The sequence below is a fragment of the Balaenoptera physalus genome (genome assembly GCF_965194825.1).
Source record: "Balaenoptera physalus genome assembly, chromosome: 16".
Taxonomy (NCBI): Eukaryota; Metazoa; Chordata; class Mammalia; order Artiodactyla; family Balaenopteridae; genus Balaenoptera; species Balaenoptera physalus.
The window spans coordinates 71,902,443-72,146,235 of record NC_138898.1 but is presented as its reverse complement, the minus strand read 5'-3'; the positions used below and the strand labels follow the sequence as shown (position 1 = coordinate 72,146,235).

General features: G+C 45.4%; 3 protein-coding genes and 1 pseudogene across 9 annotated transcripts; 3 read left to right on the top strand and 1 right to left on the bottom strand.

The window, feature by feature from the left end:
* The first annotated feature begins 391 nt into the window (after positions 1-391).
* Positions 392-32,000, top strand: GGA2 (golgi associated, gamma adaptin ear containing, ARF binding protein 2). 2 transcript variants are annotated; one of them, XM_082431047.1, is made up of 17 exons: positions 393-577; positions 9,281-9,365; positions 10,173-10,248; positions 11,132-11,230; positions 13,962-14,085; positions 15,313-15,416; positions 16,899-16,979; positions 17,524-17,661; positions 18,742-18,823; positions 21,576-21,701; positions 22,467-22,589; positions 22,886-22,914; positions 23,308-23,441; positions 24,842-24,999; positions 27,210-27,379; positions 28,360-28,470; positions 28,979-32,000. In XM_082431047.1, exons 1-17 carry the CDS (start codon positions 472-474, stop codon positions 29,087-29,089), a joined length of 1,857 nt encoding a protein of 618 aa, XP_082287173.1. In that variant the 5' UTR covers positions 393-471; the 3' UTR covers positions 29,090-32,000. The 2 variants fall into 2 exon arrangements, with proteins under 2 accessions (XP_082287174.1, XP_082287173.1); XM_082431048.1 differs by lacking the exon at positions 16,899-16,979 and having other exon boundaries at positions 392-577.
* Positions 3,317-3,728, top strand: LOC309645671 (transcription and mRNA export factor ENY2 pseudogene; annotated as a pseudogene). Its single transcript has one exon. The product of its transcript is annotated as a transcription and mRNA export factor ENY2 pseudogene (transcript).
* Positions 32,001-40,392: 8,392 nt separating the features above from the next.
* On the top strand, positions 40,393-117,153 carry COG7 (component of oligomeric golgi complex 7). 4 transcript variants are annotated; one of them, XM_082430993.1, is made up of 17 exons: positions 40,402-40,791; positions 46,671-46,819; positions 47,127-47,243; positions 48,433-48,601; positions 59,887-59,969; positions 60,742-60,864; positions 66,352-66,550; positions 72,018-72,145; positions 73,075-73,229; positions 78,083-78,199; positions 80,302-80,367; positions 85,938-86,124; positions 87,746-87,886; positions 93,742-93,825; positions 97,565-97,679; positions 113,972-114,115; positions 116,734-117,153. In XM_082430993.1, exons 1-17 carry the CDS (start codon positions 40,623-40,625, stop codon positions 116,898-116,900), a joined length of 2,313 nt encoding a protein of 770 aa, XP_082287119.1. In that variant the 5' UTR covers positions 40,402-40,622; the 3' UTR covers positions 116,901-117,153. The 4 variants fall into 4 exon arrangements, with proteins under 4 accessions (XP_082287121.1, XP_082287122.1, XP_082287120.1 ...); XM_082430995.1 differs by lacking the exons at positions 113,972-114,115; positions 116,734-117,153 and adding an exon at positions 98,569-113,964 and having other exon boundaries at positions 40,393-40,791; XM_082430996.1 differs by lacking the exons at positions 113,972-114,115; positions 116,734-117,153 and adding an exon at positions 98,257-98,525 and having other exon boundaries at positions 40,393-40,791.
* A 2,944-nt stretch (positions 117,154-120,097) lies between these two features.
* Positions 120,098-195,365, bottom strand: SCNN1B (sodium channel epithelial 1 subunit beta). Of its 2 annotated transcripts, none has more exons than XM_082431045.1 (13): positions 194,878-194,945; positions 150,268-150,586; positions 147,617-147,893; positions 139,299-139,489; positions 129,553-129,656; positions 127,585-127,748; positions 127,166-127,273; positions 124,615-124,732; positions 123,473-123,548; positions 123,322-123,379; positions 122,572-122,633; positions 121,226-121,301; positions 120,098-120,953 (listed from the first exon to the last, which is right to left on the bottom strand). In XM_082431045.1, exons 2-13 carry the CDS (start codon positions 150,576-150,578, stop codon positions 120,573-120,575), a joined length of 1,926 nt encoding a protein of 641 aa, XP_082287171.1. In that variant the 5' UTR covers positions 150,579-150,586; positions 194,878-194,945; the 3' UTR covers positions 120,098-120,572. The 2 variants fall into 2 exon arrangements, with proteins under 2 accessions (XP_082287171.1, XP_082287172.1); XM_082431046.1 differs by lacking the exon at positions 194,878-194,945 and adding an exon at positions 195,344-195,365 and having other exon boundaries at positions 120,650-120,978.
* Positions 195,366-243,793: the final 48,428 nt, after the last annotated feature.

Sequence of the window (243,793 nt, the reverse complement as noted above, 5' to 3'; positions counted from 1 at the left end):
TTTGCGGGGGGGGGAATTACCCTTTGATATAGTAAGTAAATATCTAGTACGCTCATGGTGTAATGTGTTACGGAGAAAATAAAGCAAAGTATGGAAGGAGGTGATGGTCCAGAAAGACAGTCCGGAATAAAAATGCTAGAAGAATTCGTTACCTGAGACTCAAATTTAACGGGGCGTCCTCTATTTCATCTGGCAGGCCTTGCGAGGTCGGCTTGACCAACTTTGACCTGGTTGCGGGTCTGGAAGACCAGTCCGCGAGCCCGACCCGCGCGTGGAGGAGCGCTGTCGGGGAGGCTGCACCCCCGGCCCGGGGCCTGCGCGGAGGCGGGGCCTGGTGTGTGGGCGTGGCACCACGGGCCCCGTCCCATCACGTGCCGACCCTCGCCTGCCGCGTCGGCAGCCCCGGAACACGCCAGACGCCGGCGGCTGAAGGGCAGGGGAGGCCGCGGCCTCGGCTGCGGGGCTGGGCCTATGGCGGCGACGGCGACGGCGGTGGCGGCGGGGGCCGGGGCCGCGGCTGGGACCGAGTTGGCCGAGGGGCCCCCGGGGCCGGCGGCGGCGCTGGAGCTGTGGCTCAGTGAGTAGCCAGGGCCGCCCCTCGGCGCGGGCCCAGCGCCCCACGTGAGGCCTGGCTTCCCGCCTCCCTGGGCCTTTCTTCTGAGGCCGGCGGCGGGACGGGTGGCCGCGGGGAGGTCGGCGCCCGGGGAGCGGGGCTGGGCCCGGCGCGGGTGGGAGGATCGCCACGGGGAGGCCCCGAGAGGAGTCCCAGGAATCCGCCAGGGCTGCGGACCCGAGGCTGGGCGCTCTGCTCCCCCTCCTCCTCCCAACCTCCCCCAGTCGCGGTGCATGAACACTGTTAACAACATAATGGCTAAGGTTTATTGAGCTTTGATTTTATGCCAAGCACTGTGCTGGAAAGCATTTCAGCCACTGTTAATCCTCGTTACGACCCCAAGAGACAGCTTCTGTTTTTAACCTCGTTTTACAGATGGGGACCTTTCGACTTCCTCAGTTGTGCCACATACCCACCCTGTGGGAAGGAGCTGTCTCTGGCTGCCGACTTTAATGTCAAAACAAGCCCTTTACACCTTTTGTGCATGTGGGTTGTGGCCGGGTTTCTTATGTGTATTGTCTCCTGGAAGACTCACGGCAGTCGTAAGGGTCGTTATTGTTCCTGCGTTACCGGTGGGGACCCGAAATTCCAGGAGAATAAAGCATATGCTCCTTGTATCGGGCTCTGCTGGGTGCTGGGAGTACTGAGATGCGTAACACAGGGTCCTTGCTCACAAAGACATTTTTAAGTGGGTGGTACAAGCCGACAGTAACAGCACTTTGTTACATTACCTGCAGATTGGGAGGGAGCCGGGTTTAAAGTGCGGTGGTGGGAGTTGGGTTTGTTTACCTGGGGATTGTCTCAGGGGACATAGCATTTGAGTGGACAGTGGAGGCGACAGCATTTCAGATGCAGGAAACTGCATGTGCAAAAGCTGGGGGAACAGGAGGGTGTGGAGCATTCTGGGAAGAAGGAGGTCATTTCTGCAGGAGTGCAAAGCCTAAAGAGTCTGCACTGCTAATTGGAGTGAGATCTTCAAGGGTCTTGTATGTTGCAGAAAGGAGTTCAGTTTATCCCTGATGCAGTAGGGGAGGGGATGTTGGCGTTTTCAGCCTGGGACTCTGATCCAGTACACTTGTTAAAAGCATCACTTGCAGCCGTGAGAAGAGACGAATTGGTTAGGGATGGGGGAGTTCAAGCAGAGAGAGTAGATGAAAAGCTCTTCTGGTAGTGGGGGGTGAAGTAGGACAAAGGTATTGGGATGGAGAGTAGAAATAATTAGCTAGTACCATCAGCAGGCTTGATGCATTAGAATAGAGGCAAGAGACCAGGAGGCATTTAGGATGGATCCCAGGTTTCAGGCCCAGGTATCTGGTTGGTTACAGATGTCTCACTTGTTGACTTGTGGAGTTTGAGGTGCTTGTGGCACAAAGAGAAGCTCTCTGGGCAGTTGGTTGGCTCCAGAGAGGGTAAAAGAGCTGGAGGTCAACTTGGGACCTTCAGTTCACTGGCAATGAGCTTGTCCAGGGAGGCTGTGCCCATTAGGAAGAGCAGAGGTTTGCAGATGGAGCATGGAGAATCTCAACATGGAAGAAGCAGGCGGGAAAAGCAGCCTGGAGACAGAAGGCGGAGCCTACAGGCTGGGCGTGGAGGGGGAAGCTTGGACGGTGGGGAGCTGCAGGTGGATGTAGTTGGTAGGTGGTTTTGCTGCTGAGAGATAGAGTAGGAGGAGGAAGGAGGAGGGGGAACTTCGAATTTGGCGACTGAAAGGTTACTGAGCTACCTTAGTGTTAAATGGTGGGGACAGAAGGTGGTTGACTAGGAGGCAGTGGAGTTGCAAAAGTCAAGTGGGCTGAGTTAGAGGCCAGCTAGCGGCCGACACAGGTGGGGGAGAAAAAGGGAACTGTGGCTGCTCAAGGAGGGGGTCCTGAAGCTCCCGCTGTTTTAGGCCAGCCAGTGTGGTCCCAAAGTTGTGAGATCTTCCAGTTGTTCGGGTAGGGCTAGAACCTGTACCAATAGCACACACCCACTCCCCAGTCTCGACAACCAAAAACGCCTCCAGACATTACCAGATGTGCCCTGGCAGAGAGGGGCAGGCTCACCTCTCCCCTCCCCACCTGAGATCCTCTGAGTTTGGGCTCTGGAGTGTGGAGTGGACTTCAGAAATGTATCTTGTAGTCTTCGTGGTTGTGCGATTTGCACCTCCCCGCCCCCGCCCCTCCGTAGGGCAGAGAAAGTGAACTGTGTAAACCAGACTTCTGGGGGCTGGGGCGCAGTGGAGGTGGTACGTGGGAGGACAAGGGGTAGAGGGGCTGGTGGTGGGGCAAGGACAGGAGTGTCGTTGAAGGAAAGCACCGTGAGTCTGGACTGGATGGAGACGGAGGTCACTCTAGGGGAGTCTGAGGACCCCCGAGCTCAGCTCACTGTCAGGTCTTACCTCAGCAGGCAAGGCAGCTGTGTCCCTAAGATCGGAATGTAATACCATGTCCGTCCCGGGGCTGTGAGGATGAGAGGAGTTAGTACGTGTGAAGCACTCAGGATAGTGCCTGGCACACAGTGTTAGCTATTATTATCATTAGTCTTCTTAGTTGGGAGTGGCAGAAAACTAACTCGTGTTGTGTTACCAAAAAAGAAGAGGAACATCAGACCTAGGAAGCTGTTTCAGCAGAAGTTCATGCTTTAAAAATACAAGTAGCAGGTGTGCTAGCTTTCTGTGCGCTGAGATGCCCAAGCTGCTGAGGGTCTAGGTCCAGGCAGCTGAAGAGTGTGGTTAGCAAGATGAACAAAGATGCGCAGATGAGAGCGTCCAATTAACCAAAAGTTGATAGAAACTGGAGAAAGAGAACGCCTCAAAGAGTTGCTGAGAGCTAAATTAATTGAATGTGGCTGGAAGGATCAGTTGAAGGCACACTGTAAAGAGGTAATTAAAGAAAAAGGACTAGAACACGTTAGTGTTGATGACTTGGTAGCTGAAGTCACACCAAAAGGCAGAGCCCTGGTACCTGACAGTGTAAAGAAGGAGCTCCTACGAAGAATAAGAACATTCCTTGCTCAGCATGCCGGCCTTTAAGATTGAATTAGATTGTGTTGTTTTGTGGTTTTATTTCTGAAAGTAAAATTTGCCATAAATTAGGAATCGATTTCCCAAAATAAAATCCTTTTTTGTATGATGGTATATACAGTTTTCAGTAATGATGTATACAATTGTATTGATATTTTTCCCCTGAATGTGTTATTTTAATGTCTCATGAATGAAAAAAAAACACAAAAACAAGTAGCAGCTTCTGGGCATTTTGCAGCTTTTCTTACCCCACTTAGTTTATTTTGGGCATTGTTCCACATGACTGCATTTAGAGCTGCCTCATTCTTGTTAATGAAACGCCTCGTGTGCCCCATTCCGTGGGGTGCTATACTCTGTTTAACCAGTTCCTTGTTAGTGGACACTTCGGGTTGCTGGGAGTCTTGTGCTATTAACAGCAGCCCTGGGGCCTCTTGGTCTCTAGCTCTGGTAGTGCTGCCAAGGAGTCAGTAGCTTAAGTAAAGCTAAGGCAGGCTGCTCAGTAAATCTCTCTCCTTCCACTCGGACCTACTCCCAGGTGAAAAGTCCTGTCTCCTAGCCTTGCTTTTATGCCTCCTTTGGGGATGGGAGTGGCTCTATTTATACTCTCCCAGCTTCTCAAGGGTTATCTTGGAGCCCAAGCATAGGTCATTCCTGTGGCGGGTCTTGCTTGGGCTTTCAGCGTGTGCTTAATTGAATGATTGCTGGATGTAGGGGTCGATGTGTACCCTGTATAGGATTCCCCCATGCAGTGAGCACTGCTACGGGGTTGAGTTCTAAGTGTTCTCAAGGTGAGCGCTCCCCACAGCCTCAGGGCTCCCCTTAGTAGCACAGGCTGCTCTAGCGCCAGGGTCATGACCCTGGTGGTTGGGTGGCAGCTGATGTGAGATGATTTGACTTTTGAATTAGTCACTGTTAGATGAACCATTTCAGGGAATTCCCTGATGGTCCCGGGGTTAGGACTCAGTGCTTTCACTGCCGTGGCCAGGGTTCGATCCCTGGTCAGGGAACTAAGATCCCACAAACCCACAGCATGGCCAAAAAAAAGATGAATCATTTCATTCACAGATGGAGGGCTCAGCTGTTTTCTTTCCTTCTTTTTTTTTTTTTTTAATTTTTCTTTCTTTTTAAAAAAATTTTTTTTGGGGTGGGGGCACCGTGCTGAACTGCATGGCATGCAGGATCTTAGTTCCCCGACCAGGGATCGAACCCACGCCCCCTGTGGTGGAAGTGCGGAGTCTTAACCACTGGACCTCCAGGGAAGTCCCCCTTAGCTGTTTTCTTAATACCGCTCACCCTGTAGCACAGCGGTCCCCAACCTTTTTGGCACCAGGGACTGGTTTCGTGGAAGAAAATTCTTCTACGGACGGGGGAGTAAAGAGGGGCTGGGGGTGGGCAGGTGCTTCAGGAGGTAATGCCAGTGATGGGGGAGCGGCAGATGAGGCTTCGCTCGCCAGCCCACCGCTCACCTCCTGCTGTGCGGCCCGGTTCCTTACAGGCTGAGGCCCAGTAAGGTCCACCCGGAGGTTGGGGACCCCTGCTGTAGCAGACTTGAAATGCATACAGACATTGCTTTTATTAAGCAAATATATGGCAGTAGTCCTATATTTGTCCTGCCCGAGTGCCAGCTAAATAAACCACCTTGGTGCCCAGGATAGCCATTCTTTTTAGTGATAAAGGCATTTGTGATGAGATAAATGCTTTTATTTTATTTTATTTTATTTTATTTATTTATTTATTTATTTTTGGCTGCATTGGGTCTTTGTGGCAGCACGTGGGCTTTCTCTAGTTGCGGTGAACAGGGGCTACTCTTTGTTGCGGTGAGCAGGCTTCTCATTGCGGTGGCTTCTCTTGTTGCAGAGTACGGGTTCTAGGGTGTGCGGGCTTCAGTAGTTGTGGCGCACGGGCTTAGTTTCTCCGCAGCATGTGGGATCTTCCTGGACCAGGGCTCGAACCTGTGTCTTCTGCATTGGCAGGCGGATTCTTAACCACTGCACCACCAGGGAAGCCCATGATAGCCATTCTTGATGGGGCGGTGATAGGTGAAGCAAAGTAGGGTTGTTTTTTTAAAAAAAAATTAATTAATTAATTAATTTTATTTGGTTGCACTGGGTCTTAGTTGCAGCTCGCTGGCTCCTTAGTTGTAGCACGCGGGATCTTCATTGTAGCATGCGAGAACTTTGTTGCAGCATGCGGACTTCTTAGCTGCAGCATGCATGTGGGATCTAGTTCCCTGACCAGGGATGGAACCTGGGCCCTCTGCATTGGGAGTGTGGAGCCTTAACCACTGTGCCACCAGGGAAGTCCCGGAGTAGAGTTTTTTTTGAGTTTCTACCTGACCAGGCCCTGTCTGGCTCCTAGCCACCCCTTGGGGCAAATTGGAGTCAAACAGACCCGGAGGGTTGCTCTGGGCTGATCAGACCGAGCTACTGGTCCTCTGGAGGTCATTTTCTCTAGAGCTGCTCAAAGCCACTGAAATAGCTTGGCAGGATGGAATTAGGTGTTCAGAGATCCAGTTATTCCAGAACTGGAATAGCCATCTCCTGGTGTCAGCAATATGTGCAGCCAGCTGGCCAGACTCTGCATAGTAAAAGATGAATCATTCATTCATTAGTAGATATCCACGCTGATGACTATTCTAGGTGTTGGAGATGGGAAGGTGAATGAGACAGACCTTCTTCCTGCCTTAGGGAGATAATAACTTAGTGGTAAGAAAGTCAAAGAAGCTAGTTCCCAAAAGAGGCCCTGCCTTTGCCAAGGAACTGAAGACTTAACCCTGAGAAACATTTGGGCCCTGGAATCAGGCAGACCTGGGATTGAATTTTTTTCATTTTCTAGCTTTGTGGCTGGGCAGGTTTCTTCAGTGGTGAGGTAGTAGTACCAACTTCAGTTGTTCTGAGGTTTACAGGAAAGGGATGCTTGGAAAACACTCAGCATCTTGTCTGACCCACAGCAAAAACAAAGTGGAGTGGGAGGGCAGCTATTACTATTATTGCTATTATTTGGGAGCTATGAAAAACCTTGAGGGAATCCTTATTATATAAGATATAGCAAATAAAATAACTTACACTTTATAGATCTTTTTGCTGCTTTGCCTTGGTTAAGGGTTTAGAACATTATTTAACCTTACAGAGGTTTTTTCCTTCCTTTCTTTGGAAAAACTGGTGACCTGGCAGTAGGGGAGGAGGGAGAGAGCTGGATTCTGCGTGGTGAATTGGGGTCCTGCTTGATCTTTGCCACTAGGGCGTAGAGTCAAGTGTTGAGGTCTGAATGCCTTTTAGGTGTCAAGCTTGACCTTGTAGTGAAGTGAAACTTAATGAAGCTTAAAGGGTAAAGAATTATCTTAGATGAGTCAGACCTCCTTAATCAGACTCTCTGGAAATCACTGCCTTAAGTTTATTTCATGAGTAATTATTTTGTGCCTATGGGTAAGGCATTGTACTAAGCACTATAGGAAACATATGGCTTCTGCCTTCATTTTTTTTTTTTTTTTGACATTTACTGAATATGTTGCTACCAACTTTTTTTAAGATATTTATTTATTTATTTAGGCTCTGCTGAGTCTTAGTTGCGGCATGCGGGATCTTCATTGTGGCATGTGGGATCTTTAGTTGCGGCATGCAGACTTCTTAGTTGTGGCACGCATGCGGGATCTAGTTCCCCGACCAGGGATCGAACCCGGGCCGCCTGCATTGGGAGCATGGAGTCTTACCCACTGGACCACCAGGGAAGTCCCTCTGCCTTCGTTTTGAATAAACTTTTGAAGTTTAAGTGTAATAAGTCATGTGTACATACTAAAGTAAAAGGCAGAGACTATTATAAGATAAGCTATCTTTTATTGATTACTTAATGTTTGCCGCTATACTGAGTACTTTAGACACTATCATTTAAAAATCTCATGGCTATCCCATGAGGAGGGTACTATTTTCCTTATTTTATAGTTGAGGAAACTGAGGCTCAGAGAGCCCAAGGACATGTAACTAATAAGGGATGGAGCTGGAGATCCCCATCCTGAAAGAGCACGTAAGATGTGGGCCTTCTGAGACGGAAGAGATGGCTTCTGTTTTGTGGGGGTGGGAGATATAGAAAGATTAAGAAAGTCTTTATGAAGTGGCATTTGAATTGGGACTCGAAAGGTGAACAGCATTTTGAGAGATGGAACATAGGGAAAGAGCTTTGAGGAGGAAAAAGGTGAGGGGCATATGGGAATTGATCATCTAATTCCTTTGCTCTCCTTTGTTGTCTTTTTTCACTTAGGATGGAGTTGGTGGGTGGGAAGATGTCCTCTGAACCTCATTGTTGAGCTGTGGGGCACGTGACTTCTGCATGACATCAATGTGACTGCTGTCTGGAAAAGTTAAACTCTGGTTGACTGTGTAGTCTTAAGTGATCAGAAGGGAGGAGAATTAGTAGGGGCTGGAGCAGTGGGAGGAGGCTTTTGGGAGGAGATGGAAATTCAGAGTGGCCTTGAAGAATGGATAGGATTTTGAGAGGTGAAAAGAGGACGTTCAGGCAAGAGGAATAGTGTCAGAGATATGACCATAAGAATTACTTATTTGCAGAGCTTGAAAGAGCTTCTCTGTCAGGACCAGTAAGATATTTCACTGGAGAGCCAGGTAGGCCAGGACAGGCTGGACAGTGGGGAGTAAGGGAAATGTTATGAAAGGGCAGGACGAAGACAGTCTCAGCAACTCCTTTGTGAGAATGTGGCCTGGTTCAGTCTGGGGGCGGGACATGTGGAATGGGCATGCTTGTTGGGTTGCTGGCTGGGGATTCTAGGCAGCAGCAGTGGGAGGAGAGGAAGAAGCTGCTACCATCAAGCACCAGGAAAGATACACACAACCCCTCATTCCAGGAAGTCAAGGATTGCCCCTCCCTTCAGTGGAGCAGGGTCTCAACATTAGGCCTTCTGATAATCCCTCTTTCTCCAGGTATCTCCTGCTCCTGGCTGTGCCCTGGTACTCTTCATGCTCCGTGTCCCGAGATTTCATCCAAATATGAACGTTCCAATGGGGGAGACCCTAGCGTGACTAGATCTGGGTTCCTTGGGCATGTGTATGGTAGCAGAGAGAAATAGCATTTTTAGGAGTGAAGGCAAGGAGGTCCTCTTGTCAGACTGGATAAGCCACTGACATGTGGAGAAGCTTCTTACATGGGATGGTCAGGAGATTTCAGTAAATGGAGGCTCAGATTTGGGCCTGTTACTTTGAGGATATGGTGGGAGCCGCTCAGGGCTTCATTGTATGTTCTAGTCTTCCTGTCACATGGCTAAGAAGCTTACAGGTTCTGGCCCATGCCCAGATGCTGGCCCAAGCCCGTCATTGCAGGGCCAAAGTGGGGGAGTCCTGACACGGGCATGAAGAAGGTGCACATAGGCCATCCCCTGCACTGGGAATGGAGCCCCTTTCAGGACAGTAGCTTGTTAACCAGTTTAGTGGTTCATTCAGTCAGCAAACGGTCACTGAGGCTGTATCATGGGCCAGACACTGTGCCTGCCGATGATGATCAGTCCAGGCCCCTGTCCCTTTCAGCTGTCTGCTCACTGGGTCTGATCCCCTAGAGGTGATGGCACAGTCCTTGGCTGTTGTCATATTTGGGGGGCTAGTGGTGTGGAGAGGTGTATGTTTCTCTTTATTATACTTTAATTTTACTTTTTATTTCCTTGACAGATAAAGCCACAGACCCAAGCATGTCAGAACAGGATTGGTCAGCTATCCAGAATTTCTGTGACCAAGTGAACACTGATCCCAATGGGTAAGGTGACTTCACACACATGCTTGACTTTGGGGGCACCTCAGACTGTGCATGCCTTTGTTTCTCAGGATTGTTTTACGTAGCATAGATTGTTGTTTCCTTTTTTTCTCCCTTTATGATCTACTGAGTACATTATTTTTCTAGAAATAGCAAATTCTTGTGGTTTTCTAAAAAACAAATAGTCAGTTTGTAACTGGCAGTTATTTAAAAAATTTTAAATAGTGTTATGAAACACTACTCCTGAGAACATCTCTGAATGTTAGGGATAGAATGTAGCTAGGGTACGTAGCAATGTGAAAGATCAGTGTGTTCTCCATAATTTAAATGCAGTCTTTCTTAAGAAAAAGCAGGGGAAAAAGGGGTAAGATTTTGTTGAATTTGGTTTCTAAAGTATCTGGATAGGAATTTAAGAAATGAGTGAGTCATCCGGATGTTTTATCTCCATGTTGCTGAATATTCATTTAGAAACGAGCAAGAAGTTTGATCACATTTTCTGCTCTAGTGTTAACTGAGCAGTTGTCATATGACAGACAAGGTCTGTGCTGCTCACGACCAAGTTACTCACAGGTCTGGAAGTTGTAGGGGTGGGTTGACTGGGGAGAGGTTGGTGTGCCCTGGAAGTGTAGCTATGAGGAGGGTGGGTGGGAGTCGGCCTCCTTCAGGGGCTCATGCCCGGCTGTGTGCAGTCACATCCCACCTCTGCTCTGGGACCCGAGCTCCTGGAGGAGAGGGGACTTTACCAGGTGTGCTCAGCCAGGCTGGTGTGTTCCTCTCCGCCCAGAGTCCAGGTGTCTTGTTTTCCCTTAGCTCAACCCATGCACCTTGGCTACTGGCCCACAAGATCCAGTCTCCACAAGAGAAAGAAGCTCTTTATGCCTTAACGGTGAGTTCGGCTTGCCCCTTAGCCTAAGCTCTCCTGTCCTGAGGCTAGCATTTCCGTGGGGAAGAGACTCTGAGAGGTTCACCTTCACTGGCCTTGAGAAAGCAGGCTGGAGGGAGTTCTGGGCTCAGATTGCCCCATCCTAGATCTGTTTCTGGAGAGTAGTATTGAGCCCGCTTTGCGAGAAGGAAAGGAAGGCTTTATTTCTTTTTGCCCTTTTTAGACCAGGGCTGGCAAGGTCAAATCCCACAGGGCCAGATTGGTAACATAAGTGAATGAGCTGCTGGGTGGGGACCAAAGAACTGGAGAGCCCATTCCCAGTCTAAAGAGGGCAGCTACAGTGCAGGACCCGCTGGCTGTTGCCAGGCGTGAGTTTGGGCCCAATGTTGCTAGAACTTCCTGTTTAAGAGAAACTGGAAATCTAGATTTTTAAATATATGAATTCTCTGAATTTTTCAATATTGGTGACTGATTTGAAATGTTAAGCAAGATTGTGGACCAAAGAAAACATTTACATGCCCCATTTGTCACTTGAGTGCCAGCAGGTAACCCGTAGTTTAACAGTTCTTGGGTATTCCATGTCCAATTTCTGCCTCTAAGGAGAAAGAAGGAAGTGATTCTCTGACTGGTTTCACCTGCCCAAAGGGTCTCCTTAAAAGGTGGGCTGACCTCAGGGTACCCCACTGAGCTGTTTCCTGGGCACAAACCTGTCAGTTACAACAAGAGCAAACAGGCGCTTTTTTTTCTTAATCTAAAAGTGTCACCCTTTCTCCCAAACTTTAGTGTCCTCAGTCTTGAGCCGTGATTTCAGCAAATACTTACCAGGTTTAAATGAGCCCTGGAGCCAATGGTTTCCCCTTCTCATGGGGGTCCTGTGTCTGCGCAGGTGCTGGAGGTGTGTGTGAACCACTGTGGGGAGAAGTTCCACAATGAGGTGGCCAAGTTCCGCTTCCTGAACGAGCTCATCAAAGTGTTGTCCCCAAAGGTGAGTACCCTGGGCTTGGCTTTGCTCGCTGTTCTGCATGCCCCCCAGCTTTCAAACTCCTGTCACCCTTCTTGGTCCAGAGGCAGACCTGCTCATGGGTAGAACCTGCCAGCCTGTCCCAGTTTTGTGAGAGCTGAGAGGTGAAAGCTTTCCTCTCCAAGGTGTAGGATGATGGTCATGGTCATCAGCTGATCCCCGCCCTTTGATTGTTAGCATTTTCAAATTCTCCCTTTAAAGATGGCCTTGTAGACAGGTGGCCTAGAGGGGCGAGCACAGAGGGGCGTAGCTGGTGGGCACAGGTTTCCTGGTAGAGACAGCAAGACATGCCGGGTGTAGCTCTAAGTTTCTCTTTCCTTGTCTTCTGTAGCTTTCCTCCTGGTACCTGTCTTAGCGACACCATTCTCGGGTAACTAACATTGGTGGAACCTTCCTTTGCTGCTTCCCAACAATTCTGATACCAACTGGGTGTCCTGTGATTTAATTCATTTCTGAAAATAAGTACTCAAAGTTGGGACAGACCCTACAGGTTAAGAGCTCAGTCCTACCTAGACTACACCTACTTCAGACACCGGTCATAAGTCTCGGGGATGTCCAAGCTACTTGCACTTCTGCCCGACGAACTACAAGTTCAGAGGTTCCGCTGACCCCCTCTGCCAGGTTCCATAATTCACTAGAAAGATTCACAGAACACAGGAAAGCACTATACTTACTAATATTCTTTTACTGTAAAGAATATAAATGCAAGAGATACATAGGCCAAGGTCTTGGGGGTGAAGAGGGAGCAGAGCTTCCATGCCCTCTCCCGTGGAACCTGAGCATACCACCCTCCCAGCACATTCATGTGTTCAACCAGAAGGCTCTCTGGACCTGGTTGTTTCGAAGTTTTTATCTGGAATTATCTGGGCATGATTGATTTAATCATGGGCCATGTTATTGAACTCAGTCTCCAGCCTCCCTCTCCTCTTGGGGAGGTCAGGATAGGGCTGAAAGTTCCAACCCTCTAATCCCATGGTCAATCCCTCCCTTGAAACTAGGTGCCCACCAGGAGTGTTTAGCAGAAACTCAGGTATGGTCCATGCGGCTCATTGTAAATAACAAAAGACGTTCCTGTCACTTAGGAAATTCCAAGGGTCTTTGAAATTCTGTGCCAGGAGGAACTGAGGACAAGGGTCAAATATATATATATATATATATATATATATATATATATATATATATATATTTATATATATATATATATATTTATATATATATATATATATATAAAATTTTTTTAAAAAAATTTCCATAATCCTTTAATTTTAAGAGGATCTTTTATAATGATTCAAAACATTTGAGTTTCAGCAATTCCTTTCACTTTACCTTATTTTCATTCCAAATACATTTTTATTCTAGACTTGCCACAGTCAAATAATGAGTGTCCCCAGTGGCTCTAACTTAGAGGCCAATATATGGTAGGATTTAATTTTAGTGGCTTTGTAGGTTGATTCTTTGAAGCCCAGAAAGAGCCCTGGAAATGGGTGCCAGATAATTTGTCTTCTAGCTGTGCCTCAGCCCTCTACCAGCCTTGGGCAGCTCACTTCTCTGGGCCTCAGCAGCCATCTCTTTAGTGATAGTGTGGGCTGGGCAATCTACTAATGAAACTGCACAACTAGGATGGGATTTGAACCCAGCCAAAACTCAGATTGGGACTTGAACCCGTGGGCTGGGACTCAAACCCACTGTCTTTTTTTTTTTATCATTATTATTAATTAATTAGTTTATTTATTTTCAGCTGCATTGGGTCTTTGTTGTTGCGCACCGGCTTTCTCTAGTTGTGGCGAGCGGGGGCTACTCTTGGTTGCGGTGCACGGTCTTCTCATAGTGGTGGCTTCTCCTGTTGTAGAGCACGGGCACTAGGCGTGCAGGCTCCAGTAGTTGTGGCATGTGGGTTCAGTAATTGTGGCTTGCAGGCTCCAGAGCACAGGCTCAGTAGTTGTGGCGCACGGGCTTAGTTGCTCCGCAGCATGTGGGATCTTCCCGGACCAGGGCTGGAACCCGTGTCCCCTGCATTGGCAGACGGATTCTTAACCACTGCGCCACCAGGGAAGTCCCAAACCCACTGTCTTTTAATTAAAATCAGTCACCTGGTGTCAGGACTTACTGAAGCTCAGGTTCATTATGTCTCAGCACAGAAGTTCAGCAAGAGGCAAAGTCATAGGCAAGAAGTAGATTTATTAATATAGGATGCCTGTGAGGGATACAAGCACGCAGGCAAGGCGGCTCTGCCCCGAGAACTAAGTGGGAAAACAGATTTATTTAGAGAGATATACATTCCAAAGGTAGAATGTCTCAAAAGGTGAGAGTAGTCCTGAAATATGGGGTGGTTAGTTTTTATGGGTTGGGTGATTTCATAGGCTAACGAGTGGGAGGATTATTCCAGCTATTTTGGGGAAGAGGCAGAGATTTCCAGGAATTGGGCCACCACTCACTTTCTGACCTTTTATGGTCAGCCTCTGAATGGTCATGGCACCTGTGGGTGTGTCGTTTAGCTAATGTATTACAATGAGCGTATACTGAAGCTCAAGGTCTACTGGAAGTCAAATCTTCCGCCATCTTGGGCCTAATCGGTTCTAACCAGTTTATGTCGTATCCTCAACAGCTGTGTCATTCTCTAAAGGTTATGTTCTGCCGCCTTCCCTCCTGTCTCACTAAGTCCCTTCCAGCTCTGTAATTCCCTTTCCTTTTTCAGTACCTAGGCTCCTGGACCACAGAAAAAGTTAAAGGAAGAGTCATTGAAATACTCTTCAGTTGGACAGTCTGGTTTCCAGAAGACATCAAGATCCGAGATGCTTACCAGATGCTGAAGAAGCAAGGTCTCACTACCATTACTTATGTTGCATTCCCTTTTCACAGTAGTTGTTCCTTCTCGCTGTTTTGTACGCTTTGTCAGTTTGGGGTGAAAGCTGGAGATCTTGTGTCCAGTAGATACAACAATAGAGGCTGACACGGTAATTTTGATCCCTGGAAATGGGCAGACCTTTCCTTCTGGTTGACAGGAGTTGAGCTGGGTTTGAGACGGTTGTTGCTGTAGTTACCCTCACTATACCAGCTTTCCCTCTAGTGTTAGCTCGTGTTTAGGGTGGAGGCTGATTTGCTAGAGAGTTTCTCTCAGTGTCTGCTCTACTCTCAGCTTTGAGTCTTCCTCTTGCTCTACGCTTCAGAGGGGGTCTTATTCCATCGCCTTTCCTGACAGTAGACCCTTACTGCTTGTTCCTCAGTGCCCAGAGCCTGGTGGTGCTGGTGCTGGTTCTGCTGTGAGTAAGCCTCAGTCTCAGGCAGGCATGTGTCCCTGGTCTTGGTGGGACCTGTTTGTGATCCTGTCCCATCCCGACTCGGGTCTGGGCCAGGACACGTTGCTGCCCCTCCCCCAGGGGCACAGGCTTTTCTTTTCTTTTTTTTCCAGCTGCAGTAGGTTTTCACCACTGTTCTAAGGACAACAGGTTTGGTGTCCTTCCCCCAGCAGTGTGAGGCTTTTCGGTCGGGAGAGAAGGATTTCAGTGGGCCATCAGGCCTTTCCCATTCTCTTTTTGTGAGGCCTCTGGAGAATGAGCCTATTCCTCTCGTGTTGTGAGCCCCAGAGTGTGTCCTGTGTAGAAGCTGGGAGTCCATGTTCCTTTTCTCTTGGGCTCTGTGGGAGGAACTTGGATTCAGGATGGACTGTTTTTCTCCCTGTCGCATGCACTCACTTAACATTTTTAGGAGTATTAGGGATTCTACACTAATTTCTGGGCTCTGGGAGGTTGTATACCTGCATAAAATGATCAGTATTTGTATAGTGTAAGGCCCATTGACCACTAGCCTTACGGTCCGGTTCTGCTCTAATTTAGTTGGCTCTGACCTCCCCAGCTTTGTGCTGGTTCCATGGATTCTCCCAAGGGAGGATGTAGAGCCTTGATCATACCCTGGGTGTATCTCTGTAAGGTCGTTGACAGTGTTTTCCTGGTGGGACATCAGGAACCAGGGGTTTCTGGACTTTATACTGGATCCTGCTGAAGTCAACGTGTACCTATATCCGTATATTCATGAGTTGCATGTTTTAGGAATCATAAAGCAAGACCCTAAACTACCAGTGGATAAAATCTTGCCCCCACCTTCTCCCTGGCCCAAGAGCTCCATCTTTGATGCCGATGAAGAAAAGTCAAAGGTAAGGAGCTTCTCCCTGACCTTGGTGGCCTACCTGGAGTCTGATCAGACCCCTTCTTTTTTTTTTTTGAATTTTTGAATTTTATTTTATTTATCTTTTTATACAGCAGGTTCTTATTTGTTGTCCATTTTATACATATTAGTGTATATATATCAATCCCAATCTCCCAATTCATCACACCACCACAGATCCCTTGTTTTAGGGACTCTCCTGCAATGTCCCCTGATCCCGAACCAAAGTGTGGGAGAGTGTGGGGAGGTGGGTTTTGAGTTCCCTGTGGAGCAGAGAGAGGTAGCTTAAGGTCTGGATGTTTTCTTTGTGGATAGGCCAAATGATGAGTGTCCTGTTCTTTATATCTTTCACTTTATCTGTTCAGTGTTCCTGAGGGAAAGAAGGTACGAAAAGATAACCCTAGTGGGTAATGTGGGTGGTTGGTCATATCCAGAGTGTGGTGTCGGGGGAGGAGAGTGGGGAGTAAAGAATTGGTTGTATGTTGGCTCAGATCTTTTTAGTGTCAGTAAGCGTGATCTCACCCATTTTCCTTCCATTACTGTCTCCCAGAATTGTTGCTCCTCAGACATCAGTAAGGAGAGGGAAGGGAAAAGCAAGGTGGTCCAAACCTAGGCCAAGACCCAGGGATAACTCCAGGGTGCCCCTGAAAGGTGGCAGTGCTTTGGTCATGAGTGTTCTTGGTCCCTCACAAGGTCTGGTGAGTGTATAGAACCAGGAAGACTCCAGTCCGAGGACGGGCCTCTTCTGGTACCCTCTGCCTTCCAACTGCAGCTGTCAGCTGTACTCTTCCCTTGGATCTAGGTGCTCGCTGTGGGCAGAATGAGCAGGGCTGTGCTGGGTTCTGGGCGGCTTTCCCTCTGGCTCCTCTCCTGCGGGTGCTTCCCTGTTGCAGGGGGTGGGAGGAGCAGGGGAGGAGGTGTGGCATGGACTTCTGAGAAAGATAGTCTTGTGTCAGCTGCTTAGACTCTCCGGCACTCAGTATCTCCATCTGTCCTGCCATCCATCCAACAAAGAGTGAGTGACTCCTGTACCTATTGGGAATAAGGTGGACAAGATCGCCAGGGTCTGTCACATCAGAGTATGCAGTCCAAGACAGCCTTGGCACTGTTGACATTTTGGGCCAGTTAACTTTCTTGTTGGAGGTCGTTAGGCACTGAAGGGTAGAGTGTGTACAGTATCTCTTTACCCGCTAGATGCCAGGGGTACCCCCAGTTGTGACGACCGCAAATGTCTGCGGACTTTGCCAGAGGTTCCCTGGGGACATCCACCTCCCTACCCCATGGAGAAACCAGTGTTCTGTGGGGATGGTCATAATCCTTACGTTATGGTGTCGTTGTGAGCGTTTGGTAAGATAATGCATATAAAATGTGCGAGCTGTTATTAGTGCTGATTCTGCTATTGCTGGTGCTGTCAGTCTGGGCCGTTTGACACGGAGGGAATTGGTTTCACCTAGTCTTGTTCCCTCTTCAGCTTCTGACAAGGCTTCTGAAGAGCAGCCATCCTGAGGATCTTCAGGCTGCAAACCGGCTGATCAAGAATTTGGTCAAGGAGGTGGGCGTTTTCCAGGGGGTTCCGCAGAGCCAGCATTTGACAGGGGCTGGGCAGTGTGTATGTGTGTGTGTATGCTTGAGGGAGGGTGTGGGTACACAGTTGTCTGGGAGAAGGGATGGCCGCCTAGCCCTGAACCGGGGAACAGCTGTGGGCTCCCTGAAGGGCAGTGAGGTGGTGACTGGAAGCAGAAACTGCTGTGTGTTTCTCAAGTACTTCTGTCCAGGAACTCAAAGCATTTCACAGACACCAGTTTCTGTCCCAGTGACCGGTATTGGTGTGGATAGAATCCCGGTTTGGGAATTTCTTTTCCAGAGGGATTAAGGCTGGTGGTACAAAGGAATAGTCCCAGCTCCCCAAACTGCATTGTCTGTCCCAGGAATTCCGGGCCTTGAGCATCTTCTCTACCCGCTGAGTGAACACTCCATCCACTCCGTGTTTTGGTGGCTTCCCTGAGCTCTCCACAGTGCAGCGCCCCTTTCCCGGCGCTTGTTCAGGCTTTCTCCAGAGCTTCTGCTCCCTCACTTCATCCTCTTTCTCCCAAAAGGAACAAGAAAAATCAGAAAAGGTGTCCAAGAGAGTCAGTGCTGTGGAGGAGGTACGGAGCCACGTGAAGGTGCTGCAGGAGATGCTGAGCATGTACCGCAGGCCAGGGCAGGCCCCGCCAGACCAGGCAGCCTTGCAGGTACTCTTTGTAAAACTAAATTTCAGGTGGGCCTGAGTATCACTGACATACTAGGAATACACATGTATTTCAGGAAGTCATCATACAATCAAAATTTATGTCCCTCACCCGCCCCCAACTTCCTCATTCCCTTCCCTTCTGTTTCTGCCTCTCTGCCCATCCCCAGGCAACCGCTGATTTGTTTTCTGTTCTGATTAGTATATATTTCCTAGACTCTTATATAAATGGAATGATACAGTATTACACTTTTTTTTTTGGTCTGGCTTCTCTTCTCCCCCTTGGCGTAATTATTTGAGACCCATTCGTTTTTTTTTTTTTTTTTTTGGCTGCACTGCTTGGCATGTGGGGTCTCAGTTCCCTGACCGGGGATCAAACCCATGGCCCCTGCTTTGGGAGCGTGGAGTCTTTTTTTTTTTTGATTGCAAAGCAGTGTTCATTATTATTATTACCATTTTTAACATTTTTATCGCAGTATAATTGCTTTACAATGGTGTGTTAGTTTCTGCTGTATAACAAAGGGAGTCAGCTATATGTATACATATATCCCCATATCCCCTCCCTCTTGCGTCTCTCTCCCACCCTCCCTATCCCACCCCTCTAGGTGGTCACAAAGCACCGAGCTGATCTTCCTGTGCTATGCTGGGGAGCGTGGAGTCTTAACCACTGGACCACCAGGGAGGTCCCAGTAGTTTATTCCTTTTTACTGCTGAGTGGTACTCCGTTGTATGCATATACCACGATATGTATATCCATTCGTCTGTTGATGGATATTTGGGTTGTTTCCAGCTTTGGGTGATTATGAATTAACCTGCTGTAAACAGTTGTATACAGGATTTTGTGTGAACATACACTTTCCTTTCTCTTGGGTAAACTCCTCGGCGTGGGATTGCTAGGTCATATGCTACATGTATTGTTAACTCTTTAAGAAACTGCCAAACTATTTTCCAGAGTGTTTGTATCATTTTATATTTCTGACAGCAGTGTAGAGATTTCCCATTTCTTCACATTTACACATCTTGAGATCTTTCTTTTTTTATAACACACTTACTGAGAATTTATATAACAAGCTCTGTTTTGTAGGTCGTGTATGAGAGGTGTGAGAAGCTGCGGCCCACCCTGTTCCGGCTGGCAAGCGATACCACCGATGACGACGATGCGCTCGGTATGATCTTCTTTTTCTTTAATTTTTTAAAAAAATTATATTTATTTTTGGCTGCGTTGGGTCTTTGTTGCTGTGTGCGGGCTTTCTCCAGTTGGGGCGAGTAGGGGCTACTCTTCATTGTGTTGCTCGGGCTTCTCATTGTGGTGGCTTCTCTTGTTGTGGAGCACAGGCTCTAGGCGTGTGGGCTTCAGTAGTTGTAGCATGTGGGCTCAGTAGTTGTGGCGCACGGGCTTAGTTGCTCTGCAGCATGTGGGATCGTCCCAGACCAGGGATTGAACCTGTGTCCCCTGCATTGGCAGGCAGATTCTTAACCACTGCACCACCACGGAAGTCCCTTGGTACAGTCTTATTCTTTAGGCATAGACAGCACCCAAGAGTGCAGGACAGACGTGGGGCTTCCTGCCGTGCTGCTGGCGCAGAAACAGGACAGTGGCCCCTAGGTGTTATGGTGGTTGGGCTTGGGGAGGGCGTGGCCTGAGTTGATTCTCCTAATTTCCAGAGGAATCTAGGTTTGAGCAAGAAATGAGCCGCAAGTCTGAAAGCATAGATAAGGGTGGAAATTTACCATGTAGATTGGGTGTGAAGGGGATAGAAGAAAGAGCGGCTACAGTTGAAGGCTTGAAGAAAGGCTGAACGTTCTCAGAGGTCTGAGAAACAGCTGCGAGGGGCTCCTTGGAAGGTTTCACACCCAAAGTGCCTTCAGGGGCTGGGTGGGGAGTCTAAGTGGGGATACCAAGTGGAAGGCACAGGGGAGAACTGTAATCCTGTACACAGGTATTGAAACGTTTAAAACTATTTTATTTTATGGAAAATCTCAAAACACATAACAGGGATTTATTCTATCCCCATGTACTCTTCACCTTTTGTTAATAATTACCAACTCATGGCCAGTCTTTTGATCTTGTTTTATCTGTACTGCTTTCTCCCTCCATCCTCCCCGCTACGTCCCCAATTCTATTTGTTTTATTGTAATACGATCTGGCACCTTATTAGATGTCTGTTTGATGACTGTCTCTGCATTTACTTTTATTTATTTACTTACTTACTTACTTACTTTTATAGGACCTTAGCTCCCCGACCAGGGATCGAACCCGGGCCCCCCGCAGTGGAAGCGCTGAGTCCTAACCTCTGGACCGCCGGGGGAGTCCTCCCAATTCTATTCTTAAGCAAATTCCAAACATTTCAAAGTAACCAGTCAGTGTTCAGATTTTCCTGGGCATTTTTCCCGCTAATCATTCCTTGCTGACCCTCTTTCTTTTTTTTAAGTTTGTTATAAATCAGTATCAAAAAGAAAAAACACGCTTTGTAATTGGTTGATATTTAAGTCCCTTTTAATGGATAGCCCCCGTTCTTTTTTACTTCATGCATGAAAAACATGTCCTTTGACTTGCAGAGTTTCTCTTGGTCTCAATTTTCTGATGGCATCTCCCATGGTATTTTTTTTTTTTTTTTTAATTTATTTTTGGCTGTGTTGGGTCTTCGTTTCTGTGCGAGGGCTTTCTCTAATTGCGGCAAGCGGGGGCCACTCTTCATCGCGGTGCGCGGGCCTCTCACTATCGTGGCCTCTCTTGTTGCGGAGCACAGGCTCCAGATGCGCAGGCTCAGTAACTGTGGCTCACGGGCCTAGTTGCTCCGCGGCACGTGGGATCTTCCCTGACCAGGGCTCGAACCCGTGTCCCCTGCATTGGCAGGCGGATTCTCAACCACTGCGCCGCCAGGGAAGCCCTCCCATGGTATTTAATGTTTCTCTGTTCCTGATATTTCTGAAATTCCTGCTTTCTTATGAATTGGATCAGGAGGCTTGCCCAGATTCAGGTTCAAATGGTGGGGCGTGTGAGGGGGAGCAAGAATGCTTCACAGGTGATGTGAAGAGGCCCATGGTGTCTGGTTTTCTGGTTTTTTTGTGATGTAATTATTGTCTAAACCCGTTATTTCCTCTGGTTGCAATGAAGTCAGAGGTCACAAAATTTAAATTTTAATCACCTTGCACATGCCAAATAAAACACTTTGCCAGGTGAATTCAACCTCGTGTTAGTTCACAACTTCCATCCAGTTTAAAAATTGACAGGAAATGAATAGTTGGTCACTCTTGCAGTGCTCTCCTAGTACCGTGGCCTGCAGTGTTATACATAGCCCCTGGCCCTGTTGCTGTTCTGTCTCTCTCCTAGAGAGGCTTTCTTGCAGGTAAACCAGATCATGAGATACTCTTGACATTTTTGAAATCCACTGCATACTTTATACTTACAGGATGTTTCAATTTGGATGTCAGATTTTCGTCAGGAATACTTGATCTGTACTTAGATTTTATAAAATTTACAGGTGAAAAAGTAGATTCGTGTACCAACTTTTTTCCTACACGCTTCCCAATGACTGAATAAAGTACCAAAAATTTCTTTTAGTATTTGCATCCACATTGACAAAATAGCTTTAAGTTTTGAATTTTAATTTTAATTAAAGTTTTAGTTCCTCAGTTGAAAGACCCATATTTCAAGTGTTGGCCATCATATTGGACAGTACAGACAAAGAAAGTGAAAAAATTTGGTTCCTCCTACATCCTGCGAAGAAAGTGTTGAGGTTCAGGGGTTGAGTGACTGGGTGTGCCAGGGGACTGATCTCGTGATCTGGGGGCAGGAGGCAGGGATATACTGAACCTGGCAGAGCCGTGTGACAGCTGCTTTGTGGAGTGGCTTAAAAAAGACTGAGATTGTTGGTAGCTAAAGCAGGGGATTCTGATTTTTCTCTCATTCTTCAGCGGAGGTTCTCCAGGCAAATGACCTCCTCACCCAGGGAGTTCTGCTGTACAAACAGGTGATGGAGGGCCGTGTCACCTTTGGGAACACAGTGGTCAGCTCTTTGGGAGACATAACTGTCTCCAGAGGTATGTGCAGAGAGCCTCTCCCACCCTCTGCCGTGGGGCAGCCTGCAAACACCGGGAAAGAAATGGATCCCTGAACGCTCTGGGTTATGGTATAGAAATGAGAGAGCATGTCCTCTTTTCCCTTTCCCTTGAGAACTGGTTTTATATAGCCAGCCTCTGCCCCATGTGCCATCACGGGTTGACTGCTAGGCTGGAACTAGCTTTGGCTGTAAACAGAAGCGGTGGCTATACCGTGCCCAGGTTTGGATTGCACCTCTCATGAGTGCTTACTTATGGGAGCTCACACCAAAAAAAATATGACCTTCTTCGGGTGGTTCCTAGTGCCAGGCTAGCTAAATCAGAATCATCTGGAGTACTGGTTAAAATGCAGATTCTCGGACCTTCTGAATCAAGACTACTTAGAGCTGGGACCCGCATTTTTATCAAGCACTCGAGATGATTCTGATTCACTGTGGTCAGAACCTCAAAGGCCTCTGACCTGGAGCAGTCAGCTCTGCTAGTGTCCAGGTTGAATGGACCGTTAGAGGATTCTGTGTTTACTGGGGTGGGAAGGCAGTTCCTCTGGTTACCTCGTATTTCAGATGCCACTCAAGGCTGTAAGTCAAGCCAGTCAGCTGAGGTGGAAGGTTCATCTGGGGTGTGCTTAAGGGTGGGGTGATGTGATGTCTTTTGATTGGGAGGAGGCCTGAGGGAAACTGATAACCTTTAAGTGGAGACTTTGCTCTTCTTCTGACTGACTTATTTTCCTAAGTGTCTGTTTTCTAGTGTTTCAGAATCCAGCAGGCTGCATGAAGAACTGCCCCCTGATTGACTTGGAGGTGGACAGTGGGTCCGAGCAGGCTGGGACTGTGGCGCCATCTTTACTGCATCAGGACCTGGCAGCCCTAGGTGAGGGTGGTGTTTAGGGGCAGCAGGCACAGAATGGCCCTGATTCCCAGGGAGAGAGTAAGCCCATTCCCCTTGGGGAGACTATGCCTGTTTTTAGAAGGAATTGGGTATACCGGGAAGTTCAGAGAGGTCCTCCTTGTACTCAGTTTCAGATTTGCCATGAATGAGTTGAATGACTTTGGGTAATTTGTTTTGTCTAGGCTTTCTAAATATTCTAGAAAGGATGATGGTATCAGTCTCCAATTCATATCAGGTAGAGCTACTGATGTGCATCTCACTCTGTTCCTTCTTTACAGGGATCAGTGATGGCCCAGTTACCAAAAAGGTAAGGAAGCTCTTCCTAGGGACCGGAGAGGAGAGGGCAAGTCCCTCAAACCTACCTTTATGAGGGCAGCAGTGCCTGGGGGAGGGTGGAGGGCTACAGCATAGCCTGGTGGCACCGTGGACTCGGAGGTCCAAAGCCTCTTCCTCACCTCTGCTGTCTGGCTTGAACCCCTGGATGGATTTTGCTCTCCTTCTTCCCTACCCTCTTCTGTTGTATCCAGGCTCCCGCTTACTAAAGGTCTGCTGAGGAGTCACGTCCTCTTGACCTTTCTCCACCTGCCCCAGGAAGTGTAGTAAGCCTGGGCTTTGGGGTCAGGAGAGCTGTGCCATGATGTTACCATGGCTCATAGTCACTCGTGCTCTGGCCTTACGTTAGTCATTCCTGCTTTGACAGGTTGCGAGTCAGAATTGCGGTCAGGAAAAGAGGAACCCTACCACCAGCACGCTGCCGGCTGGTGGTGTTCAGAGCCCTTCTGCAGAAAGGAACTTGCTGGATCTCCTCTCCCCACAGCCGTCTCCGGGACCTCTGTGAGTGCTGTGGGCAAGGAACGTAGAGGAGTGGCTCCTGTGTGCAGTTCTCGCTCACTGCACGAGGCCAGGCAGAGGGGCCCAGGGACGCTGCTCTGCCTGAAGGGCTGCTTCCTTTCTATCGAAGTTCAACGCGTGCTGCTCCTTTCACTCCGCATCCTAAGTCAGGAAAATACGCGTTTTGGCCCAGACCTCCAGAAAGGGGTGTAAGGAGCAGCAGCAGTAGATGATGATGACGTTTTTTGTCTTTATAGGGTTTTTTTTTTTCCTGATTTCAGTGTAATTGGAAGCAAAGTTTGATTACTAGAGAAATAGATAATATAGAAAGTCCCAAATATCACTCTCTAAAGACAATGTTGAATGGTCCTTCTTTGCTTTTTTTCTACACATGTAGTAATGTGTTACTGTGGCTTATTTTTACACAAATGAGATTACAGTTTACAAACTGTACTCCACTGTGGTTTTTTATATCACACATCTTGGAGACATTTTCATCAATTTATGTAAACTTGCGTCATTCTAATAGTTGAATAATAATTCATATACATATAATATATATATTTAATCATTTCCCTCTTGTGGATATTTACATAGCTTCCAGGTTGGAGGAACCTGGAGTGTTTCTGTAGTACAGATTTATAAAAGTAGAGGTGCTCTTAGGTATGAGTAGAAACATATTTTCATAGATCCTGTCCCTTTGCCTCTGGCAAGGCTGGAACACTTTGCCTTCCCCCAAACAGCCTGAGAGCCTGTGTCCCTGGTGGAGACCACAGAGCTGGGTGGAAATGGAGATGTGCTGGGAAGTCATTCTTGTTTGTACCCGTAGGGGGTTTCTTCCTAGTTTACTGTTTATAACCGCTTGACATGGAGTCAGTAATAATTCTAATTTTGGTGGGTTACTTACGTCTGGAGTTTGGTTTCCCATAAATGTTTTTGATTTGTATTCCAAATGGACAAAATCATGAAGTATGAATGAAGTGGTCAATGTAACTTGTGCTGTCATCTTCCTAGCTTACGTCACGCTGGTGATCATGTATGGGAAACTTCATCTGACTGAGCTACTTGTTGTCAGAGACTGCCTGACAACTACAACATTAATTACTTTATTGGGTCCTTATTGTATGCACACATTCCGCTCAGTGCTCTTCATACACTTTCTCATTTAATTCTTGTAACAGCCTATGAGATAGATACTAAACTGTTTCTATTTTACAGATAAGAAAACTGAGGCATTGGTTAGATTACTTGTCTAAAGTCATACACCCGTAAAATATATACATACACACATATACACATGCATATATATTTATTTTTTTCCCCTTATTTTTCAGAAAGCCTAATCAGATTCCTGGATTTCTCTACAGTTTTTGCCAGTCTTGATATTTATTATTTCTTTGCAGGAATTATATTCCGCAGAAAAGTATCCCCAAGGAAGTGCCACCAGGTACTAAGTCCTCTCCAGGTTGGTCCTGGGAGGCTGGCCCATTGGCTTCTTCTCCATCTTCCCAGAATACACCTCTGGCTCAAGTGTTTGTCCCTTTGGAGTCTGTTAAGCCCAGTAAGTACAGTTTCACCCTTTTTTTTGCTTTCTGTTAGATGCCCAGCTTTATCCACTCTGGATTGGTGTGGGTGGCTCTTAAACTGGGGAAGATGAGTGGGGGAGAGATATTGCCTGGGGACAGAGGATAAGGCGGGTGGCCTATGGTCTCTTAGCTAATACTTTTTTTTAGTTTTCTCTGTCTTGAAGTTGACACTGAAGGATATTGGCAGGCGAAATTTAATTAGGGACCTTGAATCCACTTAGGGAGATGATCTTCATTTGGAATTCAAGAAGGGAATGTTCAGTGTGATCTGAAATAACTCAGAAGAGGTGGAATTAGAAAGAAAGGAAGAATTTGGCTGGTGATCCTCTTCCTTTCTAATGATCCTCATTAAGGCAGGAAAAGTAGCTATTAACCTCCCTTACAAAGAAAAGGAAACGGAAGGCCCAGCTAAGTAAGGTGACTGCCTGTGGTCAGCACACTGGTATGCGAGCGGGAAACAACTGGGGTCTTTAGATCTAGGGCCTGGGCCCCTTCCTTGGGCACAGGGCCTTCCTGTGGCTCAGTGTGGTGAGCTCAGATTACAGAGGGCCCTGGAACCAGGCAGACGAAATAAAGTCAGCAGTGGGGTCCCTTTGCATACTTACTTTATTAATTTTTATTTAAACATAATAAATGTTCATTGTTAACTTCCTGGTTTTGATAATTGCACTGTAGTTATATATAATGTTAACATTTGAGGGAGCTGGGTGAAGGGTACATGGGAATTCTTTGTGTTTTTGTAACTTTTTGTAAATCTGAAATTATTAAAAAACAAAATTAAAAACAAAAACAATATTCAATATAGTTTTAGAAAAGATAGAATAGAGCAGAAAATTAAAATCATCTGTACCATTACCACCCAGAGATGGAAGTTCTGTTAATATCTTGATGTATTTTCCTGTTTTATCCATGTACATATGTTTAGTAAATTGTTACCATAGTATATATACTGTTTTATATCCTGCTTTATTTAATATTATAAGCTATAGCATTGTTTCATGCCCTTATTCTTCAAAACCTTGATTTTTTAAAAATGATTTCATTCTTATGGCACTAACATGTACTGTAACTCATTTATTCAGTTTCTTTCTGAAGGATAATTTGTTTCCAGTTGTTTACTGTTATAAACAGTGTTACAGTGAACAACCCATTGCAAAAAATGGAGATCCATTTTTGAAACTTTCCTGATTATTTCATTAGGATATATACTTAAAAGTGGAAATGCTGGGTGTAGACATTTAAAATTTTGATCTTCGTTACCAAGTTCCTTCCTGGAAGGACTGCCTTTTTCCCCATAACCTCACCTCCATACCTCATGAGTATTTTCAGTCTTTTAAATCTCCGACAGTTTCATTGTTAAACTATATTTTTATAATGTGCATTCTGATAAGTGATGTTTGGCATGAAATAAGGATCTTCATTAAAATTTTTTCCATATGGTTAACAAGCTGCCTGCCATTTATTGAATCAGCCAGTGATTTTCAAATATATGCTCTTGACATGTTAAATTCTCATATTTGGGTCTGTTCTGCATGCTGTTTTCAATTGCAATTTTGTACATATCTGAGTATTTATTAATGCAAATAGCCCTACTCTCCCTTCTTTTTTAATGGTTAGTCTAATGTATCTTTTCCCAAAATTAACTTACGAATCATTTCTTAGCTAAACTAGAACAATCCCTTTAGTATTTCCAAGACCTAATTAATTTGAAAAGATCTGCTGTCCTTATAGTTTTGTAAAATTAAATATAAGAGATCTGTATGTGTATGTAGTCATACAAAAGAAACCAGAAGGATATAAGCCCAGATGTTAGCAGTGCTTATTTCTGGGGAGTATTAAGGGTGTTTTTTATTTACTCCTTTATGGTATCCTGTATTTTCTGTAGTGTTCATACATTATTTTAATCGTAATCATTTCTTGCTCAAAAAAATGTTTGTTTTTTTTTTCTTAAACTGGTACTGGATGGTTGGATGGAGGGGAGAGATCAGTTTGGAATGTCATGGGAGTCCAACTAGAGGTAACGAGGACTTGGATTATGGTGGTGCAGAGGGTTAATTCCAGGAGCTGTTCTGACTGGAGAAGCAACAGGCTTTGGTGATAGGTGCACATCTCTTTCAAGCATGGCTCCTCTTTCAGGGGAGTGTGTAATAGTGCTAATCCTTTTGGTTGGGTCCTTCTCTACCAGGCAACCTGCCTCCTCTTATCGTGTATGACCGGAATGGATTCAGAATTCTGCTCCACTTTTCCCAGACTGGGGCCCCTGGCCACCCAGAGGTGCAGGTGCTACTGTTGACCATGATGAGCACGGCCACCCAGCCTGTCTGGGACATCATGTTTCAAGTAGCTGTGCCAAAGGTGAGTCAGCGGCTGGCCCGCTCCTTTGAATTTTTCAATAAAGGCTATCATTTTTGAGCACCAGGTCCTTTGCTGGGATGGTATCTATTAGGTGGAAGGGTTAGAATCTTCACTCAAAGTAGGTTAAGATAAAATGGGAATTTTGTTGGCTCATTTAACTGAGGATTCCTGAATGTCTGACTTCAGATATGGCTGGATTCAGGTAAATTCTTAAACAGTTCCTTAAGGATCTGTCACTTTCTATCTCTTGACTTTGTTTTTCCTCTCTGGACTCTGTTCTCTCATAGACTCCCTCCACCATGCAGGAAAATGGTTACCAGCAGCTCCAGAGTTACATGGTCCTTATCGCTTTTTATCTCAGAAGGAAACTCTCCCCTGACATGAGGCGTGCATATTGATTACCTAAGGAAGGGCTAGGATTGGCCTTGTTGGTATTACTTGCATACCTTGGACCAGTAACTCGTGTTAAGGGGTATGAGGTACTCTGGCCAAGTTGCATGTTATGTTTTTTTCTCGAGGGAAGTAGGTCCCCACAGATTAACAGCCATACCAGAATCACAAGGAATGGGCAAGGGGCCTGTCCTGAAAGGAAGGATTCAAAGCAGACAAAAATAAACTATGTGTTTTCTAATACTCATGGTAATTTTGTAGGGCATGCACTATTATTACCTCTGTCTTGTAAATTAAATTATCAATCCAAGGTTCAGAAAGGTTAAATATTTTGCCCCAAATCACAGAGCTAGTAAGAGGCAGAGTTAGAATTCAACCCCAGGTATGCTCTCACTCTTCATGCTGCCTCTCAGAAGCCAACCTTTGATCACACAACTTCAGATACATTCTATGTATGGGTGGAAGGGTTTTTGGATCCTTTCATCAATTGGTGGGGTGGAGGCCAAGCTCTCCTGTTCACCTGATCTCCCTCATTAAAGCTGTAGTTCGTTAGGAATGAGTTATATGTTGGATTTTTTTCCCCCCAATAGTCAATGAGAGTGAAACTACAGCCAGCGTCCAGCTCCAAGCTTCCTGCTTTCAGTCCTTTGATGCCTCCAGCAGTGATCTCTCAGATGCTGCTGCTTGACAATCCACACAAAGTATGTTCTGGTGTCTGTGGTAGCAGGGAAATGGGGGCCCCTGAACTCTAGGGAGGCAGCTGGGCAGGTGGAGAGAGGTATATTGAGGTCTTGCTTTGGTTGGGATGGTGGTAGAACATCCCTTGCCAGAGTCCGTTTTCCTTTGGGGCTTATTGAAAGATCTGTGACCAGATTGTCATAGCTGGGGACCAAGGGAGTGGTACACACTCTCCCTAATCCCGTGGAATCCTCTGAAAGGGTGAGGCCAGTCTGCCCTCTTAGCTGGTCTCCAGGACTGCAGAAGCGTGGGAGGACTCCCAGGAGGTCAGCCTGGCTCCCTTTGTGTTTGCAGTCCCAGAGGGTCAAGGCCAGGGTGTGCCTGTCACACAGTTGCTTGAAGCCCTCACTTGGGTGGAGTTAACATACATATACTGTTACTTGGTGACTACGGGGTGGGTAAAGGCTTTTACTCTGGGCCTGTCTGTGTGTTCACTCCCCACTAATAGAACGTCTTTTTATCTTTGCTCAGGAGCCCATCCGGTTACGGTATAAGCTGACATTCAACCAGGGTGGACAGCCTTTCAGCGAAGTAGGAGAAGTGAAAGACTTTCCAGACCTGGCAGTCTTGGGTGCGGCCTAACTCCTCACTGGACAGACCCTGCCATTCAAGCTTAGGCCAGTGTTACTTTTGCTGTCTAGATAGGACTAATCACGGTGATTTAGTGCAGAGTGCCAAGAGTTCTATCCTGACATCAGGCTCTGGATGCCAACCTCTGACTTATTCTGCAGATATTGTGTGTGTGTGTGTGGCCCGGGGGCTGAGGGGCAGGGATGTGGGCGGTGTGGGAAATGCTAAAGCATTTCTGATAACCATCTGCTATGATCATGTCTGGTTTTGCATGTTGGTGGACACTGATGTCCCTGCCTCGAGTTGGAGGTTTTATAAGCCAAAGTTGTTGTTGTTGTTTTCCATGTATTATTATCTTTTCATTCATCCACTCTGTGCCTTGTCAGCCTTTGAAAGACTTGGTTGCTCCCAGGCTGCTGTTCTCAGGGACCTTAAAAGGAACCTGGTTGGTCTTGGGGCAGAGTGTCTTCTGGGACACTCTCTTCCAAGAAAGACCTTGTCTCCATTTCCATTAGCGAATGCTGCTTGCATGTGTTCAGGAAGATCTTCAAAATGGACTGCTTGTTGCACTATGTTCTAGGCGAGGGGCTGCCACTAGACCAGAGGACCGCGCTTGGTGGGCCAATCATGTCCTTCACCACTGTGCCTTAGAATTGCCCATAGATGGACCCTTCAGGGCAGAGGGGAAAGCAGATCCCAGGCCTTATTCAGGCCTCAGGTTCCATGGGTTGGGCAGCCTGTCTGGACCCTTCCTCAGGACCCTCATCTCCATCCTCATCCTCTTTCACCACAAGCATTTACCCAGAGCTCTTTGATTGTGACGCCATGCCAGTCGTTGTAAATCATAACTAACAGGTTCGCCCTGGCCTGTTGACTTCACAATCCAGGATGAAGAACTGTGATGCAAATGAGATATGAAGTGAGTTTAGCAATGAAAAGTGATGACTAAATATAGAAAGTCATTGAATAAATACCCGTGTAGCGAATATACTTTGTGGAGTTTTGAGTAAGTAGGAGATGCAAAGCCTGTTGCATTTAGAGATAATAGGCTTGAAGGGATCATTCATCTGTTGAAGTAAGGAAGACTTCCTGAGGGATGTGGAACCTTAAGAACTGCTTCAGTGAAGAGAAGCCCTGAGGATCTGAATGAAGCTGGAAGAGAGGTGGATTCTTGTTACAGTCATGGTGTAAAGGAAAAATTCAGGCTTGCAGTCAGTTAATACTTAGCACCTGCAATGTGCTAGGCATTTGTGGATGTTTTACAAGTCTTGCTTGGCCTGATGGGTGGGTGAAGAGAGCTGAGGCTGGCTGAGATGGCCTGATGAAGGATGCCAGATCCAAGCAGCTCACCTGTCTGGGTAGGAGTCTGCCTCAGAAACTGCAAGGCTCTGTTTGGGGCTCTTTATCACAAAATCTGGTACTTTACAGTCTGATATTTTACCTTCTACATATAGTTGGAAATCTGCCAGCACTATGGTGGGGATGGGAGCTGTAAAAAATCAAGGTATGTTACTTTTAAAGCAAATGTGAAAACTCATAAAACAGATAAATGATGGGGTGACTTCTTCATTTGGCATAACTCATAAGGTTCATTTTAATCTAAAATTTTGTGTTCAAATATTCTATATAGCTTTTATAGGCTCTAGCTATTTCATAAAGTCTCCTAGAGGTGCCCATCATAAAGACGATGCCTACCTAGAACTTCCATCAAAAATGGGTGAATGAGACCTACACATGAAAAAACCTTTATCACATAGTTAAAAGGTAGACTCACTGCGTGTGAACATTCTTCTGTCTTCTGGGAGACAGACTCCCAGTGGTGCTCTGCTTAGATAGAGTTGGACAGGGTAAGGGGGTAGGGAGGTGGGTGTCCTGAAAGTGGCCCTGGTTTATGTTATCAGTGCCTTCTAATTATGAAGTTCAGCGACCACTTAAGAAGAACCAACCCGTATCTTTTATTCACTCAGCAAGTTGTTGTTGACTAGCTTCTGTGAGCCGAGCACTGTTGTAGGCACTGCAGATACAGCAGTGATAGAAGGTCCCTGCCCTCGTGGGTCTTCTGATGGGGAGAGACAAATCCATAATGTGTCTGGTGGAGATTTGGCACTGACGATCCAGTATTTTCCCCTATCCTGAACTCTTCCTTCCGGGATCCTGCTCATCCCTATTTCTTGAACTACCTCTGACTGTTCTTTTTCCTCTGTCCCTTAAATGTGTTTCCACAGGGTTTAGTCCTTAGGACTTTTCTAAGCATTCTGGGCAGTTAACTACTAGATGAGTGGTAGACCTCTATCTCAGGCTTCCACCTCCTTGCTGACATCAGGTCCATATTTTAAGCCGTCTAATGGATATCTATCTGGAGGTTCCACTGTTGCCTCCAAGTGCTTGGAATGGAACACAGCTGCTTCTCTCATTCTCTCTCTGTTCTTATATTTGAAAGCACCTATCCAAGCCTTCATAGGTCCTTGATTCTTGTTTCATCTCCGTCCCCCTCAGTACTTTTGTCTCGTCTAGTCTATTTCTAAATAGTATCACATCTTGCCCTCCCCACTGCATTCACATTGTCACTGCCCTGGTTTGGCTTTTTTTTTTTTTTTTTTTTTGGACGGTGCCGTAGCCTGCCTCTCAGTTCTCCTCTGAGCCATTATACTTGCCAGCATCAGAATTCTGTAACATACCTGGGCACTTGACCCCTGCTGAAAAACTGTGAATGGCTTCTTAATGCCCTAAAAGCCTATGCAGCCAAATTCAAGTTGTTTACTATGGCGTTCAGTGCCCTTCTGTAACTTTTTATGCTCCTTACCCTTCTGGCATCATCTGTCAAGAATAGAGCACACTTTGCCAGAGCCACTAGAAAGTCCCTTCATGTTTTGGTAATGCCATGTTTTCTCGTATCTCTTTGACTACACCTGTAGTTAACTCCTTTTGTCTCTTCAGTGATTTAAGATTGGGCTAAAATGCTGCTCTATCTGTGAGCCACTCGCTGTGGATATAGTAAACGTTGAAAAAAGGATAAATAATGACCAAAAACATGAATATTACCCATTAAAAATAAAATAGTGTAAATTGAGAGATCAGACATGAAAGGTTAAAAGCAAAGGTGATACTCTCATACAAATAGTGTTTAGTACAGTGTTCATAAATCACAAATTCTTTGAATACATCTAATATAGAAGATGCTTACCCAGGCCCAAAATATAAAATTCTACAAACTAGTGTGTTTGTTTTAAACTAAGAAGAAAACAATAGAGTGCTAGCCATAGTTTGTTTCTTATTTTTTTAAGCAGTAACAGCCTGACCTCTTTCATCTGGAAAGAGACAGAGTCAATTAGATAAGCAGGAAGTATCCTCAGAGAAGATAAGGCCAAGGTCCAGAGATCTCATCACACATTTAATGTAAGCTGAAATGGAAAAACTCCAGGCCTTTTGTTCCCTTGCCCAATGCATTCCCAACTATACCATGTTCATTCTGAGAAAGCTTGCATCTAAAAATGTGTAAACAATCTGCTCCTTTGCCTTTTATTCTTGAACACTTACTTTATCCCACAGCTAGAGGTAATACTATGATTTAAAAAGCTGAAAAACATATTGCAGTGTTACAGGCTCCAGATACATAGGCTTTTTTTTATATATATATAAAGAATTTTATTTATTTATGGCTGTGTTGGGTCTTTGTTTCTGTGCGAGGGCTTTCTCTAATTGCGGCAAGTGGGGGCCACTCTTCATCGCGGTGCGTGGGCCTCTCACTATTGCGGCCTCTTTTGTTGTGGCGCACAAGCTCCAGACGCACAGGCTCAGTAATTGTGGCTCACGGGTCTAGTTGCTCCACGGCATGTGGGATCTTCCCAGACCAGGGCTCAAACCCGTGTCCCCTGCATTGGCAGGCAGATTCTTAGCCACTGCGCCACCAGGGAAGCCCCGATACATAGGCTTTTGAAGTTTGAGGTCTTCTGAAGCCCCAGCAGTTTGAAGTAATTAAATCAACCCTTACTTGTAATTCCATTCTTTAGCTTCACGTACTACCTCTAGCCATGTGACGTGAGACAAGTAATTTGTCCTCTTCTGCTTCCTTCCCTGTAAAGTGCATAATAGGATTGTTTTGAGAAGTGAGTTAATAAATGTGAAGTGACTCCAGTACTTCATAGGACGAAGCTAAGACTCATATTTCATGTACTGTTTGCTTGTCCACCTGGCTTCTTATACATGAACAGACTTGACTTACCCATAACTTTTTTGGCCGTGCCGTGAGGCTTGTGGGATCTTAGTTCCCCGACCAGGGATCGAACCGAACCCTCGCCCCCTGCAGTGGAAGCGTGGAGTCTTAACCACTGGACCGTCAGGGAAGTCCCTACGACTATTTGAAGTTTATCTCATGAAATAAATGCAAGCAAATATTTTAAATTTTGGCAAGGTTCAAATTAATACTGAGATGCAGTTAATGTCAAGGATAGAAAGGTAACAAAACATTGGAACCCTTACGCCTAAGTCTAGTCAAAAGCAGAAATCCGTAACAATATACTTAGAAACTAATCAACACTTCCTATAAAACATTCAGTTAAATTTTGTAAACAAGACTATGTAATTCTAAAATTCATAACCCTGTCACCAAAATCTGAAGCAGATACTTTTTAGTCTATTCTTGTTTTTGAATGCATAGGTAAAATATTAACTTTAAAGCTAGTGGCAGGACTTCCCTGGCGGTCCAGTGGTTAAGACTCCACGCTTCCACTGCAGGGGGCACGGGTTTGATCCCTGGTCAGGGAACTAAGATCCTGCAAGCCACGTGGCATGGCTAAAATAAATAAAATAAAGCTAGTGGCATATTGAAAGAATACACTGTGTAAAGCCTTTGGGAATGCAGTCAGCCACATTGATAGATCAAATGGACAATTTGATCATCTCAATAGATGTAGAAAAGGCATTTTCTCTCATTCATTGTTTATTCCTAATAGGATCAAACAGCCAGCATCATGTTTAATAAGGAAATGACAACAGTGGCTTAAACACAAAGGTTTATTTTCTCATTGAAAAGAAAGCCAGAAATAGTCCCAAACCATTTGTGGTGTCGACTGAAAAAAAAATGCGCAACTTAAAAGTTGAGAATTTTATTTGGCAGACTTACTGAGAATTGTAGCCAGCGATACAGCCACTCATAGCTCTGAGGGACTGTTCCAAAAACGTAAGGAAAGAGCCAGGATATATAGGAGTTTTTGCTGGGGAAAAAAAACCCAACACTCTCCCCCACGTGTCTAAACATCAAAAAATTACTTTTAATCACAAAAACAGACATCTCAAGTTAATTATTTTTGTGCTTTTCTATGTATGGGAAAGATGCAAGAGCCTGGACTCTGAAATCATTCCTTTGGTGCGCGTCTTAACTATCTAGGGCCAGTATCTTGTTTTTTTCCATTCTGATTCCCCTCAGGGTACACCACAGGGGCAGCTGCCGTGGTTGATGGCTTTATGGCTGCAACATCCTTTGTTTACGGAAGTGGCAAGCGACATTCTTAGTCCACAGTGGTATAAGCATCACAAAGTTATTAGGGACCTAGAGCTCCAGCCAGCCCTAAGTCAGCGCCCAAGGACGTGCTGCTCAACATTATGTTACGAGCTTTAACTGCTGACTGTTCTAGGCAACAGGAAGGGAGTGGGGGAGCCAGGAATAGAGGAAAACTGCTGACGTTCTTAAGGTTTCCTGGAAATTTTATGTGATATTTGCATTCACATCTTATTGGCTATTTAGTAGCATGGCCACTTGGAGGTGCAGAGAAGGCTAAGAAATTGTCATATTTGCATACAGTGCCACACACTTGGCTAATGAAGAAGGGGAGATTGGATATTGTAACAATTTATCTGTTTACTGGAAGACACTATGGCAATCTTTTCTACTGTTTAAAACCAAACAACTCAGGTATTTGTATGTATGTATGACTGTTTATATTTGGGTCATAGAATTACAGATTTGTTTTCTTTAAAATTTATCTGAATTTTCTAAACTGAAAAAACATTATTTTTAATTCTCAATGTTAGTTTTTCAAAACTAAAACAACAAAAGGTGGAAATTCTTCCCACCAACTGATTACCCTTCTAGGAGACTAGTAATCACCAACTGATTACTAGTTCCTCATCTGTCCTTGGAGATATTCTAGGCATTTTTAAACAAATGAACTGTTCCACACTTTGCTTTTTTTTAATGTAACAATATAGATGACTTGGTGATAATGCCATTATCAGTATGAACTGTGTAATAAAAAGGAACAGCCCCTGCTTTCCTCTCTTCTGACAGCAGATGGTATCAATCACTCATATGCTGAAAGTGCTTTGTATTAAAACTGGCACATGAAGTTGCTGATAGTTTCCATGTATCTCCAGCCTCTCACTTCCACTGGCTCCATTCCTGTGGGCCCAAGCCTGCTTGAATGTTCCCTGCAACCCTCCCCCTTTCTCCTGCCTTGTTTCTGGTAACCCTGCATGGTAGAGTGAAACAAGCATGGGTTTTGGGGTCAGGTTAAGTTTCTAGTTTTCTTGCCACCTTGGGCAAGTCACTTAACAACTCGGCCTTGGTTTTTATATTCTTAAATGGTAAAAATCTACTTAATAGGTTTTGGTGAGGATTTAATGAGGTCACCAAAATACCAGACATGATAGGTACTCTTTAAATGTAGGTGCTATTATTTCTCCTCAAATTGCCTCGTCTGAGATTTCTCTTTTTTAATTTACTACCTTAACTTGTGGTGACTTCCATTTCGTCACTATGTTCATTTCAAAACCTCTCCTGCTCTCATGGAAACCAGTGAAATTTTGCTAAGGATACTAATAACCTAATATTTGCAGAGACAGCAAAAAGGGTTGCATTTGATAAAATCTGACCATCCTCTCTATATTTGTTAAGATTAGGGTCAACTGCAGGAAATGGAAAAAACTCAAGGTAACAGTGGCTTAAAAGATATTTAGATCTCTGTATTAGCTTCCTGGCATTCCTGAGCAAAACTGGGTGACTTAACAGAAATTTATCATCTGGCAGTTCTGGAGGCTAGAAGTCTGAAATCAGGGCCATGCTCACTCTGAAACCTGCAGGAGAATCCTGGTAATCTGCGACAGTCTTTAGCATTCCTTGGCTTTTAGCTGCATCACTCCAGTCTCCGCCTTCATTGTCATGTGGCGTTCTTCCTGTGTGTGTCTCCCATGACCATCTTGTAAGGATACTGATCATATTGGATAAGGGGCTCACGCTACTTCCGTAAAATCTCATTTTAACTAGTTTCATCTGCAATGATGCTATTGCCAAATAAGGTCACATTCTGAGGGACTAGGGTTAGGATTTGTATCTTTTCTGGGGGGTCAGCAGGGCGGAAACACAATTCAACCCATAACACTCTCAAGAACCCCAGAGGCAGTGAAACTAGGACTGGTGTGCAGTCCATGGTCAGGCACCTAGATGCCGTCAATCTGTTGCCCTGCTGTGAGTGACTTAATTCCTAGAAACACTTCATGGTTCAAGATGACAGTTATAATTCTAGCCATCACGTTCACATTCCAGCCAGCAGGAAAGAAGGAGAGTAGTGTACACGTCATTCTTTTAAGAACATCTCCTTGAAGTCCCACATGAAAGTTCTGTTCACATCCCAGTGGCCAGTACTTAGTCACATGGACACACTTAACTTTTTGTTTTTGGGGTTTTTTTACAGCTAATTTTTAATTTATCCATTTACTTATTTAATTTTAATTTTATATTGGAGTATATTTGGTTTACAATGTTGTGTTAGTTTCAGGTGTATAGCAAAGTGATTCAGTTATACATATATCCATTCTTTTTCAGATTCTTTTTCCATATTGGTTATTACATAATACTGAGTAGAGTTCCCTGTGCTATATAGTAGGTCCTTGGTGATTATCTATTTTTTATACAGTAGTGTGTATGTGTTATTTTTTTTTGACACACTTAACTTTAAAGAATGCTGGGAGATGTCTTTGTCTTGAGAGGCTATGGACCCCGCTGGGGAGAACAGAACAGAATCAGGAGATATCTAGCAGTGTCCACCACACACTCCTGATGCTTTCTCGTCCCATGGCTTTCTGATACTCTTCTGATTCTTCCCCCAGTTCTTCCTCCCACCCTAAACTTCCAAATATAGGCATGCTGCTAAAGGCTTTATCCTTAACCTTCATTGCTACTCTACTAAATCTCCCTGAAGTACAAATCTGACCCTACTACTTCTCTAATCACAACCTTTTGATCATTTCATTGGATTAAGTAAAACCAGTTTCCCTAGCATTCAAGGTTCTCCATAGTATAGCCTCATCCAATCTTGGCCTCATCTGAATCTCAGTTTCCCTTTTTGGAAGATAGAAATAATACCCGCCTTGACTCCAAAGGCTGTGAGGATTAAAATGGAAGTGTAAGGGAAAGCAAGTTTCATCTGTAAAGGTCTGTAAACATGTAAGGAATCTAGTGCTCTGTTCCTTCACATGAATGGATGGGTCCTATGCTGTAGCCAGTCTGGACCCTTCCCTGACCTATGAATCTGTCTAGTAGAAGTGGAGAGGCTTCCACACATCTTAGCTCTGAGGAGGAAGACACAGTCTCTTCTGGTAAACCTGGTTTATGCCAATGATCCAGACATGCAGCTGCAACCTGATTCTGATCACTGGGCATGTTCCTCATATCCTGTTATTTTTCAGCTGTTTCTTTCTGTTGAGTGCTCTGCTTATGGGACAGACTCACCTGCCAGACAACAATATTATATACCTTTGGCAGGGGCTATTAAGGTTTGTACCATGTTCTGATGTGCTGGCACACCTCCCTATACATGGGGTAGCAAGGAAATGTATTAACCAAATTTAAGAACCCAGAGGCAGTGAGTCTAGGGCTGGTATGACAGTCCCAGATCTTTCAGTGTCCTCTCTTTCCACTTCCAACAGCCATTCCTACCAACCTGTCCATAAGAGAGTTCCTCATGGGCAGGCGTGGTAAGAAGCAAAACTGTCCCACATGAAGCCAGTCTGGGTGACCTGGACAAGCATTACGCCCATTTAGGGAAGGGTGACTCAGTTTTGGCATGTCTCAAAAAGTGTGGGCTCAGAGGCAGAACTTTTGGCTATGGCCCAGTAAGGAAATTTGCAAGTCCTCTCTCCAAAAAGGCTAGCTATAAAGCTAGAAAAATTTGACAAAAATAACCATTTCAGTGCTACAGAAATCATGTAAAGGTAGATGGCAATCTGAGAAGTGTTGATGCTTGAAAAGCCACTGAAGTTTGGGTAAACAACATTTGCAGTTTCTGTCATTCTTCCCTGGGGCTGCATCCAGCCTCTCCCTTGCACCAACTCTGTAGGATTGATATCTTCTTTGAAATGATGTTAGCAGAAGTGACAGTTGCTGTGGTGGGCAAGTGGGGAGGGCCAGCAGTTCTACTAGTTTGATGTTGTGGTCATCATTAGAAAAAGCATGTACCTTGATGAAGATGTGCCCATGTACATCAGGGACCAGAGAGAGCCCAAGCTAACCACAATCCCAGCTGACACTGAGGCTGCATTCACATGCTGAGGAAACACAAAGGGGCACAGTGGAAAGGAAAAGCTGGGACCAACTTGAAAGTGACCTGATATTTTGAATGTGCTCCCTTACCCACACACAGATCCACTGACAGGACAGAAGCCCTACTAGCTCAAAAAATTTGGTACAACTGTAGTCTGATCATTAACTGCCTTTAAGCTATGTAGACACAGGAAGTCAGATTTTAAAATAGAATAAAAACAAAAAAAAATAGAGACATCAGAAGCTACACACCATAGGGGAGAAATTTCATGAATTTATCTCAGGCAAACTACTAAACAAGCAAACAATAACAGGAACAATCTTTGGGGAGTCCAGAATCTAGAGTTGCTACAATATATTATCTAAAATACCTAATTGTCAATAAAAAATTATGAGATGTGCAAAGAAACAGGAAGGAAAGATCCATACTGAGGGAAAAAGCGGTAAATAGAAACTGAGTCTTCAGACAACGGATTTAACAATCAGCATTCAAAGTAGCTAATATAAATATGTTCAAAGAACCAAAGTTAACCATGTTTAAGGAATTATAGGAATCTATGACAAATAGTGATTCTCAATAGCAAGGCAGTATAAAAAAGATGGACATTCTGGAATTGAAAAGTACATAAATTGAAATGAATTCACTAGAGCCTCTCAACAAAAGATTTGGGATGGCAGAAGAAGTCAGTGAACCTGAAGATAGGTCAGTAGAAATTACCCAATCTGAAAAACAGAAAAAAGAAAACTAGAGCTGCAGAGATCTGTGAGACACCATGAGGTGTCACACACATAATGGGAGTCCCAAAAGGACAAGTGAGAGAAAGGGACAGGAAAGTTATTTGAAGAAATAATATCCAAAACCTTCCCAAACTTGCTGAAAAACAATCTGCACATCCGTAAAACTCAACAACCTTCAAGTAGGATAAACACAAAGAAACCCATACATAGACACATTAGAGCCAAACTTAAAAACCAAAGCCGAAGATAAAATCTTGAAAGCTGTAAGAGAGAAATGACTCATTGCATACAATAGGTTCATAATAGATTAACAGCTGACTTCTTATTGGAAATAATAAAGAGTTCAGAAGGCAGTGGGATGACATATTCAATGATCTGAATATGAAAAGAATTCTATTTCCAGCAGAACTGTTCTTCAAAAATGAAGGCATGGGCTTCCCTGGTGGCGCAGTGGTTAAGAAGCCGCTTGCCAATGCAGGGGACACGGGTTCGAGCCCTGGTCCGGGAAGCCCGTGCACCCCCAACTACTGAGCCTGTGCTCTAGAGCCCGTGAGCCACAACTACTGAAGCCCGCGCGCCTAGAGCCCACGCTCTGCAACAGGAGAAGCCACCGTGATGAGACGCCCAGGCACCACAACGAAGAGTAGCTCGGGCAACTAGAGAAAGCCCGCGCAGCAGCAATGAAGACCCGAAGCAGCCAAAAATAAAATAAAATAAATGAATTTATTAAAAAAAAAAAAAAAAAGAGCTCAGGCTCCAGTAGCAGGCTTGGCTGAGTTCAGCTCCCACAGCGCTACCTTCTAGCTACGTGACATTAACCACTTGCTTAACTGCCTCAGTTCTTCCTCTTTAAGTTGGGGGAGAATAACAGCACTCATAGGACTGTGAGGACTAAGTGCGCTCGTAAAAGTAAGAGCTTTAGCGTAAGCACATATTTAAGTGCCCAAAAGTCACTTAAGTTAGCAGAGGAAAAGAGGCGCCCACACCCTCCGGCCGCCAGCCCGCCGCGCTTCCCGGAAGGCAGGCAGTCGCTATAGTAACGAGTACCTACTTCCGGAAGAAGTACGGCGCGCGGCGAGGGTCAATCCCAGCCGTACACATCAGCGAGCTGACGGAGGGGCTGTGGAGAGGCTAGTTGGCGGCGCCGTCAGTCCCGGCCCGCCGCCTCCCAGACCCGCGCGGGTGCTCTCGCAGGGCCGCCCGCTTCTGCAGCCTCGCGGACGCCCGGAGCCAGCGCTTCAGGCCTGGACGCTGGGGTGCGGCGGTGCAGCCATGGACTTCTCCAAGTTCCTTGCCGAAGACTTCGACGTGAAGGAGTGGATCAACGCGGCCTTCAGGGCTGGCCCCAAGGAGGTGGCGGCCGGGAAGGCGGACAGCCACGCGGCCACCCTGGTGATGAAGCTGCAGCTGTTCATCCAGGAGGTGAACCACGCCGTGGAGGGTGAGTGGCCGGGCAGAGCTCCCAGACGGGCCCGGGGCCCCCGGGGTTGCACGTAGTGGGCAGTAAAGGTCGGCGCCTCCCATGGAGAGCGAGCGAGCGAGCCCTGCTTCGGTTCTCCCGCAGTCCTTACGGGGATATGCAGGAGAAGGTCTCAGCCCGCTACTCATCTCTCTGCAACACTTGCGGACTTGGGATCTTGGTTTTCCACCTCTGGCGGTGCTGTCAAGTTTCCTTTTAAAACTTAGAAGAGTGAATTTTAAGAATATTAAATAATAGTCAACTGATCCTTACATTTGGCAAAAAAGCATATAGAGGGTGTATAGGAATGACAAATCTGGGAAACATTGTTTTAATGGATTAAAAAAAATTATTTTATTGAAGTATAGTTGATTTACAATGTTGTGTTAATTTCTACTGTACAGCAAAGTGATTCAGTTTATATATATCTATATATCTATATATCTATTATCTATATCTGTATCTATATCTATATCTATATATATACACACATTCTTTTTCATATTCTTTTCCATTATGGTTCATCACAGGATCTTGAATATAGTTCCCTGTGCTATACAGTAGGACCTTGTTGTTTATCCATCCTGTATGTAATAGTTTGCATCTGCTAATCCCAAACTCCCAATCCAACCCTCCCCCACTGCCCCTGTTTTAGTGGATCTTTATGTCAGTGGGAAGATGGGCTGTCCTGACGGGAGACTTTTAAGTACCGAATTCACTAACCAGAATAGTGAATTATAAAAAATAACACACCAGAACCATTTCATTAACTCCTCGACCTGGTTTTCATTCACTGTACGTTTATTCAGTGCATACTGCAGCCAGTCTCTCTGCTCGGCTCTGTGGGAAAGAGGCTCAGACTGCCCACACTGGGAGCTTATGGTCCTGTAAATAGAACTTTGTTTTATAGATGTGTCCACTGTTTAAGAAAAGGTGGAGGTGGGGGGACGCTTTATTTCACTGCAGATTCTTTATTGTACTTTGCATTTTTAGTAATTATTGAGCATCTACTATGCACCTGCCAAGAAATGAGTGCTGGGGATGAAAAGTTTACCTTTCTAGAGCTTGCTGCCCTGTGGGGAACATACGTGAACTGTTTAATTACAGTGAAGGGTGGCTTTACTGAGAGTAGAACCGGAAGCTGAGAGCTGGATGAAGGAAGCAATGATCTCTTGTCTGGGAGAATCATAAAGGGCTTTTCCCTGTGTTAGGCCTTGAAGGAAGACCTCACAGGGCAAAGATGGGGAGGACATGAATAATAATATAATAGCAAATATCTGAGTTCTTGGTATACATCAGGCGCTGTTTTAAGTACTTTATATGTATTAACTAAGTGGTTCTCAACAGGGGTGGTGGGACTTCCCTGGTCCGCCTGTCAATGCAAGGGACACGGGTTCAATCCCTGGTCCGGGAAGATCCCACATGCCGCAGAGCAACTAAGCCCATGCGCCACAACTACTGAGCCTGCGCTCTGGAGCCCGTGAGCCACAATTACTGAGCCCGTGCGCCTAGAGCCTGTGCTCCGCAACAAGAGAAGCCACCGCAATGAGAAGCCCGTGCACCACAAGGAAGAGTAGCCCCCGCTCGCCAAAACTAGAGAAAACCCGCGCGCAGCAACAAAGACCCAAAGCAGCCAAAAAAAAAACCCCAAAAATCTGCCTTCCAGTGCACAGGACACAGGCTCGATCCCTGGTCAGGGAACTAAGATCCCACATGCTGCGGGGCAACTAAGCCCGCACACTGCAACTACTGAGCTCGCGCGCCTCAGTGAGAGAGCCTGTGTGCTGCAAACTACAGAGCCCACGTGCTCAGGAGCCCATGCACCACTACTAGAGAGAGAAAACCCAAGTGCCACAACTAGAGGGAAGCCCGCACCACAACAAAATATCCCACACGCCTCAACGAAGAAGACCCCAGTGCCGCAACTAAGACCTGATGCAGCCAAAAAATTTTTTTAAGTAAATAAATAAATAATCCCTGCATGATCTGGCTCCTGCCAACCTCTCCAACCTAAGAATAGATCTTGTTCAACATTGTATCTCCAGACCCTGGAAAACAGTTTGTGCCCAATAAATATCCACTGACTGAATGAATGAACAAATCAGTCCTCCTATTAGAGTTCCTCAACAACTCCTGTTTGAGCCTCTGCAATAACTTCTCTTCACTGCAGACTTGGGAACTTGTTTCATCTTCCATAAAGATAAAGCTTTAAACCTCCGAAGGCTTCTCACTGCCCACGGGATGAGATCCAAACCTTCAGGATGGGCAAAAACACCTTTCACAATTTGATCCTAATCTACTTTTCTACCTTATCTCTAGCAGAAGTTCCCCCCATGAAAGTGCAATCCTTAAATAATAATAATACTAATGACTAATATTTATTGATGTTATTGATGAAGCTCTGTTTGAACTTCCCGCCTTTCTCTGGACTGGTTAGGCCTTTTTATACCCACATGCCTCTGCATGTTCCCTCTCCCTTTAATACCAGAGAGGTAGTAAAGTATAATGGATAAGAGCCTGGGATCTGGAACCAGTTGCCTGGATTCAAATCCAGGCTCCCCATTCATTAGCAACATGATGCTGGGCAAGTTACTGCCCTCAGCCACAGTTTCTACAACTATAAAGTGGGAATAATAACTATGCCTACCTCTAAGGATTACTGTCATTTTTAAATTAGATAATCATGCCAAGGGGAGGGGGCACTATTAACAGTTTGGCCAGGACACTTCTTCATTGCTCAGGACTCTCCCAAGCACTGCAGGACATTAAGCATTGTGGGGTCATTTCCACTAAATGTCCTACCATAGCAACAACTAAAAAATTCCTACCAACTTCCAAATATTGGGGGGGGGGGTGCAGGGGTGGCACTACCACCCCTGTTTTCTTTGATTTTTTTTTTTTTAATTTTATAAATTTATTTATTTATTTTTGGCTGCATTGGGTCCTCGTTGCTGCGTGCAGGCTTTCTCTAGTTGTGGCGAGCAGGGGCTACTCTTCGTTGCAGTGCACGGGCTTCTCATTGCAGTGGCTTCTCGTTGCGGAGCACGGGCTCTAGGAGCACAGGCTTCAGTAGTTGTGGCACGCGGGCTCAGTAGTTGTGGCTTGCGGGCTCTAGAGCGTAGGCTCAGTAGCTGTGGTGCACGGGCTTAGTTGCTCCACGGCATGTGGGATCTTCCCGGACCAGGGCTCGAACCCGTGTTCCCTGCATTGGCAGGCGCGTTCTTAACCACTGTGCCACCTCTTTGGTTTGCTTTTGTTTTGTTTTTTTTTTTGGCCGCACTGCACAGCATGCAGGATCTTAGTTCCCCAACCAGGGATCAAACCCGCGCCCCCTGCAGTGGAAGCACAGATTCTTAACCACTGCTCCACCAGGGAAGTCCCCATGCAGGGATTTTAATGTCACATTAAAGAGTTTGGATTTGGTTTAAAATTAGTGTAATGGGAAGGTACTGGAGGATTTTTAAGCAAGGGAATGAGATGGTTTGATTTATGTCCCCATTCAGGAGACTATGGCTGTAGTCCAGAAGAGAGGTGACAGTGGCTTCCTCTGAGGTTATAGCATTAGACATGGTGAGAGATGGGTAGATTTAAGGTATTTTTTAGGAGGAAAAAAGGGGAGAACTTGCTGATGGATTGGAATGAGGGATGAGAGGGGAAGAAAATCAAGAATGATGGCAGATTCTTGAACTGAGCAACTGGACGGAGGTGCCAAGTGTACAGCAATGTTGAGAGAATTTGTAGTAAACATTCATAACCCACTACCTAGATTCTACAATGAGCACTGTGCTATTCTCGCTTTATCACAGTTCTGTCCATCCCTCTCTCCATCCATTCGTCCATCTTATTTTTGATTTCGAAATAAATCAGTATTTCAGAGTAAGTTACAGACATCAATACACTTCACCCCTAGACATTTCAGCTGAAACCCTAAACATTATAGAGTTCAATACTTGTTTACGGCTCTTTTTTTTACTAGATAAAATTTACATAAGGTGAAATGGAGGGACCTTATCTGGTAAGTTTGGGTTTTGACAGATGTATACGGCTAGTGTAACTCAACCCCCCATCAAGATGTAGAATGTTACCATCACCTCTGGAGAAGCCCCAGTCCGCTTTCACAGGGAGATTTGGCCCTTACCCTCCCAGAGGCAACCACTGGCGGTGAGAGTTTGTTTGTTTGTTTGTTTTGATTTTTTTTGGCCACACTGCAAGGCTCGTGGTGTCTTAGTTCCCCAACTGTGGATCGAACCCAAGCCCTCTGCAGTGGAAGCGTGGAGTTCTAACCACTGGACCGCCAGGGAATTCCCAGGAGGTGATAGTTTTAAAATGGATACTAGAAAGAATTAAACTTGTGTGTGGCCGTGCTGTGGAGAGGGAAAAAGAGGTTCACAGGGAACCAGCCAGACATGAAGAGTGACTCTGAGGTTCAGCAGGCAGGGGGCCAGGCTGGGACCATGACAGCGCTGTAAAAATCAGCGCTGTAGAAATCACTGTTCCCTGGTGGCACAGTGGTTAAGGATCCGCCTGCCAATGCAGGGGACACGGGTTCGAGCCCTGGTCCAGGAAGATCCCACATGCCGCGGAGCAACTAAGCCCGTGCGCCACAACTACTGAAACCCGTGCGCCTAGAGCCCGTGCTCCACAACAAGAGAAGCCACCGCGATCAGAAGCCCGCACACCGCAACGAAGAGTCGCCCCAGCTCACCGCAACTAGAGAAAGCCCGCGCGCAGCAATGAAGACCCAACGCAGCCAAAAATAAAGTAAAAGTTAAAAAAAAAAATCAGTGAAGTCTCTGTGCCTCGAAGAAATCTTTGTTCTGCCTTTGTTTTATTAAAACGTTACTTAAGGTCAGTGCTGGAGACAGATTGTTATTTTATGGCAGAGCCGGATGAACAGGTTCCTGAAGCGCGTCTTCAAGATGTTAAGGTTCCGTTCAATGCACCGGTGGAGCAGAAGGCTCTGGCCTTCTTTGGTTGATTCCCCAGCGAATTGCTGTTTAACGGGCTAAAGGGTTATGCTGTTAACCCTCCTGTTTCCAGATAGCACATCAGTGTCTGCAAGGATTTTCAGATTTTATTCTACACTTGGGATGCCTGTTAAAAAAATACAGGTTCCTTGATCTTACTTGATCTTCTACCAGGATTCCTAAGTAAGAATCTCTGGCAGGTGGCCTGGGGACCTGCATGTTAACTGCATTCCAGCTGATGCTGGTGTTCTGTGGACTACATTTTGAAAAGACTGTGGAAAGCAGACGTTGGGTCCAGACACACGTTGGTTTCAGTTCTGAAATCTTGGGCAAGTTACTTAACCTCTTCTGAGACTTCGTTTTCTTATCTGTAAGAGGTGGCTGCTAATGATTGCCGTGGACATTAGGTGATATAATGTATATAAAGCACCCGGTGCAGAGCTGGCATTTACCACTGTCACGTTCCTCCATTCTCCTTCCTCGAACAGGGAGTTGCTTGGGAGTTCCCTGGCGGTCCAGAGGTTAGGACTCAGTGCTTTCACTGCCAGGGTCCAGGTTCAATCCCTGGTTGGGGACCTAAGATCCCACAAGCCACGTGGTGTGGCAAAAACAAAAAAACAAAAAAAACCCCAAGGAGTTGTAGTAAGAAGACAGCTGATGTTGGGTCAGGTTGACAGTTTATTCACAGGGCTCTCACCATCATTCTGGGGAAGACAGGGTCCCGGCAGGGGCCAGCTCTGCGCCTCTCCCCCACCCCCAACTTTCCACAGGCTCAGAAAACTGCGTGGTTGGTAGTGCCTTAGGGAAGATTTGCTTCCTGCCGTCTGATTTATTCATATTGTTCACTGCTGAGCGGTCCGATGTTCACCTTTGGTTCTTGGGTTCTTGCTGCAGAAACAAGTCACCAGGCCCTTCAGAACATGCCCAAAGTGCTCCGTGATGTCGAAGCCCTTAAACAGGAGGCATCTTTTCTGAAAGAACAAATGATTCTTGTCAAGGAGGACATTAAAAAATTTGAACAGGACACATCTCAGTCGATGCAGGTATTTTGGCTCCTGTCGTAAGTGTTGACTCTTGTTTTTGGAAGATGTTCACTTTCCTCGTGGGAGGTCAACCTTAACTCAAAATTCTGCCAAGCACTCAGACTACTCTTTTGTTCGGTTCTTTCAGCTTATTCATCTCTCTTTAGCACCGCTGAACAATTTAGCCGTGTAATCGGTGCTGTACGGGGTACAGAGGCTCCCTAAAGGCAGGAGCATGCCACGATACTTATGTTTCAAGTCGCTGATGGAAGGTAGAGGAAATGGAACTGCCACTTCTTTAGTGTTCGACCCCTCATTTCTCTTCTAGGTATTGGTAGAAATCGACCAGGTGAAGTCCCGAATGCAGCTTGCCGCAGAATCTCTTCAAGAAGCCGACAAATGGAGCACACTGAGTGCTGATATCGAGGAGACATTTAAGACTCAAGTAGGTTTCTTGTTTAGGGGATGTTGTGACATCCCTTTAAGCAGGAACTTGAGGTTTGGAGAAACAAATGAGCTAGCTATGCCACTCACAATCAGAAGGGCTAGTAAATAGCCGGGTGTGGGAATGTTCAGGCATAGGTTGGGGGCGATCTGAGACTGCTCTGAGTTTTTCCACCTTCTTTAGTTTGTATCATCTGCTTGACTGAAGCCTTTTAGTCACAAAAGTGAGTTCAGGAAAAGCTTAAAAAGGCAGAGAAAATGGAGTAAATGGGAGTGTGGAACTTGGGCAGGGGTGCCCTACACACTGTGGGACCTTAGCAAGTTACTTTACCCTCCTTGGATAGCAAAGTGTGGAAAATAGTGATATTTTTGATACCGGGTTATAAGGATGGAGTAAGATGATATCTTATGAAAAACTTTTTTTTTCAATTGTAAAGCAAAATGAATTATTTATCATCTCTTTTGCTGTTTAAAAAAAAAACTTTAAAAAGTTTTTTAAAAGTTCTAAAAGCACATGGGAAAAATTGAGTAAACAGGAATAAACAGTGAAAAATAAGTCTTTCTCATAGTTCTGACCCTCCCAATCCCCTAATTTCCCTTCTAAATACAAACCATGTTGTCAGCTTTGTGCCTGTTCTTCCAGACCAACGCACACACATATATGTTCCTTGCCCTGTTTTTCCCCCACAAATGGTAGCGCATTGTGAATACTGCTTCGCACATTTTTTTTCAGTCAACAATCTATTATTCTGTCAGTTATTGTTACCTTTTTTTTTTTAAAAAATTTTATTTATTATTTTTGGCTGCGTTGGGTCTTCATTGCTGTGCCCGGGCTTTCTCTAGTTGTGGCGAGCTGGGGCTACTCTTCGTTGCGGTGTGTGGGCTTCTCATTGTGGTGGCTTCTCTTGTTGCGGAGCACGGGCTCTAGGCACGTGGGCTTCAGTAGTCGTGACGCTCGGGCTCAGTAGTTGTGGCTTGCAGGCTCTAGAGCGCAGGCTCAGTAGTTGTGGCGCACGGGCTTAGTTGCTCTGCGGCTTGTGGGATCTTCCCGGACCAGGGTTTATACCCGTGTCCCCTGCATTGGCAGGCAGATTCTTAACCACTGAGCCATCAGGGAAGCCCTGTCCATTCTTAATTGAAGTAGCAGGGGTGTTTTAACATAAATATCCTCTATTCTGGTCTTTTTATAGGACATAGCTGTGATTTCTGCCAAGCTCACAGGTATGCAGAATAGCCTAATGATGCTTGTTGATACACCAGACTACTCAGAAAAATGTGTGCACTTGGAGGCGTTGAAGAACAGGCTGGAGGCCTTGGCCAGCCCCCAGATTGTAGCAGCTTTCACATCTCAGTCTATAGGTGAGTGCTGGCCATTTATCATCTCTCTGTACACCTCTTCACGAAGGTAAGGCTTTCCGAATCTTCAATCTTTAGAATGTCTTAATGTCAATTAAATTATGTAGATTGGAAGTCAATCTGTAGCTTTATGGTGGTTGTCTTTTCTTCAGCATTTTATATGAACTTTTTCAAAATACAGAAAAGTTGAAATAACCATCAGTGAACACACCATCTAGATCCTAGCGTTAGCATTTGCCACATTTGCTTTATCACATATCTACCCACCTATTCACCTCTCTATCCATCCACCTTATTTTTTTTAATGCATTTCAAAGTAAGTTGCAGACATCAGTATACTTCACTCCTAAGCACTTTAGCATTCATATCAATAACTAGAGTTCAATGTTGGTTTATGATTCTTTTTTTCAGGTAAAGTTTACATTTAGAAAAATGTACAAATCTTAAGTGTACCATTTGATGAGTTTTGACGCTGATCAAGACCATTATGATGCTGTGTTATTTTCCAGTGATTTTTTTCAACAAATAAGTTTATCTAACTCCCTTTCCATTTCATCCACAAAACTATTGGTTAAACAAGAAGCAGCAGCAGTAAAGCTGTTTTCTTACCTTCACAGTTATTTACATTGGCAGAATGTAGTCTGTACCCACTGCCCTGCTTCCTGCACTCTTGCTCATATATCACGCAAGCCCCTCTACTCTGGGGTTAATGTTCTCCTGAACCCATTCTGTTGAAGGTCTCCAACAGCTGTATCATCACCAAACCCCAAGGCTTAATATCACTTTATACTTTTCTGTTTCTTTTCTTTTCTTTTTTTTTTAAATTTTTATTTTATTTATTTATTTTTGGCTGTGTTGGGTCTTTGTTGCTGCACGTGGGCTTTCTCTAGGGCGGTGAGCGGGGCCTGCTCTATTGTGGTGCACGGGCTTCTCACTGCAGTGGCTTCTCTTGTTGCGGAGCACGGGCTCTAGGTGCACGAGCTTCAGTAGTTGTGGCACGCGGGCTTCAGTAGTGTGGCTCGTGGTCTCATAGAGCGCAGGCTCAGTAGTTGTGGCGCACGGGCTTAGTTGCTCCGCGGCACATGGGATCTTCCCAGACCAGGGATCGAACCCGTGTCCCCTGCATTGGCAGGCAGATTCTTCTCCACTGCACCACCAGGGAAGCCCTACTTTGCTGTTTCTCATTGTCAACAACAGTTAACAATGTTTTTTACTCCCTCCTGTTCTGAGAATGCTTTCTTCCCTTGGCTTCTGAGGTGTAGCATCAATTTTGTTTATATGATGGTACATTTCCAGTGGTGAAATTAAATCATAAGAAGTTCTGATATCTTTGTTTTCCTAGTTTGTTTAAAATGTATTTTTTCACTGAGGTAACATTGGTTTATAGCATTACGTAAGTGTCATGTGTACAGCATTATATTTCTACTTCTGTGTACACTACAGCATGCTCACCACCAAAAATTTAGTTTCCGTCCATCACCATACAGTTGATCCCCTTTACCAGTTTCGCCTTCCTGGTGCCCCATCCCCTCTGGTAACCACTACTCTCTTCTCTGTATCTAAGTGTTTGTTTTTATTTGGTTTGGTTTTTTCATTTATTTTGTTTGTTTTTTATATTCCACATTTGAGTGAAATCATACGTTATTTGTCTTTGTCCATCTGACTTATTTCACTAAGCATAATATTCTCAAGGTCTATGCTTGTCACAAATGATAAGATTTTATCTTTTTATTTTATGGCTGAGTAGTATTCCACTGTATATATCGCATCTCCTTTATCCAATCACCTGTTGATGGGCACTTAAGTCGGTTACATATCTTGGCTATTGTAAATAATGCAGCAGTGAGAAGTGCTGGTATCTTAAGAGTTCTGATTGATGTTTTATTTTGTTTTAGGATGGGTGAGCCTAGGCTTTAATAATTAAGAAAAGTCTATAGCTAGATAATTATATATGAATATGCAGACAAGTGCACATGTAAATTCTTATCATACGTAAAAACGTTATAAAATTTCAGTATGCTGAGTTTGACCATGTAATTTATTATCAAACTAGGACACTTTTTTTTTTAAATATTTATTTAATTAAATTAATTAATTTATTTATGGCTGTGTTGGGTCTTCGTTTCTGTGCGAGGGCTTTCTCTCTAGTTGCGGCAAGTGGGAGCCACTCTTCATCGTGGTGCGCGGGCCTCTCATTATTGCGGCCTCTCCCACTGCGGAGCACAGGCTCCAGACGCGCAGGCTCAGTAATTGTGGCTCACGGGCCTAGTTTCTCCGCGGCATGTGGGATCTTCCCAGATCAGGGCTCGAACCCATGTCCCCTGCATTGGCAGGCAGATTCTCAACCACTGTGCCACCAGGGAAGCCCAAACTAGGACACTTTTGAGAGGAAAAGGGAGTGCTTTCAATAATGCAGCTGGGGCAACAGGTGTAAACCAAGACTGTCCTGGGCCAGCTGGGACATGTAGTGACCCCTGTACCCATACAGTATAGAACCCTTGGAGAATGACCCTCTGGATAGCTGAGTTTTCAGTGTGGGTGAGAGCAGCTTAACCTCCTCATTCTGAGCAGTAACACTGTCTTCCCTCCAAAGATGATTTCTTTCCACTCCAGTTCTCTCGATAGTCAAGGCCTGCAAAGGTTTGGCTTCCCTTGCCCTGGTGGTGAAGTCACACCAAAGTGCGGCCCTCTTGGAACTCAGCCCTGGAGAGTTGTGTATGTCTGTTCCCAGGAGCGAGTCATCTCTTTTGTAATCCCTGTGTGCTGTTCAGTAACTCCAAAGACAGAAACAAGTCTCAGTCAGTACTTGATACTATCCCGTTAGGTAATTTGAAAAAGGTAAATATTGTCAAATTTTATTAAATGGCCTTTTAGCATCTATCAAGATCGAATGTGTTATTTTTATTTCCTCTGACCTACCAATATGGCAAATCATATTAATAGCATTCCTAATTTTACATCATTCTTACAATTCAAGAACAAGCCCTACTTGTTCACTGTGTGTGTGTGTGTGTGTGTGTGTGTGTGTGTGTGTGTGTGAATATACTACTAGATCTTTGCTGATATTTTATTTATTTATTTTTTGGCCATGCTGCGAGGCTTTGTGGGATCTTAGTTCCCTGACCAGGGATCGAACCTGGGCCCAAAGAAGTGAAAGCGCAGAGTCATAACCACTGGACCGCCAGGGAATTCCCCTGAAATTTTACTTAAAATTTTTAAATTGAGGTCCTGTAAGTGAATATCTCTGTTAGGTTTTAGTATCATGATTGTGTTGGCTTCACAAAAACAACTGAGACCGTTTCATTCTTTCTTACTATTAGTATTTAAATAGCATTTTTATCAAATATTGCCATGGCCCCATTGAAGGCTTTCTGTCTGCAGTTCAGCTTGGGTATAAGTATGAGGACCTCTGCCTTCTTTTTTGTTTGTATTTGCTTTACTGTGTCTTTGCCTGTTTTGTCTTAACCCTCAAACTTCCTGAGATGTTTTATTTTAGACTTGTCTGTTGGAGATGGCACATAGTTGAATTGTATTTTTTGATCTAATCCTGGTATTTCTTTTTTAATCAGTGACTTTATCCCATTTAGGTTTTTTTTTTTAACAGAAATTTCCAGTCTTACATGTTTCTATTTTTATATTTTCTTCTTTATATTTCTGTTTCTTTTGATCTCTATATTTTGCTGTTTTCTTTGTGTTTTTTTCTCATGGATAACTTGAAAGATATATAACTTGTTTTTAGTTTTACTAGTGATTTATGACTTCAAATAATAAACTAAATTTTTTTCTGAGTTTATCAACCTTGTAAATGAAACAATATATGATTCCCTCAATTAGTGCATTTACACTCCCCTTCCTGTCTCCTACCCTTCACCCTCCCCCTGCCCTATTCTAGAATATTGCATAGTCTAGAATTTTTCTTCATGGTATACCATCAAATTAATAATTTTTTTATCATGTAGCTTTCTCTCTGAAATGTAAACATTATAAAATTTTTGTGTTTTATAATATTTTATTTTTATATAACTGTTTTATAACCAAAAATTGCCATGGTTGTCTATGCTTAATATCATGTTTTTAAATGGATTCAGTCTCATTTCCAGACTTTTCATCCCACATTTTCCCCATTTGTTAATTCTTTTTTCTTTTCTTTTCTTTTTTTTGGCCACGCTGCGTGGCCCGCGGGATCCTAGTTCCTTGACCAGGAGTGGAACCCAGGCCCTCGGCAGTGAGAGCGTGGAGTCCTAACCACTGGACCACCAGGGAATTCCCTGTTAATTCTTTATTTTGAGGCTTCTCTTCATTAGCAGGATTCTGTTTTTAAGTAGACTTTTTTTTCCCTTAGGAAGGGCATGGGGATCATATGTATATCCTTGGTATTTAAGTAAAGAATGTGTTTTTATTGCTTTTCCATGTAGAAAAGAATGACTGCTTTTGGAAATCTTGGTTCATACTATTTTTCCTTCCGAAATCTAGAGATGTTGCTTCCTTGTCTTCTGCCAACTATAATCTGATGTTCAGTATGAGACTGGCCTGCTTATTTTTTTCTTTGTATGTAGTTTATTTTCCTTGAATAGTTAAAATAGGGTGGGCAAACATTTTCTGTAAGGGGCCAGATAATAAATTTTTGGGCTTTGTGGGACATATGGTCTCTAGCACAAATGCTTAATTCTGCAGTTGTGGCACGAAAACTCATATGTAAATGAATGAGCTTCACCGTGAAAATTTTTAATGTTTTCTGGAACATAGTATCTTATTTGCTGATTCATATTTTTCTTCATTCCTAGAAAATTTCTTTCTTAAAAGACTTTTTCTTCTATTTCATTTATTTTCTTATTCATTTTTGAGAACATCATCTATCTGTTCATTAGCTCTTCCTTTCCCCCCTCAACATATAATATGTTCACTCTGGTCTATTTTGGCTCTTTGCCGACAATCTCCTCTCCTCCATAGTCTGTTATTTTTCAAAAGTCTGTCTTCCATTTGATCAATAGCATTTTCTAAATTATGTGTTCTGCTCTTTGTTCTTCTAATTAATTTTTAATTCATCATATCATTATTTATTTTCCTAATTTTTTTTCTTAGCTCTGCCAGCCTCCCTTTATATCTCATTGTGATACCTTAGATCCTATTGAAGAAAGCGTATACCTTGTGTAATTTCCTTGAGAATGTGAAGCAGTTGTAGTGTAAAATTTTCTCCTCTTTCCTAAGCTAAATCTTTTGAAGTGCTCTCTCTCTTAGGAAAAGTTTTTTAAATTTCAATTTTGTTTTTTATTATAAATAAATAAATTAATTAAATTAATTTTTTTGGCTGTGTCTGGTCTTTTTTTAAAAATTTTATTTATTTATTTATTTTATGTATCTATTTTGGCTGCGTTGGGTCTTCGTTGCTGTGCATGGGCTTTCACTAGTTGCAGCGAGTTCATTGGGGTGTGCAGGCTTCTCATTGCGGTGGCTTCTCTTGTTGCGGAGCACAGGCTCTAGGCACGCAGGCTCAGTAGTTGTGGCGCATGGGCATAGTTGCTCCGCGGCATGTGGGATCTTCCCAGACCAGGGCTCGAACCCGTGTCCCCCGTGATGGCAGGCGGATTCTTAACCACTGCGCCACAAGGGCAGCCCTGTGTCTGGTCTTAGTTGCAGCACACAGGGTCTTCGTTGTGGCGCGGGCTCTTCATCGTGGCACGTGGGCATCTCTTTATTTGTGGTGTGCGGGCTTCTGTCTAGTTGTGGTGCACGGGCTTAGTTGCCCTGCAGCACTTGGGATCTTAGTTCCTCAACCAGGGATCGAACCTGTGTCCCCTGCAGTGGAAGGCAGATTCTTTACCACTGGACCACCAGGGAAGTACCTAAATTTCAATTTTAAATCCAAAGTCATGAGGCTTTTCCTTTGTGTTTTTTTCCTAAGAGTTTTATAGTTTTAGCTCTTACATTTAGGTTGTTGAGCCATTATAAGTTAATTTTTGTATATGGTACAAGGTAAGGACCCAACTTCTTTCTTTTGCATGTGCACATCCAGTTTTCTGAGCAACATTTTTATTTCCTGAGCACATTTGTTAAAAGGACTGTCCTTTCCCCATTGAATGGTCTTGACATCCTTGTTGAAAATTATTTGACCATGTATGTGAAGGTTATTTCTGAGCCCTTTATTCTGTTCCATTAGGCTATATATATGTCTGTCCTTATGCCAGTACCACATAGTTTTGATTATTGTTGCTTTGTAGTAACTTGGAATCATGGATTGTGAATCCACCAATGTTGTCCTTCTTTTTCAAGATTGTTTTGGCTATTTGGGGGTCCCTTGAAATTCCATATGAATTTTAGAATGGGTTTTTCTGTTTCTCCAGAGAACACCATTGAACACCATTTTGGAAGGGATTACATTGAATCTGTAGATGGCTTTGGTAATATTATCATCTTAACAATATTAAATGTTCTAATTCATGAACGTAGCATGTCTTTTTATTTATTTGTGTCTTTTAAAATTTCTTTCAGCAGTGTTTTGTCACTTTCCGTGTACAAGTCTTTTAGCTCCTTGATTATATTTATTTCTAAGTATTTTATTCTTTTTGATGCTATTATAAATGGAATTGTTTTCTTAATTTTTTTTTCAGATTGTTCATTGTTACCGTATAGAAATGCAAGTGAGTTTTGGTGTGTTGATTTTGTATTCTGCTGCATTAACTTATTAGTTCTAACAGTTTTTTTTTTGGTAGAATCTTTAGGGCTTTCTATAAATAAGATCATATCATCTGCAAACAAAGATATTTTTCCTTCTTCCTTTCCTGTTTGAATGCTTTTTACTTCTTTTTCTTGCACAATTATTCTGGCTAGAACTTCCAGTACTAAGTTGAATAGAAATTGCAAAAGTGGGCATCCTTGTCTCGTTCCTGATCTCAGAGGAAAAGTTTGAAATGGTCTTTCACCATTGAGTATTATGTTAGCTGGGGGCTTTTCATATATGGCCTTAATTTTGTTGAGATTGTTTGCTTCTATTCCTAGTTTTTCGAGTGTTTTTGTCATGAAAAAGTATTGAATTTTAACAGATGCCTTTCTGCATCAGTTGAGATGATCACGTGGATATTTTTCCTTTGTTCTGTTAATGTGGTGTATTTCATTCATTGATTTTCATATGTTGAACCTTCCTTGCATCCCAGAGCAAATCCCACTTGGTCATGGTGTATAATCCTTTTAATGTGCTGTAGAATTCAATTTGCTAGTATTTTGTTGAGGATTGTTGTATCCATATTCATCAGGAATATTAATCTGTAGGTTTCTTTTCTTGTAATGTCTTTGTCTGGCTTTGGTATTAAGGTAATGCTGCTCTCATAGAATGAATTAGAGAGTGTTCACTGCTCTTGAATTTTTTTGGGAGAGGTTGAGAAGTATTGGTATTAATTCTTTGTTTGGTAGAATTAATCAGTGAAGCCATCTGGTGTGCTTTTTCTTTGTTGAGAGGTTTTTGATTACTGATTCAATTATTAGTTTTAGGTCTATTCAGAGTTCCTATTTCTTCATCATTCAGTCTTGGTACATTGAGTATTTTTAGGAATTTGTTCATTTCATCTCATTTATCCAATTTGTTGGCATATAATTGTCCATAGTACTTTCGTATAATTCTTTTTATTTCAGTAAAATTAGTAGTGATGTCCCCTCTTTCATTTCTGATTTTATTTATTTGAGTCCTCTTCCTTTTCCTTAGTGAATCTAAGTAAAGTTTTATCAATTTTGTTCATCTTTTCAAAGAATCTTTTCAGCCCTTGATTTTGTTGATTTTTGTTTTGTTTCTGTATTCTCTATTTACTTATCTCTGCTCTTTTTATTATTTCTTCCCTTTTTGCTAACTTTGGGTTTAGTTTGTTTGATTTTCTTAGTTCTATAAGATGTAGAGTTTAGGTTGTTGATTTGAGCTCTTTCGTCTTTTTTAATGTAAGTATGTACAGCTATAAATTAGCTCTTTGGGCTACTTTTGTGTCATCCCATAAGTTTTGGTATGTTAGGTTTTTGTTTTCATTTGTCATTTTCTAATTTCTCTTGTGGTATCTTCTTTGACCCATTGGTTGTTTAGGAGTGTGTTGTTCAATTTCCACATATTTGTGAATTTTCCAGTTTTCTTTCTTCTGTTGATTTTTAGTTTTCTACCAGTGTGATCAGAAAAGATACTATATGATTTATATGATTTTAATCTTTAGAAATTTATTAAGACTTGTTTTGTGGCCTGAGATATGGTCTATCCTGGAGAATGTTTTATGGGTACTTGAGTATGTGTATTCTGCCATTGTTGGGTGGAATGTTCTGTACTGTCTGTTAGGTCTAATTGGCCTGTAGTGTTTGTTGAAGTCTCTGCTTCCTTATTATCTTCTCTCTGGTTGTTCTTGACATGCTCTCCGCATGCACCTTCTGTATGCTCTGTTCCTTTTCTTTTTTACCCCCTGTGGTACTTTTGCATAGGTCACATGCTGGAATTTTTTTGTTTGTATTTGTTTCTATTTATTCATATTTGTATGTGGGTGCTTTTTTCTGGGTCTACTGTTTACTGAAAAATAGTTAGCATGGGATCTCCTTGGAAACCCCTCCTTTGTTGACCTGGACTTAGTTGAGAGATTTCCTCTTACCCTTGATTTAAAGGCTACGTTCTCTGTTGTGCTTTTCAGTTGCCCAAAGAGAATGGGTTCAGGACTCATCTCCAGCCTTTTCGTTCCATATCTTCCCCATTTGTCAGTTCTTGATTTTGAGTCTTCTTCTCATTAGCAGGATTCTAGGACTGGAGCTGGGCCTTTGGAAAATCACCATCTGGCAGCTTTATTCCTTATGTTTTCTCATGAATTTGTGGCAGCTACAGACCACGGAGCTCACCTGCGTGTTTTGGGTGTATGTCTAGTTATGTGAGGTTAGGGGAGTAGGAGTGGCGGCAGGCAGCTCCATGAGTTTAAGTTTTTTCCTTTCCTTCTGTGTGAGTTGGCTACTTGGTGCTGGAATCAGGTTTGAAGAATGCTCTGTGGGTCAGGATCATGGGCTTTGGTTTTGGGGTTAGCTGTTTTTGACAGCTTTCATTCGCAAATCTGAATCAGGCTTGATTCCAGATTCTACTCTCTGTAGGCAGGATGCCGATTCAGAAGGGGGAAATGGCGCTTTTCAGCCCTGTGGCTGTCCCACTGCTGAGCTGGGGTGGAAGCAGGCCTTCCCCTGCCTGCCCAGTCCTCCCTTGGCGCCCAGTCTTTACCTTTCCATCACGCTGCTCCATGCGTGGTACATCCAGAGTTCTCCCAGCATCACCACTCATCTGCCAAAATGATTGAATATCTGATTGCTATTCTGTGAAGTTTGGCTTTTTTTTTTTTTTTGGCCATGCCCCGCAGCATGTGGGATCTTAGTTCCCCAACCAGGGATCAAACCCACGCCCCCTGCATTGGAAGCGTGAGTCTTAACCACTGGACCACCAGGGAAGTCCCCTCTGAAGTTTGTAGTACAGACATTTTCCTGGCTTCAACACAGATGAATGATATTGTGTTTTTCTTTGGGTGGTTAATTTTGAATATTTTTTTAAAAATTTATTTTTGGCTGCATTGGGTCTTCGTTGCTGCACACGGGCTTTCTCTAGTTTCGGCGAGCGGGGGCTACTCTTCATTGTAGTGCACGGGCTTCTCATTGCAGTGACTTCTCTTGTTGTGGAGCATAGGCTCTAGGCATGTGGGCTTCAGTAGTTGTGGCTCGTGGGCTCTAGAGCTCAGGCTCAGTAGTTGCGGCGTACAGGCTTAGTTGCTCCGTGGCATGTGGGATCATCCCGGACCAGGGCTTGAACCCGTGTCCCCTGCATCGGCAAGCAGATTCTTAACCACTGCACCACCAGGGAAGTCCCTGGGTGGTTAATTTTGGTATCAGGAAGGGCTTTTTTCTGCTGCAAAAGTAATAAGCTCTTTAATCAGTCATCTTTCCTAGAAGGCCAAGGTGCTTCTTTACTAACAGTTTTTAAAGGGAAATCTGATAAATTAGTACATCCCCAACACATTACCCACAATCTTCAAATATACATGCCTGGTTCATTTTACACAACCAGTGAATTCAGTTGATAAAGTGAAGCAACTTTTTGGAGCCTGATTTTACATATGGCAGGGATATTCATTTATTTAAGTGATCTTATGAAAATGATAAGCATTTTAAAAGCAAATAGGCATTAACAAAATTAACTTATTTATTTTTGGCTGCACTGGGTCTTCGTTGCTGTGTGCGGGCTTTCTCTAGTTGCGGCGAGCAGGGGCTACTCTTCGTTGCGGTGCGCGGGCTTCTCATTGCGGTGACTTCTCTTGTTGCAGAGCATGGGCTCTAGGCGTGTGGGCTTTAGTAGTTGTGGCTCACAGGCTCAGTAGTTGTGGCGCACAGGCTTACTTGTTCTGTGGCATGTGGGATCTTCCCAGACCAGGTCTCGAACCCATTTTCCCCTGCATTCGCAGGCAGATTCTTAACCACTGAGCCACCAGGGAAGTCCCAAGATTGCTATCCTTCAAAGACCTTACACACTGATGGCGGGTGAGGCTGGGAGAAAACAAGTACACAAATAATTTTATTACAAGATGGAATGTGAAAACTGCCTTAGGCCTCCCCAGGATGAAGGAAAGGATGAAAGAAAATCGAGGAAGGTTATATGAAAGAGCTAGTATATGTGCAGAACCTTGAAAGAGATGAATTAAATTTTTTTTAATTGTTTCTGATTATAAAATAATACATATATAGGTTATTAAAAATTTGAAAAATGGGAAAAATATAGAAAAGAAAATGATATACCAGTAAAATGATATACTCACCACCCAGAGATGACTGTTAGTATTTTCTTCCAGTTTTCCCTTTGTGTACATATATCTTTTAAAGAAAGTATATACATTGAGTATATGCAATTTTGTATCTTTTTTGCTCCCAGTCAGCAATGTAGCATGAGCATTTTCTCATGGATCTAAGATTTTGATAGGTGAGGAAAAGTATTTAGGGCAGAAGGAATAATATATATTTGAATGGTATAGAAATGAGAAAACTCAGGGACTGTTCTGCGAATAACACTTAAACCCATTTTGTGGAATGAACATTGGCATGTGGTATCTGATTGAGTCACATGTTCTACCCTTAACTTCACTTGTTTTTCATATTTATGATCTCCACACATGAGTTAATTCATTGTCTTGGTGGGAACTTCTGAATACTAGCTCATGTATAATCCACGTTTATCCTGCTGAATTCTTTCTCTTGGCTGCAACAGAAAACTTGGTGACAGTATGTGCATGTTTTCCATTGTTTTTCTTTAGATCAGTCCAAAGTGTTTGTGAAGGTTTTTACTGAAATTGACCGGATGCCCCAACTTCTTGCATACTACTACAAGTGTCACAAGGTGAGAAGCTGTGAGTGATTACCATTGTGGAGTGCTTGTAGAACTGGGCTACAGAATCACAGTTTTGAATCCCAGTTTCCTACTCAAAGGTAAAAATATTTGCCTCCATGCCCTCTGGTCTTTTTCTTTTAATTAGCCAGTAGGGGGTGCTCTTGGTCCAGCCTGTGGATTCATTTGATTGCAAGTTGGAAAAAGTCATTAGTTTTCAGCCTCACTTGTATTTATAGCTAGATTTCCTTTACAGATTGAAGAGTTTTAATTTTTCCTATTTTTGTCTTTTAAGGGCGATTAGGTTTATTATGCCTTCAGCAAGCCTTAAGAATTTTATCTGTTTTCTAGGTTTGTTGAAATTAGGTTACTGAAAATCTTGACAGCTTCCTGGGCTAACTTAATTCCTTCAAGTCCAGTGCCCATCTGTCTTTTGAGCAGTAGTGTTAGGACATGAAGCTAAAACACATATTCACGCCCACCTCTGAGGTCTATTCAGAAGAATGGTAGCATGCTGAGTACATTGGCCTGCTTTGGGGGCAAGAAAAAAGGGGAAAGGATCACTTGGAGGGCAACAGATTCAAGCTCTGGATGATGATCAGAGCAGGTGACTGTAAATTTTTTTTTCCTGCCTCTTTTGAAGGGAATGGTCGTCCGTGGGTACCCGATTGCCTGGGAGAGTAGGCAGTGGCCAGTCGCTTGTCCTGGTAGGAGGGCAGGGCAGTTGCAGCAGGCAGCATGTCTTGGCGGACCCAGTAAGGCCTCCTTTGTTCTGCCTCTGCAGGTCCAGCTTTTAGCAGCCTGGCAGGAGCTGTGCCAGACTGACCTACCCCTGGATCGGCAGCTCACTGGACTCTATGACGCCTTGCTCGGTGCTTGGCACACGCAAATCCAGTGGGCTATGCAGGTAACAGCTCTTTTGGGTTCTAGCGAGAACAAAGCCCGTGGTGCCGAGGGAGAGGGTGATGGCCTTAGGAGCGGGCCGACCGCAGAGTACCCAGGCCACCCAGAGAGAGCACCGCTGGAAGAACCTCCCCATCTGCTGTCGTCACCAAAGGGGCAGGAAAATCTTTAGGTCTCTGTTCTAGCTCTTCTTATCACTCTTATCTATATCTTAAATAGAATCTAATGTGACAGTGTTGCTTGTTGCTCAGCAGGGGAGCTCGAGGAATTCCTGGAGGCGGTTATCTTTTGATCTAAAAGCAGGAGGCCGTCAGTCAGGTGGTGCTTGAGTGAACAAGGCTGTTTTAATCTTAACTTTCGGTAAAATTTACCCGGCCTAAAGTTAGTTTCCCTTGTTCTCACAGTACGCCAAGAGTTAGAGGAACAGTATAATTATAAAGGCACCCTCTGACTTAGGGGAGAGGTGAGACAGAGAACTTCATTTCATTTCCTTTCAGGAACTTTCCATCATTTACTTTCCTAAAGTCTCTAGGCATTTTCAGCCTGGAAGGATATGAAACATTGGTCCCTTGTCTTGATGCCAGGAGGTGTGCTAGATCTTCTCTTTAGAAGGGGAAAAAGGCTGTCTTATGTCTGAGTAATGACTGACTGGGCCTGTTTATGGTGTGGCTTATATTTTTTTCAGAATTAGCTGTGAATCGCCCTTCACATATTGGTCAGTAATTTGCTGGAATGAACTCCACTGTAGTTGGAGAGAATTCCTCGTATAGGGTCATGTCATTCAAGGTGGTTGAAGTGCTCTTCTCTATCCTCTTTTCTTTCTCCTTGAACCAACATCATTCAGACAAAAAAACCCAAAAAAACAAAAAAACAAAAGCACCCCAAAACTGGCGAACAAAACAAAAAACAACCTCCTGTAGGAGGTTCCCATTTTTTATGTAATCATCAGTTTTCAGTGATCCTGTCCATCCGCACGCATTTCTGTGTCCTTGTCTCGTCTACTGCTTATATCATGAGGATAAAAACAGTTCATGCCTATAAGTACAGTTGTCCTTCAGCATCTTGGAAAAAGGATTTCGACTTCTCACACTTTTATTTGGGCCTCACCCCAAGTTTTGTAAGACGTAAATTTATGCTAATTTCCACTTTGGTCCCATGGCCCATTTTCTTTTCAGAATTTGAGCATGATAGGTGACTGTCATCTCCTGAAGCTCAGTAGAGTACAGAAGAAAACCAAAGGCACCAGGGTGAATGTGTCTCTAAAGATTTTTTTCCCCGGTATTTTATTTTATTTTTTATATTTTGGCCATGCCACGTAGCATGTGGGATCTTAGTTCCCCAACCAGGGATTGAACCCCGGCCCCCTGCAGTGGAAGTGCGGAGTCTTAACCACTGGACCACCAGGGAAGTCCCTTTCCCCAGTATTTTAATATGGAAAGTTTCCAACATGTAAAAAATTTGAAAGAATTGTACAGTGAACACCCATGTTCCCACCTCCTGTGTTCTACAATGAACATTTTGCTATATTTGCTTTATCACAAATCTATCCATCTATCCATGTGCATCTATTCATTGACCCATCTTATTTTTTGATTCATTTCAAAGTAAGTTGCAAACATCATTCACTTCAGAACATACGTATTATTAACTAGAGTTCAGTATTTGTTTACTGGGATTTTTTTTTAGGTAAAATTATGAAATGCAATGATCTTAAATGTGCCATTTAATTAGTTTGACAAATGCTGTTTAACCTAATCCCCTACCAAGATATGGAACATGACTATCACCCTAGAAAGTTCCCTTGTGTTCCTTCTCAGTCAGTCTTTGTACCAACATCCCTGAAGGCAACCGCTGTTCTGATTTTTCCCACCATAAATTAGTTTAGCCTGTTTTAGAATTTCATGTAAATGGAATCATATGGTGTATGTCCTTTTGGTGAGGCTTCTTCCATTCAGCATGTTTTTGGAGATTTATTCATGTTGCTGTATGTATCAGTAGCTTGTTCTTTTTTATTACTGAACACTGTTACATGGTATGAATATATAACAGTTTTGTTTATTGAGTCTTTTTTAAAAAATTTTATTTATTTAATTTATTTATTTTTGGCTGCATTGGGTCTTTGTTGCTGTGCGTGGGCTTTCTCTAGTTGCGGCGAGTGGGGGCTACTCTTTGTTGCGGTGCGTGGGCTTCTCACTGAGGTGGCTTCTCTTATTGTGGAGCACAGGCTGTAGGTGTGCGGGCTTCAGTAGTTGTGGCTCATGGGCTCTAGAGTGCAGGCCCAGTAGTTGTGGCGCTCGGGCTTAGTTGCTCCGTGGCATGTGGGATCTTCCCGGACCAGGGCTCGAACCCGTGTCCCCTTCATTGGCAGGTGGATTCTTAACCACTGCGCCACCAGGGAAGCCCTATAGTTTACTCTTAACATTTAGGTCTGATTAATTTTGAGTTAATTTTTGTATATGGTATCAGGTAAGGATCCAACTTTTTTTTTTTTTTTTGCATGTAGTATCCAGTTTTCTGAGCACCATTTGTTGAAAAGACTGTCCTTTTCTCATTGAATGATTTTGGCACTCATGTTGAAAATCATTTGACCATGTATGTGTGTTTATGGCCTCTCTATTCCATTGGGCTATATGTCTATCCTTATGCAAGTACCACACTGCTTTGACTATTATAGCTTTGTAGTAAGTTTTGAAATTAGGAAGTGTGAGATAGCCAGTGATCCTCTTTTTCAATATTGTTTTTGCTATTTGGGGTTCCCTCAAATTCCATATGAATTGTAGGATGGGTTTCCTGTTTCTCCAGAAAACACCTTTGGGATTTTGATGGAGATTGCATTGAATATGTAGATGGCTTTGGGTAGTATTACCATGTTAACAATATTAAGTCTTCCAGTGCATGAACATGGGAAATCTTTCCATTTTTTGTGTGTATTCTTTAATTTCTCTCAGCAGTGTTTTGTCATTTTCAGTGTACAAGTCTTTTAGTTCCTTCGTTACATTTATTTCTAAATACTTTATTCTTTTTGATGCTATTGTAAATGGAATAATTTTCTTAATTTCCTTTTCAGATTGTTAGAATAGAATTGCTAGTATAGAAATGCAAGTGATTTTTAAAAAAATTTATTTATTTATTTGGTTGCACTGGGTCTTTTAGTTGTGGCAGGCAGGCTCCTTAGTTGCGGCTCATGGGCTCCTTAGTTGTGGCATGCAAACTCTTAGTTGCGGCATACATGTGGGATCTAGTTCCCTGACCAGGGGTCAAAGCCAGGCCCTCTGCATTGGGAGTGCAGAGTCTTAACCACTGCGCCACCAGGGAAATCCCTGAATGTGAGTGATTTTTGCTTGTTGATTTTCCATCTTGCAACTTTGCTGAATTTGTTTATTACTGCTAACGGTTTTTTTTTTTTTCAATTTGTTAGGATTTTCTACATATAAGATTACATCATTTGTGAAAAGAGATAACGTTACTTTTTCCTTTCCAATATAGATGGCTTTTATTACTTTTTCTTGTCCAATTCTTGTGGCTAGAACTTCCAGTATTATGTTGAATAAAGTGGCAAAAGCAGGCACCTTTGTCTTGTTCCTGGTCTTAGGGGAAAAGCTTTCAGTGTTTCACCATTGAATATGATGTTAGCCATGGGTTTTTCTGATATGGCCTTTATCATGTTGAGGAGGTTCCTTTCTATTCCTAGTTTATTGAGTGTTTTTTTTTCCCAATTATGAAAGGGTGTTGAATTTTGTCAGATGCTTTTTCTGTATTAATTGAGATTAATGAGCTTTTTCCCCCTTCATTCTGTTAATGTCGTATATTACATTGACTAATTTGATATGTTGAACCATTCATTCTGGAGATCACTCTCAGTCATGGTGTATAATCCTTTTAATATGCTGCTAAATTCAGTTTACTAGTATTTTGTTGAGTATTTTTGTATGTGTATTTATAAGAGATATTGATCTATAATTTTCTTTTCTTTTAGTATTTGTCTGGCTTTGGCATCAGGTTAATGATGCCCTCATAGAATGAATTAGGAAGTGTTCTATATTAGTTTGCTAGGGCTTCCATAACAAAGTACCATGGACTAGGTGGTTTAAAGAATAGAAATTTGTTGTGGAGGCTAGAAGCCCAAGGTCAAGGTGTTGGCTGGGTTGATTTCTTCTGAGGCTTCTTTCCTTGGCTTGCAGATGGCAGTCTTTTCCCTGTGTCTTTCCTTTATGTGTGCCTGTGTCCTAATCTCCTCCTGTATAAGGACACTGGTCAGATAGGATTAGGGCCCACCCAGATGACCTCATTTTATCTTAATTGCCTCTTTAAAGGCCTTACGTCCAAATATAGTCACATTCTGAGGTACTGGGGGATTTGGACTTCAATATATGAATTTTGGGGAGACACAATTCAGAATATAACATGCTCCCTCCTCTCCAATTTTTTGGGAAGAGTTTGAGGAGGATTGGTATTAATTCTTTTAATGTTTGGTAGAATTTACGAGTGAAGCCATCTGGTTCTCGTTTTTTCTTTATTGGGAGGTTTTTGATTACTGATTCAGTCTCCTTACTAGTTATAGGTCTATTCAGATTTTCTGAAGTCACTTTTGGTAAATAATATTTGCAGGAATTTTTTGTCCATTTCATCTAGGTTATCCAGTTTGTTAGCATACAACTGTTCATAATATTCTCTTATAATCCCTTTTATTTCTATAAAATTGTTAGTAAATGTCCCAACCTTCATACCTGATCTTAGTAATTTGAATCTAATCTCTTTTTTTTTTTTGGTCAGTCTAGGTAAAAGGTTTGCCATTTTGTTAATCTTTTAAAAGAACTAACTTCTGATTTTGTTGATTTTCTTTTCTCCATTTCATTTACCTCTGCTCTAATCTTTATTATATCCTTTCTTCTACTAGCTTTGGGTTTAGTTTCTTCTTTTTCTAGTTCCTTAATGTGTACAGTTAGGTTATTGATTTGAGATATTTCTGCTTTTTTAATGTACGCATTTACAGCTATAAATTTTCCCCTTTGCACTGCTTTTGCTGTATCCATAAGTTTTGGTTTCCATTTTCCTTCATTTCAAGATATCTTCTAATAAAAATGTGAATTGATTGATTTTATAATTTTTAAACTTACACTTTTTTTGGCCTTAGTGTTGCATAAGAACAGTCGTATATCATGTTTCACATTTGACTAAGTGAATCTGTACTTAAAACAGGGGTCCCCAACCCCAGGGTCCACGGCCTGTTAGAAACCGGGCCGCACAGCAGGAGGTGAGCGGAGGGCGGGGCCAGCGATAGACAGAAAGTAGCTAATTGTCCTGGACAGGATGCAAGTCTTGCTAGTTTATTTGGCTTTCTGAGCATGTTCACATGGGTGCTGAGGAAAGCTTGGGGCTCTTGACTAGACCGCTTTCCGGCCTGGAAGGGTTCCTTTGAGCAGTCCAGGAGTCTGCTTCTTTAGAAGGTCTGCTCCAGTGTGCTAACACACATACGTCTCTCCCCCTGCAGGTTTTCAGGAACCCCCACGAGGTGGTGACTGTGCTGCTCATTCAGACCCTGGGGGCCCTGGTGCCCTCTCTGCCCATCTGCCTCAGCGCCAGTGTGGAGAGGGCAGGGCCCGAGCTGGAGCTCGTCAAGCTGCTGGAGCTCTACGACGCCACCGCCCACTTCGCCAAGGGATTGGAGATGGCCCTGCTCCCCCATGCAGGTAAACATCCTTCCTCCCAGCTCGCTGGCTTGTTTTTACTCGCTCTTTTTGAAGCTTCTGGGGCCTGGGTTTGTTTGCCTTTTCTGGTGACCGATTTTACAGAAATGGAAGGGATCAGTGTTTTCCTTCTCAACAGCTATGAAAACCTTTTCCATGAAAACATTGCCATTATGGAAATAATTGTTGCTTAATATATTGTTGCCTAGCTGCAGTGCTGCCTAGGTGCTTTACACACTCTGGGGAAGTGATAGACACTTCTGCAGGGGCTTAGAATGTAAGAGGCAGGTAGGCATTAGTGGCAACGAGTTGGCAGTGAGTTACACTGGGAGGGTAGTGTCCTCTTCCTTTCAAGGCATCACAGAACCTTGGGTAAGTCAACCTAAAAAGTAAGTTTAAGAGAACAAATGGATTAGAGGAGCTTTTTGATAGGACAACAGCAAGTTTTTAAGGGCAGGGGTGCTGCATTAGGACTAAGGGTGGCTATAGGGAAAATGGGCTTTCCCCAGCTGCCATCTGAGAGCAAAGCACTCCTTGGCATTTGGGCAAACAATGCCTGGTGTGTTGCATGTCCCCAGCTGTTTCCCATCTAGGTTAAAAGCATCATAAACTTTTCAATCATACAGACTTCATCACGAATGCTCCTGTCAAATCACGAAATCGCTTCAGGAAGGCCTGCTTCTGCCGTTTGGCTGCTGTGTGTCACTGACTTGGTTTATTTAATAGTTATTCTCTTTAATTACCTTTGTGTGTAATTACCTCGTACATTCCTGGGAGTGTGTTTATTGTTCGAGTTCCTGATGACTCATCGGTGTTTTTGGCACACTCACTGCTCAGGCCCTGGTTGTGGGAGAGGCATGGTGGATGTGGCTTCCAAGGGACCTGGATGCTGTGGTCCTAGTGGCTGGAGAGTATGTAGGCTGAGCGTCCTGTGGAGCAGAGTGGAATGAAGGCAGGGCAAGGAGCAGGTTGCTTTTCTCCCACTGGTGATGGACATTATTGAAGAAGAGAGAACCACCCTCTGAAGAATCATACAGAAAATGCTTTGTTAGTCAGCCATGGAAGTTTAGATTTTTAATGAGTCCTACTGAGGTTTTCAAAAAAGTATACGTATTTTTTAATTTAAAAATGCTTTGGAAACACACACAAAAATAAAAATTAAAGAGTAAAAATGATCCATAATCTCATGACTCAGAGAAGGCCATGGGAACATTTTATTTGCTCCCAGTAATTCAAATATAATTATACATTTTCATAAATAAATATAAAATATATGCATATATAAATATATATGCAAATACATATTTAAAAATATTAGTTTAAAAAAATTTTTTTATTTATTTATTTTTGGCCGCATTGGGTCTTCATTGCTGCGCATGGGTTTTCTCTAGTTGTGGCTAGCGGGGGCTACCCTTCGTTGCGGTGCGTGAGCTTCTCATTGCGGTGGCTTCTCTTGTTGCATAGCACGGGCTTTAGGCACGCGAGCTTCAGTAGTTGTGGCTCGCGGGCTCTAGAGCTCAGGTTCAGTAGTTGTGGAGCATGGGCTTAGTTGTTCTGCGGCATGTGGGATCTTCCTGGACCAGGGATTGAACCTGTGTTCCCTGCATTGGCAGGCAGATTCTTAACCACTGTGCCACCGGGGAAGTCCCAAAATATTAGTTTATATGATCTTATATTCTCTTTTTTGCTCAAATTAATATAATGAGCATTTTTTATGTCATTACATATTTTCCTAAGACATGGTTTTTAATGACCACTTGATAACTATGGCCTACTTTAATTTTTAAATCTGCTATTATAAATAAAACTATTATTAACAATCTTACGTATTAATTTTGGAGCCCAACTCTGATTATTCCTTGGGATAAGTTTGAAAATTACAATTGCTAATAAATGAAAAATTTAAAGATGTTTGTCACATTTTGCTCTTTAGAGAGTTTCTGCCTGTTTTCATGTCCATCAGTAGTAAATGAGGCTGCTTATTCCCACATGCCCTCACCAGCACTAGGCTCTATCTTTTTTTTCCCTTGCCAGGTTTTTAGACAGTTAATGATATATTATTTTAATTTCCATGTCTTTGATTACTAGCCAGTTTGAAAATTATATTATAAAAAGTTATATTTTTCTCTTGAATTGCATATTCTTTTGCTTCTTTTTCTGTTTGAGGGTTTAATCTATTACTGGTTAATTTATAAGAGCAATTTATTTAAAGCAATATATTATTAATTGTATTATAAAAAGCAACAAAGTATTGTTATAAAAATTCATGATATAGCTATCTGTAACACAAAATGAAAGTCTCCTGTAATCCCACTTGCTAGAAATAACCACTGTTAAAAATTTGGTGTATATTCCCTAAATATCCTTATATATTAAGGATTTTTTTTCTCATTATCAAGTATGTTGTAGATATATTTTCTAACTTTCTAGTTTGCCTTTAACACTTTTCCATTTTAATAATTAATAATGTACATAGTATATAATTCAAAATATGTAAAAGGTTATGCAATAGAAAGTCAAAAAGTTAAATAATTTGTTGACTTTATAGTTAACAAGCAATATGTATTCAGTATAGAAAAAACCAGGAAATACAAGGAAGGAAAAAGATCATGCTCAACCAACTGTCCAGAAACAGTATTTTGGATTATATACACACGCAAATTTTGTATACGAGTGTGTGTGTACTTAAATGTTTTTAATAGAATATTTTATTATTATTATCACCCCCCCATTTTATATTGATTCAATATTGTCATCCAAAACACAAATTTTCCCAGTTCCACAAAAGTCTTTATAGCTGTTTCCCTACCTCCCATTAAAATCCAGTCGGTGTACATGCATTGTCTTTGGTTGTCCTGTCTCTTTAATCTCTTTTAATCTAAAACAGTCATCTCATCTTTTGTCTTTCATGACATTGACGTGTTTGAAGAATACAGGGTAGTTTTCCTGTAGAATGTCCCATATTCTGTAATTATCTAATTGTTTCCTTGTAATTAGATTTAGATTAAACATTTTTAGTAAGAATACTACATTGGTGATGATGTGTACTTCCTATGGCATCACATCAGGAGACATATAATGTCCAATTATTGGTGATGGGTTGGATTAATCACTTGGTAGTTGTATCTGCCAGATCACTCCATTGTAAAGCTACCTTTTCTTCTTTGTAATTAATAAGTATCTGTGGCGTGATAGAAATATACTGTTCCTTAAGAAGTATTTACCTAGTGACTTTAGCATCCATTGGTAATCCTTGTCTGAATAAACTTTTACATTGCTGATTATAAAATGGTAATATTCTAATTCTCTCATTCCTTTTACATGTATTAGCTGGCATTCTTTTTTTTTTTTAATATATTTATTTATTTATGTATTTATTTTTGGCTACGTTGGGTCTTTGTTGCTGCGCACGGGCTTTTCCTAGTTGCGGTGAGCGGAGGCTACTCTTCGCTGTGGTGCGCGGACTTCTCATTGCGGTGGCTTCTCTTGTTGTGGAGCACGGGCTCTAGGCGCGTGGGCTTCAGTAGTTGTGGCACGCGGGCTCAGTAGTTGTGGCGCATGGGCTTAGTTGCTCCACTGCATGTGGGATCTTCCCAGACCAGGGCTCGAACCTGTGTCCCCTACATTGGCAGGCAGATTCTTAACCACTGGGCTACCAGACAAGTCCCTTGCCGGCATACTTTTGTGAAGAGGAGATTTTTCTTTCTCTTTAATATCACTATGAACTCATTGGATTCTTTTTTTATTCATTGTATTATGATCCATTATTTTCATTATTCATTTTGATGCTCGAATTATTTCAAATTTGGTCAGTGGTTGCCCCTTCAGGCTGGCTCCTGTATCATTTTGACATGTCCCTATCAGCCTTTGAGTGCTTTATTGTTTTTTGGCACAAACTGTTCCAGGAACACTTTGTACTTTCTCTGCCTCAGACCTGGAATCAGCCATTTTCTCGAGGAGCTTGGTTTCTTCTAATGGGAAATGGTATTTAGAAACCAAGAGCTGGCACCAGGGGTGCTTATTGTTGCTGGGCTTTTATTACTTCCTATGCCGTTTGTGGACAGAGCTAGGAAATACATAGTTTTTAAGAATACCAGTTTATACTGGTACTTCCAAATCAAATCCAACACCAATAGATTTTTACCTCTTGCTGTTCTCAGTTGCATCTCTTTTCTCCTACGGTGAAAATTCTGGTTCCCATCAGCAGTGTGTGAGTGTGTGTGTGTGTGCATGTGGTGTGTGTGTGTGTTATATACACATACAGTTATTTTTCATGACCCTATTATGGATAGGTCAAAATGTATTTCATTTATTTATTCAACTACAAATGGACTAGTTCTAGAGTGCTTGATGCTGAGGATGCTATGCTAAGCAAAACCAGACACAGTCCCTGCTCTCATACAAGGTATATTCCAGTGGGAAGTAACCAAATAATCACACTAATGAGTGTATAAGTACAAAGTGAGATGAGTACTTTGAAGAATAGCAAAATGGTTCTAGGAGAAAAGCAAAATGGTTTTAAGCAAATAAAGATGATTGAGACTAGCAGACTTGAACTTAGGGAGTACTGAAGGAAGAATAGGAGTTAACCAGATGAAGAGGGATAGGGAAGAACAAGGTCGTTTCAGACAGAAGTAGTAGCAGGTGGCCAGAGGGGAGCTTTTGAGGAGCTGAGAGAAGGCTAGAGGCTAGGGGAATTGTGAAGAAGCCTGAGTCTATAGAAGTAAAAATAAAAGTAGCTGGCCTTTATTGAGTGCTTACACATACTAGACACATACTATTTTACATAATCTCCAGTTAAGCCTTATAAAATTGATGCCATTATTAATCTCTTTTTATAGTTGAGGAAACAGACACTGAAAAGTTAAGTCATATGTACACAGTCACCTAACTAGGAAGCAGTAGAGCTTCAATAGAAGAGCCTTCACCCTTAACTACCACCCTCTTTCACCTCCTGAGGTCAAACGATGCAGAACCTTGTAGGCTATGGAAAAGATTTTGGATTCCAGTTGAAGAGATAATTCTTAGAAGTTGAATTGCTGTGCCATAGAATATGCACATTAAAATTTTTATGTAGTTGAATATAGGAATTTTTGGAATGCCTAGTGTATGGGCTCCAGATGGAAAATGTTCTTTCTGCAGAGCCTTTTCTCTGTAGCAGTTCTTGAACTTGACCCTGAGGAGGGTTATCATTTGAAGAGGTTCTTGACTATGACGGGTCGTAGGATTAAGGGGATCGGTATCTTTAATAGCGCCTTAGGCACATAATACACAAAGCTCAAATTTATCAAAAGATTTACTGACATGATTGCTTCAGCTTCCATGAATGGTAAAAGCAGATGAACAGAAAGTAGTCACCCCTAAGATGAAATAGGAAAAGTTCCAGTGGAGGTCCTTTCACCTGTTGTTTTTCAGCAATTGATTTCCAATTCTCTGTTCATTATTGCATTTAATTTCGGATTCCCTGAAGATGAGCAAAACCTGGTGAAAGTCGTGGAGCTGGTGGATGCTGTGTATGGTCCGTACAGACCCTACCAGCTGAAGTACGGTGACATGGAAGAGAGGAACCTCCTCATCCAGATCAGTGCGGTGCCTCTGGTAATGGCATAATACTGGCAGTGGCCATTCAGGAATCATTCTGTTTGCCAGGCTCCGAGGGTTGGGAGTGGGTGGGATGCGTCGGAGAAGGTGTGAGGTGGCGTTAGGAATGCAGAGAGTGGGAACTGGTGTGCAAACACTGGGCTCTAAGTGCTTCCTGGGCTCTTGTAATCCAAATGTAAAATGAGACCACAGATATGCTACCCGTTTTTTATTTAAAATCCTCTAGCAAAGAGGCTTAAGTATTCTTGAGAGTAAGTTGATTATCCCCCTGATTCAGTCATTATCACACAGTCTTTTGTTTAAGGCAGCATATGCAAATGGACACAGGAGCTGAGTATTCACGGACAGTACTCTAGGGCCAGGTTCACCAGGTGGGCACCCGAGGGGAATTTCCATTGTAAATGTTAAGGTTGCCTAGCATGATGTGAGTTGACATTTAAGAATAGATCTTACAGTAGTTAAAATCTGCCCCCTCCCGCCACTTTTCCGTTTTCTAAGGACGTACCTAGGAAGTCTGTTCCGCTCAGTTATGTTCTTGCCCCTGAAGGAAGCATTTTCCTTTCACTGCATTCTTTTGGAGCGTGTGATATGGAGAATTCAAATCCTAGCTTGAGAGCCAGAGGGAGAGATACCATCTTAAATCACAGAAAAAGAGGAAAGAGATGAAAAATATAAAGATGAATATAAGGATTTGATCATGCTTTTTAGCCAGGAGTTTATATCTGTGATCTCACTGACCACTTAGACTGTTCTTCCCTAGGTCAGGCTCTTAAAGAGCTGTCACAGTTTGGGACTGCATTTCTGTTGTACCTATTAAGTGATTTTACCATGAATGAGGAGGTTTGGAGCTCTCCCCATCTTAATGTTGTCTACTCATTTCTTCTTCAGTCTGAGGCAGCTTTTTTTTGTCTCTGTTTGCTGACCAGGAACGTGGGGAAGTCATTGACTGCGTGCAGGAGCTGAGCCACTCTGTGAACAAGCTCTTTGGCCTTGCTTCTGCAGCCATTGACAGATGCATCAAATTTACCAACGGCCTGGGGACCTGTGGCCTGCTGACAGCCCTGAAATCCCTCTTTGCCAAGTAAGGCTGGGGGAATGGGGTCAGGGCCAGCCTCATTGGAGAATGATGTCTCTCCCAATTAAAAAAGTGTGTGTCCTGTATTCTTGCCATGAACCCGGGAGAGGCACTTGCACCTGAGCCCAAGGGGGTGTTCTTAAGGATGTTAAGAACACTGTGGCACGTTTGTAATGGTGGAGCATTTGAAGCAACCTGAATGTCCATCAGTTTGGAAATGGCCAAATAAGATACGGTATATTCAAATGAGGGGAGTTCCCTATGTGGCAGTTAAGGTGTTAATTAGATCTACACATAACAACATGGACAGATCTCAAAACATACTGCTGAGTGAATACAAGGTTGCAGAATACTATATAGAGTCTCATACAGTGTGTGAAAAGAATATACAAAAAATAGAGTATATTTTCTGTAGCAGGGTTCGGCAAATTTTTTCTGCCAAGGGCCGGATGGTACGTATTTTAGGCTTTGAGGGCCTTACAGTCAACAGAGACTTTCGTAGTGCACCGCCCTAGTAGTAGAAAAGCAGCCAGAGACAACACATACATGAGTGGATGTGGCTGTGTTCCATTAAAACTTTATTTACAGAAAACCAGGAGTGCCAATTCCTGTTCTAGATCTTTTTTTGTCACTTTAAAATGCATTATATATTCCTATAGCATAGAGGTCAGCAAACTCTAGCTCATGAGCCAAGTCTATTTTTGTAAAAGTTTTTGTAAAAGCTATATTGGAACGCCACCATGCCTGTTCACTTACCTATGGCCTGTAAATCCTCACTATAAAGTTAGAGTTGAGTAGTTAGGACAGAGACCTTGTGACTCTCAAAGCCTAAAATACCTGGACCTTAACAGAAAAAGTTTGCTGAGCCCTGATGTGGAAGGTTAGGCAAGAAACTCAAAACACTGGTTGTCTTTGGGGAGATGGGGAGGGACTAAGGTGGTGGTCTTAGGGGATTTAGCTTTATTTGTTATTTTCTGATTTTTTAAAAAATTAAAAATATAAATTAATTTATATTTAAAATGTAATTAAAAATATAAAATAAAAAATATATAAAACCATGCTAAGTGAAAGAAGCCAGTTACAAAAGACCACATGTTATATGCTTCCATCTATATGAAATGTCCAGAACAGGCAAATCTGTAGAGACAGAAAATAGATGAGTGGCTGCCTAGGGCTGGGGAGAGGGGAGTATTTGGAGGAGATGAGGGATGACTGCTAAAAGTTATGGGGTTTCTTTTCAGGATGATGAAAATTGTTCTAAAGTTGATTGTGGTGATGGTTGCACAACTGTTTTCTGTGACTACCCTAAAAACCTTTGAATTGTGTGGTATGTGAATTAAATCACAATAGAGCTGTTAAAAGAAAGAAAGAAGGGGAAACAAAAATTAAGTTTACTTAGAAAAAAGAAAAAGAAATCAATATAAGGCTGGATTCTCTGACCTGTGTAATTGAGATTAAGGGCCTTCAGGAGGTTAGATGCTTTAGTCTCTAGCTTATAGACAAATACATTCTTAGGCTCTCCAAGAAATCTTGTTCTAGAATGAAGTTGCCATGAGTCTCGAGAAATTCCTCATATTGAACCGAATGCTGTTTTGCTGCCGTAAGTTGAGGGAGCTCTTGTCATTCCAGAAATACTGACCATGCCCCTGTGAGCTCTAAGGGTCCTTGGACCCAGTACTGTTGGTCACTGCCATGGGCGGTCTGCACCTTCCAGGGTAGCTCACAGGAAGGCACTGAGGGCTGCGAGATCACGTCCCCTGCGTAAGACAGGGGGAGCCAGGTGAGCCCAGACATGTCCCCCAGGAAGACAGACATCAGCAACAAGTTTAATCAAATAAAATGTATCTCTTTCTCTCTCTGCCACCAGCTGGGATCTTGTGGACAAAATAATTTTTTTTGAGATCTAAAAATTTTATTATAAAATTTAAAAAGTAATGCTTCTAGAAATACATATATATTTAAATATGAAAAGGTGTAAAAAGGTGAAAGTCTTCCTTCTTTCCTGCGCATCCTTAGGCAGTCCTCAGGAGTCACAAGTTTTAAACATTTTGCTTTGAGTCTTCTCATTCTTCTCTCCAGACTTTAAAGAAGATTTTTTTGTTTATCACCTTTAACTATGATGTCTTGACGCAACTCTGAAAGGTGAGGAACTGAGCCTGCTTGAGGCTGGGGCTGTCTCTTATCCCCTCTCCTCCCAGCTCTTGTTGGCGATATTTTCACTTTTAGTTCTTCTGTTGGTTACTTCAGTTACTTCATTTTAAAAAGTAATACAAATCCATATTAAAAATTCGAACTGTACAAAAAAGGACATATGATGAAACCAGGTCACCTGCTCTAGAAGGGGAGGTTTTGAAGCTACCGAGACAGCTGATGTTTATAAAATTAGCCAGGGAAATGAGGATGATGCCAACTTGCCCAGGGTTCAAGTGGGACCTTGTTCAGGAGCGGGGAGGGTTTGGGGATGGTGGTCAGGAAGGCAGGCGTAGGGAGGATGGAGGACGCAGGCAGAGCAGGAGGAGACTGGCCTAACTTGGACTCTGCTGAAGCTGCAGAATATAGCTGCTGATGGGGTGTTGCAGGGTGAGGGGTGTTACAGCTGTGACGGGAGCCTGGGCCCAGGAGTTGTAGCCACCTGGGCTCAGATCCTGTCTCGGGCCCTTACTAGCTGGGACCTTGGGTGGGTTAGTGTGCCTTTCTGAGTCTTGGTATCTTTTATTTGGGTAAACTGATGGTGATAATCTCTCCTTTCCATGGTGGTTGTGAATATTGAGTGAAAGCATACAATTAAAGCACCTAATGCAGCAGCTCTTACATGGTAGAGACACTTGGAAACGTGTATTGTGAGAGAATCAGAAGGTTTTGGTACAAATGCCATAAAAATGTGATGTGATACACACATCACGTGCGAGCCCCGCTGTGGCTAAACAATCACCCCCCTACCTCCCCCTGGCCCCACCTCAATGCTCGGCGGCTGCGCACTGTTCCGGGGACCCTGTCGGGAGGTTCTGTGCAGCTCATGCCTTGTTGGACGGGATGTTCTTCTTGTTTAACGTCCTTCAGCTAAAGCACAATTAAAACGTTCTTCAACAGCTCCCTGTCGGTGTGTCCTGAGGGCCCTCCCCCTCCCCCAAGGAAAGCTGTCACCTCTCTGGGTGCAAAGGGAAGGTGCTGTCCGTGGCATTCTGGTTTCGTAGTTTCTCGGCCCTGTGTGAAGGGAGCAGCGGCGGCGTCTGTCCTCAGTGGAGTGGTCTGCGGCAGTTGCTTCCACTTGCTTCTCGGAATGGCCTTTCTCTCCACCACACGCGCCTACTCTTCAGGGCCGTGCCCTGCGTCAGCACAGTCCACTGTCCTCACTAGAGCTCATGGCCTGGGAAGGAGAGAGGCGAGACTTCTTGTGATGTATGCAGGTGTCATGGGTTTTAGGGAGCCTGTTGGCTTCCAGAGCACATGACCATCCACCCCTGTCCTCCTTACCACACCCTCCCAAGGACTTACGTGTTCATGTTCCAAGAACTATACAGCTGGCCCTCTGTATCTAGCGTTCCTTATCTGCGGGTTCAACCAACTGTGGATCAAAAATATTCAGAAAAAAAATTTCCAGAAAGTACCAAAAAGCAAAACGTGAATTTGCTGCATGCTGGCAACTCTTTATGTAGCAATTACATTGTATTTACAATTATTTACATAACATTTATGTTGTGTTAGGTATTATAAGTAATCTAGAGATGATTTAAAGTATATGGGAAAATGTGCCTAGGTTCTATGCAAATACTATGCCATTTTATATAAAAAACTTGAGCATCCATGGATTTTGGTATCTTTGGGGGGGGAGGGGGGCAATCCTGAAATCAGTCCCTCGTGGCTACCCAGGGAGTACAGTACATAAAAACGATACCACTGCACATCAGCTTTCATTTTATACTTTTCAGGGAGCTTTTGTGTCTACTATTTCATTCATTTCATTTTATTTTATCATCATGACAACTCTGCGGGGCAGTACAGAAGTCATCATTAAGTCCATTTTAAAGATGAGGAAACTGAGGCCCAAAGACACCTAGGTACTTGCAGTGCAGGTCTGTCATTGACTCAGGACCTATTTCTGGATGTCTCCTTTATGTCCAGGTCTGTGTTAATTCCTGGGGATACAATTATGACCTACAAATGGATAGTCCCTATTCTCCCAGAGCTTCTAGTCTGGTGACAGCAATAAACATTAAACACATATATTAAATAAGCTATTTAATTATACTTGTGTTAAGTGCTATGAAGGAAAGTATGTGGTATAGGTGGGAGCAGACAGCAGTCTGTGAGGGAGGGTTTTCAGTTTTGAATCCAGTTTCATGCTCCTGTACCATTAAAGTCGGGCTCTTGCCTGCCATGGAGCTTGGCTGTTTAATCTAAATTCAAGGATTTGAATGCTACAGAAGTACCCTGGATATCAGTGAACTGCCTTATGGTATCCTAGGTGGCAGTTGGGTATTATAGTGGGACCATGACGTTTTACAACAGTTCTTTGAATCAGCTTCCAAAGCAATGCCCCTGTTAGGGTGAGGGAGTAATCAACCAGCATCATCTCTCACCTGGTTGGTCACAGAGTCTTGGTCTTAGTGGCCATCCCCTTCCCCCCTCATCTTGAGCATCTCTTAAAGCCGCTCTGCCAGGTGAGAAAGACAGTCTTGCCACATAGAGGAGACCTTTTTGTGGTCAGAGCTTTATAAGTAGTGACAACCCTTGGTAGGATAGCCTCTGAAGGTGCTCTCAAGGTCATTAGCAGTTCGTCCAAAGCTGTATAATTCCAGGTGTCTCTAGGTCTGAGGAGTTTATGATGGTACCACTGTCATTTTTTTCTTTCCCCATAGGTATGTGTCTGATTTCACCAGTACCCTCCACTCAATACGAAAGAAGTATAGGCTGGATGATATTCCTCTCAACTCCCTTTTTCAAGAAGATTGGGCGGCTTTTCAGAATTCCATTAGGTAAAGTGGGGGTAAACATGCATAATATAGTATATAAAAATGATAAATGTGTGCTTTTTTTCTCTCTTTCACTGCCCCCCCCCTTTTTTTAAAGCAAATACTCTAGACTCTGAAAACAAGCCAATAAACAAAGAAAACAGGCCAAACCAAACAAACACCAAAAAGACCCCTCTTGTTCTTAAAATATTTTTAAAAGTTCTTTATGAACTCATCTCCTTTGGTGACTTAAGTTTTTTTATGTTTGGTTTGAGGTTTTTTTTTCCCCCTTAGCCTATAGTTTCTGCAAACGTAAAATAAGTTAGAGCTTTTATTTTAGAAAATGCACAGCTGATTGGATCCTGTTTCTGGATCTGTGCCACAGTACTAAATGGTAAGTCAATGCTATTTGGCCTGCAAAGAGCCATGTAAGAGTTCCGTGAAAGGCCTTGAGGTAACCCTCCCAAGTCGTTGTTGACAGACAGATTCTGGCGTAGCCTGTGTGACCTGTGGGCCACTAGGTAGACACCCTGTTGCCCTAAGCCCTGAGGTCTGGTGGGAGTGTGATTGGCAGTGGCCTGAGGAGTTTGGCCCTTGATGTGTCCAGCCTGAGGGAATGCCCTGGCAGTCCAGTGGTTAGGACTCACGCTTCCACTGCAGGGGGCACGGGTTCTATCCCTGGGCGGGGAACTAAGATTTTGCATGCTGCATGGCGCGACCCCCCCAAAAAAAAAAAAAAAGACGGAAGCTCTGGAAGCACTGGGCCTGCATCGTCCCAAGGCTATGACCTGAAGCCTCGGTTGACTAGGTGTATGTTCTCTGTTGTGCTGTGGTTCTCCCACTCCTGTGAGGTCTAACAACTGTACTATCAGCCTGAGATAAAAAGCGATCTAGAAATTTCTTTTCCTTACAACCATTCTTTGCAGACATACGTTCTGAAAAGGCAAGCTGCTCTCCCCCCACTTACATTTCTTGCCTGACCCCTGGCCTAGGTGGTATGTGCAGAGTGCCCATGGCACATGTGGGTCTCAGTGCAGATCCAGACCCTCCAAAAGCTGTCTTTAATCAGGGTAAACCCGGGGCCTCCCAGGACCATTTGGAGTGTCTCCTCATGGGCTCTGATCTGAACTTTTGTTTTTGATGAAATTTAATGTTCTAGATGCTAATATCCCTTATCAGCTGTGGCAGCTTGGTACACCAGAAAATATGTGCAAGGTTGTTCTCTTGTAACTGATGTGAGTGGAATATTTCACTTTCTCATAAACCTTTCTTATGATGGAATGCCTAGATATCCTGGTGATGATAGACACTTTTAGAGAAAGTTAAAAGTTAACTAGACCTAAGATGTTTTTAATCCTTGGATTTGTCCTGACATTATAGTTTGGTGTTGAAGGACTCAGTAGCTGGAGTTCGAGGCCTAGCATAAAATTACTTGAAAATTAAAGGATTATTAAATACAGAAATGATCATTCAGGCTTATCTCTGAGAAACAAATGGATTAATCTTCATCTGCCTTTCATGTGATCAGAGAGAAACAATTCTAAGATCAAAACAGTTTTCTCTTCTATGCCTGGCAAATAGCAGGCAGCTCACAAATATTAATGAATTTTGGTTTTCAAATTTTAGATACAAAGAATTTCCAACCCATTTTATTTGTTTGTTTGTTTTGTTTTGTTTGTTTTGCTTTTTTGGCCACGCTGTGCAGCTTGTGGGATCCTAGTTCCCTGACCAGGGATCGAACCCGTGCTCCCTGCAGTGGAAGTGTGGAGTCTTAACCACGGGACCTCCAGGGAATTCCCTCCAACCCATTTTCTTAAGGACAAAGCCCAAAAGCAACTTCAGTATTTTTGGAAATGTAAAATTATTTGAGATCATGTTGGATAGAATTGTGATTCATAGCAGAGAGACCCATGACAGGAGGATATTAGAAGGGACCAGCATTTCCCTTCTACATGAATTACTAATGAATGGGACATTTCAGGTAGGCCCTCAAATGGTTAACTGCTTTCCCACAACCCAGCACACCACCAAAAGGGGTGAATAGTGAGAATTTTTATGAATGGGACAATGTTTGTCCTGCAAATGTCAGCATTCCAGATACTTGAAGTGCTTTTTGTTTTGTTTAGGATAATAGCCACCTGTGGAGAGCTCCTGCGGCAGTGCGGGGACTTTGAGCAGCAGCTAGCCAACAGGTAGGAGAGGGCTGTGGGCCGGTCCCTGGGCTCTCAGCTGGGGGAAACCTTGACAGAGTACGCAGCGCAGTCTGAAGCCACAGAGCTTGAGGACTCTCTGTACCTAGGATACGAGGTGTCAGTATTGTCACCATTCAGCATTTATTGAGCACCTAAAAGGAGCAAGGCTCTGACCTCCTTGGCACATAATTTTACTTAGATATGGAAGTTTCAGCCTAAATGAGGAAGCAGTACGTGTTGTCTCCAAATTATGAGTGGGCAGGGCTCCCACTGCATGTTTGCAAGTCAGTTATTGGGAATGGAAAGTTATAGGCGGTGGTGAGGTCCCCTGGGCCAGCCCACAGAATCGGGATGAATCCGGCCAGCCTGCCTTCTGGGTTCTGCAGTAGGATTCTGTGCTGCGGAAGCCAGTGTGTGTGTCAAAGGAGGATTTCTGGGGTCAGGCCTAGGAAAGTCCCTCCTGCCCCCTCTCCATTCTGATACCTGCCAGGGCTTTTACACTGCCCCGAAGTGTCCCCATTCGGACCTGTTTTTCCCTCCAAGGGCTTCAAGCTTCCCAAATGCCCTCACTTCTTCAGCGGAATCTCTCATTGCCTTGGTGCAGCTGCTTTCTCTGTTCTGCAGGAATTCAGGGGAAGAAGTCTGTTTCCTAGGCGGTGTTAGGGCCTAGCAGCAGTCCCTTCACCTCTTTCTGGGATAACTCTTTGTTGTCCTAAAGTCACCTCTGCAGGAGGGAATTTCTGGCAGTGGTACAAAGTGAAAAGCAAGCTGAGGCCTCGAGACTGGGTGGGCGGTAGGGCTGAGCTGCCGGGGAAGGTCGCCAGACCGGCCGCGGGGTCAGGGCTCTGAGTTGGTCATTTCTTCTTCTCACCACTCTTTGTCTCCTTTCATTTCTGAACCCACGGGTTGCCTTCAAGTCCCAAGATTTTTCACCATGGTTCTCATTATGGGGAAAGCCTTGCGGGGGCCAGGGGTGGGGGGGCGGGTTGGAATGGGCAGCTGTTGCAGTTCATAATTCCCAAGCAGCCCGGCATAGAGCTCATGTGGCTTCTTGGAATGAATAAAACCGGAGCACCACAGGCATACAGCGGAGTGTGGATAAATAATATAAATGATGAAGTAGACGTCTCCTTCCTCCCTCCCCACTCCCACACACATTTATGCTCATGTTTATATGCACATATGTGCGTACACACACACACACACACACACACACACGGTGAGGGGAGCCTATGGCGGAAGAGTGAGTAGGTCTGGGTTCAAGAAGGCCCCTAAGAAAAGGTGAAAATTTGACATTTATATATTGAAAAGAAAGGCATGTAGCTTATTAGTTTCTTAATTACGGTGGTAATTACAGCCTGGGCCCAGCTCAAAAATTAAAAGTTCACGAGTGTGCCAAGTATTAAAAACTGAAAGTCTACTCACCCCAAAAATTCTTGAGAAGAAACGTTAACAGCCCCCCTGCCCCCATCACATTTGTTGAGCTCTGCCGTGAAAGGCTTTACATGAATTAACTCCTTAATCCTCCCAGGGCGTCCAAAGAGATAGGTACTATTCTTACCCCCATTTTTACACATGAGGAGACATTGAGGCCTAGAATTTGGCACCGGTAGTAACTTCTTAAGTAAAAGAAATTATCTGCGGGAAGAGCTGTCTGAGGTGATGCCACGAAGAGGCAGTGATCTGAACCTGGACGTCAGCTGGGTCATCCCGACTGTGAGCATCGCCTGCACGGTGTCCCTCCTCACAGATGAGTGTCCGTCCTCAGACTTGGGTTTCTCTGCATATATGTCAGACGACTTTCCATATCAGAACGTGTAGACTTGCCTTAATCTTTTGATGAAGATGAGTATTACATTCTAAAGGGTAAGGAAGGATCTGGTTAAGAAGGTGAATGGGGGCATGACAGATAAAGGGTGAGCCCCTCTAACTGCATTTTGCAGCCCAGAGAGGCTGAGAGGCTGGCCCGAGCTTTGGTGTGAGATGAGAACAGATTGGGTGTATCCAAGGGAGCCTTTTTAAGAGGTGACGTCATTCTGGAAGCACTGAACCTGGAAAGGGAAAAGAGTAACAGTCATCATCTGTGTTCCCAACAGGGAGCCCATGCATGTGGCTGCCGCCTATAAAGCTTAGCTTATCTCCCTGTCAGTTTCACCGGCAGACCCAGACTGCAACTTAGGACCACTCCCCTCAGGTGGCAGAGGCAGTAGCTCGAAACACTCCAGATTACTTCAGCGACAAGAGTGACATTGGCTACTGGGCTTTTAAGATCACCTGTTTGCAGACAGGGATCGTTTTGTGACTAGTGGGGCGAGTAAAGCAAGGTTGAGTTGGGTGTCACCCGAGGGATTTCTCTTGTACTTGGGTGACATACAGGGAGATTGCCATGGTTCCTCTATACTTTTATGGTGCCCACCACTTATTTTTGGAACAGTGGTATTTTCACTAGGACAAGGTTTTAGTGGGACAGTTCAGTGGGACAGTGAGGTTTGGGGAATCCAAAATAAATGTCCAGTTTCCTATGGCTGAGGAGTGGGCAGCAACTTTTCCAGAAAAGGAGATGAGTTGAGGAAGGAGATGGAATTGGGATGTCAGTCCCTCCCTCCTCTGCTCATACTCACTGCCTTCTCCTGGCTCAGCAGGTAGCACAGCACTGGCACCTAACGGACTCTCCTGTTAATCTCTGAGCTTCTGAGGGCAAGCTCTATGTTTAATCATCTGATATCGCCAAGACCTGGCTTAGAGCCCATTGCAATGATGAGAAAACTTTTTTTTTTTTCTTAATTTTTTTCTTAATTTTTGGCTGTGTTGGGTCTTCGTTGCTGCACATGGGCTTTCTCTAGTTGCGGTGACGGGGGGCTACTCTTCGTTGTGGTGCGCGGGCTTCTCATTGCGGTGGCTTCTCTCGTTGTGGAGCATGGGCTCTAGGTGCGCGAGCTTCAGTAGTTGCAGCATGCGGGCTCAGTAGTTGTGGCTCGCGGGCTCTAGAGCGCAGGCTCAGTAGTTGTGGCGCACAGGCTTAGTTGCCATGGCATGTGGGATCTTCCTGGACCAGGGATCGAACCGTGTCCCCTGCATTGGCAATGGATTCTTAACCACTGCGCCACCAGGGAAGTCCTGAGAAAATGTTTCTTAATGAATGAGGAGATCAAGTGTTCATTTTGGTATGGTTTAGTTCTCAATAATAGGAAATACATATAGCGGGAAATCAGATTCTAATGATGAGGTCATCTAATGGTGACTGGATGAAGAGGAGGTTAGGGAAAAATGCCATTAGTTCCTTAGGGTTGGAGCTATATTTATTCCAACATTTAAAAATATTAGATTTGGTTTTTATTGTAGAGCACACCATAGTGACATTTTAAGCTATAAATTTTTTAAAAATTAATTAATTTATTTAATTTTGGCTGCATTGGGTCTTCATTGCTGTGCGCGGGCTTTCTCTAGTTGCAGTGAGCGGGGGCTACTCTTCGTTGCGGTGTGCGGGCTTCTCATTGAGGTGGCTTCTCTTGTTGCAGAGCACGGGCTCTAGGCGCGCAGGCTTCAGTAGTTGTGGCATGCGGGCTCAGCAGTTGGGGCTTGCGGGCTCTAGAGCGCAGGCTCAGTAGTTGTGGCTCATGGGCGTAGTTGCTCCGCGGCATGTAGGATCTTCCTGGACCAGGGCTCGAACCCGTGTCCCCTGCACTGGCAGGAGGACTCCTAACCACTGCTCCACCAGGGAATTCCCTTAAACTGTAATCTTTAGTACTCAAAACATTCCCAACATAACTGTTTTTCTTCAGCTTGGATGGCAGACTGATGCCACTTGCCCCTGGCAGCCTGAGACTGAGACACGTATTGCAGTAACCCCAAGAAGGAGAGCTGACTTCCCGGAGGGCAGAGACGAAAGCTCAGCTCTCAACTTCCTGCTCACCAAACCCAGGGTCACCTGTCAGTCAAAGAATAATTATGGAGCACCTGCTATGTGCACGGCACTGTGCTAAGTGCTGGGAATTCAGAGATGAAGACCACTCTGTGGTTTAGCCTCACCATCTAGTGTGTAAGAAAGGTGAAGGCTGGTGAAGTCAGAAGACAGAGTGCCTGGGGGGAAAGATTGGACAGAGGAGATGCCCCTGGGACAGGTCCTTGAAGAAGGAGTAGGATTTTTCCAGGTGCACCAAGGAGGGGAGAGCATTTCAGATCACAGGAGTGTGCGAGCAAGACACAGAAGGGTGTGAAGCATGGTGTGTGGGCTGGGGGCGGTTGGCATGGTAGCGGGAATGTTTGTAAGGATACGGGGGCTCCAGCGATGGAGGGCGCTGGGGGCCATGCCTAGGCATTTTTAGTTTTATCTTGGGGAGCACTGAAGGATCTTTGGGAAAAAGACAAAATCAGATTTGCCTTTTGGAAAGATCATTCCAGTAACCCTTAGGAGGACAGATTAAATGGAGCGTGGAAGGGAAGGCAACTATGATCCAGACAAGAAACAGTGAAGACTTGGAAGTAAGGCCGCGGCAGGGACAGGCCACAGTTTCACAGAGAAAAGACGCAACCAAAATTACCGGCAGGCGTATCCAACAGGGAAAACTGTAACTTGACCTTAGTGGCAGAGGCAGGTGGCTACTTGTGTCAGTAGTGGTTCCTGAGGAAAGTCCTGTCCCCAGGATTTGTTTGCAAGTACAGGCATTTCTTGACAAGCTCATGGGATTTGTTCTTGAAGAGGTGAGTGCCTACAGGCTGCCATGTCCAAAGTGATCTTTTTTATAAGAAATTATGGTAAAGGAGGCGTTGGGGAATTAGGCACAGTTGGGATGTACTACAGTGTCTAGTCTTCTGGCTACATAGGTTTGTATAATTCTGTACACATTTAAACGTATAGGCTGAATGGTGAGGTTGGGCTAAGGAGGAAACAGAGTGAGGATTTTCAGCATCCGTCAAGGGAGGTCATCCTCGTTGGAGACAGAGATTCCACTCCCCAAGCAGCGCCAGAGGTTGATCAGCCCATAGAACCTCCTCCAGGCATTGTTCTTTCTCAGGAAAGCACCGGCCTCTCTCAGTAGATCTGTCTAAATCTCAGAAATAAACTTTACGGTGCTGATGAACACAAACACCACACGAGCCCAGCGTGTGCGAGAGTGTGAGTCCTGTGGGTAGACGCGTGCAGCGAGCTGCTGTCACTCTTCTCCAGGGACACTGCCGTGTCTCGTGCCTCTGACTGCGGTGCTGGTGGCTCCCCTGGTTTTGACTCTTCCAAAGAGTGATGCTAATATAGCTCATATATAGAAAGTGCACAGTATTCCAGATTGTAGTGAGTTGACAGCTGCCCTGTAGGCTGTGCATTATATTAGGAAGATGGCATATTCTGTTAGAGTCAGTGTTAGATAGGAAATAAAAACACCTGGTGTTTACTGTGCACCTGAGGTCCAGCTCCCTCCTAAAGGATCAAGGGCGTCTCCATTTCCTTATGAAATGGACCCTACATCAATCTGCCTCATGAGGATATCCTGGGATTTAGTAAGGAGCAGTCTGAATGCTCCAAGAAGAAAATTCCATACAAATAGCTCGCATAATGGTCATCACTTTCATTACAGGATTTTGTCCACAGCTGGGAAGTATCTCTCTGAGTCCTACAGCCCTCGGAGCCTGACCGGTTTTCAGGATAGCATCTTGACAGACAAGAAGAGCTCTGCCAGGAACCCATGGCAAGAATATAATTACCTTCAGAAAGACAGCCCTGCCGAATATGGCAGTTTAATGGAAATACTCTATACCCTCAAGGTATGAGACCTGACTGATGGCATTCTTGCAAATGAAAACTTTTCCCTTGTCACTCACGCTTTCCCTAACCCAGGCTTTCTGCCCCTGTGTGTGGGCCCTGGGCTGTGGCATGGCCTCCCACGTCTCTGTCTCGTTTATGTTGGCGTTTTAAGAAGCTAATCAACTAAACTGGGGTCGAACCAATTGAAACACAGCTGTAGGAGGTGTTGGATAAATGGAGCTTTATCACTGACGAAAGGTAGGCTGGAGAGTGTGGCTCTCGATCTGCAGCCGCAGGAGCTCGCTGTTCTCCTCTCCGGAGTTAGACCCGTCAGCAGGATGGGCGGAGCTGGACGGCCCCGGGCCCCCACGCGGGCACAGCCCCCCGTACTGAGTGGCGGAGAGGGGACCGGAATTCCTGTACTGCCTGGGGGTGAGCAGAACCTGGGAAGGTGGACCCCAACCCAGGAGCCAGGGGCGGAGCAAGGGTGGGGAGGAGCCAGGAGCACCTCTCGAGTGCAGGTTCTTCCATGCGGCAACGCGACAGCGTGGGAATCAGTGTTCCCTCCTGGCTGTTCCTTTGGCTTGAACTCTTCGTTTGTCTACCATAAAATGGCCCTTGACTTTGAGCTTTGGGCCTCTTGGGGCCCAGGGACAGGGGGACCTCCCGACAAATGGAATGAGCCACACGCTCCCTGGGAATGGCCTCAGGGTTCTTAGAGGGCCGCGGCCTCCTTTCCAGAGCCAGCCCCCGCCCCCAGTCTGATTTGCACCTCACTCTCTTGGTGATAAGCCAAGGAGGTACGGCTGTTCCCATAGCACCAAATTCTATCTGAAATTATCCTGATGGGCCACGAGCTCTGGAGGTGACCGCACAGTGTGCCTCAGGATGTGTCTGAGGTCTCAGCGTTGCCCTCACGGGGTCTCCCCCATCCCTCTGTGCCTTGACCCAGCAACTGGCTACATTTGAGCTTGACAAACACTTCTTGAAGCCATTCTGCAAGTTCATTCATCCGTGCTTCTGTGATTACGTTAAAGCAACTCTGTTTATCTTTATTGCTGATCTGATTTATGTCTGTTTGTTGTAATCAGTTCATTTATAATAGCAAAACTAAGGTTACATTTTCCACCTCTGTATTTTCTCAGGCTGTTTGGAATACCTCGGGACTCACACAGGTGGTGCAGACTCTGGTGTAACAGCCGAGTATAACTGACCTGACCTCACTGGGAATCAGGGCTCTGTCTGTCACTCTTGTTTCTACATGACACTTCTGATCATTTTTTCCTTCTTCCTCTATCCCTGAGGGACAGTCACAGGTTAATTTTTCCTAAACTACCAATCCATGAGCTTATATTAGCTTAAATGCATCAGAGTCACCTGGGAAAGTGAATGAAAAATATATCAATAGTTTCCTGGGCTCCAGAACCCCAGTGGATCCAGATTCAGTAGTTCTATGGTAGACCCTGGGTATCTGTAACTCAGTGTGCTCTCCAGGGGGTTCTGGGGCACAGCCAGGTTTGAAACCACTGTAGTAGAGAACCCTCTTACTATTTTCCTTTCAGTGGCTTTTCAAAACGCTCAGCTAATACCTTGGTTGGATTCAGGGCCTAACACCCTGCCTTCTGCATTTTCTCGTCTTAGGAAAAAGGGTCAAGTAACCACAACCTGCTGTCGGCGTCTCGAGCGGCTCTGACTCGGCTTAACCAGCAGGCCCACCAGCTGGCTTTCGATTCCGTCTTCCTGCGCATCAAGCAGCAGCTGCTCCTCATTTCCAAGATGGATGTAAGTTTCCCACCAACTGGAAAACGTGCCCCTTCACCCCCCAGCCTAGGCCTAATATCCCCTTCCCCGAGCTTTGGGCGGTGCCCCCTCTGACTCTCCTAGGCTAGAAGTCCACCTGTAGAGTCACTGTTCCCTTGCAACTCATTGCTTAGCGAGACTGTCCTATCTTAATTGTAGTTACTGTGATGCTGTGTTTTCAGACTGTTTCTTGGGATTATTACTATTGCTTGATTAACTTTCACAGCAGCTTAGCTGTGCCCTCTCAGGGAGAAGTAAGGGAGATTATGTGCCACTGGAAAAGTTGGGGCCGGTCAGAGGAGCTAATTGTCTGATGAGGTTGAATTGTTTTCGTGCCAAACATTTGTGGAGACTTGGTTCTGGAACTTTGTTCAGGAGAGCGCCTTACTCGATTTGATCTGGTGTTTTTGAGGAGAGTTTGAAGGGTTCTGCTCTTTTCTATCCTTGATACTCTTGCTATTTGGCAGTTCTTAGAACATCTCACTTTCCTTGCCTTGCACACACTTCTCTTTTCTGGTTGTCCTTATTCCTTTTCAAGGAATTGCCTATCAGTCCTGTTTTCTCTACTGGCTCTGACTTTCCCTGGGTCCAGATCTCACGACTTTCCTTTCAGATTTCTGAGACAGTCCCCTGATTAATTTTTCTCACTGACTCCTCAAGTCTATCTGGATTTGGCTTATTTTAAAGATAGTCTTGGGACTTCCCTGGTGGTGCAGTGGTTAAGAATCCTTCTGCCAATGCAGGCGACATGGGTTCGATCCCTGGTCTGGGAAGATCCTACATGCCGCAGAGCAGCTAAGCCCGCGTGCCGCAACTACTGAAGGCCACGCACTCTAGGGCCCACGTGCCGCAACTACTGAGCCCGCATGCTGCAACTACTGAAGCCCGTGTGCCTAGAGGCCATGCTCCGCAACAAGAGAAGCCACCGCAATGAGAAGCCCGCGCACCGCAACGAAGAGTAGCCCCCGCTCGCCGCAACTAGAGAAAGCCCGTGCGCAGCAGTGAAGACCCAACGTGGCCAAAATAAAACAAAAGAGTAAAGATGGTCTTTTGGGAAAGATCCAGTTATGGGCTTTTACTAACCAAGAGATCCTTTAAGGAAGTCGTTTGCTTTTTGCTGCCCTCTGGAAAGCATACTAGGCCGGGAGCCAAGGGCCACTCGCTTTATTCACCGTATGATCTGGTTAGGTCTGTGCGAAATGCCGTGAGATCTACTCCAACCAGATTTTGCACTTCTGGCCTGGCTGGGGCAGGGCTGTGTGTGGGGCTGGTGGTGTGGGGCCCCTGCTGTCACATCCTAGTGGAAGTGCTGTCGATGGAGCTGTTCCGGGCACCGCCCATGCGTGGTCTCGTTGGGTCACACGGCTGAGGCTGTTACCTCCTCTGTGAGCCTCATCTCCTTATCTTTAAAATGGGGATACAGTAATCCTCACCATATGGGTATGTGAGGATTAAGTGAGATTGTGTATATGATAGAATTTAGCACGGCCCCTGTCACAGAGTAGATGCTTAATACGTGGTGGTTTTCTTTTTTTCTGTGATTCTCAAGAGTAATGACAGTTTTTAAAAATAGAAATTACATATATCCATTTTCAGAAATTCAAGCAATATAGGAAAGTACACAGAAAAAAAGCAGTAAACCCCTTCAAAGTCCCAACGTCCAGAAATCATCAAGCCAGACATCGCTTCCTGCCCACTCACATGTTGAAGGCTGGACGGGCACTGGTAGGGAAATGATGCATAGGAAGAAATGGAATTGTGCTACACATGCTGTTTTTCAAAAAAAAAAAAAAAAATGTGTACAATATAAACGTTATTTGAGTTTAACTAGAAAAAGAAGATAAACGAAACCAAAGGAATGGTTGAACTTGAGATAATAGTTTCTTCACCATGAAAGATATCAGTCCCCAGAAGATCTCTTCAAGATTAAGAAAGAAAGATTATGAAAACTGCAGATAGATGGGAGTCGTTGGTTTTTGTTAATCATGTTTCTATTTTAGATAGATGTTGACATTGATTCGCCTGCCCTGAAAGCCGATGGGATTAGCATTCCTTACATCTCGCATCTTCCTTCCCCAACCTCCCCGGTTTGGTTGTTTTTATTATTTTTATTTTGTCAAAGGTTAACGTCTTGACCTTCTGTTCTGAAACCTTAATTCTGCCAGTTGTTTAGTCTTCTTCTCCACTGAGCCCAGCTCGGTGCTTCCCACCTGTCCTTTGCCCTCTACTTCTGCATTCCACGCTCATTGTTCTGCCCCGGTCCTTGGTTGCCTGATCTCGCCTTCTCATTCAGGCCTCACCACAATGGCTCGGGCGCTGGGAATGGACACAGGCAGCTTTGGTGATTAGGAGGAGTTCTCCCAGAGTGCCAGCCTGAAAGCACACAATACAAAGGCAAACACTTGGCCCTTAAGGATTTGAAAATTAAACCCTGGTCATTAAATGTTTGTTTTTAATGTTTGCTGGTAAATTGTATCACTCTTGTACATTACAAGAATATAAACCAACACTATATTCCCTTTCAAAATAGATTGTTGAAGTTTACCTGCGTTACCTGGTGACAGATGGTTAGAAAAGGCCCTTAGAAGGAAATTTTAAATTCAAAAATAATCTGCCTCATTTCCCTATTGACCCTCTTCAGGTCCACCCTCTCTGCCTGCTTTTTCAGGCCCTCCCTCATCAGTCCACTCTGTCTCACCCTTATTCCAAAGTACTTTTCCACTCTGGCTCTTCTTTCCCTCTGCCCTCCGCCCGATCACCCTCCGACTTCGCTCCTCCCGCCTCCTCTGTGAAGCCTTCCCAGGGCCTGCAGCCCACGGTGCTGGTCCTTTAGATGCACTCCGGTGATGTGCTCTTTCCCCACAACTCAGCCCTTGCTCCTGGCCGCCCCTTCTCTGCCTCACTGACCCTCACCACCTCTGCTCCCTCCCTGTGCCCCTCTGTGCCAGGACTTCACCACCAGGTTGTATTGTTCCTTCTTTTTAAATCTGTCTCTGTCTGTTTCCATGGCCACTGCCCTGGTTTGGGATCTCGTCATCTCTGAATTGTTTGCCTTTGTTGCCTTTCATCTTCCTCTCCGCCCACAATCCTTCTCAGAGTTGCTGCATTAATCTTCCTAAAGCATCGCTCTGATTTTGTCTCTCCGCATTCAGATCCCTTACTTGGCTCCCCACAGTCAGTGTGATAATCTATTTTTAAAAACTTTTTACTCTGGAAATTTTCATACATATGCACGAGTAGAGGGAAGAGTGTAATAAACTCTGTGTCCTCATCACCCTGTTTCGTCAATGATCAACTCCTGGCCGTTCTGTTTCATATATACCCCTTATCTAAAATAAGAACTCTAAAAATAATCACAATACCATAATCACCCTTAAAAATACAATTAAAAATAATTCCTTAATATCATCAGTGTTCAAATTTCCAGTTGTCTTATAAGTGTCATGATTTAACTGTTTGAATCAGGATCCAGATTAGTTCTGCACGTTGGGATTGGTGGATGTGTGATGTGTCTTTTACGTCTCTTTTGAACTCTACAGGTTACCTTTCCATCTCTCTCTCTTTCTCTCCCTCCCTCCCTCTCTCCTTCCCTCCCTCTTCTCTCTCTCTCTTTCATTTTCCCTTTTCTTTTTTTTTTTAAATTAATTTAATTCATTTATTTATTTTTGGTTGTGTCGGGTCTTTGTTGCTGTGTGCGGGCTTTCTCTAGTTGCGGTGAGCGGGGGCTACTCTTCGTTGCGGTGCATGGGCTTCTCATTGCGGTGGCTTCTCTTGATGCAGAGCACAGGCTCTTGGTGCCCGGGCTTCAGGAGTTGTGGCACGAGGGCTTAGTGACTCCGCGGCATGTGGGATCTTCCCGGACCAGGGCTCGAACCTGTGTCCCCTGCATTGGCAGGCAGATTCTTAACCACTGCACCACCAGGGAAGCCCCGTCATTTTCCCTTTTCTTAGCCTGGTGTTCACAGCTGTGCATTCTCTTTCTAGCCTTCCCTGTCTGCACCTCATGCATCCTGTGGCCGGCCTCTTCTCTAGCCACCCTAGGCTCTTGCTCCTCTGAACTCTTGTTGTATAAAACCTGACTGAGAACTTCTGCCACTGAGAACTCTTGAAGTGGAAGCCTGTGCGTGTGTGTGTGTGTGCGTGTGTGTGTGTAGGTGTAGGGGGTATAGGGTGGGCATGTGTCAGGGGTCTTGGTTCCCCAAGGAGAGCAAGAACCAAGATTGCCAATTCTTTGTCTCCTCCCTACAAAGCCTGGCACAGGGTGCTATGCAGCATGGGCCCTCGGTGCACGTGCATGATCGGCGTGTTCCTTCCCCGTGGGGTGGGAGTTAACTGAAAAAAAGTAGGATATTTTGAAACAAAAGAGGATTCTCAGAAAACAGCAAGGAGGGCTTCCCTGGTGGTGCAGTGGTTAAGAAGCCTCCTGCTGATTCAGGGGACTCGGGTTCGATCCCTGGTCCGGGAACATCCCACATGCCACTGAGCCTGTGCACCACAACTACTGAGGCTGTGCTCCAGAGCCCACGAGCCACAACTACTGAGCCCGCCTGCCACAACTACTGAAGTGCATGCACCTAGAGCCCGTGCTCTGCAACAAGAGAAACCACTGCAATGAGGAGCCTGCACACAGCAACAAAGACCCAACACAGCCAAAAATAAAAACAAATAAATAAATACATTTATAAAACAAAAACAGCAAGGAGTTTAGAAAACTATAGGGGCAGGGGTGGGGAAGAAAAGGCTTTGTCTAGAGCAGGAAAATTAGAGTCAAGTTGGTGCTAGAGAGTGTGGGGAGGACGGCTGAGGCTTGGCCTGGGCCGGGATCCCAGGGGTGGACACGGTCATGACATTCCCGGAAAGCTCCTTAAAGGATCAAGGAACCAGATCGGGCAACAGGTGGCTGCAGAGAGCAGCTACCACGTGACCTCAGGAGTCACTCCAGGAGTCCAGCCAGAAAGGGCCTTGTTTTCCAGGCTGGCCTTAGGGTGACTCAGGTAAGAATTCAGCAACTAGATTTCTGTGGAAAGCTGTGCCATGCTGATAATTAACCACATGTGTGCTGGTAATTGGCCTAACTCTGTAGGGGAGGCCGGGAGGGCTCCCACAGTGACGTCATAGTCCCATTGAATGATGAAAGAAGACGTGTTGGTGCTGCAGGTCTCCAGACAGGGGGTCCTGAAAAGGACAAAGGGGCTGTTGGTGGGGTTTGGAGGCTCCTTCTCTTCCCTTTCCCTTTGAGTTCTGAATCAGATGAGACATAGATCCAGAAAGCAGGTGGAGTAAAAGCAGCACCTTTAACTTAGTAAAGCAGTGTTGGTGAATGTGGTTTGGATATTCCGGCAACCAGACAGGGCTTCCAATTCACATATGGTCTCTGTGGAGGATTTTAGGGGGTCCTGGTCTCTTCAGAGGGCTGGCTGATGACCTGGGAGTTAGTGAGGCTACCTGTGCCAGCAGCTGTTAACCGGTTGCCCTCACCCTGTAGAGAAATTCAGAACAAGAATATCCAACTCTTCCTTTCACGTTCTGAGCGGGTAAACACAGAAGGGATCGGTTCCCATCGAATAGTTGAGTGGAGAAGGTGGGATTTCCTGCTTTATGGATCTGAAAGGATGCAGCGAGAGAGAGGATTACTTTCTCTGTGGCGGGCTTCAAGGTGATGCCTTAAAGAAGAGAAATCCCTGGTGTGCCACGTGGTGATGATTCCCAAGGCCAGCTCTGAGCAGAGATAGTGCCTGTGGTGATGCTGCGTTCTTCATGTAGTTTCCAGCACGTGGTGCTTTCGCGTGCTGCCTGGGTGCTGTGACATTGACTGTTTCCTCTCCTTCCTCCTTTAGAGCTGGAACACCGCCGGCATTGGAGAAACCCTGACCGATGACCTGCCCACCTTCAGTCTCACTCCTCTCGAGTACATCAGCAACGTAAGAGCCTCTGTGCGCTTTTCTCTGCGCCGGTCACGGCATCTGAGACCTTGTCTTGTCTGGCCCTTCTGGGTAAAGTGGTCCTTGCTGCATCGGTTCTGTCTGGACCTTTGCTTTTGGATAGTCCCCATCCATATCCAGGACTTTAAGGAAATGCGGTTGATTTCCTTAAATCAGCTGATGAAACACATGCTGATTTCAAAGCCTAACACATTCCCGCCCCTTCCCGATCCCTCTCAATGTGAGGTGTGGCCAGTGCCTGAGGGCATCAGGGTGTGAGTCCAGCTCCATTGCTCTTGAATGTCAGTGAGCATAGGAAGTGCTGTACAGGAACCCCAACTGTGTCTTCCTCACACTATGGGGGAGTTCTGCAGTTTTCAGGGGTGATTTTGAGATAGGTGATTTCTGCCTTGAGCTCTCACTTTAGAATCCACCCCTGTGTAAGTTATGACTGTTGTAATAGATACGAAGGAATTTTATTTTATTTTTAAAAATATTTATTTATTTATTTTGGCTGCGCTGGGCCTTAGTTGCGGCATGCGGGATCTTTGTTACAGCATGCAGGATCTTTAGTTGTGACATGTGGGCTCTTAGTTGCGGCATGCGGGCTCCTTAGTTGCGGCATGTGAACTCTTAGTTGCAGCATGCATGCGGAATCTAGTTCCCTGACCAGGGATCGAACCCGGGCCCCCTGCATTGGGAGCGTGGAGTCTTACCCAGTGGACCACCAGGGAGGCCCCTGCAAAGGAATTTTAGAAGTAAATATTGTACAGTTAGAGGAAGTGTGTGTGATCCCACTGGTGGGTAGCAAGGAGGATGGCTTTCCTCTCTCTGTTCACTGAGCAAGTCCAAAACGGCAGTTGTTTTCCTCTGTTTTTCAGGGCATTATTCAATACCCTGGACGGAACTAAAAATGTTGGTTGGTCTTTACAACCAATGAGAATAATCTTATTTTTAGAATTGAGACATGTGTATTGCAATCGAAATTGATTCCAGAAACGATGTTGCGTAGAAGGAACTCGAGAGGCTATGGAGTTGATTTTAAACACAGAGGAGTAAGGAAGGCGAGGGGGCGTTTGCAGGCCAGGGCTCTTTCCCACCGGCTGCCGCTCATCCGCCCCCAGGTAGGCATCGTCCTCATGAGGTCATCTCCTGATGACCTCAGCTCAGGAAATGAATATCTACTGAGCATGTACTGTGTGCAGAGGCAGTGCTAGGCTCTTATCGGTGCCGTGAGATAGTGTGCAGTATAGAGCGAATCAACAACTTTGTGAGCCGGTTGGCGGCAGCCGTGTTTTGTGGTCAGAAGCACCAAGGCTCTGGGGGATGGGAGTGGGGCAGGGAAGCCACTCATTCAGCAGTCGCTCTGTTAGGATGCCCGGTGCTTTATGTGTGTCTCACGCGGTATTAGTTTCATCTTTGCCACAGCCCTCTGAAGTAAGTATGAGATCACCCTCATTTCCGGGATGGCGAAACCAAGGCCCCGACAGATTAAGGAAGTTGCCCAACGTCACACAGTGGTAGAGCCAAAACTCAAACCCAGGTCCTTCTGACCACAGAGCTGTTCACTTTTCCTGAGTCACTGCGCTTACCCAGCCAGGATGTCAAGGAGTATTTATTGAATATGGGAGAATAGCAGACAAACATCTACAGGTGTGATGGTGAGCATCCCTTCCCACACTGATTTCCAAGAAATAAACATAGACAGAACTCCCAAGAAAAACTTGGCATTGTGGGATCTCTCTAGAAACCACAGCAATCCCCACAGTCTAAGGCCAATTAATTCAAGTTTGAGATGTCAGATTATTGAAAATTTGCACCTAACCGACGCTTTGCCTTGCTGGTGAATGCCCTCACCCACGCAGGACTGTGTGAGCATTATAAGGGGATGAAATAGGAGAAAATCCTTTGAAATAAAACAACATAGATGCAAGGCATATTGATGATGATTCTTTATTTCAAGTAAAACTGGGTTTGTGGATTTAGCCAAGAGGTTATGGCTACGGATGAAAGGGGTACCAAATACAGGAATATGCCTGTGGTCTCTGCACATAGTAGGTATTCAGGAAGTGCTTGCTGAGTGGAATTACAACGGAGAAATTCTAACCCCAGAAGTCAGCATCCTTCTCTTCCTCCAGCCTTGGGGAAAAATGATGAATTTGTTGCCATTTCAAGCTGAAATGTACAGTGGTTGTGGTTATTAGTGACGTAAGTGACCACTTATCTAGTTTGAGTGAAAGGCACTCAAACTAGAGTGTTTCACTTACTAAGTAAATGAAAGGAAAAGGTGCTGATTTTTTTTTTTTTTTTTAATGAAACTCCCTAGGAGTTAAGCCAGCATTTTATTTATTTATTTATTTTTGGCTGTGTTGGGTCTTCGTTTCTGTGCGAGGGCTTTCTCTAGTTGCGGCAAGTGGGGCCACTCTTCATCGCGGTGCACAGGCTTTCACCGTCGCGGCCTCTCGTTGCGGGGCACAGGCTCCAGACGCGCAGGCTCAGTAGTTGTGGCTCACGGGCCTAGTTGCTCCACGGCATATGGGATCTTCCCAGGCCAGGGCGCGAACCCGCATCCCCTGCATTGGCAGGCAGACTCTTAACCACTGCGCCACCAGGGAAGCTCTGATTTTTTTCATTTTACCATCTATGTACATACCGCTTTAAAGGGAGACCAAACACAATTTTTCGTTAGCACGATGGGCCACATTAAGTGTTTGGAGATGAAAGTGTAATCATCCTGTAGTCCTCTGGGCTGGTAGATTTTGGGAGTCTGTCTTAACTTCTGGACACCTGCTACCGTATAGGTGTATGTAAGGCCAGATCGAGAAGATCTTTCTCTAATAGTCCTTGGACTTTTAGCTTGCAGAATCAGTATCAACTCTAAGTTGGAATGAATGTGTGAAATCAATATGGAGCCAAAAAAATCAACAACAGGCTCCAGTACCTTTTTAAGAAAATGTATATTACGTTGTCATAACCTGAAAATCAGCCTCATTTTGAAATGACACATATACTTACCTTAAAATACTAAACAGTTGTGAGTTGTAATAGAAATAGGTGTCTAAAATGTATCCATGATGACAGTCTGTGTATCTGACAAACACATGACAAATCCTGAATTACTCATGGGCTCATCCCAAATGTCTTGTAACCCTGCCTTTGCGATTCCTCACCAACCAAGAAGGTTTATTTTCTAGAGTTTGTATTATGAAAACATACAGTTTTCCCTCCAAATTAATTTATAATTATAAACTGCTTTTTTCCCCAACAAAATTCCTTCCTTCGCCTGGTTAAATCACTTAGAAGGAAAAGACCCAGATCCAAATCCAGAAGACAGGATTGAAATTCTTGCTTGACCATGCACTTGTTGACATTAGCATCTTACTGGTTTTTCATCTATGAACAGTAATAATAACTTATATTTACACAAGTGCTTTAAATTGTGCAAAGCACTCCAGTATCCATTACTCATTTGAGGTAGAGCTCGCACTGAATGCATTCCAAAAATACTGAGGCCATGAGTGAGAAGGATGAATCTATGATCTATGTGCAAACTACCGGTGACTTTTTTTCAGATGTTGCCTCACCAGTGTTACCACACACTGGAAAGATCAGACCTGGAGCTGCTGCAGGGTCTTGCAGTTTTGTCTGTCCACCATTTGCCTTCACATAAATGTACTGCATGAAATAATTACCGCCGCATGTGTCAACGTTGGGCTGACAGTGCTTTCTTTTGTTTCAGATCGGGCAGTATATCATGTCCCTCCCCCTGAACCTTGAGCCATTCGTGACTCAGGAGGACTCAGCCCTAGAGCTGGCTTTGCACGCTGGAAAGCTGCCGTTTCCTCCTGAGCAAGGTAAGAGAGACCTGCAGGAAAGAGAGCGGCGGGCTTGGATGTGATCGCATGCCCCTTGTAACGCCTTACCCTCCTCATACCCGTCCTCCACGCTCGCACTGAAATAGTTGTCAAAGTGTACAGTCGTGGCTGAGAAAGATTGGGGTTCTCTTTTTGCACCCTCTGAGGGACTTCTGTGGGACAGAGTGGATTAGGGAGGGCTCACTGTATGCAGGGCATCCCTGGGGAACTCCCCCAGTGCCGTCAGTTGGGAGGTGGTGGCAGGTGGGCCTGGGGTCGTAGGCATTCATTGGTGATAGAAGGGAGGTCACAGGGCAAGGGGCCCGCCAGGTGTTTTCTCTCCCTCTGCTCCCCCTCTGTGTGGGCCACCTGTCAAGTAAAGTGGCACCTCATAAGAAGAGTTTTTCTTGTCAAGACAGTAATAAACTCTTCAGGGTAGAGGTTAACACTTCTGTCCAAATGCCCCTGGCTGTAGTGAGCTTCCAACTCCCCAAGGCTCATGGGTCTCTAAACTGGCAAGGTAAAAAAATACAATACGTTAACACTTTTCCTTTTTCTCATTGTCTGGGCCTGACAGATTTGAACAGGGACCACATACTCTCTGATCCAAAATCATCTTATCCCTAACATTGGGCATTATAGGCCTCCCTCTGTAATACTGAATAGACAGAAAAAAAATCACTTGGTATATAAAGGATTCAGCAGCTCAAGAGAAGGTACCGCACTGAAAATAAAATCACATTGAAAGGTTAAAAATAAAGGGTGGCTAAAAGGCATCTCATGTAAATTCAAATAAAAAGAAAACAAGATGACTGCATCACTATTAAAGAAGTTGAATCAAATCAAAAGATAATAAATGAGACTAAATGATTCTTTATGTCAATAACAGGTGGATTCCACGGTGAACCTGTAGTAGTCAGGTACCCTTTTGTGGCCAGTAACACAGCACTGAAGTATATAAAGAAGAAGCTGGCAGACGTATAATGACAAAACCACATTAGTACTGAGAAAATCTTGTACCTCTCATTTAGGCTTTGACAGATCAAAAAGGAAAATTAACGAGAAGAAAAGAGGAATTGTTCTGTATAATCAGCACATTTGATTGAATCAATATGTCAAGATTTTTATCCCACAGAGAATAGGCATAGTTGTCAAATTTCCATAAACTGTTTGCAAAAGTAATACAAATAAAATCTCCATAAGTTTCATAGGATTATAAATATTAATGGTACTTATATAATTTTTGAAAAAAAAATTCTATTTAAAATTCAGATTTAAAATGTGAAACCTGCTAAGCTAAACTATGAGTGACTATTAATAATCTTCATGATAGGGAAGGGAAGACTTTTTTGAAATGAAAGATAGAAACTGTAAAAGAGGGGACTTCCCTGGTGGTCCAGTGGCTAAGACTCCGTGCTCCCAATGCAGAGGGCCCGGGTTTGATCCCTGGTCAGGGAACTAGATCCCACATGCCACAACTAAAGATCCTGCATGCTGCAACTAAGATCCCGCGTGCCGCAACTAAGACCCAGTGCAGCCAAATAAATAAATAAATATTAAAAAAAAAAAAGAAACTGTAAAGGAAATTGAAAGATAAATGATAAACTGGAAAAAAATAGCAACATATATGATAGATGATGGTTAATATCCTCATTTTATAAAAGTTCTTACAAGTCAGTAAGAAAAAGATGAACACCCACAGAAAAATAAGTAAACAACATGAAGGCATTCAGATAAGCTAAAACATAAAGAAATGTTTTAACTTTAGTAATCCTCAAAGAGCTGCAAATGAAAGTAGGATGGATCATTTTACAACCTATCAAATTGACTATATATACATGCATATATTTTATTTTATTTTATTTTATTTATTTTTAAAATAAATTTAATTAATTAATTAATTTATTTATTTATTTTGGCTGTGTTGGGTCTTTGTTGCTGCACGCGGGCTTTCTCTAGTTGTGGCGAGCGGCAGCTACTCTTCTTTGCGGTGCGCGGGCTTCCCATTGCGGTGGCTTCTCTTGTTGTGGAGCATGGGCTCTAGGCACACGGGCTTCAGTAGCTGTGGCACACAGGCTCAGTAGTTGTGGCACACGGGCCCTAGAGCACAGGCTCCGTAGTTGTGGCACACGGGCTTAGTTGCCCTGTGGCATGTGGGATCTTCCCAGACCAGGGCTTGAACCTGTGTCCCCTGCATTGGCAGGCGGATTCTTAACCACTGCGCCACCAGGGAAGCCCCATGCATATATTTTAAGTGTTTATGCTTAATATTGGCAAGATGGAGGAAAACAGTTTAAATTGTACAGTTTGAATTTCTGAAGGGCTATTTGACATAAGATCAAAGACCTTAGAGATGTGCATACCTTTTAGATCGGGAATTCTACTGCTAGATAATTATGCTAATAAAATAACCATGAGTGTAACTCCATGAATGTTCATCCCAGCATTGTTTATAAAAGCAAAACATTAAAAAGAAAAATAAATGTGAAACTCTAGAAATTTTGATTAAACTGTTTTTGTACATCCGTATAGTTATATACAGCCATTAAAATGATATTATAAAAAATATTTAATGACATACATATATTCTCAGCATATTGAGTGTGAAGAATGGTTATAAAATAATATATGCAGTATGAGTCCATTTAAAAAAAACCCGCTGTGCATGTAAGCACAAGGAGAAGAGACTAGGGGACTTCCCTGACAATCCAGTGGTTAGGACTCTGAGCTTTCACTGCCGAGAGCATGGGTTTGATCGCTGGTCGGTTGGGGAAGTAAGATGCCACAAGCTGCACAGCAAGGCCAAAAAAAAAAAAAAAAAAGACTAGGGCTTCCCTGGTGGCGCAGTGGTTGAGAGTCTGCCTGCTGATGCAGGGGACACGGGTTCGAGCCCTGGTCTGGGAAGATCCCACATGCCGCGGAGCGACTGGGCCCGTGAGCCACAACTACTGAGCCTGCGCGTCTGGAGCCTGTGCTCCGCAACAAGAGAGGCTGCGATAGTGAGAGGCCCGCGCACCGCGATGAAGAGTGGCCCCCACTTGCCGCAACTAGAGAAAGCCCTCGCGCAGAAACGAAGACCCAACACAGCCAAAAATAAATATTTAAAAAAAAAAAATTAAAAAAAAAAAAAAAAAAAAAGACTAGAGAACGTTCACACCACTATCAATTGGTATATCCACTTTGGAAACAGTTTGGCATTTTCTAGTAAAAGTGACAGTGTGCATACCCTCTGGCCTATCAGTTTTACTCCCAGATATATATCCTAGAACCTCTTCCATGTGTGCCCCCCACATATATTTATAAGGATATTTGTGGTGACGTGGTAATAGCCCCAAACTGGAAGTAACCTGAGTGTCCACCAACAGTAAAGTGGACACCTACGTTATGGTACAGTCATGGGATGAAATAGTATGCAGTATTAAAAGTGAACAAGCTACAGCTATACATAATGACATGGATGATTCTCACAGTCACATGATGGAGCAAAAGAAATAAGACAGAAAGAATCTGAACAGCCAAAGTTAGAAGGCTTGCTGGGGGTTGCATAACTGGGGAGAGGCTGCAGAGCGGGGTACCTGGGATCCTGCTGCGTGTGCTTGGAGGGGCATGTGAGAGCTTTCGGGTACCGGCAGTGGCCTTTTTCTTGAACATAGAGGTGATTGCGTTGGCATTGGCTTTATAGTTGTTCTGTAAAACATGTAATGTGTTTTATACATTCTACCATGTGTATGGTATATCTCATGATTTAAACAAAGGAAAAAACCAAAGATAAGACCCTAGGAGAATAAATCGATAAAGGTTGTCTGGAGGGTGGTTTCTATCCAGAGTTAAAGTAAACCCATCCTTTTTGATCCAGCAGTTCTTCTTTTAGATGCCCATTCCAGAGAAATCCATGCTTATGTGCCCACGGAGGTGCATATGAGGTGGTTCATTGCAGAATTGTTTGTAATAGCAAAAAATTAGAAAACCCAAATGTCTATCACTCAGGGAGTAGGTAGGTATATTGTGATGTATCCATAATGGAGAAAATTTCTCTTTGATTTTCTTTATAAGAGGTAGAACTATTTGAACTTAGAGATAAGATCTTCAGAAATATGGATCTTACATTGTTAAGACAAAAAAGCAAGATACAAAATAATACATACAATATTATTTATGTTTTGAAAAAGCCCCACCCTGTGTATTTCTGTACATACATACGCACATAAAAGCATTGAAAATAGGTCTGGCAGAACACGTACCAAACTGGTATCAGTGGCCACCTCTGGGCAGGGAAGTGGCAGCAGAGATGTGAAGTATGGTTAGTTTTTACTCATGATATTTATGTACTGTCTGAAATTTTAAAATTAGAATATATTTCTCTATTGTATGTTAAAAATATATGTAAACTACAATGCTAGTAATAGTTATTGAAGGGTAATGAGTTTATGTGAGTTTTTTTAATTCAATTTTTCTATATATATATTTATTGATATAATATTAATATATTAGTTTCAGGTATGCAACATAATAATCTGATATATGTATACACTACAAAGTGATCCCCACAAGAAGTCTAGTTACCATCTGTCACCATACAGTTGACCCCCTTCACCCTTTTTGCCTCCTCCCTTAATTCTCTTCCCCTGTGATAACCACCAATCTGTTCTCTGTATCTGTGAGTTTTGTTTTGTTTCATTTGTTCGTTTGTTTTGATTTTCAGATTCCATATATAAGTGAAATCGTACAGTATTGGTCTTTCTCTGACTGACTTATTTCACTTAGCATAATACCCTCAGGGTCCATCAGTGTTGTTGAAATTGACAAGATTTCTCTCTTTTTTATGGCTGAATAGTATTCCATTGTGTATATATACCACATCTTATTTATCCATTCATCCATTGATGGACACTTAGGTTGTTTCCATATCTTGGCTATTGTAAATAATGCTGTGATGAACATAGGGGTGTGTATGTCTTTTTGAATTTGTTTTTGTTTTCTTTGGATAAATACCCAGAAGTGGAATATCTGGGTCATATGGTGGTTCTATTTTTAATTTTTTGAGGGACCTCCATACTGTTTTCCATGGTGGCTGCAGTAATTTACATTCCCACCAACAGTGTATGATGAGGGTTCCTTTCTTTCTACAACCAAAACTTGTTATTTCTTGTCTTATTGATAGTAGCCATTCTGACAGGTGTGAGATGATACTTCATTGTGGTTTTGATTAACATCTCCCTGATTATTACTGATGTTGAGCATCTTTTAGTGTGCCTGTTGACCATCTGTATGTCTTCTTTGGAAAAATGTCCATTCAGCTCCTCTGCCCATTTTTTAATCAGATTGTTGTTTTTTGTTATTGAGTTGTATGAGTTCTTTATATATTTTGGATATTAGCCCCTTATTGATTATATGATTTGCAAATACAGTAGTGCCCCCTTATCCACAGGGGATGTGTTCCAAGACTGCCAATGGATGCCTGAAACTATGGATAGTACTGAACCCTGTATATACTGTGTTTTCTCCTATACTAATGGGTGGGTGGTATATACAGTAACAATACACTGGACAAAGGGATGACTCATGTCCCAGGCGGGACAGGGTGGGGCAGGGTGGGGCAGGGTGGGACAGGGTGATATTTCATCATGCTACTTAGTGCATTTTAAAGCTTGCTATATGAATTGGTTTTTTCTGGAATTTTCCATTTACTATTTTTGGACTGTAGTTGACTTTAGGTAACTGAAACCTCAAAAAGCAAAACCACAGACAAGGGGGGACTACTGTATCTTCTTCCATTCAGTAGGTTGGCTTTTTGTTCTGTTGATGGTTTCCTTTGCTGTACAGGAGCTTTTTGTTTGTTTATTTATTTTAAAAATTTATTTATTTATTTATTTATTTATTTATTTTTGACTGTGTTGGGTCTTCGTTGCTGTGCGTGGGCTTTCTGTAGCTGTGGCAACTGGGGACTACTCTTCGTTGCAGTGTGCAGGCTTCTCATTGCTGTGGCTTCTCTGTTGTGGAGCACGGGCTCTAGGCACGGCTTCAGTAGTTATGGCTCATGGGCTGTAGAGCGCAGGCTCAGTAGTTGTGGCACATGGGCTTAGTTGCTCCACAGCATGTGGGATCTTCCTGGACCAGGGCTCAAACCCATGTCCCCTGCATTGGCAGGCGGATTCTTAACCACTGCACCACCAGGGAAGCCCCCAGGAGCTTTTTAGTTTGATGTAGTTCATTTGTTTATTTTTTCTTTTGTTGCCATTGCCTCTGGAGTCAGATCCCAAAAAATATTGCTAAGAACAGTGTCACGGAGCTTACTGCCTAGGTATTCTATGGTTTTTGGTTTTACGTTCAAGTCTTTAATCCATTTTGAGTTAATTTTTGTATATGATGTAAGACAGTGGTCCAGTTTCATTCTTTTGCATGTGGTTGTCCAGTTTTGCCAGCACCGTTTATTGAAGAGGCTGTCCTGTCCACTTTGTATATTTTTGCTTCCTTTGTCACAAATTAATTGACCATATATGTGTGGGTTTATTTCTGGGCTCTGTAATCTGTTATATTGATCTATGTGTTTTTATGCCAATACCATACCGTTTTGATTACTATAGCTTTGTAATATAGTTTGAAATCAGGGAGTGTGATATCTCCAGCTTTGTTCTTCTTTCTCAAGATTGCTTTGGTTATTTAGGGTCTTTTGTGGTTCCATACAAATTTTATAATTATTTGTTCTAATTATGTGAAAAATACCATTGAAATTTTGATAGGGATTGCATTGAATCTGTAGATTGCTTTGGGTAGTATGGGCATTTTAACAATATTAATTCTTCCAGTCCATGACCATGGAATATCTGTTCATTTATTTGTGTCTTTTTAAATTTCTTCCATCAGTGTCTCACAGTTTTCAGTATACAGGTGGTTCACTTCCTTGGTTAAATTTACTCCTGGGTATTTTTCTTTTTGATGCAATTGTAAATGGGATTGCTTTGCTGATTTCCTTTTCTGATAGTTTGTTATTAGTGTACAGAAACCCAATCAATATTCTTTATATTGATTTTATATCCTGCAACTTTACTGAATTCATTCATTAGTTCTAAGAGTTTTTTGCTGGAGTCTTTTAACGTTTTCTACATGTAGAATCGTGTCATCTGCAAATAGTGATGGTTTTACTTCTTCCTTTCCTATTTGGATGCCTTTTATTTCTTTTTCTCGCCTAATTACCATGATTAGGACTACCAATACTAAGTTGAATAAAAGTGGCAAGAGTGGGCATCCTTGTCTTGTTCCTGATCTTAGAGGAGAAACTTTCAGCTTTTCATCAGTGAGTATGATGTTAGCTGTGGGGTTGTCATATACGGCCCTTATTATGTTGAGGTACTCACTCTATACTTACTTTGTTGAGAGTTTTTATCGTAAATGGATGTTTGAATTTTGTCAAATGTCAATTGAGATGATCCTATGATTTTTATCCTTCATTTTGTCAATGTGGTATATCACATTGATTTGTGAATATTGTATCCCTGGGATAAATCCCGCTTGATCATGGTGTATGATCTTTTTAATGTATCGTTGAATTTCGTTTGCTAATATTTTGTTGAGAATTTTTGCATCTATGTTCATCAGGGATATTGGCCTGTAGTTTTATTTTTTTGTGGTGTCTTTTCTGGTTTTGGTATCAGAGTAATGCTATTCTTATAAATGAAGTTTGGAAATGTTCCCCCCTCTTCAGTTTTTTGGAAGAGTTTGAGATGGATATGTATTATATCTTCTTTGAATGTTTGGTAGAATTCATCAGTGAAGCTGTGTTGTCCTGGACTTACATTTGTTGGGAGGTTTTTGATTACTGACTCAATCTCCTTTCTAGTAATTGGTCTATTCAGATTTTCTATTTCTTCATGGGTCAATCTTAGAAGATTGTATGTTTCTAAGAAGTTATCCGTTTCTTTTATGTTATCCAGTTTTTTGGTGTATAATTGTTCATAGTAGTCTTTTATGATCCTTTGTATTTCTATGGTATCATTCTCCTCTTTTCATTTCTGCTTTTATTTATTTGAGCCTTCTCTCTTTTTTTCTTGGTGAGTCTAGCTAAAGGTTTGTCAATTTTGTTTATCCTTTCAAAGAACCAGCTCTTAGTTTTATTGATCTTTTCTATTGTTTTTCAGTCTCTATTTCATTTATTTCCATTCTCATCTTTATTATTTACTTCCTTCTACTAACTTCGGGCTTCATTTATTCTTCTTTTTTCTAGCTCTTTTAGGTGTTAAGTTAGATTATTTATTTGAAAATTTTCTTGTTTCTTGAGGTAGTTCTGTATTGTTTTGAACTTCCTGCTTAGAACTGCTTTTGCTGCATTCTATAAGTTGAGGTGGTTGTATTTCCATTTTCATTTGTTTCAAGGTATTTTTGATTTCCCTTATGATTTCTTCATTGACCCATTGGTTGTTCAGTAGCATGTTGTTTAATCTCCACATATTTGTGATTTTTCCAGTTTTCTTCTTGATTTCTAGTGTCATACCATTGTGATTGGAAAAGATGCTTGATATGATTTCAATCTTCTTAAATTTATTGACTTGTTTTGTGGCCTAACATGTGATCTGTCCTGGAGAATGTTCCATGTAAACTTGAGAAGAATGTGTATTCTGCTGCTGCTGCTTTTTGGCTGGAATGTTTCATATATATATACATACACACACACACACATATATACATGTGGCCATCTAGTCTAACAGGTTATTTGAGGCTGATATTTTCTTGATTTTCTGTCTGGATGATCTATGCAATGATGTAAGTGGGATATTAAAGCCCCCTACTATTATTGTATTGCTGTCAATTTCTCCCTTTAGACGTGTTAATATTCGCTTTATATATTTAGGTGCTTCTATGTTGGGTGCATAAATGTTTACAAATGTTACATCCTCTTGATGGACTGACCCCTTAATCATTATGTAATGACATTCTTTGTCTTTTATTACATTCTTTGTTTTAAAGTCTGTTTTGTCTGATATAAGTATAGCTACACTGGCTTTCTTTTCATTTCCATTTGCATGGAAAATCTTTTTCTATCCCTTCACTTTCAGTCTGTGTGTGTCCTTAGATCTGAAGTGAGTCTCTTTTAGGAAGCATAGATGAGTCTTGTTTTTTAATCCATTCAGCCACTCTGTGTCTTTTAATTGGAGAATTTAGTCCATTTACATTTAAAGTAGTAAGTATGAACTTATTGCCGTTTTGTTCATTATTTTCTGGCTGTGTTGTAATTCCTCTATGTTCCTTCTTCTCTTCCCTTGTGGTTTGATGCATTTCTTTAGTATTATGTTTATATTCCTTTCTCATTATATTTTGTGTATCTACTATAGGTTTTTGATTTGTGCTTACTATGAGGTTCACATATAACAGTGTCTCTCTCTCTCTCTCTCTCTCTATATATATATAACATATATAAAATATACTATATTAGTATATATAAAAATATATATACTATATTAGCATATATAAAATATACTAATATATATTAAGTATATATATAAATATATATATTATATACTGCCAAATATATATATGGCAATATATTTTAAGTTGGTAGCAACTTAAATTTTTCTTTTTTTAATTTACTTATTTATTTTTTGGCTGCGTTGGGTCTTTGTTGTTGCGAACGGGCTTTCTCTAGTTGCGGCAAGCAGGGGCTACTCTTTGTTGCGGTGCGTGGGCTTCTCATTGTGTTGGCTTCTCTCGTTGTGGAGCACGGGCTTTAGGCGTGCAGGCTCCAGTAGTTGTGGCTCTCAGGCTCTAGAGTGCAGGCTCAGTAGCTGTGGTGCATGGGCTTAGTTGCTCCGCGGCTTGTGGGATCTTCCCAGACCAGGGCTCGAACCTGTGTCCCCTGCGTTGACAGGTGGATTCTTAACCACTACACCACCAGGGAAGCCCGGTAGCAACTTAAATTTGAATGCATTTTAAAAACTCTACATTTTTACTCCCCCCTGTCACATTAAATGTTTTTGATGTCATATTTTACGTCTTTTTATTTTGAGTATCCCTTAGCTAATTATTGTAGTTAATTTTACTACTTTTTTCTTTTAACTTTCATACTAGCTTTAAAAATGGTTAATCTACTACCTTTACTATATATTCATCTTTCACCAGAGAGATTTTTATTTTCATATGTTTTCTTGTTATTAGTACCTTTTCTTTTCAGCTTAAAGAAGACCCTTTAATATTTCGTATAAGGCTGGTTTAGTGGTGATGAACTCCTTTAACTTTTGCTTGTCTTGAAAACTATCTCTCTTTCAATTCTGAATGCTAGCCTTGCCTGGTAGAGTATTCTGGGTCGGAAGTTTTTTCCTTTCAGCACTTTGAATATAACATGCCAATCCCTCTGGCTTTCAGAGTTTCTGTTGAAAAATCAGCTGATAATCTTATGGTGGTTTCCTTGCACGTACAAGTTGTTTTTTTTTTTCTTGCTGTTTTTAAGATTCTCTCTTTAACTTCTGACATTTTAATTATAATGTATCTTGGTGTGGATCTCTTTGGGTTCATCTTGTTTGGAACTCTGTGTGTCCTGGACTTCAATGTCTGTTTCCTTCCCCAGGTTAGGGAAGTTTTTAGCCATTATTTCTTCAAATAAATTTTCTTCCCATTTCTCTCTCTCTTCTCCTTCTGGGACCCCTATAATGCAAATGTTATTCTACTTGATGTTGTCCCATAGGTCTCTTAAATTTTCTTCACTTTTTAAAATTCTTTTCTCCTTTTGCTGATCTGTTTGAATGAGTTCCACTGCTCTGTCTTCCAGGTCAGTGATTTGTTCTTCTACTTCATCTAGTCTGCTATTGAACCCCTCTAATGTATTTTTTAGTTCTCTTATTGTATTCTTCAGCTCTGCAGTTTCTGTTTGGTACTTTCTTATGTTTTCTATCTTTTTGTCGATGTTCTCATTATGTTCATCCATTCTTCGCCCAAGTTGGGTGAGCATCTTTACGACCATGAGTTTGAACTCTTTATCAGGTAGATTACCTATTTCTGTTTCATTAAGGCCTTTTTCTCAGGTTTTGTCTTATTCTTTCATTTGGAAACTATTCCTCTGTTTCCTCATTTTGCTTGACTCTCTATGTTGGCTTCTATGTAATAGGCAAAAGAGCCACCTCTCCCAGTCTTGAAGGAGTGACCTTGTATAGGAGATGAGCCTTATCGTTCACCTTTTCCCTAGCTCTTGGTTGTCTCTCAAACCTCTGTGATTGTCTAAGTAGCCTGGCTTATTCTTGATAGGCTCCAGTTGTTGAGGATGCACCAAGACCTGTCAGTGTTCCAAAGGGAATGATCTCACTCAGCACCCAGATTCAGGCTGATTGGAAGCCAGATACTCAGGCAGCAGCTTTTCAAGTATGCAGATGTATACAGTCCTATGGGACTGCAATCATAGACCCTGCTGACCTCCAGACTGGGAGATCTGGAGGTGTCTCCTGGGCAACAGTTGCAAGCATCGGGACTTCAGACGAGTGTATAAGCTCCTTGCTGGGAGGTACCAGTGAGCAGTGGTGAGGCCAAGGGAGGGTGCAAGAATGGTGCCTGCCTGCCTGCTTCCCTGAGAGCACCTCTGTAGCCCTTAGGTGTGTGGCAAACCTGAAGCCTATCCTCAGGTTGAAGCTCCAGGACAATTAAATGGCCCTTTTTCACCTGCGGACTGGGGATGTGGTTCAGTCTGCTGCATAGTGTCCTGGGTGTGATGTCCTGCCCAGAACTGGCTTTCTGATTGTTGCAGTCCTGTGCCCAGGAGCACAAGCCCCTCTGGTTATCAGAGCCAGGCAGTCGAGGTGTTCCCTGTGTGGACTGCACTTGCCCACTGGCATTAGCAAGGTTGGGGAGGAGCGCTGGGGGCAGGGCACACCTGTGCTTGTAGTGATGTGGGAGGAGAGTGTGGAGCGGGGTGCACCCTCAGCTTTCCCGAGGCCATGTCTGTGCCTGTCAACCTGCGCCCCAAGGGAGAGGGAGAGTGCTGGCGTTTTCCAGCCCCTTTGTCCCCGAGGTCAACCCTAGATACTCCCTGCCCCGCTGGCAGATGCTTTAGGATTAGCAGCTGAATCTCCTTCACACAAAATCCAGTCACCTCTCAAACTGCTGCCTATGCGCTGGTTCCTGGGGTGAGTCTGTGCACGAGCTCCTCAGCAGGAGTGCCTCAGATTCCCACAGACCCCGGGTCCCCTGCACATAAACTCCATTGGTTTCAAAGCCAGATGTTTTGGGGCCCTCGTCTGGCTGCAGGTCCCAGGGTTGGGGTGCCCGATGCGGGGCACAGACAGACCTCTTGCCGCTCAGGAAGGGGCTCTGCCCATGAGGTCCTGCCCTACCGTGTGGGGCTTGGTGAGGCTGTATGTCTGCCTCTCCTCCCCACCTTCATGGGGCCCTCCCCCACCTCCCTTGCTGTGGAGGAAGCTGCTCAGCTGGTGCTCAGTCCTTATGCAGTGGGTGTCACTTCATGAATAGTTGTGGGTGTGGTGTGCTGGGGGAGAGGTGAATTCAGGGGCTTCCTGTGCTGCCGTCTTGGACTCAAGGGCTCCAAGTGGTTCTTATTTCCATCTATTGGCTAATACACTTTTTAAGTTTAAAAATTTTTAAAACTTTTTTTTCATAGAACTTTTCACGTACACACACACTCACACGCAGAAGTAGTGAGAATAGTAGAAGGAAACGCAGACACTCATCACCTGGCTTCAAGAATGGCTTCTTGTTTCATGTATTCTGCTCACATTTTTTGCTAGAGTATTTAAATCACATCCCAGGCATCATGTTATTTCATCCATAAATATTTCATTATGTATCTCTTACTGATAAGGATTAAATTCAGGTTCAAATTCTTTGGCAAGAAAATGTGGTGCTATGTTTATCGTCTGTTGCCTTACATCAGGAAGAGCATAATGTCTTATTGTTCCACTGCAAATAAATATATACAGATTTAGTGAATATGTGATTGTTTTCATTTGCTCACTCGTTCATTCATTCACTCACTTAAGAAATGTTTATTAATCGTTCTGTGTGCTGGACTCTGGGTTGAGCATTGTTCAGAAGGAAAAACCTCCCGGCCATAAAGTAACATTTGAACAATGGTTGAATACATAACAACAACAAGAAGCTGATCTGGGTAATTTTTTTGTTTTTACCTTTCATTCAACGTTTTATTATGAAAATTTTCAAGCATACAGAAAATAGGAAAGAATTACCCAGTGAACTAGCATTCTAGTTCTAGGGTTTTTTTTCTTTTTTAAAAATTTTATTGGAGTATAGTTGATTTTCAGTGTTGTGTTAGTTTCTGGTGTACAGCAAACTGATTCAATTATACATATACGTATATTTTTTTTAATATTCTTTTCCATTATGGTGTATCACAGGATATTGAATATAGTTCCCTGTGCTATACAGTAGCAGGACCTTATTGTTTAGCCATCCTATATATAATAGTTGGCACTAGTTCTAGTTTTCTCCCATTTTAACATTGAAAGTTTTATGAAGCAGATGGCTAAACAGCCAATAGGAACTTTTTGGCTTAGATAAATGATGAGTAGGAGGGAGATTTAAAAATCATTGCGAGTCTTTTTCCTGTGAGGAAATTGAACTCTGGGAATTGTAAAGGGATGTGTCCAAGGGTCACAAACACAGTGGGTTAGAGCAGAGGCATTTGCAGGAAAACTGCAGCCTCCACGTGTCATGGTCCTCTTCCTTGGTGGAGTTACCAGGTTTGGCTGCAGTGGACTTGGGAGATCTGTGGAGGCAGCTGGAGCTGCCGTGGAGTCATGATTCTGGGCACTGGGGAAAAGTGCTTCCCAGGTGTGGGCAGTGGGCCCGGGAGGCTCCTGCACTCTCTGTGGCCCGGCTGACAGGCAGAGGGCCCAGCTCCTGGTTCCGGCAGGTCATCTGATGGGCAGGTGCAGCCTCTCTGCGGAGCTGCTGCTGCGTGGTGGGCCCCCGGGAAGAGCCAGCCCTGCGGGGACTATGGGTCAGGAAGGGGCCGCCGTCTGTCGTGGCCAGGCCATTGCTGAAGTCAGTGCAAAAGCTCAAGCGTTGCTGAGCCCAGCCTGACCTTTTAAAACCCCTTTTTCTTGAGATTTCTTTTCTTTCCTGCATTTTGTCTGTCTTGCTTCTCTTTCCTGGTTCTTGCCCTCACCCTCTGACTAATGATTCCCTGCCCACTTAAAAACCTCTGATGGCCCCTTAGGACCTACAGGACAAAATCCAAACCCCTCGTGGCCTGGTGTTGGGGACCTTCCCAGTCCTGCCCAGGGCAGTGCTTGCGGCCTCATCGCCTCCCTTTCTGTCTCTCCTGTGCCCCACATGCTCACATTCCAGCCACTCAGAAGGATTTTTTCTTCATTTTCAAAATTAAAAAAAAGTTTTGATTAAAAATGTACTGCCCTGAGACAGTCACTGGTAGCATGTGAGGGACTGTTCTCCCCGCGTGCTTTTCTCTGCGGATCTGCACGTACTCGCGCTTCGTCACAAGCTGGACCGTCTCACACGTGCTCTGTTTATCACGGGCACTTTTTAAAAACGAGTTTTGTTCTCTCTGCTCAGAATGCTCTTTTTCCTCATGTGCGTTTGGCAAACTGCCCATCTGTCCAAGTAAGCACAGGCACTCGCTCCTGGTTGTGGGCTCCCGCTGGTCTCAGAATGTGCAGTTGCTGCAGCACTGACCTCATTGAAGGCTGTCTTTGTTGCCTGGCCAGAGAGTGCCTGAAGGGCAGGGCCACCCAGGACAGCGCCAGACCCAGCAGGGTCTCCACAAATGGGACTTATGCAGTTAACACACGACTGCCCGCCACCCACTGTGTCCATGTGTCTGTGTCTCTGGGCTCCTCTTCCCCTGACCTGGAGGGTCTCCCAAGGCACCAGCCTAAGACTCTTACTCATTTTCACGTCTCCCTCTCATCCATTTCTATCAGCTTTCAGTTCTGTCCGACAACCCTAGAATCTAGGTGTTTGGTGCTCTGGCCTGTTAGGTTCAGCCCTTTCTGGGTCAGAGTCAGTGAGAAGGAGGTTTATCCCCCAAACCAGCCTCCCTCCCAGCTGCGTTTCTGGCCACACTATAGCCAGTCCAGTTCCAAGGCGGAAACGCTAGATCACACGTTACTGTCCTTGTCTTCATTTGTGTTTATCCTGTTTTGATTCTTAGCCTTCTGGCTTGTATTTGTTGTACAGATGCTCTATGTAAAACAGGTCACAGTTCTCAAAGAAAATAGATCACATCATCCCACCATTGCACTCACCGGTGTTGCCATGTTCCCACGTGCCCTTTGGGCTCCTCTGTAAGCAGATGGTGTTTACAAGTAACTTTATATTCTCTGTCACTATTATTATTAGTGGTGGTAATAGTAGCATTTTGCTTATCTTCTTCTAATTTTCCACTGCTTGGCTCCGTACTTACTTATAAAAAAATGTTGCTCTCATTTCTCCCCTTCTTTCCACTTCTGCTGCGGCGTGTCCCCCTTGCCCTCAGGCGTCTGGCCCGTGCCTCTCGTGCCTGGATGGCCGCTGCATCTCCCTCCTTCACCCCGCCCTGGCCTGGCAGGCCCTCCCAACATGGGCTCGTCTTCTCACAACCTTGCAGGGAAACTGCAGTCACCGCCTGCTCCCTACTACATGGGGTGCACGTGGTTCTCGGGGTGCCCTCCGTGACCCAGCCCAGTCCCCTAACACACTTCCCACTGCTCCCTGCACATACTCCCCCCACCCCCAATAATCATTCTAGCACTAATGGCTACCGTGCACATGGCACTAAGCGTGCGGAAGGGCCCACGCGAGGGCCCCGTGTAATTCCCACAGCAGCCCTGAAAAGCCAGGACTGATGTTATCTGTATTTTACCGATGAAGTGAACAGTCAGGCGGCACCCGGCTCGTTAGTGGTAGGCTTGGTCTTGAACCCAGGTCTCGGTTCTGATGTGCTGCCTGTGTCTTCAGCACTGCCGTCTGTCTCCTGCTGGGCTGTGCCAGCTCTCCACCCTCTCACCTGTGATGTGGCCCCGCTCCCTCTTGCTCTGTCTGCAGAACCCCTCCTGGCCTGCCTGGCTGCTCTGCCCCCAGCCTTTGAGACCTCTGAGGTTGTCCCGCCTCACCTGATTGCTTTCTTTTCTGAATCCTCATTGTACTGAGTCAATACCAGTTGACCTAAGGTGTAACTGTCCTCTGTTTCCTGCGTTGCCCATTGAGACTGTAGCTTTGTGTATTGCATGTGGCACCTATCATGGGACCTGGTCACCCCGAAGAGCCCCGTAAGAGCTGTCGGTGGCCGGTTCTTCCTGGCCAGGCTGTGTTTCTTTGGGTGACCCTCTTTCCCTTTCCAGGGGACGAACTGCCCGAGCTGGACAACATGGCCGACAGCTGGCTGGGCTCTGTCGCCAGAGCCACGATGCAGACCTACTGTGACGCGGTCCTCCAGATCCCTGAGCTCACCCCGCACTCCACCAAGCAGCTGGCCACCGACATTGGTGGGTCCCTGGGACGGGTGGTGGGGGGGTCAGCTCTGGCCTGTTGCATCCGTCAGGCCCCCTACCCTCCTGGACCGTCGTCCCAGGTCTCCTCTCAACTTCAGCTCTGGGCTTGTCTGTGAAGCTCTGTTAAAAATGTGGACTCCCCAGGCCCCACCCCCAGAGATTCTGACGTAATAAGCCTGGATAGAAGCCTAGACACCAGTGTTTTGACAGGTGTCCCCGTGGACTCGGATAGCTGCTGAGGCTGAGAGCCATTAAGGGGCGCTTTGCCGAGATGGGTTGGGATGAGTGAGGCAGACTTGCGTGATGCCGCCTTGCCCCGCCTGGCCTTCTGCCCATCGACAGAATCATCATGCAAACTGACGTTGAATGAGCTCTCACTGTGCGCAGGCATGCCAGGTGCTGAGCCAAGCACTCGTACCCACTGGCTTACGCAATCTTCAAAACTCCCCTGTGAGCTCAGCGCCCCTGCCTTCGTCACACTGATAAGGAAGCAGGGGCACCCAGCCAGGGTGGCCCCGTGGTCTCCATCCAAGTACCTGCCTGCCCCCCGGGTCACAGGGGCGTGTGCCCACCTGCTCCTGCTGGCGCACGTCCCTGGAGGTGATGCCGCCTGCAGGGTGCTCTGAGGCGGGGGGTACTGCAGGCAGGTGGTCGGGGCGTCTCCCCAGCCTCTTGGTATCGGTCCATTGCCTGCCTGTTCTTTAGCTGGAGGCAGCTCTTGGAGCGGGCGAGGGAGAGGGTGGTGGGAGCCTTAAAGATTAGCTCCTTGGGGACCCAGCCAGAGCTTTGCCCTGGGTGACCCCAGGCCCGAGCCAGCCTCTTGTTTTGCTGAGGAAGAAGTGGAAGTGAGGCCCTTTGCTCCGGGTCCCAGAGCAGTGAGTGATGGGGCCAGGCCTGGAACCCAGCTGCCCCAACTCCCGGCTGTGTTCATTCGTGGTCAGCTCTCAGCAGTTACAGGGCAGCAGCCAGCTTTTGTCATCTCACTGGGTACAGGTTCAGAGAAGAGATGAAGGGGTTCAGATGCTCGTCGGTGGTCCCTGTTAGCATAGGCGGGAGCATTGAGGGGAGAACCAGCGGAACTAGTGTGTGAGATGTGGGGGTGGTCCCTAGAGTTCACTGGTCCACACCGCGTTGCCCTCCGTGTTAAGCTGCCGTCCACATCCATCGGCTCACTCGCTCAGCGTTGACTGAGTGTCTGTTACGTGCCAGCCGTCGCGCTAGGAGATGGGATGCAAGAGAGGTTTGGACGGTTCCTGTGCTCACTGAGCTTACGCCGTGAGGGAGCGTGCTTAGGGGCCAGGAAGCTGCCAGGTGGTAACACGATAGAGAACGGAGAGGTCTGTGGCAGTGTGTGGCCACCTTAAAGACGCTCAAATTAAATATTAAAATATAACAAAACCAAAAACACTCTTGCTGTCTGAACAGAAGACGTCATGGTAGATCATGGGCTGCCGCTTCGCAGGTCCTGGCCTGCAGTCGAGGGGAACTCACAGTTTTATGGGTGGATATGTGCCAGAGGCAGGTGCCTGGCTGGTTGGTGGTGCCCTTCCCGGGAAGCGGCTCAGTGGGACATGAGTCAGGCAGCCAGGGCAGAACGGGCATCTCCTATGGGCTCTGCCCTGAGCCGGGCCTCAGAAAGAAGACACAGGGAAGATAGAGCCGTGCCTGGAGCTCCAGCCTAGTCGGGCCGAAGAGATCAACGTGGGTGGTCATCAGAACATAAGGGGGGACCTGCCAGGTGACGCGTCTCCCAGTCCCTCAGAGCAGGAAGAGGAAGGGAAGGAGCAGCCAATTACTGACCACCCGCGTCACGTCAGGCGCGTCCGCGGTCCTTGTCCCACTTCATCCCCCGAACATGCTGCCCGATGGGTACGAACTGCATCCACAGGTGGAAGTAGAGACTCGAGAGGTAGATGCAGTCACTGAGGTCACCCTGACCTCGGAAATCCGGTTTTCTCCTCCACTCTGCCGGCGCTGCCCGAGCTTGCCTGCCGGTTGGAGGGCACTGCTGCTTTTCAGAAGGTCAGGAGCCGCAGACCCTCTCTTGGAAACGCTCATCGACTTGGCCTGGGGATGGGCTCAGTAATCTGTCCTAACTCGTACCCTAAGGGGTTATCTGGGAGGTGTGGGAACTGCGTTACACCAGGCCTGGCCCCCTGCACCGTCCAAGTCCCCCCTGTAGGGGCTCTGCTGGGAAATCTTTGGGAGCTGCTTAGATAAGCCCTGTGTCTCCTGACCCCTTGGGTTTTCCATGTCGTCAGTGGGGTCCGCCGGGGAGCAGGGCTGGGAACGCAGGAGTCCCCAGGGTAGAGCTTTGGCTGAGGTCAGCTGGCTGGGCTGGAGGGCTGAGTGTGCAGTGGGAGTGGTGGGGATGGGGCAATGTTGGCAACTCCTTTATGAGATTAGAATTCCTGGACCCGGGCCGAGCTCACAGGCAGGTCTGAGCCCCTTGGAAAAGCCCTCAGAGTGAAGGCTTGTGGGCTGAGGGCAGACCTGGCAGCCAGCACTTGGGGGTTGGGGGGTGTCTTGTCCCTTACCGCGGGGAGGCCTTTGGGGCTCGTCCTCTCGGTGCTGAGTCTGTCGAGCTGTGTCTGTCTGCCCCCACCCCACAGACTACCTGATCAACGTGATGGACGCCCTGGGCCTGCAGCCGTCCCGCACCCTCCACAACATCGTGATGCTCCTGAAGGCCAAACCCGAGGATTACAGACAGGTCAGCAAAGGCCTGCCTCGTCGCCTCGCCACCACGGTGGCCGCCATGCGGGGCGTGGACTACTGACCCCCGCGCACCCGGCTGATGAGAGGGTCGGGGCTGGAGTTCCAGGGCCACCGAAGCCCCCAGAATGGATTTGCTCTAAAAATCCGCCTGGGATTGGGCAGAATTTGTTTCAGAAAGATGTGGTTCATTTGCATAATCCAAAAAAAAGGTTGTAAGTTAGAGGTGTATTATTTATCAGGGAGGAATTTTCAGATGATTTTTTAAATGATCCTGTCTTGAAAGTGCAATTAATACATACTGTGAAATGAAAGAAGGCTGTCTTCTTTCCTCAGTGACTATTTGGGTGCTTCTCATGTGCTGTGCTGTCTGCACTAAGGATTCGGCTAGAAAGGATAATCCCAGCTGGGTTAGCCTGCTTGTGCCAGCCCTCCGGAGGGGCACTGCCGCGAATGTGGCCTCTGAACCAACCCCACTGGGCTGCCGGGGCCGTGTCTCTCTGGGTTTGTCATCCAGGGATTCCCACACATTCTGCCCCACATCTTTGGAACCAGTTTGGCTGGCCCCGAAATTTGCAGCATGAGCTGCGAATCCGCACCAAGAAAAATATTTTGGTTTCTCATGTGGCGGATCACAGACTGTCCGTGGCAGGGCTCAAGCCTGGCTCCTGCCTTGAAGTGGGAGCTGGAAACCTGGAAGGTGAAAAGAGCTGCTTTGAAGTGGAAACCTCTTTGCAGTGACCTCTGTGCCAGTGTGGGTGAGAGCCACCAGGACAGGCTTGGTCTTGATTCCCAGCTTTGCCACCTTCCAGCTGTGTGACCTTGGGAAAGTCATTCGCCTCTCCGAGCCTCATTTCCTAATCCGAAAAACGGGGGTCATAATGGTACCTAACTCATAGGGTTATTTGAAGAGCCACTGAGACACAGTGGGGGCAACAGCATGTAGTAAGTAAGTGCACAATAGCTGCTAATTTCATAGTCCTCTAGCATCTGTAACCTACCTTCCCTTTGGGGGTAGAGGAGGGAATTACAGAATGCCATTTTTCTGGGCAATTTTGGCCCTGCTAGACTAATTTGTCACCCCTAAACGGCTCTAATGGGACCCCAGAGTAGGAATAGGACAGTCCTTATCTCCTCTAGATCCGGAGGGGAGAGGAATGCCTGTCTGCCTGACCCAGAGCCTGCTTTTGGAGATGGGGCCGTCATCCTTCTTCACCCCGGCCCTCAGCACTCCCCAAGAGACGGATGGCAACTGACACCCACGTCAGCCTGCTCCCCGTCTCCCGTCTACAAGCAGCTTTGGGGGCCAGAAGCTCCTTCCCGCTCCGCTTCAACACGTCTCTGAGCAAAACTTCTCACAGGAGTCTGTAAGGGGCTGCCCGCTGTAGATACACCCCGGGATGGCCAGGCAGCATCTCCCATCCTCAGTCACAGTGGTCGGTTCAGAATGAGCATGTGGCCCAGGCCGATCCAGATGAGCCTCACTGTGGAGGCTTTTGCTGGGACACTGTGAAGGAAAAGCTTTCTTCCTGCTGTGGTTGCTGAGCTGAGGGAATGGAGTCTGGGACTGTGGAGGGAGGAGCGGCATATGAAGAGAAACCGTTTGAGAGGGATATCAACACAGAAGAAAATAGAGCCTGCAGCTGAACCCCTGGATACAGCCGTGCTTGAAATCCCTGCACTTTAATTATAAGAACCAATGAATTCCCCTTTTAGCTCAAGTTCAAATTAACTTGTGACCAAAGGGCTGGCAAATGGAGTTAGATAATAATCATTGCTCTGCCTGCCCCAGAGCCTCAGATGAGATAATAAATATGAAAGCCCTGGGCTTCTCTGAGGAACTGGTATTCTTATGACCAGGAGTCTCGCCTTTGTCACTTACAAGAATAGCAATCTAGTCTAGCACCTTACTCTACCTCTCCAAGCGTCAGTTTATTTACTTGTAAAATGGCATGATCATATTTCTCAGTGGTTATGAGAATTCAATGAAATAAGACTTGTAAGCTACTTGGCCTGGTGCCTGGCATATCGTAAGTGTTTGATACAATAGAGCCATTGTTTAAAAACAACAAATGATAATAGTGAGTGTGGTGACAACCACCACCATTGCTATTGATAAAAGTCCTAGTCATAGTAGTAAGTGCGGTAATTACCAAGAATTGAGACTCCAGCGTACAGACTCACCTGGCCCTGAGCTCGGAAACCCGGCTTCCCCAAGGCCTGCCCCACAGTCCCTAGCAATGCTGCCTTTGGCTGGAGTGGCATCAGCCTGTGACACCTCCTTCCTCCACAGGTGCCATCGTGGGCACTTAATGGGAGGACCCAGGTGTTCTAGACCAGCAGGGCTGGGATGCCCTGGTCCCAGGGTCTGAAGCGAGAGCTCCTTCACCACCAGGGCCAGCAGGTGACAGCAGGGCCCTGCAGTGGTCAACCGTCTGCAGCTGCCAGACCACATTCTTCTTTGGTAACAGCTCCCTGATCTCTCTTTGGGAAGCCATTAGGGTTGCCATATTTAGCAATTAAAAATACAGGAAGCTCAGTTAAATTTGAATTTCAGAAAAACAGTGAATGATTTATTAATATGCCCCCAATATTACATGGATGTTCATCTACTAAAAAATTAATTTGCTGTTTATCTAAAGTTCCAGTTTAACTTGGTGGCCTGTATTTTATCCAGCACCCCTAAGAGCCATGTCCCCACCACCCTCAGACCATGTGATTCTGCTGGGGGCCAACTGGCCTCAGGTATGGTCAGGGTCTGACCAATCCCAGCAGCCTGCCAGTTGGGCACACTGATTGGCTCAGAGAGAGGCATGTGACCCACTCAGTGACCAATGGGAGTCTGCCTGGGAACTTGCTGTGACAGCTGGGAAAGAGGTGCTCTCTCCTAGCTGAGTTTGGAGTTGCAGATGGCCCTTTGCTGCTGTAAAGTAAGGACAGCCTGCCTGGGAAGGCAGAGAGAACAGACATCACTTGAGCTGCTGGAGATGCTTTTGCTTAAGCCAGTTTTGAGTATTTCTCCCATCTTACCTCTCTTTCTCTCTCTCTTGATTCTTGCAACCCAAAGAAATAAGTTGGACGACACTGAAAAAGGCATAAAGCCACTGTTTCAGGCAGGGACAACTTGAAAGAAACTTTAAAAATCACCAGCTTGGACCTTTCTTTGGCCAGGCCTCTGCTCTCAAGTTGTTATGGACGCCCTTCCACCCCCAGAGATGCATCAGGGCACTCTGGCTGCCCAGACAAAGAACAAAGCTAGACTCCGTGTTTTCTACTTTTATTTTCCAGAACAAAACATGTGCCACCTGGCAGGGGCCTCTGATGCCTGCTGTCCACCAAAGCTGCCCTCACTAAACCCATTCACAAGGTCACAAGCGTGCTGCCTGTTCATCTCTGGGGCAGACGGTGAGCGGCCCTGGGAGGGAAGTGGCCTGCCTCCAGGGGAGGATGCTTTGGGTCTTGGAGCCTGGCTGGGGGCATCCCAGGCCAAGGATTGGGTCAGCTTGGAGGGTGCGGGCAGGAACACAATTCCCACATCCGTACCAGCACCGTTACTCCACAGAGCCCTCGGCCTGGGACTGGCCAGGAGCTGCTGGCTCTCTGTAGAGGGACCTGGACTCTGGCCTTGGCCACCTACCGTCCCGGGCCTGTGGAGAGGGCATCATAAAATGCAGCCTTGGGCAACGGTCTCCACGGCTCAGGTCCGAATTCCTGGGCTGCCCGGGATGGGCAGGGTCTAGATGGCATCACCCTCATTGTCAGACTCGATGACGTCCAGCGGCTGCAGACGCAAGGAGTCGTAGTTGGGGGGTGGGGTGCCTGGGATGGGCGGGGTCTGCTCATGGGGGTGGGGCCCAGCATCGGGGTCCTGTGTGGCCGTGTCAGGCTGGAAGCCAAAGTTGGTGTGGGCCTCCACCAGCTCAGCCACGGTGGGCGGTGGGCCATCATAGCAGGCCTGGGCCCGCCTCTGCCGCAGGCTCTTGGCGAGGGCCACCAGCCTGATGATGGTGATCCACACGAAGTCGATGATGATCTCCCCGAACTCGATGAGGCACAGCACCGAGCCCCCCATCCAGAAGCCAAACTGTCCTCCCAGATTTGAGAGCAGCCAGACGATCTGTGGGGAGCAGGAGACTGAGGGCCTGGCCGGGGAAGGGGGGCTGGTCGGGCCACAGATTCCTGCCTCAAGCCCAGCCTCATGGGTTCCTGTGAGGTGGGTTGTTGGCCGGGAAGGGGGAAAGGGTGACCGTCTCAGCCCAGGGAAGTAATTTGACACTGCTTCAGGGACCTTCCTCATTCCTCTGTTGGGCTCAGGACCCTCCCCACTCTCAGGGTGCCAGGTGGAGGGGCTGCAGGCAGGGCTGAGGTGCCAGGAGCCCCCAAACTCACGTTATTGGCTGCTGACTCCTCAATGGTGCGATAGTTGTATTCTTGGAAGTAGATGTTGAGCTTGATAATTCCCTTCCTGCAGGAAGCAGCAAAGGGAGCTGGTGCCCTCTCCCCAAGACACACACACACACACACACACACACACACACACACACACACACACACACACACACACACACACACACACACACACACACACACACACACACACACACACACACACACACACACACACACACACACACACACACACACACACACACACACACACACACACACCCCAGCCCTCCTCTGGCTCGAGCTTCTCACATGCCACTCCCAGGAGTGGTGAGGTCCAAACAAGAGCCAGGAAGGGCCCCTCTAGGCCTTGGGGCCACAAAAGGCACCACTGCCCAGCACCCATCCTGTGTGCCCCTTTCTGAACCAGCTCTCCAAAGGACCCTGGGGCCTGAGACAGTCCTGAGGATCAGCTCTGGGCTCCCCCCTCCCGCTCCCAGCCCATGTACAGTAGGCTTGACATAGAGTCCTCAGCCTTGGCTCTCTGTCAGGGGACCTGAGGCAGGGCAGGGTGGCCGAGTGGGCTTCTCCCTTACACCGGATGGTCCTCAGAAAGGCGATGCTCTCTCACACCGCCAAGCTTCTGCCGGGACGTTGCTGCCTCCTCTTATTTGTCTGAACCGTTACTACTCCTCCTTGGAGGATTAGCTCAAGTGTCACCTCCCTATACAGACCTCCCTTATCTCTCAGGAAGAAGGAGCCTCCTTCCCTGCTGGGATTCCCACAGGAGGGGTCCTGGGCATGCTCCCATCATCATAAGCCCTGTTCGCATACCTCTGTCCTCTAGACTCGAACTTCCTGATAGACTGAACCTTCTGTCTTTCTTGTGCTCAATGCATGTTTATGTTGAATGGATGGAACAATGGTTGAATGGATGGAGGGTGGGTGGGTGGATGGATGAGTGGAAGAATGGAAGGATGGACAATGGAGGGATGGATGGATGGATGGATGTGTGAGTGGAGAGATGGATGGGTAGAAGACTGGAAGGATGGATGATGGACAGGTGGGTGGATGGGTGGATGGGTACAAGGATGAAGGACTGGAGGGGTGGATGGCTGGATGAACAGGTGACAGGTGGAAGAACAGGCTGTCCTTTAGGAAGCGGTAGGCTCTGAGCCCCCCCCGGCTGGCCTCTCTCTCAGCCCCAGTGCTCCTCCTCTAGGCTTGCTTCTGAATCTGACCAGCGTGAGAAGGTGTCTGAGTAGCTGCTCTATGCCCAAGCCCCTCCCCTGAGGCTCTGGTTCCTCCTCTTTTCTGCCTTCCCTGGCCCATCCAGACTCTGAGCTCACCTGTTCAAGGTGATATTGGTGCTTTGGTCCCGCTCCTGAGACAACACATGGAAAATCCAGTCCTGGAACCCAAAAAGGCAGCTGAAAACAACGCTTCCTTGCAGCATCCCCTCCCAATCACGGGCCCTGCTACCTGTGGAGGCAGACCACAGCCCTGTATCTTCTTGAAGCTCCCGGGGACCATGTGTTGGCACAGGGAGGAAGGGGAGGGTGGCGGTGCACGCTGTGGCTGCTGTTCTGGGGAGAAGGCACCCGGGTCTCTAGGCTCTCCCCCACAGGCCCGGCCTCCCTGTGCCAGCTCTTCCCCACCTCTGGCCCTTGCACCTGCTGTTCCCTCTGCCCAGATCCTCCCCAGACCTGCCCAGCCTGGCTCAGCCCCATCCTCCAGTTTTAACTCAAATGTCACCTTTCTAGGGAGGTCTTCCCTGACTACCCTATCTAAGGCCTTTTCCCCCAGTTACCCTCTCATCATCTGGTCTACCCTACACAGCCATTTGAAATGATCTTATTTCGGTATATTGTCTCTCCAGGTAGAAAGTACGCTCCGTAAGGTCAAAGGACTGTGCGTCTCGCTTACTGCCGTGTCCCCAGCACAGTGCTTGGGGGACATGGGTGGAAGTAAGCGGGGAGGGAGGGCAAGGAGGGAGGAGCCCCCCTCTGTAAAGTTCCAAACAGCCTGCAGACCTCTGCCCAGACCTGCCTCCCACCCAGAGATGGGCAGCCAGGAGCTTGGCCGCCCCCCTGACTCACCTCAGAGGCCTCAGAAGGCCAGACGGCCATGGAGATGGTCATCTTGTACTGAGTGTCACTGGAAGAGAGAAGGCAGCCTGTCACTGTCCCCGCCCACCCCACCATCCACAGCCCGCCCTGCCACCCACCCGAGCCTCCAGGCAGGACTCACTTGCAGGACTCCTTACAGACATCGATGCAGGTCTCCCTCTGCGCCAGGCTCATGCGCAGGGCCGAGTAGCAATAGGCTGAGCGGTGGGGGGTGGGGAGAGAGACTTTGAGCGGGGTTTTGTGCTTTGAGCCTCTGGCTGCCCTCTGCCCTCCTGGCCCTGGGCCACCTAAGGCCTGTGGTTAGGTTGGGTGGGGGGAGTTATATCTCAATCCGAGCTCCCCTGGTCATGGAGAATCACCTACGTCCACCCCCAACCCGCCCGGTCGCCAGCCATTTCACCGCAGCTTGGCCTGGGGGATCCTCTCCCCAGACACCCCAGCCCCAGCTCAGCAGCATCAGAGCAGCTTTCCCTCCACCTGTCACCCCTGATCCTGGCCGGTGGGCCGGGGTGATGGGGTCATGTGGGAAGGGATGGGTGGTTGGAAGGGGTAAGGTTTTCCCCTCTTGTCCACACATTTTGTTAGTTTTAAGAGGTGGTAGGGGACTTCCCTGGTGGTCCAGTGGTAAAGAATCTGCCTTCCAATGCAGGGGATGCGGGTTTGATCGCTGGTCAGGGAACTAAGATCCTACCTGCCACGGGGCAACTAAGCCCACGGGCCACAACTACTGAGCCCGTGCGCCTCAACTAGAGAGCCCGTGTGACACAAACTACAGAGCCCATGCATTCTGGAGCCCACGTGCCACAACTAGAGAAGAGAAAACCCGCACACCACAGCTAGAGAGAAGCCCGCGCAACGCAACGAAGAGCCCACATGCTGCAACGAAAGATCCCGTGTGCCGCAACTAAGACCCGATGCAGCCAAAAAATAAAATAAATAAATAAAAGGTTAAACAAAAAAAAAGAGGTGGTGGGATGCTCTTCGCTGCCGACAACATCCATCGGTGTTTGGACTCCAAGCCTGGATCCCAGCTCAGTGTGAGCCCAGCAGGGACTCCTTCTCCTGTGGCTTCAGGTCTCAAGGACAAATCCTCTCCCGAACATACATGTTTCAAGTGTACACTTAATGGAGTCGAACAGTAGGGGGAGCGGCGAGAGGGGCTGTGGTCCGAGAGGACGGGGACTGAGGGCGTGGAGCTCCGACCTCCCTTGTGGTCAGGGCCTTCAGGGGCAGTGGCCCAGCTGGCGGGAGCTCCCCACTCACCCCAGTCTGGGAACTCCTGGTTGTTGCAGTATTTCTCTCCGCGGGGCAGCGGGTACAGGTAGTGGCCACAGCTGCAGTTATGGATCATGTGGTCTTGGAAGCAAGAGCGAATACAGGCCTGGGGGTGGAGGAGGAGCAGAGAATGCAGACTTGACAGTGATGTCCCCACCCCAGCCCCGGGGGAAGGGGGCCCGGAGAGCTTGCTGCCCAGGCCAAGGGGACTGGGGGAGCCGGGGGAGGGGCCCCTCCCACGCAGAAGCGGTGGCCGAGCTGCCGCCAAGTTGGGGCGTGGCGGTCCTCCCCTGCCCCTGGCCCCCACAGAGGGACTCAGGCCAGACGCCAGCTCTCTGAGGATGGCCCCTGCCACCTTTCAGAGTTGGGGCCCCACGGAGGACATGGGGAGGGGTGGCTTGTTCCAACACTAAAGCTGACTCTTAGGGACTTCCCTGGCGGTCCAGTGGTTAGGACGCTGTGCTTCTACTGCAGGGGGCACGGGTTTGATCCCTGGTCAGCGAACTAAGATCTGCGTGTGGCCAAAAAAAAAAAAAAAAAGCTAACTCTTAGATAGCTCTTGTCACAAGGCTGCCAGCAGGTTTCTGAGCCCTTTACATGGAAGGACCCAGAAGGGAAGACAGGCAGGCTTGCCCTGCGCTCCTTCTTCCTGGAGAGAAACACTCAGGGAAGGCGAGAAGTGTGATGTGAGCGCTCGGAGTGGATGGAAGAGGAAGTGACCTTCTACGGAATGTCCCCTGGCTGGGGATGGGGGAGGGGGAGAGTGGACTCAGCCCTCCCCTCCCCCCGCCCCGGCCCCGGGCTGGATGAGATGAATCTACTCATACTGGGTTTTCAGGTCATTCCACTCAGAAACGAGCTGTGTGTCCCGGGCCAGCCCTTAGCCTCCGAGCCTCAGTTTACTCCTGTCGCTCCCGTCGGCTCAGGCGGGGAGGTCGGCTTGCCAGGGGGCGCTCAGCGAACGGCAGCAGCCACCCCTCACGTCTCTCGCTGCCCAGGTTCCCAAGTGCTGCCTCTGGAGGACTCCCTGCTCCCACCCTGGCCAAGGAGCCCACAGCTTCTTTTCCGCTCTCCCGCCTGCTGCTTCCCAGGCTAACGCATCCTCTCCTCTGCTCTCCCTGGCAAACCTGTGGGCTCCCTGCGGGAGGAAGTGGCCGGGGGGAGGCGGCAGATGACATGGCACAGCCGGGAGGAGCGGGTCTGGGGCAAGGTCGGGGCAGTGGGGTCAGAAGGGAGCCAAGTGACTTTGGCCAAGTGTCTCACACTCGCCCAGACCTCACTGTCTCACCTGGAAGGTGGGAGTCCTCTCCAGGGCCCAGCTGAGGCTGGGCTAGGGTGGGGCCTGGGCGGGCCGAGCACCTGACCAGGGCCTGGGGCTTTGCCCAGCTCTCCGGCCAGACTGGTGACTGCACTGGACGAAGCAAGAACTGAGGTTTTTCTGGAATGAGGTCTCCAGGGCTGGGGCCTGATGCCTCTGGCCTCCTCTTCCGTGCTCCCCACCTCCCTGTGCTGTCTTGTCTGTCCATCTGTCCCTCCAGAGGCTTGGAAGGTTCCCTGAGCTCTCCATCGCAGGCAGAAGCCCCTCTAGACAGGAGGGCCAGAGTGCGGGGTGCCTGGGGTCAGCTGGATGGAGTGGGCGGGCAGGCGGGCAGGGGGGAGAGTGGAGTCCCCTGACTAAGGCAAACGGGAAAACCACACCTTGCTTGGGGCTCTCAGACACGGAGCCAGGCACTGCTCTGCCCTGGCCCTTGTTATGCCTCAGTTTCCTTATCCACCAAGGCAGACTGGGCTGGGAGGAAAAATGTCAGCAAGTGGTCACTTTTGCAAAGATTCAGTGTGTCCTCTCCACTGGGGCCAGGTCAGAGGCCAGGCCTCCTGGGCTGACCTTGGAGATCAGCATAAGGGGGAAGCCCCCAGCTGCAGCAAGGGGGATTGAGGCCAGATACAAAGAGGGACTTCTCAGGTATATCAATGAGGCATTTGGACTGGGGTCTGTAAACCCCAATTTCCTCATTCCTAATAGTAGTATCTACATCTTAGGGTTGTTGTGAGGATTAAATGATTTAATATATATATGTGAAGCATGTGGAACAGTGCCTGCCTAGCACACCAGAAGCCTGCTGTTATTAGTATATTAATACTTATAATAAATAGCATATATAATAAATGCTATTAATAGCATAATACGTTAACAATAATTAGTAATTATTGTTAGTATATTATTGCCTCGTAGGGGTATTGAAAGGATCAAATGATGATGTAATTCATGTAAACCCTTAACACACACAAGGCTTCTTCTTGGGAGACCCCAGAGCAAGACACCAAGGGCACACCTACAAAGCAGGGTGGAGAAGCGGCCAGCCTTGGGCCCTGGTGAGAACCAGGATTAGACTGGCTCCCTAACCCCCAGGGCATCCTGTGGTCCCAAAGATCCAGCAGAGTCAGCCTTGCTGGGATTAGCTTTCCCAGAGACCTCAGGCCTCAGGCTAGGTAGACGTGGACGGGGCCCCAGGGTCATGAGGCTGCACCAACTTCCCACCTGGATGGAGTAGGTCGTGTTGTAGTCGCTGTAGAGGTTTCGGATGGGGACATCGGAGCCGTTCATGGTGCACTGGCTGTAAGGCTCGCCCTTGCGCTCCAGCCTGTCCTGTGTGAGAGGTTGTTTGTGGGGGGCCCCTGGTCACCCCTAGGAAGCCCCCTCTGTTCCTCCCTCCCATCTAGCATGCAGGTCTAGGGGATGTTGAGAGGGGATAGAGGGCCAATGCCCCAGCAGGCGCCAGGGGTTGGGGGGCACTGATCTTCCCCCAGAGCGTGGCCGCCCGGTGGGGTTCCAGCCAGGAGGTGAGGCAGGAGTGGATGGTGAGGAGGTCCAGGACTTGGGGAGGCCCGGATCTCCTACCCTCAGGCCCTGGGAGGTGGGCGCTGGGTAGGTGGGGTGCCCTTGGGCTGCAGCCATACCACCAGCACCCCGATGGAAGTCTCCATCCCCGACATGGCGAAGATGCCCTCTTCTTTGATGAAGGGGTACGACATCTGCTCGTGAAGCATCAGCCGGGCACCGGCTGTGGACGTGAGGAAGGGCACGTAGTCTTCCTGGCCCATGTCCAGGATCAGCTTCAGGCCTGACGGGAAGATGGGGCCGAGGGCTGCCTGAGCTCGCTCCCCAAGGCTGAAGGGACACCCACCACCCACTGGTCCAAGTCCCCTCCAGCCAAGGGTCTGTGCAGGAAGCTGGCTCCACTTTACGAAAATCCAGACTTCTTGCCTTCTCTAAGGCCCCCATTCGAGTCCGAGCGACCATGGTCTCCTCTCTGGGCTTCTTTTGCCCCCTGTACCACCCCCATGATCTCTCTTCCACAGGGCAGGTAGACCTAGGGCCACAGCACAGGCGGTCCTACCTCCAATCACACAGGTCCTCATTCTCTCCACTCACTTCCCTTTGCTGCCGTGCTCCTTCCTGCTGCTGGGACTTCGTAACACTCTCCCTTCTCTCTGGAATGCTGTCTCCAGACTCACCTTTCACCTAGAAACTCTTGCTCTTCCTTCAGATCTCAGCCCAAGTGTCACTTCCTTCAGAAGCCTTCCCTGACTACCTAGACTGGGTCTCAGGATCTCTGTGATATGCTCTCCTAGCCCTGGAACTTTCCTTCCAAGTACCTCTCTCACTCTTGAGATTCTTCTTTTATTATCTGTCTTCCTGCCCCACTCCACTGTTGCCTTCTTGAAGGTAGAGACCAGACCCACTATTTTATGCACCATGGGACCGGGCTAGGTGGTTAGGACAAGAAGGCTAGCATTTATTGAGCACTTGCTACATGCTGAGTGCTGGGCTAAGGGCTTTATTTACATGATCCCACTGGTGCTTTTTTTGTATGAGTTAGGTACAATTATCGTCCCCATTTTACAGATGAGGAAACTGAGGCTCATAGAGGAGAAGGGATGTTGTCATAGGTCACTCAGTGAGGAAGTGGAGGGTTGCTGGGCTTCTAAACAGGCAGCCAGGCTCCTTGATCTTAATCATCTTCTCCTATAGACTGAGTTGACCAGCACCTCTGTGATACCCAATGTCTTCAGGGGCACAGGGGTGGTGAAGGGTAGGCAGCCCACCCACACCCCTATTGACCAGCAGCCCTGACAGTTGTTGAATGACACCTGCCCTCTGATGGCTGGGGAGGGCAGAACCTGAGCGGGGAGGAAGGATTTGCTCCCCAAGGCCTGGTGCACACGCTGAGTCCGCCAGCCTTTCTCCCAAAACGAGCAGCCTCTGCCATCAACCACTTCCTCTTCCTCCCTTCTGTTTACTACTTCACCTGCTCTCTGTCTCTCAAGAACTGCACAGAAACAAGGCTGAGAGTAAGGGCTCTGCCCCAGGCTAACTATGTGAGTGTGGGCAAATTATTTACAACTTCTCAGAATATCTGCATTTATTGAGCATTTGCTACTTGCCAGGCTTAGAGACAAGGCTGCTTGCTCTGTGCTCAGAGGTCTACCTGCCTTAGGCCAGGATGATTCGATGAGTTCTATACTATACATATGCTCTGCTCTGTACGATATGGGGAAACAAGGGCTTCCAGAAGTTAAGTCTCAGCTCAGCATCACCCGGGGATAAATGGTGGAGCTGGGATTCCACCCGGTCACAGAAGCCTGCGCTCTCGACCACTAAGCTTACTGCTACCTCGCTTTGCTCATCAGCAAAATGGGCACACCAGTCGCTACCCCAGGGGTTTATGAGCGTTGGGTGGGGGGACGGCTGAGAAGGCACCTGGCCCAGCCCCCGTGCACACAGTAGAGGCTGCCCCTCCGCGTGCCGGCCTCCGTCTAACCTCAGTCCTGCCCCTCAATGGCCGATGGTAATTTGGTCTTTCAGCTCCACATGATAGGATTTAAATCCTCATGGCCCTGGCTCCAGGACAAACCAAGACTTACCAAACTCAGCTCCGGGGTTGGCTGAAGGGAGGGCCTTCTCCCTCATGCCCCAGTTGAAGATGTAACAGTTGCCATAATCCGGGTGGAAGATGGGTGTGAAGTTCCTGAAAGAAACACCATCAGCTAGAGAGCAGGGCCCACCCCACCCCAGCTGATGCCCCCCCTGCCCAGGGCTCGTGGCAGAGGGGAGCTGGTAGATTACTGCTCGGAGAGGCTTAGGAAGGGAGCGGTGAGCGACAGGTCATTCTGTCCCTTTACCTGCACCCATGCACCCACCAGAGAGGAGATTCCCAGACTCCCTTGGGAAAGAAGGGTGAGGAAGGGTGGAACTAGGCTCTCTGGCTTAGCCATGAGTGATGAAAAAGAAGCTTATCTGATGTTTTCATCTGTCTCATCTACAAGGTCTAGTAAGTCATGTGGTCATTTAAACGGTGGCCCCCAAAAAGAGATGTCCACGTCCTAACCCCAGGGACCTGGGAGTGTGATCTTATTTGGAGAAGGGGTCTTTGCGGACATAATTCAGGATCTTGAGATGAGATCAGCCTCTTTTATCCACGTGGGCCCTAAATCCAACCACGAGTGTCCTTAAAGAGACAGAAGAGGAGACACAGATACAGAGGAGAAGGCCACGTGAAGATGGAGGCAGAGATTGGAGTTACACAGACAGAAGTCAAGGAACACCTGGGCCCACCAGACGCTAGAAGGGGCAGGAAAGGATTCTCCCCTGCAGCCTCTGGAGAGAGCCTGGTCCTGCTGACACCGTGACTGCCGACTTCTAGCCTCCTCTGTGAAAGAATAAATTTCCGTTGTTCTAAACCACCCAGTTTGTGGTCATTTGTTACAGCGGCCACAGGAAACTAATACAGATCATAAGAGTGAGAGGGCAGCTCCAGGCAGTGTTTGCTCCAAGGAGCTGGCAGAATCCAGACAGGTGGGCTTGTCGGGGAACCTCGGGAGCTCCGGTAAAGAGGAAAGTAGACGGAGATGGAGGGTTGTGAATCAGGAGAGGGTGCAAGCAGAGGCCAGGAAAGAGAGAACTTCACAACGAGGTGTGAAGAGCCCTATCCAGGATCCTATCATGTCATGAGAATGTTTCCTAAGGAAATAATTCAGCAACAACACAAAATGTTTGCATAAAGATGCTCAGGGAAGAAGCGACAGTATAATGTAGTTTCAGAAAATTTGGTTAATTTTTTTTTGATATGGAACTTTTCAAACGTAAAAAGTGGAGAGAACGAAGCCCCACCACCAGCTTCAACAACCCCCTACGGGACTTCCCTGGTGGTGCAGTGGTTAAGAATCCACCTGTCAATGCAGGGGACACGGGTTAGAGCCCTGGTCCGGGAAGAGCCCATATGCCACGGAGCAACTAAGCCCGTGTGCCACAACTACTGAGCCTGTGCTCTAGAGCCCACGAGCCACAACTAGTGAGCTCACGTGCCACAACTACTGAAGCCCACGCACCTAGAGCCTGTGCTCCGGAACAAGAGAAGCCACTGCAATGAGAAGCCAGCTCGCTGCAACTAGAGAAAGCCCGCACGCAGCAACGAAGACCCAACACAGCCAAAAATAAAAATAAATATAAAAAAACAAAAACAAAAACAACAATCCCCTACGGCCAGTCATGTTTCATCTCTACCTGCCCCCACTCTCCCTCCCATATTATTTTGAAGAAAATCTCAGACATCATAGTTTTATTTGTAAACATTGCTATATGTATCCCTACAAGAACTCTTAAAAAACCATGCTAAACATAACTAACAAAAATTCCTTAATATTATTAAACATTCAATTTATATTGTCTCACAGAGGTCAATTCTGGTTTTACAATTTATTTGTTTAAATTGGGATCCAAATGATGTTGATATGTGATTGGTTGATATGCCTTTTAAATCTCTTAATCTATGGCTCCCTTCATCTGACTTTTTTTTTTGTCCTTGTAAAACAGCTGTTAAGAGTTCTGGTTTCGGGCTTCCCTGGTGGCGCAGTGGTTGAGAATCTGCCTGCCAATGCCGGGGACACGGGTTCGAGCCCTGGTCTGGGAGGATCCCACATGCCGCGGGGCAACTAGGCCCGTGAGCCACAATTACTGAGCCTGCGCGTCTGGAGCCTGTGCTCCGCAACAAGAGAGGCCGCGATAGTGAGAGGCCCGCGCACCGCGATGAAGAGTGGCCCCCGCTTGCCGCAACTGGAGAAAGCCCTCGCACAGAAACGAAGACCCAACACAGCCATAAATAAACAAATAAATAAATAAATAAATTAAAAAAAAAAAAAAGAGTTCTGGTTTCATCCAGCTAATAATTGAAGAGGGAGTGATACAATTAGAGGATCATAATTTTGCACCCCTGATTTTGGGGATTTTGGGCAATGTGCACCAGTAGTGACCAATGCTGGGTGTCCTGATGGAAGAGCACAGGCTGTCCAGGAAGTGGCCTTGCCAATAAACAAAACAACAACAAAACCCAGCCTTGAACAGGATCGAGCATCTGTCTCTACCATTTATAGCCAATACTGGAGACAGAGGAACAAGTTCAAAGACACTACAAAAAGTCAATGTGCAAAATCCAGACTCCAGTTCCTTCAACAAAGAAATTGTGAGAGAGGGTAAGGGGGGTAACCTACAGATTAAAATAAACTTCAAAGACTTGGTTACAATCACAACGTGTGGACTTTAATTGGATCCTGATTCAAACAAGTAAACAAAAAAGTACGACATTGACAAGTGTGAACACGACTGGATAGTTGATGGTATTGAGGAATCACTGTTCATCTCTTTTTCAGGTAGGATAACGATATTGTGCTTCTGTTAAAAAAAGTCTTCTCTTTTAAGATACATTCTGAATACTATATAGATGAAAGAATATGATGTTTGGGATTTGCTTTAAAAACAGCACAGGACAGGATGTGAATCATGCTTGTTGGATCTGGGTGGTAGGTCCATGTGAGTTCATCACACCCTGTTCTATCTATGTGTATGTTCTCAAGTCTTCATAGGAAATAGCATTTAAAATGTCTTTGGATGTTTTTATACCGTTTTTGTTATTTTATTAAAAAGCAGGAAGGAATGGGGCTCAGTGCATCAAGTACTGCAGAAATATCACCTGAAATGCAGTACTTTCTAAGCTTTCTGTTCTACAACTTTTACTGAGCAACTTTCACGGGCCAGGCCCGTGCTGAAGATTTCTCTTTTAATTATCAAAATAACCCCATGAGGTCAGCTGCTCTTTGTCCCTGTGTTCAGATTAGGAAACCATTTCCTCTGTCTTTTGTCTCACCGTCTGTGCCAGCAGAATGAGGCGGGTCCAGGGCAGGCAGTGAAATCTGATCTGGGAGCTGACCCTGCCTGACACATGGGAGCTGCTTCCTCAACCTCTGAGCTCTGGTGTCCCCCACGGTGAAAGGGAAATCAGGAAGAAAGTGCATTTCTTCACCCAACATTTATTGAGGCGCACACTGCGTTGGGGACACTGAGGCTGGCAAGACAGTCCTACCCTCGAAGCTCACAGCGTGGGGGACACCACGGAGCAGCGTCATAGCAATTCTCTCCTTCCAAAGTGCATCTCCGGCCTACCTGCCTTCCTCCACCTCTAAGGCTCCCACCCTGGTCCAGGCCGCCGGCATCTCCTACCCCAGTTCCTGCTGGAGCCTCTGCCTCCACTCCTGCTCCCTCACAGTCTTCCTCCTGCACAGTGGTCAGGGCGAGTGTTCAAATTGTGAATCAGCCCACAGCACGCCCCTGCTAGAACCTTCCAGAAGCTCCTTGCTGCTCACAGAATAAAATGCAAACGCCCTACTGGGCTTTCTCCCCCCTTGTTCATTATACTCCAGAGACACTCCAAGATGTTTCCAAATTCAAGGCCCGCTGCTCCTTGGGCCTGGGATATTCTCTGAGCAGCAATTTCTGAGGAGAAATTGCTGGTTTCTCCTCATCCTTCAGGTTTCATCTGCTCGGAGCCGTCCCCTGACCTCCCTACACAAAGTCACTTCCCAGTTACTTGACCATTTCCACCTGCTTACTCCCCTGCTGGCATGCATCAGAAGCTGAACTCATCTTCTTTAACTGCTTGCTTATCAGCTGCCTCTTGCTTTAGACCATAATCCCAGGGAGGGCAGCTGTCTGTTTGCAGGGAGAAAGAATTTAAAGGCTAAGAGCTCAGGCCTGGGAGCCAGCCTGCCTGAATTTGAATTCTGGCTCTGCCACTTACTAGCTGGTGAGCTTGGGGGAAGTTACTTCACCTCTCCGTGTCTCGTTTCTCCACCTGTAACATTGGGGTAACAACAGCGCCCACCCAAAGGGACTGACGTGAGGGTTGGAAGCCAAGCACACTGAAATACTGAACAAATTCACCCCCCATCCTCAGAGCCTGGCACTCGGTAGACAGTCAGTAAATATTTGTTGGATAAATTATAATATGTGGTAAGAGTATCAACAGAGATAAGCCTGGAAGAGTGGGTGTCGGGGTAGGGAGTGGGTCAGGGAAGGTTTCGTGGAGGAGGTGAGGCCTGAGCTGAGACTTTAAGGATGAGTAAGAGGTAGCCGAGCCTGGGGGGTGGGGAGGAGAAAGGGCAGCCCAGGCAGGGGGCACGACACACGCGAAGTCCCAGAGGGAAGAAACAGCTTTGGGCGGGCACTACAGAGTCTCTGTCCTGTGTGGGATCAGGGCTGTGGCCACAGGGAAGGAACGGAGCAGGGCAAACCAGCCGCAGCCAGGCCCTGCTCTGGAAGGAGAGACCCCACCCCAGGGCTGTGGGGATACGGTGTGCCCAAGGAGCTGTCTTGGTCATCTAGAGCTCAGGAGCAGGAGGCGGCTCAGGGCACGGCCAGATCCCCTCCTGTCCTGGGTTGCACTCTCAGTCTTGCCAACTATTTGCTTGTTGATAATGTTCTTTACCTGGAGAGGCTGCTCCCAGCACTGGCTACCTCCGGCTCCAGAGCTAGGCGTTTCCCTCCAAAAACCTTCCCTGGAACAGAGGCTAGGCGTATAGACGGAGACCAGCAAGCCTCCAGAAAAGACTGGGAAACAGAGCATCCTAGCAGGAAGCAGTATAACAACAGTGGTACTGTGCAGTAGGGTTTGGGGAAGGGCAGAAACTAGCTGGCCAATCCCTGAAGCAATAATAACAACAACAGTAACACTTATAGATGCCTAGATCTTGGTTTCTAAATACCATTCTCCAGTAAAAGGACTGGAGCTCCTCAGAGAACTGGCTGATTCTAGGACTGGGGCATCTTGTTGTGCCAGAAAGTAAGGAAGTACTTAAAAAATAAATAAAGGGATGGGAACATGTCAAAGAGACATAGGAGCCAACTGAAGGAGCTCTCAGTGGCCAAAGATGGAAAATTTTGAGTAAGAAAATAAATAGTGTGGTATTGGATTACAACCCAAATATACATGAGTCCCTATCGGTATAAATTAAGAGACTGAATAAATAAACAAATGGAGAAGACATAAATCTTCCTTACAGAAGAATTCCAAATAGTGTTATGTTCCCCTCTCCAGGAGAAGTGGAGTTTAGTCTGTCTCCCCGTGCCGTCACCTCCACCCCCCAGAGTACGGGCTGAACTCAGAGACGTGCTTCCACGATACAGAGCACAGGCAGGGAAAAGTGGTTACGTTAGAGCGGAGAAGCCCAGCACGCAGCACCTGAACCAAGGGAGGAAGGCCAACATCACGGTGGTGTCGAGTGGCTAACATGTACCCCACACACTATGTGATGAGGAGCGCCCTCACCTCTGTGGTCTTCTTCCCCCAAATCCATCTTATCTGTGTAAACCCAAATCAAGGGCTTTCTATAAAACACCCAACCAGTACTCTGAAACTGTCACAATCATCCAGAACAAGGAAGTCTGAGAAAGTGTCACTGCCAGAATGGACAAAGGAGATGTGACAACCGACAGCAACCGACAGGGGTCTCTTGGATGGAATCTTGAACAGGAAAAGGTCACCAGGAAAAACTGACAAAATCCGAATAAAGTGTTAGGTTTATTTAATAATGATGTGCCCATGTCGGTTTCTTAGTTTTGATAAATTACTATGGTGATGTAAGATGTTACCGAGAGGGGAAACTGGGTGAGGAGTACAAGGGAACTCTGTACTCTCTTTGAAACTTTTCTATAAATCTAAAGCTATTCCACAATAAAAAGTTTATCTTTAAAGTGCTCATATAATTCTTAACACATGCTCAGCACTGTTCTAAGCACTTTTTTTTTTTCTGGTCTCCTCTACTTTTTTTTTTTTTTTAACATCTTTATTGGAGTATAATTGCTTCACATAAGCACTTTATCTATGTTAATTCATTTAATCCCCATGATAGCCCTATGAGGTCATTTCATTATTCCCATTTTCCAGATGAGAAAACTGAGGCACAGAGAGGCTAAGTAGCGTGCCCAACAACACACAGAGCTGGCATTCAAATCCGGGTGGTTTGGTGTCAGGGTCCAAACGTGGCTCATATTTTCCTAAAACTGCAGCTGCTGTGTCTTGAGCATTTGCTACATACGAGCGGGAAAGGAAGGAGTCCAGAACAGAGTGAGGAAGCCGTAGTGTCTGGAGCCGAGCACTGGGAGGGCGGAGAGAGGCACGCGTCCTCGGCACTGAGTCTGAGGCTGATTCAGGAAGGTGGGTGACCAGTTGGCTGTGGGAGTGAGCAGGAGCACAGAGATGGGTGGACTAGGGTTTCTGTGCCAAGTGGCTGGGTCACACCCTCCACTCAGACTGCCGAGTGCTGAAGAAACAGGCTTGGGAGGGGTGGGTGGGGAGGAAAGATGATCTCGATTTCTGATGAGGTGGTGAAGTGACACAGGGTGGGCCTGGCCCAGACTGCCACCTCTGCCACTCACCAGCTGTGTGACCTCAGAGAAGTTGCTTAACCTCTCTGGGCAGTGGTTGCATCATATAAAACGAGGGCTTGTTGCCAGGGTCAAACTGATTTTATACATGTAAAGTGCTAAGAATAGTGCTTGGCATATCAGAAGGGCACAATAAACGTTAGCATCATTATTGAGGAATGAGTTCCTTGTCAAATGTGGGTTTAATGAGAATAACACTTGAGTCCTCACTACTGTCAGCCTGTCATGCATATTAACTCACTGAATATTCAAAATAACCCTGTAGAGTAGGCACTGTTATTATCTATTTTACAGAGGAGGAAAATGGAGCATATAAAGGTTAAGAAATTTGGGACTTCTTCCCTGGTGGCGCAGTGGTTAAGAATCCGCCTGCCAATGCAGGGGACACGGGTTCAATCCCTGGTCCGGGAAGATCCCACACGCCACGGAGCAACTAAGCCCATGCGCCACAGCTACTGAGCCTGTGCTCTAGAGCCCGTGAGCCATAACTACTGAGCCTGTGTGCCACAACTACTGAAGCCCGTGCGCCTGGAGCCTGTGCTCCGCAACAAGAGAAGCCACCGCAATGAGAAGCCCGTGCACCGCAACGAAGAGTAGCCCCTGCCCGCCGCAACTAGAGAGAAAGCCCACGTGCGGCAACGAAGACTAGAGAAAGCCCGCGTGCATCAACAAAGACCCAACGCAGCCAAAAATAAATAAATTAAAAAAAAAAAAAGGTTTAAGAAATTTGTTCAAGGCCACACAGCTTGTAAGACAGAGCAAGGATCTGAACCCAATAGTCTAACTGCAGAGTCCAGCCTTGACCCACCCCTTCACTAGACTTAACTCCACAGCCCTAGCTACACCACGAAAGTTGTGTGGCCAATACCGGGTGTTGCCTGCCCATCAGCCATCTTCTCTTTGGGGGACCACCCTCAGTCCATGTGACCCAAATGGGACTCCTTTTGGAGGGCGCCATCTTGGCAACAAGCAGGTCATCCCCAGGTTGCCTCTGGCCCTGGAGCAGGCCTGGGAACAGCTGGCTCAGTGTAGGGGCCGTGCTGTGTGCAGAGCGCACACCTTCGCGCACTGGGATCCTGCTCAATGGGAGATGCTCACGCTTCAGGCACCAGGGACCTGACAGCAGATCCCAGTGGATCCTAGTAGAACCCACTGTCCCGACTCACTTGCACTTCAGGACATAGTCTGACTGAGCAGATGGGCCATATATTTGCAATTACAGTATTACATCTCTCTCTTTTAGCTGAGAGGGTGAAAGATGAACTTGTGGGCACAGCACTAGCCCATTGGGTACCAACAACCTTCAGGCAGGGCTGCCAGGAATGGTTGGGCAGGCGTGCTCTGAACCGAGTGCCCCGGCCCAGAGGGAGGGTTGGCATCCAGCCTGTAACCAGCTGGCCAGGACGCGTGCCACCAGCAGGGAGCCATCACGTAGCTCCTCCACCGGTAGGACTGGCCTTTTCTGATTCTCACAATGGACCAAATGTGCAGCTCTGCCTCCCCAGTGGGCCTTGATTCCACGACACAGCCTACGAGACGCCTGCCTCTTGAGTGCCTGTGCGTTTTGGGGGACAGAGGGTCCATAGCTGTCAGCAGATTCTCAACAGAGGTCCCTGAAGGTGTACGAGTTGACTGAGTTGGGCTGAGGCCACAATCCCTGGGAGGGTGAAACCGGTAGCCTGTCACTCATTCAAAGCGGCAAGACTCAGCAAAACGCCCCTTTCTCCAGAGGCCTTAAGTGTGGGAATTTGAAGCCCCAGGCCAGGAAGACGCCAGCACCTCTGGGAAACAGGATTGGCTGAAGCCCGGGGCGGGACCCAGGTGGTGTGGTCCCCCTCACCCGGAGGCCTGGCCAGGAAGCCAGGAGGGGGCCCTGGGGCTTCAGCAGCTCTGCCTGTACCCAGCCCCTCCCTTCCCCCTTGACCCGCCAGCCGACCTGCAGCCCTCTGACGGCTGCCCCAGATTCGGGGACAGAGCTTGGCTCTCAGGCCCAGGGTCTGGATGGTCAGAAGCTGGGGAGGGGAAGGAGGGGGAGATCTGTGGGCCATTTGCAAGAGGACACAGGCTTTTGGGGTTGACCCTGCCCTCCTTCTGCCATCTTTTCAACATTGGGGGTTGTTTGGGAAAAAGGTGTTTACAGCGAAGACTTCCAGGGCCCTAAGTGCTGACATGAGCCACTTCATTTACTTTTTTTTTTTCTATAAAAAAATTTTTTTTTTTGGCCGCACAGCATGTGGGATCTTAGCTCCCTGACCAGGGATCGAACGCCGCACCCCCCGCCGTGGAAGCGCAGAGTCTCAACCACTGGACCACCAGGGAAGCCCCCCACTTCATTTACCCTTCACAGGAACTCCAGGAAGTGGATACGGCTATTGTTGCTGTCTTAGGGATGAGAACACCGAGGGCAGTAGATGCTGGGGTACTGGCACAGACCCCCAGCTGCGGAGTATTAGAGGCTAACAGCTCACAGCCGCCCCTTCTCCCGCCACCTTGCCTGGGAAATTAGGAGACCCCGGCCCGTCCTCCTGGGGGTGGCACAGAGCCAGTGAGTAACTGATGGGGGCACGTACAAGGGGCTGCTCCCACCCCCCCGCCCCCGACCTCCGCTTAAGGGAGGTCAGCTCTGCGGTGCGGTTTACGCTCCCCGTGGATCAGGTCAGGCCTAGACGTCACCTGTGGCCACAGCCTCCCTTAGCTCAGTCCTCTTTCCTGCAGACTTCTCCTAAAGCGCTTCCCTCAGTACGTGATGGGGCCTTCAGCGCATCCCCGTCTCAGGCTCTGCCCCCAGAAAACCAAAGACACCTGGGCACAGACAACTGTGGTGCGGGCTGAGTGGCCAAGCTGGGGTGTGGACCGGGATGTGGACCCTGGCTGCAGGGGGCCCGGCGGCTCTTACCTGTAGTTGCAGGGCTCCGCCCCGAAGAGGCAGGCCAGGATCAGCCGCTCGGCGGGGTAGCCCATGGCCACCAGCTCCTGTTTTGGAACCTGTGCGAAGATGTTGGTGGCCTGCAGGGTGTACCACTCCGTCACGGCCTGGGTGGCGCTGCTGAAGTTCCGGAAATTGCACGTGGTCCCATTGTGGCTGCACTGCGGGGGCAAGAGGGGTTCCTGTGGGCGGGGGCTGCTGCCAGGCCTCTGCCCCGAGGGCCAGGGCGGCGAGGGCGCCGCCAGCTGCCCTTCCGCAGGGCGCGCCTGGGTGCGAGGGCTGCCCACGGCTGGGCCGTGGGGAGTGTGTGTGCACTCACGGTCACAAGGCTCAGGCTGTTCCCTCACCCACAGCTCTGCAGTCACAAGGACTCACACGCAGCACCAGCCCCCCCCATATAATACAGCCTCAGGCACAAGGGAACACACACACGTACACACGTATACACAGACAGACCCCGCTTTCTGATACCTGCAGTCACATGATGTCCTGGGGTCACAACTCCACACACACGTCCATGTACCTTGATTTACGCAAGTGGCACCACATTCATGCTCACGTGGGCACATCTACAGCACACACTCGGACCCTCCACTCCCCTGACTCCTTTCCCAGCCCCCTCCCCAGACATCCACAGGCAGCTCCCTGGAGGCTGTGTGGACCATGAAGGACCCAAGACTCCAGGTCTGCCCACCCCTCGGCTGGGAGAAGGACCCGGGCCTTGTCAGCTTGAGCCTACAGAGGGGTGCAGGCCCCTCCACCATGAAGCCCAGGTCCCCTGTAGACACAGGACAGACTAGGCCCTGACACTCCAGCCTTGGCCACTCTGCCTCTATTGGTCCTCCTGGTGGGAACCCAGGAGGCCTGAGGGAGAAGCTTCTCCTTAGTTCTGAGACAGCCCTCTCCAGGCCGGCATGGGGCGCTGTCCTCAGGCCGGTTCCTGGAGGTCCTCACCTCACCTCAGGGAGATGATACTACTTAAGACTCACTCTCGGGACTTCCCTGGTGGCGCAGTGGTTAAGAATCCTCCTGCCAATGCAGGGGACACGGGTTTGAGCCCCGGTCTGGGAAGATCCCACATGCCACAGAGCAACTAAGCCTGTGCGCCACAACTGCTGAGCCTGAGCTCTAGAGCCTGCGAGCCACAGCTACTGAGCCCACATGCCACAACTACTGAAGCCCACGCACCTAGAGCCCGTGCTCCGCAACAAGAGAAGCCACTGCAATGAGAAGCCCGCACACCGCAACGAAGAGTAGCCCCCGCTCGCTGCAACTAGAGAAAGCCCGCATGCAGCAACAAAGACCCAGTGCAGCCAAAAATAAATAAATAACTAAATAAATTTATATATATATATAAAAAAATGACTCACTCTGTCCCGGGCTCTGTTCTCAGGACTTTTTTTTTTTTGGCCACACCCCATACCTTGCAGGATCTTCGTTCCCTGACCGCGGATGGAACCTGGGTCCCCTGCAGGGGAAGCTTGGAGTCCTAACCACTGGACTGCCAGGGAATTCCCAACTCAGGGCTTTAGTTCTATTACCTCATCAATTCTCACAGCAGCCCTGCCCCATCATCATGAAGACACTGAGGTCCCCAGCCCACTTGCGCACCCACACAACATGCGCTCACACACACACGTGGGGCCTGACGCTGAGAGCTGGTGCAGCCACCAGGACCACGCCTACTTTACAGATGAGGAAATGGACACAGGAAGCCTGCTAACTGCACCAAAAAGTAGTAGGGCATTGGGTCAGAGCGGGCACTGGGCCTCTGGAGCCTCGTGCTGTTTGCTGGTGTGTGTGGAGAGGTGGGGGGGCTGGATTGTGGAAGTCCTGACCACATGGGGGGCATGGGAGGCAGTGGCCTCCTTCTGGGGAGTGTCTAGCCCCAGCCTGGGTCCCCAAACAAGGCTGATCATCAGAATCACCATGGAGCCTATTAACAAGACAGATTTCTGGGTCTGGGCCCAGAACTGCCCATTCAGATTCTCCAGGAATGGGGCCCAGGGATCTGAGCAGTTACAGAGCTCCCAGGGGATCCCGGGGCACAGACAGGGAACCTTCTTCCTACTGCTGCCTTGCGGGCATCCCAGCATCCCAGTTATGCTTTGGCAATGACTGTACTGCATAGCTGTGGTTTTTCACCTGTCTGATATTTATGCCTCTGTCTTTTTTTTTTTTTTTTTTTTTTATAAATTTATTTATTTATTTATATTTATTTTTTGGCTGTGTTGGGTCTTCGTTTCTGTGCGAGGGCTTTCTCTAGTTGCGGCGAGCAGGGGCCACTCTTCATCGCGGTGCGCGGGCCTCTCACTGTCGCGGCCTCTCTTGTTGTGGAGCACAGGCTTGACGCGCAGGCTCAGTAGTTGTGGCTCACGGGCTTAGTCGCTCCGTGGCATGTGGGATCTTCCCAGACCAGGGCTCGAACCCATGTCCCCTGCATTGGCAGGCAGATTCTTAACCACTGCGCCACCAGGGAAGCCCTGCCTCTGTCTTTTGATAATAAGACTTAATTCCTCGTTGCTGCTGCTGTTGGCTGAGAAACATCTCTTTGTTCACAGAAAACAAGATTATGTTCTTACCAAAAATGATGAAACCAGCTGGGTTACTTTCAAAAGACAACCAAGTGAGCACTACAGACTAATGAGTAGGATCAATAAGAACGTGATTTTGGCACTTTTAACGTTGATAAGTTCTGCATTTCTGCTGTTTCAGTTGTACTACTACAAGCACTATTTATCAGCAAAGACTTTGAATGCTCTTCTGTCAAAAATAACAGCCGTAGGGCTTCCCTGGTGGCGCAGTGGTTGAGAATCTGCCTGCCAATGCAGGGGACACGGGTTCGAGCCCTGGTCTGGGAAGATCCCACATGCCGTGGAGCAACTAGGCCTGTGAGCCACAATTGCTGAGCCTGCGCGTCTGGAGCCTGTGCTCCTCAACAAGAGAGGCCGCGATAATGAGAGGCCCGTGCACTGCGATGAAGAGTGGCCCCCACTTGCCACAGCTAGAAAAAGCCCTCGCACAGAAACGAAGACCCAACACAGCCACAAATAAATAAATTAAATTAAATTAATTAATTAAAAAGAATTAAATACAAAGAAAAAATATTAAAAGCACCAAGGGAAAAGCAACAAATAACATACAAGGGAATCCCCATAAGGTTAACAGCTGATCTTTCAGCAGAAACTCTGCAAGCCACAAGGGAGCGGCAGGACATATTTAAAGTGATGAAAGAGAAAAACCTACAACCAAGATTACTCTACCCAAAAAGGATCTCATTCAGATTCAACAGAGAAATTAAAACTTTCACAGACAAGCAAAAGCTAAGAGAATTCAGCACCACCAAACCAGCTTTACAACAAATGCTAAAGGAACTTCTCTAGGCAGGAAACACAAGAGAAGGAAAAGACCTACAATAACAAACCCAAAACAATAAAGAAAATGGTAATAGGAACACACATATCGATAACTACCTTAAATGTAAATGGATTATATGCTCCAACCAAAAGACACAGACTGGCTGAATGGATACAAAAACAAGACCTGTATATATGCTATCTATAAGAGACCCATTTCAGACCTAGGGACACATACAGACTGAAAGTGAGGGGATGGAAAAAGATAGTCCATGCAAATGGAAATCAAAAGAAAGCTGGAGTAGCAATTCTCATATCAGACAAAACAGACTTTAAAATAAAGACTATTACAAGAGACAAAGGACACTACATAATGATCAACGGATCGATCCAAGAAGAAGATATAACAATTGTAAATATTTATGCACCCAACATAGGAGCACCTCAATACATAACGCAAATGCTAACAGCCATAAAAGGGGAAATCCACAGTAACACAGTCATAGTAGGGGACTTCAACACCCCACTTTCACCAATGGACAGATCATCCAAAATGATAATAAATAAGGAAACACAAGCTTTAAATGATACATTAAACAAGATGGACTTCATTGATATTTATAGGACATTCCATCCCAAAACAACAGAATACACTTTCTACTCAAGTGCTCATGGAACATTCTCCAGGATAGATCACATCTTGGGTCACAAATCAAGCCTTGGTAAATTTAAGAAAATTGAAAACATATCAAGTATCTTTTCCAACCACAATGCTATGAGACTAGATATCAATTACAGGAAAAAAATCTGTGAAAAATACAAACACATGGAGGCTAAACAATACACTACTAAATAACAAAAAGATCACTGAAGAAATCAAAGAAGAAATAAAAAAATACCTAGGAACAAATGACAATGAAAACACAACGACCCAAAACCTACAGGATGCAGCAAAAGCAGTTCTAAGAGGGAAGTTTATAGCAATACAATCCTACCTCAAGAAACAATACACATCTCAAATAAACAACCTAAGCTTACACCTAAAGCAATCAGAGAAAGAAGAACAAAAAACCCACAAAGTTAGCAGAAGGAAAGAAATCATAAAAATCAGATCAGAAATAAATGAAAAAGAAATGAAGGAAACAATAGCTAAGATCAATAAAACTAAAAGCTGGTTCTTTGAGAAGATAAACAAAATTGATAAACCACTAGCCAGACTCATCAAGAAAAAAAGGGAGAAGACTCAAATCAATAGAATTAGAAATGAAAAAGGAGAAGTAACAGCTGACACTGCAGAAATACAAAGGATCATCAGAGATTACTACAAGCAACTATATGCCAATAAAATGGACAACCTGGAAGAAATGGACAAATTCTTAGAGAAGCACAACCTCCCGAGACTGAACCAGAAAGAAACAGAAAATATAAACAGACCAATCACAAGCACTGAAATTGAAACTGTGATTAAAAATCTTCCAACAAACAAAAGCCCAGGACCAGATGGCTTCACAGGCGAATTCTATCAAACATTTAGAGAAGAGCTAACACCTATCCTACTCAAACTCTTCCAAAATATAGCAGAGGGAGGAACGCTCTCAAACTCATTCTACAAGGCCACCATCACCCTGATACCAAAACCAAAGATGTCACAAAAAAAGAAAACTACAGACCAATATCACTGATGAACATAGACGCAAAAATCCTCAACAAAATACTAGCAAACAGAATCCAACAGCACATTAAAAGGATCATACACCATGATCAAGTGGGCTTTAACCCAGGAACGCAAGAATTCTTCAATACATGCAAATCAATCAATGTGATACACCATATTAACAAATTGAAGGAGAAAAACCATACAATCATCTCAATAGATGCAGAAAAAGCTTTTGACAAAATTCAACACCATTTATGATAAAAACTCTCCAGAAAGTAGGCATAGAGGGAAATTACCTCAACATAATAAAGGCCATATATGACAAACCCACAGCCAACATTGTTCTCAATGGTGAAAAACTGAAACCATTTCCACTAAGATCAGGAACAAGACAAGGTTGCCCACTCTCACCACTGTTATTCAACATAGTTTTGGAAGTTTTAGCCACAGCCATCAGAGAAGAAAAAGAAATAAAAGGAATACAAATCAGAAAAGAAGAAGTAAAACTGTCACTGTTTGCAGATGACATGATACTACATATAGAAAATCCCAAAGATGCTACCAGAAAACTACTAGAGCTAATCAATGAATTTGGTAAACTGGCAGGATATAAAATTAATGCACAGAAATCTCTTGCATTCCTATACACTAATGATGAAAAATCTGAAAGAGAAATTAAGGAAACACTCCTATTTACCATTGCAACAAAAAAGAATAAAATACCTAGGAATAAACTTACCTAAGGAGACAGAAGAACTGTATGCAGAAAACTATAAAACACTGATGAAAGAAATTAAAGATGTGATACAAACAGATGGAGAGATATACCATGTTCTTGGATTGGAAGAATCAACATTGCGAAAATGACTATACTACCCAAAGCAATCTACAGATTCAGTGCAATCCCTATCAAACTACCAATGGCATTTTTCACAGAACTAGAACAAAAAATTTCACAATTTGTACGGAAACACAAAAGACCCCGAATAGCCAAAGCAATCCTGAGAAAGAAAAACGGAGCTGGAGGAATCAGGCTCCCTGACTTCAGACTATACTACAAAGCTACAGTAATCAAGACAGTATGGTACTGGCACAAAAACAGAAATATAGATCAATGGAACAGGATAGAAAGTCCAGAGATAAACCCACACACATATGGTCACCTTATCTTTGATAAAGGAGTCAAGAATATACAATGGGGAAAAGACAGCCTCTTCAATAAGTGGTGCTGGGAAAACTGGAGAGCTACATGTAAAAGAATGAAATTAGAACACTCCCTAACACCATACACAAAAATAAACTCAAAATGGATTAAAGACCTAAATGTAAGGCCAGACACTATCAAACTCTTAGAGGAAAACATAGGCAGAACACTCTAAGACATACATCACAGCAAGATCCTTTTTGACCCACCTCCTAGAGAAATGGAAATAAAAACAAAAATAAACAAATGGGGCCTAATGAAACTTAAAAGCTTTTGCACAGCAAAGGAAACCATAAACAAGACGAAAGACAACTCTCAGAATGGGAGAAAATGTTTGCAAACGAAGCAACTGACAAAGGATTAATCTCCAAAATATACAGGCAGCTCATGCAGCTCAATATCAAAAAACCAAACAACCCAATCCAAAAATGGGCAGAAGATCTAAATAGACATCTCTCCAAAGACGATATACAGATTGCCAACAAACACATGAAAGGATGCTCAACATCACTAATCATTAGAGAAATGCAAATCAAAACTACAATGAGGTATCACCTCACACGGGTCAGAATGGCCATCATCAAAAAATCTACAAACAGTAAATGCTGGAGAGGGTGTGGAGAAAAGGGAACCCTCTTGCACTGTTGGTGGGAATGTAAATTGATACAGCCACTATGGAGAACAGTATGGAGGTTCCTTAAAAAACTAAAAATAGAACTACCATACGACCCAGCAATCTCACTACTGGGCATATACCCTGAGAAAACCATAATTCAAAAAGAGTCATGTACCACAATGTTTACTGCAGCTTTATTTACAATAGCCCGGATGTGGAAGCAACCTAAGTGTCCATCGACAGATGAATGGATAAAGAAGATGTGGCACATATATACAATGGAATGCTACTCAGCCATAAAAAGAAAAGAAATGGAGGTATGTGTAGTGAGGTGGATGGATCTAGAGACTGTCATACAGAGTGAAGTAAGTCAGAAAGAGAAAAACAAATACCGTATGTGAACACATATATATGGAATCTAAAAAAAAAAAATGTTCTGATGAAACTAGGGGCAGGACAGGTATAAAGACGCAGATATAGAGAATGGACTTGAGGACACGGGGAGGGGGAAGAGTAAGCTGGGGTGAAGTGAGATAGTGGCATGGACATATATACACTACCAAATGTAAAATAGATAGCTAGTGGGAAGCAGCTGCATGGCATAGGGAGATCAGCTCGGTGCTTTGTGACCACCTAGAGGGGTGGGGTAGGGAGGGTGGGAGGGAGACGCAAGAGGGAGGAGACATGGGGATATATGTATATGTATAGCTGATTCACTTTGTTATAAAGCAGAAACTAACACACCATTGTAAAGCAATTATAGTCCAATAAAGATGTTAAAAAAAAAAAAAGAAAGACTTAATTCCTCCTTCAGGAAGCCACCCCTTCCCCCTGGCTCAGTCCATGTGGTCTGATGAAGGCTGACATCATCCTCAGCTCCAGGGTACATGATCCAGGACTGGCCAATCATGAAAGCCTGTCCTCCAGCTCACAGTGATTGGTTTAGGGGTGAGCATGTGACCTGATGATCAGTCTCAGGACTTCTACTGGGGCAATTAGGAAAGAAGAGCTTTGTTTCTGGGAAGAGTGCTAAGCTCGTGGGATGTATGTCTGGCATTGCCAGGGTCTTCCATGTGGAGAGAGCCAGCCAGAGAGCAAAGTCAACTGAGAGAAAAGATGAACCTAGGTGGAGAGAGAGGGACTCCTGATGACAGCATCTGAACGCCTGGATCCAGCCACATCTCAGCTTAACACACCCCTGGACTTCTCATCTTGTGAACCAAGGAATTCCCTGCTTTGCTTAAGCTAGTTTGAGCTGGGTCACTGGCATCCAAAAGTGTCTTGACTAACATACCAACTATTTCTAACTTTAAAAAAGCACTGCAAACATACAAAATAGGCACTGGCTCCAGCCTGTTTTTCCCCCAGCAAGACCCAGATTATTTAAAGAAAGAAACTCCCATCAGCCTCACTAGTTAGGGCCCATTGTTTGACCTGTGCCTGGGGCCCACTTACTAGTCTCATGGCTACTTTGCATCCCTGGGCACTGCAGGTCCTTCCGGGTGCTGGGCTGCTGCTTGCTGAGCCATTGTAGTTGTCCTCAAAGAGGTCAAGAACCACCGGGTGGTGGGGGTTCTGCTCATTGATAAAGACCAGGGGCATGTAGTTCCAGATGGTGAGGTTCAGGGCCCTGGTGGCGTTGCCATGGCTGAGCTCAGGGCCCAGGATCCTCTCCAGGACTGCCTCCATCAGTTCATCCAGGTCCTTCAGCAAATGCTTGACTTTGGAGTACCTGTGTGGGAGAGAGGGCAAGTCAGGGAGGCAAGAGGCAGCTTCAAAGCAGAACGACTGGAGTCTGGGATCCCCTCCTCCTCCAGTGTGGCTGCCACCACACGTGAGAAGAATGCTCCTCCACCCCAAGCACCCACCCCTCTATCTACCCACCCAGGCATCCCTGCATCCTTCCACCCACCTGCTCACTCATTCATTCACCCAGTACTTGGTGAGCATCTACTATGTGCCAAGTGCTGTGCAAGGCACAGAGGATATTATGGCAAACAAGACAGAATGGTTCTTTTTCCTTATGAAATTCACAGGCTAGTGGGAAGGAATCCTAAGAGCTCACAGTTACTGATCACTTACCATGTGCCAGGTGCTAGGTGCTTCCTACATATTTTTATTTAATCTTTGCCACAATTCTATAATCATCCCCACATATGGATAAAGAAACTCTGGGAGTTGCTGTGATTTCCTGAGCTCATCCCACTGATGAGGCCGCAGAGCTGAGACTGGAGCCTGGGTTTGGTGGGCTCCAGTAGGTGTGCTGTGTAGGCATGGGGCTCTGACTTCTCCCTCCCAGGAGGGATAGAGAATGTTGGGGGAGGGGCAGGTCTGTGATCTGAGGTCCTAATTCTCCAGCAGCAATTTGGGGAACAGGAGCCAGTTTCAGGAGGGAGAAGGCAGATGGGACTGTGGGGCTGGGATCCAGGATCTTCTCTCAGCCCCTGAGGCTCCCATATTGGAAATGGTGACCAGTCAGTCTGGCAGAAATGTGTCCACACCAGCGGGTGTTCCCACCAGGCCCTAGGTGGGGGCTCCAGGCCTTGCACCCCAGTCACTCCAAAACCCAATTTATCCAAGACCTTGCCCCAGAGTGTGATCTCCAGGGTGGTGTGTATCAGCTCCGGCTGGAGGACTTCCTGCAGGAGACAGCACTAAACCCTGGACACAGGCCCAAGTCCTGGTATGAAGGTGTACACCAGCCAGAGCTGACACCAGCCTCAGATGCCGATACAACCTGTACCCTGACCATCAGACCAGCTGCCTCTGTGCACACAGGGAGAGGAGGATTGGGTAGGTGGCGGGCTGCGGGGTAGGGGCTGCTATTACAGCCTAGATGTCCACAGCTGCTGTTGAGCTTGGTAAGTCCTGTGTTGGAATTCATGGGCTCTGGGTTTGAATTCCGGCATGCCACTTAATATCTGTGTGACTTTGGGTAGGTTAACCTCTCTGAGGCTCTGTTCTCTCATCTACAAAATGGGGGGGATTGAAATATTTACCCTAGAGGGCTTTTGGAGGATTCAATTAGGTGATGCTTATAAAGCAGGGTGTGTTATTATCATAATTATAAAGAGTTTTCTCAAGTAGCTTCAAAGACCACCCAAGCAAGGAAGAGCAGCCCTATTACTAGAAAGAAGTGACTTTCTGATAGCTGGAAATGTAATCAGGAAATGTGAATTCCCTTCCAGGACCTTCTTTTGGACAAGAACGTTCCCTGAGACTCAGACATGCTGGCCCTTTTGTCAAGTCCTTGAATGCACCAAGCTCTGTCTCACCTCAGGACCTTGGCATGTGCTGTGTCCTCCACTTGGGGCATTCTCTTCACTCTGCCTGGCTAACTTCTACTCATTCCTCAGGGCATTTTTCTCTGACTGACCGTCTGCCTTTCCTCAACCCTGACTAGGTTGGGTGTCCTTGGGTGTCCCCTTCCTAGGCCTTGCCATCACGTGGTTAAACAGTGGCAGCTCTAGAGTCAGATCAGGCCTGGATTCAAATTCTACAGTTGCTCACTGTGTGTCTCTGGGCAAGTTCCCTCACTTCTCTGAACCTCCATTTCCTGACCTATGAATTGGGGCTACTATAGTAGTGCCCACATCTAGGTTGTGTGGATTAGAATGACATGAATTACCCAAAGAACACTCAACACGCTGCCTGGTGTTTCATAAGCACTCAATGTATGGTTGCTATATATATATTTTAATCCTCACAATTACAATGAATTCAATATTTATGGAAAAAAAAGATTAATGTCTGTTTTCTCTGGTAGGCTGTGACGAGGGCAGGCATGTTGTTTTAGTTACTGATGTATTCCTGGTGCCTAGAACAGTTCCTGGCAATAGTAGGTGCTCAATAAATACACACTGAATCAATAAATAGGCACTGGCATGCCTGAAGGCAGGGACTACCAGGTATTTTTTGAGGTTCTTTTTAAGCCTAGGAGGTTTATGAATTTTGAATCTTACTTGCTACAAAGGGATGAAAGCAAAGAGGGAAAAAGAAAGAGAGAAAGGGGAAAAAGGGAAAGAAGGAAGGAGAGCTGGAAGGAAGGGAAAAAAAAGAAGAAATGCAGCCCCGCTGAGACCAGCCGCGCTCCAGGGACCACCTACTGGAAGGGGCTGGTGTTGCAGATGGTGACGGCGGGAAAGTCCATAGCCTTGAAGCCGATGGAGAGGGAGACGCTGACCTCCCAGCTCAGGTAGGTCCTGATGAAGACACCCCATTGCCAGCAGACGAGGGAGGTGAAAAGCAGGGTGAGCACGAACCACATGGCCTTCTTCTTGGGCCCCTCGCAGATGATGCGTTTGGGGCCATGGGTGTTGGTGTTGTCACAGTACCACACCAGCAACTCCTTGTATGTGTAGCCGGGGCCCTTCTGCAGCCGGTGCAGGCACTTGAGCAGGTACTTCTTTATGTGCATCGTGGTTCCTGCAGATACACCCGGGAGCGCCACTTCAGATACCACACCAGCCTCCCGTCCCAGGATCTCCCAGTCGTGGCCAGAGCATGGGCACTGGGGACAGGAGGCCCTCTTTCTATCCCTCCCTCCCTTCCTTCCTTCCCTCTTGCCATTTATCATCCATCCATCCAACCAACCCCAAAGCATTTATTGAGTGCCTACTGTATGCCAGGCACTGAATTAGCCCCTCTGGACTCAATGATGAGCAAAATGGATAAGGTTTCTTCCCTCTGAGAATTTCCAGCTTCGTGGACAAGTCACTTAAACTCTTAACTCCTCAGGTTCTCCGTGTGCAAAACGGGGACAACTGTACCTAGTTTTTACAGGGTTGCTGAGAGGGTGAAATTAGGTGATACATAAAAAGTGCCAAGTACAGTGCCTAGCACAGGCTAAGCGCTCAATATGTTAGCTACCATTATTACCAGCTGTGAGTGCTGAGACAGAGGTCAACCAAACGGTTACAAAATGTGATAGCAAGGATTGGGACCCTGAGTACCCAGAGGCAGTAGCGGGCAGCGGTTAAGAATGAGGACTCGAGCGAAACGTCTGGCTTTGAATCTCGGCTCTGCCACTTTCTAGCCGTGTGACTTTGAGCAATTCACTTTCTCAGTGCCTCAGTTTCCTCATCTTGTACAATGGGGATAATAACGGTCCCCACCTCACAGGGTTGATGTGGAGACTGAAATGAATGAGAATATGTAGAGTGTGGATTAATGCCTGGCACCTGTCAGCTACTGTTATTACAAAGCGGCGGGGGGGGGCCCGAAGTCTGGGAGTCCTTGGAGGAGTTGAGTTAAAGGACAGAAGAGGAGTGGTGGTGGGAGGGAGGGGACAGCAGGAGCAGAGGCCGATCGGGAGGGAGCCTGGGGACATGCACAGAGCTGGCCGTGCAGGGCCTTGTGGGCCATGTTAAGGAGTGGGGTTTCAATCCTAGGACAGTTGGAACCTGTGGAGACGAGATGCTGTCAATTCTGCGGTCTGAAAAGAGCGCCCCAGCTGCTCGGTGGAGACGGACTGGAGCGGGGTGAGGGTGGCTCCAGGAGTGCTGGGTGCTAGCTGTGGGTCAGCCAGGAATGCTTAACCTTTCTGAGGCTGTTTCCCACCTGCGTGAGCAGACAGGGTTCTTGTGACGTTAACCAAGATAGCTGTCAAAGAGCCTGGCACATGATGGCTCTCAGGAAACACCCGTTTCCTCCTTCCTTCTGCCCATATACAGAGCCAGAACCTGCTGAAGGAGCACCCCAGCCTAGCCCTGGAGCCCCAACTGGCCAAAGGCCACCTCCTTCGTGAAGCTGTCCTGACTCCCTGGCTGGAATGAGCCCTGACCCCCTCTGAGAGCCTCTGCCTTTCTGGGGGCTCTGTGGTGGGCAGGGTGTTGCCTGCTTCCCAGCACCCTCTCCCCTTGCTTGGATGTTTCCTCGGGTGAACCCCTCCCCCAGTCTCAGTTGGTGTGAGTGGCCAGGCTACCATCCCTAGCTCTGGGTTGGGGGGTGGGCTCACATGACCCCAGTTTGGACCATTAGACTCAATTCTGTTACTTTATGTTAGAATAAATGAGGAAGAGACCTCCTTTTTAGCTAAGACTACTAAGCTGGCGGTATTTGGCATCAAAAATGGGGAGACTGCCTGAGAAGAAAGCCAACATAGAGGAAAGCAGAGCCACAAGATGGAGACAGATTTCTGACAACATCGTTTGAACACCTGGATCCAGCCATTCCTGAAGCCTTTTATTCCCAGACTCAGCAGATATGGGAACCAAAAAATTTTCTTTCTTACCTATGCTGATACAAGCTGGATGTCTATCATTTGCAACCAACAGAGAAAGAAATTCTCCTCTTTCTACTCTGTGTCATAGTTGCTTGTCCTGTGGTTTCTCACTTCCATGAGATCATAATCCTCCTGAAGGTAGCAGCACTGTATTCCCGACAAGCCCAGCACAGCACCTAGAACACCACTGAATATCGAAATGAATAATGCCAGACCTTCATATCTAAACAGAGATCTTAAACTTACCCAGGCATGTTCACTCCTGACCTAACTGTCTGACACAGTAACATTCCTCACCTGCCTGGCCAAAGCATTAAGGGCTTTACTCTCTTAACACCACTACCTCTGCTCTCTGATGGAAATCAAGCTCCATGTGCCTGTCCAGGCCATCATGGCTGTAGGATAAATGTTCATAGACTAACCCAACCCCCACCTTTCCCCAGAGGACCCAGTCCCTGCTCTGGGATAATAAAGTAATAATAACTATAATAATAACAACTATGAGAGCAACATTAAAGTACTAAGTGTTTACCATGATCCAGGAACTGCAATATGCTTCATATGTTACTTCATTCTTATACATTTTTATCCACAACCTTAAACTTGGAAAGAACTGGGGCTTCACCTGTCTTGTATAGTCCAACACCCCAAGGCCGAAGAGGTGAAGAGCACATTAGGCTCCTATAAATAGTTGTGGAAGAAACAGACCAAGGGCCTCTCTGATATCTACCCTCTTCCATTCTAGTTTAACCATTCTGATTCAGTCAAGAAGAAAGTTTTAGGTCCTTAACATCCATCTAACCCCCTCTAATCTCCCAGTTTAACAATGAGGCCTCAGGCTCACTCAGAGCACTGTCAGGCAACGGTATCTGTAACAACAACCTTCTGTTTTCACTGAGTTTCTTTTTAAGAGGGATCTTCTATTTATGGCAAGAGACACTGGCTTTCACTTTAGGTTCATAAATACACTTAAGTTAAAAAAAAAAAAAGACCTGAGATTGGTTCAAGATGGCGGAGTAGAAGGACGTGCGCTCACTCCCTCTTGCGAGAGCACTGGAATCACAACTAACTGCTGGACAATCATCGACAGGAAGACACTGGAACTCACCAAAAAAGATACCCCACATCCAAAGACAAAGGAGAAGCCACAGTGAGATGGTAGGAGGGGCGCAATCACAATAAAATCAAATCCCACAACTGCTGGGTGGGTGACTCACAAATTGGAGGACACTTATACCACAGAAGTCCACCCGCTGGAGTGAAGGTTCTGAGCCCCACATCAGGCTTCCCAACCTGAAGGTCCGGCAATGGGAGAAGGAATTCCCAGGGAATCAGACTTTGAAGGCTAGCGGGATTTGATGGCGGGACTTCGACAAGACTGGGGGAAACAGAGACTCCACTCTTGGAGGGCACACACAAAGTAGTGTGCGCATCAGGACCTGGGGAAAGTAGCAGTGACCCCATAGGAGACTGAACCAGACCTACATGCTAGTGTTGGAAGGTCTCCTGCAGAGGCAGGGGGTGGCTGTGGCTCACGGTGGGGACAAGGACACTGGCAGCAGAAGTTCTGGGAAGTACTCCTTGGCGTGAGCCCTCCCAGAGTCTGCCATTAGGCCCACCAAAGAGCACGGGTAGGCTCTAGTGTTGGGCTGCCTCAGGCCAAACAACCAACAGGGAGGGAACCCAGCCCCACCCATCAGCAGACAAGCGGATTAAAGTTTTACTGAGCTCTGCCCACCAGAGCAACACCCAGCTCTACCTACCACCAGTCCCTCCCATCAGGAAGCTTGCACAAGCCTCTTAGATAGCCTCATCCACCAGAGGGCAGACAGCAGAAGCAAGAAGAACTACAGTTCTGCAGCCTGTGGAAGGAAAACCACATTCACAGAAAGATAGACAAAATGAAAAGGCAAGACTTCCCTGGTGGCACAGTGGTTAAGAATCCGCCTGCTAATGCAGGGAACACGGGTTCGAGTCCTGGTCCAGAAAGATCCCACATGCCGCGGAGCAGCTAAGCCCATGCGCCACAACTGCTTAGCCTGCCCTCTAGAGCTTGCAAGCTGCGACTACTGAGCCCGCACACCTAGAGCCTGTGCTCCGCAAAAAGAGAAGCCACCACAATGAGAAGCCTGTGCACCGCAACAAAGAGTAGCTCCCACTTGCCGCAACTAGAGAAAGCCCATGCACAGCAACAAAGACCCAATGCAGCCAAAAATAAATTAAAAATAATAATGAAAATAATAAAATAAATTTTAAAGAATGAAAAGGCAGAGGACTCTGTACCAGATGAAGGAACAAGATAAAACCCCAGAAAAACAACTAAATGAAGTGGAGATAGGCAACCTTCCAGAAAAAGAATTCAGAATAATGATAGTGAAGATGATTCAGGACCTCGCAAAAAGAATGGAGGCAAAGATCGAGAAGATGCAAGAAATGTTTAACAAAGACCTACAAGAATTAAAGAACAAACACCTAGAAGAATTATAGAACAAACAAACAGAGATGAACAATACAATAATTGAAATGAAAAATACACTAGAAGGAATCAATAGCAGAACAACTGAGGCAGAAGAACGGATAAGTGACCTGGAAGACAGAATGGTGCAATTCACTGCCGTGGAATAGAATAAAGAAAAAAGAATAAAAAGAAATGAAGACAGCCTAAGAGACCTCTGGGACAATGCTAAACGCAACAACATTCGCATTATAGGGGTCCCAGAAAGAGAAGAGAGAGAGAAAGGACCCGAGGAAATATTTGAAGAGATTATAGTTGAAAACTTCCCTAACATGGGAAAGGAAATAGCTACCCAAGTCCAGGAAGTGCAGAGAGTCCCAGGCAGGATAAACCCAAGGAGAAACACGCCGAGACACATAGTAATCAAACTGACAAAAATTAAAGACAAAGAAAAATTATTGAAAGCAACAAGAAAAAATGACAAATAACATACAAGGGAACTCCCATAAGATTAACAGCTGATTTCTCAGCAGAAACTCTACAAGCCAGAAGGGAGGGGCACGATATATTTAAAGTGATGAAAGGGAAGAACCTACAACCAAGATTACTCTACCCAGCAAGGATCTCATTCAGATTTGATGGAGAAATCAAAAGCTTTACAGACAAGCAAAAGCTAAGATAATTCAGCACCACCAAACCTGCTCTACAACAAATGCTAAAGGAACTTCTCTAAGTGGGAAACACAAGAGAAGGAAAGGACCTACAAAAACAAACCCATAACAATTAAGAAAATGGTAATAGGAACATACATATCGACAATTACCTTAAACGTGAATAGATTAAACGCTCCAACCAAAAGACACAGGCTTGCTGAATGGATACAAAAACAAGACCCATATATATGCTGTATACAAGAGACCCACTTCAGACCTAGGGACACATACAGACTGAAAGTGAGGGGATGGAAAAAGATATTCCATGCAAATGAAAATCAAAAGAAAGCTGGAGTAGCAATTCTCATATCAGAGAAAATAGACTTTTTTTTTTTCCCCAATGTACTTAACTTTTAATTTATTTATTTTATTTTTATTTTTGGCTGTGTTGGGTCTTCGTTTCTGTGCGAGGGCTTTCGCCAGTTGCGGCAAGCGGGGGTCACTCTTCATCGCGGTGTGCGGGCCTCTCACTATCACGGCCTCTCTTGTTGCGGAGCACAGGCTCCAGACGTACAGGCTCAGCAGTTGTGGCTAAAGGGCCCAGTTGCTCTGCAGCATGTGGGATCCTCCCAGACCAGGGCTCGAACCCGTATCCCCTGCATTAGCAGGCAGATTCTCAACCACTGCGCCACCAGGGAAGCCCCAAAATAGACTTTAAAATAAAGACTATTACAAGAGACAAAGAACGCTGGGCTTCCCTGGTGGCACAGTGGTTAAGAATCTGCCTGCCAATGCAGGGGACACGGGTTCGAGCCTGGTCTGGGAAGATCCCACATACCGCGGAGCAACTAAGTCCGTGAGCCACAACTACTGAGCCTGCGCGTCTGGAGCCTGTGCTCCGCAACAAGAGAGGCCGCGACAGTGAGAGGCCCGCGCACTGCGATGAAGAGTGGCCCCCGCTTGCCACAACTAGAGAAAGCCCTCGCACAGAAACGAAGACCCAACACAGCCAAAAATAAATTAAAAAAAAAAAAACTTCCAACAAACAAAAGCCCAGGACCAGATGGCTTCACAGGTGAATTCTATCAAACATTTAGAGAGAGCTAACACCTATCCTTCTCAAACTCTTCCAAAAAATTGCAGAGAAAGGAACAAGCCCAAACTCATCCTATGAGGCCACCATCACCCCGATACCAAAACCAGACAAAGATACTACAAAAAAAGAAAATTACAGACCAATATCACTGATGAATATAGATGCAAAAATCCTCAACAAAATACTAGCAAACAGAATCTAACAACATATTAAAAGGATCATACACCATGATCAAGTGGGATTTATCCCAGGGATGCAAGGATTCTTCAATATATGCAAATCAATCAATGCGATACACCATATTAACAAACTGAAGAATAAAAACCATATGATCATCTCAACAGATACAGAAAAAGCTTTTGACAAAATTCAACACCCATTTATGATAAAAACTCTCCAGGAAGTGGGCATAGAGGAAGCCTACCTCAACATACTAAAGGCCATACACGACAAACCCACAGCAAACATCATTCTCAATGGTGAGAAACTGAAAGCATTTCCTCTAAGATCAGGAACAAGACAAGGATGTCCACTCTCGCCACTATTATTCAACATAGTTTTGGAAGTTTTAGCCACAGCAATCAGAGAAGAAAAAGGAATACAAATTGGAAAAGAAGAAGTAAAACTGTCACTGTTTGCAGATGACATGATACTATACATAGAGAATCCAAAGATGCCACCAGAAAACTACTAGAGCTAATCAATGAATTTGGTAAAGTTGCAGGATACAAAATTAATGCACAGAAATCTCTTGCATTCCTATGCACTAACAATGAAAGATCAGAAAGAGAAATTAAGGAAACAATCCCATTCACCATTGCAACAAAAAGAATAAAATACCTAAGAATAAACCTACCTAAGGAGGTAAAAGACCTGTACTCAGAAAACTATAAGACACTGATGAAAGAAATCAAAGATGACACAAACAGTTGGAGAGATATACCATGTTCTTGGGTTGGAAGAATCAATATTGTGAAAATGACTATACTACCCAAAGCAATCTACAGATTCAATGCAATCCCTATCAAATGACCAGTGGCATTTTTTTACAGAACTAGAACAAAAAGTCTTAAATATGTATGGAGACACAAAAGACCCCCAATAGCCAAAGCTGTCTTGAGGGAAAAAAAGCGGAGCTGGAGGACTCAGACTTCCTGACTTCAGACTATACTACAAAGCTACAGTAAGCAAGACAATATGGTACTGGCACAAAAACAGAAATATAGATCAATGGAACAGGATAGAAAGCCCAGAGATAAACCCATGCACCTATGGTCAAGTAATCTATGACAAAGGAGGCAAGGATATACAATGGAGAAAAGTCAGTCTCTTCAATAAGTGGTGCTGGGAAAACTGGACAGCTACATGTAAAAGAATGAAATTAGAACACTCCTTAACATCATACACAAAAATAAACTCAAAATGGATTAGAGACCTAAATGTAAGACTGGACACTATAAAACTCTTAGAGGAAAACATAGGAAGAACACTCTTTGACATAAGTCACAGCAAGATCTTTTTTGACCCACCTCCTAGAGTAATGGAATTAAAAACAAAAATAAACAAATGGGACCTAACGAAACTTACTTTTGCAAAGCAAAGGAAACTACAAACAAGACAAAAAGACAACCCTCAGAATGGGAGAAAATATTTGCAAACAGCTAACGCAGCTCATATTAAGAAAACAAACAACCCAATCAGAAAATGGGCAGAAGACCTAAATAGACATTTCTCCAAAGAAGACATACAGATGGCCAAGAAGCACATGAAAAGCTGTGCTCAACTTTCAAAGTTCAACATCACTAATTATTAGAGAAATTCAAATCAAAACTACAATGAGGTATCACCTCACACCAGTTAGAATGGGCATCTGTTGCACTGTTGGTGGGAATGTCAACTGACACAGCCACTATGGAGAACAGTATGGAGGTTCCTTAAAAAACTAAACATAGAATTACCATATGACCCAGCAATCCCACTCCTGGGCATATACCCAGAGAAAACCATAATTCAAAAAGACACATGCACCCCAATGTTCATTGCAGCACTATTTACAATAGCCAGGTCATGGAAGCAACCTAAATGCCCACCAACAGACAAATGGATAAAGAAGATGTGATACATATATACAATGGAGTATTACTCAGCCATAAAAAGGAACGAAACTGGGTCATTTGCAGAGACGTGGATGGACCTAGAGACTGTCCTACAGAGTGAAATAAGTCAGAAAGAGAAAAACAAATATTGTATATTAATGCATATATGTGGAACCTAGAAAAATGGTACAGATGAACCGGTTTGCAGGGAAGAAACAGAGACACAGATGTAGAGAACAAACGTAGGGACACCAAGGGGGGAAAGTGGCAGGGGAGGTGGTGGTGCTGGTGGGATGAATTGGGAGACTGGGATTGACATATATACACTAATATGTATAAAATAGATACCTAATAAGAACCTGCTGTATAAAAAATAAATAAAATAAAATTCAAAAAAAAGAGAAATAGGTTTAAAGAAAATTATTAATTACAAACAATAGTAATACATACAACAAAAACTGTGACAATGGTAGGCAAATAACAGAAGTTTGCTGAGTACTGCCTTATCTCCTAACTAGTTTGGGACATTAGCCAAGTTAAAATCAATAAGTGCTATAAATCACTTTATGTTGTTCTTGTCAGATTTCACCACCAGGGTGATAGATGGTCTCTGTTTGGAATGTATACACAGCTTGTGCAGAAAGGTTTGAATCAGCTTACAGCTTAAACCAACCCAAACAAGCCAAGTGGAGACTGAGTCCAGGTATGGACTCAGGAAGAGTGGACACTGTCACGCTTCGAGAGTCACAGATCACTATCTACAACTTGACCCCGAACTCATGGAGAACATTCCTGGCAGCAAATGCAAAAACAATAAATGTTGTGTACAACCGTTTCTGTTCTCTTATAAGAGAAAATATCTGCTCACTTTCAGAGATAAATTGTACCTGAGATTTGACTCAGTGTCCTGGGGGGAAGGATAGTGGGAACCAAGTGGAGACTGAGTCCACGTATGGACTTCGAGGGGTTGCAAATGGATGACTCATGAGCTGTATCGGATTTGCAAAAGGTTTTTGCTGTTGTTAGCACAGTTTTGTTTTGTTTTTTTCTGTGTGAAGCTGAATTTATTTCATATACTCCAAGCAAAATAGTATTTTGCAACACAATAAATACCAAAATAGATATGGCAATGTATTAAACAAGACAAAGAGATTTGGTGAAAATAAAAACCAATGCCACTTTTCTCATTAAATTTTTGTGGGTTTGAAAAAGATTTTTTTTAACATCTTTATTGGAGTATAATTGCTTTACAATGGTATGTTAGTTTCTGCTTTATAACAAAGTGAATCAGCTATACATATACATATATCCCCATATCTCTTCCCTCTTGCGTCTCCCTCCCTCCCACCCTCCCTATCCCACCCCTCTAGGTGGTCACAAAGCACCGAGCTGATCTCCCTGTGCTATGCGGCTGCCTCCCACTAGCTATGTATTTTACATTTGGTAGTGTATATATGTCCATGTCACTCTCTCAATCTGTCCCAGCTTACCCTTCCCCCTCCCCGTGTCCTCAAGTCCGTTCTCTAGCAGGTCTGCGTCTTTATTCCCGTCCTGCCCCTAGGTTCTTCATGACCATTTTTTTTTTTTTTAGATTCCATATATATGTGTTAGCATACAGTATTTGTTTTTCTCTTTCTGACTTACTTCACTCTGTATGACAGACTCTAGGTCCATCCACCTCACTACAAATAACTCAATTTTGTTTCTTTTATGGCTGAGTAATAGTCATTGGGTACACGTGCCACATCCTCTCTATCCATTCATCTGTCAATGGACACCCAGGTTGCTTCCATGTCCTGGCTATTGTAAATAGAGCTGCAATGAACACTGTAGCACAATATTTTTAAAAATATAATTTCCTTTTGTAAATAACAGCTTTATTGAGATAGAATTCACATACCATATAACTCATCCATTTAAAGTATAGATTCAGTGGATTTTAGTATATTCACAGAGTTGTTCATCCATCACCACAGTACATTTTAAAACATTTTCATCTCCTCCAAAAGAAACTCTGTACCCATTACCAGTCACTTCTCACTCCTTCCTCTACCCTCCCCCACCCCAGGCAATCACTAATCTATTTTCTGTCTCTATAGATTGCCTATTCTGGACATTTCATATAAATTTCACATAAATATATTATGTGGTCTTTTGTGACTGGTTTTTCACTTTGCATAATGTTTTCAAGGTTCCTCCATGTTGTAGCATGCATCACTACTTCATTCCTTTTTATTGACAAATAATATGCCATATTATAGATACACCACTTTTTATGTATTCATTCATCAATTGATGGACATTTGAATTATTTTTACTTTTTGGCTATTATGAATAATACTGCGGTGAACAATCATGTACAAGTTTTTGTGTGGACATACGTTTTCCTTTCTCTTGGGTATATACCTAGGAGTGGATATACCAACTGGACCATATGGTAATTCTATGTTTAACCTTTGGAAGGGCTGCCAGACTGTTTTCCAAAATGGCTGAACTATTTCACAATTCCACCAGCAGTGTATGAGGGTTCCAATTTCTCCACATTCTCTATAACACTTGTTATTATCCATTAATATAGTAGATGTGAAGTGGCATCTTACTCTGGTTTTCATTAGCATTTCCTGATAGCTAATGATGTTAAACGTCTTTTCATGTGCTTATTGGCTATTATATCCATTATATGGCCAATATATCTTCTCTCAAGAAATATATATTCAAATCCTTTGCTTATTTTTTAATTGGGTTATTTGGCTTTTTATTATTAAGTTTAAGAGTTATTTACATATTCTGTATACAAGTCCCTTTTCAGATATAGGGTTTGCAAAAATATTCTCCCGTTCTGTGGGTCATATTTTCATTTTCTTGATGGTGCCCTTTGAAACACAAAAATGTTTAATTTTGATGGTGCTCAACTTGTCTATATTTCTTTTGTTGTTTATGATTTGGTGTCATATCTAAGAATTCATTGCCTAAGTCAAGGTCATAAAGATTTATTCCTATGATTTATTCTAAGAGTTTTATGGTTTTAGCTCTTACATTTAGGTCTTTGATCCAGTTTGGATTAATTTTTGTATATGGTGTGAGGTAGGGGTTCAGTTTCATTCTTTTGCATGAGGATAACCACTTGTCCCAACACCAAGACTATTCTTTCCCCTATTTAATTGTCTTGGTGCCCTTGGTGGTTTTAAAAAAATATATTTAATTTAAAGAAAACCTGAATAAATGAAGAGATATAACATATTCCTGGATCAGAAGACTCAATGTTGTTAAGATGTCAATTAACCTCAAATCAATCTCTAGAGTTAATTCAATCTCAATCAAAATCCCAGCAGACAGTGTGTAGAAATTGACAAGCTAATTCTAAATATTATATGGAAAAGTAAAAAAACTAAAATAGAAGAAAAAAAATTTTGAAAAAGAGGAGCAAAATTGAAGGATTTATACTATCTGATATCAAGACTTACTATCAAGTATAATAATCAGAACAGTGTAATACTGGTGTGATGATGGACATATTAATCAATGGGACACGATAGAGTCCAGAAATAGACCTACAAAGGTGCCAAGGTAATTCATGCAGAAAGGATAGTCGTTTCAACAAAACATGCTGGAACAATGGATATCCATATAAGAGAAAGGAATCTCAACTCCTATCTCACACTAGATACCAAAGTTAACTTGAAATGGATCAGGGACCTAAACACAAGAGCTAAAACTGTAAACATCCAGAAGAAAGTATAAGAGAAAAATCTGTGCAATCCTGGGGTAGGCAAAAAACCTTTTAGATAGAACAGTAAAATCATGAATAATAAAAGGAAAAAAAAGATTTGTCCTTTATTAAAATTAAATCTTCTGCTCTTCAAAACACTGTTAAGAAAATGAAAGAGCAAGTCACTGGGAGAAAATCCTTGTAGTAATATGACTGACAAAGAATTTGTATGCAGAATACATAAACAATCCTTGCAACTCAATAATAAGACAAACAACCCAACCCCCGCAATGAAGGGCAAAAGATTTAAAAACACACTTCATAAAAGAAGATATATGAATGGCTCATAAGCACATGAAAAAACGCCTAACATCATTAGTCACTGGGAAAATGCAAATATAAACCACAATGAGATACCATTTCCCACCCACTCGAAGGACTGACAGTATCTAGTGTTAGCGAAGATGTGAGGCAATCAGAACTCTCCTACATGACTGGATGGAATGCAAAATGGTACAGTCACTTTGGAAAACAGTTTGGCAGTTTCTCATAAAGTTAAATGGGTACTTATTATATGACCTTTCAGGTCCACTCTTATTTATCCAAGAGAACTGAAAACATATTTTCACACAAAGGTGTGTACATATATACTCACAGCAACCTTATTCATTAATAATCCCAAACTGGAAATAAGCAAGTGTCCACCAACAGGTGAGTAAATAAACAAATTGTAGCATATCCATACAATGGAATACTATTCAGCAATAAAAGGAACAAACTATTGATACATACAACAACATGGATGGATATTTTTTTAAAAAGCCATTATTCTGAGTAAAAGAAGCTAGACACAAAAAAGTACACAAGATATGACTTCATTTATATGAAGTCCTGGGAAAGACATAACTAATCTATAGTGACAGAAAGCAGATCAGTGATTTCCTGTGCTTGATGTGAATAGTGGATCGACTGGAACGGTACACAAGGGAACCTTTTGGAGGTGATGCAAATATTCTATGTCTTGAGTGAGATGGTGGTTAATTAGATGTATGCATTTGTAAAAACGCATCAAATGCTATACTTGAAATGGATGTATTTAATTGTCAATAAATTACATCTAAATAAAGTTTTAACAAAACACTTAAATCCACTGCCATCTCAAAATTACGCAAGTTCACATTTTTAAAAAATCTAGATTTTCTTCAACTTTTGAAAAATCAGAAAGATCTGGTAATTGTCCCCACATGGCAGTTTCTGTTCGAAATGACTAGTGGCTGCCCTCCTTAGATGGAGACTGTGCTCCCCAGTTCACCCCAATTCTCCCCATTCTCTATTTTCTTATACTCAGCCCACTTCACTCCTTTTTTAACTCCTGCCTTGGCTTATGCGGACATCTGACTTTGTGACCCCTATGAATTACAGGTCAGATGCTTTCATTAAAATCCCCTGTATTTATTTTTGCAGCAAAACCTCAATTATCCAAGGTTATCAGGGAATAAGAGTTCTGGGTAGCTGGATTTTTATAGTTAATTGAAGGTTAACCTGAAAATGGGTTGGACTCTGGTTATTGAAAAATCTTTCATGTTTCTGCCTCGTTAGCCCCAGAGCATGACTGACTCTTTGTTCTTGAAAACTTAGCCAGGTCAGAGCCATTGATGGGGCTCACTGTACCAGGCTGGAGATGGTGAAGGAGAGTTTTAGGGGGGGCAGTCAGAATCTCCCCAGGGACCAGGACATAGCCTCGACATCATTTCTACTTATAAATGCAAATGTGTGCATTCCAGACACTTAGATTTTGGTCTCTAAATACCATTCTCGACTAAAGGGAACCAGGGCTTCTTAGAAAAATGGCTGATACGAGTTTTGGTGCAGGAAATGTACAAGATGAGTCTGAGATCTCTTACCATACCAGAAAGCAAAGAAAGCTATCAAAGACTACTGGGTCGGTTAAAATGATGCTCAAATTGTCCCATCTTACTGGCAAAGATGGGACAATTTGAGCATCATTTAAAAAAAAATTACCAATGGCATTTTTTACAGAACTAGAACAATAAATCTTAAGATTGTTATGGAGACACAAAAGACCGCGAATAGCCAAAGCAATCTTGAGAAAGAAAAACGGAGCTAGAGGAATCAGACTCCCTGACTTCAGACTATACTACAAAGCTACAGTAAGCAAGACAATATGGTACTGGCACAAAAACAGAAATATAGATCAATGGAACAGGATAGAAAGCCCAGAGATAAACCCACGCACCTATGGTCAACTAATCTACAACAAAGGAGGCAAGGATATACAATACAATGGAGAAAAGACAGTCTCTTCAATAAGTGGTGCTGGGAATACTGGACAGCTACATGTAAAAGAATGAAATTAGAACACTCCCTAACACCATACACAAAAATAAACTCAAAATGGATTAAAGACCTAAATGTAAGACCGGACACTATAAAATTCTTAGAAGAAAACATAGGAAGAACACTCCTTGACATAAATCACAGCAAGATCTTTTTTGACCCACCTCTTAGAGTAATGGAAATAAAAACAAAAATAAACAAATGGGACCTTATGAAACTTAAAAGCTCTTGCACAGCAAAGGAAACTATGAACAAGATGAAAAGACAACCCTCAGAATGGGAGAAAATATTTGCAAATGAATCAGTGGACAAAGGATTAATCTCCAAAATATATAAACAGCTTATGCAGCTCAGTATTAAAAAAACAAACAACCCAATCAAAAAATGGGCAGGGCTTCCCTGGTGGCACAGTGGTTAAGAATCCACCTCCCAATGCAGGAGACAAGGGTTCAAGCCCTGCTCTGGGAAGTTCTCACACGCCGCAGAGTAACGAAGCCCATGCACCACAACTACTGAGCCTGCACTCTAAGGCCCGTGAGCCACAACTACGGACGCCCACGTGCCTAGAGCCCGTGCTCCGCAACAAGAGAAGCCACTGCAATGAGAAGCCCACGCACAGCAACGAAGAGTAGCCCCCGCTCGCCGCAACTGGAGAAAGCACGCACGCAGCAAGGAAGAGCCAACGTAGCCAAAAATAAAAATAAATAAATAAATAAATAAAGGGCAGAAGACCTAAACAGACATCTCTCCAAAGAAGACAGACAAATGGCCAAGAGGTACATGAAAAGCTGCTCAACATCACTAATTATTAGACAAATGCAAATCAAAACTACAATGAGGTATCACCTCATACCGGTTAGAATGGGCATCATCAGAAAATCTACAAACAATAAGTGCTGGAGAGGGTGTGGAGAAAAAGGAACCCTCGTGCACTGTTGGTGGGAATGCAAATTGATACAGCCACTATGGAGAACAGTATGGAGGTTCCTTAAAAAGCTAAAAATAGAATTACCATATGACCCAGCAATCCCACTCCTGGGCATATATATGCAGAGAAAACCATAATTCAAAAAGACACATGCACCCCAATGTTCATTGCAGCACTATTTACAATAGCCAGGTCATGGAAGCAACCTAAATGCCCATCGACAGATGAATGGATAAAGGAGATGTGATACCTATATACAATGGAGTATTACTCAGCCATAAAAAGGAACGAAATTGGGTCATTTGCAGAGACGTGGATGGACCTAGAGACTGTCCTACAGAGTGAAGTAAGTCAGAAAGAGAAAAACAAATATCGTATATTAACGATACAGATGAACCAGTTTGCAAGGCAGAAATAGAGACACAGATGTAGAGAACAAATGTATGGACACCAAGGGGGGAAAGCGGGTGGGGGGGCGGTGGTGGGATGAACTGGGAGATTGGGATTGACATGTATACACTAATATGTATAAAACGTAAGACTAATAAGAACCTGCTGTATAAAAAAATAAATAAATAAAATAAAATTTTTTTAAAAAGCATGCAATTAATTGAAACATATTAAATACATTAAAAATCCATGAGTTCATAATAATACTGAAAAATGGGAGTAAGTAGAACATTAATGTTATTAATTAATGTGTCATTAATAAATGGGTCCCACACAGGTTGTTGTACCTGTATTTGGAGCACTAGCAGCTATTATGTTCAATAAATTCCTTAATTTACTGCAAGGGTCTGTAAAGTTGAAAAGCCAGGCTGTTTTTGTATGGCCCTCTGGTTAATAATGGTTTTTATGTTTTCAAAGAGCTGTAAAGAAAAAAAAAAAAAGAATATGCAGTGTTTGTGGCCCACAAAACCTTAACTATTAACTATACCTGGCCCTTTACAGAAAAAGTTTGTCAAAACCTGATTTACTGTGTCCTATATATTTGCATTAAATAACAAAAAAATCCTTAAAATAGGTTTTCAAATAAGTATTTGTAAGTTTGATTTCGTTATTTGCCCCCCCAAATACCTGCTAATTCAATGTTTCCCAAACATCAATCATTTGCATACCACCTTTGCGATTTTTGCTAAATCCCGATAGCACTTGTATCATTATTCACTTAATATATAACATCATCTGAACTCGTCTTTTTTGCTTAAAAAAATTCACCCTCATCCTAAGCAACACTATGCCTGTGAATAAGTTTGATGTGCTAAGCCATGTTTTTCTTAAGACATATTAAAATAATTCCACGATTGAATAAAGGGTTCCTCTCAAAAGATTTAAAACCATCTTCCTTATGATCCTTGAGGAAATTCTCTGTTAATTGTTTTCTGCCCACTTGAAGCACACAATCTCTATCAAGCATTTCCTCCTGCGTTTTCATGTCAGCCTTTCAAGTGAGTTCGGGTAGCCAGAATTATGCCCATTTCACAGAGAAGGTAACCAGAGCACAAAGGCACTTACTCACGGTCACAGTGAGTCAGGCAGATCTGGAAACAGAAATCAGGTCCCTTGGCTTCCAGCCACCTCTTACCGACACGCCTGATGGGACATGTGACCTCTTGCTCCCGATCTGGTGGGTGCTGGGGAAGTCTGCAGGGTAGCAATAGGCTCCACCTCCTCTGTGTGCACATATGCACCTCCTTTGCCCAAGGCTGTGGTTCCCTGGCCTCCAGGGGTCCTCCCATAAAGCCAAATGCAGTGTGACTGAAAAGACCTTAAAAAAGTGGCTCCCAGGGGGGTGGGGGAAGGGGCAGAATAGGGTAAGAGGATTAAAAGGTACAAACTACTAGGTATAAAATAGATAAGATACAAGGATGTGCAGCACAGGGAATATAGCCAATGTTTTATAATAGCTTTATATGGAGTATAATCTATAAAAATATTGAATCACTATGCTGTACACCTGAACCTAATTTAATCACGTAAGTCAACTATACTTCTATATAAAAAAAAAAAAAGTGGCTCTCTCCAGTCCCCCAGGAGAGGAGACACAGTGGTCTTAGTTGAGCTGCTCAGAGATGAAGAGTGCTGCCAAGGTATATCATTAAGTGAGCGAGAAGAAAGGGTAGAACCATATATAAAGCTGGTATGCATTTGTGTTAAAAAAAAAAGGGGGGGGGGACTTCCCTGGTGGCGCAGTGGTTAAGAATCCGCCTCCCGATGCAGGGGACACGGGTTCGAGCCCTGGTCTGGGAAGATCCCACATGCCGCGGAGCAACTAAGCCCGTGTGCCACAACTACTGAGCCTGCGCTCTAGAGCCTGCAAGCCACAACTACTGAAGCCCGCGTGCCCTAGAGCCCATGCTCCGCAACAAGAGAAGCCACCTCAGTGAGAAGCCCGCGCACCGCAATGAAGAGTAGCCTCAGCTCGCCGCAACTAGAGAAACCCCGCGTGCAGCAATGAAGACCCAATGCAGCAAAGATAAATAAACAAATAAATACATTAAAAAAAAAAAAAAAGGAAAACAGCATAGAGATATTTAGTTGCGTGTGCATAGCCCATCTCCAAGGGGCCAGACAACAAAGTGCTGACATAAGCTGCCTTCAAGAAGGGGAACTGGGTGCTAGGGGCACAGGCAGGGAAGGAGACTTTTAAAAATGAGTTACTCCTTTGGCACCTTTTGTATTTTGGACCATTTCAATGTTTAATCTGTTCATTTATTCAGTCACGAAATATTTACTAAGCACCTACTGTGTGCTCAGCACTGTTCTAGGCACCCAGCAACCCTCAGTAAGAGGTCCCTGCCTTTGTGTAGCCTACACGCTCCCAGGAGACAGAAAACATTAAAAAAAGCAATTTTAAAATTTATGCTGATTGGAGTTAAGTGAAAAAAAAATCTGCATGGCAACCATTCGATTCGCAAAGATGAAAACGTTTTGTAATACCAGGTATTACAAAGCACACCTTTACATGCCAATGGGGTTTAAGTTGGTGCAGTCACTGGAGAGTAGTTTGGCAGTCTCTATTGCATTTACTATTTATTGATTTATTTTTAAAATATATTTTATTTATTTATTTATTTGGTTGCGCCAGGTCTTAGTTGCGGCAGGCGGGCTTCTTAGTTGTGGCTCACGGGCTCCTTATCTGCAGCTCGCTGGCTCCTTAGTTGTGGCATGCATATGGGATCTAGTTCCCTGACCAGGGATGGAACCCGGGCCCCCTGTATTGGGAGCACAGAGTCTTAACCACTGTGCCACCAGGGAAGTCCCTTTTTATTTTTTATTAAAAAAAATGTTTTTGGACACACTGCGCAGCTTGAGGGATCCTAGTTCCCTAACCAGGGATCGAACCCAGGCCCCTGGCAGTGAAAGTGCCGAGTCCTAATCACTGGACCAGGGAACTCCCCCTATTGCATTTAAAATGTGACAGCCAGGACCCAACAGTTCCACTTCTTGGGCATGTATCCCTAGGTGCCTGTGTGCATGGGTGCTTGTGCAAGTGTGTGCGTGAGCGTGTGCACGTGTGTGTGCACGCGTGCAGGTACGCACAGGAAGGATGGTGACTGCAACACTGTAACACCCTCAAACTAGAAACCACCTCAGTGCCCAGAATGAAAAGGCTGCTGGAGGGTGGATAGGTGCCAACTGCTCTCCACGAGAGCTATGGGAGCAAAGCAAGGAACAGCAGTCCCGACAGGCGTGCCGGAGTCAGTGCTTCAGGTGAGCTGAGGTGTTGGTGCCCTTGGCCTTTGGGTGGCAGGCGCGGGCTGGGGCAGCAGGAGCACCCGCCCCCCCATCGCTGGCAGGCACAAGCCGTCTTGCCCCTTCACCTTAATGCTTGATACAAACATGCCCATTCTCTCTCTTCCATGACGTGAGAGGCTGGAAAGCACCGGTTTAGAAGCGCTTTCATGTTCATTCTAGCCCCGAAATGCTAAGAATGCGTGGCTCTGTACTGCCGAGGTCACGTCCGAGTCCTCACCCTCCGCCTCCTCTATGGTGTCGAGGCAGTGACCACACTCCGCACCCTGTGCAGATGTCCTTTGGGGTCACTGCCCCGCGCCTTGGGGGTGGGGTCCGGGGGTGGTATGGGGGATGCCGCAGGTGTCCCACTATTTCACTCCACGGAGGGGTGATGGCGGAGTCACCCTCTGATCCTACAGGGCAGGCAGCACCCTCCCAGGGCAGCGAGGGATTCCCACACACAGCACAGACGAGCACATCCTGGGGCTTTGACAGGCCACCAAACACGCGACGTTAAGGACCCAGAAGGGACCTACATTCTCATCAGGGTCAGACAGGGGAGGGCCTGGGAGTCAGTCCCCAGTTAGGGTCTGGCTCTGTTGTTTCCTCCAGTGGGGAGGGGCTCAATTCATGACAACAAGGGGTTGGCCTTTAGGGGTCTTAATTTTCTCATCTGCAAAGTGGGGACAATAGTAGCTGTGCCTTCTAGGTTGTTGTCAGGATTCAATGAGATAATGAGTGGGAAGCACTTTGCACAGTGCCTGCACGTAGTAGTCTTGATAAGTGATAGATGCTAGTATTATTATTATTTTATGCAACGAGAAGAATTATTCAAAATTAACCAGAGTATTCAGCCTGAGTTTTGGGGACTGTCATTTGTGGCAGAATGGCCAGCTGGAGAAGTGGCACCCAGGCTCTGCTTCCTGTGGGACTGAGTCCTACGCTGACAGGGAAATCCCATGATCCCCAAGGTCTCTAGTGGTCCCCAAAGTCCCCATAGCTGGCAACTGGCTTTCCCAGACAATTCCTATAACAGCTGTACCTAATCCCAGGCTGCCTGGCATCAGCAGCTGTGTATGCAGCCCGTATACACAGACCATGTATACTGGCCACTGACAAGAGCACTTTCTACGCTTGTTCCATATGAAAGAAGACCCATGGAGCTGAGGGTCCCTCCCCGACATAGAGCCCTCACCTCTTCATACCCTAGCCCTGGCATGTCTGTCTGTGGGATGATGGGAAACCTGGGGGATCAAAAACATCTCTGTGGGCTTCCCTGGTGGCGCAGTGGTTGAGAATCTGCCTGCCAATGCAGGGGACACGGGGTTTGAGCCCTGGTCTGGGAAGATCCCACATGCTGCGGAGCAACTAGGCCCGTGAGCCACAACTACTGAGCCTGCGCGTCTGGAGCCTGTGCTCCGCAACAAGAGAGGCCGCGAGAGGGAGAGGCCCGCGCACCGCAATGAAGAGTGGCCCCCGCTTGCCACAACTAGAGAAAGCCCTTGCACAGAAACGAAGACCCAACACAGCCAAAAAAAATTAATTAATTCAAAAACAAAAACAAAAACAAAAACATCACTGTGTGTCTGACTTTGGCCTCGTGGGTTACCCTATAAAGCCCTTAACCCACACCTGTGGTGGTGTAGATCCATCCCATTCCTCTGCACGGCCATGGCCAACCCACAAAGATGCAGGTGGCAAGGCAGAACTCAGAACTGGAATACAGGATCCCTTCCTCCTGTGCCAACTCTAAGCTATCCTGGGAAAGAAGTGGCACGGGTCCCTGCTGAAGCCCTGCTGTGTCAAGCTGAGGGGCAGGGGACCCCACCCCATGTACCTCCCTCCCTGCACCTTCTTTAAAAACCTGGAACATCCTGCAGTGACTCAGGTGCTAGCACTCTCTCTTTGTCCCCAAGCAAAATGAAACTGTCTTTCCGGGATAGGCCACTTAGGACATGAGCTTCGTGATCTGGGGTGTTGGGAAAGGAAGGGAGCCCGTCAGGCACTGGACACGGCCCAGGAGGAATAGGGACAGAGGGGTGACCCTGACAGAGCCAGCATGGGGCAAAGCGTATGGGCAGAGGCCATTGTCATCTTCACCCCAACCCCACGTCAGGCTCCATCCTGCCCACCTGCCTGTTCCAAGCGGCCCTGCTGTGCCAGTCTGGCTGGTCCTGGGATGGAAGATGAGTCATCATGGCAGATAAGCGCTCAGAGCTGGTGAGGAACACTGGCCACACCTTGCAGGAAGCAGGCACCAGCGTTCTTAGAAAACCTGGTCTGGTCTCCAGATGTGAAGCCATGATGGGAGACCTCCCCGCAACCCTCCACCCCGACCTCGGCCCCAGCCAGCTCCATGGAGCACAAGAGATCCCATTGCTCAGAGCTCAGCACGCCACACACCCTCGCCCCTCAGGGACTACACAAAAAGCAGGTTGCAGAATCCAAAAGAGAGAGGCATTTGGGAGGAAACGCTTTTTCAGTGCTTCATGGTGGACTGATGTCCCTGATGGAAACGAGGCATCTAGGCCCCAGGAATGGCTGCTTGTACCTGCTTTTCTCCCTAACCATCGGGGGACCGGGAGGAGTTATACGGGTTGGGTCTGTTCAGGTTGGAGGATGGGGGAGAGTTACCGAAGTCCAGCCCATGCTCCGCGTGCCCAGTTGTGAGCCCCCAAGGGCTGCTCCGGGCAGAGAGGCACCTTTTTCTAATTTGCTCGAAGGCGTCGTATGGGCTAGAAGGGGAGGTCCTGTCAAACATCAGCTTCTTCCCGGAGCCACAGTCGCCAACATTTGGCTCAGCTGGGCCATATTTTCAAAAGAAGACTCTCCTATGCATTGGCTGGAATGTGGGGATGAATTTCCCCAGGAAAAAATTCAATAAAGATAGTTTTCAGTAAAGGCGTACCCACAACTCCCTGTATAGGGGAACAGCTCAGGACTTATGTGCTAAAGCCGAGCTTTGAGTTTGAATCCAGGTGTGCTGTGCAACGTTGGGCAAGCTACAAGGTGCCTCTGTACCTTCATTTCCTCATCTGAATACTGGGGACAATATTACACCTACCTCTGAGGGTGATTAGAACAATGCCTGGTTTGCAGCAATATACGCGCATCAGCACCTAATAGCTTTTATTCAAGGGCCTATGCAAGTGAAAAAAAATTATTGTTTTCCAAATACAAAAAGAAAACTGCAGCATTTAAAATGAATGGAACAGTTAAATAAATGTTTGCAACGTGGATGCCAACCAGACAAATGCCATTCAACTCTTAGGTAGTAATACGCCAATGACAATGGGAGCTCATTTTTTTGATAGTGAAAGAAATAAAGATCACAAAAGAAAATGACCACAAGGATGAGGAACCTCGGTCTACACTTTTCCTTAAGCTTTGGTGCATCCTGAGGGCACAGACCTGGGGACCCCTTTCCTGGTGATGAGCCATCACCCACTTCCTAAGTGTCACATTTACCAGCCCCAGCCAAGAGCTTAGAGTCAAAATCCTAAAACCGCTCTATTTTTTTTTTTAAAGACTCACACATACATAAATAGGATCATCAACAATAGTTGGGAGATGCCTTGGATCCCTTCATATGCCAACATGATAATCCAACGTATAAAGAAAATCTCAATACACAAATCTATTTAAAAATCTCACTTCAAAAATAAATGCTCAAGTCATGGCATGAATGACGAAACCAGAGCCCACAATTCAGAGGCATTTACCACAATCTTGCAGGACAGGACTTCTATGTTCAAAAGTGACCGGATCAGACCAGCTTCCAGGTTTTAGGAACTCAGATGATGCGTCTGCGCTGACTGCTTGTTTCCAGCACCTTCTGGGTTCTTAACCCAACGCATACTGGAATGGTGAAGAAGCTCCAAGAAGCTGCCTCTGAGGACAGAGGCCTCTGTGGCAAAGGGGGTCCAAGGCTGGAGCTGAAAATGCTGGCCGTCTTTCTGTTCTCTGGGACTAACTGTCTGATGTACAAGGGCCAACCTTTAGCGCTGCCTTCATGATTTGGGCTGCATCTGGGTACCAATTACACTTTCATCAACTTAATATCTTTCTTTATATTGACTCACTCTTGTTATCACTTAAACACCTACTTTAGCTTTGTCCTAAGCAAGAATGTCCACAAAATCACAGTCCTGATGTTACTAATTATATATGTTTTCTAATACACCTCAACATAAATAATTACTAATGAGATGAAAGACATTTGCTCACCATCTAAAAACCATCTCCACAGGCCACACTACAGGGAAACAGATTCAGCAAAGATCTTCCCTTGTCTCATAAACTCACCAGATTAGATAAAATACCTTGGTACTTGCAACTCAGAAACAACCTGCCATGCTGACCCCTTGGCCCCGAGCTGCTGTGCACATCGGGGTTCTTACGAAACCCGTTCTGTAGGTTTCTCTGCTCCTGGGTCTAGGATTATATCAGCCTCCATCCTAGGAGTAGCCTGACACACGTCCTGCCACCCCAGCCAGAAGACCCCAAAGAACAAGGCATCAGATGTGGCCACAGCTGCCAGAAAAACATGTTCTTTTTGTATGGCCTTTAAAGGAGAAACATACGTGCATCTGGGCTTTGGCCAATATGCTAAACCCTGGAGGACCCATCTTGTCACGAGGCCAGAGTACTCCTGGTTTGTCATTTCCTTGTCCACCTGGTGACCAAGTACCACAGGTGGGTTTGAAAGGTGACCACACCTTGTGGCGATTAATCCCTCACTGCCTGGCTTCCTTGCACGAACACAGATGCTCGTGGCAAGAAAATATAAATGTACAACAGGAGCAGAAGGATGAGACAAACTATGATAGAAGCGCACGGTGGAATATTGGGGAAGAATGGTTAATTATTTTTGTTTTTAAAAAAACTGTGGGGCTTCCCTGATGGCGCAGTGGTTGAGGGTCTGCCTGCCAATGCGGGGGACACTGGCTCGAGCCCTGGTCTGGGAAGATCCCACACGCCGCGGAGCAACCGGGCCCGTGAGCCACAACTACTGAGCCTGCGCGTCTGGAGCCTGTGCTCCACAACAAGAGAGGCCGCAATAGCAAGAGGCCCGTGCACCGCGATGAAGAGTGGCCCCCACTTGCCGCAACTAGAGAAAGCCCTGGCACAGAAACGAAGACCCAACACAGCCATAAATAAATAAATTAATAAATTAAAAAAAAAAACAAAAAACTATGAATTTCTAGGTATCTATGTGCATAGGGAAAAAAGAAGTGGGTGAAATTAACCAGAATGTTTATAGTAATTATGTTTGGGTGAAGGATCTTGGCTTATTCTTAAAAAATTATTTTTAGTTTATCTGTGTTTTGGAACATTCCTACAGTGAACATATATTGCTTGTATAATAAAAAATAATAAATGAGAAAATGATTTTTTATAGCAACATGGAAAAAGCTTATGATAGAATGTTAGGTGATAAAGTGAGATTATAGCTTTATGGAAAAATCTATTGTCAGGAAAAATGTTAGGGCAATGGGAATTATAGAAGAATTTGTTTAAATGCAGTCTTCCTAGAATTTAGGGGAAATTCTGGGGAAAGGAACAGGGAAGATGCTGGATTGGCTGGGATTAAGTGTCTATTATTTGGCAGAAATGGGGCTTGTCAGAGAAGTTCAGATTGGATGTATACTTTAGCTTGTGTTCTAATATTTGTAACTATTTTCCAAACATTTCTGTTACTTTTACAGTTTTTTAAAAAAATTAAAAAAAAAAACCCAAACCAAACAAAAGGGAGAGGTATTCAATCAACTAGGAAAATCTGCTGGGGTCTCCAGTAGCCCGGCAATTCTTTCCATAATTTACGCAGGAGGACCTTTCTTTTCCTCTTGGGGACAGGTGAGCCCAAGGTGGATTTCAGAGAAGGTGGCGGCATCAGAATTTGTATTTCTTGGATGATTCCTGTCTTCCAAAACCTTGTTGACAGAGTCTTAATGCTGTGTTTGCTTCCTTATTGCCGAGGACTTGGCTACACCAGGCTTTATCCTGTACAATCACAATTACATGGGAAAACACCTTGCCCACCAGGCCCGGTGCCAGGAGCAGAGTCATCGCGTCCTGATGGACAGATGACTTTGGGATTCGGGGATGCCAATGGTGTGCACACAAGCCCACGGCTTTGCCCCTACCCAACCATGCAAGTGGCCACTTGCCCAGGGTGGCTGGTATGTGTCGACAGCTGGCAGGGAAGAATGTGGTCAATTTCATTTGCTCCCTACTCTCTCCCTGCCAAGGCTGGAGGCAACTTGCAGTGGAGAGTATATGCTGAGCCTTGGAAGATGCCAGGGGCGCAGGGGGAGCGGGTAGAAGTGGAGAAGGCAGGTGATTATTGCACTGGGAATAAAATGCAGTGTCCCTGACTAGAGTCAGAAAAATAAGGTCAACCTGGTAATATTTTGAGGCTCACGTAGTAGGTCTAGCCTCTCTCTCTCTCTCTGTTTTTCACTGGGAAACATGAATTATTCTATTATCATTAAAAATAAGAGCTTTGGAGTCAGACAGATTTGGGTGGAGTCTTGGACCCATCACATCACCTCTCTGAGCCTCAGCTGTCTTATCTGTCAATGGGGCCAACAATAGCACCTCCCTCCCTTGGCTTTTTTTTTTTAATTAATTTATTTAATTTATTTATATTTGGCTGCGTTGGGTCTTCGTTGCTGCACGTGGGCTTTCTCTAGTTGTGGCGAGTGGCGGCTACTCTTCACTGCGGTGCGTGGGCTTCTCATTGCGGTGGCTTCTTGTGTTGTGGAGCACGGGTTCTAGGCGTGCAGGCTTCAGTAGTTGTGGCGCACAGGCTTAGTTGCTCCACGGCATGTGGGATCTTCCCGGACCAGGGCTCGAACCCGTGTCCCCTGCATTGGCAGGAGGATTCTTAACCACTGCACCACCAGGGAAGCCCTGGGCTTTTGTTTTGTTTTGTTTTCAGTGAGGATTAAAATGAGATAATGCATATAAAGCACTTGGCATAGCGTTGAACAAATGTTGGCTAGTATTACCATTATTAGGGGAAAGAAAGATGACAACATGTAGGTGGCCACTAAGCTTACATACTTACTTGCAACGCTGCTTTAGAAAGGACAGGTGCTGGAAGGGGAGTTTCCCAGCTCAGTAAATGCATTACTTGGTTTTGGACTAAATGAATGATTTGGTTTTTGGACGGCGCTTCCCAGAGGCTCAGCTGTCACCTGTCCCATGCCTGTCAGAAACTTTCAACAGCTCCCAGTGTCTGCGAATAAAGGCCTTACAGTATGGCCCCAACCTCCAAGTCTCCTTTTATTCCCTTCAAAATGGGTGATGGTTAAGAAGCTGGGTTCGAATCCCAGCTCTGTCACTTACTCGCTGTGTGACTGTGTGGAATTGACCTACCCTCTCTGTGCCCTGGTTTTCCAATCTGTAAAAAGAGGGGAAAATAGTCCCTCCTTCACTGGGTTGGTGTGAAGAGTCAATTGTAAATGTGAAGGACCCGGCACAGCGTCTGGCACATAGAGAGACCAGTGCCTGGAGCAGTTTCTGTGCTTCTCATACCATGTCCAATGGACCACTCGCTGGAGCCCATGGATACTCCGGACATTCCCACCAGGTTGCTTTTACTCATGCTGCTTCTCTCCTGGAGTGCCTCTGCCCCAGGCCCAACTCCAATGCCACCTCTTCCACGAAGTTTCCCAGTCCTCACTGAATGGACGTCATCTTCCCTCCTCCTTAGTCCCATAAGATCTTCTGTGGACCACGCGCTCCTGTTTGATTTGTTCCCATCTGCCTTGTATCATGGTTATTTATGTCCCTTTCTAATCTGTCCGACTGGGTGATGAGGGCCCTAGTCAGATTCCCCAATGTTTGAACTTGGAACTTTGCACGCGATAGTTGCTCAATAAATATGTCTGGACTTCAGAGCTGGGGGGTAGGGCTGACATTCAGCTGCTATGCCTCGGTGTGGCTGCAAGAATTGTTTATGGCTGGAAACCTTCCTAACTGGCAGGTGCCCTTCACCTAAACATTCCAATTATTGCTACTGCTTATAGGTGTAGGGAGGAGGTGTCGGGGGTCGGGGGGAGAGGCGGGGGGGAAGCACCTGGTTTCCCTCCATCCACCTGCCACTTTGAGCTGTTGATGGGCTGAATTGCATCCCTCCCTCCCCAATTCATATGTTAAAGCTATAATATCCAGTACCTCAGAATGTGGTTGTATTTGGAGACAGGGTCTTTAAAGAGGTGATTCAGTGAAAAAATGAAGCCCATAGGGTGGCCTAATCCAATCTGACCAGCATTCTTATAAGAAGAGGTCATTTGGACACCCAAAGAGACACCAGGGATGGGCATGCACAGAGGAAAGGCCATGTGAAGACGCGGCGAGAAGGCGGCTGTCTGCACACCAAGGAGAGAGGCTTCTGCAAAACCAGCTCAACCAACACCTTGATCTTGGACTGCCAGCCTCCAAAACTGTGAGAAAATACATTTTTGTTGCTTAAGCCATCCAGTCTGTAGTAGTTGTTCTAGCAGCCCTAGCAGACTAGTAAAAACTGTAAGAGAAAAGGAACTGGTAGGCATGAGGGTGAGTGAGGGTGAGGAGACAGCAGGCTGAAGGGCTCTCCCAACTCCAGGATCGGGACGATGGGGTCAGTAAGTCTATCCCCTGCCCCCAAGTAGGAATGATTTCGGCTTAGGGGTGAATCTATTCTTTTTTCCCCCAACCAAAGGATGCCATAACCTTCCATGAAAATACACTCCTGCCTTGCAAGTCCCTCCTCATTACCAGTTTAAAGGCAACAAGTGGCACCTTAAATTTTTTTTTTTTTTTAAACTTAGGCAGAGGGGCTTCCCTGGTGGCACAGTGGTTAAGAATCCACCTGCCAATGCAGGGGACACAGGTTCAAGCCCTGGTCCGGGAAGATCCCACATGCCGTGGAGCAACTAAGCCCATGCGCCACAACTACTGAGCCTGCACTCTAGAGCCCATGAACCACAACTACTGAGCCCGTGTGCCACAACTACTGAAGCCCGCACACCTAGAGCCCGTGCTCTGCAACAAGAGAAGCCACCGCAAGGACAAGCCTGCGCACCGCAACAAAGAGTAGCCCCCGCTCGCCACAACTGGAGTAAGCCCACGCGCAGCAACGAAGACCCAACGCAGCCAAAAATAAATAAATTAAAATTAAAATTAACAAAACAAACAGACAAAAAAACTTAGGCAGAGACAAAGAGTGAGTGTCCAAGCTTTTGACAAAAAGGCCTTGCAGTTTTCCTGCAGTGAGTCCAGCAATGGCTTCCGGTCACACTCAGAATAAAACCCAAATTCCTTACCATGGCCTGGAGAGGCAGTGAGGTCTGGCCCTTGCCCCCCTCCAGACTCACCTCCTACCCTCTCACCCTTCCTCTTTTCTGCTCTTCCGATTTGCCAAGATCTTGCCACCTCTCCTTTGCACCTGCTGTTCCCTTGGAATCACCTGTCCCCAGCAGCTTCCACAGCCCTCCCGGCCCAGCATCAGGATGACTCGGGAAGCTCTTAAAAAACCCACAGGCCAGGGCCTCATGCATAGCAGCTCTGACTCCCCAGGTCACGGTATCTGTATATATATGTTTTTAACTCTTGCACAAAGTCCGACGCACAGGCAGGGCTGGGGACAATGGCCCTAGATCTTCACAGAGCTGCTTCTTCTTTGAGGCCTCAGCTCTAATGCCACCTCTCAGAGAGGCCCACCCTGACCCCCAGGACCCCACAGCCCTGTTTATTCTCTCCACAGAAGCCAACACCATCAGAAACTGTCTAATCTCTTCGTTTGCTGCCTGTCTCCCTCCACTGGGATTTGAACCTCCCTGCGGTGTGACTGGGCCTCTCTCTTCGCTGCTCCAGCCAATACAGGAGCCACAGCCCACACGGGGCGACTACTGGGCACCGGAAGCGTCATCGAACTGCGGTGTCCTTTCCGTGAGAAATCGTACAAAAAAGAGAGACATAAAATATGAATATTTTGCAAGATGAAAAGAGTTTGGGAGATGAATTGTACAACAATGTGAATGTACTTAACACTACTGACTGTACACTTAGAAATGGTTAAAATGGTAAATTTTATGTTCTGTGTGTTTTACCACAACTAAAAACTTTAAAAAGACATGTTGAACATTAAAAAATCTCATCAATAATTTTTTTTTAAATTATTTATTTATTTATTTTAATTTTTGGCTGTGTTGGGTCTTCGTTTCTGTGCAAGGGCTTTCTCTAGTTGCGGCAAGCGGGGGCCACTCTTCATCGCAGTGCGCGGGCCTCTCACTATCGCGGCCTCTCTTGTTGCAGCGCACAGGCTCCAGACGCGCAGGCTCAGTAGTTGTGGCTCACGGGCCTAGTTGCTCCGCGGCATGTGGGATCTTCCCAGACCAGGGCTCGAACCCGTGTCCCCTGCATTGGCAGGCAGATTCTCAACCACTGCGCCACCAGGGAAGCCCTCATCAATAATTTTTAATACTACTTGTTCAAGCGATAACATTTTGAATACATGGGTTCCATAAAATATATTACAGTACTAAAATGAATTTCACCTGTTTCTTTTTTTCTTTTTTTTTTTTCCAGTGTGGCTATTAGAAAACTTTACGTTGCTTATGTGGTTCCTGTTTGTGGCTTGTGTTATATTTATGTTGGATGGTGCTGACCTAGGACTGTGGCTGGCTCACAGTAGGCACTTAAATATGAGCTGAATATCAAAATGAGTCCAGTTGCTGCCAAAGAGGTGCTTTTATAAGCATAAGCACGCTGTTCTGTCTGCCAGGCTGCAAGAGGATGGGAGGGAGGCTGTGGTGGAGCTTTTATGTAACTAAGTCATCACAATTAATAATTAATGTCTATTATTATGCTGATAACAGCAGCTGCAGTTTGTGGAGCACCTAACGTGCGCCAGGAACTGTCATGGCACTTTGTCCACGTCATCTCATTTCATTTTCAAGTTAGTTAGTCCTATAAGGAACCACTGCCTCCACAGGACAGCTGGCTGCCCAAGGTCACCCAGCGGGTGAGGGGAGAGCTGGGTCTGCAAAGGGCTGGCCCAGCTGCCCCAGTACACCTGCCTCCTGCCGGGGCCAGGTCCCACGTGCCATCCTGTCATGTAGGACTTGCAGGCCCTGCCTGAGCCAGACAGTGGGCAGGGGCTTCTGGCTTCTGGAGCCAACAGAGAGCCCCCATGAGGCAGCGAGTCCCTGCTCTCAGTGTCCAGGAAGAGAATGAAACAATTTGTAATCTCTGATCTCTTCGAGCTCACCCATCCAGATCTGCTGCCGGCCCTCTCAATTTCAAGGACTCCGGGGAACCGGTCCTGGCCCAGGTGGTCATTCTTGCTCAAGGCAGTTGTGGCGGATGGCGCTGGGCCCAGCCTGACCTGCCAGAGGGCCCTGCCCCGTCCCTGAGGCTGCAGCAGCCACAGGATCTGCGGGTGTGGCCTCTCCCCTCCTGCCCTGTGGCTTTCAGGCCTGGAGCTGCAGGCCCAGACCCACCTGAGACTCCATCTCTGGGGCTCAGATCCTCTTGAGCAGGGCCCCCTGTGGTATCCAACGTGAGACCTTTTTGGAGGGGGTCTTTGATCCTAAGATGCAAGAATCAGAACCCTTTGGAATGGGGAAGGGGTGCAACGCATGGACAGAAAATTCTCCCACGTCTGGGCTCCAATTTCATCTTTAAACTCGATATGAACTTGAGGAAACTGCTTGGGTATGGTCAAAGAGACAGGGACTGAAGAAGCCAATAAAGACCTGGTTTCCGGGACTTCCCTGGTGGCGCAGTGGTTAAGAATCCGCCTGCCAATGAAGGGGACACGGGTTCGAGCCCTGGTCCGGGAAAATTCCACATGCTGCGGAGCAGCTAAGCCCGTGCACCACAACTACTGAGCCTGCGCTCTAGAGCCCGTGCGCCACCACTACTGAGCCTGTGCTCTAGAGCCCGAGCGCCACAACTACTGAGCCTGCGTGCCACAACTTCTTAAGCCCGCGTGCCTAGAGCCCGTGCTCCGCAACAAGAGAAGCCCCCACTCGCCTCAACTAGAGAAAGCCCGTGCGCAGCAACAAAGACCCAACGCAACCAAAAAAAAAAAAAAAACAAAAAACCTGGTTTCCTAGGCGACAGCTGGGTGTCAAGAAGCCTGACCTCAGAGGGAATAAAGATCCTGCCATCTGGGGGACCTCAGAGCCCCCAGCCTAGGTGCGAGCCAATGGATGGGTCAACCAGTGCCTAGCCTAGAGTAATGGTTCTCAAAGTCTGGCCCCAGACCAGCTGCTGCAACATCACCTGGGAACTTGTTAGAAAGGCAGCTCCTCAGGCCCCACTCCAGACCTCCTGAATCAGAAATTCTGGGTTTGAACAACTAACCTGGGTTTTCACAGCCCCCTAGGAGATTCTGGGCCACGCTAAGTTTGAGGCCTATAGCCTTACTACTCAAGTACCAGGATCAGGCAATCAGCATCACCTAGCAGCTTGTTAGAGACACAATATTCAGGCCCCACTTCACTTACTGAGTCAGAATCTGCACTTACCAAGACCCCCCCACACTCGTGTGCGTGTTAAAATTTAGGACGCGTTAGCCTAGAGTTCCTTGCCATAAAGTCAGGGGTCTCAAACTCAAATGCTTCCAGGGACCAAGCAGGTGATGTTAAAAAATGAAGCCAGGTTAGATCCAGCTGATTATTGCTCTTTGGAAATGTGAGCCCAGGACGGCCAGATCTTCCAATTTTTCAAGAGAATCTGGAAACCCAGATGCCAAAGTTAAATGTCCTGATTTAATAATTACTGTGTGTGTGGGACTTCCCTGGCGGTCCAGTGGTTAAGAATCTGCCTTCCAATACGGTTCGATCCCTAGTTGGGAAACAAGATTCCAAATGCCGCGAGGCAACTAAGCCCGCGTGCTCTAGAGCCCACGTGCCACAACTAGAGAGCCTGCATGCTGCAACTACTGAGCCCGCGCATCCTGGAGCCTGCGCACCACCACTAGAGAGAAGCCTGCACGCAGAAACAAAAGATCCCACGTGCTACAACGAAGATCCCGTGTGCCACAACTAAGACCCAATGCAGCTAAATAAATAAATAAACATTAAAAAAAATTATTGTGTAGGTCACACAAAATCAGGCCTATGGGGCACAAGCATATAGGCCTTGGGGCAGAAAAGGTGCCTCATCTCTGGGTAAGCTTTCTGAGCTTGGGAGAGCCCTCCCAGGCATGGCAAGAGGCACACAGTAGGGACTCAAGAAGGGCTGGGACAGAAGTTCCCAAATTCGTCTGCATAATGGAACCACAATTACATTGAGTAGCTGTCGCAGCTATTCAATGCTGCCGTGGGAGTGTGAAAGCAGCCAGAGATAATATTAAATGACTGAGCATAGCTCAATCAGTTTTTCTTTTCCTTCGGCCATGCTGCGCGGCTTGCGGGATCTTACTTCCCTGACCAGGGATTGAACCCGGGCCCCTGGCAGTAGAAGCGCGGAGTCCTAACCACTGGACCACCAGGGAATTCCCAGCACAACTGTGTTTTAATAATTCTTTATGAACACTGAATTTTAAGCTGCATGTAATTTACATGTCACAGAATATGATTTTTCTCTTGATTTTTTTTTTCAACCACAGAAAAACCATTCTTAGCTCATGGACTGCACAAACTTGGCCTTTGGGCCATAGTCTGCCAACCTCTGGGCTGGAGGAATGAATTGAGGGCCTGAAGGCCTGGACTGCAGTCCTTCTTCCCGGTATTTACGCACATAATCTCCCCTACACAATCTCTGAAACCTTAGCAGCACTTGATTATGAAAAGGTTATGTTGACAAGGCCCGATCAAGTATTGACTTGGTCTGGCTCTGGGCCAAAGACTTCAGATTAGACCCTAAATCCTTCATCACCCTGGCAGGATTTTAGGGAGCTGCCTTCCAGTGGGCTACTCCGAACCCCACCTCCCTGGCTGGTGCTATCATTGATCCTTAACATGTAGTGACCATTTAGCTATGTGGTCGGCACTGTCCTTAGAGCTTTACCCGAATCACCTCATTTCCTTCTCACTCCCCAAGAGAGGGAGGACTAGTATATGCCCATGTGTATTATCATATACCCATTTTTTAGATGAGGAAACAGAGGCACAGGTGATTTTTCCTAAAGTCACAGAGTGACAGGAGTAGAACAGAATTGAACCCAGACCTGCATGACTCCAGAGGCTGCTCTCATAACCAATTTGCTATATTGCCTCTCAATAATCCATCACTATCACCAGTCAACACGATGCCCAGACACAACCTTCTCAAGGACAAGCCTTGGGCAGCAAACCTGGGCTCTCTGCATCTTAACTGGCATCCAGACACCAATCAACCTTCTCTGCCTTGAGCTGCAGCCAGACCTGGGGGACCCAAGATCGATTCTGTACCCACTCCAGGAAGAAGGAGGCTAGCAGAGCTGCCTCGTATGACTGTGCACTGCACAACTCTAGGGGGCATTATTCACAATGTACCCTGTGTGGACGGCACCCCTGGGCCTGTGGAGCTGGAGGCTGCAGGTGAGGTACTCATGTTGCCTGGCACAAGATTGGCCTTGGGTGCCCACCTTAACTGCTATTCAGAAACAATTCATCCAAAAGGGGGGCAGCCCAGAAGGAAACGCCACCATGGACGGTGGAGGTGCAGGCTGGCAGCTGTGGGGAGCCCTTTGGGTCTGGGGCAGGGAGTGGCTGGCTCTTACTGGAACCTCCTCCATCCAGCTTGGAAAAAGATCCTGCTCCCTGATCTGTCTCAGACTGGACTGACCGCAGCTCCCAGCTCTGAACTCTTGGCCCTGCTCCAGGTGAGAGGTCCCCTTCCCATCCCTGCACACCCTGCCTCCTTGGAAAGAAAGAAGGGCTCTCGACTGTTCTCTCCCATCCTGCCCCCAAGCTGCCCCGCGCTAGCCCTCCAGTGCTCGTTCTCACGCTGGGCAACACCTGCCCCTGGGCATCCAGGGCTGCTGGGAACTCCCAGCCAAATGCTCCCAGTTCTCCCCGTAACTACTGCTGTCCTTGCCTGTGTGTTTTCCTGTGTTTGTTTTGCTTTTATGATTTGAGCCAGGCCCTGGGCCAGCACTTTACATGCACCAGTTCATGTGACCTTCATCACAACCCAATGAGGCAGGAACTATGATTATCCCCATTTTACAGACAAGGGCTTGGAGAGGTTCAGAGAGGTTAGGTTGCTTGCCCAAAGTCACACAGTTAAACAGCATCAGAGCCAGGAATCAGATTTGGGTCTTTTAGACTTTAGAGCCCAATTCTTATCTTTCTAGGGGATGAATGTGTCATGTCCTCTAAGTCTGTTTCCCTATCTGCAGATTGGGTCTTGGGTCTGGGAAGCCATGTGGGTGACTATGATGTTGCTGCTGGTGATGATGGTGATGAAGGAGATGATGATAATAATGGGGATGATGGTGATGAGGAGGAGGAGGTGGTGATGATGATGAAGATGAAGCTGATGATGATGAGAGCAGTGATGAGAGGATGGGGCTGATAACGAGGCAGGTGGTGATAATGACGACGATGATGATGGTAATGACCACGATGTACCTGCCCGATACAGCTATTGTGCAGACCACATGAGGTAACTCAGGCAAAACACTGCTCACCGTGCCTGTTCTATAGTTAGCACTCTACAAGTGTTGGGTCGGCTGAGGTCTCCGTGCCCTAGACCTCCAGAGTGGATTCCACTGCACTGCAGTGTGTTCAATAAGCACCCTCCTCCTCAAACACTAGGTGAAAGGCAGGAATCAGAGACAAGAAAGGGAAAAAAGAGTAACGTTTTTCTCTGTTGGTCCCTCCTACTTCCTGCTAAGTCTCCATTTCCTGCCAACCTCTGAAATCCAGCTTGGCTTTGGAACTAAGTCCCTGGGAGGGAGGCCTGGCCTCGGTGGGTTTCCTGGGCCCCAGGTGGCCTTCACCCAGGCCTCCAGGGAGATTTGGAGGCTGAGAAGCTGGTGCCCAGGAAGGGGCTGCTGCCCCAAGAATCACAGCCATTTGCAAGCTGGGCTCCTGCCCTTCTCTGTTGGGGGAGATTAGAATCTTCATCCACACAGCGACCCAGGGTTGGTCCTAGGGGAGTGAACAGCTGAAACCTTATACTCAGCTGCTGGCAAACCAAGGGCTTTGAGAGCCATTGTCACAGAGTAAAACTTTCCATTCCTCCTCCACACTCACCTGGAAGCTGAGGAGAGGCAGGGTGAGCTCTGTGGTCAGACTGCTTGAGCTCGAATCCCAGCCCCACCATTTGCTAGCTCCGTGTGACCTTGGGCAAGCTACTTAACCTCTCTGAGCCTGCTCTCTTATCTGCAAAATGCAGACAATTACATCACCTGTTTCACTGGACTGCTGGAATAATACGATGAGATCCCACAAGTCTCTCCAAAGGTCAGGTGAGGGAGAGTGTCTGTACCTTTATGGTCGCTGAACGAATTCTATGATGTAACGCTTGTGACCGGCATGTAGTGTATACTTTAAAATGCTGCCTATTGTTATTACAGAGGAGAAAGCCACATGGGCCTCATCAACATTTCTCTGACGAACTATACCTTGTGTTGAGAGAAACTGAAGTCAGTTCATCCCTGTGCACAAGGCAAGCAAAACAACATGGTTCCCAGACAGAGTGGCCGCACCTTCTCCAGTGACTGAGATGAGTTTTGGAGCCGTCTGACTGCAGGGAGTTTTTAGCCAATTAGATCCTAAGATCCAACGGGAACACAGCTCCACCCATCTCAGGCCCAGCCACTGGTGGGCCACAGTGGGAGTTCAGGAGTGGGAGTGAGGATGGAGAGGGGGTCTCGAGTGAGGGTCGAGGAGTCTCCTGGGGGCTGAGACATGTGACTTGCTCCACCCTGTATCTCCAGGGCCTAGTCCCTCACTGGCAATCATCCAGCCACCTGTCATTCATTCACTCAACCAATATTCATGGAGTGTCTACTGGGAGCTGGGGCTGCAGCAGCGAAGCAATAAACAAAACAGACAAAATCTGGCCGCTAGAAGTTTAAATCCCTGCGAACTAGTGTTGTAGCCTTCAGGAAACACTCCCTGAATATTCCCAAAGGCTGGGAAATGTGTCTGATGCCCCCCCCCCACTTCCCCCACCTTGCTCTGCCAGGTTCTTTCTTCTATGGGGGGAGATCTGCCCAATGGGTGGGTCATCCCATGGCCAGGCTGCCACCCACTGTCATCTGGTGTCAGAGGGGTCAGGGAGGGTGAGGCCCAGACCGGCTCCTGCTCCACCAGCCAGCAGGCTGCAACCAACCCTGCGCTTGAATATCACCCCTCCCAGGACACACACGCCCAGGCCGATTCTGATCTTTCAACTTTCCCTGAATTCTGCAGGTGTCTCGGTCTTTTCAGCCCAGGACTCTCCTCCCACTGCCCCACCCTCATCCCTTCTTGAAGCAGGGCTAGAAGAGCATTTCTGGAGTTAATCAGAGCAGTAAGAAGGGTGGGGCCAGTGAATGGGGGTCAATTACCTGCTGCTAAGGTGCTGTGCTTGCTTACTTACGACCCTGCAGGAGGTCCTATTGTCCGCAATCCACAGGCCAGGGTTGGGGCTCAGAGGTTAAGTGTCTTGCGCAAGGTCACACAGAGCTAAGCTCCAACTCCAGCCTGTTTAACTCCCAAACCTTTAACCGTTATATCAACTGACTGTCCAAAGAAGACAATTAAGGCGTCTGGGGGACTTCAACACTTAGGGCGTGGCAGCAATGCTCTGAGGACAGGAGCAGTGTCCCCAGGCAGTTTGCAGTAAACCAGGACCCCTAGGCCCAGTAAATGCCCCTCCTTCCACTTGGGAGCACGCAGCCCGTGCCAAGCACACGTCTAAACATTTTACATTCCACCCTCCCCAATCTCTAAACAGCCCTTCAAAGGCTGCCTCCCGGTCCACCCCGACCTTCAGCCTCAGACCCCGAAGGTCTCGCTTACCAGCCAAACTCCTTCTCACTGTGGTGCAAACTGCTGAGAAAGGACAAAGGTGATCCCTCCTGGGGTGGTGGGAGGGGGCGCCTCTCAACCAGGAAAATCAACAAACTCCACACACAGACAGGTGAAAGTGGAATTTCAGGAATCAGCTTGTTTTGGGAGGTTACAATCCGGCTCCCACTTAAGGTCCTTGATGGAGCCGGCGTGCAGGTGCGGCTCCTGAAGGAGGGTGTGCCAGGCTTCCCAGGTCTTAGCCCTCCTTCCAGGCCTCAGCTTGGGAGTGAGTTCCCCGGCACGTCAAGAGGAAGCAAAGCTACCTGGGTTGTCCCAGAGGTCTGCAAGGAAAGGGCCCCTGATCTTCAAGACACTGGGGAGAAGGAGAAAGTTGGGGCTGAATCTGGGCTCTGTTGTTATCACTGTGAGGCCTCTTGGGAAAATCCCTGAACCCTTCGGAGGCTCTTACTGCCTCATCCCTCATCAGCTGGCCTCCTCTTACCTTATCTTGGCCTCCCCAACCCATCCCAGGGAAGTCCTCCAGATTCATCTCAGCCCCCTGACTGTATCTTTGCTAGGATATTGTTTCCTTAGTGTAAAAAATAAATTCCTCTTTTAAAAACAAAAATGCTAAGACTTTCAGGCTTATTTCAAGTTTATTTATTTTCTTAACAATTACTTAGGACTTACTGTGGGCCAGGCAACACTCTAAGCACTTGACACCTTTAATCCTCATAACATCCCTAATGGGGTGAGAATTATTATCACCTCCAGTTTGCAGAAGAGAAAAGTGAAACAGAGAGGTTAAGTAACTTGCCTGAGGTGACACAGCTAATAAGTGACAGAGTCAGGATTCAGATCTCTGTAGGTTAGGAGGCCACAGGTTTAGAATTGCTGCATCTTTGGTGGATTCCCACCAGCCAAGATGATTTTGTCTGACTCGACATTCTGTGATTTTACACTATGGAAATGAATTTTTTTTTTTTGCAAATACAAAGTGATATAAAAATATAGATGGTTCTTTTATAAACTCCCTGTATATAAACTCACTCCACCTGAATCTGCTGGTCTTAATATTTGGTCCAGTAGCTGATTCTAGCCTCCCTATCCTCTTAAACCTGACCTCCTACAGTTGTTCCAGAGATGCAGAGCAAGCACTCTGTATACATAAAGTCATCTAGTTCTTGCAGGATTCCTTGCAGGTACTCTCTGACAACCCCATTTTGTAGGTAGGAAAACTGAGGCTTTAAAGAAGTACACACACTTAATCAAGTATACACAGCTAAGAAGTGGTGGAATCAAGGACTAGAACCCAAGCAATCTGATATCAAAGCCCCTACTTGTTTCTTTGTCATCCCTAAATATTTTCACTGTGGCAAAATATACAACATAAAATTTACCATTTTAACCCTTTTTTTGGTAAAGATATACTTTAATGTCAAGATTCAGGTTGAAACATAATTGTCTTACAAAGACTGTGAATTCAAATGTCATAATTGGAGTTGCAAGATGCCACACCAGCCCCCCTCCCAGCCTTTCCTGCCTGTGTCTTACATCAAAGGAGTTAAATCTGTTCCACAAAATAAAAATTAAAGTAGCCTTGGCTGACCAGCAATTACACTTTCACTTTTCCCACCCAGCTAATTGTTTTAAAACTAACTTGCTAATACGCTGTCAGTGCAAATTTATTCATAATAGACATGAACAAAAGGGTCGCCATTTCAACCATTTTTAAGTGTACATTTCAGTGGCGTTACGCATTCACATTGCTGTGCAACCATCACCACTTACCCATCTTCAGAAAAATTTCATCATCCCAACCAGAATGAAACTCTGTACCCATTAGACATTAACTCCCCATCCACCCCTCCCCCTCAGCCCCTGGTAACTTCTCTTCTACTTTCTCTGAATTTGCCTCTTCTAGACGCCTCATATAAGTAGAATCATACAATATTTGTTCTTTTGTGATAAAGGCCCTACTTAAAACCATAATTCAATTTTTATTTGAAAACATATTATATAATTTGGGTCGTAGTCAAAGGGGGAGTTAACCTTATCTCTAGTGTCATGCTTGTTTTAAATAAGGAGAAAGAAGATACATGTGGCTAGATTTTATAACTATAATATAACAACTGTATGAGGGAAAAAACACCTAATGAGTACCAAAGTGTATGCAATGAAAGGTAAGTCTCCTTCTCATCTATCAGTTTCCCTCCTCAAAGTATAACCAGCTTCTAGTGTGTCCTCCAGGTTCTAATGTGCATATACAAATATATACACATATAACATTGAATCCCTTTTAAAACACACACACACACACACACACACACACACACACACACACACACGTGGTAGAACACTATACACTGTTCCATACCTTGCATTTTTCTTTTAAAAATACATCTGGGAGATGGTTTCACATTTATTCATGCAGCGCTACTGCTTTCTTTTGAATGGCTGCATCATATTCTCTTGCATGGCTGTCCTGACACGTACAGTACTTAGTTCCCCTCTGGTGGATGTTTAGCTCATTTCCAATCAATTGCTCTCACACACAGACTATCTTTGTTCTAACATGATGTGCACAATGCAAGGATATCCACTGGATAAATTCCAAGAGGTGAAGTGGCAGAGACAGAGGGTATGAGCATCTTCAATACTGACAGTTTTCTTACCCCCACCTCAGGTTGCCCCCAATTTGTGTTCCCATCAGCAGAGTCAGAATCCCGGTTGCCCCACCAACACTGAGTGTTACCCAGCGAACTCGCAGGTGGAAAACAGAATCGGTGTGGTTTTGTTGTGCATTTCTGTTTTCAGAGTTCAGCATCTTTTCATCTGTTTGAATTCAATTGTATTTCTTTTTATGTAAACAGTAGAATCATATCCTCTATTCCTTCCCCCCCGCCCCCCCCAACCCGGCTTTTGGATCCCATGGTTTGTCTTTCATTCATAAGAGCTCTCTATGAAATTAACTCTTTGTCATAAAAGTGGCAAATACTTCTACTGGTTTGACATGCCTGGGCTTATGGATTTTTGTTTGTTTGTTTTGGTCATGCAGAAAAAATTAATTTTTATGTAGCCAGACTCAGCAACTTTTATCTTTAAGGCAAGGCCCGTGCTTCTACCCATTAGGCAGTACTGCCTCCCCGCTCTGATCAGCACTTTGAAGAAGACACGTGGAGTGGGCCTGCTTCTTGATTGGAGGTCCTCGGCAAAATATTATTGTCCCCAACCTAGACTTGGGCCTGGACACGTGTTCTCAAGGCGCCAAGGGAGAAGAGACTGTTCACAGAGAGACTCTAATCGCGAGCTTTTACTGGGAGGGGGACAGGTCCTCAGCTCCCTGATCCCGCACTGGAAAAGAACTCCTCTGAAAGTCAAATCTTGCCCCAGGCCCTCAAGGTGGGCCCACTGGAGGCTGTGAGACTAGAAAGGAGAGCAAGTTCTAAAGAATAAAACCCCCACTAGGCCCCTTGGCAACTTTCCTATCTGTAAAGAAGTGGTTCTTTCCAGCCTCCCCTGCTGGAGGGGATGTGCCTTTGTCCTAGGGCATCCCCTCCAGGTTTGGTCTTTGCCAGGGCAGAATTCTCACCACCAACCCACTCTTCTACAGGGAGGTGGATGCAGGTGGCCAAAGAGGATCTCATTTGAAGGTTTCCTCCAGACCAGTGATTCTGAAATTTTCGCTTTCATGAGAGCCACCTGGAGGTCTTGTTAAATTACAGGTTGCTGGGCCCACCCCCAGAGTCTCTGACTTAGTCGGTCTAGACTGGGTCTGAGAATCTGCATTTTGAAAAAAATCTCCAGGTGATGCTGAGGCTTCTGGTCCAGGGCCCACACCTTGAGACCCACTGGCCCAGGACATCCACTCCCTGGGGACCCCCATCTCAGGCTGGGCAGTGGTGTGAGTTAGGGTGAGAGGCCTGGAAGAACACAGGCTTCATTCAGTCAAAATAACAACAGCAACTGCTCTGTGCCAGGGGCTGTGCTATGGGCTGCGCATTCATTCTCACCTCATCCTCACACCAAGCCCACGCAGTAGGTTTTACTAGTACTAACTCCACTTTACAGTGGAAAAACTGAGGCTCAGAGAGGGTGCATGGGCTTTAGAATCAGACAGATCTGGAGTCTGATTCCAGCTCAGCCACTGACCCATCATGTGAGCTCTTGAGCAAGTGACTTACCATCCCTGAGCCTCCAACTCATCAGTGACTGGGGACCAAAAACCTGATTCTTGGGGCATTATGAGGATGACAGGGCTGATGATTATAAGGGCATCTGTAAGGCACAAGAAATGTATATCTCCTTTCCTGCTGCAAGCCCCATCATGATCTCAAGGTCCTTTTCTGTCTCTCCAGATCCATCTTCCCTCTCCCTATACTCTGAGATACTTTACCAGAAGTCACACTGGACTACTGTCACTTCCTAAACCTGCTTCACCTGGTCATGCTCCCAGGCCTTTGGAAAGGCTGTTTCCTCTGTGTGGAAATGCCTTTCTCACACTATTGCTCCAGAGAAACTCCTATTCATCCTTCAAAACCCACCTTAGAAGTCCCCTCCTTTTTGTCACTTTCCTTGAAATGTTGTGCTCTTCCTGCCCTTGGAAAGGCAGGAAGAGGACAACATTTCCCTCTTTCACTTGTGTTCCCATAACATTTTATACGGAGTACAATCTGGAATACAAATTGCACTGTTACAGGGACCAGGCAACTTATACCACCACCAGCAATCATCAGCATCATCAGCACTTAGTGTATTCCATGCACCAGGCACTGTTGTAAGAGGCTGAGGTTTGTTGATTCATTTAATGCCTAAAATAGCCCTCTGAGGCAAGTGCTACTTATTATCCCTATTTTCCATATGAGGAAATCGAATCACAAAAATGCTAAATAATTTGCTTTAGACCATACAACTAATCCATGCCAGAGCTGGGATGCAGAAGTTGGCTGTGGAGTCTGTGTTATTAACATTTATATTATGCTGCTCTTTATGAATGAGGGGTGGGCCAGGTGGGGACTGTGCCACCCTGGAGGGCGCCTGCCCCATCCCAGGGGGCAGCCGAATGTTAGGGCTGGAGTTGTCAGCCTTTCTGATCCTCTTTTCTCAAGAGGATCCAGAACTACGAAGTTTTATGTGACATCTCCCACCTTTTAAAATCTTGGGAGTAAGCTAAAATTGAAAAAGGAGTGTGGAGCTCACAAAAGCTGCACACAGGTCTGCTGTGCGGGAACCTCGTCTCAGTTGGTTTCTGCATCTTAGCTCAGGGCCAGGCGCACAGTAGGTCCTTTGTAGGTGCCATGACACTTCTGGACCTCACTGTGAGGTGGGCGTGGCTCTCACAAGCTGAGCTCTCATCCCAGTCCCACTCAGCACTGAGATTCTCTGACCTGCACTTGGGATGTGGACGAGGTCCCAAACGGTGGCCCTGAGCACCACCCCAACCTTGGGGCCATCTCCGGGTCTCCTCCGTCCAGGATAAGACTTCCTGCTTTCCAAGTGCTGACAGTGAGTTAAGTGTTTTGTTTCGTCATCCCACTGATCCACTCAACAGTTCTGGGAGGCTGCCATCTTCATCATCCCTGGGTTACAGATGTGAAACTGTGGCTCAGAGAGTGGAAGGGAATTATTGCGCAAACTAGGAAGAGGTGGAGCTGGGACTGTGGTGCACACAGCTCTGATTCTGGCTTCTCCCCAGCCAGCTGTCATCAGGCCTTCCACCAAACTTTTGATGGTTCTGGCCCACGTTCTAGGGCAAGCATACTCCCACGGTACAGCCCGGACCTGGAAAGTTTGTGGTACACAGATAAGACCCTGGACACTCCAGTCTGTCAGGCATGGTTTCTAACTCCTTCTGTGTCCTGTTGGACGGTGGGGATGGCATTGAGAGTGTCTACAGGGAACTGCTGGACACGGTCCCTTATGGGAATTCTGCCCACTGGGGCCTGGACAGGCAGAACTTGTGGCCTGGCTCAATCCCAGGCCTTTGGGCTCAGCAGCAACTGCAGATAGCGGGGTGTAGTGTTTGTACTTGTCCAGAGACAGAACGATAGAGATGTGCGTATGTGCACCTGTGCATGTGTGTATGCCTTGTGTATGTGTGCACACACGTGCGTGTGCAATGGAGAACAGGGGACCTTGTCCCCCAAATTCAGATCCCGTGAAGTTAGTTTAGGACAAAGTACAAAGAAATCTTAACCCAGAGATGTCAATTTACAGAAGAGGTTGAAATATGAAACAGTCCCCTAATTTTTACAACTTAACTGCCCATCAGTAGGCATATCCATGGCGGAAAACAAGGCAGCAGTTAAAATAAATAAGCTAGATTTATATGCAGCAACTTGGATAACTTTCAAAGAAATGGTAACTGGGTGGAGGGGGGTGACGAGTTTCAGAAATGATGTGGATGGATTATACCGTTTCTATTAAACATCCACCCACACATTACTCTGCAGCTTACATACCTTCTATGGGTACGCATGTATACGACTGCCTGGGTGTAGGAAAGGCCTAGAAGGAACTCCCCAAATTACGAAGGCAGTTACCTTTGTGGGAGCAGGGAGGTCAGGGGTTGGAAAGTTACAGACAAAGGAGAATGGATCTGTCTCCTCCTCATGGCATCACACAGTTCAGTGGGCAGGTACATTGGGCCACTGGTGGACGTCAGGTGGGGGCCACAGGGAGGCTTAAGCCTTGGGAACTATTCACACAGGACCCCCATGGACTCTCTGAGGGCTCCGCTGTCAGGGACAAACCTCCGCTTTGGCTGTTCTGCCCTCACTCCCTGGTGGAGATGGGCTGTGGGAGCTGTCCTGCCTCTTGTGGATGGAGGAGCTCTGCTGCTTCCTCTGGAAACCTCCCCCTGCCTCAGTTTCTCCCTCCACACTGGAGGGAGAAGTCCCGCCCCAGCTGTCCGCCCCCACCCCCAGCCCAGCACCCCCAAATCTCCGACATATGCCCCTCTGGGGGATAGACAGCAGGGCCTCCGGATCTGGCCTCCTCCCAGAGTTGCCCCAAGGGGGACAACTCAGGGAATGAACCCCCGTTGCCCAGAGGCGGGCTGGCAGAAGAGGCTAAGCTGAGCTCTGGGGTCAGACTCCCTGGGTTCAAATCTGGGCTCAGCAACTTGTCCCTGGAACCCGGGGAGGCGTCTCCAGCCTCTGACCCTCAGTTTTCTCCTCTGTAAAATGGGGACACCAAGAAGGCCCTAATTCCAGCAAAGCGTTGTGCGTCCCGGCGCCTAGCCCGCGCTCTCAGGTGTCGCTGCTGTCGCCCTCCCGAACGACACCTCACCCCGCCCCTCGGGGCCGAGGACGCTGCCGCCCTCTCTGCCGCCCCCGACACACACTCATCTCCCGGGCCCTCGGCTCGCACCGGGGGGCTTCCCCACTCCCCACAATCCTCTGCGGTGGTGCCCCTGCGCCCGAGGCCGGGTCCCCGCAGTGCCGCCGGCGCCGCCGCCGAGCGCCCTCCGCTGGGAAACGGCGGGGTGGGCGGCGGGGGAAGGCGCGGAGCCCGGCGTCGCTGTCGTACCTGCTTCCCGCGGCGGCTTGGGATGCGCGCGGCTGGCGGCGGCGGCGGCTGGGCGGCTGTCGCGGTGGCGCCGCGAGCGCGCGGACAGGGAGTGGGCGGGAGCGGGGCGGCGGGGCGGGGAGGTCCGGGAGCGCGGTGGGCGGGGCTTGGCGGCGCCGACGGCCACCGCGCCCGCGCGGCTCCCCGCCGCCCCTCTTCCTCACCCCCGAAACAAGCTCCCGCCGCTCGCGCTCCCTCGTACCCGCTCCCGCATCCACGTCTGCCCGGCACACCCACCCGGACCCCTCGCGCACACACCCCGCATTCTCCCTCTGCACATCCGGACCTGTGGCACCAATATGTACGCACAGACCCCGTCATCCTCGTGTTCCCCAGACAGACCACTGTCCCCACAGTCCCCTACCCCGCCCCCCCCTTCCAGCACATACGTGCCCCGTGCAACACTCCATCCTGCCCCGCGGTGTACCTGGACACATCGCGCACACCTGTACGACCACGCCCATCACATCCACACCCCCGCAGGCACCGATTGTCCTCTGGGCAAGCTGAGGACTTGAAGGAGTTTGCATAGGAACAGGCTTCTGCAGCTGATTTCCCTGCCCCTCACCCGACCTCTGCATTCCCTCACCCTCACCTTTGCTTTCTCAGTGACCTTCTCCTTCCTTGGCCTCAGCCACATCCTCCAAGGTCACTCTCAGATCGCCGTCAGCCCCTGAAGGCCCCATCTGTTTGGACCTCTGGCTTCCTCCCAGTGACACCCACTACACCTGTGCTTCAGCCTCAACGAGCTGCCAGGCCCCCTTCTCTAATCCTCATATCCTTCCCTCTTCTCATCAGTTCCAAGGACTATCATTTCAGTATCTTCATTTCACATGTGCATGGCAAACCCCAAATGTCAACCTTTCTTTGTCTTGCCATTTAGAGACTATTCCTTTTCCCTTGCTGCTGTAACAAGCGACCACAAATGTAACTAGCTTAATACACATAAATGTATTATCTTACAGTTCTGGGGGTCAGAAGTCCAACACCACTAAAATCAAGAAGTGGTACGACTGTGCTCCTTCTGGAGGCTCTAAGGGAGAATCTATTTCCTTGCCTTTTCCAGCTTCTAAATACTGCCTGCATTTCCTGGCCAGCAATGTCAGGGCAAGTCTTTTGTATACACCACATCTCTGGTTCTCTCTCTTCTGCCTCTCTCTTCCACTTACAAGGACTCTTGTGATTACATTTGTTCTACCTGGACGGATAATCCAGGATAGTCTCTCCATTTCTAGGTCAACTGATCACCAATCTTAATTCTAACTGCAGTCTTACTTCCCCTTTGCCCTGTAATTTAACATATTAACATATTAACAGGTTATAGGAATGAGGACTTAGACATCTTTGGCTGTTATTCTGTCTATCACAGAGGCCGAGCCCTGCTGGAGAAAATTAGTCATCCGAGACGATTTTTGCCACTATAAATTTATAAACCTCTACAAGCAGAAAGACGCCTATCACTGCCAGTATTTGCAGTAGAAAAATAATAAAATAAAATGGGAATGTTTATGTGATGGAATACTATACAGCACTGAACAAGAACATATTCCACCTATGCATATGAATGTTCAAAGACTTCAAAATCATGAATGAAAAAAGCAGGAGAATTGAAATAATAATGAGAGCAAACACATTTATAATGCTTATTCTGTGGCAGATATTGTTTCTAGGCACTTATATTAAAACTCACAGCAATCCCTTGGGGTAATACAGATGAGGAAACTATGGCACAGGAGGTTGAGTAACTTTCCCAAGGTCACACAACTAGGAAGCATCAGAGTCGGGATTTGAACCCAGAGTCAGTCTTAATCCAAAGCCTGTGCACTTCACTGCAGCAGATTAATTTATACAGTATGAATTATTTCAAGTAAAATTTTTAGAGCACATAAAACTATATATATATATCCAAATCACTTTGCTGTACACTTGAAACTAACACAATATCATAAATCAACTATGCTTCAATTAAAAAAAAAAGATAGGTGGATTCATATATCTGCTTCTAAATTCAGTCCGTTGCATTATGTTGTTTAGTGGAAATAAATAAAGGAGATCCAGCCTCATGTAATTTTACCCACCATTGCTTTTGTCAGCCATTGCTTTCCTCAGTGCAAATGTCAACATGGTGACCGGGCATGTAACATCTTAGTATTATTATGACAATAATTTGACTTCATGTTTTTCTTGAAAGGATCTTTGGGACACACTCCCACTTCCCCCCACCCCTCCACCAGAAGTCTGTGAACCACACTTTGAAAACCATTAGTATAAAAACCACTAGGTTTGATAAACCTAGTATATCCAGTTGTGACCATTGAAATTGTTGATATTAGACTATTACTGACCTACAAAAATGGCAATATCATATGGTTCCACCCAATGCGTGTTATTTTGGAGGGTTTTCCTTTTGGTTCACACCCTGTTTCCCTGGCCAGGCCCTGTTGTTGAACATCACTGGGTGCATCTCCTCTGGGACTGTGTTGCTGTGGGCGGCTTTGTACAAATGATATGTCTTTCTTTATGTCATGATTTCCAGTGGGGGGGAGCTGGAGTTTGGGGGGTGTATAGGAACTACGAACCGGTTGATGTTAGGCTGACATATTTTAAAGTATGTATTTTAAGCAGTTGTGAACATGGAGAGGGGTGTTCTCAGAGTTGGCTGAAGGACGTCAGAAAGTCCACGTGGACTTTTGTCAGGTGTTTAGAACGATGGATCATTTGGCAAAAAAACAAAAACCAAAACCGAAAACCTTTTTCTAGACAAAGACATGTGGGCTGAGTTATGGCACAGTTGGATGAATTCACGTCTGGATAGATTCATGAGTGGTTTGGGAGGTAAGTGCCCCCAAAATGTTCTATTGAGTATTTATGTACTATTGTGGAAGAATAGTCCTCCTGCTTTCTTTAATCAAGTTAGTGCAATTCTAGGAGATGATGAAATATAAAAAGGGATCCAAGATCAGCCAAGCCAGCCCTGGGGATCAGTGGGGTGTTAAATGCCGTTCTTTATAACCACTATTTAAACAATACATTGTATAAAAGATAAGGCGACTATTCTTTTTTTTTCCCCCTAAAGAGGGGGTCACTGAGCATCCATTCATTCTACTTTAGGTAGCTGCATGTGACTTAATTCTGGGGTCACCACCCCTTCCTTACTCCTAGTCCATATTTTGATCCTGGTGATGCTTATATCATGTATCACCACCCCATTCAGGGTTGATACTACCCCAGCCTAGAAATCACACATTGTATTCCTCTTGGGATATTGATTGGTTCAAAGGAGGGAATGAGACAGAACTCAAAGTTAACCATAGTCAATGAAACTCTACACAGGGACTTTCTCTTTGAACTCTTAGGGAGTCCCACCTGCTTCCGAATTGTTCAGATATGGAGCTGCATCTGGGAAGAGGCTGCATGAGAATGAATCCCATCCAGAGAGACGACAGAGAGGAACTAGGTCCCAGTTTCATCATCTGACCCACATCAAGCCATACCTGTCCTACCCCTGGACATTTCAGGTGCATGAGGCTATACATTTCCTTTTTGCTAAGCCATCTTGGGTTGGGGTGTCTGTTGCTTGCAACTAAAGACTCCTAAGTGATTCTGGTGAAAATTTTATCCAAACTACAAAAGAAGGAAGTCAGGGGGGACAGTTGCAGAATCTGGACATCTGGAATGTCAGGTTCCAAACTAAGAAGATAAACTACCACAAGCACAGATGTAAAGTCCTGCAGTTGGACTCAATCAGACAAATTATGTGCTTAAGTACAGAATGGGAAGACATGGCTTGGGACCTGTGCCACCCCCTGAGATATAGAGCCTTTTAGAGATGCAGCACCACCTGCAGGTCTGGAGGCCCTGGGCGCTGGGTCTCTGGCTTTGTTGGCAAAATCCTTATCTGGGTCCATTGATCAACGTGGGTCCCTGGATCTTCGGTTTCATTCCCCCAGGCCACAGCAAGCTTGGGTGTTCCTCTTCTCTGACCACAGCACACAGCTTACACCATGCCTGTCCTTTCCGTTATTCCACTTTCTCTCCCTGGTATAGTCCCCCTTGGCTTCCCCTTCCCCCCATTACTACTACTAATACTGAACTGTGGTACTATTTGCCAGGCACCTTGCTAAGTCTCTATCCTCCCAAACAATCTTATGAGGTAGGTTCTATTTTTGTTCCCATTTTACAGATAAAGAAACAGACTTGCAGCTGTCAAGGATCTTTGCCCAAATAGCAGCAAAGCCAGGTCTCTCTGTAACCAAAGTCCATGTTCCTAAGCATTTTCTTAAACTGCAGATTTGTAAACAGTAGGGTGTGTGTGTAGGGGGAGGGGGAATGGAGGAAATCCAGTTTTCAAACGTGTTTTGTAAGATCACGTGGTATTTAAAAAATTTTTGAACCAATGTTTAAAAGTCAGAGAATAGCTCATAAAAATCAGCTTCCTGATTCTCTGGAAAATAAGCAGTCAGGAGGTCTGGGGACAACAGGGCTTCCATTCCTGCTTGGTCTAAGTGACCTGGAGCTGGGTGGCAGCTGAATGGACCTGTGACTCCCCACTCCTGCAGTGCCTAGAGTCCCCACACCCAGCCTGCCTGCATGTTGATGCCCCACGGACATTTGAGTTTGGAGCCTCTGCTCCCAGCACCACCAGCCCTCCTTAGCTTGGTCTTCCCTGCTCCCCAGCCAGTCTGCCACAAAAGCCTCCAACCCCTGCCAAGCTTGGCACTTTCCACTTTGTTCCCAGAAATCCAACCACAGAGGCCAGATCACACAGGGCACAGTCAGGCTGGCGCTCAGGGCTCACCTGGTCATTTGGAGCACATACCTTTCCATTTTTCTCTCCCTCCTGGCCTAGATGAAAAATTTAATCAGCTTCTGGGGTTTTGACCTGAGGAAAAGGAAGATCTGGGAACAAACTTTGCAACTTTGCTATTGAGGTTTTCAGTTGCATCCAGGAACCTTGAGAAAGGTCAGGTTGCAACTTGGTGACTTTAAAACACTCGAATACTCTTACAGTCTAGTCAGGGAAGACAGACAATAAACAAGACAAAGAAGCTTTTAGATGGTATAACTGCTGTGGAGAAAAAGAACGCAGGCCAAAGGGGATGGGGTGAAAGTTGAATTTTAAAAAGTATGGTCAGCTTGGGAATTCCCTGGCAGTCCAGTGGTTAGGACTCCGTGATTCTACTGCAGGGGGCATGAGTTGATCCCTGGTTGGGGAACTAAGATCCTCAAGCCTAAAGGAGGTGAGGAAGCCAGCCCTGCTGGTACCTGGGAGAAAAATGTACCAGGCAGAGGAACAACAAGTGCAAAGACCCTGAGGCAGAGCATGCCTGGCGTGTTTGAAGAGCAGTAAGGGTGCCAGTGTGTCTGTAGTGGATGTGAACAGGAAGACAGTAAGAGGGAGATTTAGGAAGTTCACATGGGGTGTGGAAACAGAACACAGGGCAGGGCCTTGTAGGCCAGTGTAGGGACTTTGGTCTTGAAGCACTGAGATGAGGGCCTTTAGAGCATTTGGGGTGATGTAACCTGATCAAAAAATTTTTAATGTATTTTTTTATTTGATAAAATACACATAACAATATTTATCATTTTAACCATTTTAAAGTTTACAGTTCGGTAACATTAAGTACATACACATCGTTGTTCAATCATTACCACCACCCATCTCCAGAACTTTCTCATCTTCCCAAACTGAAATTCTGTACCCATTGAATAATAACTAACCAGTCTCCTCTCCTCCCGGCCCCTGGTACTCAGTATTCTACTCTCTGTCTGTATGAGTTGGACTATTCTAGGTACTTCATTTAAGTGAAATCATGCAGTATTAGCCTTTTGGAGTCTGGCTTATTTCATGTCTTCAAGACTCTTTCATGTTGTAGCATGTGACAGAATTTCCTTCCTTTTTAAGGCTGAATAAGTGTGTATTACATTTGTTTATCCATCCATCCACTGATGGACATTTGTGTTATTTCCGCCTTTTGGTTATTGTAAATACTGTTGCAATGAACATGGGTGTACAAATATCTGTTCAACTCCTTGCTTTCAATTCATTTGGGTATATCTGACCGAAAGTTGAAAAGACTCACTTTATAAGAAGGGTGGCAGTGGCTGAAGCAGGGACCAGGGTGAGAGCTGTGGAGGGGGTGAGAAGCAGTTAGATTCTGGATATATTTTTCAGGGATAGCAGACATAATTTGCTAGGGGATCAGGTGTGGGGTGTGAGAGAATTTAGGACCAAGTCTTCCCAGACAACCCAGTACGTAATGAGTATCTTCACTTTTTTTTTTTTTTTTACATTTTTAATTTTATTTATTTATTTATTTATTTATTTTTGGCTGTGTTGGGTCTTCGTTTCTGTGCGAGGGCTTTCTCTAGTTGCGGCAAGCGGGGGCCGCTCTTCATCGCGGTGCGCGGGCCTCTCACTATCACAGCCTTTCTTGTTGCGGAGCACAGGCTCCAGACGCGCAGGCTCAGTAGTTGTGGCACACGGGCCTAGTTGCTCCGTGGCATGTGGGATCTTCCCAGACCAGGGCTCGAACCCGTGTCCCCTGCATTGGCAGGCAGATTCTCAACCACTGCGCCACCAGGGAAGCCCAATGAGTATCTTCACTTTTGAAGCTATTTAAGCAAGTTACAGAATAATGCCTGCCAAGTAACATTATTTACATAAAAACTATATAAAATAATAGGATACATTTTAATGAGCACATATAAGTTTATGTAAATTTAGAGACAGAGCTCTAGAAGGATACATATCAAGTTGTTAACCGTGGTTACCTCTAGAATGAAAGAGAGGAAGCAGAGGTGAGGGGGGTCAAGGAGAATCTCATCTTTAGCTGTGTTCCTTTTTTAAAATAAAAAAGTATATTCATATAACACTTGTGTAATTAAAAACCCTAATAAATAGTGTTTACACTTTAAAAAGAATAGAAGGGGTTTGGTTTAATTTAGGACCAAGTTCTCCCAGCCAATTGGGTGTTGAATGAATCAGATTCACTTTTTTTTAAATTAATGTTTATTAATTAATTGTAAAGTATGGTTGCTTTACAATGTTGTGTTAGCCTCCACTGAACAACAAAATGAATCAGCCCTACACGTACAGATATCTCCTCCCATTTGGACTTCCCTCCCATTCAGGTTAACAGTGCATTAGGTAGAGTTCCCTGTGTTTATACAGTACGTTCCTATCGGTTGTCTATTTTATACATAGTGTCAATAGTGTATATGTGTCAATCCCAGTCTCCCAATTCCTCCCACCCCACCCCTTTCCCAATTGGTATCCACACATTTGTTCTCTATGTCTGTGTCTCTACTGAGTCAGATTCACTTTTGAAGCTATTTAATTGCTACTGACGTGGCCTGAATCACTGGTTCATGCTGGGAAGGAAAATAGGAGACTTTCATTTGGCTCAGTCTGCTGAAAGTGAAAACCTTCCTAGCTAGCATGGGCCCACAGCCCAGGACCGGCCAGGCAACCTTAGAGGAGTCAGCAAAACTTAAAGTGTAATAACGTGAGTAACAGTAATCATTTCAACAACATAAAATAGCAGCAACAACCGCTTATACTTATGTAGCACTTGCAGTGCCGGCCACTGCTCTAAACATTTTATATATACTAACGCACAATAGCCCAGAGAGGTAGATATTACTATTACCCTCATCTTACAAGGAGGAAATGGAGGCACACATATCTCCACTGGTTGCACATTCTGGAGATCAAATTCATCTCCTGTTTCTTCCTTGCCTGTTTCTTGCCTTTTTACTTCATTTATGAGGTTTGGATCATATTGAAAGGCTTAGTACTGATGTAACAAACAATGAAGCTGTGGGGATGCCTACAGCAGGTCAGTTTCATTCTTGCTTCCCTGGCATGTTGGCACATAGTCTCCACACAGCTGACAGAATAATCCTTTTATCCTTTAATAATCCACATCATATTAAACAAACAAAAAAATGAAACTTAGCAGTCACCTTGGAAGATGCTGGATGTGGCAGGATGACTCTGAGATGGCCCCCAAGTTTCCTCTCCTAATGTTAACTCCCTTGCGTAATCCCCTCCCCAACCACTTAAGTGATATCAGAATCAAATCTCTCCCCAGCTGAGCCTTCCGGTGAGACCACAGCCCAACCAACACCTTGATGGTACCGTCATGAGAGACCCTGCAACAGAGGACCCAGCTAAGCCATGCTGGGATTCCTGACCCACAGAAACTGTGAGATAATAAATGTGTGTTATTTTAAGCCACTAAATGTGGTAATTTGTTTTGTGGCACTAGAAAACTAATAGGCTAGAGAGGCAATTCATTATTTTGAAAGCATATAAATAAAGGAAAAGAGTCAAGCATGTATTCTGCCTGTCCTATACAGGGTAACCAAATAGGTGATGTGAGGAAGTTTTCATATATATATTCCAGCTAATTAAAGAAAGGAAAAAACAAATGTCGGCACTTTGAAACTTCTAATGAGGGACTTCCCTGGTGGCGCAGTGGTTAAGAATCCACCTGCCAATGCAGGGGACACAGGTTCAATCCCTGGTCCGGGAAGATCCCACATGCTGCGGAGCAACTAAGCCTGTGCGCCACAGCTACTGAGCCTGCGCTCTAGAGCCCGCGAGCCACAACTACTGAAGCCCGTGCACCACAACTACTGAAGCCCGCACACCTAGAGCCCATGCTCTGCAACAAGAGAAGCCACCGCAATGAGAAGCCCGCGCACCGCAACGAGGAGTAGCCTCTGCTGGCTGCAACTAGAGAAAGCCCACGTGCAGAACAAAGACCCAATGCAGCCATAAATAAATAAATGTTTAAAAAAAAAAAAGAAGCTTCCAATGAATTAGTGGACCTAGGCAAAAGCCATTTATGGCTGCTTATATCATGAGATGGAGGACAATCAAACAGTATACACCTCTTGATGAAAGTACCCAACATCATCTATGAAGTATTCTTGCCAGAAAGAAAAGGACCTTTAGTCTGATTAGGTCTCTCTATATAACTACCAATTTACAAGAAATCCAGGGAACAGAGGAACTTGTTAAATAACACCATGGGGATGTAACCAGTGAAATTCAGATGGTGGGAAACTCTGTAGGACAAATGACCCAGTTTCAACAGATTGAAAGAAACAAATAGAGATTGAGGAGAACCCTAGAGATCAGAAGAGACTTAAGAGCTATTTAAACAATTGTAATTCATGAATCTTACTTGGATGCTGATTCAGACAAACTCTATGAAAGTTATTGATAAGACAGTTGGGGCATTCAAACACTAAATAATTTGTGGTATTTTGGAGTTATTGTTAACTTCTTAGGTAGGACAATGGTTTTGTTGTTTTCTAAAAGAGACCTTGTATTTAAAGATATAAAGGCAGACCTCATTTGATTGCATCTCACTTTATTGCACTTTGCAGATATTGCAGCTTTTATAAGTTGAAGGTTTGTGGCAACCCTGCATCAAGCAAGTGTATCGGCACCATTTTTCCAACAGCATATGCCCACTTTGTGTCTCTGAGTCATATTTTGGTAATTCTTGCAATATTTCAAACTTTATTATTATATTTTATTATATTATTATTATATTATGTTATTATGGTGATCTATGATCAGTGATCTTTGATGTTACTACTACAACTCACTGAAGGCTCAAATGATGGTTAGCATTTTTTAGCAATAAAGTATTTTTTAATTAAGCTATGTACCTTGTTTTATTATACATAATGCTATCGCATACTTAATAGACTATAGTAAAGTATAAACATAACTTTTATATGCACTGAGAAACTAAAGCATTTGTGACTCGCTTTATTGTGATATTTGCTTTATATTCGCAGTGATCTGGAACCAAACCTTGCAATATTTCCGAGGTATGCTTGTATACAAAAATATTTAGAGGTGAAATGATAAGATGTCTGGGATTTGCTTCAAAATAATCCATTTGGGTGGTATGGGAGATATAGATGAAATAAGATTGATCACGAATTGATAATGGTGAAACTGCATGGTGAGTCCTTGTGTGTTCATTATACTATTCTCTCTACTTTTTGTATGTTTACAAATTTCCATAATAATAATTTTCAGAAAATCTAAGTAAAATCTAGTGTTTTCCGTCTCAGAATAAGAGCTGAAATGGCCTCTAAGTTTACCCATCACCTGCAACCCTCCATCCTCTTTGCTATTTTCTCTGAGCTCATCTCCTTCCGTTCTCCCCTTCGTTCTTCCATGTGACCCTCACTAGCCTCCTTGTTGCTTCTTGAATACCCCCAGCCTGCTCCTACCTCAGGGCCTTTGCACTTGCCATTCCGTCTTGCTCCTCTATCAGGTATCCCAGGGCCTGTTTTTCTCACTTCTCTTAGGTCACTGCTTAAATGTCAACCCTAGGGGAGGTCTTCCTTGATTATTCCACATAAAATAGCAATATCTACCACATATAGATATTCTTGTCCTTATTTTCTTGCCCTATTTTTCTCCGTGGCACTTGACATACATTACACTTTACTTGTTTGGGTCCTTGATTGTCTTCTTTCTCCAACGGGATGTAATTGCAGGAAGGCGAGGACTTAAAAAACAAAAATCAATGACTATAGCACCAATGCCTAGATCAGTGCTTGGCATATTACTATCTGTGGAATTAATGAATGCTTGTTTAACCTCCACTTGTCTTTTGTTATTTATTATGAGTAATTTCAAATGTACAGAAAAGTAGAGAGAATCACATATAATAAACATCTCCTAGGTATAATACTTGGGAACATTTGCCATGTTTGCTTCATCTCCTTTTCCTTTTTTGGCTGAAGTATTTTAAACTATTTATAGTCAACATGACATTTCATCGCTAAATACTTCAGTATGCATCTTTTAAAAAATGAGACACATCTTTACTTTGCCACAATACCGTTATAACACCTAGCAAAATGAACCCCAAATCCATAGTACCATCAAATTCCTCCATATCCACATTTCCCCAATCGCCTCCAAAATGCCTTCAAACCAGGACCCAGTCAAGATCCTCAAATTGCATTTGATCACGTCTCAGAATCTCTAGTCTTTGTTAAGCTTCTTTCTGGCCCAGCAAGATGTCCCAAGCTCAGCTGGATCTGACTTCTTTGCCAACATTTAAAAAGTGGTAGGTTTAACATGAAAGTCAGGATTTTCAGTGCTCCCGCCAAAGTCAGCAGATCTGGCAACAGTGAACTCACATTCCCGCTTGGCAGAAACTGGCCGCAGCTTAGTAGGGCCACCCCATTTAGACAGGGCGTGCACACGCAAGCTTGACACAAGCCTCCCCACCCCCCAGGACCGGTTCTGGCCATGCCGTTATGCAAGCCGCCTGGCTTCTGCCGCATGTGAGCTGCTCCCTCTGGGTTAAGAGCACAGACTTTGGTGTCTGCCTGCCCCTCCTCCTCCCTCCCATCTTTTCTATTTATGAAGTGGCTTCTGCATGCCAAGCACGATGTGAGATGCTGGGGTTCTAAAGGCAGATGAGACAAATATGCAGGTTATTGGCTTGGGTGATCTTAGAGCCACTCCTTGACCTTCTCCTGCAAACTACATTTCCCAGGAGCCACTGCCACGCACTGGCTGGCTGGTTTCCAGCTAAACTGAGCCAAAAAGAGACACTGGAAGGAGATTGGATGGTGGGATAAAGGGAGGAGCTAGGGCCTCTTCCCAACTTCAGAGAGTGTTTTCCAGCAGAGGCTACATCTCCTCCATGGTTTAGCTCATCACTGGGTATCCCCTGCTGTTACTCTAGCTCCTTCTGGATGGCCCCAGAGAGGGACACCAACTCCTCTGTGTGCCCCAGCAGTGACAGCAGCTTCCTGCTGTCGCTCAGCCCAGGGTGGCTTCACCATCTCCTATTTGGCTTCTCAGCTGTTGGCTCATTTGTGTAATCAATTCCTTGTATGAAGTTCCCTCTGTTTGAAATAACTGGAACGCTTTGTGTTTTTCCTCATACAACAGGCCTGGCCCGTGACCTCATGGAACATATACCGGTTCTTTTTCTTTATCTGCGTTTACTTGCTTTGTGACTCTTGGGAAATTACTCAATCTCTCTTAGCTTTGTTTGGTCTTCCTGTCAGGAAAATAGGGTAATAGTGGTACTCGCCTCATATTATTGTTGTGAGGATTAAACGCAATGATGCATATAAAGTGGTTAGCTCAGTCCCTGGAACCTAATATTAAGTGTTAAAAAATGTTACCTATTATTCTAGGCTACATGGTACAAACTGTTCCTGCCCCCTCCAGGAGACAGCCATGGACTTCTTCCTCTGCGGCTCCATAGACATGCAGCTAGTGTTTATTGAGCACCTACTATTTCCAACGTCTTAACTTATTTACTCTTGATAAGTATCTCTAAGGTGTAGGTATTACTCTTCTCCCCATTTTCAAGATGAAGAAATCAAAGCACAGAGAGGTTGAATAACTTGCTCAAGTTCTCATAGAAGAGGAGGCATGATGTGAACCTGTGTGGGCTGCCTCTGGAGCCCATGCCTTTAACCTGCCCTGTAAACTTCCTCAATATGCTGCACTCCATTGTTACAGCAGGTAAGAAAGCGTCTCTCCCCTCAGATAGCTCACAGCCCAGCTGGAGAGACAGGTTCATTCATCACTAAGCACAATGCAGTGTGATACATGCTAATCATTCTTTGTGTGCTTGTTCATTCAGTCATTCACTCATTCAGCAAACTCTGGGCATCAATTATGTACCAGTCTGTGCTAAAGGCTGGTAAGGAGGCTCAAGGTGGTTTGGGGGACCCAGACCTCCACACCTTCTCTAGCTGCTGAGTGCAGAGTGGTAAAATGGGAGGCTTCTGCCATTTCCTTTATTTATTTATTTACTTATTTTTTTAACATTTTATTGGAGTATTGCTTTACAATGGTGTGTTAGTTTCTGCTGACATTTCCTTTTTTTTATTCCTCCAAAGCACAGCACTTTAGAGTCAGACATATTTGAGTTTTCCTCGTGCTTCTTGATTTACTTGCTGTGTGACATCATGCAGATTACTTAACTTCTCTGTGCTTGTTTATACATGTAAAACTGGGGCTAGTAATGATAATAATGATACCTCGCATGCTTAATGTTAAGGCACAAAGAGATGATAAATGCAAAGGTCTTAGCTGAGTGCTGGGCACACAAGAAGGGCTTAATTATCAGTTGTTACTACTATTTGTTGATAATGGTTGTTAATTGCCTGTAACCACCAACAGTGGAAGACTGTTGTTCTAAATACTACATCCCTTAGTTTGGCAAAGTTTTGCTGGTCTAACAAACCAGATGCATTCCTTCTGGCTTTTCAACTGACAAGTCTCAGCAGGATGAGAACAATGCTAGTAGGCATGACAGACAAATCGTTAGCAAAGACAGAAAGTCGGCTGTTGTTTTCCAGGTGCTGCATAGAAGCAGTGAAGAGAGCTTTAAGCTCTTGTAGCCTTCCTCCACCCTGCCAGAGAGCCCAGCCCTGCCTGGCTCCAGCTCAGTCATGCCTGGATGGGTTTAAAGAGCCATACAGAGTGAAGTAAGTCAGAAAGACAAAAACAAATACCGTATGCTAACGCATATATATGGAATTTTAAAAAGCGGTACTGATGAACCTAGTGGCAGGGCAGGAATAAAGACGCAGACGTAGAGAATGGACTTGAGGGCGCGGTGCGGGGGCGTTGGTGGGGGAAGGGTAAGCTGGGACAAAGTGAGAGAGTGGCACGGACATATATACACTACCAAACGTAAAATAGCTAGCTAGTGGGAAGCTGCTGCATAGCACAGGGAGATCAGCTCGGTGCTTTGTGACCACCTAGAGGGGTGGGATAGGCGGGTGGGAGAGAGGGAGGGGATATGGGGATATGTGTATACATATAGCTGATTCACTTTGTTGTACAGCAGAAACTAACACAGCATTGTAAAGCATTTATACTCCAATAAAGATGTGAAAAAAAAAAAAAGAGCTATAACCCCTTCTAATGCAGAAGGTATGAATTTCATTCCACAAACTTGGATCTGTGATACATAACATCGTTTACTATAACCATGTCATTCCTATTTCTGGCTTCTTCTTCCAGGAAATAGAAACTTAGTAGTAGCCAATTCCAAGTCTAAAGATGAGCTATATGCTGAAGATTCACACATATCTCCTGAATCTTTCCTGAAATCCAAGCACACATCTATCTGTCTACTTGACAATCTCACTTGGATGTTCAATAGGCATCTCCAAATTAATAACCAGTCAAAACTGAACACTGACATTTTCTCCCCAACCTTGCTCCTCCTACAGTCTTCTCCATCTCAGTGATGGCAACCCCATTCTTCAAGTTTTCAGACCAAAGACATCAGTCATTTAAAAAAAAAATTTTTTTTTTATTGCAGTGAAATTCACATAACATAAAATTAACCATTTTAGAGTGAACAATTCAGTGGCATATAATTCATTCACAATATCGAGGAACCACTACCTCTATCTAATTCCAAAATATTTTTATCAACCTATAAGAAAACCCATACCCATTAAGCAGTCACTCCCCTTTCTCCATCTTCCCCTAACCCCTGGCAACCACTAATCTACTTTCTGTCTCTGTGGATTTACCTATTCTGAGTATTTTGTATAAATGAAATCATATAATATGTGGCCTTCTGTGTCTGGCTTTTTTTTTTTAACATTTGTTTATTTATTTATTTATTTATTTATTTGGCCGTGCCGGGTCTTCGTTGCAGCACGCGGGATCTTCATTGTGGCATGTGAACTCTTAGTTGCAGCATGTGGGATCTAGCTCCCTGACCAGGGATAGAAACCCTGGCCCCCTGCATTGGGAGCGTGGAGTCTTAGCCACTGGACCACCAGGGAAGTCCCTGTGTCTGACTTTTTTCACTACCAAAATGTTTTTGAGGTTCATGCATGTTGTAGCATGTACCAGTACTTCACTCCTTTTTATGGCTGAAGAATATTCTGGAGACAGTCTTGATGCCTCTGTCTTACACTCCACAACCAACCAGCTAAGTAATCTGGTTGTCTACCTTCAAAATATTTCTTTTCTTTCTTTCTTTTTTTTTTTGGCCATGCCACACAGCTTGGCTTGCAGGATCTTAGTTCTCCAAGCCCGTGCCCCCTGCAATGGAAGCACAGAGTCCTAACAACTGGACCGCCAGGGAATTCCCCAAAATATTTCTAGAATGGATTCACTGCTCGCTGTCTCTACTGTACCTCCTGGTCCCCACCATCACCTCTCACCTGGATGACCGCATTTTCTTATTCCTGGCCTTCATACACCCAGTCCCCACTCTTTCCGCTCCAGTCTTTTCTCCACAGAGAATCCAGAGTGATTCGGTTAAAACCTAAGTCACATCATGTCCCTTCTCTGATCAAAACTCTCCAGCGCCCCTGCCCTCATCTCATTCACAGTCAAAGCTGAAGTCCTGACGTCTCCCAGCCTCCTGTCATTTCTCTGACTTCACCTCTTTCATCATCCCCTTGCTCAGTGTTGTCTGGCCGCTTGGGCCAGTATCCTTGCTCTCAACACACAGGACCATCTCTCTCCTACCTCGGGCCCTTTGTACTCAGGCTCTTTCTGGAACATTCGACTGTGGTTTTCGGCCCTTAATTTTCTTTACCCCTCTGTGAGTTTTACCCTGTTGACCGCTCACCCCTTCATGAAATTGTTTCTGTTCTTGCATTTCATGATGCCATGTCCTCATTTTCTTTTGTCCCTGTGTACCCGGCTGTTTCCTCTCAGATGCCTGTATGAGCGCCACTTCTTCTGTGCACCCCTTAAATGTTGGCATTTCACAGGGTTTCACGCAAGTCCTCTTCTCTCCTTTCTCTTCTCCCTGGAGTGAGCTCATGAATACACCATCAGTCTAAATCCTTTACTTAATCTCTAGACTCATAGTAATTGCCTGCAGGGTATCTCTCTCTCTCAACAGCCCTGAGGCACTACAAACTCGACAAGTCCAAAGTGAAACAACCCTCCAAACAGCGAGGTTGTTCTTGCCAAATGGAATCCCCGGCCATTCAGTTGTCCAACATAGAAACCCAGTCCTAACCTTGATTCATTTTTTTTTTTTTTTTGCTTAGTTGCACATCTAATCCATCACAAATCTATAAATCCCACTTCCTGATATCTGGAACTGTCTACTTCTCTCTTCCCCTCCCATAGTTCAGATTGTCACCTTTTCTCAGACAGCTGGTCTTCCGGCATCTTCTCTGGTCCCCTTCCAATTTATTATCCAACGCAGAAGCCAGGGAGACTTTTATGGACTACAAACGTGATCCTCAATTGCTAAACCTGCCATGGCTTTGATTACTCTTGGGATAAGTTCCTTAACCCAGCTTATAATACCATGCCTGATCTGGACCCTGTGACTGCTCCACCACCAAGCTTGCCTTCTGCACTCTAGACAAACAGAACTAATTCTCCTCAACATACTATGATTGTCATTTTTGCTTACATTGATGTTTGTCTGCAATACTGCCCTTCCCACTCTCTCCTGCCTCTCTTCATCCTGTAGCTTGTAATGTATCCCCCAGGTATCAGCTTAGAAACCACCCCTCCAGGAAGCTTTCCCCATTTTCCCAAGTCTGGGGCAGCATAGACTGCTATGTGTTCACTAAACTCTGGTTCTTTTTCATCTTGGGCTCACAGTTGGACTACATTTCCCAGGCTCCCATGCAGATGGGTGGAGTCATGTGGCTGAGTTCTGGCCAGTGGTAAGTTCCTCAAAGAATGAAGAACATGTATTCAAGGCTTAAAACCTACCATGAAAACCTCCCATGTCATCCTCCACAGTCTCTATTTCCCTCCTCCGCCAGGTGGATGCAGGGAACCCCATGGAGAACTCTGACAGCCTGGAGGAGGGCAGTGGAGCCATTAGACAGAAGGACCCTGGATCCCTGAATGACTGCGTGGAGCAGAGTCCCACCTGCCCTCTCCCCAACCAGCATGGGATTATAACGGGAGAAATAAACATTGCTGTATTAAGTCACTGAGACTTGGCTGTCTGTTAAACAGCAGTTAGCCTACCCTGATAAATATATTTGAATTAATTGATCTTCCCTCCCCCACCTCACCCCCATTCTCCCATGTAATTTTTTACCTCCGACCAGAGCGCTTACCATATTAAATAGCAACAGCCTCTCACCTGCCTCTTCGCCTGTGGGAGGAGAGGGATGGATCATGCCTGTCTCATCCTAGGTATAAACGGGCATCCAGCTCAGCACCTGGATTGTCACACCTACTAAATAAATAGTTGTGGAATCGTTTTGTGGTTGTTGGATTCTCTGTTCCTGGGTGCCTATTTTGGTAACTTGCCCAGGACTGGGATCCCTCCTGCATCTCCCCAGTCCTCTCCCAACACTCAGGACCTGCCTTCGACCCAGTCCAGTAGCTAGCTGGGACTACCTGATGACACAGCTCCTGAAGCTGACCACCCCCCCTGACCCCAATTTCCCAATATTGACACCATTCCCAAGCCTGGGTCTCCACCGACCTGTCAGGCTCACTGACACTGCTTGATTTTCTCATGCCTGCTGTCTGCTTTCTGGATGTCACATTTGCATCTGCTGGACTGGATTTCCTCTCAAGTCCTGGAACTTTCCTGGTGACAAGCTGAGGCTCTGGCAATGGGGCAATCACCAAGCTATGTTGTTAGCAAAAAGAAGGGCTAGGACACAGGGTATACAGTGTACAATAATTTGTGAAAAAATCAAAAAGATATAGATGCATTGGAGTTTGCCTAAAACCATTTTTAGAAGAGCACATCAGAAATTGGAAACAGAGCAGTGTGGGGGTAGGGTAAGAGTAGAGTCCTGGGACTTTTCGGGGAGGGGGATTTATCTTTTACTCCCTTGTACTGTGTGGCAGGCTGAATAATGGCTCCCTTCCCCCTTCCCCAGCAAAGATGTTCATATTCTAACTCTCAGAACCTGTGAATATGTTGCCTTACATAGCAAAAGAGATTTTGCAGATGTGATTAAGTTAAGGACCTTGACATGGGGTGATTATCCTGGATTATCTGGGTGGGTTTAATGTAATCACAAGAGTCCTTCCTTATAAGAGGGAGGCTGGGGGATCAGAATTAGAGGAGCAGATGTGATGCTGGAAGCAGGGTGGGGGAGGGAGGGGCGTGGTGGGAAAGAGAGAAACAGACAGACATTAAGATGTTCCTCTGCTGGCTTTTGGTGCTTTTTTTGGTCTGTGCCTGTTCACATTTTCAGGTTCCAGATTCCTTAGCTTCAAGTTTGGGATATATGAGGCAAAAAGAAAACCCAAGGAGCTCAACACTGTGTGTCCCCTGGTCCCGATGTCCCTAATCTGTCTGCTTTCTTCTCTCCACCTGGCAGAGTCTTCTGATGTTGGTGTTATATATAATGTCCAGAGTTTTAAATTATACTTAGTGGGAGGACTAGAGAAAAGGACTTCACTGTATCTTTCTGAAAGTAAATCACCAGTATCTTTTTGAGGTTTACCTGGTGATTGTAATGTGGAGCCAGAGTTAAGAATCACTATGATTGGACTTCCCTGGTGGCGCAGTGGTTAAGAATCCTCCTGCCAATGCAGGGGACACGGGTTCAAGCCCTGGTCTGGGAAGATCCCACATGCCGCAGAGCAACTAAGCCCGCATGCCACAACTACTGAGCCTGCACTCTAGAGCCCGTGAGCCACAACTACTGAAACCCGTGTGCCTAGAGCCTGTGCTCCGCAACAAAGAGAAACCACCGCAATGAGAAGCTCACACACCGCAACGAAGAGTAGCCCCGGCTCGCCGCAACTGGAGAAAGCCCACGCACAGCAAGGAAGACCCAACGCAGCCAATAAATAAATTAATTAATTAATTTTAAAAAATCACTGTGATTAAGCAGTGGGGGGACGGGGGGAAACAGCATTATAAAATATAATTTACAAAACACAAATACATATGCATAAAAAGCATCTGGAAGGAAAAATGACAAAATGTTAACAGTCCTTATCTTTGGGTGGTAGGATCATAAGCAATTTTTAATTATAACTTTTTATTTTGAAATAGTTTAAGACTCACACAGGGAGATCCATGTACCCTTCACCCAGCTTCCCCCATAATAATATCTTGCCTACTAGTATAATACTATTAACTCAGGTACAGGCATTATTCAGATTTCACCAGTTTTTAAATTACAGGCAATTTTCATATCCTCTCTTTTGTTCATCTGAACATATTTCCTGTATAACAGCAAAAATTTGTGAAAAAAATCGATTCCTCCTTTAGTGTATCTGAGCTCGCTCCTTTCTGCCTGCTGAGGTCTTTCCTATGTTTTCTCTTCTGGCTCCGTTTCTCCATCCACGTCATAAACATCCTCCACAGGACAATCAAGGGAAGGAAGGTACATGGGACAGACCTTCACTGTCCTGGAAATCCACTCATTCAATAAATTTCTTTGACCTGCCTACTGGGGGGGCCTGGAATCAATGGAGAGTTACCTCCAATGCAGCATTCATTGCCTATATTTTTTATTTTCTGTATATTATGATGTTTTGACATCTTAGAAAGAGTCTGGCTGGGGAGAGACTGCCTTTCCTGGGGCGAGCCAATTAGAGACAGCAAGGGACTCGGCCTTTGATATACAAAAGAACACATCCAGAGCTGCATCTTGTTTTATCTGGTCCCCATACCGCAGGAAGCAATATTCCTGGCCTTAATCAACCCAGAGCCAGATACCGGGTAACTAGGGACCACTCCTATAGGTAAGAACCTGCTGAAATTATTCAGACTAACCCACCCTAGCCATGCTTTCTCTTCACTCCTGCTTTCTGCCTGCTGACCACACTGGGCTTTCCCCACATTGCCCTGTTTCTAGGACCTGTTATAGAATAAACTGTATTTTCCTGAGCCTCTCCTGTGTTCCCTCTTGTGGCCACACCTGACTGGCCGTCACATAAGAGAACCTAGAACAAGCTTCCTCCACCGGAGTGCATACTCTAGTGTATGAGACAGACATTAATATTATACCAGTGAGTGTAAAACTATAACCATAAGGAAGAAGTTCATGGTGCTCAGAGCATTTTAACAGGGAGATGTGACCCAGGCTGGGGGCGGGGGTGGTTAGAGAAGGGCTCCTTGAGGAAATGACATGTGGGTGAGATCTGAAGGGGTGATCAGTAGAAATTAACCAGAGAAGTGGAGGAACGTTTTCCAGGCAGAGGGGCCAGCACGTCAGAGGCCTCACCGCTGGAGCCTGAGTGCAGGGTGACCGGCCATCCCTCGTTGCCCGAGACTGAGTTAGGGTTAGGGTTAGGGTGGGGTAGGTTCTGAGTACCATATTTTCAGTTTTAAAACTGCGACAGTCTTGGGTAAACTGTCCTAGTTCCCCAGGGACTGGGGGGGTTCCTGGGATACTGGATTTTCAGTGCTAGCGCTGGGAAAGTTCTGGGCGAACTAGGAGGAGTTGGTCACCCTGGATGACATCTTCAAGAAATTGAAGAAAGTTCTTAGAGTGAGTGTCCTTGGAAGCAGGCCCTGAGAAAAGGAGTCACGTGCAAGGAGTTTATTTGGGAGGTGGAAGAGGAGGGAAATGGGGAAATGAGACGGGGGAGGGAAGGCAGCCAATAAAGGGGCCAGTCTTGCTCCACTGAGGGGTCTCCAGAGACATAGAACCTGTAGGAGACAAGAAGGCAGGTAGACAGATAGATAGATACATAGATAGATAGACATGGATGGATGGCTAAATAGATAAATAGAGAGATAGATATGGATGGATAGATTGTCAAACGGATGGATGGATGGATGGATACATACATACATAGATATATAGAGATATTTGTATTAAGGAATTAACCCACATGAACATGAGGGCTGGTAAGTCTGAAATCTGTAGGGTAGGCTGGCAGACTGGAAACTCAGGCAGGAGTTGATGCAATCTTAAGGCAGAATTTCTCCTTTGAGAAAGATTTCGATCTTGGCCTTGATCTTATTGAAGCCCATCCATATTCTTGAGCGTAATCTCCTTTACTTAAAGTCAGTTGATTATAGATGTTAACCACATCTACCAAATACCTTCATAGCCACATTTTGATCAGTATTTGATGGAATACCTGGTACTATCGCCTAGCCAAGTGGACACAGAAAATTAACCATCACAATGCTCAAGCCAGTGACTCCTGTGGACAATGGGTTTAATCCTGCTGGGGCATACTGGGAGACAGTGGACACACCAGAGACACATCAGAATCATCCACCCAGGTGAGGGACATTGGGTACTTACACTCTGATTCTCATCAGCCACTGTCTGACAGCTGCTGCAGGGGGGAGGTAGGGAGATGGGTGGGGAGGCAGGTAGGCAAGGATTTCCAGAGACCAGAGGACCTGCTTAGGCAAAACAGAGCCCTGAGGTGGTTTGGAGGAGGGGAAGGGTGGAATGTCCACTACAGAAGGCCCCTGGGAATCAAGTGCCAAGAGCAAAGTAGAAAGGGGCCCGGCCACAAAGAGTCCTGTAGGCCATGTGAGGATTTAAGGCTTTAAGTCAAGAACAATGGAAAGGCATTATGTTTGGTGGGTGGTGGGATAAGGAGAGGCATAATGACCAGATCTGTGTTTTCAAAGGTCTTTCCATTGATTCTGTTCCATATAGATCAGTGGAACAGAATAGAGAGCCCAAAATAAACCCATACACAGACGGTCAATTAAAGACCTTTTAAAAACACAAATCTGGTCATTATGCCTCTCCTTACCGCCCCCCCCCCACTTCAACAAAGGAGGCAAGGATATAAAATGGGAAAAAGACAGTCTCTTTAGCAAGTGGTGTTGGGAAAGTTGGACAGCTGCGTGTAAATCAATGAAGTTAGAACACACCCTCACACCATACCCAAAAATAAACTCAAAATGGCTTAAAGACTTATAAGACATAACACCATAAAACTCATAGAAGAGAGCACAGACAAAATATTCTCTGACATAAATTGTACCAATGTTTTCTTAGGTCAGTCTCCGAAGGCAATAGAAATAAAAACAAAAATAAACAAATGGGACCTAATCAAACTTAATACAAGCTTTTGCACAGCAAAGGAAACCATACAAAAAAAAAAAAAACCGAAAAGAAACCTATGGAATGGGAGAAAATATGTGCAAATGATGCGACCGACAAGGGCTTAATCTTCAAAATATACAAACAGCTCAGGCAACTCAACAACAAAAAAACAAACAACACAGTCAAAAAATGGGCAAAAGACCTAAAAAGACATTTCTCCAAAGAAGAAATACAGATGGCCAACAGGCAAATGAAAAGATGCTCAACATCACCAGTTATTAGAGAAATGCAAATCAAAACTACAGTGAGGTACCACCTCACACCTGTCAGAATGGCCATCATTAAAAAGTCTACAAATAACAAATGCTTGAGAGGGTGTGGAGAAAAGGGAACCCTCCTACACTGTTGGTGGGAATGTAAGCAGCCCCGTGGAAAACTATGGAGGTTCCTCAGAAAACTAGAAATAGAATTAGTATACAATTCAGCAGTCCCACTCCTGGGCATATACCCAGGCAAACTATAATTCAAAAAGATACCTGCACTCCTATGTTTATAGCAGTACTATTCACAATAGGCAAGACATGGAAACAACCTAAGTGTCTATCAACAGATGAATGGATAAAGAAGATGTGGTACATATGTACAATAGAATATTACTCAGCCATAAGAAAGAATGAAATAATGCCATTTGCAGCAACATGGATGCAACTAGAGATTATCATATTAAGTGAAGTAAGTCAGAAAGAGAAAGACAAACACCACAGTACATCACTTATATGTGGAATCTAAAATATGGCACAAATGGGGGTTGCTGAGCTGAGGTGTTGATGCAGCCATTTCGTACTGGGACGTCCAGTCTGAAGTGCCGGGAGCAAGGTCTCTGCACGTGGCCCCCTATGAGGAAGTGAAACCAGACTAAGCACAAAGGGAAAAAAAGGTTCCGGAGTTCTGAATCAGAGACTAACCACCCCTGGGGCAGAATTCCTGTGAGGCCTCCAGGCATCCAGTAAATGATGTAGGGCTAAGGGGATGACAGCTGCCCAAAAGAGAACTTAGGAGCGGGAGCCCAGGGAGAGACCCTTAGAACAGATATGGGGAACATGGAAGCATTCCACAGGGACCCCCTGAAATACCTGGGAAGGGCAGCCTGATACAAGACTGCAACTCCAGTGGATCAATTAGGAGAAGAGCTCAAACAAATGTAATGTAATGATTAATGGAAGATGGAGAATACAAGGATATCTGGGTTACAATGAACTCAACAGTATTGACTATGAATTCTGTATCCAGAACTAGAAAGACCATGGTGAACAAGACAGACATGGTCTTGAACCTCACAGATACAGCCACTATGTACAAATATGAAGTTGATTCCAACAGAGATTACAGTCTGTGAAAGTATCAGCAAACTTTTTTCTATAAACCACCAAATAATAAATATTTTAGGTTTTGGGTCATATGGTATCTGTCACAACTACTCCACTCTGCCATTGTAGTGTGAAAGCAGTCACAGACAATGAATAAGCAAATAGGCATTGTTGTATTCTAATGAAGCTTTATTTACAGAAAAAAATATAGCGTAAATGAACCTATCTACAAAACAGAAACAGACTCACAGACATAGAGAACAGACTTGTGGTTGCCAAGGGGGAGGAGGGTGGGGAGGGATGGACTGGGAGTTTGGGATTAGCAGATGCAAACTAGTGTATATAGAATGGATGGGCAACAAGATCCTACTGTATAGCACAGGGAACTATATTCAATGTCCTGGGACAAACCAGAATGGAAAAGAATATTAAAAAAGAATCTATATATGTGTATAACTGAGTCACTTTGCTGTACAGCAGAAATTAACACAACATTGTAAATCAACTGTACTTCAATAAAAAAAAAGAGAGAATACAAAAAAAGATCTTTACTCTGTGATGAGAAAAGGGGCAAAGAGGATGTGGAGCCACTAGCTTGGAAGATCTTGCTGGAGTCCAGGTGCCAGATGGTGGCATCTGGGAGAGAGTGGTAACAGTGAGGGTGGAGAGAAGACAGACTCTAGGGTTGTTCAGGGAACTAAAGCAACAGGTCTTGGTTATTGATGTAGGATCGTTCGGAGGGTATTGAAAGGAGAGTATCGAAGCCATCCCTACTCCAGGAATCCTGGACTTATTTTAAAAACCTTTTTTTTAATGTGTGGGGGCGGGGGGATAGCTGGGGCCCCAGAATGGACCAAACAGCCCAGAAGTTGCCTGCACCAAGCTGGACTATGAGAATGACCTTAAGATGACCTTGCCTGGGACTTCCCTAGTGGCACAGTGGATAAGACTCCACGTTCCCACTGCAGGGGGCCCGAGTTAGATCCCTGGTCAAGGAACTAGATCTCACATGCCTGCCACAACTAACAGTTTGCATGCCACAACTAAGGAGCCCACGTGCCGCAACTAAGGAGCCTGCCTGCCGTAACTAAGATCTAGTGCAACCAAATAAATAAATAAATATTTTTAAAAAAAGATGACCTCGTCTGCTGCCTGACTTGTTCTCATACCCTAGGATGTTTATTGCATAATCAGAAACCTGTTGAAAATACATCTGGAAGGTACAGTGTAAATGGAGGTTAACCACGGAACACATTGCTTTGGGCTCTCAGCACGAGGGCAGGTCTCATAACTAGAGCAGGGATGGTATGAAGTTGAGAAATCAGACCCCCAGAGCCCGTCACCTTGCAATGAGCACCCTTAACCCTCACACCTTGGTTGTCCAAACGTCGGATGCTCCTTAAGTTCCCACCTGCTTTCTGTGTCATGTTTTGTTTTGTCCACTGTGTGGAACAACGGGTGGATTTAACCACTCTAGTGGGGGGCGGGGGGAGCGGATTAAGAGGGGATGGGAAGAGCAGTGTCACATTAGGGCTTTCCCAGTTGTCCTTGGCTTTAAGAAGCCAGGTGTAATGAGAGGATCAGATGGTGGTGCTGTAATTTGACAAAACTGGAATTTCCCCACCTCTGCTCCCGGCGCCATGAGAATCTTCCTCTGAAGGGAACATTGGCCCAGCTGCTGAACAAGATGATGGGGACAGATCACTGTGACCTGCTCATACAAGTGAGTAGAAAACCAAACTGAGCTTTAATTTCCAGTGGTGTCTGAGGCCAGGCTGCAGCGTTTCTCATCTCCTCCTCTGCCAATGTGCTCAAGATGGAAATCCACGGGGGGGGATTGTGGAAGGCCCCCAGTTATCCACGCCTCCTGGTATCCCTGTCCTCCCACATTTACCGTGATGGGTCTGAGTGGTTGTCCGAATAATGACCTCCAAAGATTCCATGTCCTAATCCCTGGAACCTGTGAATATGTTAGGTTACATGGAAAAGGGGAAGTTAAAGTTGTAAATGGAATTAAGGTTGTTAATTAATTGACCCAGAGATGGGGAGATTATCCTGGATTATCTGGGTGGGCCCAACGTAATCACAAGTGTCCTGAACTGGGGAAGAAGAAGGCAGAAGAGTCAGAACCAGAGGGATGGCTTCATTAGAAAGACTCAGCCAGGCACTGCTGGCTTTGAAGATGGAAGGGGGCACGAGCCAAGGATTGCAGGTGCCTCTAGGAGCTGGGAAAGGCAGGGAAATGGATTCTGCCCTAGGGCCTCCGGAGGGAACCCCGTCCTCATGACGCATCTTGAACTGTAGCCCAGCAAGACCCATTTCAGACTTCTGACCTCAAGAACTGTAAGCTAATAAATCTGTGTTGTTTACAGCCATTAAGTCTGTGGCAATTTGTTACAGCAGCAATAGGAACCTAACACAGTCACGTGGCTAATTTCATATGGCAGAATGTGACAACGCATCATTTCTGAGACACGTTTAAAGGACTGAGGCTTCCGTTTTGAGCTCTCCTTCTCTCTCTCACTCTCTTTCTCTAATTATTTGCTCTGAGGGAAGCCATGCTGTGAACAGACCTACAGAGAGGACCACATTGCGAGGAACTGAAGCCTCCTGCCAGCTGCCACGTGAATGAGCTGAGCAGCAGCCCCTGCAGCCCCAGTCGAGCCTTCAGAGACCACAGCCCTGGCCAGCAGTTTGACTGCAACCTCCGTGAGAGACCCTGAGCCAGAGCCACCTAGCTAAGCTGCTCCTAGATTCCCCCTCATAAAATGTGAGATAATAAATCCTGGTGTTCTCAGCCACTAAGGTTTGGGGTATTTGTTACGTAAGACTAGATAACTAATACAGCGTCATTCCATACTTTACTGCTAACTTCACATAACATGCTTCATCAGGTGCTAAGTCCTACAGACTCTACTTCTTAGTGATCACTCCAGCTGCGCTCCTGGTCTTGAACTATTGCAATGGTCCTCCCACGCCTCAAGACCATTGTACCTGCTGTTCCCACTGCTGGGAACAGTCCAACTGGATCTTCCCATAGTTGGCACCGTCTCATCAGGTCTCAGATTAAATGTCACCTAGAGAGGCCTTCTCTGATCATCCTGTTTCATATTGCTGTTTTACTTCACACAGAGCAGGTAACACACTCTGAAATTGTCTTTAAAGAAAAAAACCATTTACTTGTTTATTTGTAAATTGTCTGTCTTCTTCAGGAAAACATAAGATCCGTGAGGTCAGGAACCTTCCTTGTCTGTATCCCCCAAAGCTAACACACCCCTAATATATAGACGGTGTGGTTGGCAGAATAATGACCCCCCAAAGACGTCCACATCCCAACCCCCAGAACCTGTGACTCTGTTACATTACAAGGCAAAGGGGAATTAAAGTTGCAGATGGAATAAAGTTTACCAATCAGTTGATCTTGAGATGGGGAGATTGTTCTGGATTATCTGGATGGACACGATGTGATCACAAGCGTCCTTGAATGGGGGAGAGAGAGACAGAGAGAGAGGGGATCAAAGAGAACAACTCAGCTTGATGATGCTGGCTTTGAAGATGAAGGGGCCAGGAGTTGGGGGGGGGTCTCTAGAAGCTGGGAAGGCAAGGAAATGGATTCTCCTCAAACACCTCCAGAAGGAACACACCCTACCCACATCTTGATTTTAGCCATTTCAGACCCATTTGTGACCTCTTTCAAATTTCTGACATCCAGCACTGTAAAATAATAAATCTGTATCGTTTTAAGCCACTAAGTTTGTGATAGTTCGTTATAGGAGCAATAGAAAACAAATACCGAGTGCTCTCAATAAATATTTATGAAATTGAATGAATGAAAGGTCACTTTGCTCCAGTCCATCCCTGCTCTGTTTCAGTGTTATCTTTCTAAACTGAGGATCTGATCTCATCACCTCTCTGCCCATCTGCCTCTAATCGTCTCCCTTTGGCTGTAGGATGACTCCAAGCTCCTTCAAGACATTTACAACCCTCAGCCCACCATTCCAGCCTTGCTGGCTCCCCCACCCATGGAAAAATCATTTGGACGTCTTGCTTCACCCCAGCTTGTCGTGCCCTTCTGTGCCTGTATGCATCTTCAAATGTGTTCCCTCTTCCAGGACTCTCAACCCCAATACCTGGTGAATACCTCCTCACTCTTCAAGATTAGACTCAAAGGTCACCTCTAGCTACTCAGGTCACAATTTGCATCTGCCGTAACTTTCTGTACTCTCTTGCATCCTGACTTTGATCACCCTGGGCTGTATTAAACTTCCAGCCCCTCTGTCCTTAACACCATGCAGAGCCACTCACAGGTAGAGCTGGTGTCAGAGTCATCCTTGCATCCACCTGGGATAAGAATTTGGGACGGGAACATCACTCCCAAAGATTGAGGACTAATAAGGACTAGCCTAAGCATCCTAATGTTTTCCTTGATCTCTCCTCCAGAGATTAGTTAAACCTCTGAGTCACCTCTTTAAAAAAAAAAAAAAGACAAAATGTAAATAACCTCTTCTTGATTATAATAGTAACACCTAATCAGTGTCTAGTACTTGGGAAACAGAAGTGTACACAGAAGAAAATAAACTCCCACCCAGACCAGCCATGAACCTGTCACCCATCATAATGAATAGCTAACATTTCCCTAGTTCTTACTGTGCCACCAGAATAAAACCTCTAATGGCGAGGTTCCATCATTAACCCCACTAACAGATGGAGAAATTGGGGCTCAGGGAGGTTGAGGGGGAGAGCCCAAGTTTATGTACATTTTGGTCTTTCTGGATACAAGCCCAATGTCGTGAACAGGCAGCAGGGTATCTCTGATATCCATAAACTACATCTGGGTTTTTTCAACCCTAATTATCATGAACTCTCCTATCTCTTAAATTGGAAGCTTGAAAAACAAAGATAAAGACTTGAAAGGAAGACTTATACCACAGGAAGCAAACTCAAAGGCCTCCAGGGCCAGGCAGCTTCCTTAATTGCGTGATAGGGCCTGGGGGGGGTGGGGTGGGGGGAGGTTTGTGACAAATCATTTTTCCCAGTTTACAGTTTAACGTTTAATAACTTCATGGTTTTTTGTTTGGTTTGGCTTTTTTTTTTTTTTAACCACACCTAAGTTTGAATTTTTATGTCACCAAATCCATCACTCTTTTTCCTCCTTTATGCTGTCTGGGTTTCCTTTGATGTTTTGCAAGGCTTTCCTCCCTCCCGGGTTGTAAGCTCGCCCTCCTGACTTTCCTCTAGTTCTTTCATGTTTTCATTTTTCTTATACAAAAATTTAAGTCTAACTGATCTTTTAAAATACAGGTAAGATCTAATTTTTTCTAAACAAAAAGTCAAATGTCTCCCGGCTTTGAAACATCATTTTTTAGAAAAGAAAAAAATGTTTTATTACGAAAAATGTCAAATTATACAAAAATAGTATAATGGTATAATGACCCCCCCAAATACCTATTCCCATCTACAATAGTTAACAATTTGGGACCAATTTAAAAAATTGTGAAAATTTACCATCTTTCACTTTTTTTTTTTTTTTTTGGCTGAGTTGGGTCTTGTTGCTGTGTTGCTGTGGGCTATCTCTAGTTGCAGCGAACGGGGGCTACTCTTCATTGCGGTGCGCGGGCGTCTCATTGAGGTGGCTTCTCTTGTTGCGGAGCACAGGCTCTAGGAGCACGGGCTTCAGTAGTTGCAGCTCGCAGGCTCTAGAGCGCAGACTCAGTAGTTGTGGCGCACGGGCTTAGTTGCTCTGCAGCATGTGGGATCTTCCTGGACCAGGGCTCGAACCCGTGTGCCCTGCATTGGCAGGTGGATTCTTAACCACTGTGCCACCGGGGAAACCCTATTTTTACATATTAACAGCTTTATATACCTAGACTTGTTCTGGTTTCATTCATCTCTTTGTTAAAACAATACTACCCACTACATATACTGCTTTGCTTATTTTATTTTTTAAATCATTATATAGTAAAATTGTCCTTTTTTGGATGTAAAGTTCTATGAATTTTAACACACGTATGCATTTGTGCAACCATCACCACAACCGGGATATGAAATTGGGATACACTTCCATAACCCTGAAAAACTCCCTCCCTCATGTCACTCCTTCATAGTCACCCCCTTCACACTCATTAAGTGGCAACTGGTCTGATCTTTATCAACATGGTTTTGTCTTTTCCAGAATGTCATATAAGTGGAATCCCATGGTTGAGAACCTTTTGAGATTGGCTTTAATCACTCAGCAAAAAGTCTTTGCGATTTATCCTAGTTGTCGCCTGTATGTGTAGTGTGTTCCCTGTTATTGCTGAGTGTTCCATTGCGTGGCTGTCCCTTACAGAGCTGCAATACCTCACTTTTAAGAACTGTAGCTTTATAATGATTTTGATATCTGGTCGGTAAGTTTCCTGCCCACTTACAATGCTCCCGCTCTATTTGTTTTCCGAAAGTGTCTTGGCTATTCTAAGTGTACTGATTCCTAGGGATTTTGTAGCTTTGGTTGTTTTTGTGAGTGATCCCTTCAACCCCTCAATTATCCAAACTCAAAAATATCCCAGAACAAACTTGAAAATTGTGCAAGACCCTTCTGAAGAAAATTGTAGAACTAGACAGAAGAGGCTGAAGAAAAACTTTAATGCACGAAAAAACCTATTCCTGGATGTGAAGACTCAAAATGGAATAGATGTCTATTCCCTCCAAATTAATTGAGATATTTTGAGCTTTAATTGGTTTTAATCTTTTTCATCAATCTTTTCAAATTAATGGCATAAAGTAAGTAAATTTTTAAAAACTATGTTAATCTCCTCCCCTTCACTGTTCTTGTTCCTTTTCTCTTTCCAAAAGCTGTGTGTGTGTTTTCTTTTTCTTTTTTTAAAAAATTATTTTATTTTTGGTCTTAGTTGCGGCATGTGGGATCTTCAGCTGTGGCACGTGGACTTCTTAGTGGGTGCATGCATGTGGGATCTAGTTCTCTGACCAGGGATCGAACCCAGGTCCCCTGCATTGGGAGCACAGGGTCTTAGCCACTGGACCATCAGGGAAGTCCCTGTGTGTGTGTTTTCTGCCTTTTAGCTTGCTTTAACTGTAATCTAAATATGCCTGGAGGCCCACATGGCTGGTCGTGGAGTAGCTTCCAGTTTGCGAGGTGTACTTTTGGCAGCCATAGTCATTTGGAAAGGCTGTGCCTCTCTATTCCCCCATCTCGTGGAATATCCTGAAGAGGCAGGAGGGGGCTTCCATAACGTAGCTAAGTCTAAGGGATCCACTTCTACCTTAAGTGGCTCCAACGACCCCTCCAAACTCAGCCTTCATTCCTGTTCCATAGGCTTGTTACCTCCCATTTTCAGCCTTTGCTCCCCTTTCAGCATTTCATATTTAAATTGGTTATAATAATTGTGTTAACTATCATATTACTAGCATGTTTGTAATGGGGAGAGGAAGGAGCTATATGAGAAATAGAAAAATACAGGATTTTTTTTTTTTTTTAAATCCAGGCATTCTGATTCCAGAGCTCAGACTCTTTTTTTTTTTTTGAATTTTTTTTACTTTATTTTATTTTATTTATTTATTTTAGTTTTGGCTGTGTTGGGTCTTCGTTTCTGTGCGAGGGCTTTCTCTAGTTGTGGCAAGCGGGGGCCACTCTTCGTCGCGGTGCGCGGACCTCTCACTATCGCGGCCTCTTTTGTTGTGGAGCACAGGCTCCAGACGCGCAGGCTCAGTAGTTGTGGCTCACGGGCCTAGTTGCTCCACAGCATGTGGGATCCTCCCAGACCAGGGCTCGAACCCGTGTCCCCTGCATTGGTAGGCAGATTCTCAACAACTGCGCCACCAGGGAAGCCCCCAGGATTTTTAAAAGTGGGTCAGAAAGAAAGAGGGAGTCTGTGAACATAATTACACACACAAACATACACACTCACATAATTTTATTGTCTAGTCCTTTCAAATAAGCTGCTCTTGGTTTTACCAGTGCTGCCCTTTTTCTTCTTTCCCTTCCCCAACTTCCATTTGCAATTTTTCTCATTTTCTCCTTCTGCTTTCTTTTGATTTATTTTGTTTCAGTCTTCCTAATTTCTTGAGTTGAATGCAGGTTATTTATTTTAGAATTGCTTATTTATTAATAAACAACACTTAAAGCTAGGTGTTTTCCTCTGAATACCACCTTGGCAGCATTCTCCAAAGTTGTTGATGGCTGCATGGGCACTTGGATGGCAAAGTCTCCTTTACATAGAAAACCATCCGTGCCACATGAATTCTGGGGCCAACTAGGGCCCTGCAGGCTGAGTCATTCCCCTGAAGTCCCTAGTGTGTTGGACCACCCCTCCTCCAGGGAGGCGTGGGGTATGGGAACACAGAACAGATTTGCTGGAACTTGCTCTTCTAATCCAAACACCACTGATGAACATCATAAGGAACAGAAATCAAATGTTATGTATCCTGTCTTTCCCAAGCCTCTCTGTAAGTCCATCTTCTTCCCAATAAGCTCAGGGAAGTGATGGACCCTTTGGGAATTATTTCAGTTTATATGGAGCTTGGGAGTAGGGCACAGGGGTTGTAGTTGGCATTCCTTTCAACTTCGTCCAAACTGTCCAATATTTTTGAGTTTTGTGTTGTGATGTCACAGTTTTTCTCCTCTATTATGAAGTTTTTTGTTTTTTGTTTTTTTCTGCATATCTGGACGCGTTTTGGTTTTGAAACACATTCTGTATTAATATGGGGCCTCTTCATGTGACAAAAACCTGGTTCAAACTGGCTAGAAAAAGGGAATTTATGGAAATTAATTAATATTCACATTCATAGAGAATATTGGTATTCACACGTCCTGCTGGATCAGGTGCCGAGCCAATGTCCTCAGAAACCCTCCTCCCTGTCTCCATCTCCTGGCTCTTTTCTGTGTGTTGGTCTCCAGCTGCCCCAGGCCTCCCTCTACCCCATGTGCAGCTCCAGACCAGACTCACTCATTTGCTTGGCCATGAGCCTCTCCCTGACCAATCACTGTGGCTAGAGAAACAGATGCTCTGGTCGGGGTCATAGATGCTGGGTTGACAGAACACCTGGTGTCCAATATATGGTTTATATGGCTGCCCTCTTCCTAAAACACCTCTCTAATCAAGGCCAGAGTTGTCTTAAAATTTTCCTGTTTCCTTAGCAGGGTGGAAAAACTCTTCCCCACCTCAACCTGCTCTCTTTACAGCTCTCAGCTCGCTTCCTTTCTCCCACACCCTGTGCTCCAGCCACAACAAATTATTCCCCATTTCCAAACAAAAGTGTACTTTTGTTTCCCTGCCTTTGTACACGCTGTTCCTTTTGCTAGAAATTCCCTCTTCCCTTATTCATTCTTTAAGAGCCTAAGTCATGTCTGCAAATCACTTGGGCAGTTTGTCCATCTCGTCCCTGGGCTCCCACCTACCTCTACTCCCACTCTGCTCATCCTGGACCTGGACAGGATTAAATCCTGTGGGACTGTCGCCCCTTTAAGACGTCAGGACTGGACCCTTAGAGCTAAGGCTATGCCTCAACAATTTCCCTGCAGTGTCTGCAGTGTAGTAGATATTCCATAAATGTCTGTTAAAGAATGTGCAGACAGGGTCAGCTGCCCACAAGCTGATTATTTGACCATTTTTGTGTACTATAAGCTCCGTGGATTTTCAGTCCAGCAGCCGGTACCTTCCAGCCAGAACCTGCTTCTACCCCTGCCCTACCCTACCCTACTCTATAGAGCCAGAAATGCCTAAACGTTTTCGTGCCCTGGGGACAGCCCTAACCAATGGGTAACAGTGTGGGGGAGGGCTGAAGGCTCCAGTTCCGTTGTCCTAATGGGACTACCCTAGGTGTGACCTACACTGCCCCCAAAGCTCTCTCCAGGGTTGGGCCACCATTACTCTCTATGTGACTTGACTTGATAACCCATCCTTGCTTGACCTCCTTCCCCTCCCCACCCTACTCCCTGACTCCCCTACCCGTTTTCCTGAACACTTCCTAATAAGTCACTTTCTCACAAATCCTGGTCTCAGGTCCTCAGATCTGCTTCTGGGGAACCCAGCCTAAGACAGAGTTGATGATTCAATGAACAGAAGGAGAAGAATAATGAATTCAGAAATCAACAACTATTTATTGGTCACTAATTGCAGGGAAGAAACAGGAGCAGGAGAGGACCCTCCTTCTGGGATGTATCTTCTTAAGGAGACAAGGTTTACACGTGTAGAAAAAGAACGAATACATGAAATGAAATGCGATGAAGAGTACTGAGGTTTAAAGCTCAAGAAAGGAGGGATGGGGGCTTCCCTGGTGGCACAGTGGTTGAGAATCCGCCTGCCAATGCAGGGGACACGGGTTCGAGCTCTGGTCTGGGAAGATCCCACATGCCGTGGAGCAACGAGGCCCGTGAGCCACAACTACTGAGCCTGCGCGTCTGGAGCCTGTGCTCCGCAACAAGACAGGCAGCGATAATGAGAGGCCCGCGCACCGCGATGAAGAGTGGCCCCCGCTTGCCTCAACTGGAGAAAGCCCTCGCACAGAAACGAAGACCCAACACAGCCATAAATAATAAATAAATAAATAAATAAAATTTAAAAAAAAAAAAAAAAGAAAGGAGGGATGAATCTGAACACAGGGATGTCAGAGGCTGGTCAGACTTTGAAGGCAGAAGTGAGCTTTGAAGTGAGGATGAGACGGAGCAGGCAAAAGCCCAGTGAACACAGCAGTGTGATTGGAGTAAAATGATGAAAGTTTAAGGCCAGGACGTGAAGACTTGGAATCCATTCAAATGAGTTTGGACTTTATCTCATAAGGTCATTGGGGGGGTCAACATTAATTTATTAATTCAACAAACATTTATTGAGTGCCTGTAACGTGGGGCACACCCAGATAGGAGCGAGGTGTACTCTGGGAGGGGTGTTCCTGAACTGAACTGCCTCTTCTGACCACCATAATCTTGACTATGTGTGTTATTTAGATACACCTATAATTCCCGGATAGATTTTTTTTCTTACGTACTTTTATCACGTGTGTGTATGTTTTTCTGATTATAAAGTGAAACATTATCCTCATAAAAATTCAAACATTTGGAGAACTATGCATGGTAGGAAAAGAAATGTCTTCTATTCAGCAGAGAGGCTTGGAAATCTTCTTGAATGGGGATTGGGCTGTAGGGAAGTAGAAAGTCCCCAGGGGTCAGGTTGGGCTTGTGGTTCCCAGGAACAATTACTTGGAGGAGCAGTGTCAGGCAGGTTCTGATTTTCCTCAAGCATTCGGTTAAGTTTGGCTCAACACTCTCATTAGGAAGGGAGGTTAAGGTCAGGGTTAACGTTAAGCTTGTTTCTGTGATTAGAATGGTATGGGGACCACAAAACAGAGGGTTCAAGATGAACTGCAAAGTCCTGAGAGGCAGCAATTCAAAGCAAGGTGAGCTGGTGGAAGTGACGTGGGAATGGAACTTCTAAGCATTCCTTGGAAAGCCAAGAATGGGGGTGGGGAAGCCTGCACTCTCTGTTATCCGGGAAAGTTGGGGATTGTAGTCATCATATGATGAACATTTAAAAAACGCAACCTTATTTGGTAGGCATGGACTGGTGATATCTGGGGAGCTTCTTACTGCATGTATTTTATATTTTAATAGGGAATGTGAGGAGCCATCCACAAGATTATGCCTATTTATAGAGCCACAAATAGACAATCAGAGTGCCTGTTCCTTTCATCCTCTCAAGCACTGGTATTACCAAATGTTATTCTTGGACAGCCGATTAAGTAAAATTGAACAAAAATTATCGTTTGTTTCAACTTGCATATATTTAATCATTAGTAAGGTTGAGCATCTTTGGTATACTTTTCAGTCATTCTTATTTCTTCTGGAATGGCCTCATTTGTTTATACTTTTCTCATTGATTTGCAGAAACTCTTTGGATACAGACAACATTATCTATTTTGTTTGACATATCCTGTAAGTGACATTCCCAGTTGAATGTAATTTTAAAAATTATCACGAGGATGTTTCTTTCAATATTCATAACAATGATTGCACTTTATTTTTTGTAGCTATAGTTATTAGGTCCTTGCCTTAATTCTCTCTAGATTGAGCTCTTTGATCATTGGGGTGTAGTACTCACCACCGGTGCTTTCACACTAGAACTTCTCCATGCATTTGTTTTTCACCTTGGTTCATCTTCCAGTTGGTTGCATTGTATCCTCAAGTCAATTTTTCCAAAATAAGTAAATAGTGCTCTAATATTTGAGTTCTTCCATATCTGAGAATGTCTTTAGGTTCTCTTTACACATGAACAACATCCCAACTGGATACGGAACTCAGCACTGTTGACATTGCCCTTAGCATTCCAGGTGGAGAAAGAGAAAGGGGGACTGAGTAAGGAGAATGAGGAACAGAAGGAGTGAACCGTGTGAATCAGAAATGAATGGAAGACAGCATTGAAGATGGAGGCTGTGATCTTGGAGGCCCTTGAAAGCCAGGATACAGGGCACTGAAGGCATCTGATCAGAGGGAGAACGTGCAAGCAGCTGAATTTTAGGAAGATTAACCTGGCAAAGGCAATGGGAAGAATGAGAGGGGGAGATGGAGGACTGTTTTGTTATCAGTTAGAAACAATTTGGCTACAAGTCACAGAAAACAATGAATAGAGGTTCATTTATATCATATACAAAATGTCCAGAAGAGCAAAGGAAAAATATATACATATAAATATATGTATGTATGTTTTTGTGTGCTTATTATGTATTTTGGTTTAGCTACTCATATTGGGCTGATGTCACTGTGGTTCTCTTGGCCTTTTCCTCATAGTTGCAAGATGGCTGCTGCAGCTCCATACATCGTATTTGCATTCCAGGCACAAGATGGAGGGGAGGGGAGGTAGAGTCACAGCTGACTCATTTTATTAGGAAAGCAAAAACTCCCCAGAACTTTCCACCTCCCAGCAGAGTTCTGTTTATATCTCATTGGCCAGAGCTGTGTCATATTGTTACTGAACCAGGTTTGTTTGCCTGACATGCAACAAGCTAAACCCTGAGACACTGAGGTGTGTCAGCACCTCAGTGCTGAGAAAGGGTTTAAACCCAGCAGAGAAAGGGTTTATTCACGAGGGAGCCAAGTGAGGAGACGGGAGAGCAAATCTCAGATCCGCCTCCCAAAAGGCAAGAGGCTTGAAATATTTATGGGATAAAGAAGCAAGGTGGTTGTAAGGTGTGGGAAAAGGTGATTGGAAGTAGGGAAAAGGTGAGGTAATCGGTGTTCTGTGCAGGCTTAGTTTTAGTGTCGGTGGTCCCCACTAGTCTTAGCCAGCCTGAATGGGGCAGAAGCCGACTCCAAATTTCTGGAAAACAACTTAAGCCCCTGTTACTATAGTGACCCATATGTCAGAAACATTAGCTATAGGGGTGGTTAAGAAGTCTGGTGATATATTACCTAGGCTACGTGAAGCTTGGAGCTGGGAGGGTATGCAGTTAGAGAAAGGGGGGAAAAAGACAACTAAAGCAGGCTTAATCAGTAAAGGAAGGTTACAAACAGAGGGGTTTCTAACAAGTTGTTTCCTTATCTGCTGTTCGGTAAGACGCATTCAAGGATTTCTGTTAAGGCACCAGCTTCTGTTAACCCTATGGGACACAGTCTCAATATGACCATCCTATCTGCAAGGGAGGCTGGGAAGGCAAATTATTCAGCTAGGCACATTTCAAAGGAAAAAATTTTACAGACAACTGAAAGTGTCTGCCAGAACACACACATACCACCACCACCACACACACACACACACACACACACACACACACAAGATAAATTGGACTACATTAAAACTAAGAACTTCTGTTTGTTCATCAAATAACTCCATAAAGAGAGTGAAAAGGCAAACAGCACTGGGGAGAAAAATGCTGAAAAGGAAATAAATGCAGAATATACATTTAAAATACATAAAAGGCAGACAACCCATTAGAGAAGAAAAAGGCAATAGAAAAACAGTAACTTCCCAAAAGAGAGTATCCAAATGGTCTATAAACATTTAAAAATGTACTCACCATCATCAGTCATCATGGGAATATACATTAAAACCACAGTGAGTTACCATTTTACATCCACCAGGATGACTAGAATAAAAGATGGAAATTAACAAGTGCTGATGAGGATGTGAAGCAACTGGAACTCTCATACTCTATTGGTAGGAGTGAAAATTGGTACAGTCACGTTGGAAGGCACTTTAGCTTCCTAAAGCTGGACTTATGCATACTCTATATCCCAGGAATTCCACCTTCAGCAGAAATACCCAGTAAAGGAAAAAATATACATATAAATATACTTGTGTGTGGTTACTTATTTATTCAACAAGAGACATGTCCTAGAATATTCATAGCAGCATTATTTGTAATAACTCCAAACTGGAAGCTAACAAGTGTCTATCGACAGTAGAATGGATAAATAAATTGCATATATTCATCCATGGGAGTACTGTCAACAAAGATAATGAACTCCCTAAAAATACATGCAAAAACATATATGCATTTTATACCTAATGTTGAGCAAAATAAACCACGCAATATGTACTGTATGTTTACACTTAAATAAAATACAGAAACAGGAGAAACCAGTCTATGCTGTTAAAAGTCAGGATAGTGGTTACTCTTGGCGGGGGAAAGGCGAGGAGGAGAAGGTGTTCATGACCGAACGGGGACACGAAGAAGACTTCTGGGGGGCGCTGGTGATGTTCTCTTTCTTATTTTTTTTGTCATTGCTTTGCATTTATAACTTATGTCTCATGATTACATAGAATGCTATAGTCATTGTAAAGTTTAAATTCTAAATAAATGTTGTATGATACAAAATATTGAGTATAGTTCCCTGTGCTATACAGTAGGTCCCTGTTGGTTATCTATTTTATACATAGTGGTGTGTATATGGTAATCCCAACCTCCTAATTTATCCCTCCCCTACCCCCCTTTCCCCTTTGGTAACCATAAGTTTGTTTTCTATGTCTGTGAGTCTCTTTCTGTTTTGTAAATAAGTTCATGTGTATCATTTTTTAAGATTCCACATATAAACGATATCATATGATTGATGCGCTCTTTCTTGAACTGGGTGGTGGTCATACAGTTGTGTGTAGACTCTGAGAAGTCGTCATGCTGTATATTTATGCTACGTGCACTTTTTCTTTTTCTGTGTGTAGCTTGCACTTCAATGAAGAAAACTAAAATTTTTCAAAAGTGACTGGCACACCAGGTGTGAGATGAAGAACAGAGGTCCTTTCATGATCTCCTTCTCTAACTGTGAAAGGCTCTCCCCACCGTACGGGGACTATGCAGGTACGTCATTCTGATGCAAGGACACAGCTGAACCACCCACCCCTGTCCCAAGTCACCAAACTGGCTCCTAGATCAACCAAAAGAGCAGATGTACATGACAGTTACCCAATAATTACTATTTCTTGCAGGGGTCCCGTAGTCAAATGCCTCCAGGAGCCAGGTGGGTTACATACATGAATGAGATGGTGGGTTATCACAATAAGAAGTGGTGGGGATTGTGATGAACTGACTTCTAAAGGGGGCATTGCCTGTAGCTCCGACTGATGAATGCCACTGAAGAATGCAGGCCAGTGAAGTCAGAGTTTCCAAAATTTTTAAAAAGAAGCTGGAAATCCAGATGGATATATGGAGTCTCCTCAGTTTTCACATTTTGGCAATTCCTTCCAATGAAATGAGCCCATCAAAACATGCCCTTGGGCCAGATTTAGCCAATGGACCTCCCGTTTGCAACCTCAGGTTTAATGGTTGAATGAATCACTGTGGAAGTCTGTTGGAGACATAATAATAAAAACAATAGCTACTCTTTATTGGGAACTTATTGGGACCTTTATCTACCATATTTCCTTTCTTCTAAGATGCCGCCCACCCCATTTATATAACAACAGCTTTCCAGGAAATGAAGAATTAGGGCTTCCCTGGTGGTGCGGTGGTTAAGAATGCACCTGCCAATGCAGGGGACACAGGTTCGATCCCTGGCCCAGGAAGATCCCACACGCCGTGGAGCAACTAAGCCCATGCGCCACAACTACTGAGCCCGTGTGCCACAACTACTGAAGCCCACGTGCCTAGAGCCCGTGCTCTGCAACAAGAGAAGCCACAACAATGAGAAGCCCGCGCACCGCAACAAAGAGTAGCCCCCGCTTGCCGCACTAGAGAAAGCCCGTGCGCAGCAACGAAGACCCAACACAGCCAAAAATAAACAAATAAATAAATAAATTTATTAAGAAAAAAAAGAGAAACAGTACCATATTAAATGCATTCGTCTATTCACACCTAGATTTCAGAAACATTACAATGTGAAACAAAACAAAACAAAAGCATGCTTGAGAAATGAAGTAAATATGAGACACTTTCTCATTTAATTCTTACAAAAACCTTATGGTTGGTTGTTAGGCCCATTTTACAGTGTGAGGCTCAGTGAGGTTAACTAACTGTCCCAAGTTTACACATCTAGTAAGTGGCTGGGCCAGAACTTGAACTCAGATCTATTCCACATCCAGCACCATACCCTTGATTATTGCCATACATTGCTTCCCTTTGTGGAATAAGTATCATCAAGAGCAAAGGTTGTAGGTTTTGGTGAGTGTTACAGTAGGCTAAGAGGCCGTAACAAATAGACCCAGACATGTAATGGCACGAATGGAATACAAATGCATGTCTTGCTCACTTAATAGCCTTTGGTGGCTGTTCAGGGGTGGAGCTACTTTTCCATGCAGTCCTTCCTGTGGTGACTCCGTCACCATCAACGTGTGGCTTCACTAGCTCAACGAGCTGGAGTGGAAAGAGCATGGAAGAGGCCCCTGCAGTCTTAGAAGTCCTCTGAAGTGACCTGTACTCTCCTTCTACCCAGAAGAATCCAGGCACACTAGACCACAAGCGGGGCTAGGACAGCCACTACCCTATTACTATGGAAGATAAAAATGAGTTTTGGTGAAAAGCTATTGGTCTCTTTCACAAAGTGACTTACAGATATCAAATAATATTGAAGCACTGAGAAAAACCTCAATTTGGTGCTAGTAGGTCTTCAATACTTCTGTACCTTTGCTAGCCTCTTTTTAAACAAAGAATGCAGATGACGGTGTTTAACAGAGCTTACTAACATTGTTTATTTTTATTCTATTCTGTAGTTGACTTCTCTTTTTGACAACTGATGCCAGTTAGGGCTATAAAGTTTCCATTTACAATTAATGTGTTTAAACTGAAAACAGTAGGTAGATGTTAAATAATCGTTCAGTGGCATGTATGTATGACGAAAATTGTGATGGTGCTTTGCAATTGACTGAATCCCGATAAACAGTGCGCCATCCTACAGACATCAGGCAGTGTCCCTGAAGCTGGGGAAAGCAACTCAGCACGGAGGAATGGCCATCCTGGTAGCTAGAGGAGGGTGATTCAGGCTGAGGGCAGACAGACTCTGCTTGAGGCCTGGGCTGGTCCTCAGGGCCTGTGAGAAGAGCCCAACTCTGAGCCAAATCCTAGGCCATGACCCGGTTCCTGGGTTCCCACGGGCCAGGTCCTCAGGGCATAAGCAGGGCTGTGTGGGCCCAGCCAGGTGCCTGAAGCTCACGCTGGAAGCTTGTTGATGTCTCCTCCCTCCCTTTTCCCCTTTGCCCCATTTGGCCACCCTCCAGAGGGCAGAATTCTTGGGTGCTTTTTGTGGAAGACTCTGTACCCTGGCTCAGGGCCTGGCTGTCTTCTGCCTATTCCCGTAGGCTGCCACCTTTCCTGAGGGGAAGGTAGTGGGTAGAGCCGGCCCCCAGGCCTGGAACTGGGTGAGTCCAGACTACAGTCTGAAGCTTGCATCTTTCCTAGAAATGGCTGGCCGACTGAGGTGTTTTTAGGTATTTCATCAGGCCAGTGACAGAGAACAGAATTTGCCCAGGGGACGGAGGCTCAAGGGAAATCCCTTGGGAGGTGAATGTCCCCAGGAGTATTCTGACGAGCAGTGTGTCCAGTGTTGCTGAGGACTCGGCCCCAAGTGTGCTTCCTGAGTCCCGGGAGAGGGTGGCCAGATAGCGGGAGGGTCTGAGTGGGCATGGTCCCTAGCTATCAGGGAAATGAAAATTAGAACAATGAGATTCTTTTCACTTTTCAGAGTGACAGCATCAAAATAAATAATCTTATCTACATGTATGAATGCGGCTAGAGATAAAACATAGTATTGAGTGAACACATGCTGCACAACGATATATGTATTAGCTCTCTATTGTCATATAACAAATTATTCCCTAACTTACTGGCTTTAAACAACAATACATACTTATTATCTTCATAGTTTGTGTGAGTCATGAATTCAAGTGTGGCTTAGCTGGAAGGTTCTGGTTCAGGGTTTCTCATGATGTTAATGGTTAAGATGTCAGCTGGGGCTACAGTCATCTGAAGACTTGATTAGGGCTGGAGAATTCATTTCTTTCTTTCTTTCTTTCTTTCTTTTATTCAGCCATGCCGTGTGGCATGCGGGATGTGGGATCTTAGTTTCCCAACCAGGGATCGAACCCGTGCCCGCTGCCGTGGAAGTGCAGAGTTCTAACCCCTGGACTGCCAGGGGATTCCCCCAGGATTCATGTCTAAGGTGACTTACTTATATGGTGGTCAAGATCCTGCTGCTTGCTTGTGAGAGGGCTGAGGTCCTCCCCATGTAGCTCTCTCCACAGGGCTGCTTGAGTATCCTTACAGCATGGCGGCTGTCTACCTCCAGAGCAAACAATCCAAGAGAGCGCAAGGTGGAAGCAGCAATGTCTTTCATAATCTAGCCTTGGCAGTCACATGCCATCACTTCTGCTGTATTCTATTCATTAGGAATAAGTCACTAAGTTTGGTCCACATTTAAGGGAAGAAGAATTAGGCTCCACCTTTCAAAGGAAGGAGTGTCAAAGAATTTGTGGACATATTTTAAAACTAGCTTATGTATGATTTGATAATTACTTAGTTTACAAGTGATATATTACACACATAGGCTTGGCCAATCAGAGCTCCCTACCATCCTGGCTATGGTGATTGCTTCATGGATGGATATGTGACACAACTTAGGCCAATCAGAATTCTCCCCAGTACTTCAGTACTAGAGATCTCTCTTTCTTCTGCAGTTGCTAAGCTTTTAGGATATGAATCTTGGACTGTTTGATCCCATTTTGTCTGAATTGAGAGAGTCTTGAGAAAGTCTTTCTAAAGAACTGTGTGAGTGTGTGTGTGAGAGAGAGGGAAAGAGATACAGTCCAAATGAGATCATTTGAGCTCCTGGATCAAGACATGCCTGAAGCCTGCATGATTTATCTCTGGACCTTTCAGTTATGTAAACCAATAAATTCCCCCTTTAGCTTATGCTGGCTTGAATTGGGTTTCCATTCCTTGCCACCACAACACTTTGATGAATATAGTAGTTATGGTGTTTCTGTACTAGTCAGGGTTGTCCAGAAAAACAGAATATATGAATATATATAGATAGATAGATAGATAGATAGATAGATAGATAGATAGATAGATAGTTTTTTTTTTTTTTTTCTGTGAGAATCGACTCATGTGATTTTGGAGGCTGAGATGTCCCACCATCTGCTGTCTGCAAGCTGGTGACCTAGGAAAACCAGTAGGGTAGTTCCCATTTGAGTTCAAAGGCCTGAGAACTGGGGACAACTGATAATGTAGGTTCTAGTTCAAGTCCAAAGGCCTAAGGGCCAGAGAGCCAACGATGTATTTCCCAGTCCAAGAGCAGAAGATCAATGTCTCAGCTCAGTCAAGCAGAGAGAGCAAATTCTCCCTTCTTCCACCTTTTTGTTCTTTTCAGGCCCTCACCAGATTAGCTGAGGCCCACCCACACTGGGGATGGCAATCTGCTTTACTCAGTCTACTGATTCAAATGATACCAAGCCACTAGTTTTGGGGTAATTTGTTAAGTGGCCGTAGATAATTAATAAAGCTTAGAATCATTATTGGTGTTATCGAAAGAATCTGTGATGCTTAGATCCAGATTGCTTACCTCTCTTTTACTAGGGTTTTTATTTCTTGTCATTCCTGTCCCTGGGATCTTTACTTGGAATTGTTTCTTAGGCTAGAGAAATTCTTTATGAACTTTGTTTTGGAAAAGTACACGCGTGGTATCTTTTCTGAACTCTTGCATGCCAGACTTTTTTTTTGTTTCACTTGCATGTAAATGGATCACAGTCTTTCCCACTAAAAATCTTACACATTTCTCTAACGTTACTGTGATGTCTAAATCTTAGAAATCTGCTAGCAATCTAACTTGTCCATAACCTAGTTTTTCTGTCTGGGTTCTTGTAGGACTTTTTCTGTATGTTTGACATTTTAAAAAGTTTCACTAGGCTATATCCATATTTTGGAGTTTTTATATTAATTTTTGCCAGATTATCAAGGAATTGTTTTACTTTGTGAATTCAAATATTTCCTCTGTTTAGTGACAATTTCTTCTGTTATTCCTTTTAATCTTTTATCTTTGTTCTGTTCTTCTGGGGATCCAATTATATGCACATTTATTCCTTGAATCTCTTCTCCAGTCTGCTTATCTTCCCCCACCCCCGCCCCACCCTTTCTCTCTGAGTTTTAGAACATTTTAATCTATTCTTCAGATTCACTGACTTGATCTGATGCAGCATACAATCTTCTGTTAACTGCCTCTGTGGCTTTTTAAAACTCAATACATACGATTTTCATCTCTAGAATAGATTTATGTTCTAGGATTATTTTCTTAAGAAGAATTGTTTTAGAAATTCAATAGCCTCTAATGTTGGTAAGTCTACAAATTAGCAAATTTTTCCGTTTGGGCCATAATAGTGATTTATCCAGGGACGTTTGCTCTAATTCCACATTCAGTATCCTTTTGACCTGCTAGGTCTTTGTATATGTCCAGTCATTATTCTTTATTTGCTCATCCTTACAGAAGGGGGCCTGTGTTTGTTCAACACTGGGTGTTAAGATGAATTAAACAGTTTGTTTAAATATTTTTGGTCCAGACAAAGAGAGGAGGGAAAAGTTTATATTTACTGTATCTTTAGTTTGTCCTATTAAAGAGTCAGCAATCTGTGGAGATAGGGAGGGAGCTTCAGCTCACAGCAGATGCACTAGGGGATTTTACCTTTGCTTGGGGGTGACCCTTTTCTTAAAAATATTTATTCTAATTTTATTTATTTATTTGGCTGCACCGAGTCTTAGCTGCAGCACTCAGGATCTTTGTTGCCAAGTGAAGGATCTTTAGTTGTGGCACACAGGATCTTTTAGTTGCTGCATGTGGGCTCTTAGTTGCTGCATGCGGGATCTAGTTCCCTGACCAGGGATCGAACCTGGGCCCCCTGCACTGGGAGTGTGGAGTCTTAACCACTGGACCACCAGGGAAGTCCCAGGGGGTGACCCTTTTTAATCTAGCATATCTCCTGGTTTGGGAGACACTGGTGGACACCTCAGCAGAATAAAGTTTTCCTCCCCCTCCACCCCCCACTGCGCCTGTGCCCCACTGTTGTCCCCAGCTGGTGTGCTCAGAGCTAGCGGGGATCACGGGGATCTTTTGCCTCTTCCACCTCCCCCTTGAATGGGCTTTTCTCTTGCCTGGAATGAATCAAGGCTTGGCAGTCCCCAACCTCAACCTGGTTTAAGCCCAGTGTATCTTGCAGAAATTCCTTAATGTTTCTGGCTTGCTATAAGTGGCACCCTTCCCTATTTTCCTTCTGTGTCTAGAGTTTTTCCTCTTATTCTTATTCTCCCCTGCTTCATCCTTCTTCACTTGGCTAACCAAGCCATGCCTCAGGCCTCAGCTTAAGCCCCACTTCCTCTAGGAAGTGTTCCAGGAAGTTCCCTCAAGTAGATACCATATACTGTGCTCTTAGAAATGCTCATATTCTGCCTGACATAGAACTCACACCTGGAATTCTACCTCTACACTGAGCAGTGCCTATTCATTCATTTAAAAATCATTTATGGAAACTAACACAACATTGTAAATCAACTATACTCCAATAAAAATTTTAAAAAATTAAAAAAAATTATTTATGGAGAGCCAAGTGTATGTATGGCACAGTGCTAGGCACTATTTTTGTCTCCTGCTCAGTGCCTGCTGCACGTTATATAGCAAATATTCACTGAAAGAATTAATGGCCAGCTTGAAGGAACCAGGCCTGAGATGGTGGCTGGCGATCAGAAAGAATGTTGGAACACTGGTGGGTGGAGCCTTGTCACAGCTCCAGGGGGCAAGATAAGTCCTAGGGTAGAGGGAACTGAGCTCTCCTAACCGGGCTGGTGCCCTGAGGTCAGCCTGCGCTGGGAACCACCTGATAGCAGCCAACAGGAATTTGTTCTACAGGGTTCAGGCAAGGAGCCAGCCGGGGCTGGGAATTGGGCAGACCCTTCGATGTTGTGTCTGTGGCTAATTTCTCCTTGGCTAGGGTTCCGCGCCAATGAACTACTATGCTGGAGCATAGTGAAATGTTTAAGCCTAGGGTTTTTGCAGTCAAAGAAAGTTACTTAAGTTCTCAGAGCCTCAGTTTCCTTTTCTGTAAAATGGGAATAAGACTCGTACCCATTTTGTAGGCCGTTGCAAGGATGGAATGAGACTGTGTATATGACATATCAGGCTGGTATCTGGCATATGGTAAAAGTTTTATCAATGTTAACAATTATTGTTATCTAGGCTTGCTTTTTTAATTTGCAGTATGTCTGGGGGAGATAAGAGGAGCAAAACTTTTGCCCCAGTTTGGAGGTATATCTTTAGCTATCTCTAAGAGCCCCATGTATACAGCAGCCAATGGCAAATGAAAGCTCCCTGCTTGGACCTGTGCCTTCCCAGACTTCCCTTTGGCTGGGACATAGCACAGAACATCTGGGTCATCTCCAACATGCTGCATCTGTAAATGAGGCCTAAGGCCACCTCAAGAAGGTGAAAAGTCTCAGCACTCACTAACCATACCTAATCACAGTAAAAAATCTGAGGATAAAAGGAGTTACTTGGATATCATCAAAAAAGCTAGATTTAGCAATAAAAGGGTTATCATGGGATCAAGTGGAGAAGAATGTAGGCCAAAGGAGGTTTCAAAAAGCCATAGATGAAGTCCTGTGTTGCAAAATGTAGATGTTTAAATTATGGCTCTGGCCCAATGCATTGGAGCAACTCTCTTTTTTTTTTTAACTTTTTAAATTTCTATTGAAGTATAGTTGATTTACAATGTTGTGTTAGTTTCAGGTGTCAACTCTCTTTTTAAGCCTGCCCAGCATCTAGGGCTGGCTGGATTGACAGTGAAGGCAGAATGACTTCCAACTTTTTGCCTGACTAACTGCATAGATAGAGGCACCATTAGTTGACATTTGGAGAAGATAAACAGATTTGGAGAGGGAAGAGACCAAGTCCAGTTTTGAATATAGAGACTTTTGAGGTGTTTGAAGGGTACCGAGGTAGGTATGTTTAGAAGGCAATTGAAAATGTGGATCTGGAGCTCACAGAGAGTTATATAAAGATGGAGGATGAGGGAATTCCCTGGGGATCCAGTGGTTAGGACTCCACGCTCTCACTGCCAAGGGCCCGGGTTTGATCCCTGGTCAGGGAACTAGATCCCACAAGCTGTGCCGCGGGGCCAAAAAAAAAAAAAAAAAAAGATGGAGAATAAGAATTGTAAATAAGAAGGGGACAATGTCCACTGTGGGCAAGAACAAGACAGCCCAGGGTATAAAGTAGAGTGAGAAGAGGACTAAGGAGAAAACCATAGAGAATTGCCATTTGGAGAGGAAAAATGGAGGAAGGAAAGCCAGCAGAGAAGATGGAGAAGGAAAAAAAAATCAGAGAAGTAAGAGCGAAACTAGGGCGTAGCTGTGAGACCACCAGACATCTTAAGGAGAATTCTGATTCACAGGAAATAAAAGGCATGAAAACATACTCAACCTCACTCATAGTGAAGACATGTACAATAAAACAATCAAGAGGTAGCATTTAAAAAAAAATCTACCAGACTGGCGAGAACGGAAAAGTTTAACACAGTGTTTGAGAGGATGTGGGGAAATAGACACTTTAAAATAGTAAAGACATACACTTTTTGGCTTAGTAATTCCATTTCTAGGAATCCACTGGATGGATATGCTTATACATTGGTACAGAGAGGTTTGTACAAGGATATTCATTGCAGCATTATTTGTTGTAGCAAAGGGTTGGAAACAACCTAAACGTCCATCAATAGAGGACTTGCCAAATTAATAATGACATCATTTCAGTGGAATATATGCATTTCAGTGGAATATATGGAGTTATTAAAACAAACAAGGGAGATCAATAAGTACTAATTTGGAACAATACCTAAGATATCTGAAGTGAAAAACATCAGAAGGAGAATAGAACAGGATGTGCTATCATTTATGTAAAAATGGATAAGGCTGGCTTTGGAGCCAGACTGCCTTGGTTTAATTCCCAGCCCCACCGCTGTCTAGCTATGTAACTGGGGGGAAAGCTACCTGTGCTTCAGTTTCCTCAGCCATCACCTTCACAGGGTTATCAGAGATGTGAAGATTTACTTTTCCCTTTTGTACTTTTTGAATTTTTTTTTTTTTTGGCCGCGCCGTGTGGCATGCGGGATCTTAGTTCCCCGACCAGGGACTGAACCCACGCCCCCTGCAATGGAAGTGCAGTCTTAACCGCTGGACCACCAGGGAAGTCCCTGAATTATTTTTAAACCATGGGCATGTGTAACCCTAATTTTCATTTAATTAAAAATTTTAAACAAAGAAGGTATATGAGTAGCAAATAAGCATGTGGAAAAGATGCTAAATTCATTAGTCATTAGGGAAATGCACTTTAAACCACAATGAGACACCACCGCAAGTCTATTTATATGGCTAGAATTATAAAGACCAACAATACCAAGCGCACCACCCCAAGCCTATATTGCTTTGACAGCTCATTCACATCAAAGAAAATGTGATCCTCCTTTCCCAGTGTACAACTCACCAAGGGATTCATTCTGATTGGTCCTGCCTGGGTCACATGTCCAGCTCTGAACCAATCACTGTGGGGCTGTACATCACTTTAAAGTGTTGGCGAAGATGCGTAGCAATTGAAACTTTCATAGACTGCTGGTGGGAATGTGAAATGGTACAGCCACTTTGGGAAACAGATGGGCATTTTCTTACAAAGTTAAACATACATCTACACAGTAACTCAGAATTCCACTCTTAGGGATTTACCAAAGAAATACGAAATTTTATGTTCACAGAAAGACTTGACTTGAATGTTCTTAACCGCTTTATTCAAAATAGCCCCAAACTGGAAACACCCCAAAAGTCCATCAGCTTGGGAATGGGTAAACAAAATGTGCCATATCCATACAATGGAGTAAAAAAGGAATGAGCTAATACTTGCAGCAGCATTGATGTATCTTAAAAAACCCAGAAACAAAACCCCGAATACTGTATGATTCCACTTACATAAAATTCAAGAGAAGGCAAAACTGTAGTAATGAAAAGCAGATTAGTGGTTGCCAGGGACGGGGGCTGGGGAGGAACTGACTACAAAGAGGCACAAGGGAACTTTTTGGAGTGATGGAAGTATTCTATGT

Coding starts and splice junctions, on each gene's coding strand:
- SCNN1B (XM_082431045.1), bottom strand. CDS start 150,578: ATGCACATAAAGAAGTACCTGCTCAAGTGCCTGCACCGGCTGCAGAAG. Junction 139,490..147,616: donor GCAAAGTAGCCATGAGACTA/GTAAGTGGGCCC, acceptor TTGCCCCCGCAG/TGCAGCCACAATGGGACCAC. Junction 123,549..124,614: donor CCAGGAGTTCCCAGACTGGG/GTGAGTGGGGAG, acceptor CCCACCGCTCAG/CCTATTGCTACTCGGCCCTG.
- GGA2 (XM_082431047.1), top strand. CDS start 472: ATGGCGGCGACGGCGACGGCGGTGGCGGCGGGGGCCGGGGCCGCGGCT. Junction 9,366..10,172: donor GTGAACACTGATCCCAATGG/GTAAGGTGACTT, acceptor GTTTTCCCTTAG/CTCAACCCATGCACCTTGGC. Junction 22,590..22,885: donor TCAGGACCTGGCAGCCCTAG/GTGAGGGTGGTG, acceptor CCTTCTTTACAG/GGATCAGTGATGGCCCAGTT.
- COG7 (XM_082430993.1), top strand. CDS start 40,623: ATGGACTTCTCCAAGTTCCTTGCCGAAGACTTCGACGTGAAGGAGTGG. Junction 66,551..72,017: donor GGCCCTGCTCCCCCATGCAG/GTAAACATCCTT, acceptor GATTCCCTGAAG/ATGAGCAAAACCTGGTGAAA. Junction 86,125..87,745: donor AAATACTCTATACCCTCAAG/GTATGAGACCTG, acceptor TTCTCGTCTTAG/GAAAAAGGGTCAAGTAACCA.